Here is a 288,358-nt window from a genome sequence, read left to right as displayed (position 1 = left end):
CACTCCCCTTTGGCTGCAGCAGGAAATATACCCCCCCCGTCTCTTTTTAAGTGAACGGGGTGGCTCTGCAACACCCCGCAACCTTCAATAAATGCAGTTGTGGCACGCTAGTGTGTAGATTCTGGGTTTTAAAGCTGCGCCTTTCAAATGCTCTCTGAAGAGCGATCCAAACGTGAATCTAATATGGATACAACGCCTCCTCACCGCCTTTCAAATGCTCTCTGAAGAGTGATCCAAATGTGGATCCTATGTGGATACAACGCCTCCTCACCGCCTTTCAAATGCTCTCTGAAGAGTGATCCAAGCGTGGATCCAATGTGGATACAACGCCTCCTCACCGCCTTTCAAATGCTCTCTGAAGAGTGATCCAAGCGTGGATCCAATGTGGATACAACGCCTCCTCACCGCCTTTCAAATGCTCTCTGAAGAGCGATCCAAACGTGGATCCAATGTGGATACAACGCCTCCTCACCGCCTTTCAAATGCTCTCTGAAAAGTGATCCAAATGTGGATTCTATGTGGATACAACGCCTCCTCACCGCCTTTCAAATGCTCTCTGAAGAGTGATCCAAGCGTGGATCCAATGTGGATACAACGCCTCCTCACCGCCTTTCAAATGCTCTCTGAAGAGCGATCCAAACGTGGATCCAATGTGGATACAACGCCTCCTCACCACCTTTTAAATGCTCTCTGAAGAGTGATCCAAATGTGGATCCTATGTGGATACAATGCCTCCTCACCGTCTTTCAAATGCTCTCTGAAGAGTGATCCGAATGTGGATCCAATGTGAATACGCCTCCTCACCACCTTTTAAATTGCTCTCTGAAGAGTGATCCAAGCGTGGATCCAAGATGGATACAACGCCTCCTCACCACCTTTCAAATGCTCTCTGAAGAGTGATCCAAACTGGATCCAATGTGGATACAACGCCTCCTCACCATCTAGGAAACACGCAGGTGTGAATGCAGCCTAATGCCGCGTACACACGGTCGGATTTTTGCCAAACCGGCGGAAATTGCTGGCAACGGTACCATCCGATTCCAAAAGTAGTTTCTGTGCTACTTTTCGCAACTTCGGGTTGCGATTTCCATAGACATCTGTGCAGCAACCCACACAGATGTCTCTGAAATCGCCCCTGAAGTCGGGACTGCCATATCGGAATGAAATCGTGCGAGTTCAATCGAACTCGCACAATTTCATTCCCGCTGTCAGTTTGAACCTACACTAAATAAAATCACATGGCAAATGAAAAAGTATGACGTGAACTTTTGTTTGGTTATGAATTAGCGCCTTACTTTTTCATGCCATAGTGCAGGAACTACTTTTGCAAATCGGTACGGCGTGGCGAAATTCAGCATCGCACCAATGGGAACAGTGCCATTGCCAGCAACAGGCTGTGACTTATCATGCGAGTCAAATCGCATGACAAATCGCTTCAATGTGAACGGGGGCTTTCACACCCCCCCACAGACACAATCAATAAGTCCCTTGTGCTGCCTCATGGAACATAAGACACATGATTTGGGTTCATATTTATGTGTCGGGAATGCACACAAAATCAATCGCTTTTCTGACGCGGAGAGAAATACGCTGCATTTTAGCAAACGGTAAAATGCAGCGTTTACCAGTAGGGAGCAGTGCGATGTGCGTTTCAGTGTTTTATTTATTTCCTCAACTTTATTTGAATCATCCCCTAGTGACGCTTGATTCGTGTCATTGCGTGTGTTGCGCTGCTGTGCGGTGACACGAAGTACCATTCATTGCGGTGCAGGAAAATGTGAGGCGTGCTGCGTTTTTGCGATTTGCGCCACGTCACATATGTAATGTGAACAGGACGCTGAGAAAATAATGGTTTTCTATGTGACTTGCATTTACCCATTGCAAAAAAAAAAATGCAGGTGAACGAGCCCTTACGCAATGCACTGCACCTGACTGCATGTCGCAATGCGCCGTGGTTGAAGGCTACATTCACATCTATGCATTTTTTAGTGCTTTTACAGATACACAGAAACGCACTATAATTCATTTAGCCTTATTTCCTATAAGTCCTGTTCACACCTATGCAGTTTCCTGCAATCTGTTTTTTTTTTTTTTTGGAAAGGAGCAGGGACTTTTTTACATGCAGTACAGTGCGTTTTTGATTCAAGACATTAATGAAACTGCATAAAAAAAAAATGCATGTACATGCATTTTTGGTGCGTTTTCCTGCATGACAATAGACACCTCGTCCTAGCAACACTTCCCTAAAAACACCTTAAGACCCCTTTCAAACTGGGGCGTTTTTCAGGCGTTTTCCTGCTAAAAAATAGAGCCTGTAAAGCGCCTGAAAAACACCTCCCCTGCAGTCTCTGAGGTGATGCGCTGGCAGGACGTAAAAAAAAACTCCTGCAAACAGCATTTGGAGTGGTGAAGGAGTGGTGTATACACCGACCGCTCCTCCACCGCTTCTGCCCATTGAAATAAATGGGCACTGCTGCTTAAGCGCTTGCAAAGCGCTTCGGCGGCGGCGCTACATGGGGCATTTAACCCCTTTATTGGCCGCTAGCAGGATTTAAAGCTCCCCGCTAGTGGCCGAATAGCGCCGCTAAAATGACGGTAAAGCGCCGCTAAAACTAGCGCCGTTTTAACGTTAACACCTGCCCGCTCCAGTGTGAAAGCAGCATAAGTGCTAGTTCACACCAGATGCAGTTCCGTGCGCTTTTTTTCTGCACTAAAAATGCATGCACAGCGTTTTCTATGTATTCCAATGGCTCTAGTTCACACCAGTGCAGTCAGTTCCAGTCAGTTTCCGGTGCAAAAACTGACTGGAACTGACTACATTGGTGTGAACTAGAGCCATTGGAATACATGGAAAACACTGTGCATGCATTTTTAGTGCAGAAAAAAAAGCGCGCAGAACTGCATCTAGTGTGAACTGGCCCTAAGGCTGGGGTCACACCATTGCGAATTGGATGCGGGTTCCCCGCATCCAATTCGCAATAGCAGAAGATTTTGACCGGCTTTCTATGGAGCCGGTTCACATATCTCCTCTGCGGCTCTGGTGCGAATTTGCACAGGAGCTCTGTGCGTCTTTTGGTCCGTTTCAGGTCCGAATTCATCCAAAAATTCGGGCTGAAATCGGACCTGCATCAGATGGACCCCTGCTGGAAGCCGCATGCGGCGATGGTGTGAACGCAGCCTAAAACACATCAAAACTTGTGTGAAAAAATGCAAAATGCGCCAAAAAACGCTTTTGCATAGATGTGTACCTAGCCATATAAAGTGTCATGACAGTACAAGCAATTCTATGACAATGATGAGGAAAACTCAAACGCAGGGATTGCCCACTTGCGCAGTTGTTTGCGGGGTTAACATGGGCACACTGTTGGGCCCTGGTAGGGTGACAGGCAGGACATGGGGTATTTTCTGTCAGCTCAGGAGAAGTGCTGTGGTATTCAGTGAGGAGTTTGTGTTATTATGACTTTGCATGGTCACCGTGGTAGCAGGGCTGAGGCCTAGTCTGAGTTCTCTGTGTCTGCACAGATCATTATCATACGGAGCAGACATCAGACACCTCCACCGCGCTCTGTGTGCCCACAGACATGATCCAGGGGGGGGGGTGCAGGCTCCCTCAGGAAGGCGCAGGCCAATGTGCTCAGCGCTGTATCCCGTAGCAACCAATCAGAATCCATCATTTTCCTTGACCTGACTTTGCTGAGCTGACATTTGTTTTGGTTACATTCTCATTGCTTTATTAAATAAGCCTTGGCCTAGACAGAGATGGCTCTGTGTTGCTCATGGGAACCGCAGTGCGGCTGGCGCTTTTTAGAACACTAGCGTAACCATGTGGAAAAAAGCAAAGAGCGGTAACTCATAGCAACCAATTAGAAATCACCTCGCCATATGCTTTACGAACTGACCGTACAATCTTTGTACAATCAGTTTGAGATTTACCAAAATGATGTAATATGAGGATCTACCTAAGTATTATTATTTATTTTTTTATTTATTACAGGTTCTTATATAGCGCCGCCAATTTACGCAGCGCTTTACATATATATATTACATTCACATCAGTCCCTGCCCTCAAGGAGCTTACAATCTAATCCCTAACTCACATTTATACACATACTTGGGGCCAATTTAGATAGGAGCCAATTAACCCTGTATTATCATAGCTCCCAACTGTCCCTGATTTCGAGCCTCTGTCCCTCATTTCTCCTCATTTGTCCCTCATTTTGGTCGGATCTATATAGTTGTATATAAAATGCACTTTTTATCTATCAAAAAGTGTTTCCCAGCGCTAAACCTTTCATCTGATTTCTAAATTGCTGCATTTGTAAATTCCAAAAGCCAATATGAAGGAATAGTAGTGGTAAAAAAAGCACTCGTGGGTTTAACCAATCTTCTTTTTTTGTACAATTCTCCTTTAAGGGGGCGTGACAAGGGGTGTGTCCTATGCCTGCATACTTTTGCTGATAGGTGTCCCTCATTCCCATCTCAAAAAGTTGGGACTTTTCAGAGGGTGCTCAACAGACATATCACCTCCTCACCGCCTGTTTTAACCCCTAAAAGACCACACCACCGCCAGGGCCGTCTTCAATAATAATTGGACCCTGGGCAAACATTTTCTTGCCCCCCATCATTACACGACCAATCCCCCATACTACCGTCATCATTACACAAGACCCCCTTCCCCATACTACTCCCATCATTACATAGGACCAATCCCCCATACTAACTTCATTGTTACACAAGACCCCCTTCCCCATACTACTCCCATCATTACATAGGACCAATCCCCCATACTACCTCCATCATTACACAAGACCCCCTTCCCCATACTACTCCCATCATTACATAGGACCAATCCCCCATACTACCTCCATCATTACACAAGACCCCCTTCCCCATACTACTCCCATCATTACATAGGACCAATCCCCCATACTACCTCCATCATTACACAAGACCCCCTTCCCCATACTACTCCCATCATTACATAGGACCAATCCCCCATACTACCTCCATCATTACACAAGACCCCCTTCCCCATACTACTCCCATCATTACATAGGACCAATCCCCCATACTACCTCCATCATTACACAAGACCCCCTTCCCCATACTACTCCCATCATTACATAGGACCAATCCCCCATACTACCTCCATCATTACACAAGACCCCCTTCCCCATACTACTCCCATCATTACATAGGACCAATCCCCCATACTACCTCCATCATTACACAAGACCCCCTTCCCCATACTACTCCCATCATTACATAGGACCAATCCCCCATACTACCGCCATCATTACACAAGACCCCCTTCCCCATACTACTCCCATCATTACATAGGACCAATCCCCCATACTACCTCCATCATTACACAAGACCCCCTTCCCCATACTACTCCCATCATTACATAGGACCAATCCCCCATACTACCTCCATCATTACACAAGACCCCCTTCCCCATACTACTCCCATCATTACATAGGACCAATCCCCCATACTACCTCCATCATTACACAAGACCCCCTTCCCCATACTACTCCCATCATTACATAGGACCAATCCCCCATACTACCGCCATCATTACACAAGACCCCCTTCCCCATACTACTCCCATCATTACATAGGACCAATCCCCCATACTACCTCCATCATTACACAAGACCCCCTTCCCCATACTACTCCCATCATTACATAGGACCAATCCCCCATACTACCTCCATCATTACACAAGACCCCCTTCCCCATACTACTCCCATCATTACATAGGACCAATCCCCCATACTACCGCCATCATTACACAAGACCCCCTTCCCCATACTACTCCCATCATTACATAGGACCAATCCCCCATACTACCTCCATCATTACACAAGACCCCCTTCCCCATACTACCCCCCAATCATTACATAGGACCAATCCCCCATACTACCTTCATCATTACACAAGACCCCCTTCCCCATACTACTCCCATCATTACATAGGACCAATCCCCCATACTACCTCCATCATTACACAAGACCCCCTTCTCCATACTACCCCCCAATCATTATACAGGACTAATCCCCCATACTACCTTCATCATTTCACAAGACCCCCTTCCCCATACCACCCTCCCCCCCATTATTATACAGGACCAATCCCCCATACTACCTCCATCATTACACAAGACCCCCTTCCCCATATACCCCCTAATTATGATACAGGACCAATCCCCCATACTACCTTCATCATTACACAAGACCCCCTTCCCCATACTACCCCCCCATTATTATAAGGACCAATCCCCCATACTACCTTCATCATTACACAAGACCCCCTTCCCCATACTACCCCCCATTATTATACAGGACTAATCCCCCATACTACCTTCATCATTACACAAGACTTCCTTCCTCATACTACTCCCATCATTACATAGGACCAATCCCCCATACTACCTCCATCATTACACAAGACCCCCTTCCCCATACTACTCCCATCATTACACAGGATCAATCCCCCATACTACCTCCATCATTACACAAGACCCCCTTCCCCATACTACTCCCATCATTACATAGAACCAATCCCCCATACTACCTCCATCATTACACAAGACCCCCTTCCCCATACTACTCCCATCATTACATAGGACCAATCCCCCATACTACCTCCATCATTACACAAGACCCCCTTCCCCATACTACCCCCCAATCATTACATAGGACCAATCCCCCATACTACCTTCATCATTACACAAGACCCCCTTCCCCATACTACTCCCATCATTACATAGGACCAATCCCCCATACTACCTCCATCATTACACAAGACCCCCTTCCCCATACTACTCCCATCATTACATAGGACCAATCCCCCATACTACCGCCATCATTACACAAGACCCCCTTCCCCATACTACTCCCATCATTACATAGGACCAATCCCCCATACTAACTTCATTGTTACACAAGACCCCCTTCCCCATACTACTCCCATCATTACATAGGACCAATCCCCCATACTACCTCCATCATTACACAAGACCCCCTTCCCCATACTACCCCCCAATCATTATACAGGACCAATCCCCCATACTACCTTCATCATTACACAAGACCCCCTCCCCCATACTACCTCCATCATTACACAAGACCCCCTTCCCCATACTACCCCCCCCCCCAATCATTATACAGGACCAATCCCCCATACTACCTCCATCATTACACAAGACCCCCTTCCCCATACTACTCCCATCATTACATAGGACCAATCCCCCATACTACCTCCATCATTACACAAGACCGCTTTCCCCATACTACCCCCCAATCATTATACAGGACCAATCCCCCATACTAACTTCATCATTACACAAGACCCTCTTCCCCATACTACTCCCATCATTACATAGGACCAATCCCCCATACTACCTCCATCATTACACAAGACCCCCTTCCCCATACTACCCCCAATCATTATACAGGATCAATCCCCCATACTACCTCCATCATTACACAAGACCCCCTTCCCCATACTACTCCCATCATTACACAGGATCAATCCCCCATACTACCTCCATCATTACACAAGACCCCCTTCCCCATACTACTCCCATCATTACACAGGATCAATCCCCCATACTACCTTCATCATTACACAAGACCCCCTTCCCCATACTAACCCCCCCCCCCCATTATTTTACAGGACCAATCCCCCATACTACCTCCATCATTACACAAGACCCCCTTCCCCATACTACCCCCTAATTATGATACAGGACCAATCCCCCATACTACCTTCATCATTACACAAGACCCCCTTCCCCATACTACTCCCATCATTAGATAGGACCAATCCCCCATACTACCTCCATCATTACACAAGACCCCCTTCCCCATACTACTCCCCCCCATTATTATACAGGACCAATCCCCCATACTACCTTCATCATTACACAAGACCCCCTTCCCCATACTACCCCCCCATTATTATACAGGACCAATCCCCCATACTACCTTCATCATTACACAAGACCCCCTTCCCCATACTACTCCCATCATTACATAGGACCAATCCCCCATACTACCTCCATCATTACACAAGACCCCCTTCCCCATACTACCCCCATCATTACATAGGACCAATCCCCCATACTACCTCCATCATTACACAAGACCCCTTTCCCCATACTACTCCCATCATTACATAGGACCAATCCCCCATACTACCTTCATCATTACACAAGACCCCCTTCCCATACTACCCCCCCATTATTATACAGGACTAATCCCCCATACTACCTTCATCATTGCACAAGACCCCCTTCCCTATACTAACCCCCCCATTATTATACAGGACCAATCCCCCATACTACCACCATCATTACACAAGACCCCCTTCCCTATACTACTACCATCATTACACAGGATCCCTCCCCCATACTACCTCCATCATTGCACAAGACCCCCTTCCCCATACTACTCCCATCATTAAGCAGGATCAATGCCCCTTACTACCTCCATCATTACACAAGACCCCCTTTCATAGTAACCAAATCTACTTATCGACTCGGCCCAGGGCAGCTGCCCCTTTTGCCCCGCGTTAAAGACGCCCCTGACCACCAAACTATATGTGTATACCCCACCCCTCCAAAGCTGCATTTATAGTGTGGGGAGCAGTAAAAATACAGCTTGTCTACCTGTTTTTACCACCACTTCCCAACCGCAAAGGTAAACTAGGCCTTAAAGCTGAACTCCAGGTATGGATTATTATCAGTATGCAAGATTTATATAGCGCCAACAGTTTGCGCAGCACTTTACAACATGAGGGCAGACAGAACAGTTACAATACAATTCAATGCAGGGAGAATCGGAGGGCCCTGCTCGTTAGGGCTTACAATCTAAAAGGGGGGACCATGTGATACAAAAGGTAATAACTGTGGGGGATGAGCTGATGGAGAAAGAGTTGTTAGGTGGACGTGGGATAGGATTATATAGGCCCAGCTTGGACCAATGTAAGTATACAAATACCATACCTGTGGGATCCCTGTGGAAGCTGGAAATCAATGTAGCAGTTGGCACTACCACAGTGACCGCTGCTGTCTGCCGTGCGGCTGCCCTGCTGCATAGTGAACGTAGGAGGACACTTGCTCAGTATGGGCGCCATTTGCAGAACGCCTTACATTTTTCTTAATGAATGTAAGCAATTCTCTGAGGTGGAGTGGTGATGTTGTGATCTCCACCTCATCCAATCTGAGAACGTCTTGCATTCATTGAGAAAAACGCAAGGCGTTGTGTGCCTGTGCCAAGCAAGTAACCCCCCCAAGTGGTCACTATACAGCAGGGCAGCCGTTGGGTATGGGACCTAGAAAACATGGAGGATCACTGTAGTAGCGTGACTACTACATTGATTTCCAGCTTCCACAGGGATCCCACATGTATGGTATATGTACCCCCACCTTCACTCCCATACATGACCTTTTATGGGGCAGGAGCAAAAGTGAGTGTCACTTGAGTGGGGCTGCTGATATCACATCCAAGATGGCGGCAGTGTCAGGGCTTCGGGATGTTTACACAGGTAAAGAACATCTCTGGTAAATGCACATATCATCTTGCTGTTGAAATTAATGGTCTGGTCTTGATAAGGTAAAAACAAGGACTTTAGAACCACTTTAAGTCCTCAAGGCAGTCCTATCTGCAACCCTCAGGAGGCTGCCATAAAACCTCATGATAATTAGGACACCAAACAATGCTGCTAACTAAGGTCGAGGGGTAGCTGCCTTGAGTGCTTAAGGGCAAGACCTTCAACCTATACTTCTGATATAGTTCACCGCTCATGGGGGGAAGGGCACACTTTTGGCCTTTTGACCCTGGGTGCCTAAAGGACTTTGTCCCGACGCTGGTGTACAGACCAAGTAAATGGGATCCAGAGACTCCTTGGATAACGACCCCCAGGTACCTCAAGCTTCAATAAGTGTTGAGACTTTACCTTCCTGGTGCTTAACTTATTAAGTGGCCCTCGGAGCCCCTTGTGGTCAGTAGGTAGTGATTTTCTCACCTAGGTGCCAGTTGAGAAAAATACTATTTACTAGGTTCTAGTAGTTACTGTACAGGGTTTGGGTTATTTCTTTCACACTATCTTACTTTCGATAGCAGGCCTGTAGTCTCCAACCAGCCCCTAAAGTATATCTGCAGTCTCTGACCATCTCTTATAGTTAAGTCGACAGTCTCTGACCGTCTTATAAATAATGTCTGCAATCTCTGACCATCTCTTGTACTATTTCCATAGTCTCTGACCATCTCCTGTAAGATATCTGCAGTCTCTGGGCATCTCTTGTAACATGTCTTCAGTCTCTGACCACCACCTGTAGTATATCTTCAGTCTCTGACCACCACTGGTAGTATGTCAAACATCTCTGGCCCTCTCCTGTATCATGTCTTTAGTCTCTGACCATCTCCTGTATCATGTATTTAGTCTCTGGCCATCTCCTGTAGCATATCTGAAGTTTCTTACCATCTCTTGTAGCATGTCTTTAGTCTCTGACCATCTCCTGTAGCACGTCTGAACTCTCTGACAGTGTAGCATTGAATTCACAGAATATTATGTGGGCCCTTTGGTGATTTTAGGAGCTGCACTTGAGGCCGACTCTATCGAGTAAGTTGTTGCTGCACTCATCGGCATTCTTCTCTTCCCACATAACACTGATAGACTACAGTGCTGCTGACTGTTGAACAGTAGGGTTTTTATGCATGTCAGTGCCCCACGAGGGAGATATTCCTCACTTCCTGTCCTGGAGTTTCAACAGGAAATTATAGTAAATGTCTCCAAAGTGAGACCAGAGCAGATGTCCCCGTTTGGAGATGAACCCTTACCTAGTCATCTGGGGACCACCACAACATTTTGGACTTTCCCATTGCTTTCTATTCCAATGAAAATGGTCACCAGGGTGAATAGAAAGGGAAGAATCCCCCCCCCCCCCCCAGTAGTTCCCTCTAATCCACCAGCTACTCAAGAGAGACCAGAAACATGGACCTTCCACCCTCCAGGGACAAGAGACTATGCCACACCATTCCACACAAGCCAACATGCTCTCTCCAGAATGGGGCCATAAAGGGGAACACTTTCAGGGGAATTAATGACCTCCTCTTAAGGACCCCTTAGAGAAATATCCCACGATTTCCCCCAATTATAAGACAAGAAAAGAAAAGATGTCACTGTTGGAAGATTAACCTTCACCTAATTTTCTGGTGATCACCATATTATTTTATTATTCCAGTAACAATGGTCACTAGGATGAATATAGAGGGAGGAATCCCCCCAGTAGGGACCCAGACAGCAATGAAAACCAGCAGGGCAACCCCAAAATTTCCTACGTGGTACCCTCTACTCGGCCAGCTACTCAGGAGAGACCAGGAACATGACCTTCCACCCTCTAGGGCCAAAGTTCTGCCACACCATGCCATGTACGTCAATGTTCTGTCCTGACTGGGGAAATCCACCAATCACAGAGGGGGTAGGCCATACAGGGAACAGTTTCAGGGGGATTAATAACCTCCTCTTAATATGCCTTGATTGCCCCCGATTATATAGGGTGCAGTCAATGTTTCCCCTATGATTCTTCTACCATCTCAGCCACCCAGCATGCTACAATAGACCAGTCAGTACTTGAACTATGCCATGTCATGCTACATACGCCAACATGCTCTCTTTTGACCAGAGAAATCCACCAATCACAGAGAGGGAATACCGCACCGGAAATAATCTCCTTTTAACCACATCAATACCGGGTATTTTCACCCTCTTCCTGCCCAGGCCAATTTTCAGCTTTCAGCGGTGTCACACTTTGATTGACAATTGCGTGGTCATGCAACACTGTACCCATATGAATTTTTATCACTTTTTAGAGGCAGATAGCGCTTTCTTTTTGTGGTATTTATTCACCGCTGGGGTTTTTATTTTTTGCTAAACAAACGAAAAAAGACTGGAAATTTGAAAAATAAAAAATATTTTTGTGCACTGATGAGGCTGCAATAATGGGCACTGATGAGGCTGCATTGATGGGCACTGATGAGGCTGCACTGATGGACACTGATGAGGCTGCACTGATGAGGCTGCACTGATGGACACTGATGAGACTGCACTGATGGACACTGATGAGGCTGCACTGATGGACACTGATGAGGCTGCAGTGATGGGACTGCAGTGATTATCAGTGTAAATGTGCCGTGTCAGAATTGTCACTTACCGGCTCTCTTCTCTTCAAGCTGTGACAGCGCTTAAGGAAAGTAATAACCAGCAAGTTTGTTTACATGTGAACGCTTGTGATTGGATACAGCTGATTACATGGTAAAGGGCCGCTGTGCGTGGGCCTTTGCCATGACCTGAGATCAGCTGTTTTCAAAGGACACAGTGATCACAGAGCTTGCTTCATGCGTGCCCCAGGGGAGCACGCGCGCGCGCGCGGGGGGGGTTGTTTCTGGGAGGATGCCCATGGACACCATCCCAGAACTGGACAACCACGCTGTAACCGTCTTTTGGCTATAGTGCGGTCGGGAAGTAGTTAAGGACCCCCTTGGAGAACTATGTCATGATTGATCGCATTTCTTCTTGCTTCAGTCAGTGTTTCCCCTGTGATTCTTCTACCATCCCCACCACCCAACATGCTACGCTACAATAGACAATAGATGCCAGTCCTTAGACTTGGACAATTTTGTTCAGATATGGTGACAACCAGGGCCAGTGCTACCACTAGGCAAACTAGGCAGCACCTAGGGCGCACTGCTGCCTAGGGCGCCCAACCACTGGTGTTCCTACTCTCTTCTCTCTGCAGCAAGCAATTAAGTGTCAGCATCAGCAGGCAGCCGCCGCTCCATTCGCACATAGTGTCAGAGGCGCAACGACAGTGGAGGACTGTGTCTGTGTCCCAACTCCCGAATGAATGGAAGCAAGCAAACATTGATGGGCGCTGGTAGGCTGCATTGATGGGCGCTGGTAAGGCAGCATTTAATGGGTGCTTCATTAAAAAGGTGGGGTATACATGGGCAGGGCAAAGGGGGTGGAGTCAGGGGTGGAGCCAAGGGGGGAGGCGGCAAAATGAGGTTTCGCCTAGGGTGTCATAAATCCTTGCACCAGCCCTGGTGACTACGTAACATCTATCAGCAGCCACCAACCGAGGCCTGATCTGGGATCCACGATCGGAAAGGATTCATGATCAGAAGAGTTTGATAGTCTGGTATATTCAAAACGTTCCTCCAACCTGCTTCACAGGTCTTTTAGAAGGACAACGCTGTCGTTTTAAACTTTTTTGCCATCTTTTGTGAATGTTTACAAATTGTTTATTTGTGTGCAAATTTTCAATAAAGCTTATCTTAGGAGTACTCCGCTGTGTGTTCCCACCACTCTTCTTGAGGGTACGGACTCCCTTTTTTTGAGCATATCTCACCCTCTGCCCGTTCTGAATCCCATATTGGTCCTCATTGGTGAACTCCATCCTCACTTTGGATGAGTCGGAGCTCCTACCATTGACCTGTCCAGTTGACACTCTGGCCAAAAGGTCCATGTCTTTTCCCTTATCCCATTCCCCTTTTTTTGTGATACTGAAAACAGTTGTGTTTGCTGGAGGTGTCGCCTAAAGTCTGGGCCCCTTTAAGCTCCTTTGCGCAGTCATTGTCGCACTCATTGTTGGTATTGATTGACAGGAACCTCCAGCTGATGTTGACACACCAATCAGCTGTTACTCCCAGCATGCCAGCAGGACTTTAGACAGAAGGTGACGTGGATCTGGTACATACAGATGAGAGATTTATCTGATGTTTGGAGGAGAACTTGCTCAGGGCAGAGGAGTCTGCAACAGGCTGATTACGCCTCGCCCATGTCTTTACATGAAATTCGCTAGCTTGCTCAGCTAGATCCAGAGCTTGCAATCTGACACCCAGGGCATGGGTAATCAGTTTTACTGTACACACAGAATAGAGATAAAGGTGTAGCAAACTGAGGTCACATTTAAAGGGACATAAAAGACACAGCACATGGTGTGAATGAACCCTTGGCTCTCAGCTCTCGGAATCTGGTGCTGTTAAAGTGGAATTAAATCTCCGCCATTTTTTTTTTAATGAGGCCCTAAGGAGCTGTTAGCCATAATGTACTGGTATACGCAGCATATTAGCACATTGTGGCGGGCACACCTGGCAAGCGATCCCCTCCAGCGCTGTGATGTCAGCGCATCCCTCGGGCACGGGTGCAGCCACCTCCTCCTGGTCTTCCTTCCAGGTTCCAAACCTTTGGCCATATGGCTGGCTGGGCCGTGATGACATTACTCCTACGCATGGGCACAGGAGGCACATCATCTCGCCATGTACACAGAGCTGCGCATGATTAAGAAAGAGAGACAGAGATGTTGAGATTTTTAAGGTATATATAAAATATTTCATATTAAAGTGGAGCTCCACCCAAAAGGGAAGCTCTGCTTGTCTGCCTGCCCCCCCCCCGCTGCCCCATTTGGCACCTTTTGGGGGGGGAGGGGAGAACGGGTACCAGGTTTTGACAGGTACCCACTCCCACTTCTGGCTCAGTTCGCCACATCCGGAAGTTTTGCCCCCCCCTCCATCCTTGTCCCCCCCCGCCATTCACAAAGCCAGTGCTGGAACAAGGTCATCTAGAGCCCAGGGTGAACATGCCAAACTGCCCCCCGCCCCCAAGATGTAGGAGCATTATGTGTCAGCAAAAATTCCCCCACAAAAACACTTAGCACTAATCTGCATGCATAAATTCCCCTCCCCCCCCAGTACAAATCCGCCCCCCCTGATGAAATCCCCCCTCTCAGCACAGATCTTTGCACCCCCTATCCCTCAAATACCCCCAGCTCAAATGCCCCCCCCCACCCCCCAAAAAATTCACCTCTCCTAGCACAAATCTCCCCTCCTAGTACACATCTTCTCCCACACTTCAAATTTCCCCCTTCCAGCACAAATTCCCCCTAAATCCTCCCCTTCTAGCACAAATATTCTCCCCCCCTCCCAACACAAATCCCCCTAAATCACCACTGTTAGCACTCCCCCCCCCCCAAAAAAAAAAATAGTCCCCTCCTAGATCAATTCTTACCCCCCTTCTCCCCAATCTCCTTGTGGCGCCCCCCCCCCCACCTCACATGATACCACAGTGCCCAGGGCAACCTCTCCTCCTGCCCACCCCTTGTTCCGACCCTGCACAAGGCGCGGCGCGCTTTGTACACGTGCAGTAGAAAACCAGCTCTGAAGCCGCAAGGCTTCACTGCCAGTTTCCCTTGGTCAAGATGAAAAAATCGGCTCAGGTGAGGACACCGCTGGATTCCTGGACAGGTAAGTGCCCGAATAATTGAAAGTCAGCAGCTACCATATTTGTAGCTGCAGGCTTTTATTTTTTATGAAGGAGCCTGGAGCTCCTCTTTAATATTTTGTATTTTTCAGCCAGCAGGTGGAGCTCCAGGCATTTTCAAATGCTTACCAGGCTCTTCTTAGCCCCTTTGATGGAAACATTCTTAAAAAAATGTCTCAAGCTGAATTTTGCACACCCACAAGTCAGTGATCTCCACCCCCCCCTCCTGAACAGTGATTCCTCCCTTCCATTTACCCATCAGAGTTTGGTTTCTGACATATCGTGGGAAAACAGCAGGCTGCTACTGCTACTGCTGAGATAACCCCTAGTGCTCTGAGAATCTTGTTGCTGTGTACTACATGTTTATTTGTAAAACTAATACTGTATACATACATAGCTCCCAACTGTCCCTGATTTCGAGGGACTGTCCCTGATTTGGAGCAATGTCCCTCATTACTCCTCATTTGTCCCTCATTTTGATCTGATCTATATAGTTGTATATAAAATGCACTTTTTATCCATCAAAAAGAGTTTCCCAGCGCTAAACCTTTCATCTGATTTCTAAATTGCTGCAGTTATAAATTACAAAAGCCAATATAAAGGAATAGTAGTGGTAAAAAAGCAATCTTGTTTTTTTTTTTTTTTGTACAAATCTCCTTTAAGGGGCGTGGTAGGGGGTGTGTCCTATGCCTGCATACTTTTGCTGATAGGTGTCCCTTATTCCCATCTCAAAAAGTTGGTAAGTATGTACATATAAAATAATCAGTTTAACAACTTAAAGTGGTATTTAACCCGAAACCAAAAATGTAATGTATTGCAGCTTACCAATCATAAGATGTGATGACCTCATTTGTTTTCTATTTTTTTAGGCTTTCTTTTTCTTTTTTTTTCACCTGGTGATCTGGCCAATGGCACACCTCCTATATTAGAGGGCCTCCACTCTGGATGAAGGAGCACAGGGGGCACCTTTAGACAGCAGCATTGCCAATCTGGGGGGAGGGGATTGTTAGATGGACTAGCAGATTTAGAAACACTAACAAACTGAAGCTAAACTCTTTTTCAGCAGTTACAGCAAACAGCTTTTTTTTTTTTCATTTTGGCATAAAGGTTTTACATAAATAACCCCTGACGAGAACTTTTTTCTTTATTGTGCTGTGTCTTATTAGGGGGATGCTCCATAACCCCGTGGTGGATTTAGTTGATTTAGTTCCAGGTTCAGTGTGTGGTGTTGGGGGATTAAGGGCTTGTCTATGGGGTTATTTTATTTATTAACCACTAGCCGACCAGCGCACGACGACGTGTGTCGGCACAATGGCACAGCCGGGCAAATGGGTGTACAGGTATGTCCCCTTTAAACTGTGGCATTGTGGGCGCACACGCCGCCGCGTACTCTGTGACCGTGCCCGCGGGTCCCGCGGACTCAATGTCTGCCGGGGGGCCCGTGATCTTGTCACGGAGCGGAAGAACGGGAGATGCCTTTGTAAACAAGGCATTTCCCTGTTCTGCCTAGTGACATGACAGAGATCTACTGCTCCCTGTCATCGGGAGCAATGATCGCTGTCATGTCAGTGGTAGCCCCTCCCCCCCCGCAGTTAGAATCACTCCCTAGGACACACTTAATCCCTTGATCGCCCCCTAGTGTTTAAACCCTTCCCTGCCAGTGGCATTTACACAGCAATCAGTGCATGCCACTGGTCCCAAAATGATGTCAAAAGTGTGCGATGTGTCCGCCATAATGTCGCAGTCACAAAAAATCCCAGATCGCCGCCATTACTAATAAAAAAAATATAATAATAAAAATGCCATATAAACTAAAACCAATCAATATACGCGAATACATATCGGCCTAAACTGATGAAGAAATTTGTTTTATAAAAAAAAATTTTGGGATATTTATTATAGCAAAAAGTTAAAATATCAGGGTTTTTTCTTCAAAATTGTCGCTCTTTTGTTTGTTTATAGCGCAAAAAATAAAAACCGCAGAGGTGATCAAATACCACCAACAGAAAGCTCTATTTGTAGGGAAAAAAAAAAAAGGACGCCAATTTTATTTGGGTACAATGTCGCACGACTGCGCAATTGTCAGTTAAAAGTGACACAGTGCCGAATCGCAAAATATGGCCTGGTCAGGAAGGGGGGTGAATCCTTCCGGGGCTGAGCATATGATTAGAGCTTGAGGCTCTAATTGACTGCAAAAAGGTTGGGCTTTTTGGACATTAGCAAATCAATATTCGCTATTGTCTTCCGGCTTCTCCTCCTGGCCAATCGGGACAGGAGGCGGATCTTAAGACTGGATTAGCCGGGAGGAGAAGCCGCGATCTGGATGGGGTAAGTGCCGACCTGGTGGGGGGTTTGTTTGCCGATGAATGTACAGAAGTCAATGAGTAGATAGACTTAGGTATAACCAGCCTGCCCATACATGGATCGAAATTTGACTGATCCCTGCTGAGCCCGCCAGATTTCAATCCACGTATGCCTGCCTTAAAGGGGTTGTAAAGGTTTTTTTTTTTTTTTTTTTTTTAAATAACAAACATGTTATACTTACTTACCTCCACTGTGCAGCTCGTTTTGCACAGAGTGGCCCCGAACCTGGTCTTCTGGGGTCCCTCAGCGGCTGTCTCAGCTCCTCCCCACAAGAACTAATCACCTTCATGTGAACTCCCTCGCATGGTGATTAGTTCTTGCGGGCACGCTCCGGGGCTGCTATAGCAGCTGACTGTATCACTCGGCCCCGCCCCCTCCGGCGCGCCGCGTCATTGGATGTGATTGACAGCAGCGCGAGCCAATGGCTACGCTGCTTTCAACCATCCACCCTACCCAATCAACGGCAATTTTGAGCGGCGAAGAGGATGTCGGGAGCGAGCGCGGGACTTTCGAGGGGTCAGGTAAGTAAAACGGGGGGGCTGGGGGGGGTCGGCATTGTCGTTTTTTTTTTCACCTTAATGCATAGGATGCATTAAGGTGAAAAAACGTGAACCTTTACAACCCCTTTAAGAGCCTCTTGTAAGCTTTACATTATCATTGGTCCTCCACACTTTGATCAAACACTTACACAGGCACAGTTTGTTCTCCATTGTCCTTTGCAGACGCTTTGTTTGATCTAATCTGGATTTTGTACCTTCGTCAGTCCTTGGGATAATCATAGACCATGAAATAAATGTGAAGAATGTGTGTGAATGTTGGGGGAATGTTTAAAATGATCCTTCTCCGGTGTTAAATACTCTAGGTATGCCGCTGATTAGCATACAACCCTGTTCAATCGTTTTCAGTTGATTGCTATGGATTTCTCCTAACGGGCGCCTCCGCTAAGCGCAATCCACTTGCTCAGCGGGGGATCTCTCTGCTGATCCCCGTTGAGCTGGCGGATGGCAGGTCCATGCCCGCTCCGCTGTGCAGAGCGGACACAGACACAGTCCCTCTCCCCTCTATGAGGCGAGACAGGCGGTCCGTTTCCATCTCCCCAATAGGTACTGGGGGAAAAAAAGAAAAATTACGGTAAGTACTTAATACAATTTTATCTTTTACTAAACCCACAACAGGAAAATCAATCTGTATAGTATATGCAGTAAAGCGTGCTTGTTATAGTCACTGTGGAATGTAAGGGGTTAATCCTCTGCATTGTGTAAAAAGCCTGTTTGATCCTGTCTCCTCTGATCCTCCCCTTCTTCCACTGTCCCCAATCCATCTCCTGATAAGACAGAGCCTTTGGAGTCACTCTGCACATGCTCAGTTTGGTGTGTATTGCTAGAGAGGATTTTTTTTCTTGGGATGGTGCACGTGATTGGCAGAGGGCCAATCAGCACTGTCCAGACAGAGGGTCAGGGGTCCTGCAGCCTCATAGGACAGTCAGAGGAGAATGAAAACTCCGCCTACAAGCTTTACCAGACAGAAGTCACAAGACTGCTGTATACTGCTGATGAGAAAAGTTATTTAGCCATGTTCTGTGTACTGTGGGAGACCAGATATAGTGAATGCAGGGTCCTGGGTTTAGGAACAATTTAATGCCGCGTACACACGATCGGACTTTCCGCCAACAAAACCATGGATTTTTTTCCGCAGGATGTTGGCTCAAACTCGTCTTGCATACACACGGTCACACAAATGTTGGCCCAAAATTCCGAACGTAAGAACGCGGTGACGTACAAGACGTACGACGAGCCGAGAAAAAGGAAGTTCAATAGCCAGTGCGGCTCCTTCTGCTTGATTCCGAGCATGCGTAAACTTTTGTGCGACGGACTTGTGTACACGTGAAGTTGTCGGAAAATTTGAGAACCTGCTCTCAAACATTTGTGGCCGGAAATTCCGACAGAAAATGTTCGATGGAGCATACACACAGACGGACTTTCCGTCAACAAGCTCACATCGAACATTTCCCGTCGGAAAGTCGGACCGTGTGTACGCGGCATTAGTCTCAAATAGAGGTAGTGCAAGGTATACACCACAAACTTTGACTGCTGCAGACAGGCACAGTGTTTTGGAGACGTTCCATCAGCTTTTTGTTGATCGTAGTCAAATGAATTTAGGATTTAACCTCCGAAAAGGGGATGTATTGTGTTAGCCAAGCCCTTGTTATGACTTGTTTAGAGGCCTGGAGAACATGACTCATTGGAGTGAATTGGGTTTTGAAGATCTCCATGAGTTTTCAGTTGAGTAGCACTTCTGGTGGGTTCATCATAAAAGCTTGTTGAAATAGAAGGTGTAGAAGTTGTTAGACCTGCCGCCAAAAGTGTTGGGCCACTGGACATGTCCACCAGGAATGCCAAAAGGAGTCAGTGTCCAGGCAACCACGGAAACATTGTGAAGGAAAATCTATGGAGACATGCACCAGCCTGGTGGGAACCATGTACCATGGAGGTCATATGATGTCCAGTCAGGATAACGCAACCACCACACGGCCCTCATTATGCTATAGGCTGGGCGGGAAGTGGTTAAGCAGCATATTTTTTAAAGCTGCTCCTATACTAGTTTTTTTTTTAAACAACAGTTCATATGAACATTCCAACGAAAATTCATACGAAATTTGATGAATGTCTCTCAAAAGTACTTCAAAATTTTGTTCGCTTTTAACCGACCGCCTAACTGGGAAAATACGTTATTACTTGGACGTTAAATACCGGGGTTATGGCTGCAGCTAAGCGATTCTCTTTCAGATAAAAGTGAACCCCGTGGTGTATTTTCTGCAGGATCACTTTTAGAAGCGGCAGGAGAGGTGAACCCCAGCCCCCCCCCTTCCCGCCGCCTCCCTGTGGTTCCCGGGCTGACGTTACCAATCGCTGAGCCCCGGAACCATGTGCTGTCACCGGTTGTGTCTTCCCATAGAAATAAGCGATGGCAAGATGGCGAAAAAAATTCTACTAGAGTACGGCCAACTTGAAGCCCAATGTTCCATCCCCCCCCATGACCACCTTAAAGAGGAGCGCCAGCCCCCCCCCCCAAAAAAAATTAACAGTTAGCAGCTACAAATACTGTAGCTGCTGACTTTTAATATCAGGGCTCTTACCTGTCCAGGAATCCAGCGGTGTCCTCACCCGAGCCAATTTTTCAGGCACCGTCATCTTGCCTAAGGGAAACCGGCATTGAAGATCTGCGGCTTCTAAGCCGGTTCCCTTCTGTGCATGCATGAAGAGCGCTGTGTTTTGTGAATGGCTAAGCTTGCCGCGGCAAAATGAGCCAGGTGTGGGAGTGGGCAACTGTCAAAACCAGGTACCTGACGATCCCCCCCAAAAGGTGCCGAATGTGGCAGCAGAGGGGGGGAGGAGGCAGATAAGCAGAACCTCCCCTTTTGGGTGGAGCTCCAGTTTAATCCACATCTTTTGGTGAGTTATTTATTCTAAAGCTGGCCGTATATGATTCTTTTTTTTTTTTGTTCAACCAGCTGGTCGAACGAAAAAAAAATAAGCCGATTCCCCCATCCACATCTTCCTGCAGTGGTATTGTAGGGAGCCTTCCTCACCGTCAGAACACACTGATCAGCGTTGCCAGCAGCCGCGGCCAGTCTATAAGGGGTTCAGGGGCGCTGCCCCCCTAATCTCCATGCGCCACCCCCTAATCTCCATGTGGGGCGCCGGACTCATAGGTTTCTATACATTTTTTTTCTTTTTAAACACTTGCCGACAGGCTCACGCCCATATACATCGGCAGAATGGCACGGCTGGGCGAACTGCCGTACCCGCTGCTGGCCACCCGCGATCGCGGGCACGAGAGCCAGAATGGGGATTTGTGTACGTAAACACACAAATCCAGGTTCTGACAGGGGAGAAGAGACAGATTGTCTGTTCCTACTAAGGAGGAACAACGATCTGGCTCCTCCTCTAGTCCCCTCCCCTCACCGTTAGAAACACACCTAGGGAACACATTCAACCCCTTGATCGCCCCTTAGTGTTAACCCCTTCTCTGCCAGTGACATTTATACAGTAATCAGTGGCTAGTTTTAGCTCTGATCGCTGTATAAATGTCACTGGTCCCAAAAAAGTGTCCGGTCTGTCTGCCGTAATGTCGCAGTCCCGATAAAAATCGCTGATTGCCACCATTACTAGTAAAAAAAAAAAAATAATAATAATAATAATGCCATAAATCTATTCCCTATTTTGTAGACACTATAACTTTTGCGCAAACCAATCAATATACGCTTTTTGCGATTTTTTTTTTTGTTAACCAAAAATATGTAGAAGAATACATATCGGCCTAAACTGATAAAGAAATTTGTTTTATAAGAGAAAAATTTGGGGAATATTAATTATAGCAAAAATGTTAAATATCGTTTTTTTTTTTTTTTTTCAAAATTGTCGCTCTTTTTTTGTTTATAGCTCAAAAAATAAAAACCGCCATGGTAATCAAATACCACCAAAATAAAGGTCTATTTGTGGGAAAAATAGAGCGTTCTATTTTATTTGGGTACAGTGTCGCACGACTGCGCAATTTTCAGTTAAAAGCGGCGCAGTGCCGTATTGCAAAAAATGGCCTGGTCAGAAGGGGGGTAAATCCTTCCGGGGCTGATGCGGTTGAGCATATGATTAGAGCCTGAGGCCCTAATTGGCTTCAAAAAGGTTGGGCTTTTTGGAGATTAGCAAATCAATATTCGCTATTGTCTTCCGGCTTCTCCTCCTGGCCAATCAGGACAGACTGGATTAGCCGGGAGGAGAAGCTGCGATCTGGATGGGGTATGTGCGGACCTGGCGAGCGGGGGGGGGGGGGTTTGTTTGCCGCTGAATGTACAGAAGTCAATGAGTAGATAGACTTAGGTACAACCAGCCTGCCCATACATGGATCGAAATTTGACTGATCCCTGCTGAACCCGCCAGATTTCAATCCACGTATGCCTGCCTTAAGAGCCTCTTGTAAGCTTTACATTATCATTGGTCCTCCACACTTTGATCAAACACTTACACAGGCACAGTTTGTTCTCCATTGTCCTTTGCAGACGCTTTGTTTGATCTAATCTGGATTTTGTACCTTCGTCAGTCCTTGGGATAACCACAGACCATGAAATAAATTTGAAGAATGTGTGTGAATGTTGGGGGATTGTTTAAAATGATCCTTCTCCCGTGTTAAATACTCTAGGTATGCCGCTGATTAGCATACAACCCTGTTCAATCGTTTTCAGTCGATTGCTATGGATTTCTCCCAACGGACGCCTCCGCTAAGTGCAATCCGCTTGGTCAGCGGGGGGATCTCTCTGCTGATCCGCGCTGATCGGGCAGATGGCAGGTCCGTGTCTGCTCCGCTATGCAGAGCAGACACGGACACAGTCCCATTTCTCCTCTATGAGGCGAGACTGGAGGTCTGTTTCCATCTGATGGGGAATAGGACCACCATCCGTCTGTTTTTAGCGGACAGGATCGGATCGCATGGCAGCGTGTGACACCCTCCGCTTCATAGAAAAGACTGGAGGATCCGACCAGGTCTGCCTGAAAAAATGACAGGCGGACCTGATTGGACAGCCCGTGTGAAAAGGGTCTAATGGTGGTCATACATACTTTTTTTTTTTTATCTGGTCAATCAAAGCGATCGAATCAGAAACCAATCAAATAGCCATCACTTCCCTTTCCGATCTATTTAGATTGTTTATATTGGAATCAGTCAAACTCAGGGAGGAAAATTATCAATTGTTTTGCATCGCAATAAATAAAGCAAGGTTGGGACTTTTAAGGTGCAAACACACACAAGAGTATATCAAACAAATATAAAGTTTATTTCACAGAGTTAAAATCGATAAAGCATAATCCATAAAGATGATAAAAAACAAAATGTGGAAAATGACAAAATTCTCTACATGTTTCACCACTGCATTAGTAGCTTCCTCAGGAGATTTACATTTGTCAGGCACTGTCTACTGAAGACATTATTACTACCGTATTTATCTCCGAGAATTGCCGAAAGCCGCCGAGAATGCCCGAAAGCCGCCGAGAGCGGCCGAGAATGGGCGGAAGTGGCCAAAAGCCGCCAAGAGAGCCGCCGAGAGCGGCCGAGAACGGCGGTGCCATTTTTAAATGCCAGATGTCTGCAAACGACACAGTGCAAGGCTGCAGACTACTGATGGACACTGACAAGGCTGCAATGCGGGACAATGCTACAGATGGACACTGATGAGGCTGCATTGATGGGCATTTAAATGTAAGTTTTTTTCCTTAAACTTCCCTCCTAAAAGTTTTTTTCCTTAAAATTCCCTCCTAAACTTGGGGTGCGTGTTATACGCCGGCGCGTGTTATACGCCGATAAATGCGGTAATTTAAGGGATGTGGTGCCAATAACTTACAGATGACAAGCAAACAAAACCTTTTCTGTTTTGCATCACAGTTGGATCAGTTGGCAGCGCAGAGATTATTTCGGTCATAAATGTGATTTTATTCAATGATTCAGATTATGAGGTCACCTGGTGAAATCAGATTGATAGCTTTTCGATCGTATCTTCCAACTGTTGATCGAATTCCAGCTTTCTGTATGTGGCATACCCCCCCATAGGCGTGCGCACGGGGTGTGCCAGGTGTGTGCCTAATCAACCTATGCTGGGTAGATTCCCCCCTGCTGCTTGGCTGCAGAGAAAGGTACTGGGGGATCTCTGTCCTCAGTCCCTTTTCTCTGTCTCAAAGTGAGACATCAGGGGTCTTTATAGACCTCTGATATTTCACCAAAGCCCCCCCCCCCCCCAGTGGGGCTCCTACATTTAAAAAAAAAACAATAATAATAAATTAGAATGTAAATAGTACTCCTGCGCTGTCAACTAATTACAAAACTGAGGGTTCACTGCTGCAAACACCTAATTATCTGATCCTTGGCAGATAAACAAGCGAATGAATAAAGTTGTGTAGCTGCGCTGTGAACTCTCTGACAAATGTTGTGAACCACTATAATAAAGTGCTAGTGGTTACTGTGACATTGTGTGAATGCATCAATGCAGTGCATGTTATCTCAGCTTGCAGAGCTTGGATTCATTGAATGAGTTTACCAAAAATATAAATATGGCAGAATATACAGCCTCATGCTACATAACTAAGCTCCATTTCATGCTGAATAAACTAAATTATTAATGTATCCTAACCACTTGCCGACCAGCCGCCGCTGCGGCAGGTTGGCACGATCCCGCGAACCGTCGTAGCTGTACGTCGGCTCCTTTAAGCAGGATAGCAGGCGCACGCCCGCTGCATTGCGGGAGTGCCGATGCTAATGGCCGGCGGTCATGCGCGATCGCGGGCACGAGAGGCAGAACAGGGACGTGTGTGTGTAAACACACAAATGGTTCTGTGAGGAGAGGAGAGGCAGATCGTGAGTTCCTAATAGCTAGGAACCACGATCTGTCATCTCCCCAGTCAGCCCCCTCCCCCTACAGTTAGAACACACAGTCAGGGAACACAGTTAACCCCTTGATCGCCCCCTAGTGTTAACCCCTTCCCTGCCAGTGACATTTACACAGTAATCAGTGCATTTTTATAGCACTGATCACTGTATAAATGTCACTGGTCCCAAAAAAGTGTCAAAAGTGCCCGATCTGTCCGCCGCAATGTCGCAGTCCCGGAAAAAAATCGCAGATCGCTGCCATTACTAGACACAGTGTTGCAGCATTGATATACTCAGTAAACCACAGTATTACAACAGAAGATTACTCGGCAATGGCTCCGTTTTGCAACAGCAGATTACTCGGCAATGGCTCAGTTTTGCAACAGCAGATTACTTGGCAATGGTTCACTTTTGCAACAGCAGATTACTTGGCAATGGCTCAGTTTTGCAACAGCAGATTACTTGGCAATGGCTCAGTTTAGCAACAGCATTACATTCAGCAATGGCACAGTATTGCAATAAAGTGGCTTCCGAGGCTTAGCCTGATTTACTAAAGGGGTGGCGTGTGCTGGAGGGGTGTTGGACTGTGACATAAGGTGGCGGTACTCTATTATGCTGACTGGATACCAGAATGCATGCAGAAAGACCCTGCACTGTTATTTTCCCTGACAAATGAGGTCTCTGTCCCTGTGCATCCTAATTTATCTAATGTCCAACACCAAAGATGGCTGCCAGAGGTCATCAGAAGTGGCAGCGTCCAATCAGAGAGCTGTAACCTCTGTGACAACTATGGAGTCTCTCAAGGAATAGTTTTCCTTTAGAAATTCCACTCCATCAGTACAGCAGCACAGCACCACCTTCTGGATGTAGGACAAACTGCTCCTGCCTGCAAGCCTCTCAACTAGTACTTGTGTGGCTTTGTGTGGTCTCCATACAGCAGGGCTGGAGTGTGAAAGGAAGAAGCAGCACAAGGAGCCAATCAGTTTATGTGCTGACAGGAAGCATGCTAATAGGAGAGAGCAGAAAGATTAGCTAATCACTGTTCTGCTTCTCCTTTCACTGTTCAGTCACAGGCTGAGGACGAGTCCAGGATGACCTGGGTTCAGAGAAGGAGAGCTGAATGATACCGACTGTCAGATTGAGGCTGGCCCTTAAGGAAATGGATAGAATGACAGAGTATTTTTCAGCACTGAACAAGACTGCCAGCGCTGAACTGCAAGGCATAGCGCCAGGTGGGGGCTAACAATGAAAAAAATCTTGGAGTTATTTTTAAAATCTACAGCATACACCAAACATTGAGATATCAGTCCAGCGGAATCCGGGATGGTCGGGAGATATGTTTATCAGTCCAGCGGAATCCGGGATGGTCGGGAGTTATGTTTATCAGTCCAGGGGAATCCGGGATGGTCAGGACATATGTTTATCGGTCCAGCGGAATCCCAGATGGTTGGGAGGTATGTTTATCGGTACTAAAGTTGCCAACTCATCCCTTTTAACCTGAAGACCTATGAACTACACAGGTTCTGATGCTAATTTAATGCAGATAAGGTACCAAGTGAGTTTAATTACCACCTAATCAGCCACAAAACCTGTGTAATTAATCCAGCGGAATCCGGGATGGTCGGAAGGTATGTTTATTAGTCCAGCGGAATTCGGGATGATCGGGAGGTATGTTTATCAGTCCAGAGGAATCCCGGATGGTCAGGAGGTATGTTTATAAATCCAGCAGAATCCGGGATGGTTGAGAGGTATGTTTATCGGTCCAGCAGAATCCGGGATGGTTGGGAGGTATGTTTATCAGTCCAGCGGAATCCAGGATGGTTGGGAGGTATGTTTATTAGTCTAGAGGAATCCCGGATGGTCAGGAGGTATGTGTATCAGTCCAGCGGAATCCCAGATGGTCAGGAGGTATGTTAATAATTTCAGCGGAATCCGGGATGGTCGGGAGATATGTTTATCAGTCCAGCAGAATCCGGGATGGTCAGGAGGTATGCTTATCAATCCAGCGGAATCAGGGATGGTCGGGAGGTATGTTTATCAATCCTGCGGAACCCGGGATAGATGGGAGGTATGTTTATCAGTCCTGTGGAATCCGGGATAGTTGGGAGGTATGTTTATCAGTCCTGCGGAATCTGGGATGATCAGGAGATATGTTTATTAGTCTGGCGGAACCCGGGATAGTCGGGAGGTATGTTTATCAGTCCTGCAGAACCTGGGCTAATCGGGAGGTATATTTATCATTCCAGCGGAATCTGGAATATTCTGGAGGTATATTTATCAGTCCTGTGGAATCCGGGATGGTTGGAAGGTATGTTTATCAGTCCAGGGGAATCCAGGATGGTCGGAAGGTATGTTTATCAGTCCAGTGGAATCCAAGATGGTCAGGAGGTACAGTTATGTTTATCAGTCCAACGGAAACCAGGGCGGTCGGGAGGTATGTTTATTAGTCCAGCAGGATCCGGGATGGTGATATACAGATACTCTGTTTCTGTGTCTATTTCTTTAATAAGAGCTAAGATTTGACAAAGCAATATAAACTTAAAGAAACTTAGTTAAAAGTTGCCCCTAACAGGAGGAATGTTTATCAGTCCAGTGGAATCCCAGATGGTCGGGAGGTATGTTTATCAGTCTAGCGGAATCTTGGCTTCCGAATTCCAGCTGGTATCTGTACCTCCCCTCTCCTACTATTCGGACCCTGGATCCCGGTGGAGGTTTGGATGTCCCAGACTGCAGGAAGCCTCCCACTGCTTGCCACCAATGTAACGAGACAACCCACACTCTGCTTGAGTGTTACCGTCAGTATATCACTTCCTAAGCTCTGGAACACGAGACCAGTGGATCTGGCTATAGTAACCTGTCATGAAAGACGTCTTGTCAGCTCAGCCATCGGCGGAAGATCGGTTAATAGAACTACTGTCAATAGAGCCAGAGGACGCGTGCGGAGGCGCGTTGGCGCGAACGTACGCTTGCGGGTGCGCGCTAATACGAGCGGGTGTACGCGGGTACATGATGATACGAACGGGCACGTACGATCGGTACTCGGGTGTGCACGTGTGCGCGCGGATGGGCGCAGACGTGCAGTGTGACAGCTTTTGGCGCCATTAGGCCTATTTAAAGTAGCCTGTCAGCATGCCTCCTTGCTGTCCGGTCTACAGCGTTCCCTGTGACCCTTAGCTATCCAGTATACCTGTTTACCTGATTCCTGTTACCCGGCTTGTTCCTGACTTCTCCTGTTTGCTGCCAGTCCCCGACCTCGGCTTGTCTGACTATTCTCCTGCCTCATCCTTCGGTTGTTACCTGCCTGTCTGTTGCCGATCCGGTCCATGCCCTGATTACTCTCCTGATTCCGTTTGGTACCTGCTCTGCTTGCCTGTGTTTGACCGGGCCTGTCTGACTTCGCTAGTGCTTCCAGTGGTACTACAGAACACCTCCCTGCTGCCTGTTTGTTCCTGGTTTCCTGCTAGCTACAGTGCTTCTCTATCCAGGCAACAGTTCCAGTGTTCCTGCTAGAGTTCTGGTTCATCTACCAGTTGTTCCAGTGCTCCAGTTGTACTACAGAACACCTCCCTGCTGCCTGTTGTTCCTAAGTTCCTGCCAGCTACAGTCCTTCTCTGCTCTATCGGTGGATCCAGTGTTCCTGTCAGCCCTCCTGCTGCTGCACCAGAGGTCCGGATCAGCTCTACACCTGCCACTTGCCAAGCACTTGTGGCCCCCTGCGCTCTTGAGTCCCTGTCTTCTCTATCAGGGGCTCTCGAACCAGAGGCACACGACAGGCTACTCCTTGCATTCTGGGCTCCACCACCAGGTACATGACAGTACCGGACAGCCATGTCTGAGCCCACGCAGGGAGCCTCTCCCATGGATGAACTCTGCCGCCATCTTGCTGGACTTACCCAGGCAGTAAAGAGCTTACAAGAAGGCTACACCCAGCTGGAAGGCCGAGTCCAGGCTTTAGCAGCTTCCACACCCCCAGTATCTGGGACTTCTGCTTCACCATCAGTGGTTATGTTACCGCCTGAACCCAGGGTCCCCACGCCTGAAAGATTTTCGGGGTAACCGGAGCAAGTTCAGGTCCTTCCGCAACTCGTGTGAACTCTTCTTTGCCCTGCAACCAAGGACTTTTTCCCTGGAGGCCACCAAGATGGGGTTCGTGATCTCGCTACTGACCGGTGAGCCCCAGTCCTGGGCCCATCGCTTATTAGAAAAGAAAGATACCTCACTTGATACCCTGGATGCCTTCTTTCAGGCCATGTCATCATTATATGAAGACCCACAGCTGACCGCCACGACAGAGGCAGCCTTGCACACTCTACAGCAGGGCCGCAGACCTGTTGAGGACTATGTGTCGGAATTCAGACGCTGGAGTTCTGACACAAATTGGAACAATGCCGCCCTACGGTATCAGTTCCGTATGGGCCTTTCAGAATCCTTGAAGGATGAACTAGCCCGAGTGGGTATTCCTGAGACTTTAGAGGATCTCATAGACCTTGCCATCCAAATAGACAGACGCCTGAGAGAACGACGTACGGAGCGATCTTCTGGTCCTGCTCGTCCTGTCTGGGTGCTGCCCCGGGTGCCTAGTTCTCCGCACTCCGCTCCGCCAGCCTCTACTACCTTGACCTCAGATACACCGGAACCGATGCAGCTGGGACTTTTACGGCCATCCCTCACTCCTGATAAGCGTCAATGCCGTCGGGCTGGTAACCTGTGCCTATACTGCGGGGAACCCGGACATTTTGTACGAACATGCCCGGCCAAGCTTCGTAAGTGCCTCTCTGTCTCTCCTGCTCTTACCCCAGCTGCACTGAATAATGTGTCTCACCTGGCTGTTCCGCTTGTTTTACAGCTCCCAGGAGGGAATATAACAACCAGCGCTATCATTGATTCTGGGGCCTGCAGTGGCTTTATAGACTTGTCATTCGCTTCCAGACATCACATTCCCATCCGGCCCAGGGCAAAAGGACTTTCAGTATATCTGGCCGATGGTTCTACCCTCAGATCAGGACCAGTAACCCAGGAAACAGTACCCATACTCACCACCATCGCTGGCACTCATCAGGAGCTACTTTGTCTGGATGTCATCGAATCTCCTCTATTCTCCATCATATTAGGCATGCCATGGCTCAAGGTCCATAACCCGCAAGTTGACTGGGCCTCAGGGAAGATCGAGTTTCCTTCCTCTTATTGCCACCAACACTGTCTACCAGAAGTTACTCAAGCTCCCTCTCCCCTGCTGTGCATGGAAACTGATGCTGAGACCCGTCAAGTTGTACCCGAAGTCTACCATAACTTTCTGGACGTCTTCAGTCAAAAAGGGGCCGAGACCCTTCCTCCCCACCGGCCATATGACTGTCCGATTAAGCTCCTTCCAGGGGCAGAGATTCCTTTTGGAAGAATATTCCCTTTGTCAGAGTTAGAACTAGGAGTATTAAAAACCTACATTGATGACAATCTAAAGAAAGGCTTCATCCGATCTTCCACGTCCCCGGCAGGAGCAGGAATCTTTTTTGTGGAAAAGAAAGACCATTCCTTGCGCCCTTGTGTGGATTATCGGGCACTCAATAAAATCACGATCAAGAACCGTTATCCCTTACCATTAGTACCAGAACTTTTTCAGAGGCTGGGGTCTGCAGTGGTGTTCTCTAAGTTGGATCTTCGTGGTGCCTACAACCTTGTCCGCATTCGCAAGGGAGACGAATGGAAGACTGCTTTCCGTACCCGGTTTGGGCACTTTGAATATTTAGTCATGCCTTTCGGACTTTGTAATGCTCCTGCTACATTTCAGCATTTTGTAAATGACATTTTCAGAGACTACCTTGACCTGTTCGTTGTTATTTATCTAGATGACATTCTAATCTTTTCTTCTTCCCTAGTTGAACACCGTGAACATGTCAAAAACGTTTTGACCCGACTTCGCCTGCACGGCCTGTATGCCAAGCCTGAGATATGTGTCTTCGAACAAGAAAGTATTCAGTTCCTTGGTCTTATTATTTCTGTGGAAGGCATCAAAATGGACCCTCAGAAGGTCTCTGCCATTCTGGACTGGCCCGCTCCTACTGACAAAAAAGGGGTTCAACGTTTTGTAGGATTTGCTAATTTTTATAGAAAATTTATCAAGGGATTCTCCACTATCATTTCTCCCATTACAAGATTAACCCAACAGGGCCTCAAATTTCACTGGTCTACAGAAGCTCAGATGGCCTTTACTACACTGAAGGATCTGTTTGTCTCAGCCTCAGTTTTAAAGCATCCTGATTCCACATTGCCTTACATCCTGGAGGTAGATGCCTCGGAGATAGCGGTCGGTGCAGTACTCTCCCAAAGACAGGGGCCTAGGGCTCTTCTGCACCCAGTCGCTTTTTTTTCCCGTAAATTATCAGAAGCAGAGAGGAACTATAACGTGGGTGACTGAGAATTGTTAGCGATCAAAGCTGCGCTGGAGGAATGGCGATACCTGTTAGAAGGAGCAGCCCACCCGATTCTTGTCTATACAGATCACAAGAATCTAGAATATTTAAAGACTGCCAAGAGGTTGAAGCCACGACAGGCCAGATGGGCACTTGACTGGCGGATTACAGATGTCATTTTCCCTAATAACAACCTACCACCCTTTTTTGTTACCCCAATGACTCAAACCACACCGAGCTTGGAGTATTAAAAGGCCGTAGCGGCCTAATTTATTAAACAAATAATCTTAAATATAAAAATATAACATATCAACATTATCTATCATAAATAGAAAAACATCAACAACAAAAACAACATCTGTTGAAACAACCTGCTTAATTATCAAGCGTTGGTCTGAGCAATATCTTGATCATCCTCTGTGTCCATAACAGGATTTGCACTGCGGTCCCATAAAATCTATCAAATAGGCCTCAAGCCGACAAGCTGGCTCAGAGACTAGCAATGACCGCAGTGCCCCATTATCACTTCCCGGCTAACCTCCGTTAACCGGGAACCACCATCATGAGCCATATCAACGCTAGCTCCCAAAAAGCCTCTTACTTTTGCCATTTACCTTGCTTTTTGCCCAGACCAACGCCCGCCACTGCCATGCCCTCGTTAACCCCCCCTTCTTTTTTTTTTTTTTTTTTTTTTTTTTTTTTATAATTGAACCAAAACCATATCTAGTTAACCCTACTATACCCAAAAAAGGGGAGGGTGGGCGGGAACTTTCCACAACTACTGTTACACCCCTTTGGGCGGGGTTACCTTATAAAGCCTTCCTTGCTACCTCCCCCTCGGTTACTTAATACCACACCCCTAAAAACTATTAACTCCCCTGTTACCACAGTCATGTATGCCCTCCTCTATGCATTACATGCTGTTGCTACGGGCTTCTCTTGACTGGCGGATTACAGATGTCATTTTCCCTAATAACAACCTACCACCCTTTTTTGTTACCCCAATGACTCAAACCACACCGAGCTTGGAGTATTAAAAGGCCGTAGCGGCCTAATTTATTAAACAAATAATCTTAAATATAAAAATATAACATATCAACATTATCTATCATAAATAGAAAAACATCAACAACAAAAACAACATCTGTTGAAACAACCTGCTTAATTATCAAGCGTTGGTCTGAGCAATATCTTGATCATCCTCTGTGTCCATAACAGGACTTGCACTGCGGTCCCATCAAATCTATCAAATAGGCCTCAAGCCGACAAGCTGGCTCAGAGACTAGCAATGACCGCAGTGCCCCATTATCACTTCCCGGCTAACCTCCGTTAACCGGGAACCACCATCATGAGCCATATCAACGCTAGCTCCCAAAAAGCCTCTTACTTTTGCCATTTACCTTGCTTTTTGCCCAGACCAACGCCCGCCACAGCGCCCAAGAATAATCCCTTAATCTTGGGCGCCCCTCCACACCCGAAGAGCTCTCTGTATTCCATCCTGTAGCCCCAGGGCCCACAAATCAATTCCAACCTCATTCAAATGTACTCCATCCGCTCTCAAATACCTCCACGTCTCAAACTCGAGTTCCATATGCCTAACCGCCAGACCACCATTCATTACTACAAATTTGCTTACCTCCCTATTTATTTTCTTACGGGCCCTGTTAACCCCTTCAACTGATCTAGCCATCCTCCATGATGTGCGGGCCACCATGTCTGACCATACAATAACCATTTTTGGAAAAGCTTCCCTTAAACGCCAAACATCCAACTTGATGGTCGACCATGGCTCTAATGCCCAGGTCATTACCGCCTGCATGTATTACCAATACATCCGGCGGCCTGTCCCGTTGCACGTAACGATGTACCTCTGACACTAATCTGCCCCATAACATACCTGGGATCCCCAACCACTTTATGGTCGCTTCCTTCCTGCTAAAACCCAATTGCCTACCCTCGTAACGGGCGTCCCCTCTCCGGGCCCCCCATGCCACATAGGAATGGCCCATGATCCAGACCATCCCTGGCAGCGAATCTGAAATAGAAAAGCACAGAAAAACCATACTATAAACAAACCAGAAAAAACCCAACCTATTAATACTTCAACACCCCGCCATATCTCTATTACCATACTGCACCTACAAACCTATCCCCAGATTGGGCCGCACATAGGATTGAAATCTCTTAGATTCCCATCTCCCAATCCTCTTCACAGTTTCCTCCCCCAATCCGTTCCTGGCTGCCTCGGTGGCTGCTCCTATCCTGAAGGAATGAGACGAGAATTCCTTCTCTATCAACCCCAGTCCCTGTATACATTTTGCAAAAACTGCCCTGAATTGGAATCTGGATAAAAATTCCCCCCCCCAAATGTATCAAAAAGGGGCCCAGTCCCACTGGGCGAACACCTAAAAGTTCCTTAACCGCCCCAACTGGGCACAACTGCGAACCCATAACCGGATATACCCGCACCATTTTGCCTCTCCCCAGTTGGTCAGTCTTAGATTTCCTCAAATACAACTGCAGAACTTCTGCCTCACACCGCACGTCCTGATAACTAAGATCTCCTTGCACTTTCTTAGAAGGGCTAACCAGTTCCCCTATTCTAAAAGCCCCGAAAAACGCCAACAAAAATGCCACCTTAAACAACATCACCTCGTAACCCGAGGAGCATACCCTCTCCAGCTGCCCTATAATACCCTGTAAAATCTCAAATGTCACCGGTCTTCTCGTATCCCGTCGGACCATCGCCTTTCTGTAACCCTTCATTGCCTGCCGCACCCAAAAATCTTTCGTAAAATCCACCTGACCTTGCAGCTTAAACAGAAAAGCCAACCCGGTCACGTTCCTATTCACCACTGATGCGGATACACCCTCCTCCATTTTTCTAGCAATGTAATATATCAACAGCAATCTCACCTCCTTACCGACCGGCTCTTCCCCAATATTCTGGACAAACTCCCTCCATTCTTGCCATACCCTCGTGTATGCCGCCCACGTGGACCCACTTACCGAATTCTTTACCCATCCAGCGATGATGCCAATGCTATCGCCCACAGCCAGTCGGGACAAGGCACCCCGTGTTGCTCCGCCTCCGGCGCCAACTCCCGGAACCTTTCCCACTGGAAGCGAGACAAGGCATCAGCTATAACATTTTCAACCCCCGGTAGATGTACAGCATGAATGAAAACATTCAATTGCAAACAACGTAATACCAAGTGTTGCAATAGCCTAATCACTGGCGGAGACGACGCCGTAGTCCTATTAATTACTTGTACCACTCCTAGATTGTCCCCGTGGAAACGCACCTTCAGATCCCTGAATGATGCTCCCCATAATTCCACCGCCAGCACTACCGGAAACAATTCCAGTAACACTAGGTTCTTTGTAAAACCTGCGTCCACCCACGACTGAGGCCAAGGCCCAGCGCTCCACTGCCCCTGAAAAAAGGCCCCGAACCCTGTGGAACCAGCAGCATTCGTGTATAGTTCCAAATCAAAGTTGCTGACCGGACCAGCCATCCAGAAAGCCCTACCGTTAAACTCTTCTAAAAAGGTGTGCCACACCCTTAAGTCCGCTCTATGTGTTTCTCTCAACCGCACAAAATGTCTTGGCGATTTTACCCCACTCGTGCTTGCCGACAACCTTCGACAGAAAACCCTACCCATCGGTAATATGCGGCATGCAAAATTAAGCTTGCCCAACACCGATTGCAGCGTTCTTAACTGAACCTTTCGCAAACCCATTAGCCCCGAAATCTCCCTCTTCAGGTCCTCCAGTTTGTCGTCCGGCAACCTGCATTCCATCGCCTCCGTGTCCAGCACAATCCCTAAGAACGTGATGACCGTACATGGTCCCTCCGTCTTGTCAGCCGCCAATGGGATGCCAAATTTTCCTGCGATGTGTTCCAACGTTGCCAGAAGCACCGCGCAGATCCTCGAATCAGCCGGACCCATGCAGAGAAAATCATCCAAGTAGTGAATTATCGAATTCACACCCGACACCTCCCTGACAACCCATTCCACAAATGAGCTGAACTGCTCAAATATCGCGCACGATATTGAGCAGCCCATTGGTAAGCATTGGTCAACATAAAATTCGTTGTTCCAATGACACCCCAATAACCGAAAGCTGTCCGGGTGGACCGGCAGCAGTCGGAAAGCTGATTCCACATCCGCCTTAGCCATGAGAGCCCCTTTTCCATATCGCCGAACCCAACCTACTGCAGCGTCGAATGATGTATATGTCACGGAACACTCACCCTGGTCTATAGCATCATTGACCGACCCCCCTTTTGGGAAAGATAAATGATGGATTAGCCTGAATTTTCCCGGCTCCTTCTTTGGTACCACCCCCAGCGGTGACACCACCAAATTATCCAATGGAGCCATCGAAAATGGACCGCCCATCCTACCTAGTGCAACCTCCTTCCATAGCTTCTCTGAAACTATGTCCGGGTGTTCCCTGGCGGACCGTAAATTAGGCGACACTGGTGGGATGACCGACAGATTGCACGGTATCTTAAAACCCACAGAGAAACCTTCATCCAACAGTTGTGCTGCTCTTTTGTCCGGATACCTACCGAGAAACGGCCGCATCTTTTCCACTCTCACTGGGGTCCTCCCTTTTGTTTGCAATTTCTCCTTGCTTACCCTTTCCTTGTTTGAAACACCTTGACCCCGGGTGGGCTCCCCCACATCCCGAACACTCGTGTCTATACTTACATGAGGCTCCAAACCTGCAGGTCCCTGTGTTGTATTGCCAACAAACCCCCTTTTTGTTTCCGACCGTATGTCCCTGGGTGGAAGGTCCACCGGTCCCACCTGGAAAAAACTGATTGGGGGCCCTCGCCGTCGTCATCAATCTCATCCACAAGCTTATGTCCTTGTGATCCCAACGCAGCGCAGGTCTAATCGCCCTCCTTTGACGGAACTGCTCATCATATCTCAGCCACGCCGTGCCCCCATAGACCCTGTAGGCCTCACCAATAGCATCTTGGTAACAAAATAACGCTGAGCAATGCTCGGGTTGCTTCTCACCTATCACACTAGCCATGATCGCAAACGCCTGTAACCAGTTTGTAAATGTTCTGGAATTAGCCTGTACCTCCTCTTCTCTTCGTCCTCCTTCTTCGAATCATCCGGTTTTACCCTGTCCAGGTTGAATTTTTCTAAAGGCAATAGGGAAAAAATTTCCACGTACTCACCCTTCCACAGTTTCTCACGCACCTCTTGTTTCAAGTGCGACCCTAACGGACCCTCGTAGCACACATAAACCTCGCACTTGGCTGCATCCGCCAATCTTGTAATGTCCTGCCTGCTAGTGGTCCCCGCTGGTGTGTCCGTTCCTTGTGCCACAGCACTCCCAGACGCCGCCTGTGAGGTCGAGGCAACTGCTGCCGTGACCGTAGGTACTGCTGCTGTTATCCCCATAGGCACAACCCCTCCAGGCCCCCCTGTCGGCGGAATCCACAATGCTACCGGGCCAGAGTTACCCGTCCCTGACCCCTCAAAGCGCAGAAGTAACTCTTTGATGCCCGCTAAAAACCCCCCTAAACCTAAAGCCCCCCCACTCTCTGCTACCCCTGACCCACTGCTAGCCGTGCTCCCCGCTGGCTCCCCCGTCCCCCCTACTCTAGCCATACTAGAATTAACAGATAAAACATTTGACTCACCAGGCTGCACAGGCGTAGCCTCATCAGCCGGATAAGGGATCTCCACCGCTGCTGCTCTCCTGCGAGGGGGGGTTGATTCCTCTTCCGACCCGGTCCATCCCCCTTCTCGCTCGCCTCCTCTTCCATCCTCTTCATCCGATGAAGGCCCACCCGACCTGTCCGTCAGGGTTGCCGCTGGGGCTGTGGCCGGACGCCCCCGCCTCCGCGTGTCCCTTCCGCCTGCCGATTTGCATTTCGCTTTGCCTGGACCGGTGAGTACCTCAGTCCTGCCGCCTGGAACCTGCGTTGCCCTGCTAGGCCGACCCTTCTCGATCCTCCTGTGTGCCCCTGCCGTGGAACCAGAAGGCCCGGGGCTGGCTGCATGTGCTCTCTCCCCCCGTGTGGTATCTCTCCTCCAGTGGGCGGGGCTAGCGCTCCTCTCTCTGCCCGCTCTGCTAGGCCGCACCGCTGCTCTATTACCTTCCAGCCGTTCGTCCTGCCACGCCGCCGCCGCGCTCGATCTCCCTCCCTCCGGTACAGCCTTCCGTTTCGGCGGCGGGCCCACCTCGGGACCCGAAGGAGTCCCGGGCTGCCGTTGTGCGGTCACGCGCTGTTCAGGGGAGAATCGTTCAGGCGGGCGGGACCGCCGGGTTCTTGCGCCGCTCGATCTTCCCTGCGCTTCTGGCTCCCTGCTGTGCAGAGCCGCTGTAATAGTGTCTTGCAGCCATGTCGCCCCCCGCACCTCGGCCTCGGCCCTGAGCTGCTCCATCAGGCTATCCATCTCAGCCATGCTCTTCCAGGAACTTTCCACAACTACTGTTACACCCCTTTGGGCGGGGTTACCTTATAAAGCCTTCCTTGCTACCTCCCCCTCGGTTACTTAATACCACACCCCTAAAAACTATTAACTCCCCTGTTACCACAGTCATGTATGCCCTCCTCTATGCATTACATGCTGTTGCTACGGGCTTCTCTGTTCTTTACTAGATTTTCTTTCCATATCACCTACTGTCCCGGGTCAAAAAATATCAAGCCTGACGCTCTGTCACGGATGTACAGTGACTCAGAAGCACCTTCTCCGCCAGATACCATCTTGTCCTCAGGGAACTGAGGAACTCCAAGGGGATCTACTGTCACAGATCAAGCAAGCCTCCAGGAACATCTCCACTCCACCTGATACAGCCCTACAGGCCAGAGATGATCTTCTGTGGTTTAGGGATAGGATCTTCGTACCTCAGGAGATGCGAACAGCAGTTCTTAGTTCTTGCCATGATCATATGTTAGCCGGCCATTTCGGAGTACATAAAACATCTGAACTTCTTCAGCGCATGTTCTGGTGGCCATCATTAAGAAAGGACTGTAAGGACTATGTGAAAGCATGTGCCACCTGTATTCAAAATAAAGGCAGCAAGTCTAAAGCCTGGGGCCTGTTAAAACCACTATCTGTCCCGGAGAGGCCATGGAGGATGATCTCCATGGATTTTATTGTCGAGTTGCCACCTTCTGAAAGCTACACTACGATCTTCGTAATAGTGGATAGATTATCCAAGATGGCACATTTCCTACCAATGAGGGGTACCCCTACTGCTGCTGAAACTGCCAGGACATTTATTAAGGAGGTGGTGAGGCTTCATGGCATCCCTGCCAATATTACGTCTGATCGGGGGGTACAATTCACGTCCAGGTTTTGGAGAGCTCTTTGTGAATCTCTGAAAATTGATCTTGCGTTCTCTTCTGCCTATCACCCCCAAACAAATGGCCAGACGGAGAGAACGAATCAAACGCTGGAGCAGTATCTGCGCTGCTTTTCCTCGTTCTCCCAGGATGATTGGGCTCCGCTTCTTCCCCTTGCTGAATTTGCATACAACTCTGTCCATTCCGCTAAAAAGCAAACACCATTTTTTGCAAATTATGGGTTCCATCCTCTGTTCTTGTCCACTAACATCCCGGAGTGTCCAGTACCAGCTGTTCAAGAAAACCTAAACTTCTTCGAATCAAATAATAAGCTTCTGCAAGAGACTATGGCAAGGACCCAGAAGTACAACAAAGAGGTGTATGACAAGAAGAGAAGGGGGGAGCTATCCACTTTGAATCTAAGATTGGTTTGGCTATCCACTTTGAATCTAAGATTGGCTTGTCCTTACAAAATATTGGGCCTCAAGTTCCTGGGTCCTTTTCCAGTGATGAGAAAAATTAATAATGTGGCCTACAAATTAAAGTTACCAGAATCATTCCGGATTCACCCGGTCTTTCATGTTGCCCTACTCAAACCTGCAGTTCCTGATCCTTTTGTCAACCGGAGGGTTAATCCCCCTGAACCCGTGATAATTGACGGAGAAACCGAATATGAGGTTGAATCCATTCTGGATTGTAGGAAGAGACGTAACCAAGTCCAGTTTTTGGTAAAATGGAAGGGGTACGGGCCTGAGGAAAACTCCTGGGAACCGGAGTCCAACATCCATGCGAGGAGGTTGATTCTTGCCTTTAAAAGATCTCATCCAAGTAAGATGGCACAGTTGGGCATCCGGAGGCTGCCCCTTTGGGGGGCAATGTCATGAAAGACGTCCTGTCAGCTCAGCCGTCGGCGGAAGATCGGTTAATAGAACTACTGTCAATAGAGCCAGAGGACGCGCGCGGAGGCACGTTGACGCGAACGGACACTTGCGGGTGCACGCTAATACGAGCGGGTGTACGCGGGTACACGATGATACGAACGGGCACGTACGATCGGTACTCGGGCGTGCACGTGTGCGCGCGGATGGGCGCAGACGTGCAGTGTGACAGCTTTTGGCACAATTAGGCCTATTTAAGGGTGCCTGTCAGCATGCCTCCTTGCTGTCCGGTCTACAGCAATCCCTGTGACCCTTAGCTATCCAGTATACCTGCTTACCTGATTCCTGTTACCCGGCTTGTTCCCGACTTCTCCTGTTTGCTGCCAGTCCCCGACCTCGGCTTGTCTGACTATTCTCCTGCCTCATCCTTCGGTTGTTACCTGCCTGTCTGTTGCCGATCCGGTCCGTGCCCTGATTACTCTCCTGATTCTTACCTTACCTGCTCTGCTTGCCTGTGTTTGACCCGGCCTGTCTGATTTCGCTAGTGCTTCCAGTGGTACTACAGAACACCTCCCTGCTACCTGTTTGTTCCTGGGTTCCTGCTAGCTACTGTGCTTCTCTATCCAGTCAACAGTTCCAGTGTTCCTGCCAGAGTTCCGGTTCATCTACCAGTTGTTCCAGTGCTCCAGTTGTACTACAGAACACCTCCCTGCTGCCTGTTGTTCCTAAGTTCCTGCCAGCTACAGTCCTTCTCTGCTCTATCGGTGGATCCAGTGTTCCTGTCAGCCCTCCTGCTGCTGCACCAGAGGTCCGGATCAGCTCTACACCTGCCACTTGCCAAGCACTTGTGGCCCCCTGCGCTGTTGAGTCCCTGTCTTCTCTATCAGGGGCTCTCGAACCAGAGGCACACGAGAGGCTACTCCTCGCATTCTGGGCTCCACCACCAGGTACGTGACATAACCCCAAAAACCAGGCAACACCAGTAGCAGACTATCTGTCTCTCACATTGAACAGAGGCCAATGTGATCAGCTCTTTCAATTAATACATATAGTTCAGAATCAAATAAACCAGGAATAGTCTTTGTATGTTTCCTGGCAGATATTGTGGATAAATATTACTGTTCCATTTGCTTGGTCACCGTGTGCCTCTAATAGACACATGATGACTTAGACATACGAGGGACATGGGGGGGGGGGGGGGGGGTGAAACAAAGGTTTCCCAGTTCTCTCCAAAAGCCCGGACGGTCGGGAGGTATGTTTATTAGTCCAGCAGAATCCGGGATGGTCAGGAGGTATGTTTATCAGGCCAGCGGAATCTTGGCTTCCGAATTCCTCTTCCATGGCGGCTGGTATCTGTACCTTTCCTCTCCTGCTATTCGGACCTTGGATCCTGGTGGAGGTTTGGATGTCCCAGACTGCAGGAAACCTCCCACTGCTTGACACCAATGTAACAGAACGACCCACACTCTGCTTGAGTGCTTCCATCAGTATATCACTTCCTAAGCTCTGGAACACGAGACCAGTGGATCTGGCTATAGTAACCCCAAGATCCAGGCAACACCAGTAGCAGAGTATCCATCTCCCACATTGTACAGAGGCCAATGTGATCAGCTCTTTCAATTAACACGTATAGTTCAGAATCAAATAAACCAGGAATAGTCTTTGTATATTTCGTGGGAGATATTGTGAATAAATATTACTGTTTCATTTGCTTGGTCACCCTGTGCCCCTAATAGACACAGGTTGACTTAGACATAGGAGGGACATGGGGGGGGGCTGAAAAAAAGGTTTCCAAGTTCTCTCCAAAAGCCCCTGTCCCGGCTATGTCTGTCTCAGCCGGGAGGTGTGTTTATCAGTCCAGCGGAATCCCGGACGGTCAGGAGGTATGTTTATCCATCCAGCAGAATCCGGGATGGTCGGGAGGTATGTTTATCAGTCCAGTGGAATCCGGGATGGTCGGGAGGTATGTTTATTAGTCCAGCAGGATCCAGGATTATCCGGAGGTATGTTTACATGTGTGGGTAGTCAAACCCACAATGCCCATAAAATTTCACCCCTTATCTGTCCATTTACATTCACCAGCCCTGAAACTAACATTGAGCTTCCAGTCGGATCCTTAAAATTGAACCCCCCCCCCCCCCCCGTGACTCAGAATCACTCTCCAGATTTGTCTGACCTCTCATTGCAAGCTGGTCAAAAAGTTTCTGATGACAGGGAGGTAGATGACATCCTGGCTCTTTAGTTTTATTAAATAATAGTAAGTTAATCACAGAGAAGAAAGACTCAGAGTGTAACAATGTAACTTTATTAGAACACCCATTAAAAACAATTAGTACTCACAAAGCAAGTGCTCTGCCCAGCACATAAGACACTGACAGCATACAATACAACTGGAGAGTCACACCATTGCAAAAAGCCCTCGCTCTCAAAGTCCAGTGTGCATGTAGCAACGTCCCGCTATCCCGCTATCTTGCCCCACCCAGCTCATTTACAGACATATGACATTTTCAAGTGTATTAAAGTGTATGCATGTAAACTCATTCTGTTGGCTAGAAACATTTAATTTATTCTAGTCACTAGAATGCATTCTGCCTCCGCGTAAAAAGCACAAATGGGCTTCTCTGAGAGTGCTAGTGTAAGGCATTTTTTACGTCCCTGAACATAGCACACAAATACGTATTTAAATGACTGCACATGCATGGTCACATTAGCTAACATGCGGCTGTGTTCAGGAGGAGCTTTATAAAAAAATAATAGATGCCTCTGAAAGCTGAGTTATATGCATGAGACCTAACACTAAGGGCCAATTCACACCAGTGTGTTGACATCTGAAAAACGGTAAATTCCAACGTGTCCTATTCACACCATAACACTGCACATTCATGTCAACAGACATGAAAATGTATGTCTATTAGATTGCAAGCTCTTCTGAGCAGGGCCCTCTTAATCCTCTTGGATTTTATTGTAACTGTTTTGTCTCCCTTTTATACTGTAGAGCACTGCGTCAACGAATATTAAAATGTATGTCAACGAACATCAGCGCACGTTAAAATGTGGCTAAAATGGAAATGTACGTGCATTTTTCCATACATTTTAGTGAAAGTCAGTGTGAATTAGCCCTAAAACTAATGGTTGCTGTGTAACAAATGAGGGAGTTTGATGGATGTAGCGTCTAACAATGGGTATCTTGGCATGCTCAGTTCTAGTATGTAACTACTTTGTCCACAAGGTGGCAGCAGGTACAATGGAATAATACATTATAAATGCGCTAGTATTGTAGGAACAAACACATTGACATGACATGATGATACGGGTCTGTAGGTCACATTCCTGGCTGTGTCATTAGGCTTCATTCTCATCTGAACACTCTGTGAACGCTCATTTTCATGGAGTGTACAAAAAAACATGCGGTACTCTTGCAGTGCCAATACTTGTTAACAGCACCCTAAACGCACAGACGCGTTTCGTCTGATAGGACATCAACAGGGGTATAATATATCCCTGTTGATGTCCTATCGGACGAAACGCGTTGGTTGGCTATGCCTGTCTTGCCACCATTTGTTTTAAGCGCTTTTTAAACCGTTGTATACCTGACTTTTACCCATGAGCCAGAGTGTATTTTATACTGCTTTATTTTAATAAAAGCTTTTGGATAAGCTGATTCACACTATGGGGAGCCTCCCTTTTTGATCCCTTTTTTCCCTTGAGGATTTCTACCTACTTCATGGAGTTTAATCTGTGGTGAACAGCCCTTCACCTGCACCATCGAGGCCGAGAGTCGTTGAGACCAGTGAGTGTCGGTTGGTGAGTGCCCTTATTCTTCTATCAACTTCTGTCATTGAGGACAAAGAGCAGTCTCCCCTGCTCCATCACAAGCCTGTTTGACTCCCAAGCTGCCGGCTGGGAGTCCATCACTGCTGGTAAGGGTACCTCTACTTATCCCTTTCACATACAAGTTGGAAATTCCATCCTGTGGATGCCATCCCCAGAATTAAGGGACTCCTATTTCCATATTCTACCCTTTCGGTTGTCGTTGATCTTTTCAGTCTTTGTTTTCAGATGTACACCCATTGATTTCTGGACTTTTGGTTATATTAGTAACTCATTAGTTCATGTCTGATGTCCTAGCATTAGCCCACATGTTCCTAGCCCACAATTACATTATTTTAAGTTTCGTTTTCTCACCATCTGTTTTGATAACACATTTGGGGGCAATATAGTTTAATGATGTCTTAGGAATTTGATATCAATATATTTTTTTTGCTTTTTCTTTTTGCTTTATTTTTAGTTATTTTACTACTCCTTCCCATTATTGGGTTGTGTAGTAGTTGTAGGATCTCTTTATATCCTATCCACATTTTTCTGCCAGTGTCAGCTAACAGCTTATACATGTTCCACCTAGGTAGTTCTATTCAATTACTCTAGGGTATATATTACTGTCACCTTCACTTTTGATAAAGTTTCACTAATACACTTTATTGTGCATACCGTCTTTCAGAGCATATTCTGTCTGACCTTGCTCACTAATGTACATTTATTAATTATTTTTTTTAGCGCCACACTTATCCATACCTTAAATGTGAAGCATGTTTGAAGGCTGTGGGTGGGGTGTGTGTGAGTTTTGGACCGTGTGAAGCAGCACAAACTTATGGTTGCACTCTCTTTTGCCTTATGTTGCATTGTATATTAACAAAGAGTGGTGGACTGAGTTTATGTGTGCCAAATAAATAAAAGTGTCACACCACAATTCATTCATTTGTTGCATGATAGTCATTACCCATGTAATTCCAACTCTGCTCTTCTTCCCGCATCGCTGCTCACCTAATGCCCCTCCTCGCTACAGAATCAAACCACTGTGTTAATGGTGTGCATTGGTGGGAAGTGGGAACCCCTCATAATGGGAACAGCAGGTGCACAGACCTGGGAACTCAGTACAGGGATGGTGGGAAACTGCCATTCTGCTCCTTGACAGCGAGGTGTGAGGTTGCTGGTTCCTTTGCTCCTCTGCTTCCAGAGACCAGGGGCTAGAGTTGCTTCTCTGCCCAAGGAGAGATGCTGGATCCTGGGGAGGACCCCGGCGGAGGCCCCCTGGATAGGCCTCAGCCTGTGGAAGATTCTGGGCCTGGCCCAAGGAAAGATGAGTCCATGTCTGCCTTTAGACGGAGGATTGTTGAAACGCTGAAGCGAATTGAGAAGGAAGAGGAGAAATTGTTAGCTTTGAAAGCTGAATTTAAAAAGAATGAATGAATGATTTGTATAGCGCTACAAATGCGAACTGAATCGCCTTAAGGAGCTTGATCCGTCCTGTTTGTCCTGTTTCTTAGAAGAGATGGGTCTGAGTTTTTTCTGAAGGCCCGATGGTTTTCTTCCATGCGGATGTTGGTGGGTAGAGCGTTCCATAGCCTTGGTCCTTGGACTGCGAATCTTCGTTCTCCCTTTGATTTGTAGCAGGACTTGGGAATGAGGAGGAGGTTTTTGTTAGTTGATCGAAGACTGCGATTAGGCGTGCAGTGTTTTATTTTCTCGCATAGGTATTGTGGAGCGTTTCCTTGAGTGCATTTATGGGTGAGGCAGAGGGTCTTGAAAGTGATCCGATCCTTTATGGTTAGCCATTGTAGGCTCCCCAAGGATGGGGAGATGGTTTCCCAGGATTTTTTTCCTGTTACCAGTCTTGCTTCCGTGTTTTGGATGACTTGTAGGCCTGCAATCTGGTATGTAGGTAGTCCTATGTAGAGGGATTTCGCGTAGTCGAGTCGGGAATTGATGATTGTTCCAACTACTGCTGCTTTGTCCTCTTCTGGAATGAAGGAGATGAGTCTACATAGTAGGCAAAGGAGATGGTAAGATCCACTGACTACTGATGCTATTTGTGCATCCATCGACATTTCTGAGTCAAAGATGACTCAGAGACTTTTGGCTTTGGTGCTTGGGGAGATGGTCTGTCCAAGGATGGTGGGTGGTGTCCAAGGGGTCTTAGTTTTTGTATTTCGGTTTGCGTGGAGGAGAAGAAGCTCTGTTTTGGATCCGTTGAGTTTGAGGGAGCTAGTGGTCATCCAGTCGTCTATCAATGTGAGGCATTTTTCTAGTCTCTGATATTGGTCTTTTTGACCGGTGATGCGAAAGTAGAGTTGGGTGTCATCAGCGTATGAGTGGAAGCAGAGGTCCGATTTTCTGATGATTTTGAGGAGTGGACGGATGTAGATGTTGAAAAGTACTGGTGACAAGGGTGAACCTTGAGGGACTCCATAAGAGATTGCGCAGGTTTTAGAGGTGAAGGCTCCTAGTTTCACTGTCTGTGAACGATTTTGTAAGAAGGATGTGAACCATGGTAGATCTGAATCTGTGACTCCAGCTACTTCTGTGAGGCGTATGAGTAGGGTATTGTGGTCCACTGTGTCGAACGCTGCACTGAGGTCCAACAGTACCAGGAGACATGATTCTCCGTCATCTGCTGCTTCGAGGGCATTGTCCCATATTTTGAGAAGTGCTGTTTCTGTGTCATGGCCTGGGCGGAAGCCTGATTGCAGTGGGTTCAAGAGTTTGTGTGTGTCCAGGTGGAGTTCTAGCTGTTGTACTACTGCTTTTTCCATAATCTTGGAGATGGTGTTGAGGCTTGTTACTGGTCTGCGGTAGTTAGGATCTTTAGGGTCGAGGTTGGGTATCTTTAGGAGGGGTTTGAGGATGCCTTGCTTGAGGGCGATTGGAACAATCCCTTCTTTGAACGACTGATTTATGAGATGGGTTATAGTAGGAGCCAAGATGTCGGAACATTCTTTCAGGAGTTTTGTGGCAATGATGTCGTTTGGTGATGTGCTGTCTCAGAGGCTTCTGATGATGTTTTTGGTGGTGTCAGTGGTGATTGGGATCAGCGAAAAATTTGGTGATTGTGTGATGTTCGTATCGATTTTCTGTTTTTGCTTTAGTTGAATGAGGTTGGTTGTTTTTTCTGTTGAATGGTTTCCCGAATGTTGTCGATTTTGTTGATGAAAAAATCTGATAACTCATTGCAGACTTCTTGAGTTTCGTATGCTGGGGGCTCTAGGCAGGTAGGGTTCATAGTCTGCGCGACTATTTTGAAAAGTTTCCGAGGGCAGTTTAAGGCTGTTGAGATGGTGTTTGAGAAATGTTCTTTTTTTGCTTTGAAGATTGACATGTGATATTTCTTAGTGAGCGCTTTTTAGTTTGTGTGGTTTTCTTTTGTAGAATTTCTTCTCCAGGCTCTTTCGGCTCTTCTGAGTTCCTGCTTCAGTAAAGTAAGAGTGCCATGAAACCATCCAGAGTTCTTTTTTTGCGGATGAGTGTTCTACGTTTGGAGCCACTGCGTCTGGTCCAGTGTGTTGTTATTGCGTGTTTCGGTTTTTGGATGGTGGTGTTGGTGGCGATTTTAAATTTGATAGCGTGGTGGTCCGTCCATGGTAGCGGTACCTTGTTGAATATGTTGATGTCCATATTTTGTTTGAAGATGAGGTCCAGAATGTGTCCTGAACTATGTGTGGGAGCATATATCAGTTGCTGCAGACCAAGTTCTTCTAGTTGGTTAATGCAGGCAGTGGCGATGGGGTCTTGGGTAGAGTTTGCCCAGAGGTTGAAGTCCCCCAGTACCAGAAAGTTTTTGTTTTTTAGGGTGTATGTTGAAATTAATTCAGTGAAGGGTGTAAGGAGATTACTCTTCAGTCCTGGTGGTCTGTAGCATAGTAGTATGTGACTGGTGTCTTTGGATGTTGTTTGAAGATGTAGGGTGAGTGTCTCCATGAAAGACTTCAAGAGTTCTGTAAAGTTGGTTTGATAAGCGCAAGGTGAGATTTGAAGATCACTGCTAGGCCTCCTCCTTTTTTTCCTATTCTATGCTATGCTCAGTTAGAATGCTGTAGTTCTCCGGCACCAATTCAGTTAGGATGGCGTTGCAGTCGGGTGTTAGCCAGCTTTCCGTGACGTTGTTTTGGGTGATGAAGTCGTGGACTTCCAGTCTGTGCTTGACTGCAGATCTGGTGTTGATCAGGGCGAATTGGTGACTTACTGTGTTTTATGGCTGATTGTAGGTTGGTCCTTAGTAATTGTTCTTTTCTTAGTATTTTTTGAATGGAGGTTGGTAATGTTGAGGTGGTATTTCTTAGCCTGTGGAGGGCGTCCGCTGAGTATTTGAAGTTGCACATAGTGAGAAAAAAAGAAAAAACAGATTTGTGCCAAAGTGTTCAGTAAAAAGAGACCGGCTCTGAGGCCTGAGTTGAAGGTCCTGTAACAAGCTCTGCGGAAGCAGAAAGAATTGGTGAGTTCTCTGAAGCAGAGTAGTGGAGCATTTAAAGAAAAATACAGAAACGAAGAACGGTTTAGCAAAATGAGAAGAGGAGCCGCTTCCTGCATGGAAAGTGACCCCATCAGTGAAGAGATGCAGGTACAGACAGAGTCAGCAGTGAGTGAGAAAGTGGGCCCGGAGGATGAACCCAGCTCTTCAGCACCTCAGACATCTGCTGAGCCCTCAATGGGGAAGGCCTGTGTCCCCTTCCCTCCCCAGCAGCAATGTGGAACCAGCAGGAGGTTGGGGAAGGTTCTGGCATGCTGGAGTTTATCTGTAAGCTGGAATCCCCTCCTGATGCGGCTTCCCGGGATGATGATGAGAAGGTGGACACTGTTCCTAGCCCTGTGGAGGAAAGACCTGTGTAGAGAGCAAGATCCACCATTAAGTCTGCAACAACTGGGAGGAAGTCTGATCTCAGCATCAGCCATAACATTGCAGAGGTGACAACACAGCAAGCAGGTGCAGGTACAGTGTGTGTGCAAGATGGTGTGAACTTTAATGACAATGGGCTTGCTGAGGGTCGTAGTGCTACAAGCAGTCAGCCCAGACCCATAGACAATGTACAGCATGCAATAAAATCTGATAAAAACTGTCAGCTTCAGTCTGCAGAGAGGTCCATGGACAATACAGTGGCTTTGCCTGGACCAGACACAGCGGCTGTTCCTGTGAATGGTGGAGGAGATGCTGGGTGCAGTAGTGCTACAACTCTCCAGGAGTCTGCAGCAGCCAAGACTGTGATTGATCCCAGAAAAGAAGCTGAGTGTTCAGAGCAGGGGGAGAGGACAGGTCCTGCCTCTGTTAATCAGAAGACTGTTATCCCAGCTGATTCAGACTCTCTGCCAGCAGGTTTGTATGTGTCTAAGGACAAGACTTCAAATGCTGGTGGTTAGGGATGAGCCGAACACACCCCGGTTCGGTTCGCACCAGAACCTGCGAACGGACCGAAAGTTCGCACGAACGTTAGAACCCCATTGACGTCTATGGGACTCGAACGTTCGAAATCAAAAGTGCTCATTTTAAAAACTAATTTGCATGGTATTGTCCTAAAAAAGGGTTTGGGGACCCGGGTCCTACCCCAGGGGACATGTATCAATGCAAAAAAAACTTTTAAAAACGGCCGTTTTTTCGGGAGCAGTGATTTTAATGATGCTTAAAGTAAAAAAAAAAAAAGGGAAATATTCCTTTAAATATCGTACCTGAGGGGTGTCTATAGTATGCCTGTAAAGTGACGCGTGTTTCCCGTGTTTAGAACAGTCCCTGCACCAAATGTCATTTTTAAAGGAAAAAATCTCATTTAAAACTGCTTGCGGGTTTAATGTAATGTCGGGTCCTGGCAATATGGATGAAAATCAGTGAGACAAACGGCATGGGTACCCCCCAGTCCATTACCAGGCCCTTTGGGTCTTGTATGGATATTAAGGGGAACCCCACACCCAAATTAAAATAAGGAAAGGTGTGGGGCCACCAGGCCCTATATACTCTGAACAGCAGTATACAGGCGGTGCAAACAAGACAGGGACTGTAGGTTTGTTGTTAAGTAGAATCTCTTTGTAATTTTGAACGGGTACATTTTTAACGTGTTTAGCTCCAGCCAAAAAATCTTTTTTAAGCTTTTTGGAAAACATAGGGAAGGGTTATCACCCTGTGACATTTGTTTTGCTGTCTTTCCTCCTCTTCAGAAGATTTCACCTCACTTTTTGTCCCAATGGATTGGAAAGCATCAGTGGAAAGGAGAAATGTTTTTCCCATATTAACTCTTACAGGAGAGAATTTCCCTTCCTAGGGGTAGATTTCATCTCACTTCCTGTTGTCTCCTTCCGTTTGCAAGTAGGAGTCGTTTGTAAGTTAGTTGTTTGAAAGTAGGGTCCTGCCCTATATTCTCAGCAGAAATTTGGGCCTTAGGTGTTGCTGTGGCCACAACACTGTAAGCCCTCACAGGGCCCTGCTGTGAAATATTAGATCAAGAATTGTAATTACATGCCCCTGTTGAACAGGAGCTGAAAAATTAGGCCTTAGGCACTGGTGCTGGTGCCACAACACTGCAACCCCTCACAGACACTCTAGTTGGAACGCAGGAACCAGCCCTGCTGCAAAGTATTGCATCAAAAATTGTAATTACACGCCCCTGTTAAACAAGGGCTGAAAAATTGGGCCTTAGGCACTGGTGCTGGTGCCACAACACTGCAACCCCTCACAGACACTCTAGTTGGAACGCAGGAACGAGCCCTGCTGCAAAGTATTGCATCAAAAATTGTAATTACACGCCCCTGTTAAACAGGGGCAGAAAAAATGGGCCTTAGGCACTGGTGCTGGTGCCACAACACTGCAACCCCTCACAGACACTCTAGTTGGAACGCAGGAACGAGCCCTGCTGCAAAGTATTGCATCAAAAATTGTAATTACACGCCCCTTTTAAACAGGGGCAGAAAAAATGGGCCTTAGGCACTGGTGCTGGTGCCACAACACTGCAACCCCTCACAGACACTCTAGTTGGAACGCAGGAACGAGCCCTGCTGCAAAGTATTGCATCAAAAATTGTAATTACATGCCCCTGTTAAACAGGAGCAGAAAAAATGGGCCTTAGGCACTGGTGCTGGTGCCACAACACTGCAACCCCTCACAGACACTCTAGTTGGAATGCAGGAACGAGCCCTGCTGCAAAGTATTACATCAAAAATTGTAATTACACGCCCCTGTTAAACAGGGGCTGAAAAATTGTGCCTTAGGCACTGGTGGTGGCGCCCAGAACCAAAAATGTTCTTACAAGCTATCAGCGTGATGATTGAGGAGGAAGAGGATAATTACTCAGGGATAGTCACTCAGCATCAGCATAGGCAGTCTTTGAAGGGATCTGAGATTTCAAAAAAAATTATTCGGTTACATCAGCATCAGGTGCTTGGTAGCTGGTGGTGAACCAAGACTGATTCATTTTTATGAAGGTCAGTCGATCGACCGAGTCAGTGGACAGACGCACCCTGTGATCGGTTACCACGCCTCCAGCAGCACTAAATGTGCGTTCCGAAAGAACGCTGGATGCAGGACAGGCCAGTAGCTCAATTGCATACTGTGCAAGGATTTTCGGTGGGAAAGGTGTCCAAGTCTGATCTTGCCCCTAGGTATTCCTGCACCATGTAAAACAGACGCTGGCGATGGTTGCTGGAACCGATCATACCTTGGGGCTGCGGACCAAAAAATTGTCTGAACGCATCGGTCAGACGGCCACCTTCTCCACCACTCCTTCTTTGACTGACCGAAGCCTCAGCAACACGTTGTCCAGAAACAGGAGTTTGTAACCTCCCAGTCTCTGGGAACGCGTTGCACAGACCTTTCTGCAAGGCCTCCCGAAGATGTTTCATCCTCTGCTCCCTCTGCGATGGCAAGATAAGGTCCGCAACCTTACCCTTGTAACGTGGATCAAGGAGGGTTGCCAGCCAGTATTGGTCCTTCTCCTTGATACCACGAATACGAGGATCCTTACGCAGGCTTTGCAGGATCAGGGAGGCCATGCAGCGTAGGTTTGCTGAGGCATTCGGTCCGGAGTCCTCTGGGTCACTAAGGACGACATGATCCGCAGCCACCTCCTCCCAGCCACGTACAAGTCCATGTGTTTCTTGGGACTGATCCCTTAAAGACTGCTGCTGATGCTGAGTGCCAGGCTCCACCTCCATACTGACACAATCTTCCTCCTCCTCCTCCTCCTCCTCGTCCTCTTCCTGTGTGATCGGCGGGCACGCAGGAACACTGTCTGGATAAAGGGGGCCTTGAGAGCTAAGGAAGTCCTCCTCTTCCTGCCTCTGTTCTGCCTCAAGTGCCCTGTCCATTATTCCACGCAGCGTGTGCTCCAACAGGTGGACAAGGGGGACAGTGTCACTGATGCATGCAGTGTCACTGCTCACCATCCTCGTGGCCTCCTCAAATGGTGACAGGACAGTGCATGCATCCCTGATCATGGCCCACTGGCGTGGGGAAAAAAAAACAAGCTCCCCTGACCCTGTCCTGGTGCCATAGTCGCACAGGTACTCATTGATGGCCCTCTGCTGCGTGTGCAGCCGCTGCAGCATGGCCAACGTTGAGTTCCACCTGGTGGGCATGTCACAGATTAGGCGGTTCTTGGGCAGGTTAAACTCCTTTTGGAGGTCCGTCAGCCGAGCACTGGCATTATATGACCGGCGGAAATGCACACAGACTTTCCTGGCCTGCCTCAGGACATTCTGTAAGCCCGGGTACCTGCCCAAGAACTGCTGCACCACCAAGTTAAGGACGTGAGCCAAACAGGGCACATGGGTCATTTGTCCCTGTCGGAGGGCAGAGAGGAGGTTGGTGCCATTGTCGCAAACCACCATTCCTGCCTTAAGTTGGCGTGACGTCAACCACCTCTGAACCTGCCCTTGCAGAGCTGACAGAACCTCTGCCCCAGTGTGGCTCCTGTCCCCCAAGCACACCAGCTCAAGCACCGCATGGCATCTTTTGGCCTGCGTACTTGCGTAGCCCCTTGAACGACTACGGAGCACCGCTGGTTCCAAGGAAGAGGCCATGGAGGAAGAAGAAGAGGAGGGGGTGGAGGAGAGAGGTGTGTCACAATCATTAGCATTTTGGAGGCGTGGTGGCGGAACAACCTCCAACACTACTGCACCTTGTGCTGCATCCTTCCCAGCTGCCAGCAGAGTCACCCAATGCGCCGTGAAACTTAGGTAACGTCCCTGTCCATGCCTGCTGGACCATGAGTCAGCGGTAATATGCACCTTACCGCTGACCGCCCTGTCCAGCGAGGCATGGACATTGCCTTCCACATGCTGGTAGAGAGCCGGAATCGCCTTCCGTGAGAAAAAGTGGCGTTTGGGTACCTGCCACTGAGGAACCGCACATTCCACAAACTCACGGAAGGGGGCAGAGTCTACCAACTGAAAAGGCAGCAGTTGAAGTGCTAGCAATTTTGCCAAGCTAGCATTCAACCGCTGGGCATGTGGATGGCTGGGAGCAAACTTCTTTCGGCGGTGCAGCAGCTGGGGCAGGGAAATTTGCCTGGTACAATCTGACGTCGGTGTACCAAAATCAGATTGCCCACAAGTACTTGGCTGTGACACACCTAATTCTACACCTTCATTCCTCTCAGTGCAGGTCTCAGAGAGGACTGAAGGTCTAGTGGGGTTGGAAATCTCAGCTGATGAGGAGCAAGGAGAGGTCCTCTTTGTTCTTTGGTGTGGGTCTTTTAGATACGCTTGCCAATGAACTGCATGGCAGGTCAACATATGTCTGGTCAAGCATGTGGTACCCAAGCGGGAGATGTTTTGGCCACGCGAGATACGCTTGAGACATATGTTGCAAATAGCAGCGGTGCGATCTGATGCACTCGTCTCAAAAAAGGCCCACACCAAAGAACTTTTTGAATAACGCGCAGAGACTGCAGCGCCCTGCACATGTGGAGCTTTGGGGTGTGATGCAGTCAATGTGCTGCCCTTAGGCTGGCCCCTGGAGGGCATCTTGCCTCGTTGGTGATGTGCCGCCTCCTCCTCCTCCTCCTCTCTCCTATCAGGCACCCACGTTGAGTCAGTGACCTCATCATCCCCTCCCTCCTCATCACTGGAGAAAACCTGGCAGTATGCTGCAGCAGGGGGAGCATGACTGCTAGATTGCTGTTCTTCTTAGGCACCCCCTCTGTCCGTGCTCATGTTACTGCCTTCATCGAGCTCAGTATCATCATCAGAGCCTTCCAAACGCTGGGCATCCTCCTGGAGCATGTACCCAACACTGTGGTCAAACAGTTCGAGGGACTCCTCAGGAGGACATGGTGGGGCTAGGGAAGGAGTCACTGATGACATTGAGCCGAGGGAAGAGGCCGCTGCTTTGCCAGACAAAGTACCCTGGGCATGGGTGAGAGAGGATGAGGAGGATGAGGACGGCTTGGTCATCCACTCGACCAAGTCTTCCGCATGTTGCGGCTCAACATGGCCAGCTGCCGAAAAAAAGGCCAAGCGTGTCCCATGGCCACGTGCTGATGAGGATGCACCGTCTCCACGACCAGCACTAGACACAGAGCCTGCTTGCCCTCTCTTATTGGCTTGTGACTGTCTGCCTCTCCTTCTTGGCCTTCCAGACATACTAATGGCCTGTAGCTGCACTAAGCTGGGATATATATATATATATATATATATATATATATATATATATATATATATATATGCACTGATACTGCAGCTAGCAAAATCAACTGCCTGCCTGTAGTATGAGAACATCACCAACCTTCTACAGGTAGCTTTAGCTGAACACTGTGAGGTGGACGCACCCCACTAACTTGTAGGTTTAGCTGAACACTGTGAGCAGGACGCACTGCACTAACTGTAAATAGTCTAGCTGCCTGACTGTGGTACTAATAGGATCAAAAGAACACCAGCAATTTAAGACAAGCCTGCCTGTCAGTAAGAAGATAACAGAAACGGATCTAGCTGAACACTGTGAGCAGGACGCACCCCACTAGCTTGTAGGTTTAGCTGAACACTGTGAGGTGGACGCACCCCACTAACTTGTAGGTTTAGCTGAACACTGTGAGCAGGACGCACCCCACTAACTTGTAGGTTTAGCAGAACACTGTGAGCAGGACGCACTGCACTAACTGTAAATAGTCTAGCTGCCTGACTGTGGTACTAATAGGATCAAAAGAACACCAGCAATTTTCTTCAGGTAGCTGTATTTACTGTAACAAGACAAGCCTGCCTGTCAGTAAGAAGATAACAGAAACGGATCTAGCTGAACACTGTGAGCAGGACGCACCCCACTAGCTTGTAGGTTTAGCTGAACACTGTGAGGTGGACGCACCCCACTAACTTGTAGGTTTAGCTGAACACTGAGCAGGACGCACCCCACTAACTTGTAGGTTTAGCAGAACACTGCGAGCAGGACGCACTGCACTAACTGTAAATAGTCTAGCTGCCTGACTGTGGTACTAATAGGATCAAAAGAACACCAGCAATTTTCTTCAGGTAGCTGTATTTACTGTAACAAGACAAGCCTGCCTGTCAGTAAGAAGATAACAGAAACGGATCTAGCTGAACACTGTGAGCAGGACGCACCCCACTAGCTTGTAGGTTTAGCTGAACACTGTGAGGTGGACGCACCCCACTAACTTGTAGGTTTAGCTGAACACTGTGAGCAGGACGCACCCCACTAACTTGTAGGTTTAGCAGAACACTGTGAGCAGGACGCACTGCACTAACTGTAAATAGTCTAGCTGCCTGACTGTGGTACTAATAGGATCAAAAGAACACCAGTAATTTTCTTCAGGTAGCTTTATATACTGTAACAAGACAAGCCTGCCTGTCAGTAAGAAGAGAACAGGAACGGATCTAGCTGAACACTGTGAGCAGGACGCACTGCACTAAATTTAATAGTCTAGCTGCCTGACTGTGGTACTAATAGGATCAAAAGAACACCAGTAATTTTCTTCAAAATACTGTAACAAGACAAGCCTGCCTGTCAGTAAGAAGATAACAGGAACGGATCTAGCTGAACACTGTGAGCAGGACGCACTGCACTAAATGTAAATAGTCTAGAAGATAACAGGAACGGATCTAGCTAAACTGAATACAGTGTATATATATATATATATGCAACACCTGGGATGCATATATATAGACAATACACTTTAAGTGCAGCTAACTGACTGACTGTCCTGCCTAATCTAGCTAACTCAAATGAAATGACACTGTCTCTCTCTCTCTTTATTTCTCAGCACACCGGAACACACTGCACAGGGCCGCCGTGCAGGCGGCCTTATATAGTGTGGGGCGTGTACTAAATCCCCTGAGCCATAATTGGCCAAAGCCTCCTTGGCTTTGGCCAATTATGGCTCTCTGTTAAGGCGGTGCTGTGATTGGCCAAGCATGCGGGTCATAGTGCATGCTTGGCCAATCATCAGCAAGCAATGCACTGCGATGCCGCAGTGAATTATGGGCCGTGACGCGCCACACGAATTTGCCGCGAACGGCCCATATCGTTCGCAATTCGACGAACGATCGAACAGCCGATGTTCGAGTCGAACATGGGTTCGACTCGAACACGAAGCTCATCCCTACTGGTGGTGTAAGAAAAACGTATGCTAGTGTTGCTGCCACAGGATCTACCAGCGTTTGCGGAGGAAACTTGACCGCCTTGTTTCGAATGCAGGAGTTTCTGGAGCGATCTCTGAAGTGAAGCTCCTCCTTAGGAGACATCAATATGACCGGCACGCCTCTTTGGTTCAGGAGAGGGATTATGGGAAATACCATTCGCCTGACCCTTACCAGAACTGTAAACAGAGCGTAGCAGTTAAGACGGTCAATGGCCTGAAGGACAGTACGGGCTCTCTGACGAAGTCTAGGTCAGGGATCCTGGAGGTTGTCAGGTCATACTATGCCGATCTCCTGGGAGGAAGGAACCTTGATCGGACAAGGATGTTGGGTTTTTTGGACTCTACACCAGAACTGGAAAGTAATGTTCCTTTGATGAATTTGACAGATGAAATCACTGCAGATGAGGTAATTCAGGCTATTGATAAACTAGCCATCAAGAAAACGCCAGGGCCAGATGGTTTGACAGCCAAATTTTATAAATGTTTTAAGACGATCCTGGCTCCCTACCTTGCGGAGGTTTTTAATGGCTGTTTTTTTATGAGGGTTCTCTCCCTCCCTCCCTGAGGCAATCTGCAGTGTTCCTTCTGTCAAAGGGTAAAGATCCTTTGATGATTGGGAATTGGCCCCTCCATTAGCCTTCTTAATGTTGATAGAAAGATACTGGCAAAGATTTTTTTCTGGCGATTATCACCAGTGGCAGGAAGTTTGTTATCCTGCCACCAGCACTGGTCGGTCCAAGGTAGAAGCACTTTCTCAGCAGTGTTAGTTGTCCGGGAGGCCTTGGAGCGTTGTAGGGCTGCTGGTTGGGGTTCATTTTGGCTGACATTGGATCAGGCTAAGGCCTTTGATTCGGGTTAATCATGAGTACTTGTGGCTCCTTCTTGACAAACATGGCCTGGAGGGGGGTTTCATTGATTGGCTCAAGATTTTGTACAAAGGGGCTGAAAGCTTTCCTCTGGTTAATGTTTGGGTCGAGCAGCCCTTAGTGGTCGGCTCGAGTGTGCATCAGGGTTGCAATCGACCCCTTCATTACAAGGCTAGAGAGTGAACCATTGTGTGGGCATCGCTGGTGAGCCTCCTTTGATGGTTGTGGCCTTTGCTGATGATGTTTCTGTTTTTGTCTCTGGGACTGCGGAGGCGCAGGAGGTGGTTTCAGTTATAAGGCAGTATACAGAGGCATCAGGTTCAAAGGTCAACCAGGACAAGTGTGAAGCTTTCTGGATGGGCGTGGAAGGTGAGAGCTTTGTTCTCCCAGATGACTTCCCAGAGCCCCAACAAAAAAATTTGAGTTCTAGGCATTGAATTTGGCCCAGGTGACTATGGCCATGCAAATTGGGTGAACAGGCTGGAGAATACCGATGCCAAGGTGGCAAGCTGGAAAGGTTGGCGGCTTTCCTTGAGGGAAAAGGTTGATCTGATCAAGACAAACCTGATTCCAATTTTTTGTATGTCAGTTTTGTTTGCGTTTTGCCGGTTTCTCTCTATACCAGGGTCTATAGTTGTTTCTTCCAACTATTATGGGGGAACAGAATAAACCTTGTCAAAAGGAATGTGACTTACCTTCCTAGGCGGGAGGGTGGTCTAGGGATGATCAACCCTGTAGTCTTTTTCTCTCTGATGTTTGTGAAGTACAATCTTGGTAACATGTTGGCAGAGAGATCGCCTGGGTGGGTTGGTATTTTCCAGTTCTGGTTTAGGCCCTTTCTGCGAGACTAAGAAAATGGTGGGCCAGTGAAAAGCCTGAGGGTCAAGCATGAACAGCTCCCGGCTTATGTTGCCCCATGTTTGAAAATGCTTCGGCAGTGGCAAGTAACAGCAAGAGAAGTCAGATCTCTTCCAAGGAAACTTCTTGAGAAGCGGATCATGAGCTCTGCTTTTTGCGAGCCACTGGCCTTGAGGGATTGCCCAAGCCTGGTTTTGGGGGTGGGTTTGCAATTGATTAATTTGGAGAGAATAGCAATGAAGTTTAGGGATCAGGCTTGGCTTGTCTTTCATGGAATACTATATATGGAGGGCAACTTGAAGTTTCTTTCCATGAGTGATCAGGGCTGCCCGAGAGTGGAATGTGATGGAGTGATGGAGTGCCCTTTTAATATAGAGGTGTACAAGAGGGTGGGGAGGGCTCTGAGTATACCCTTCCTCCCCCATATGAGTTATGCAGAGTGGGTGTATGGGGCATTCCAGACTCGTCGAGATTATGATTTGGAAACACTTTTTTTTAGTTAGTCTAGTAGTCCGTTATTTCACGTGGAGTGCACGGTGTCAGGTATCCTTACGGAGTGAAATCCTCCCTGTGGAAGTGGTGATGCAGGACATTCTGGGTGAGGTTGGGAAGATTCGGGGTCTTGAGAAAGGCAGGTGGCAGCAGGAGGCCTGGATAAGGGCGTGGAGGAATATCAGGACTCTGTAGCTGCTGCCTGTTGATCTTGGGGTGTGCGGCTTTTCTTTGTATTCTTGTTTCACTCCCCTAGACTTTCAGATCAAATATATTTTTGAGAAAAGGCTACATGCATGGTGATGGTGATGATCCTTAGTCTGGCTCTCCCGTAGGGATTATGTTGTGCGCAATTTGGTTTGCACCATTTATTATGTTCTTGTTTTGTATTATCATATTCAATTATTTTGTAAATATGTTTTATTTATGATGGTTTTATTGTATATAAGTTGTTGTTTGTAAGATTTTTTCGGTGAACAAAATGAACCCCTCAATGGGCAAAGCAGGTGTACAGACCCAGGAACTCAGCACAGGGATGGTGGGAACCCCTCATAATGGGCACAGCAGGTGTGTAGATTGAGGAACTCAGCACAGGGATGGTGGGAACCCCTCATAATGGGCACAGCAGGTGTACAGATGTGGGCACTACAGACAGTAATAGATTCCTTTAAAAGAAACTGTCAGCATTATCTACATATTTAAATATTGGTTCTGGATGAGCTGACCCTTTCAATTTAACTCCTTCCCATCCGGCTTATAGTCAAATGACCCCAATAGAGTCTCCCCTTACATCAGGGTCCCTATCAGAGCCCCCTGGCACTAGGGTCCCCATCAGAGCCCCCTGGCACTAGGGTCCCCATCAGAACCCCCCTTACATCAGGATCCCCTTTAAAGCCCCTCCTTACATCAGGGTCCCCATCAGAGCCCCCCTTACATCGAGGTCCCCATCAGAGCCCCCCTTACATCAGGATTCCCTTTGGAGCCACTCCTTACAAGAGGGTCCCCATCAGAGTCCTCACTTACATCAGGGTCCCCATCAGAGCCCCCCTTACATCAGGGTCCCCATCAAAGACCTCCCTTTCCATAAGGGTCCCCATAAGAGCCTCTTCATAAATGAAAGGTCCGGATACAATCTTGCAGTGGATCAGATTTGACCCGCAGGCTGTAGTGTGAAGACCCCTGCTCTAAACCAAAGATTCTGATAGCTCCATTAGTTATCCCCTCCAAAACTGGAGGGAGGGATAATCACATTTCACCTGCAGTGACACCTATGGGTGCAACCAGTAATTACACCCAACAAAAGAGATACAGAGCCCTGCTAGGAGCACCGATGGACAAGGATATCAGTGTATGAAAACTCCAACAATGAACTTATTTGCTTCATTTTGGTCTGTAAAATGTATTATTGAATGTGTTTTGTTAAATCTGTTTGATAAGTGCAAAAAAAAAAAAATAAATCTTTGATCCTGCCAGAAATTCAGATCTGTCCCGTGTCCTCTACGCACTTCCTGTGTCCTCCCAAAAAGTTTATTTCAAAAGTTGTTTTCCATTTTTTTCAATCTGCAGCTTTCATTAGAAGAATCTCCGATGCTCCTGCCCTGAAGATATTTAGACACTTCCTGTTATGGGGTGACAACTGTCTCCCAACTGTTCTTCTGTGTTGTCACCCCGCCACATGCACCCCTGGTCAAGACTGCGAGAAGCCCTTCCAGCACAGAACACAGGCATGGCTCACTGTTGTCACTAATAGGAAATCTGCTCTGAGAAATGCCAGGCAGCCATCGCTGGAGTGCATGCAGACAGGAAGTGGCTGGAAAGAGACAGCGGGAGATCAGCAGCACCAAAGAGGAAAAAAAAAGTGAAAACAATATTTTATTTAAAGAAAAATGGCAATTGTGTATATTTATTACACCTAATTTATCAGGGAGATGTGACTGGGCGGAGTTATTTATTGGATGTGATGCTGCAGACAGGAACTATAAAGTGCTTTTGCTCTGTAAAATATAACAATATAATTCTGCTTTGTTGATATATAAATATATTGTGAGCTAAGCAGGATAGCAAAGAATAAAATACACTGTATATACATAGTGCAAACAGTTGTCATAGTAGACTCAACACATCTAACACTGGTACGGCTCACATATAGAGGAGCGCAGTACAAAGGCACAAAGCTAGTTAAGCGAAGAGGAGGTGTCCTGTAGTGCAGAAGATCACGGAATCCAGCAGCAAAAAAACCTTCCGCCATCTTGGTTCCTCCAGACGTCTCCTATCACAGGCCGAACACTTTCGGGTCCACCGAGGACCTCAGCAGCCGATTCCCGGCTCGGACCAGCTCACCCAGAGAGGAACCTGAGGACACATTAATGTCACTTTTATTTATTCCGGGTGCCGCCAAACAGGCAGTTAAATGAACAATCCGACTCGTGAAACTCAATGCAGATTCAGAAAAACAAAACCTACACAGTACAGGGGGGTTTCTGCAAGTCCCCGATCACACTGCCGCCACTTGGAAGCCGTCATCCCAGCGGCACGACTTGCATACGACTTCTCTAACCCCTTCCGGACCGCCTCGCCGTCGTTCTAGGTCGGTACTTTGGCGTTAAAAACCGCGTTGACGGCAGCAGACAGCTGGCATAACCCCGGTATTTTCTTCAACGGCTGGTGGTCCGCTTTAAGATAAAAGTGGTCTCCGCGGCGGATTCGCCTCAAGATCACTTTTACCGCCGCGTTTCATTTGTCACCGCCGGTAGCGGCGGAGACAATCCGATTCTTTACCCCCTGAGGCACTAAGTCGTGTGAGGGAATGATGGCCCCCCCACTCGGCTGAATGCCGTTGGATGACGGAAGCAACATCAAAACGTCACTTCCGCCCCAACGGCCTTAGGGCCAGTTCACACCATAGAAACGCAGTCCGGATGCGTTCCAGATGCTTTTCGGCATGTGCGTTTTTGATGCGAAAATTGGCCTGGGCAGGATAGGGTGAAAGTGCCCGGTAAGCAAGTGGTCAATGAATTGAAACACATTTTTTTCGTTCTACACATGTCTAATGCCCCGTACACACGATCGGACATTCCGACAACAAAATCCATGGATTTTTTCCCGACGGATGTTGGCTCAAAACTTGTCTTGCATGCACACGATCGCACAAATGTTGTCGGAAATTCCGAACGTCAAGAACGCGGTGACGTACAACACGTACGACGAGCCGAGAAAAATGAAGTTCAATAGCCAGTGCGGCTCTTCTGCTTGATTCCGAGCATGCGTGGAACTTTGTGCGTCGGAATTGTGTACACACGATCGGAATTTCCGACAACGGATTTTGTTGTTGGAAAATTTGGGATCCAGATCTAAAATTTTGTGTGACGGAAATTCCGATGGAAAATGTCCGATGGAGCCTACACACGGTCGGAATTTCCGACAACAAGCTCCCATCGAACATTTTCCATCGGAAAATCCGACTGTGTGTACGGGGCATTACAGTCTGTGCATTTTGCCTTCTCTGATTACAAGCAATAATCAGTTGTATTTAATGATTTCTGTAGATCACCCCTTTTAAAACAATATCCTGCTGTACCCACTTGAGGACCTCAGACATAGAAGATATGACCTAAAAAAAAAAAAAAAAACTGCAACAATGTTTCCAGGGCGGATCTCCTCCGTCCCGCTCTACTCCGGTGTTGCTCCCTCGATGGAAATATTCGGCATTACTGGCTGTCAGAATGCAGCTGCTCCTGAGCAGAATGCCACTTGCAGAGTAATACAATATAACAAGAGGTTTGCATTTACTATTTCTTTCTAATGTAGATCCAAGTTGTGACCTTTGATCTGCGTATGACATCACTTCAAGGCTCGGTTCACACCGCCACGACTTGTCACGTGATGTCTTTGATACGGTTGACCACCCCCTCCTCCTCAAAAAAACTCCACGCCTTTGGTCTCCATGACTGTACTCTTCGCTGGTTCTCTTCCTACTTATCCAACCGCACCTTAAGGCTCCATGCACATCTACGCATGTTGCTTTTGAGCGTTTCTACAGTGCTTTTTGCGGTGCTTGCCGCGTTTTTTTGGACACGTGTTTTTGCCGCGATTTGCGGTTTTTTTTTTTACACTGTTTATAGCTGGTTGCTAAGGAGGGGGCCGGGAAGCCAGCCGCCACATCCTTAACAACCGATGAGTCATCAGTTGTCAGCGGGCTTCCCGCTGAATGTAAAAAAAAGAATTGCTGGGAAATAAAAAAAAAAAAATCGAGAGAAAAAAAAACAGCGTGGGGTCCCCCCCCCAGGTCCGTACCAGGCCCTCGGCTCGTCCCCTCCCTTTCCTGACCTGCCGGGCTGCATGCTTGGATAAGGATCTGGTATGGATTTTGGGGGGGGACCCCCACGCCATTTTTTTTAATTTTGGTGTGGGGGTCCCCTCCGAATCCATACTAGACCCAAGGGCCTGGTATGGACCTGGAGGGGGGCGGGGACCACACACTGTTTTTTCTCTCGATTTTTTTTGCCGGCAATTCTTTTTTTTACATTCAGCGGGAAGCCCGCTGACAACTGATGACTCATCGGTTGTTAAGGATGCGGCGGCTGGCTCCCGACGACCCCCTCCTTAGCAACCAGCTATATACAGTGTTTAAAAAAAACGCAAATCATGGTAAAATCGCATTAAAAATGCGTGTCCAAAAACGCGGCAAGCACCGCAAAAAGCACTGTAGAAACGCTCAAAAGCAACATAGATGTGCATCGAACCTTAGCGTTTCTTGCAACTCTACTTCCTCCTCTCCTCTTGCTTTCTCTGTTGGGGTCCCCCAAGGTTCTGTTCTTGGACCTCTCCTATTTTCAATCTACACCTCTTCCCTGGGTCAGCTGATAGCCTCTCATGGCTTCCAATACCACCTCTACGCCTATGACACCCAAATCTATTTCTCTACCCCTCAGCTCACTCCCTCTGTCTCCTCACCTATCACTAATTTACTATCAGATATATCAGTCTGGATGTCACACCACTTCCTCAAACTCAATCTATCCAAAACCGAAATGATAATTTTTCCTCCTCCATATGCCCCTTTCCCTTCCCCTGATTTCTCGGTCAAAATCGCTGGCACAACTATAAGCCCATCCCCACATGCCAAGGACCTAGGTGTAGTCCTGAACTCTGAACTTTCCTTTAAGTACCACGTCCAATCACTGTCCAAATCCTGCCGCCTCAACTTCCGCAACGTCTCCAAAATACGCCCCTTTCTAACCAATGACACCACAAAGCTCTTAATTCACTCGCTGGTCATCTCTCGCCTCGACTACGGCAACTCCCTTCTCATTGGCTTACTCTACATAGTCTATCACCTCTTCAATCCATCATGAATACCGCTGCCAGACTCATCCACCTTACCAATCGCTCTGTCTCTGCTACTCCTCTCTGTCAATCCCTCCACTGGCTTCCGCTCACCCAACAAATTCAATTTAAAATACTAACAACTATGTACAAAGCCATCCACTATTTAGCCCCCAGCTACATCGCTAGCTTAGTCTCTAAATACCAACCTACTCGTTCTCTTCGTTCCTCTCAAGACCTTCTGCTCTCTATCTCCCTCATCACCTCCTCCCATGCTCGCCTCCAGGACTTTTCCAAAGTCTCTCCAATTCTATGGAACTCCCTACACCAATCTGTCTGCTTATCTCTTACGCTATTAGCTTTTAGGCTCCATTCACACTAGCGCGTTTTTTGATGCGTTTTGCAGAAATGCATGGGAATTTTTTAACATGGGTTCCTATGGAACATGTTCACATCAATGCCTTTTTGTACCTCTGCATTTTTGGAAAGGGTCAGGGACTTTTTTTCATGCAAAATGCAGTGTTTTGCATGTAATAGAATTCAATGGACCAGCATCAAAAACGCAAGTGCAGCGTTTTTGCAACGTTTTTACAGCGTTTTTGATGCGTTTTTGGCGTTTTTTTTTTTTTTCTTAAGTTAAAAAAAAAACGCAAAACGCGGCAAAAACGCTGCAAAAATGCTACAAAAACACTGCTCAAAAACGTGGCAAGCATCACAAAAAAAACTCCAAAAACGCTCAAAAGCAACATGCATAGATGCGAATCGAGCCTTAGACGATCCCTGAAAACCCTTCTCTTCAGAGAAGTCTACCCTACCCACACCTAACAACTGTATTTTCATTTTCTCCATCAGCTCACCCCCCACAATTATTACCTTTTTGTTTCACTTGACCCTCCCTTCTATACTGTAAGTTCTAACGAGTAGGGCCCTCTGATCCCTCCTGTATTGATTTGTATTGTAAGTGTACTGTCTGCCCTCATGTTGTAAAGCGCTGCGCAAACTGTTGGCGCTATATAAATCCTGTATAATAATAAATAATAATGTGACTTGAAAGTTCAAAGTCGCATGACAAGTCGCACTCCATTAACCGCAATGGAACATTTCTAATCTGTACGACTTAAGTCGCAGCGACTTAGAAAAAGGTTCCTGCACTACTTTTGGCCAACTTCATCACGACTTGCATTGACTACTGTCAATTAAGTTGCAAGCCACGTGGAATTCTCCTGGCAAAGCCGCACCTTAGGTCGCGTGACTTTTCGGTCGCAGCAGTGTGAACCTGAGCTTAAAGGAGGGCACAAGCAGCAATAAAAACTGACAGGGGTTCTAATCCATCTCCCCTCTATCCGCCTTATACTTCAACTCTCCCTGCACTGTGCTGGCAGATTTCATTATCACTTGTAAACTGGATGGGCACACGCTGCCTGACATAACAAAGGGTTGAAGACATCCGAATTTCCGTATAACGAAAAATTTGTACAAATTCATATTTGGAAAGAAACAAACCACTCATGTCTAGACCTGAACATAAGGATGTTTCTTAATCCAGTCTGAAGAGAATCACACAATTTAGGACAAAAAGTCTGGATTCTCTGTGAAGAAAAGTGTGAGGACCAGCATTTCTCCTGACATGGTCACCCTTCCCTTCAGTCTCTCATATTCTCAGGACTTACCTGCTTTGGCCTTGACCCAGGAGATGGCCTTCCCCACCAGCAGCTCCCACTCCGCATTCTGATCCAGACAGCTGGTGTGAAGCCAGATCACCGCCAAGACCGTCACCCACACCGACACCTTCACGTTCTGCAGAGGAGGGGAGAAGAAGACGTATCCATACAGTTCTGCTTTCCTAAACATTTCTTTTTTTAAAAAAACCTTTTTATTTTCATAGCATGCCTTATTTTACACCCAGTAATCTGTTCTTCTCTATGCAATGCAGGCAGATCATGGCTGATGGGAGGGAGCAAACAAAACACCTACCGCTCCCCCCCCCCACGGTCGGTCCGTCAGTTGTTGGCTCGATCGGCTAACCACACACTTACCCCATCTAGGTTGTGGGCTTGCCTCTCCTTCTCAGCGGCAGAACAAAATATTACAGCGCACACATGCAAAAAAAATATTTACCTCCTGCAAGGCTTATTTAAAACACCTAGACATTTTCAAAAAAACATTATCAAAACATATGGGGATTTGGTCACACCATATTGCTATATGGTGCTTAAGCCCACTTACTGTCACAAAGTACCCCATGATTAGTGGGTCCTACACTATCCATAGACTGGGAGATCCTGCTTCTCTGAACCATGAGAGTAATACACTCTTCTATATGGGAGAACTGAGGTCTCCACCCATGACACAGGTGGACACTAATGAGAGGTACTGATGAGGGAGTGGGGTGCTCCTCACCCAAAAGGATTTGGTCAGAATCCATACAATAGATTGTATGGATTACATCAGTACAGTACATCAGTACCTCTCATTAGTGTCCTCTTGTGTCATAGGTGGAGACCTCAGTTCTCCCATATAGAGGAGAGTATAGCTCCCATGGTTCAGAGAAGCAGGATCTCCCAATCTATGGATAGTGTAGGACCCACTAATCATGGGGTACTTTGTCGCAGTAAGTGGGCTTAAGCACCATATATTAATATGTATATAAAGAGCGCAGCGCTGGATTGGATATACAGTGAAAGATATACAGTGAAAAATATTTTAACAGTGAAAAATATTTTAACAGTGAAAAATATTTTGTTATGTGCAAATAAACCTGTGCACATTAATCACTAAAATAATGTCCATGAATTAAACAAAACCAAAATATGATTAAACGTCCATGGGATACGTGAAACACCACTCTGGATATCTGACTTCCACCGCTGTGAGACCCGTCACCAGAAAGATTGAAGGCTTACCGGACCGCCTTTTAAAAAAGGCATGAATCAATCACCGCTATGGATGCTGTCCCTCTCATAGATGGATCCTGCTGTGAAGCACTAGATGGTTGATCTCAAATCAGTTAGCCATGGAGGAGAGCCGATCCCGGTGGTATAGATATCCAAAAAGAAAGGGAGAAATGCTCCGATGGTGTAGTAAATTATTGGTTCCTTTATTAAAATGCCAAGAAGGCGTACAGCAATACAAAAATCCTTGCAAGGAATGATAGAACAACTCCGGTAAAAAATGAAAGTCCGCGCATGCGCAGTCCGTGCGTCTACACGGACTGCGCATGCGCGGACTTTCATTTTTTACCGGAGTTGTTCTATCATTCCTTGCAAGGATTTTTGTATTGCTGTACGCCTTCTTGGCATTTTAATAAAGGAACCAATAATTTACTACACCATCGGAGCATTTCTCCCTTTCTTTTTGGATATCTATACCACCGGGATCGGCTCTCCTCCATGGCTAACTGATTTGAGATCAACCATCTAGTGCTTCACAGCAGGATCCATCTATGAGAGGGACAGCATCCATAGCGGTGATTGATTCATGCCTTTTTTTAAAAGGCGGTCCGGTAAGCCTTCAATCTTTCTGGTGACGGGTCTCACAGCGGTGGAAGTCAGATATCCAGAGTGGTGTTTCACGTATCCCATGGACATTTAATCATATTTTGGTTTTGTTTAATTCATGGACATTATTTTAGTGATTAATGTGCACAGGTTTATTTGCACATAACAAAATATTTTTCACTGTTAAAATATTTTTCACTGTTAAAATATTTTTCACTGTATATCTTTCACTGTATATCCAATCCAGCGCTGCGCTCTTTATATACATTTTTAGTGGTGCCCCCTATCAGGGTTATAGCGTATAGCTGCAGGATATTTCTTCATAGGTTTATATTTTATATTTGTACACATGAGCACAATATATATTTTTTCATAGATTTATATCTTCATTTACAACAATTTACACCTAGCGCAAATTTTTCCTTTTTAGAATAACCATATATTAATATAGTGTGACCAAATCCCCCTATTTTTTGATAATGTTTTTTGAAAATGTCTAGGTGTTTTAAATAAGCCTTGCAGGAGGTAAATGTCATTTTGCATGTGTGAGCTGTAATATTTTGTTCTGTTTGTATGGTCTTATCGCTGCAACTTCTTTAATGCATCTTTTAGGGTGTGCCCCCCAAATATCTTGTTTGTCCTCCTCGGCGGCTTCCCCCTGCGTCTCCTCGGCGGTTTCTCCCTGCATCTCCTCCTCGGCGGCTTCCCCCTGCGCCTCCTCCTCGGTATCTCCTCCTCTGTGGCTTCCCCCGGCGTCTCCTCCTCGGCGGCTTCCCCCTGTGTCTTCTCCTCGGCGGGCTTCCCCCTTCGTCTCCTCCTCGGCAGGCTTCCCCCTGCGTCTCCTCCTCGGCAGGCTTCCCCCTGCGTCTCCTCCTCAGCAGCTTCCCCCTGCATCTCCTCCTCGGCGGCTTCCCCCTGCGTCTCCTCCTTGGCGGTTTCTCCCTGCATCTCCTCCTCGACAGCTTCCCCCTGCGTCTCCTCCTCGGCGGTTTCTCCCTGCATCTCCTCCTCGGTGGTTTCTCCCTGCATCTCCTCCTCGGCGGCTTCCCCCTGCGCCTCCTCCTCGGTATCTCCTCCTCTGTGGCTTCCCCCTGCATCTCCTCGGCGGCTTCCCCCTGTGTCTCCTCCTCGGCGGCTTCCCCCTGTGTCTTCTCCTCGGCGGGCTTCCCCCTTCGTCTCCTCCTCGGCAGGCTTCCCCCTGCGTCTCCTCCTCGGCAGGCTTCCCCCTGCGTCTCCTCCTCGGCAGGCTTCCCCCTGCGTCTCCTCCTCAGCAGCTTCCCCCTGCATCTCCTCCTCGGCGGCTTCCCCTGCGTCTCCTCCTTGGCGGTTTCTCCCTGCATCTCCTCCGCGACAGCTTCCCCCTGCGTCTCCTCCTCGGCGGTTTCTCCCTGCATCTCCTCCTCGGCGGTTTCTCCCTGCATCTCCTCCTCGGCGGCTTCCCCCTGCGCCTCCTCCTCGGTATCTCCTCCTCTGTGGCTTCCCCCTGCATCTCCTCGGCGGCTTCCCCCTGTGTCTCCTCCTCGGCGGCTTCCCCCTGTGTCTTCTCCTCGGCGGGCTTCCCCCTTCGTCTCCTCCTCGGCAGGCTTCCCCCTGCGTCTCCTCCTCGGCAGGCTTCCCCCTGCGTCTCCTCCTCAGCAGCTTCCCCCTGCATCTCCTCCTCGGCGGCTTCCCCCTGCGTCTCCTCCTTGGCGGTTTCTCCCTGCATCTCCTCCTCGACAGCTTCCCCCTGCGTCTCCTCCTCGGCGGTTTCTCCCTGCATCTCCTCCTCGGTGGTTTCTCCCTGCATCTCCTCCTCGGCGGCTTCCCCCTGCGCCTCCTCCTCGGTATCTCCTCCTCTGTGGCTTCCCCCTGCATCTCCTCGGCGGCTTCCCCCTGTGTCTCCTCCTCGGCGGCTTCCCCCTGTGTCTCCTCCTCAGCGGCTTCCCCCTGCGTCTCCTCCTCGGCGGGCTTCCCCCTGCGTCTCCTCCTCGGCGGCTTTCCCCTGCATCTCCTCCTCGGCGGTTTCTCCCTGCATCTCCTCCTCGGCGGCTTCCCCCTGCGCCTCCTCCTCGGTATCTCCTCCTCTGTGGCTTCCCCCTGCATCTCCTCGGCGGCTTCCCCCTGTGTCTCCTCCTCGGCGGCTTCCCCCTGTGTCTCCTCCTCGGCGGCTTCCCCCTGCGTCTCCTCCTCGGCGGGCTTCCCCCTGCGTCTCCTCCTCGGCGGTTTCTCCCTGCATCTCCTCCTCGGCGGCTTTCCCCTGCATCTCCTCCTCGGCGGTTTCTCCCTGCATCTCCTCCTCGGCGGCTTTCCCCTGCATCTCCTCCTCGGCGGTTTCTCCCTGCATCTCCTCCTCGGCAGCTTCCCCCTGCACCTCCTCCTCGGTATCTCCTCCTCTGTGGCTTCCCCCTGCATCTCCTCGGCAGCTTCCCCCTGTGTCTCCTCCTCGGCGGCTTCCCCCTGTGTCTCCTCCTCGGCGGCTTCCCCCTGCGTCTCCTCCTCAACGGCCAATATGGTCAATTCTTCACTCAGTCAATCGGGTCAAAGGACCCGCTTCCTGATTGGCCGGGAGGAGAATCAGGAGGCCAATAGTGAATATTAATTCACCATTGTCACACAACTGGGTGGGCTCAGAGCTCAGTGCTCTGCGCTCCCCGAGCCCACTCTTTTTTTTAAGCCAATTAGAGCCTCAGGCTCTAATCACGTGCTTCTAAATAAAACAAACAAAAAAAAAAAAAATTGAAATCCACGCTTCCGGAGCCCTGCATGTAGATTAGGGGCTGGGCGCATGGATTGGGGGGCGCCCCTGCTGGAGCGGCCGCCACTGGAATAAAAATCCAGTGAATGAAAGGGGCGGGCCATGGACAGTCAGGCTGCGGTGGAAAGGGCAAGATAATACTGGATATCCTTCAGCCAGGAAATTAGGCTCTCTCTGACTATCTGCAGCTTCTAGTTCACATTGTGAGAAGCTGTGGACCTGCAGGGATCTCCAAGCGCATCCCTACTGTACATCCTTGCAGGACCAATGAACTGATCGCAAGGCAGTCAATCCGGAGATCCATGCAGAGCAGAATATTTGGAGATCCATGCAGGTCTGTACAGTCAAACACCTGTCATTCATTTCTTTATAGATAGTACAGATGACTGCTATATGAGAGCTGTACTATTCCATAATGGATAGTGTAATGATTCGGTTCTGCCACTAGATGGCAGGATGTAAAACTGAGTATTTGCATTTGTTACATGTATCTTTCTTATTGTAACATTGTGATGTATTATATATATATTAATTATACACACACACAGTGTATGTATACAGTGTGTATGTGTTTGTGTATATATATATATATATAGATATATATATATTCCCCATTGGAAGATTTCCCCTCTTTTACTTTTCTGAGGACAACCCAAAATTTGGGATTTACTTTCACATACAATGATAATGACAAACAGGACAAATAGAGAGGGGGAATCTCTTAGAGCCCATTCACACAGGGGCAACTTTGGATCCGTCTTCAAGTCGCCCCTAGTCGCCTCAAGTCGCGCTACATGAATAAATCAATGTAAGTGAATGGATCTGTCTTAATGCACACTACTGCAGTCGCTCCGACTTCAGAAAAGGTTCCTGTACTACTTCAATCCGACTTGAAGGCAACTTGTACCCATTGATTTCAATGGAAGTTGCCTCCAAGTCTGATCACTGTTCATACTGAGGCAACTTTACAGGAAGCAGAAGGGAAACCGAAAGTAATTTCCTCCACTAAACAGCCAGCCCCCTCCTTCTCACACACAGCTGATAAGCTTTCATTGGCCACTTGTAAAGTTCCCTGTCCTGGAGGCGACTTCAAGTTGTGTTGTAAGTTGCCCCAAGTCGTGCTGTGATTCATACTCAAGTCGTGTCCAAGTTGCCTCCCAAAGTCGTGCTGGAAGTCGTGTTGCCCCTGTGTGAATGGGCTCTCAGTTGGGGACACGTGTGGGTGGAGCCACGCAGGGCCGTGCTGATTTAAAAGAATGACAGCTAGTATGGGGAACTTCTCCCCGTACTGCTGTCACAGGGAGGGGGGGGGGAATCGGCGGGTGGCTGCAGCATTGGGATCATGTTACATTTCCACCCTAAAAACAGATGGAACATGTAACATGTTCCCAAAGGGTGAACTTATCCTTTAATAATGGATAGTGTAATGAATCAGTTCTGCCACTAGATGGCAGGATGTGAAACCTGAGTAATTGCATTTGTTACATGTATCTTTTTTATTGTTACATCTTTCCATTATACTGCATGTACATACTATATACAGTGCCTTGAAAAACTATTCATACCCCTTGAAATTTTTCACATTTTGTCATGTTACAACCAAAAACGTAATTGTATTTTATTGGGATTTATTGGGATTTTATTATGTGTAAGTGGCACATAATTGTGAAGTGGAAGGAAAATGATAAATGGTTTTTAAATTTTTTTTACAAATAAATATGTGAAAAGTGTGACGTGCGTTTGTATTCAGCCCCCTTTACTATGATACCCCTAACTAAAACCTAGTGCAGGGGTCTCATACTGGCGGCCCTCCAGCTGTTGCGAAACTACAAGTCCCATGAGGCATTGCAAGGCCGACAGTTACTCCCACAGGCAGAGGCATGATGGGACTTGTAGTTTCACAACAGCGAGAAGGCCGCCAGTTTGAGACCCCCAATCTAGTGGAACTGCCTTCAGAAGTCATCTAATTAGTAAATAGAGTCCACCTGTGTGTAATTTAATCTCGGTATGAATACAGCTGTTCTGTGAAGGCCTCAGAGGTTTGTTAGAGAATCTTAGTGGGCAAACAGCATCATGAAGGCCAAGGAACACACCAGACAGGTCAGGGATAAAGTTGTGGAGAAGTTTAAAGCAGGGTTAGGTTATAAAAAAAATATCCCAAGGTTTGAACATCTCACGGAGCTCTGTTCAATCCATCATCCGAAAATGGAAAGAGTATGGCACAGCTGCAAACCTACCAAGACATGGCCGTCCACCTAAACTGACAGGCCGGGCAAGGAGAGCATTAATAATTTGGTTGCTTGTACGTATGTTTTTTGTTTTTTAAATATAAACAAACCGCAACAAAAAATGTAAAACTTTTCAATAAAAAATCTATAGAAAATAAAAATAAGAGAAGCAGCCAAGAGGCCCATGGTAACTCCGGAGGAGCTGCAGAGATCCACAGCTCAGGTGGGAGAATCTGTCCACAGGACAACTATTAGTCGTGATCTCCACAAATCTGGTCTTTATGGAAGAGCGGCAAGAAGAAAGACATTGGTGAAAGAAAACCATAAGAAGTCCCGTTTGCAAGAAACCATATTGGGGACACAACAAACATGTGGAAGAAGGTGCTCTGGTCAGATGAGACCAAAATGGGACTTTTTGGCCTAAAATCAAAACGCTATGTGTGGCAGAAAACTAACACTGCACATCACCCTGAACACACCATCCCCACCGTGAAACATGGTGGTGGCAGCATCATGTTGTGGGAATGCTTTTCTTCAGCAGGGACAGGGAAGCTGGTCAGAGTTGATGGGAAGATGGATGGAGCCAAATACAGGGCAATCTTAGAAGAAAACCTGTTAGGCCGCGCACACACGAGCGGAATGTCCGATAGAAAAAGTCAGACAGAGTCTTTTCATCGTATAATCAGCTCGTGTGTATGCCTCATCGGACCTTTTTTTTTCGAAAATTCTGACGGACCTAGAAATAGAACATGTTCTAAATCATTCCGCCGGAACCAGTTCCTATCAGGAAAACCGATCGTCTGTATGTTATTCCGACGGACCAAAAACAACTCATGCTCTGAAGCAAGGAAAAGACAGAAGCTATTGGCTACTGGCTATTGAATGCCCTTTTTCTAGTCCCGTCCTACGTGCTGTACGTCACCTCGTTCTGGACGGTTGGACTTTAGTTTGACCCTGTGTAGGCAAGTCGGAGCTCCGTCGGAGAAACCTTCGGAGTTTAGTCCGACGGCAAAACCGGTCGTGTGTGCGCGGCATTAGAGTCTGCAAAAGACTTGAGACTGGGATGGAGGTTCACCTTCCAGCAGGACAACGACCCTAAACATACAGCCAGAGCTACAATGGAATGGTTTAGATCAAAGCATATTCATGTGTTAGAATGGTCCAGTCAAAGTCCAGACCTAAATCCAATTGAGAATCTGTGGTAAGACTTGAAAATCGCTGTTCACAGACGCTCTCCATCCAATCTGACAGAGCTTGAGATATTTTGCAAAGAACAATGGGCAAAAATATCACTCTCTAGATGTGCAAAGCTGGTAGAGACATCCCCAAAAAGACTTGTAGCTGTAATTGCAGTGAAAGGCGGTTCTACAAAGTATTGACTCCGGGGGGCGCCATACAAATGCACACCACACTTTTCACATATTTATTTGTAAAAAAAATTGGAAAACCATTTATCATTTTCCTTCCACTTCACAATTATGTGCCACTTTGTGTTCGTCTATCACATAAAATCCCAATAAAATACATTTACGTTTTTGGTTGTAACATGAGAAAATGTGGAAAATTTCAATGGGTGTGATGAATGTTTCTTCATATTGGTGTGTGGGTAGTTGTTGTGTCATTTTGTCTTTTGGAATGCCTACAGACCACCGGCACTGGCAGAATTTAGACACATGGAGTGACGCCATACCTGGTCAGGGTTCCCGGCCTTTATGTCTTTCTTGGATATCTCCAGCAAAGCAGAGAATTTGGTGGTCAGGTTCCAGGATCCGTCTGCATTCTGCAGGGATATCAGCCAAACTGGAGTGGTGGGTGGTGACAGGGGGGGGAGGGGGGTAAATAAAAAAATGAAAGATTTATCATACAAGATAGAAATCCTATCAGATAACAGATATCTGTGTTATTCTGGCTTTCACATTTTTACAGGCTAGCTCGTCATTTTAAAAAAAAATGTATCTAAAGCCCAGCTCAGGCTGCCCTGGACATACAGGAGAGTGGCGCTACACTCCGCTGCATTCTGGAGCTTCCCACCACTAGACAAATTAGTTTAGTTCCAAATTCGTTTTTTTAACAAATTTTGTCAAATTCATTAATTCCGAAATTTCCGAAATTTCAAATTTCTGAAATTTTGAATTTCCAAATTTTTAAAATTTCTGAAATTCGAATATTTGAAATTTCATAAATTTTGAAAATTCAATAATTTGGAAATTTGAAAATCCAAAAAAAAAAAAGAATGAAAATTCAAAAACCCGAAAATCTGAAATAACTAACTAATAAATATTAAATTATAGGTATTGAAATTTCCCTTCAAATTCGTATTTTGGAATTTTTGAATTTCCGAAAATTCAAAAGTTCGGAATTTGAAAATTCGGAAATTCAAAATTCAGACATTTCGGAAATTTGAAAATCCAAATTTTCAGATTTCCGAATTTTCGAAAAAAGCAAAAAAAACGAATGAAACAAAAACAAATTTTTTTTTTGTCAGTGCACATGTCTACCCAGAAGAAGACAAGAAAGAGGACCTGTGATGTCAGGACTGGACCAAATACAGAAATTTGATATATATATATATATATATATATATATATATATATATATATATAGTATGTATGCAACAGTTTTTTATCACAAATGGTGGTAGGTGGATGGAGGGCACAAAGTAGAGCTGGGCGTTAGAGATTTGTAGATTATCTACTAAACGGACCTTTTACTAGCTCGGGGCAATTGCATTCACTGAATGATTGTTAAGATAAGACCCCAATCATATGGGCACTGACACCCATACTGCAAGCATGAGGTATTTGTTTTCGCTTCGGTAGCCTCCCCGAGCTGTGTGCAGACAGCCTATGGAAGTGGTTGATGACGCCACGGCTGCACAGACACAGCTGCATGTAAAAACTCAACAGGCATGCAGGAATAGGTGAACTGATCAGAACGCATGCGGTCTCCATTCTGGATCCCCAACAGAGTTCCCCTTTACATCAGTGTCCCTTTACATTAGGGGCTCCTCTTACATCTGGCTCCCCATCAGGTTTCCCCCCCCCCTTACATCAGGGTTCCCATCAGCCTGCCCCTCCCCCACAGTCCCCGTCAGAGCCCCCATATATCAAGGACCCCTCTTACATAAAGTTCAACATCAGAGTCCCCCATGCATCAGGGTCCCTAACAGAGTTCTACTTACATCAAAGTCACCATCAGAGTCCCCTTACATCAGGAACCCTCTTACATCTGGATCCCCATCAGAGTCCCCCATACATCAGGGTCCACATCAGAGTCCCCCATACATCAGGGTCCCCATCAGACCTCCCCTTACATCAGAGTCCCCTTACATCAGGGACCCTCTTACATCTGGATCCCCATCAGAGTCCCCCATACATCAGAGTCCCCCATACATCATCAGGGTCCCCATCAGACCTCCCCTTACATCAGAGTCCCCTTACATTAGGGGCTCCTCTTACATCTGGATCCCCATCAGACGTCTTCCCCTTACCACGGAGTCCCCATCAGCGGCCCCTCTTACATCAGGTTCAACATCAGAGTCCCCCATTGTATCAGGGTCCTTAGCAGACTTCCCTTTACCTCAGAGCCCCCCATCAGACTCCCTTTACATCATGGCCCCTCTTACAGCTGGGTGTTCATTAGAGTCCTCCTTTACACCAGGGTCCCCATCACCCTTACCATGGAGTCCCCATATATCAGGGGCCCCTCTTACATCAGGTTCAACATCAGAGTCCTCCCCATGTATCAGGGTCCTTAGCAGACTTCCCCTTACATTAGGGCCCCTCTTACAGCTGGGTCTCCATTAGATTCCTCCTTTACATCAGGGACCCCATCAGAGTCCCTCCTCAAATCTGTATCACCATCAGAGTCCCCCCTTATATCAGTGTCCCCATCAAAGTCCCCCCTTATATCAGTGTCCCCCATCCCAACAGTCCCTCAAGTTAGTGATACAAATGATCCAGAATAACTGTACTGTACCTGCTTCTGGACCATCTAAATAATGACCATGGCTGAAATCGTAATCTGTAATAAGGAAGACATCCTATTAATAATGACATTTTATATCATCCCAGTAATACGGAATCACAAACAATGAATGAACTGGACCCAACCCTGATTTAGAGGAAATTGGACTGTCCTATGGGGAATAGAGGTTCACTGCCGATTTGCTCCACCAGCACCATACCCATAACCATCAACCCATAGCCTGATAAAGGGGTCCCTTCCAAGTCTACTTTTTAATAAGCAGAGACCACAGTGCACCCCACCATTTGGACACACTGCTTTTCAGAGCTCAAGATCCCCACCTGGAGGTCACAGAGTGAACGGGCCATAGGACAAACATGTCTTATACTGAACAGCACCACCATGACATAAAAATCCCAGCTAAGCTTAATAAAAACTCCAAATAATCACAGTGATGTGTCGTACCCCATAGGGCTGTATGGCACACGAGTAACCCTTTCAATACCAGAACCGTTTTTTGGGCCTTTTGCACATGAAAAATTTTAGACCAAAAAGATTAGCTAAAACCCCCCGAAAGCAGCAACCTGGAAAAATAAAACAGTGGTAGTTCCAGCTTTTTATGTCATAGGATATTAGCACAACGGCTTATTTACCGCAACTGTTCAGTAAAAAATACACTAAAGTTACATTTTGTGCACCCACACGCATTTTTGGTAAAATATAAAAGATGAGCTTGCGGTGAGTAAAAAGGCACCAAACATGTCATGTGGTAAAAATTGCACGCACCAGTGAAACAGCGACAAACTTCAATACACAACATTTTCCATAGGCAATGCTTTAAAAGCTCCTATAGGTCATCATTTTGGATTTTACTGTGAATAATGGGCCTAGAATTATTGCCTGTGAGGCGATATGTGACATGTGTAGCACAACTGATGTTTTCATACATAGGTGCCCCTGGTCCATGCATTTAGGTATGATTGTGCATGTACACGGGGTCTCAACATTTTTAGGCTTTTTTTTTTTTAGTGCTTGGGTGTACCTTTTTTGTATACTTTTTTCACTTAACTACATTGCTACCACATAGGGGACCAATAGGTAGACCTGTGTTAGAAAACCAGGGACTCCACAATTTCTCAAAATGTACAGAATTTCCTATGGAAGGAATATAGCTTTTTTCTAGTTTTATGGTGAAGTTAATTCAGGAAACCCTGACCCTCATCAAGGCTGGGTGGGGGATTTCCAATATTGTACTATGAGCTTCGGGCTTGAAGTCATACTCTCTTTAGGGCAAAAAAAAAGCTACGGGTGTCAGAAGACCAAAAAGAATTTGCAAGGTTTGCCAAATGTCTAACCGGTATTTACCAAGATTTGGATATTGCCACAGAAGGACCTCTTGAACTGAACTTTACCTGGCTGTGGGCCATGATGAACATGACCTTCACAATTATGTGGATTTGTAAGACATCCTGTCACTGAGATACTTCTACATCAAAGCCTAAACCCTGAATTTTCAGCATTTAGTGGTATTCCTTTTGTCCCTGGAGCAACATGGATACAATCTATTAGAAGTACTCTAGGAGCAACAAGGACTGCATTATATAGAACCCACCAGAGATTGAGGGTCTGCATTGTATAGTACCCACAAAAGACTGGAGTCTACATTTAAAAATGCTACAAGAGACTGGGGTCAGTGTTGTATTATATCCACCAGAGACCGGGGTCTGCTTTATATAGTACCCACCAAAGACTGGGGTCTGCATTGTATAATACCCACCAAAGTATCCGCCTAAGCCTTGTGGTCTATATTGTATATTACCTATGAGAAACTGGAATCTACATTGTATAGAATCCACAAGAGATTGGAGTTTACATTGTATAGAACCTACCAAAGCCTGGAGTCAACATTGTAGCACCCAAAGCAATAGAGACCCCAGTCTCTGGTGGATCTCTATTGCTTTGTACCCACCAGAGACTGGGGTGTGCATAACGTAATAAAAAAGTCAAAAATCAAACTTCACCAACATGTGAATTCTTCACCGCTCTCTCTCAATTGGACTCACCAGATGAAAAATTGGATATATCAACTAGAGGACAACACTCTCCACAAATGATCATCAATCAGTTTTTCTCTCAACAATTACAGCATATTATGGGAAAGAAAAAAGGAGGAGGCTTCCATAGCGTAAAAAATATCTCACAGGCGTGTTAAGAAAACGATTTGGCCTGTTACTCCCTAGTGTCGGGCAGGCACTCTTCAAATGTGAGTGGAATGCAAATAGTTTAACAAGCCTGTGAGGTTTTTTTTTTTTTTTTACACTATGGAAGCCTCCTTCCTTTTTCTTTTCCGTGATATGCGGTGAGTCCAATTGAGAGAGAGCCGTGAAGGATTCACATGTTGGTGAAGTTTGCTTTTTGCGTTTTTTGTGATAATCACATAAGGAGAGACTGTTCACTCATTTGGTATATTTTTTGTTTATTATTTCAATATAGATATTCATCGTTGCACATTTTTTGATATTTTTTGCACCTTATCTCAGCAACTTTATAGTATGTTGCATAGAGTTTATATTATGCACTAGCACTTTATAGATATTGCATATTGAATTGGTTTAACACATTATATATATATATATATATATATATATATATATATATATATATATATATATATATATATATATATATATATATACCGTATCTCACAAAAAGTGAGTACACCCCTCACATTTTTGTAAATATTTTATTATATCTTTTCATGTGACAACACTGAAGAAATGACATTTTGCTACAATGTAAAGTAGTGAGTGTACAGCTTGTATAACAGTGTAAATTTGCTGTCCCCTCAAAATCACTCAACACACAGCCATTAATGTCTAAATCGCTGCCAACAAAAGTGAGTACACCCCTAAGTGAAAATGTCCAAATTGGGCTCAAAGCGCCAATATTTTGTGTGGCCAGCATTATTTTCCAGCACTGCCTTAACCCTCTTGGGCATGGAGTTCACCAGAGCTTCACAGGTTGCCAATGGAGTCCTCTTCCACTCCTCCATGACAACATCACGGAGCTGGTGGATGTTAGAGACCTTGCACTCCTCCACCTTCCATTTGAGGATGCCCCACAGATGTTCAATAGGGTTTAGGTCTGGAGACATGCTTGGCCAGTCCATCACCTTTACCCTCAGCTTCTTTAGTAAGGCAGTGGTCATCTTGGAGGTGTGTTTGGGGTCGTTATGTTGGAATACTGCCCTGCGGCCCAGTCTCTGAAGGGAGGAGATCATGCTCTGCTTCAGTATATCACAGTACATGTTGGCATTCATGGTTCCCTCAATGAACTGTAGCTCCCCAGTACCGGCAGCACTCATGCAGCCCCAGACCATGACACTCCCACCACCATGCTTGACTGTAGGCAAGACACACTTGTCTTTGTACTCCTCACCTGGTTGCCGCCACACACGCCTGACACCATCTGAACCAAATAAGTTTATCTTGGTCTCATCAGACCACAGGAGATGGTTCCAGTAATCCATGTCCTTAGTCTGCTTGTCTTCAGCAAACTGTTTGCTGGCTTTCTTGTGCATTATCTTTAGAAGAGGTTTCCTTCTGGGACGACAGCCATGCAGACCAATTTGATGCAGTGTGCGGCGTATGGTCTGAGCACTGACAGGCTGACCCCCCCCACCCCTTCAACCTCTGCAGCAATGCTGGCAGCACTCATACGTCTATTTCCCAAAGACAACCTCTGATCGTTCTTTGGTCGACCATGGCGAGGCCTGTTCTGAGTGGAACCTGTCCTGTTAAACCGCTGTATGGTCTTGGCCACCATGCTGCAGCTCAGTTTCAGGGTCTTGGCAATCTTTTTATAGCCTAGGCCATCTTTATGTAGAGCAAAAATTTTTTTTCAGATCCTCAGAGAGTTCTTTGCCACAAGGTGCCATGTTGAACACCCAGTGACCAGTATGAGAGAGTGAGAGCGATATCAAATTTAACACACCTGCTCCCCCATTCACACCTGAGACCTTGTAACACTAATGAGTCACATGACACCGGGGAGGGAAAATGGCTAATTGGGCCCAATTTGGACATTTTCCCTTAGGGGTGTACTCATTTTCGTTGCCAGCGGTTTAGACATTAATGGCTGTGTGTTGAGTTATTTTGAAGGGACAGAAAATTTACACTGTTATACAAGCTGTACACTCACTACTTTACATTGTAGCAAAGTGTCATTTCTTCAGTGTTGTCACATGAAAAGATAGAATAAAATATTTGCAAAAATGTGAAGGGTGTACTCACTTTTGTGAGATACTGTATGTTATAAGTTGTAGTATTCACCTTTTCAGATTGTAAAGTTTTTTTGTGGGTGGATTAGCGCTATTCTTATCACTTTACACAGTACATAACATTGTACCCACCAGAGACTGTGGTGGGCATAGCATTGTACCCACCAGAGACTGTGGTGGGCATAGCATTGTACCTACCAGAGACTGTGGTGGGCATAGCATTGTACCCACCAGAGACTGCGGTGGGCATAGCATTGTACCCACCAGAGACTGGGGTCTATATTGTAGAGCATTGTTCATTAGCAGTACTGAAATAAATGCAGACAAAAGAGTCACAGAGCCCTGGAAAACACTCACACAGTTCCTCCAATTTCAAATGGCACTTACCATTTCTGCCAGTCATGTGATGGGAATGTGACACGGGGTGCAGAGAATGTCCACAGTGAATGTGGGGGTTATGTGCATACTCTGAGAATGTCACATCTTCTGAAAAGAAAGGATACATGATGAGAGAAGATGGACAGATGATGAGGAATTATTATACAGACCCCTGCCCCCTCAAAGAGTGAAAATGATTTGACAATAAGTTATGCCGTCAACAAAGTGTACCAGTCATGTCACAATGGACAAGGATAGAGAACATATTGTGCATCCTGCCCTCGTTTTTTAAACATTTTTGTTGTAATATGCTCCTAAAGCTTCCACTTTGTTTATACACATTACCATAGCAGTGCTAGGAGGTTACGTTTTGCAAGAGTTAGGTGCTATCACCGTCGGTGTGTTGAGGGGAAGAAGGAATGAGCATGAGATTTACATGTACCCAACATGTCACGCTTCAAAATTGTGCCCGCTCGTGGAATGGCGTCAAACTTTTTATCCTTAAAAATCTCCATTGGCAACGTTTAAAAAATTCTACAGGTTGCATGTTTTGAGTTACAGAGGAGGTCTAGGACTAGAATTATTGCTCTCGCTCTACCGGTCGCGGCGATACCTCACATGTGTGGTTTGAACACCGTTTTCATATGCGGGCGCTACTCACGTATGCGTTCGCTTCTGCGCATGGGCTCGTCGGGACGGGACGCTTTAAAAAAAAAAACAATTTTCTTATTCATTTTACTTTATTTTATTGATTTTAAAACTGTTTTGTTTAAAAAAATTAAAAAAAAATTTGGGTCACTTTTATTCCTATTACAAGGAATGTGAACATCCCTTGTAATAGAAAAAAGCATGACAGGTCCTCTTAAATATGAGATCTGGGGGGTCAAAAAGACCTCAGATCTCATATTTGGACTTAAATGCAATTAAAAAAAAAAACATTTTGTCATTTGAAAAATGACAACAAAAAAATGGCCCTTTAAGAGCTGTGGGCGGAAGTGACGTTTTGACGTCGCTTCAGCCCTGCTATGGTATGGAAACGAGTGGGGGTCATCTTCCCCTCACTCGTATTCATACCAAGAAAGGAGAAGGACCCGATCGCCTCCGCTGCTACCGACGGCTCCGGTAAGCGGCGGAAGGGCCCCTCTCCCGCCGTTGATAACAGTGATCTCGCAGTGAATCCGCCGCAGAGACCACCATTATAGTAAACAGAACCGCCCACTGAAAAGATGGATACCTCGGTTGTGGCAGCAGCTGCCGTTACCGAGATACCCATCTTTAAAGTGCCGACGTATATATACAGTGGGCGGTCGTTAAGTGGCTAGCAGACTTCTACTTACATCAAAGTCATCATCAGATTCCCCTTACATCAGGGACCCTCTTACATCTGGATCCCCATTAGAGTCTCCCCTTACATCCGAGTCCCCATCAGCCTTCCCCTTACATTGAAGTCTCTATCAGAGTCCCCCATGCCTCAGGGTCCCTAGCAGAGCTCCCCTTACATCACAGCCCCCCCATCAGACTACCTTTACATTAGTGCCCCTCTTACAGCTGGGTGTTCATTAGAGTCCTCCTTTACATCAGGGTCCCCATCAGAGTCCCTTCTTACATTAGGGTCCCCCATACGTCAGGGTCCCCATCAGAGTCCCCCATACATCAGGGTCCCCATCAGACCTCCCCTTACATCAGAGTCCCCTTACATTAGGGGCTCCTCTTACATCTGGATCCCCATTAGACGTCCCCTTACCATGGAGATATATTAGGGGCCCCTCTTACATCAGGTTCAACATCAGAGTCCCCCCCATGTATCAGGGTCCTTAGCAGACTTCCCCTTACATCGGGGCCCCTCTTACAGCTGAGTCTCCATTAGATTCCTCCTTTACATCAGGGACCCCAGCAGATTCCTTCCTCAAATCTGTGTCCCCATCAAAGTCCCTCCTTATATCAGTGTCCCCATCGAAGTCCCTCCTTACATCTGTGTCCCCATCAAAGTCCCTCCTTATATCAGTGTCCTCATCAAAGTCCCTCCTTACATCTGTGTCCCCATCAAAGTCCCTCCTTATATCAGTGTCCTCATCAAAGTCCCTCCTTACATCTGTGTCCCCATCAAAGTCCCTCCTTATATCAGTGTCCTCATCAAAGTCCCTCCTTACATCTGTGTTCCCATCAAAGTCCCTCCTTATATCAGTGTCCCTATCAAAGTCCCTCCTTACATCTGTGTCCCCCATCCCAACAGTCCCTCAAGTTAGTGAGACAGAAATGATCCAGAATAACTGTACTGTACCTGCTTCTGGACTATCTAAATAATGATCATGGCTGAAATCGGAATCTGTAATAAGGAAGACATCCTATTAATAATGACATTTTATATCATCCCAGTAATACGGAATCACAAACAATGAATGAATTGGACCCAACCCAGATTTAGAGCAAAGTGGGCTGTCCTGTGGGGAATAGAGGTTCACTGCCGATTTGCTCCACCAGTACCATACCCATAACCATCAACCCATAGCCTGATAAAGGGGTCCCTTCCAAGTCTACTTTTTAATAAGCAGAGACCACAGTGCACCCCACCATTTGGACACACTCCCTTTCAGAGCTCAAGATCCCCACCTGGAGGTCACAGAGTGAATGGGCCATAGGACAAACATGTCTTATACTGAACAGCACCACCATGACATAAAAATCCCCTCTAAGCTTAGTAAAAACTCCAAATAATCACAGTGATGTGCCGTACCCCATAGGGCTGTATGGCACACGAGTCACCCTTTCAATACCAGAACCGTTTTTGGGCCTTTTTTGCACATGAAAAATTTTAGACCAAAAGATTAGCTAAACCCCCCCCCGAAAGCAGCAACCTGGAAAAATAAAACAGTGGTAGTTCCAGCTTTTTATGCCAAAGGATATTAGCAGAACAGCTTATTTACCGCAACTGTTCAGTAAAAAAAAATACACTAAAGTTACATTTTGTGCACCCACACGCATTTTTTTTTTAAATAATTTTTTGGTAAAATATAAATGATGAGCTTGTGGCGAGTAAAAAGACACCAAACATGTCAAGTGGTAAAAATTGCACGCACCAGTGAAACAGCGACAAACTTCAATACACAACATTTTCCATAGGCTTTAAAATCTCCTATAGGTCACCCTTTTGGATTTTACCGTGAATAATGGGCCTAGAATTATTGCCTGTGAGGCGATATGTGACATGTGTAGCACAACTGATGTTTTCATACATAGGTGCCCCTGATGGGTGTGTTTAGGTATGATTGTGCATGTACACGGGGTCTCAACATTTTTAGGCTTTTTTTTTTGTGCTTGGGTGTATACTTTTTTTCACTTAACTACATTGCTACCACATAGGGGACCAATAGCACTTTTTTTGTTGTTGTAATATACTCCTAAAGCTTCCACTGTGTTTATACACATTACCATAGCAGTGCTAGGAGGTTATGTTTTGCGAGAGTTAGGTGCCATCACGTCGATGTGTTGAGGGCATGAAGGAATGAGCATGAGATTTACATGTCAAATGACCTCCAGGAACCTGTCATGCCTCCAATCCCACCCACATTAACACCAACTTGCTACAATCTCCATTGCATGATAGGAATTGTTGCATCTTATATCGGCCACATTTGGTGAATTTAGGTGACATGCCCACCTCCATTATACCTCCTCCTGGAGCCCGGATGGCACTACATTTAATAAATAGCGGAGATGTCATCGATTTCCGAATTTCTCAAATTTCCGAAGTTTCAAAACTTCGGAGATTCGAAATTTCAGAAATTCGAATATTAGAAATTTCATTATAAAAAAAGAATGAAAATCTGAAAATTTCAAAATCCCGAAAACCTGAAATAATAACTAACTAATAAATATTAAATTATAGGTATTGGAATTTCCTTTCAAATTCGTATTTTTGAATTTTCGAATTTTTGAATTTTCGAATTCCGAAAATTCTAAAATTTGGAAATCGAAAATTTGGAAATTTGAAAATCTGAATTTTCGGATTTCCAAATGTTCAAATTTCCGAATTTTCGAGTTTTTGAATTTCTGAATTTCCAAAAAAAAAAAAGCAAAAAAAACTGAAACGAAAATGAAACGAAAACAAACAAATTTTTTGTCAGTGCACATGTCTATCCACCACCACAAGAAGAAGACAAGAAAGAGGACCTGTCATGTCAGGACTGGACCAAATACAGAAAAAATTATATATTCATATATATAGTATGTATGCAACTGTTTTTTTTATCACAAATGGTGGTAGGTGGATGGAGGGCACAAAGTAGAGCTGGGCGTTAGAGATTTGTAGATTATCTACTAGACGGACCTTTTACTAGCTCGGGGCAATTGCATTCACTGAATGATTGTTAAGATAAGACCCCAATCATATGGGCACTGACACCCATACTGCAAGCATGAGGCATTTGTTTTCGCTTCGGTAGCCTCCCCGAGCTGTGTGCAGACAGCCTATGGAAGTGGTGGATGACGCCACGGCTGCACAGACACAGCTGCATGTAAAAACTCAACAGGCATGCAGGAATAGGTGAACTGATCAGAACGCATGCGGTCTCCATTCTGGATCCCCAACAAAGTCCCCCTTTTCATCAGGGTCCACATCACACTTCCCCTTTACATCAGTGTCCCTTTACATTAGCAGCTCCTCTTACATCTGGCTCCCGTCAGGTCCCCCTCCCCCCCTACATCAGGGTTCCCATCAGCCTTCCCCTTAAATCAAAGCCCCTGTCAGAGCCCCCATATATTAGGGGCCCTTCTTATGTCAGGTTCAACATCAGAGTCCCCCATGCATCAGGGTCCCTAGCCACTTAAGGGCCGAGCCTGTTTTTCAGACTCGGTGTTTACAAGTTAAAAAAAGTTTTTTGCTAGAAAATTACTTAGGACCCCCAAACATTATATACATTTTTTTTCTAACACTCTAGAGAATAAAATGGCGGCCATTGCAATACTTTTTGTCACACCGTTTTTGCACAGCGGTCTTACAAGCGCACTTTTTTTGGAAAAAATTCACTTTTTTAAATTAAAAAATAAGACAACAGTAAAGTTAGCCCAATTTATTTTTTTTTATATTGTGAAAGATAATGTTATGCCGAGTATATTGATACCCAACATGTCATGCTTCAAAATTGCGCTCCACTCGTGGAATGATGTCAAACTTTTATCCTTAACTACTAGCTGCCCGCCCACTGTCATATGACTGCGGGACGAGGCAGCTCTCGTTCTGCGCGGACGTCATATGATGTGACCGCCTTCCCGAGCCACTAGGGGGCGCGCGCCGCATCACTGGGGACCCGATGCGCGTGCCCGCGACATCCGCCGGGCACCCGCGATTGCCCAGCAACCGAGCAGGACCTGTCAGAGAGGAGAGGAGACCGATGGTGTGTCCCTTGTACATAAGGACACCGATCGGTCACCTCCCCCAGTCAGTCCCCTCCCCCCACAGTTAGAATCACCTCCCTAGGACACGCATTAACCCATCGATCACCCCCTGGTGTTAACTCCTTCCCTGCCAGTCACATTTACACAGTAATGAGTGCATTTTTATAGCACGGATCGCTGTATAAATGTGAATGATCTCAAAAATGTGTCAAAAGTGTCCGATATGTCCGCCGCAATATCGCAGTCACAATAAAAATCGCAGATCGCCGCCATTACTAGTAAAAAATAAATAAATAAATAAATAAAAATGCTATAAATCTATCCCCTATTTGGAGACGCTATAACTTTTGCGCAAACCAATCAATATACGCTTATTGCGATTTTTTTTTTTGCCAAAAATATGTAGAAGAATACGTATCAGCCTAAACTGAAGAAAAAAATTGTTTAAAAAAAAAAATGGATATTTATTAAAGCAAAAAGTAAAAAATATTGTGTTTTTTTTAAAACTTGTCCCTATTCTTTTGTTTATAGCGCAATGAATAAAAACCGCAGAGGTGAGTAAATACCACCAAAAGAAAGCTCTATTTGTGGGGAAAAAATGCTAAAAATGTCATTAGGATATGCATAGAGTGCTAAAAACTTTGGGGTTTGGTCCCGTGTTCTGTCGTTGGTTAGCAATGTTATACAGTGAACCCAGAACGGCAATAAGGCTGGGAATGTCAACCTCACAATTCTTTAAAATTAACAGGGGCACTAGACAGGGGTGCCAACTCTCCCCATTCTTGTTCGCAATGATGATGGAACCTATAGCCAGGGCACTAAGGAGATCTGAAGCCGTGGGTGGAATTCAAGTGGGGACAATTCGGGAGTGTGTGGCACTTTACGCTGACGACTTGCTGCTGTTCCTCCGAGATCCGGGGCCTTCCTTAAAAGCTGCTCTTGAGATTCTTGATAGATTTGCAACTTTCTCTGGCTTGAGAGTGAATTGGGGCAAGTCGTCTATATTGCCACTGGGACATGGGGCACAGGGTGTAAGAGACAATACCCTCCCGCTACAATGGGTTTCCAATATCACCTATTTAGGGGTTAGGGTCACAGATAACATATACAACTACATGAAACTAAATCTTCTCCCCCTAGTGACTAGACTTAAACACAAAGTTCAACTATGGCAGAAGTTACCATTGTCTCTTATGGGGAGGGTGAGTCTATTAAAGATGAAATTTTTGTCTGTCATACTGTATTTTCTGCGCCATTCCCCCATTTGGATTCCGAAATCTTTTTACTCCACTCTCAACGGAATTATTGGGTCCTTCTTATGGCACCCACGGGCACCAAGGATAAGTTTAAAGTCCCTTCAACAACCTTGGGGACGGGGAGGTTTGGCACTTCCAGACTGGCAAAAATATTACTTGGCAGGGCAAATGGTTTTTGCCAGACGCTGGCTGATGGCGGAGGATGGGGACTCTGCTAATGTTCTGGAAGCAGCCTTTATAGGGTCGTATGAAAGTTTAAGTCTAGCACTATACAGAGGGCCAAGGTCGGGGTTACCCATGACTACTTCTAGGAGAGCCACTATTAAAGCATGGGAGGTGGCTACTACCATGGTGTCCCCTAGTTATGTGGGAGTCACACCATCTGCACCACTATGGTTTAACCCAAATCTGCCGCATTTCTGCTCCATTCCAGATCCTGTTGTGTGGTCTGGTAGGGGTGTAAAGAAACTGGAGGATATTGTCAGAGAGGGAGAGCTGCTTCCTTTTGATCAGCTTAAGGCAAGACACGACCTTCCAAACTCTACCTTTTTTCGATTTCTCCAGCTGCGCCATGCTTTTGGAGCGCAGTTCGGGAATCGAAGGGTGGAATATCTCCCTTCCTCACTGGAACTAATGTTAAAAGATGAAGACTTGGCCAAACCACTATCAACTGTTTATAAATCTCTATTCAAGGAAACACCGAGTGGGGTAGTTAAATATAGGGAAAAATGGGAAAGAGAGGTCCCGGAATTGCAAGGAGAGGACTGGGAGGATATGTGGGATCACCCATTTACAAACCTAGTATCAGCTCGTGATCGGCTAATCCAATTCAAATTTCTCCACCGCATCTATCTAACTCCAGCTCGGCTGTTGCGAATTTTTCCATCCACAGATGGAAAGTGCTGGAGATGTAGGCTTCCCCAGGCAGATGCGAAACACATTTTTTGGGACTGTCCGGAAATACATACATTCTGGAGGGAGATTACAGACTGTCTGACCGAGGTGCTCAGTACCCCAGTGCCCTTGACGCCCAGAGTGTGCCTCATTGGGTTGGTGGAGGAAGTGGTGCCATCCTTGGCGCACCGCACCCTGTTGAATATAGGCCTATTTTATGGTAAAAAAGCTATCCTTCTGAAATGGAAGAATGCAGCGGCACCCACACTTTCCTTTTGGAAGGGTTTGGTCAACTCGGTCATACCCTTATATAAGGCCACATATAGAATCAGAGGTTGCCCAAAGAAATTCTCAAAAGTATGGCAACCATGGTTGGATTCAACAATAACGGTAGGCTAAATAACAAATATGCTGTAGGTTTGCGAATTAGCATTGTGAAATAGGACTGGTGGGGGAGAGATAAAGCCATAAGTTCTTGAGGTCCTAATTCTATAGAAGCTGTCAGTATCTCCTGTTATGTGTTTCATATATAATAGTGGGGACGGTTTTCTGTAACACAGAGGACAATATAAATGTATATGTTCAGGGTATAAATACTACATTTAACACTGCAGCCGTGACAGTTGGTCGGGTTAAGGGGGGGGGGGGGAGGGAGTTCAAGGGAGTAGTAGAACTTTGTTAGACAAATGTACAGCCCTACGTGGCAGATTCGAGGATGGGTACGTTGCCCGTCTGGTTGTTGGCGTTTGTTTTTTCTTTTTTGCAAAATAATAAAAAGAATTTAAAAAAAAAAAAAAAAAATGTCATTAGGGTGCAGTGTAACATGACCGCGCAATTGTCATTCAAAATGAGACAGCGCTGAAAGCTGAAAAATGGCCTGGGCAGGAAGGGGGTGAAAGTACCCTGTATTGAGGTGGTTAAAAATCACCATAGGCGACATTAAAAAAATTCTACAGGTTGCATATTTTGAGTTACAGAGGAGGTCTAGGGCTACAATTATTGCTCTCGCTCTACCGATCGCGGCGATACCTCACATGTGTGGTTTGAACACCGTTTTCATATGCAGGCGCTACTCACGTATGCGTTCACTTCTGCGCATCGGGACGGGGCGCTTTAAAAAAAAAAAATTCTTATTTATTTTATTAATTTTAAAACTTTTTTTTTTTAATTTGGGTCATTTTTATTCCTATTACAAGGAATGTAAACATCCCTTGTAATAGAAAAAAGCTCGACAGGTCCTCTATAAAATGAGATCTGCGGTCAAAAAGTCCTCAGATCTCATATTTGGACTTAACTGCAATAAAAAAAATGACAACAAAAAAATGGCCCTTTAAGAGGTATGGCCGGAAGTGACGTTTTGACGTCGCTTCCGCCCTGCTATGGTATGGAGATGGGTGGGGGCCATCTTAGCCTCACTCGTATCCATACTAAGGAAGGAGAAGGACCCGATTGCCTCCGACAGATCCGCTAAGTGGCGGAGGGCCTCTCTCCCGCCGCTGATAACGGTGATCTTGCGGCGGATTCGCCGCAGAGACCACCATTACAGTAAACAGAACCGCCCACTGAAAAGATGGATACCTCGGTTGTGGCAGCAGCTGCTGCCGTTACCGAGATATCCATCTTTAAAGTGCCGACGTGTATATATATATATATATATATATATATATATATATATATATATATATATATATATACATATACAGTGGGTGGTCGTTAAGTGGCTAGCAGACTTCTACTTACATCAAAGTCACCATCAGGTTCCCCTTACATCAGGGACCCTCTTACATCTGGATCCCCATCAGAGTCTCCCCCTACATCAGAGTAACCATCAGCCTTCCCCTTACATTGGAGTCTCTATCAGAGCCCTCATATATCAGGGACCCCTCTTACATCATGTTTAACATCAAAGTCCCCCATGCATCAGGGTCCCTAGCAGAGTTCCCCTTACATCAGAGCCCCCCCATCAGACTATCTTTACATCACAGTCCCCTTACATTAGGGGCTCCTCTTACATCTGGATCCCCATTAGACTTCCCCTTACCACAAAGTCCCCATATATCAGGGGCCCCTCTTACATCAGGTTCAACATCAGAGTCCCCCCCATGTATCAGGGTCCTTAGCAGACTTCCCCTTACATGGGGGCCCCTCTTACAGCTGAGTCTCCATTAGATTCCTCCTTTACATCAGGGACCCCATCAGAGTCCCTCCTCAAACCTGTGTCCCCATCAAAGTCCCTCCTTACATCTGTGTCCCCATCAAAGTCCCTCCTTACATCTGTGTCCCCATCAAAGTCCCTCCTTATATCTGTGTCTCCATCCCAACAGTCCCTCAAGTTAGTGAGACAGAAATACAGAATAACTGTACTGTACCTGCTTCTGAACCATCAAAATAATGATCATGGCTGAAATCGGAATCTGTAATAAGAAAGACATCCTATTAATAATGACATTTTATTTCATCCCAGTAATACGGAATCACAAACAATGAATGAATTGGACCCAACCCAGATTTAGAGGAAATTGCAAAACTGCTCCAGCGCCTTCAGGTTGGATGGTTTGCGTTTGTGAACAGCAATCTTTAAGTCTGACCACAGATTTTCTATTGGGCTGAGGTCTGGGATTTGACTAGGCCATTCCAACACATTTACATGTTTCTCCTTTAACCGCTCAACATGTCAAGTGATAAAAATTACACGCAATAGTGAAACAGCGACAAACTTCAATACAAAAAATTTTCCATAGGCAAAGGCAAAATGCGTCTGGTGGTTGGTTGCCTGATCGGTTCCTGCACTTACCAAATCTAAGTCGCAGGCTTCTCCTTCCTCAGCATCATGGCGGTGCGGCTCCCCCTGCATCTCCTCCCTCCTCAAGGGCCAATAGGATCGTTTCTCCTCTCGGCCAATTGGGTCTCAGGACCTGTTTCCTGAGCCCCGCATGGACGGACAGCTTACTAGCTAGTGGGAATTAGCAAACAAACATTTGCTGGTCTTCCTAATAGGGGTGTTATGGTCTAAGTAGATCCAGCACAGGTAGACCTGTGTTAGAAAACCAGGGACCCCACAATTTCTCAAAATGTACAGGATTTCCTCTGGAAGGAATATAGCTTTTTCTAGTTTTATGGTGGAGTTAATTCAGGAAACCCTGACCCTCATCAAGGCTGGGTGGGGGATTTCCAATATTGTACTATGAGCTTCGGGCTTGAAGTCATACTCTCTTTAGGGCAAAAAAAAAGCTACGGGTGTCAGAAGACCAAAAAGAATTTGCAAGGTTTGCCAAATGTTTAACCGGTATTTACCAAGTTTTGGCCATTGCCACAGATGGGCCTCTTGAACTGAACTTTTACCTGTGGATCTGTAAGACATCCTGTCACTGAGATACTTCTACATCAAAGCCTAAACCCTGAATTTTCCACATTTAGTGGTATTCCTTTTATCCCTGGAGCAACATGGATACAATCTATTAGAAGTACTCTAGGAGCAACAAGGACTGCATTATATAGAACCCACCAGAGATTGAGGGTCTGCATTGTATAGTACCCACAAAAGACTGGAGTCTACGTTTAAAAATGCTACAAGAGCCTGGGGTCAGTACTGTATTGTATCCACCAGAGACTGGGGTCTGCATTGTATAGTACCCACCAAAGACTAGGGTCTGCATTGAATAGTATTCACCAAAGACTGGTGTAGCAAGGTCCCAGGCCTCCTTTGGTGTAATGAGAACCTCCAGGGTCCGAGATAGCTGACATGGGTTGTGAGGCGTGGTGGGTGCAAGATGATTAAAGTCATTGGGCACCAGACTTTTTGAATGCAAAAGAGAGTTCATTTCTCTTAACAAACTTTTGAGGGAGAGGGTTAGGGCCAGAACACTCATAGGTAGTTGCAAGTTCTCATTGGCAGACTCAGAGACTTCAATCGGACCACAGCCATGCAGGGAAAGGCATCCAGCAAGAAGCCACATCTGCACTTGCAGGAATGCTGTCTCCTATGGCAACAGTCTTTAACCACTTCCCTACCCGCCCATAGTCATATGACGTCCACAGATGGGATCTCCCATCCTGGGTGGGCGTCATATGACGTCCTGGGATTCCCGGCCACCTAGGGGGCGCGCGCGCGCCCGCCGTGTTGCTCGGGACCCGGTGCGTGTGCCCGGCGGCCGCGATGTCCGCCGGGCACCCGCGATTGCCCGTTAACCGGGCCGGCATGTGGATCTGTGTGTGTAAACACACAGATCCACAGCCTGTCAGCTCTGAGGAGAGCGATCTGTGTTCCCAGAACAGAGGAACACTGATCGGTCTCCTCCCCTTGAGCGTCCCCTCCCCCTTCAGTTAGTAATCACTCCCTAGGAAACATATTAACCCCTCCCCGCCCCCTAGTGGTTAACCCCTTCACTGCCTGTCACATTTACACAGTAATCAATGCAATTGTATAGCATTGATCGCTGTATAAATGTGAATGGTCCCAAAAATGTGTCAAAAGTGTCCGATGTGTCCGCCATAATGTCGCAGTCACGAAAAAAAAATCGCGATCGCCGCTAAAAAAATGCCATAAATCTATCCCCTATTTTGTAGACGCTATAACTTTTGCGCAAACCAATCAATATACGCTTATTGCGATTTTTTTTTTACCAAAAATATGTAGAAGAATACGTATCGGCTGAAACTGAGGAAAAAATTTGTTTTTTAAAAAAAAAATTGGGATATTTATTATAGCAAAAAGTAAAAAATATTGTGTTTTTTTCAAAATTGTCGCTCTTCTTTTGTTTATAGCGCAAAAAATAAAAACCGCAGAGGCGATCAAATACCACCAAAAGAAAGCTCTATTTGTGGTGAAAAAAGGACGTCAATTTTTTTTGGGTACAACGTCGCACGACCGCGCAATTGACGTTTAAAGTGCGACAGCGCTGAAAACTAAAATTTGGCCGGGAAGGAAGGGGGTGAAATTGCCCGGTATTGAACCGGTTAACAGTCTTTAACAGTTCCTAACACAAAGCGTAACAGTTCCTTTCTATTCCACTACAAACACTCCTTGTAGTTCTTCAGCCCACTGAGCTCCCCGTCTTTCACTAGACTCTCTGATTCACTGCCATTGAATCCGTTGAGCTCCTCCAATCTTCACAGTAGTATCTTCCTCAAGCGCCACCCCCGCTTCTTTGCTGGGTCCCTAGCTTGGCACTCAAGATACCTCTGAAGCTTCACCCCCGCTGGCCTGCTCGGTCCCTGGCTTGACACACAAGGCTGCTTTGCAAGCGTCACCTCCGCTGGTTGGGTCCCTGGATTGATTCCCACTGAAGTTTCCCGGTTCTTCCCTGTCCCCGGTTGGTGAGAATACTGCTCCGGTACTTACTTCTGTTACTCACTGTGGTCCCTTTGTAATTAGGCGGATAGTCCCTTACTGGCGATGGATTCCCCTCTACCTCCGACCACAACAGGTTCTCCGACCAGCAGAACCGTCACTTTTGGTTGGACTGGAAGCCGCAGTCCCAACCCTACACTGCTCTCTTGCTTCTGGATAGGCCCTCAGACAGCCTAGCAGCCAGATGTGCCTGGGATAGGCCCAAACTCCGTCCTTGCAGCCCGGGCAATACAACACATGTCCACCCAGACAGCTGTCCAGGTGACACAGAACATACAGTGCCTTGCAAAAGTATTCACCCCTTGGCATTTTTCGTGTTTTGTTGCCTCCCAACCTGGAATTAACATGGATTGTTTGAGGATTTGCATCATTTAATTTACAGAACATGCCCACAACTTTGAAGATGTTTTTTTTTTTATTGTGAAGCAAACAACAAATAGGACAAAATAACAGAAAAAGTCAATGTGCATAACTATTCACCCCCCTAAAGTCAATACTTTGTAGAGCCACCTTTTGCGGCTATCACAGCTCCAAGTCGCTTTGGATAACTCTCTATGAGCTTACCACATCTTACCACTGGGATTTTTGCCCATTCCTCCTCGCAAAACTGCTCCAGCTCCTTCAGGTTGGATGGTTTGAGTTTGTGAACAGCAATCTTTAAGTCTGACCACAGATTTTCTATTGGACTGAGGTCTGGGCTTTGACTAGGCCATTCCAACACATTTTCATGTTTCCCCTTAAACCACTTAAGTGTTGGTTTAGCAGTGTGCTTGGGGTCATTGTCCTGCTGGAAGGTGAACCTCCGTCCTAGCCTCAAATCACACACAGAGTGGTACAGGTTTTGCTCAAGAATATCCCTAGCAACTAACACTAGCTAATATCCCTTAGCACCATCCATCTATCCTTCAAATCTGACCAGTTTCCAAGTTCCAACTGCTGAAAAACATCCCCACAGCATGATGCTGCCACCACCATGTTTCACTGTGGGGATGGTGTCCTTTGCGTGATGTGATGTGTTGGGATTGCACCAGACATAGCGTTTTCTTTGATGGCCAAAAAGTTCAATTTTAGTCTCATCAGACCAGAGCACCTTCCTCCATACATTTTGGGAGTCTCCCACGTGCCTTTTCGCAAACTCAAAACGTGCCATTTTGTTTTTTGCTGAAAGTAATGGCTTTCTTCTGGCCACTCTGCCATAAAGCCCAACTCTATGGAGCGTACGGTTTATTGTCGTCCTATGTACAGATACTCCAGTCTCTGCTGTGGAACTCTGCAGCTCCTCCAGGGTTACCTTAGGTCTCTGTGCTGCCTCTCTGATTAATGCCCTCCTTGCCCGATCCGTGAGTTTTGGTGTGCGGCCGTCTCTTGGCAGGTTTGCTGTTGTGCCATGTTCTTTCCATTTGGTTATGATAGATTTGATGGTGCTCCTAGGGATCATCAAAGATTTGGATATTTTTTTATAACCCAACCCTGACTTATACTTCTCAACAACATTGTCCCTTACTTGTTTGGAGAGTTCCTTGGTCTTCATGGCAGTGTTTGGTTAGTGGTGGCTCTTGTTTAGGTGTTGTAGCCTCTGGGGCCTTTCAAAAAGGTGTGTATATGTAATGACAGATCATGGGACACTTAGATTGCACACAGGTGGACATCATTTCACTAATTATGTGACTTTTGAAGGTAATTGGTTGCACCAGAGCTTTTGGGCTTCATAACAAAGGGGGTGAATACATACGCACATGCTAATTATCAGTTTTTTATTTCTGAAAAATAGTTTTATGTATATATTTTTTCTAATTTTACTTCACCAACTTAGACTATTGTGTTCTGATCCATCACATATAATTCAGATTAAAAAAACATTGAACTAAAGGTTGTAATGTAACAAAATAGGTAAAAAGCCAAGGGGTGAATACTTTTGCAAGGCACTGTAGATCACCTGACTCCACCTGAATATATAGGCTCTCCCAGCAGGCCAAGGGATTCAAGAAAATCCCTGCCCATTGGCTGAAATACCCCATATACCCATAACCTGATCTTGCGTTGCCCTTCTCATATCTAGTACCACCAAGTACCCGGCCACCTAGTGGTAGAAGAGAAAAGTGCAACAAGGCCAAACTTAGGGAGAAATCAATAGATCTCTAACAATCAACCAGGATAGTTATTCCTGGCAGGTAAATTTGTGAGGAGCAACTCTGCCTAAACTCCAGGGTGCTACACTGGGGTCTGCATTGTATAGTACCCACTAAAGACTGGAGTCAGCATTGTAGCACCCAGCAGAGACTAGCGTCATTATTGCTTAGTACCCACCAGAGACTGGGGTGTGCATGACATTGTACCCACCAAAGACTGGATTTTGCATGGTATAATACCCACCAAAGTCTGAGGTCTAAATTGTATATTACCTATGAGAAACTGGAATCTATATTATATAGAATCCACAAGAGATTGGAGCTTACATTGTATAGAACAATAAAAAGAGGGTTTGGGACTTTGAATGAGGTTCAAGACATGGTTGGGGTGTGTTTAAAAGAATCACATGTTTATTAACATGGAAAGTGTATAAATGTAAACATATGGGTCATGAGGTTGCGCATAATCGTACATATATAGCATGGTCATAAGAGACACACAATCATATCAACTTGGAAACTCATGACATTATGGCAAATACATATCTCTAACATGGTACATCAAGGATACAATCAATATCGGCTTAAAGGCACATGACAACAACGAAAATTCGGGAGCAAATTCCCATGAGTCCATATGTATATATACACAATTCTAGAAGCAGCACATTGCATAGAAATGGCATTGTATAGATGGATAAAAGCACGGTAGCTTGGAAGACAAAAGATTTGGTTGGTAGCTGGTGATGGTGTGTGTCGGCATCCTAGATTGTCCGACGCGTTTCGTGTTAATACACTCATCAGGGGCGGATGCTCCCTAGTATCTAAAAAGATTGGAATATATTAGATCTATTGTGACACTAAGCATAACAAGCAGGGGCAGATTGGCCCGTCCTAAGTACTTACATATGGAGAGTAGATGCGGGGGTGTGTTGAATGTGGGACCAAAGCCAAACCAAAAAGAGTGTCCCGGAAGCTGGGGTATAATGGAGCCGCATGTACCTAAGGCGTAATGCACAGAGCTTCCCACAGGGAAAGTGGCCACTCTACAACCTGCGCCATAATAGTAAGGAGGTGATAAGAACTGCCATGGAATCTACACTGAATGGATAAAATCTGTGTTAAGTATTATTGTGACACTAGAAAAATTCAGTGGCACCAAAGCTGGCACTGGAATTACCTAGATGGCGTGCATGGAGAGGTAGAGGGTCCCTGTGCAGTGTGGCATGTTCCACACTGTGAGAATCGTGGCTGAGCGAGAGCGGCGTGTTATATACACACCGCACAGCCACGCGCTGACTCCTACCGACGTCACGCCGGCCCGACACGTGTAGGGAGGGGTAAACACCGCCCCGACAACGACTAACCTCCCCAACTGTGGCTGCTAGTGTGGTGAAAACCGCGCCCTGCGTCGTGACGTCACGCGTGAGGCACGTTGCGTGACGTGACGTTGATGATGACGCGCTGAGGATACCCGCCAAGTCCCCCCGAGCCCCCCGCCTCGGATAGGCGAAAGGGAGGACATACAGGGCGCATCACAGCTTCCGGGATAGGACAACAAAAAGGGGGCTAGAGTTACCATAAAGTGACAAGCTAACCACCCAAATAGAATAAAAAACAAGTGCCGCACGACTCATGGACATGAGGGAACATGTCCCGAGTGCAGCAGGGCCCCAAGTATGGTGCATAGCCCAATGGAGCCAAAAACACCCACCTAGACGGCAGGGGAACACTGCCACCTCGGTCAAAAAACCCCCATCCCTAATTGGCAGAAAAGAGGGGGGACTGTGTAAACAACACAGGACTTTAAATGAGGACACATCTAGTGTTCCTCCATCCCTGGTACAAAATAATAAAAAAAGGGGGTTTGGGACTTTGAATGAGGTTCAAGACACGGTTGGGGTGTGTTTAAAGGAATCACATATTTATTAACATGGAACCTACCAAAGCCTGGAGTCAACATTGTAGCACCCAGCAGAGACTAGCGTCTCTATTGCTTTGTACCCACCAGAACCTGGGGTTTGCATAACATTGTAATAAGTAGTAGCAGCGCCACAGATGTGTGCTCAAATGAACAGCTGCTACTCCAATAATTGTGAAAAAAACAATTAGTGAACAGTGTAAAGTGATAATAGCGCTAATCCACATACAACAAAAACTTTACAATCTGAAAAGTTGAATACTACAAATTATAACATATGTATATATGTGTTTAAACCAATTGTTCAACATTTGCATGTGTACATATATATGTGTTAAACCAAATTCAATATGCAATATCTATAAAGTGCTAATGCATAATATAAACTCTATGCAACATACTATAAGTTGTTGAGATAAGGTGCAAAAAGGATCAAAAAAATGTGCAATGATGAATATCAATATTAACATAATAAACAAAAAATATGCCAAATGAGTGAACAGTCTCTCCTTATGTGATTATCACAAAAAACGCAAAAATCAAACTTCACCGACATGTGAATCCTTCACCGCTCTCTCTCAATTGGACTCACCAGATGAATAACTGGATATACCAACTGAAGAACATCACTGTCCACAAATGGTCATCAATCACAGTTTTTCTTTTAACGATTACAGCATATCATGGGAAAGAAAAAGAAAAAAGGAGGCTTCCATAGCGTAAAAAATATCACACAGGCTTGTTAAAAAACGATTTGCCCTACACATACTGTAGCTAAGCCTGTTACTCCCTAGTGTCGGGCAGGCACTCTTCAAATGTGAGTGGAATGCAAATAGTTTAACAAGCCTGTGAGGTTTTTTTTACACTATGGAAGCCTCCTTCCTTTTTTCTTTCCCATAATATGCTGTAATCGTTGAGAGAAAAACGGATTCATGACCATTTGTGGAGAGTGTTGTCCTCCAGTTGATATATCCAATTATTCATCTGGTGAGTCCAATTGAGAGAGAGCGGTGAAGGATTCACATGTTGGTGAAGTTTGCTTTTTACGTTTTTTGTGATCATCACATAAGGAGAGACTGTTCACTCATTTGGTATATTTTTTATTTATTATTCTAATATTGATATTCATCGTTGCACATTTTTTTATCTTTTTTGCACCTTATCTCAGCAACTTTATAGTATGTTGCATAGAGTTTATATTATGGACTAGCACTTTATAGATATTGCATATTGAATTGGTTTAACACATATATACATACAGTATCTCACAAATAGACATATCTACACCTGTCACATTTTTGCAAATATTTTATTATATCTTTTCATGTGACAACACTGAAGAAATGACACTTTGCTACAATGTAAAGTAGTGAATGTACAGCTTGTATAACAGTGTAAATTTGCTGTCCCCTCAAAATAACTCAACACACAGCCATTAATGTCTAAACCGCTGGCAACAAAAGTGAGTACACCCCTAAGTGAAAATGTCCAAATTGGGCTCAAAGTGTCAATAGTTTGTGTGGCCACCATTATTTTCCAGCATTGTCTTAACCCTCTTGGGCATGGAGGTCACCAGAGCTTCACAGGTTGCCACCAGAGTCATAGTTACATAGTTACATAGTAGGTGAGGCTGAAAAAAGACACAAGTCCATCAAGTCCAACCTATGTGTGTGATTATGTGTCAGTATTACATTACATATCCCTGTATGTTGCGGTCATTCAGGTGATTATCTAATAGTTTCTTGAAGCTATCAATGCTCCCCGCTGAGACCACCGCCTGTGGAAGGGGATTCCACATCCTTGCCGCTCTTACAGTAAAGAACCCTCTACATAGTTTAAGGTTAAACCTCTTTTCTTCTAATTGTAATGAGTGACCACGAGTCTTGTTAAACTCTCTTCTGCAAAAAAGTTTTATCCCTATTGTGGGGTCACCAGTACAGTATTTGTAAATTGAAATCATATCCCCTCTCAAGCGTCTCTTCTCCAGAGAGAATAAGTTCAGTGCTCGCAACCTTTCCTCATAACTAAGATCCTCCAGACCCTTTATTAGCTTTGTTGCCCTTCTTTGTACTCGCTCCATTTCCAGTACATCCTTCCTGAGGACTGGTGCCCAGAACTGGACAGCATACTCCAGGTGCGGCCGGACCAGAGTCTTGTAGAGCGGGAGAATTATCGTTTTATCTCTTGCGTTGATCCCCCTTTTAATGCCAATATTCTGTTTGCTTTATTAGCAGCAGCTTGCATGCCATTGCTGAGCCTATCATCCACTAGGACCCCCAGGTCCTTTTCCATCCTAGATTCCCCCATAGGTTCTCCCCCCAGTGTATAGATTGCATTCATATTTTTCCCACCCAAATGCATTATTTTACATTTTTCTACATTGAACCTCATTTGCCATGTAGTCGCCCACCCCAATAATTTGTTCAGGTCTTTTTGCAAGGTTTCCACATCCTGCGGAGAAGTTATTGCCTTGCTTAGCTTAGTATTGTCAGCAAATACAGAAATTGAACTGTTTATCCCATCCTCCAGGTCGTTTATAAACAAATTAAATAGGATTGGTCCCAGCACAGAACCCTGGGGAACCCCACTACCCACCCCTGACCATTCTGAGTACTCCCCATTTATCACCACCCTCTGAACTCGCCCTTGTAGCCAGTTTTCAATCCATGTACTCCCCCTATGATCCATGCCAACAGACCTTATTTTGTACAGTAAACGTTTATGGGGAACTGTGTCAAATGCTTTTGCAAAATCCAGATACACCACGTCTACGGGCCTTCCTTTATCTAGATGGCAACTCACCTCCTCATAGAAGGTTAATAGATTGGTTTGGCAAGAAGGATTCTTCATGAATCCATGCTGATTACTGCTAATGATATTGTTCTTATTACTAAAATCTTGTATATAGTCCCTTATCATCCCCTCCAAGAGTTTACATACTATTGATGTTAGGCTAACTGGTCTGTAATTCCCAGGGATGTTTTTTGGGCCCTTTTTAAATATTGGTGCTACATTGGCTTTTCTCCAATCAGCTGGTACCATTCCAGTCAATAGACTGTCTGTAAAAATTAGGAACAACGGTCTGGCAATCACCTCTTCCACTCCTCCATGACGACATCACAGAACTGGTGGATGTTAGAGACCTTGCGCTCATCCTCCTTCCATTTGAGGATGCACCATAGATACTCAATAGGGTTTAGGTCTGGAGACATGCTTGGCCAGTCCATCACCTTTACCCTCAGCTTCTTTAGCAAGGCAGTGGTCGTTTCGGAGGTGTGTTTGGGGTTGTTATGTTGGAATACTGCCCTGCAGTCTCCGAAGGGAGGGGATCATGCTCTGCTTCAGTATGTCACAGTACATGTTGGCATTCATGGTTCCCTCAATGAACTGTAGCTCACCAGTGCCGGAAGCACTCATGCAGCCCCAGATCATTACACTCCCACCACCATGCTTGACTGTAGGCAAGACACACTTGTTTTTGTACTCCTCACCTGGTTGCCGCCATACACGCTTGACACCATCAGAACCAAATAAGTTTATCTCGGTCTCATCAGACCACAGGAGATGGTTCCAGTAATCCATGTCCTTAGTCTGCTTGTCTTCAGCTAACTGTTTGCGGGCTTTCTTGTGCATCATCTTTAGAAGAGGCTTCCTTCTGGGATGTCAGCCATGCAGACCAATTTGATGCAGTGTGCGGCGTATGGTCTGAGCACTGACAGGCTGCCCCCCCCACCCCTTCAACCTCTGCAGCAATGCTGGCAGCACTCATACATCTATTTCCCAAAGACAACCTCTGGATATGATGCTGAGCACGTGTACTCAACTTCTTTGGTGGACCATGGCGAGGCCTGTTCTGAGTGGAACCTGTCCTGTTATACAGCTGTATGGTCTTGGCCACCGTGCTGTAGCTCAGTTTCAGGGTCCTGGCAATCTTCTTATAGCCTAGGCCATCTTTATGTAAAGCAAGAATTTGTTTTCAGATCCTCAGAGAGTTTTGCCATGAGGTGCCATGTTGAACATCCAGTGACCAGTATAAGAGAGTGAGAGCGATAACATCAAATTTAACACACCTGCTCCCCATTCACACCTGAGACCTTGTAACACTAACGAGTCACATGACACCAGGGAGGGAAATTGGCTAATTGGGCCCAATTTGGACATTTTCACTTAGGGATGTACTCATTTTTGTTGCCAGCGGTTTAGACATTAATGGCTGTGTGTTGAGTTATTTTGAGGGGACAGCAAATTTACACTGTTATACAAGTTGTACACTCACTACTTTACATTGTAGCAAAGTGTAATTTCTTCAGTGTTGTCACGTGAAAAGATAAAATAAAATATTTACAAAAATGTGAGGGGTATACTCACTTTTGTGAGATACTGTATGTTATAAGTTGTAGTATTCACCTTTTCAGATTGTAAAGTTTTTTTGTGTGTGGATTAGCGCTATTCTTATCACTTTACACGGTACATAGCATTGTACCCACCAGAGACTGTGGTGGGCATAGCATTGTACCCACCAGAGACTGCGATGGGCATAGCATTGTACCCACCAGAGACTGGGGTCTATATTGTAGAGCATTGTTCATTAGCAGTACTGAAATAAAGAGTCACAGAGCCCTGGAAAACACTCACACAGTTCCTCCAATTTAAAATGGCATTTACCATTTCTGCCAGTCATGTGATGGGAATGTCCACAGTGAATGTGGGGGTTATGTCCATACTCATCTTCTGAAATGAAAGAATACATGATGAGAGAAGATGGACAGATGATGAGGAATTATTATACAGACCCCTGCCCCCTCAAAGAGTGAAAATGATTTGACAATAAGTTATGCCGTCAACAAAGTGTACCAGTCATGTCACAATGGACAAGGATAGAGAACATATTGTGCATCCTGCCCTTGTTTTTTAAACATTTTTGTTGTAATATGCTCCTAAAGCTTCCACTTTGTTTATACACATTACCATAGCAGTGCTAGGAGGTTACGTTTTGTGAGAGTTAGGTGCTATCACCGTCGATGTGTTGAGGGGATGGAGTTAAGTGCCATCTCCGCCGATGTGTTGAGGGGATGAAAGAATGAGCATGAGATTTACATGTCAAGTTACCTCCAGGAACCTGTCATGCCTCCAATCCCACCCACATTAACACCAATTTGCTACAATCTCAACTGCATTATAGGAATTGTTGCATCTTATATCGACATTTGGTGAATTGAGGTGACATGTCCACCTCCATTATACCTCCTCCTGGAGCCTGGCTGGCACTACATTTAAGAAATAGGGGAATTGATGTCCCAGATTTTTCTTCAGGAATATCTGTTAAATAGCGGAGTTGTATTAGCAGCTTTTTTACAGTGTATATATATCCTTGTCATGCCAACGATACGTAAATTTGACTTATTACCCCAGAGTTCAACTTTAATAACAGTGGAAATGCATTACATGGGGCTCTGGGTATTGTAAATCTATATGACGATGTTGATTCATTGAAAGCTGGGATTGGGGTGGCTTTGATATCATTGTTCACCAAGAGGAGCTCCACCACACCATAGAGCAATCATGGTGGACACCCAGAACCTCCAGTATAATTAAAATCTGGGAATTAGGTGCAGCTATATAATGCTTTTACAAAATATTAAATGCAGTTCCATACTCCAGTATAACAGTAGTAAGGATCAGTTTGCTGCTTTGAAAACTGTGCAACTACATACCTGGAGTCAGGTCACCTCTATACATTGGAGGACCCTCCACATGTGTCTTGGTGTCCTTGTTGATGGCTACATAGGCTGTGAGAGTGGAGATAACACCAGCCTGTAGACTAGTCTCCAAGATCTTCTTCTTTACCTCCACAGAGTCAGACTCTGATCCATGTTCCAGCTCAGAGATCAGAGCTTTGGCGGCCAGTCTGTGGATGGTGGGCCTAAAAGAGGTTAGACAGTGCATGAGGAGACCAGAACCCCTAGTCAGTCTGTGGATGGTGGGTGACAGAAGATAAAAAGTGCATGAGGAGACCATAACCCTGCTAGTCTTTGGTTGGTGGCTGAGAGAAGACAGGCAGTGCATAAGGAGACCAGAGCCCTGCCAGTCTGTGGATTGGAAGCCTGAAAGGTTGGACAGTGCATGAGGAGACCAGAGCTCTTCTAGTCTATGAATAGCAGGCCTGAAAGAGGATAGACAGTGCATGAGGAAACCATAGCCTTGCTAGTCTGTGGTTGGTGGGTGAGAGAAGACAGACAGTGCATAAGGAGACCAGAGCCCTGCCAGTCTGTGGATTGGAAGCCTGAAAGGTTGCACAGTGCATGAGGAGACCAGAGCTCTTCTAGTCTATGAATGGTGGGCCTGAAAGAGGATAGACAGTGCATGAGGTGAACAGAGCTCTTACAATCTATGAATGGTGGGCCTGAAAGAGGTTAGATAGTTTATGAGGAGACCAGAGCCCTGCCAGTCTGTCATTGGTGGCCTTAAAAGAGGTTAGACAATGCTTAAGGAGACTGGAGCCCTGCCACTCTCTCTGTGATGGACCAAAAAGAAGATAGACAGTTCATGAGGAGACCAGAACTCTGTCACTCTGTTGTTGGTATAAATACAAACAATAGAGCCGGCAACTCCAAACGTCCTTGTTACTTCTTTATTGGTGCATAAAAAAGTGAGTAAAAACATACAGGGGCTACTCTGTGGTTGGTGGCCTTAAATTGAGGACAGTTAATGCATGAGGAGACCAAAGCCCTGCCAGTCTGTGGAAGGTGGGCAAAAGAAGAGATACCTGTACAATGTATGAGTAAACCAGAGCTCTGCCAGTCTGTCGATGATTGGCTAAAAAAGCACAACAAGGAGCACAGGCATTGGCCTACCCAATAATACCCCGAGACTCAACCATTATACAGCATTGCACAGAACCGGGACTGCTCTGGCTGATTTTTGGGGTATGAACTGGGATAGGGTGACGGTAAACCTTGGGATACTTCAATGAACTTCAAACTGGTAGTAGTAAAGGACACTAATGCTGAACTATTGCTTCAGGGTGAAGGCGCCCCCTTTGAAGTGAAGACAATTTTTGTTTGATCCAAGAAGTATGCTGATGTACTGAGTAGATGTTATTTGTTGCTACATACCAAAGGTTTGAAAGTTTATGTCTAATATGTACAAGATTTTCATCTATTGTTCTCTCAATAAAAATTCTAATTGATTTTAAAAAACTTCTAGATGCAGTATGGGTCCATTCAACTGGGAATTAGGTAGAAATATTAGACTAAAATAATGTAACTTGGGAGAAATGTGTTATGCCAGTGGTTAGGCTTGTGAAATAAAGTCCCCCATCTTATAAGCTAAAAAAAAGAAGTGAAGACAAGCCGATACTAAACAGGGGCTCCTCGTCAGGAGTATGGTCCAGAGTGTACTGGTAGTAAAGTAAATCTCCCAAAAAAAGCCAAAGAAAAAAGGTTGGTAATCAATGGGGTTGATTTACTAAAACTGGAGTGTGCAAAATCAGGTGCAGCTCTGCAAAGAAACCAATCAGCTTCCAGATTTTATTATCAAAGCTTAATTTAGCAAGCTGAAGTTACAGTAGAAGCTGACCATGCACAGCTGCACCAGATGCTGAGTGCACCTGCAGTACCAATCAGTCTCTCTACTCTGCTTGCTTGTGTCCTGGATCCTTAGGAGAACTTTTTTCAAATACATCAGGAGAAAAGGGCCAGAGATCCTTCAGTGAAACAGTAGCTGAGACCCCATAAAGCAGGGATATGCAATAAGCGGCCCTCCAGCTGTTGCAGAACCAAAAGTCCCCTGAGGCATAGCAAGACTCTGACAGCCACAAGCATGACACCTAGAGGCAGAGGCATGATGGGACTGGTAGTTTTGCAACAGCTGGAGGTCCGCTAATTGCATATCCCTGCCATAAAGGATTTTTGCAGCCGCAGGTGGATCTTCCAGGGATGCCACAGCCCTCTGGCCAGCACTTACTCCTCCAGGAACAAGAGCCCTCTGCTCTGGGTTCCAGCCTATTTATACCCCTCTCAGCCCCCTGCTGGTCACTCACATCCCTGACCAGGGATTGGCTGGAGAGGCATTAAAATGCAGGCTGAGATCTGTGCTTCTCCACCCACAGCACAGCCCAGAGAAGACCTTACCAAAAAATTACTGCTCTCCCTGTTAACAGGGAGGCCAAAAACTAAATTTAAACAGTAGTGTAAAAGGGTGCTACAATTAAAACATCACAGTTAGTCTTGAGTAGCCGAACAAAAATAACATTGTGATTTATGTGGTCCTTAGGGGTCCCTGTATGTTTTGTTTTTTTCTGTTAAATATGGCGAATCACAATGAATTCACCTCTCAGTTTTTTGCACGTTCAGTGGGAAACGAATATTATTCTTCACAATTTCATCTTGCAGCTCATACTGCAGGCAGACCTCACCTTCAGCTTCATCCTCCACCTAAAAAATAAAATGAAATAATCATAATGCACTGAATCCACCCAATCTTAAGAACACATACTTATGTACAGAGGATACCATTCAGTGTAGTGAGAAATAAAAGAATATTTGGGTTTTATTGGTGAAAGCCATCAGGATGTGCAGCGGTCAGGGTTAGGACATCGTGGAAAGGCCAGAAAAGGGTCAGTCCATCTACAAATCATACTATAGTTAAAGGCTGGAGCTTGTTAGGCTGGGTCAGAGCTAGGCACCATAAAGCTAAGTTTAGAAATGCGGCAATATTGCCATGCCTCTAATGCAATCTGCTTTTGATCGTGGCTCAACCATGTGTTTTTATCATCGCCCATAAATCTAAACGAGCCCTAAAAGTGCTGGATCTAGACATCATTGTAGCTCCTGCAGCCAACCTGCAGCCCTAATGGCTTGTTCAAGGACTGTCCAACCCCTGAAAATGGCCCCAGCCACACATGTGAACGAAGCCTTAGGGCTCATTTACACTTGCAGTTTGGGGACCAGTAAAAAAAACACTTGTTTGAGCCCCCAAGTGCTCCCTCTTAAGTGGCAAAGGAAGTGGCTGGGGGTGTATGCATCCCGCAGCCACGAAAAATTATTCTATTTGTTGCATTGATCTGCCAGTACTGCTGAATGTGACCCATTCAAGCAAATGGGCAGCATTGCAAAGGCGTGCAATACGCAGCTGTGGCGCAGTGGTCGTGTGGCATTTACAGGGTTAAAACAGGGGGGTAGAGAGACTGACATACTGCCCCCTCGCCACCTGTCAAATGCATCTGAAAATCGATCATGACTAAGCTCTGTGGGTGGAGCGAAATGCATCGGGGACATGGCCTGGTTGAAGCCCGGGCTGAGGCTGTCATACACCTTCTTACTGAGTTTTGCAGAGATGTGTGACTTCCTTTTCCTTTTTCCATTGAAAATCGATCCAAGCACAGATCACGTTCCAGTGGAAGGGCAGTCCTTGCTGTGGATGTAAACAAGCCCTTAAATTTGGTAATCATCATAATTCTTAGGATCAAGAAGGGTTCTCTTTCTGGAGAGGAGAGAAGTGGGAGCTCCACTTACATCCGAAATGTGTTGGGTACAATAGGGCAGCACCCTGACCCATATGCACTTATGTCACGCTACAGGCAGGGGTTACCCCAGACACTCTATACTACAATTGACTATGATCCAAGTCATCATGGTAATCAAGCGGAGCACCCATAAGTGTGTGCCATTATAATAAGGCTCTATTCATGTCAATAGGAGATCAAATAATGAGCTCAGGTGTGAAGGGGACCTTCTCTACCCTCTGTTATATTGTCCAATCCAAAGGACCTCTTTATCAGTTTCTGGAGGAGTGAACTGGTGATCTGCAGCTAATATCTGATCACCAGGAATTGGCCCAGTTCTATGTCGAATTTAGGTTTGGGTTAACGCATTCATTATTGTATAGGTATTGGTCTACAGCTGCAGGCCACCATCACCATAGACCTTGTCCTTCAACAACGGAAGGATGCCACAGGAGAGGTAACACTCAGTGGGAAGAATAAACAGCTAAGGCAGATAAAGATGTGCAAAAAATGAAAAAACTCAGAACCTAATCTTCCCTGGGCTCCATTCAGCTGAATGTAGACAATGGACCACTGACCATGGAGGAAGCCAGTGGGAAGGCTGGAGAGGACAGTAGGTTCTATACCAGGAGGAAGGGTCCAGGACAGAGAAACATTCCTTGCCATGGGCTGTAAGGATAGCTTGAGAGTCTGAAGCACCTAGAGAAGTTAGAAAACAACAAGCAGTAGTACATTAATCCTGTTAATGGCACCTTTAGGCATATCTAAAACCAAGAATAAAAAAAAAATATTTTTGAATTGGATGTATGCCTGTGTGAATGAGGCCTAAATAAAGAGCTTGCACATTATTTGCTCTATCCAAGCCTATTTTTCTAGCTTACATACCACCACGTATTTATCCACCTGAGGATTGTATTGAACTCAATCAACATGGATATCCTTATCTGCTTTTTGGAGTGGAGAAGCTCCAAAGCTGGACATACACTTGTATATCAGACACTTTTGATCTGCTCTTATAGCGTACACCAGGGGTGTACCTACAGGGGTTGCAATTGCAACCTGGCCCCATGTTCCAGGGGGCCCGTGTGGCCCCCCTGTACACCTGGATAGGAGGAGCAGTGGGGGTGACTGCATATAGAGGAACCAATCTCTTCATTTTCCTCCTGCAACTGCTAAATGCCCACTTCTCTTCCTCTCCCTCCCACAGGCATTCAGCGGCTGCAGGAGGAGCATTAAGAGATCAGTTCCTCTATAAGCAACCACCCCTGCTACTCCTCCTATCCATCTTCTTTCTGCTGCCCCCTGTGCTCTCTCCTGGCTACTCCTCATTCCCTGCAGCTCTGCCGGGTTCTCTCCTTCCTTCTTCTGCAGGCTGCTGATGTGGGGCATGTGGATGGAAAGGAGGGAAGGGGCCGGTAAATGTGTCATTTACCAGCCCCTTCCTTGTCTGAATGAATAGAGTCAGTGATAGGTACTGATCACTGACTTTGTCTATTCAAAACTGAAACATAGTAAACTGTGTTTGCTAAGCTTCAGCTTGTGAATGAATGGGAAGCCTCTGTACATAGCTACTCCTGTCCATTCATTCTGCACAGCTGAGGTTGCAGAGATGGAATTGAGTGGTGTCCTGAATCTCCTTTCCCTGTTTCAAAGGTGGATCATCAGAAGTCTGTTTAGACCCCTGATATTTCACCAAAGGCCTATTAAAGTAGCAGTTGCTCCGAGCACGTAGCCAATCCTTTGCCAGCCTCTCTCTTCGGTGGAAGCCCTCCCCCCGGAAGCATACCCCGAAGTGATCAGGACCCACCCGTGACTTCACGCACGCTCCACGCCGTCCCCAGCCTCTTCCTGACGGCCACAGGAGGAGCCCCTGGCCGATAACCTTCTATCTGCAGCCCTGCATCTCTGCAGCACTATCCGGATCGGGACCTGAGGAACCCACCACGGACCACCATTAAACAGATGAGCCTTTTTATCTATTTTTTCCTGTAAGTGTAATCATACGTTGTGTCATTAAAAGTACCCTTTAATACTGCACTCAGGTGGCACTTCCTTCTTCTAAATAAACAAACTTCCTTCTTCTACCCTTACCCATTTCACCAAAACCCAACAACGGGCCTCCTAAAAAAAAAAAAAATAGTAAAAAAAATTATATAATAAAAAAAAACTGTAAAAAAAAAAAAAAGTGTAAAATAACACAAAAATAAAATAACAAAAATAAAAAACTACTGACACTAGTGGTGGAACTACCAGGGTCACAAAGGTCGCCAGGGAGGGAAGGGCCCCAGCTGGGGGTCCTTGATGGTTTCTTGCACCGGGGCTCGGAGGAAAGGGCCCCAGTTGGGGGTCCTTGATGGTTTCTTGCACCGGGGCCCTGAAGGTTCTAGTTACGCCACTTGGGTATACTACATTTATGTATCTATCCATCTCATATTTATGCTTACCGTGGGCTGCATGCGTTGTTTGTCGGAAATAAACTCAAAGGTTCCATTCCCTGCCTCTGCCATGCCTTTAACAAGGGATGTGGAAGCGCCACAACCAATCCCAAAAGTGAAGCATCTGCAAAAGAAGGAACAAAGCGTGTGAGCAGCTGATTTCTTCTGCACCTACAAGTAGGAAATAAATGTTTTCTGCTTCTAGAGCATTAAAGTTCTCAAGTAATGACATAAATGCAGCATTCTTGACATTCTAGGAGGTATCACCTCCTGCAGGACAATCATGGGTGGACTGGATATTTTTCCCTTTGGCCATTACCCCTATTCTTTGCGTTTGGCTAGAATTAGTGCCAAGAGTCCCTGCCCCTTTGCTAGTACACTAACTCTCCTGCTGGGGCCGAACCCCCAGGCTTATTGTGCTCCATTGTGCCAGAGGCATCCACACGACATTCCCAGCCTTTGACCTGTATATCCCAAGGAAGGAATGTCCACACACATGAACAGATTTGCTGCACTTTACTCATGGAATTCAGGGAAAGGCATAAAAGTTACATCACATCGCCATATATTACGTTGTCACTTGACAAGACATAGTCAATCACATTTAGTGGACGGTCTGCAGCGGTCACACTTTAAGCAGCCATCTCCCTTGAACAGTCTCTCCTTCCACCCGGGGTCATTAGTACTTATAGGACTTGGCTCTCTGTAGGCACCTCCTGCATAGGTATACCTTTCCCCGGGACCCTCTGGGGGCAAAAGCCTTACTCAGGGAACTCTTGGCCTGGCTAAAAGGCCTTTTGCAATCCGCCCTAGCCCCCCACCTCCATAAAGGACAGAAAGTCTACTGCTGGTTCTCCTAGGTGCAGGTCCATTCTTCCCCATCCTCCTGCCCTATACAGGTCCCCCACCTGCTGGTTACATCTGTGCTGGTGTGGGTGTGTTTGGCTCCCATGCCCCAACAGCCTAAGGCTCCTCCCAACCTGGCTTATATCTGGGCCCTGGCTCATCCATGACATCACTGCAGCAGGGGCCTAGCACCTGATGACACTGTCTACTGTAACCATACACCATTCTGCTGCAGAACCACCCAGTGACAGACTAGCTACAGGCCTTGAAAAAGTATTCATACCCCTTGAAATTTTCCACATTTTGTCATGTTACAACCAAAAACAAATGTATTTTATTGGGATTTTATGTGATAGACCAACACAAAGTGGCACATAACTGTGAAGTGGAAGGAAAATGATAAATGGTTTTCAAAATGTTTTACAAATAAATATGTGAAAAGTGTGGGGTGCATTTGTATTCAGCCCCCCCAAGTCAATACTTTGTAGAACCACTTTTCGCTGCAATTACAGCTCAAAGACTTTTTGGGGATGTCTCTACCAGCTTTGCACATCTAGAGAGGGACATTTTTGCCCATTCTTCTTTGAAAAATTGCTCAAACCTCCGCCCCAGTCTCAAGTCTTTTGCAGACTCTAACAGGTTTTCTTCTAAGATTGCCCTGTATTTGGCTCCATCCATCTTCCCATCAACTCTGATCAGCTTCCCTGTCCCTGCTGAAGAAAAGCATCCCCACAGCATAATGCTGCTACCACCATGTTTCACGGTGGGGATGGTGTGTTCAGGGTGATGTGCAGTGTTAGTTTTCTGCCACACATAGCGTTTTGCTTTTAGGCCAAATAGTTCAATGTTGGTCTCATCTGAATAGAGCACCTTCTTCCACATGCAGTTGCGGCAGGTGGTAATTTTTTTTGGAGGGGGGGCAGCAAACAGTAACCCCCCCCCCCCATCTATGGGGGGCAGTGCTTCTCCCAGGCTTCACCGGCGGCTTCACTTGCTCGGCGGTGGCGGTTTTCCCTTCCCCTGCTCTCCACGGGCATCACGGTGGCTTCCGTTATCTCCCGGATTGAGAATCAGTGTTAAAACAGCGAATATTAATTTGCTGTTATAACACCTGGGTGGGCTTATGGCGCAATGCTCTGTGCCACGAGAACACCCTATTTTGAAGTCCATTAGAGCCTATGGCTCTAATCAGGTGCTTAAAAAAAACCACCCCCGCCTCTGTAATTCAGGCACCCAGCATCTTGAAAGGGGCCGGACACATGAATAGGGGGTGTGTCCGGCGGCCGTGGATAGATTCATGCTATGCATGAATCTATCTATTATTCATATAGGGGGTGGTGTGGATAGAGGAATGGACAGGCTGCCACTGTCCACATGTTTGCTGTGTCCCCCACATGGCTTCTCGCAAACTGCAAACAGGACTTCTTATGGCTTTCTTTCAACAATGTCTTTCTTCTTGTCACTCTTCTATAAAGGTCAGATTTGTGGAGAGCACGACTAATAGTTGTCCTGTGGACAGATTCTCCCACCTGAGCTGTGGACCTCTGCAGCTCCTCCAGAGTTACCATGGACCTCTTGGCTCTTCTCTGATGAATGCTCTCCTTGCCTGGCCTGTCAGTTTAGGTGGACGGTCATGTCTTGGTAGGTTTGCAGTTGTGCCATACTCTTTCCATTTTCGGATTGATTGAACAGTGCTCTGTGAGATGTTCAAAGCTTGGGATATTTTTTTATAACCTAACCCTGCTTTAAACTCCTCCACAACTTTATCCCTGACCCGTCTGGTGTGTTCCTTGGCCTTCATGATGCTGTTTGCCCACTAAAGGCTCAAACACACGATACAGAAATCGGAAGGAAAATTAGTCCGACAAACGATCTGCCAATTTTTGGATCGTTAGTACAGCGCTTTCAACAGCCGTTTCCGGTTTTTCGTCTGACAAAAGCTGTATGTGCATATAAAATTTTTGGGAACACAACGTCCAATTTTTGTTTAATTAGTACAGTTTTCGTACCAAAAAATAGTAAGAGAAAGACTGCGCATGCTCAGAAACAAAAGAACACATACAAAACTATTCAACACATTACATCACTTCTAAAATAACCTCTTCACTTTGGACATGAGACTAGCATGCCTCAAAAAACTGATGAACGGCCATCCGAAAATCTGATCGTGTGTACGAGGTTTAAGGTTCTCTAACAAATCTCTGAGGGCTTCAGAGAACAGCTGTATTTATACTGAGATTAAATTACACACAGGTGGACTCTATTTACTAATTAGGTGGATGAATTGTTCCACTAGATTTTAGTTATGGGGTATCAGAGTAAAGGGGCCTGAATTCCAGCGGCGGGGGTGTTTCCGTAGGCTCTAATAGGCTTCAAAAAAGGTGAACTGCAAGCGCAAAGCATTCCACTCGCAGTCCACCCAGGTGTGTTAGAAAAGCAAATTAATATTTGCTTTCCTAACACTGAACCACCTCTCAGCCAATCAGATGCACGGGTCTGTTACCCGTCACCTGATTGGCTAAAAGGACAGGCGCTTTGATTGGACGCCTATTGGGAGGAGGGGAGGAGACGCACGGAGGACACAGGAGCTGCTGTCTGGCGAGCTGCAAGGTCCCACTGCTGACCGCCGTCACCAGCATGCCTGTCCCGCCACCGAGACAGGCTAAGTGCCGGGCAGACGGTGGGGGGGGGGTCACAATGGCACTATTTGATGGGCACAGTGGCTGCAAATGATAGGCACAGTGACTGCAATTGATGGGCACAGTGACTCCATTTGATGGGCACAGTGACTGCATTTGATGGGCACAGTGACTGCATTTGATGGGCACAGTGACTGCATTTGATGGGCACAGTGGCTGCGTTTGATGGGCACAGTGGCTGCGTTTGATGGGCACAGTGGCTGCATTTGATGGGCACAATGGCTGCATTTGATGGGCACAGTGGCTGCAAATGATGGGCACAGTGGCTGCAAATGATGGGCACAGTGACTGCATTTGATGGGCACAGTGGCTGCATTTGATGGGCACAGTGGCTGCAAATGATGGGCACAGTGGCTGCAAATGATGGGCACAGTGACTGCATTTGATGGGCACAGTGGCTGCGTTTGATGGGCACAGTGGCTGCGTTTGATGGGCACAGTGGCTGCGTTTGATGGGCACAGTGGCTGCATTTGATGGGCACAATGGCTGCATTTGATGGGCACAGTGGCTGCGTTTGATGGGCACAGTGGCTGCGTTTGATGGGCACAGTGGCTGCATTTGATGGGCACAGTGGCCGCGTTTGATGGGCACAGTGGCCGCGTTTGATGGGCACAGTGGCTGCGTTTGATGGGCACAGTGGCTGCATTTGATGGGCACAGTGACTGCATTTGATGGACACAGTCGCTGTGTTTGATGGCACAGTGAGGCTGCAACTGATGGGCACAGTGACTGCATTTGATGGACACAGTCGCTGTGTTTGATGGCACAGTGAGGCTGCAACTGATGGGCACAGTGAAGCTACAATTTATATTTTTTTTTCAGAATTTTTCAGTTTGTTTGCGCCCCCCAAAACATTTTGAACACCAGCCACCACTGATCCATCATTCAGGCGCAGACGCGCCATCCAGCCCAGCTGCCAGCAGCCTGTGAGGCTCTAGGAGAGGCTGATAGCTGCTGCGGATGGATGGCTCCTCGAGCATTACTCATGTTTAGGGCAGTATTCACCCAGGGACGCCCAAGTACGTTCACACAGAACACTTTCTCTGGGTGAATAGCTATGTGAATTCTTTATAAATAGACCCCTATGTGTTTATAATACTTCGTGGAGTGCTGGTGACTCTCTATCCTAAATCTCTACATAGTAAATGTTAAAGTGGTTGTAAACCTTTACATAAAGCCAGTGAAGTGACTGGCCTCAGGTTATACACAGGGATGAAACAAATCCTCCTACATAGGTTGTACCTGTTTATCTACAGCTGTCTTTCCCCAACATCCATTCAAAGTGCATAATTTACATAGAATCATAGGCGGGGAGCTGAAGTTACATCAGTGAAGAGAGCTCTGAGAGCTGATTGGAGGGAAGGGACACACCCCCCTTCCGCACAGCACACAGGAACAGAGCTGATGCTGTCAATCTGCTGGAGGTCCCTCCCTTGTCACCACTTTTCTCTTGGTGTCAGGAAAACTTGTCAGACCCATACAGGTAGCAGAGGAACGAGACATCAGACAGAAGTGACACTTAGTGCTCTGGATTGAGACAAGTACACACTATAGAGGGATATGCTTTGCTCATATTTCATAATCAGAGGTTTACAGCCACTTTTTTTAACACGGAAAATGTTTATTGAGTAATTTGCACATTACAGTTGGTACAGTAACACAGTATTTCACTAGAAGTATCAGCGAATAGTTACACGTTTCTAAATAGTGTACATTGCATTTCGGGTAATAACTGGGTCTTTGATCATACATTTATCTCGATTGTTAGTAAACTTTATTAGCATCCAAAAAAGGAAGGAAGGAGATTCTTCTTCTCAATTGCCTTGAGTATAACATCTATCTTTCATACATTCTGTCATTGCTATTAGAGAGTCCCTTCCCCGTGAGTTCTTCTTAACTTAAAGATTTTTGTTTGGTTTTTTCTTTCCCCTTTTTTAACTTTCCCCGTTCCGGGGGGGGAGGGGGGGGGGGAGAGAAGCGGAGAAGGCAGGGAAGCCCCGAGGAGCCGAGAAGAATATAAGGAGGAACACCAGGAGGGACCAAGGGGGGGAAATTAAGAGGAGAAATGGAGGAGCAAAAGCAGAATTGAGGGAGAGGGGGAAAAGGGGCTCGCAAGCAGAGACCACCCGTATTATATGAGTAAGAGAGATGAAGGGTGGAGATAAGAGGGCGGGAAGGCGGCCAGAGCGGGGACCCAGGGAAGTCCCCCCGTTTGTCCATACAGGTGTGTGTTGGTACCCAGAAATTTCAGAGGGTGGCAACCCCACCAGCCATCCCCAGCCAGCCCGCCCCCCCAAGCCCACCCCATCGGTACATCACACCCCCAAATGTCGATCTGCGACCCATCCCGCCCAAATTTTGTCGAACTTCTTGGGACAATTTCTGCCCATATAGGTAAGCTTGTATATTGGGAGTACTGCATTGATCTGCGCCCTCCACGCCTCAACGGTAGGGGGGTCCGACTGTTTCCAGCGTATCAGAATTTCTTTCCTAGCATAGTAGGCTGCGTAAAATACAAAAAGTTTGGTATGTTTGCCTGCTGTCAGGTTATCCGTGACGCCCAGAAGGAACACCATTGGGTCTACTTTCAATTGTAACCCCGCCACACCATTTACATCCGAAACCACATCACGCCAATAGGCCTGGAGGATTGGACATGCCCATACTACGTGAAAGAAAGTCCCCACTGACTGTCGACACTTGGGGCATCCGTCATCCAGCCCCGGATAGATTTTAGACAACCTTTGAGGGGTGTAGTACACTCTGTGGAGGAACTTCAGTTGGACAAATCTATCTCTTGCTGAAATCATAAAAGGGATGCATTGCTGCAAACCTTCTGACCAGTCCTCCTCAGTCAAGTCCGGAACATCTAGTTGCCATTTATGAAATAGGGGAAGCATCTTGGAGGTATCTTTACATGTAAGCCTGAGATAGATAGAGGACAACGTTCGGTCTAGTTGATCAGTTATCAAGAGGGATTCCACTGAGTGGGTAGACAGCACAATCCCATGTGGAAACTGCGCTCTAACCGCGTGTCTTAGTTGAATATAGCGGAAAAACATCCATGGGGGTAGATTACATCTAGTTTTGAGCTCTGTAAAGGAGAGAAGATGTCCATCCTTAAATATATGTCTCAATGTTCGGATCTCGTACCTGGCCCAGACCAAGGGGTCTGGAACAGATTGGAGATGCGGCATTGTTGGGTTACCCCACAGTGGGGTATGCGGCGAGACAGCACCTTCGCTGGCGAGGTATGAGGAGACCCTTTGCCACACCTTTACCGTCGTTTTCATGGGCGTGGTGACTTGTGGGCTATACCTCGGGCCCCTGTAGACCAGGTTACTAAGCTCCGAATAGGAGCCTAAGATTGCAGCCTCCAAATTAACCGCCGGGTTGTTTTTGTCCTGAGCAAACCACCATCTTACGGTGACAAGTGTCGCCGCCCAGTAATATTTTTTAAAATTTGGGAGGGAGAGGCCTCCCTCTGTGAGCGACAGCTGCAACAAATGTTTAGCTACCCTGGGTGTTGCCCCGGCCCATACAAACGAGGTAATAGTTTGATCTAGTTTAATGAAGAATGAGTTTGGAATGGGAACCGGGGTATGGCGGAATGCGTAGAGAAATTTGGGAAGGAAGGACATCTTTAGTAAATTTATTCTCCCTACTGGGGTTAACGGCAGCGTCTTCCACACCGCACACCGTTGAATGAGTTTATTTAAAATAGGATAAACGTTGTCAACTAAATATTTTTGTAGATCAGATTGAATCTGTATGCCTAGATATTTAAATTTGGACACTGTTTTAAGGGGAAGAGGGGGACCTGTCAATGTCGGAACATCTGTCAGAGGGAATAGGAGGGATTTCTCCCAGTTCACCCTAATCCCCGAAAACGCACCAAATCTGTCGATAATGGATAATGCCGCTCTAAGCGATTGGTGAGAGTCACGAAGGTATAATAGCATATCGTCCGCATAGAGGGAGACCTTTTCGACAAGGGGCGGAAAGGAGATGCCTCCCACCTCTGGGGACCTCCTAAGGGTCTCCGCCAATGGCTCAATCGCTAATGCAAACAAAGCCGGTGACAGCGGACAGCCTTGCCTAGTGCCTCGGTGGAGGGGAATAGAGGGTGACAGCACCCCACCCGTGCGTATCCTAGCCGAGGGGCCAGAGTACAGCAATCGGGTCCAGCGTATGAAGTTGGGCCCTATCCCGAACTTGTGCAGGATTAGCCATAGATATTCCCACTCCACCGAGTCAAAGGCCTTCTCGGCATCCAGAGAGGCCACCGCACCCACAGCTCTACCAGCATTGGAGCTTGCCATAATAGTGTGGAGTCTCCGCAAATTAATGTCAGTGCCCTTGCCCGGCATGAAGCCGGTCTGATCTCCATGCACTAATGATAGGATTACTGAATTGAGCCTGGTGGCTAATACTTTTGCAAGTATCTTTGCATCCACGTTCAGGAGCGAAATGGGCCTGTACGAGGAGCAAAGTTCAGGGTCCTTACCCTCCTTGGGTATCACCACAATCACTGCCCTGGACATAGAGGGGGGCAACAAATCTACCTCAAAAGAAGCAGATAGGATCTCCTGTAACCTGACAGCTATAGTCTCTATATGCGTCTTATAGAATTCCACTGGAAGTCCGTCGTCCCCCGGGGTTTTCCCGGATTGTAGGGAGGTGATAGCATTTTGGAGTTCCTTAAGGGCGAGCGGAGCATCGAGCCTCCCACGGGCCTCCTCTGAAAGGGTGGGTAATTTAATAGTGTCAACATATTCAAGGAGTTCTGTAGTAGAACACTGCACCTTAGAGGTGTAAAGATCTTGATAGTATGAGGCAAAACATGCATTTATGTCTCTGGGGTTGGAGTGCAACCGCCCCGACATATCTTTAATGTTAGCCACTGAAGTTGTCACCGATTGCTCCCTAGAGAGCCATGCCAGGAGGCTCCCCGTCCGCTCACCCTGCTCAAATATGCGTTGAGACTGATGCAGTAGGTGTGTTTTTGTGGCTGCCGTTCTAAGAAGCGTCACCTCGCGCACTGCGGACTGTAAGTCTGTTCTAAGTGCCTCATCTCTATTATTGGTGTATTGAGTCTCTAAGTCAGCAGCCCTTCGTTCAGCCTGGAGCAAAGCTGCCCCAGTTTGGCGTCGGGTGCGGGCAATCGCCATCCGATAGTGGTCCTGAGCATGAAGCTTAAACGCCTCCCAGCTATGAGCAGGTGTCGTAGCTGGGGGGTTATCCACCCAAAATTTCTGCATTGCAATCTCTGCTTCTTGTTCGATACGGTCGTCTGATATCCAGAACCTTGACAAGCGCCATAGACAGTCAGTGGGGAGAGGATTCACATTTAGAGTAAGTAGTATGGGAGAGTGGTCCGATATACCCCTGGGCAAGTGTGAAATGTCTTGGACCATATTAAGGGCACTGGAGGTGGCATATACTAAGTCAATGCGGGACATTGCCCTGTAGGAGGCCGACTGACAGGTGTAGGATCTCAGCAAGGGGTTTTTCCAACGCCAAACGTCCCTAAGTGCGAACGTCTCGGCCCATCTGGACAAAGGGGATTCCGTGGCCGCATCAGGCGTCAGCCTGTCCAAACTCGGGCAGGGTGTCATATTGAAATCCCCAGCCAAGACCACACTGTCAGTAGGATACCGTGCAGCCAGGGTGGTGATTTTGTGGAGAACCACCAATGATGCCGGTGGAGGTATATACAGTCCCACGATTATCATGGGTACATTAGCAATAGCGGCATGCATGACCACAAATCTACCTTCAGGGTCCAGGTGAAGATCCAACAACACAAAAGGTAGGGCTTTGCGTACCAATATACTGACTCCCCTGGCGTATGATGAGAAAGTAGTGTGGTAATAGTGGGCCACCCACGGTTTTTTGAGGCTCAAAACCCGACCTCCAATGAGGTGAGTCTCTTGGAGTATGCATATATCGGGGGAATATGCTTTAAGAAAGTTGAAGACTAGTGAACGCTTTATTCGGGAGTTCATGCCCCGAACGTTCCAAGAGATTAGTTTTATGGGAGCCATAGGGAGTCAGAACATATAATATTAGCCTGTGTCGGGAGAAATCCACCAGAACCCCTCAGGAAGAGTACCAGATAGTTCTCCCGCAGTTTGTCATGAGACATTACGTATGATTGCATCAAATCACTCAAATTCGCATGATATCCAATACAGCATTTCCGTGTGTAACTTTTAATAACTTCCCCCCCCAAACAAACACCCCCCCCCCCACCCCGCACACCCCCCAAACCCGGTCATGCCTGTTTCCCAAAACCAGAGAAGGTCATTGACCTCACGGGGTCATGTACTAGATGACTAGAAGTAGTCAGTAGCTACTTAATGTACAGAGTTTCCAGTCTGGAGAAGATGCCGCCATCTGCGGGATTAGGCTTAGTTTCTCCTGGGCATTGCCAGGGGCACATACTTGGTATAAACATAACAGTTGAACAATCGTTCCCCCCCCCCCCCAAAATCACCCCCAAACAGAGTAGAGTGGTTTTCTTTGCCCCCGATCCTTAGGGCAGAGCGCAGTCAGCCAGACCAGCTATAGATACATCTTTCAGTACCCCTTTATGAGTGGTTCCATCAGTCAAGTCTCGTCCTGGTTACCCAGGCCGAGTGGAAAGAAAAATCAGAGGCCTAGACAGTCCCTATATTCCATAATGAACCTAGGTAATCCGGCAGTCCGGCCGGTAAGAGTCCAGCGCGCTCTATAGTGGATAGGTAAGGACCAGCTTGATGGAAATGTTCTTCTCCTGATTTCCGCATCCAGCAGCGTATTTACCCCCCTCTTTACACTGACAACAAAGTATGAGAGCGACTTGGAGGGAATAAGCGGTCTGGATTGTCAGGGAGGCGGAAAATAGCAAATAAAATGAACATAAAAGAATTTCCCAAAACTTTAAATAGGAAGAAAGAAATCGGGGCTCCATATCACCGTGCCTTCAGCTCGAATCATGAATTAGGGACTTAGAACCGCCCAGCGACCGGAGGAAGAGTCACATACCTAATGTCTGGGCAGAGCACTCAGCCAGCGCGAGGCCTCGTCCGGCGAGGTAAAGAATCTGACACTTTCACCATCCTGCACACGAAGCCGGGCGGGGAACAGCATACTGTAGCGTATACCCTGGGCTCTCATAGCCTGTTTCACCTGATCAAAGGACTTCCTCTGCTTTTGGGTGTTGACTGTGAAGTCCGGGAAAAACATTAGCCGGGCCGCCTCGTGTCTGATTTCGGCCATTTTGCGTGCCTCACGCAGTATCAGATCGCGGTCTTTATAATTCAGCAGTCTGAAAATAAATGTGCGAGGCGGGGTTCCAGGAGGGCCGCGATTCGGTGGCATACGATGGGCCCTCTCAATTACAAATTGCGGTGAGAAATTTGCCTGGGGAAACAGTGTGCGGAGGAGTTTCTCTGTGTAGTTGGTGGTATCTGAGCCCTCCGACCCCTCAGGGAGTCCTATGATCCGCAAATTGTTACGGCGATTACGATTTTCGGAATCCTCGGCTCTCGTTTCCAAGTGTTTAACTCTTACTTGCAGGGTATGCAAAGAAGCCGAGTGATCCCTAATCGAATCTTCTGCCTCCCCCACCCGACATTCCACTTCGGTCACCCGCTGCCTCACCTTCTCGAAGTCTTGCCGAATGAGACCTATGTCTAGCTGCACAGTGTCAATCTTCGTTGCGAGTGTGGTTAGGGTGGACTGGCATCCCGTGATGGCCTGCATCAGGGCGGTAAAGTTACTCTGCTCAGTAAGTGCAGGATCCGAGTCCTCCGTCTGAGTCGCCATGTTGGTCACTATCTCCACACGTGCTGTCGCTCCGTCCGAGCTACTTCGGCTATTATTCTGCTTGTGCTGGTCGAGGCGGCGCCGATTCCGTGTCCGCATCAGCAGGGGGGGGAGAGGGAAGCACCCCAGATAGTTTGGAGATGATCAGGATCTGATAAAAGGATTTATTCCCCACGATGGCTGCAGAGCTCCTCGACTACACGTCCTGCACCGTCGCCATCTTGGACACGCCCCCCAGGTTTACAGCCACTTTATTAATACAAAGTGAGTTAGCAATTCAAATGTCATCCAGTTAGGGGTTTACATCTTCATTAACCTGGAAGAGGAAGGTGGTGGAGATTATAATTACCGGTGTTTCTGAGCATTTTTTTTAACTTCTACGATCACTTCCTTTTCAACATTCTTCTCAACTTCTCCATCCGTAAAGAGAAAAAGCTGAAAGAACATACAGGAGGTCGCAGATAAATTGCAAGGAAAAAAGAATGAACTCATTGCACTGGACACAACAGAAACCTGGCTAAGTCTGTATAAATACATTCCTCACATGTCACAACATACAGCAGTCGTATTTTTTAAAAAGATCCACCTTAAAGCGGAGTTCCACCCAAAAGTGGAACTTCCGCTCATTGTACTCCCCCCCCCACCCCCCTTTCGGTGCCACATTTGGCATCTTTCGGGGGGGAGGGGGGACAGCATACCTGTCTTTCACAGGTATGCTTTCCCCACTTCCTGGAGCCTCAGCCGCGTGTATTGACGTCACGGTTGAGGCTCCCTCCTCCTCCCTCCTCCTTCTCCTCCTCCCCATGTCGCTGGGCCAGTAGGAGAGAGGAGCGGAGCCTCACGCATGCGCAGTAGGGTTCCCGGTGTGAAGCCGAAAGGCTACTCTGCTGGGTTCCCTTACTCGCAATGGAGGCGGCACGCACCCGACAGCTGATGGAAACATCCGCTGCGGTGCAGACATCGCCAGACTCCAGGACAGGTAAACGTCCTATTATTGAAAGTCAGCAGCTGCAGTATGTGCAGCTGCTGGCTTTTAACTTGTGGGCGGACCTTTGCTTTAAGCCATTCCTGAGCTCCAGTCAGTGACTTTGCCTATGCTGAGATGATGTCGTCATCAGTCTGCTGAGGACCGGAGAAGTCATTGCCTGGGGCTCTTCCTCTAGCGATTAGACTGCAACATTGTAACTTTGTAGCAAGAAATGAGGTGAGGGGCTGACCTGTGTTAGATATTTGTGAACACCTATCCACTTGGGAGGTTTGGGTGTCCCTGCTCCTCTTGTCATGTTCTGTATATATAAAACAATAAAAATCCCACAGGAATGGTGGGAACACCTCATAATGGGCACAGCAGGTGTACAGACCTCGGAATTCAGCACAGGGATGGTGGGAACCCCTTATAATGGGCTCAGCAGGTGTACAGACCTGGGAACTCAGCACAGGGATGGTGGAAACCCCTCATATTGGGCACAGCAGGTGTACAGACCTGGGAACTCAGCACAGGGATAGTGGGAACACCTCATAATGGGCACAGCAGGTGTACAGACCTGGGAATTTAGCACAGGGGTGGTGGGAACCCCTTATAATGGGCTCAGCACGTGTACAGACCCGAGAACTCAGCACAGGGATGGTGGGAACCCCTCATAATGGGCACAGTAGGTGTACAGACCTGGGAACTCAGCACAGGGATGGTGGGAACCCTCATAATGGGCACAGAAGTTGTGTAGATCTAGGAGGTCAGGGCTGGAAAGGTGGGAGCCCTTCATAATGAGCAGAGAGTCCCAGAGAAGTAGGAGAGACTGTCAGATGGTACAAGTCTCCAGCATCTATCCGAATACTAAACATCATTCTTGCTAAGACTGCCCCAAAAAATACCAGCTGGATATATCCTGATATTATAAATGGTTTCTAAGGATCTTGACCCTGACTGGTGTTTTCATCTATGATTGGTTTTGCCTCCATCAACCCATAACCCAACCCCACACCATTAGCAGTGTCCTCCTAGGATGCTTCCTTAACCAGCAGCAGATAGTTGGACAAGCATTTTTCAGCCTCACTTACCAGTTGGGGGCATCCTTCCTTCCCAGCTGTGTCGTAGATCTTCTTTAGGGGTTTAAGAATTTCAGTTCCTCCAAGGTCAGCATGCATCTCATCTACTTTCTTCAATGCCTCCTCCATGGACTGCTGGGTGTACGCCACACTCTCCCTAGAGAGGGGGAATCTCTCAAACAGGGGCACAGGCAACAACAACAACCTGTCAGGGGTTCTAATCACTCTATCCAAAACTAACACAAAAAAGTTTTGCCTTTTTGTTACAATTTAACAGATGACAAAGGATTCACTGAGCACTGTGGTTTATCTGAAGAGATAGCCCAGCAGATTCTGCCTGCTTTGAGGCTCTGGAAACTTTGTACGGAGCTAATTACAACACATACATTATCTAGAACCAAGATCAGTTTATCATGTTCTATGGAGAGGGTGCTTTAATGGGGAGTGAAGGATTTAAAAAAATAAAAATAAAATAAAGGTGGAGAGGACCTTTAAATCAGCTTGCTATACTCACAGAAAGAAAGACTCAAAACTGGAACCAAAGCCAAAGACATTGAAGTAACTTCCGAGGGGTAAACTCTTCAATAAGTAAACCAGCGTCTCCTGGAGAGAAAGTAGAGAAATTAGTAACTGGATGGGTAAGAAATGGATACTCCTTACATCTTAAACAAGTCCACCTATGAGTATCAAACTTATTCCACCAACCTGGATAAAATATGGAATCGCTGGCTTTCCAGTCTGTTTGACTAATTGAGATTGTCATCATGTGTGGCCCCAAGCTGGTCCCCTTTGGGTTAACCCTCCTGTGACACTGAGACTACAAATTAAAGGGGAATTCTAGGTTCCACAAAAGTTTTTGATAATGCTTTTGGTTGGGTTGGTATAGTAAGTTGTGGATGCAAAAAATATACCATATTGCATCTTATCAATCCTTACATTTTTTCTTTTTTTCTGTAAACTGAAAAATTCCTTTTGACCCCAATTCCAGTGCCCTGGTCACTTTGTTTATTAAACTGAAATCTCAAATAATTTTTTCAATTTTTCCAACTACAGTATCTTCTGTGAATGTCACAACCCTTCCCCCCTATGTAATGGAAATAAGGAGAGGAGGAGGCGTCTGGAGTCCAAATCTGGAGAGCAGCCTCAAGGTGAGTTTGGCAAACATTGGCAAACATTACTAAAGTTTGGATGAATCCTACTGAAGTCACTGTGAGCCAAATGTTAAAACAGTAATGGCTAGGCTTATCCTAGATGAGGGTCTAATATAAATGTTAATAGGGACAACCCCCCTCACACACACACACAGGAAAAAAACAAAAAACATCACAAGGATCTCCCAGGCCCTTGTCCTTGATGAGGATCTGGTATGAATGACCCCTACTCATTCACATGGGGGGGCAGTATCTGAGGTCCCCATATTTTTAAAGTGGGTTCCAGAGTGTCCACAGACCCACACGAGCACTAGGCCAGGGTTGTGGTAAAGAGGCCCTTTGTGCTCATCAACATGGGTACAAGGGTTTTTTCCAGGGGGGGCGGGCAGTGCATATAAAGAAACTAACAATATAAACAAACTTACAATAAAAGTATTTGTCCTGCTCCCAGGGTTGGATGGAACATGCATTTCATCCCCTTTGACTTAGATGGAACACCTCAGATATGGTCAAGACTTGATTGCAGATCTCAATTTTATATTTTAGAGATAACGGTTGAGTTGCCAATTTCCCAGACTATCTAATTGGATGAAATGGGTTGGCCAATGCATCTTATCTAATTAGTACAATTAGGATTTTGGTAATTTGAATCTTCGCACACCCATAAAGGTGTCGAGTTATGAATTTAAAGTAAGAGTAATGGTCTCAGCTGTTGTTCTGCTATGTGTAGAGGCCAAACATGGAGGCTTTACATGCAGGCTTTTGTGGAAAGTTTTATAACTGCACACTGTACAGGATGATTTATTCAATGCTCCTAATTTTTCAAGGATTGAGGTACAGACACATCTCTTGGAGGCTGGGTGGTAACATTACTGTGACAGACCCACCAGGACAGCGGCTTTTGGAAGGGACAGCAGGGTGGCCTCTTGCCTACTGACTATGGCCCCTGGCATTTAAGGGAACACTACTCTTTTGGAGGTGTGTGCCTGGGGGAGCCTTGGAGTGGTTTTGCTTTGGATTCAAGTCCATGTCTCCCCAAAACACACAGATTCTGGAATGGAGGACTCAGATAAATATTTAGGGCCTCTATGCCCAAACCAGCAATGACTGCTTTAGATTGTGATACTCAGAGCAGATGTTAATATCATTAGCTCAAAGCAAAGCAACCTGTTCCTGATATAATCTGTTTAAGGTGTTATGTGTTAAGTGTCTGTCCCATTGTGTGCCTCCTAGGTGTGCATTCCCATTGTTAATTGAGTCACCTATTGTTTCTGTCTATCTGATCATCTCTTGGAGATGAGATTAATAATGTGACCACTGTACCTTGTTATTGAACCATTGTGGGATGTTATGTGTTTACGTTGATTAGCTTACTTAGCTTATGTTTATGTTGGCTGTTCCTTAGCTATGTTAATTATATTCCTGATTACAGTTTGTATTGTTAGGGTAATGTGATCAGGTCCTACCTGGTCCTGTGTACTATATACATTCTGTGTGAGTTTTCAATAAAGTGCATTCCAGTTTGCATCTAAGCTATTGTTGGCTAGACTTGGATGCTCAGCTATAATATCTGGTGACTATGTCCAGACTGGAGGAAGCTATATATCTCAATCGAGGCACCCAAGCTGGGTGCTGGATGGTTCCGTCACAATTACACCTTGTCAGGTTCCGGGTAGGAGGCTGATAGTTGTAGCTAAGTGCAGTGCTCCCCTGGGAGTGATACAGAGGGAGCAGTGCCCAAAGGTACACGGTTTTCCAGGTGTTGTTGGTGATGAGCCGGTCACTTGGAGTTCACTGGTAGTTGCTGGGATGACCCGCAGAGCTACTGAGCGCGGGGTGTCGGGGAGAAGGCGTCAGTAGGCACAAACCGGTAGCAGGAACTGAAGACAAGCTAGGGGTCATACGAGAGATCAGTCCAGAAATGCCAGAGATGAAGTACAGATGAAGGAGCAGACATGAGCGTAGTCGGTGGTGAAAGCCAGAGGTCATTAAGGAGCGGATCAGAAGCAGAAGTCAAACAAGCCGGGTCGGTAACAGGGAACAGAATCACAGAGACACAGGAGCACAGGAAACACTGGGGAGCTGACGATAATAAGCAAGGGGCGGCTCCAAAAGCAGGCTTAAACTGACCCGGAAGTACTGCCCACATCAGTCACACTGTGCACTGTGGAGGCCATGATTGTCTTGGGGGAATTGCCAGTGCTTCGGCCATATCCCTGACACACCTAGACCAGGCAATTTGGATGCATAGAGTGGTGTCCAATAACAACACACCCAGGGTCTAATTGACCTGCACTGTGAAGGTATACAGATTAAACATTTGGCCTCCCATTGACACTGTAGTGTTAATGTCTAAAGCCTGTAACTCTCCTGCTCCTCATTCCAGCATCCTGGTTTTGGCTGTGACATTCTCCTTGTCTTTCTGTCCACCTGCAAGATGATTGATGTGGTCAGTCTCTCGGTGGAGACCAAACCTGATTTAAGCCAGTCAAACCTGCAGTCTCATGCTTGTGATAGCGTGTGCAATACATGTTCCAAAGCTCCCTGTTTGTCTGCCCTGCTCTGCTAGATTGGATTCCCTCATTGATGACCTCAAATTGGATATCGACTACTCTCTGAACTCTACCTGCCTTTTGACTATGGATTGACCCTATTCTGAACCTTGCCTGCCTCATACCTGGACTGTCATTGAACCACTCTGCCTCTCTGCCAACCGCACGTACTTGTTTGATTTGCTCAGTTTGCGTCGTAGGCAGGCACTATAGTATTGTGTATAAGTCCTGGGGGCAACTGAGTACTGGTAGGCCTGCTTGCCTTATGGGAAAGGGGGCAGCTATAGGTGAAGAACACAGAAGCCAGCAATAGTGTGTGACCACCTGCGGTAAGGGTAGGCGTGACAGTTAAAGTGGTTGTATAGTCTTTTTTTTAACTTTTACCTACAGGTAAGCCTATAATAAGGCTTACCTGTAGATAAAAAAAAAAATCTCCTAAACCTGTACGGTTTAGGAGATATTCCCCTCACAATGAGCCGCTGACTGCAGCGGCGCATGCGCACAGGGGATTCTCGGCTGAAGGCCCGGCAACTGCCAGACCTTGCCGGGAAAGAAATCTCCCGCGCGCATGCGCGGGAGTGATGACATTGCGGCTCCAGCCACTCACAGCGCTGCAACCGCGATACCTGGAAGACACGCCGAGGCAACATGTCAGCTACCTCGGCGTGGACCAGGTAAGATACCGACGCCTCATTCTAAGGTAAGTATTTCATAATGAGCTAGTATGCGGTGCATACTAGCTCATTATGCCTTTTGCTTTACAGGGGTTAAAAAAAAAAAAAAAAAATGTTCAGCGGATATACAACTGCTTTAACATATCATGTACTGTATTACATGAATTACCTCCGCCCTGACAGATCAGCGCTATGGTAAAAGTTCATGAAAATAGGATCCAGACTTCCTCACCCACTGGCTGGATCATGGCACTGACCTTAGCGACCTGAATCCTGCGTAGAGGGTTTGGTCGTGTCGTTATTGTACACGCCATACTGGCAGACCGATCCACGAGGAATATGAACTCCTTAGTGCTGGATTCTTCCATTATCTCTGGGAAATTGGAGTAGAAATTCAACATGGCGACTGACTCCGCCATAAGGGACCCTACGGAACACAAGGAGAAAAGAAATTGTCAGCGAGACTAAGGCTAATTCAACACTAGCTTCAAAAGCAGGCATTTCATGAGCGTTTTTTTGAAGCTCCATGAACACCCGTCAAACTTGAAAGCATTGCAGGGCACATGGTTGTTTACATGGTTGCAATAGTGTTGATTTGCGTTGCGTCAACATTGACCTCATATGTGCTGTCTGGCAGGCTTTGCTGCTCCCCAAATGCTTACATAGATGTCAAATGTAAACGTGCTGCAGATGCACTGCAAATGCATCACAAATGCCCCTATGGCGTTTACAGCGTGTTTGAGATCTGTTAAAAAGCGTTACTAGCCGAGATAATACAAAAATCTATACAATAAAAAACCAACAGAGGGGACATCTGGCAAGCATTTTTTTTTAACGTGATGCAAACACATTAAAAACTCGTCATTAACGCGTCTTAACGCATTAGGTGTTTTAAATGGGCGCTCAAATTTCTTTGCATGTCTAAATGAGCCCTAAGGTCTGTTTTAGGATTCATTTGAAAGTCACAAATGTTACAAAAAAGTTACAAATAACCAGGGCTTTTTTTCAGGGGGAACTTGATGGAACTCAGTTCCACCACCTCTGGCTCAGACCCTTGCGGGGGACCTGCTCACCACAATCACTTGTAAACACAGAAGTCTGGTTTCTGTGTTTACAAGTGACAGCTCTGCACTCTGTGTGTAACCCCCATGAACTCTATATGTAATGCAATCCTGATATTTAATGCCCCTTTAAGACTCTTCTCTTGTTTGTAAAATATGACCACACCCACTATTTGATGTGATTTGGAGGGTGTGTGTGAGGGGAGGGGTTTTGGGGGGTCGTGGTTGAGTTCCAGCACTTATTGTTTGAGAAAAAAAGCCCTGCAAATAACACCTATAATGTTTGTAATGTGTGCACAGTTCTTCTACTTGTTGCCTTTCACGGGGCAAATGTAACATTCCCTAACATTTTATCCTAGGAGAACACAGGCTTAACCACTTCAATACCGGGCACTTTCACCCCCTTCCTTCCCAGGCACCACTTTTCAGTTTTCGGCGCTGTCACACTTTGAATGAGAATTGCGCGGTCATGCAACGCTGTACCCAAATGAAATTTGTATTATTTTTGCTAAACAAAAGAAAAAAGACTGAAAATTAAAAAAAAACAAAAAATAATTTTTCATAGTTTGTTATAAAATTTTGCATACAGGTAATTTTTCTCCTTCACTGAAGTGCGCTGATGAGGTGGCACTGATGAGGCGACACTGGTGGGCACGGATGAGGCACTGATAAGCTGCACTGATGGGCACTGATACTGTAGGTGACACTGATGAGGAGGTGCTGATGGGCACTGATTGGCAGCACTGGTGGGCACTGATTGGCAGCACTGGTGGGCAATGATAGGCGGCACTGGTGGGCACTGATGAGGAGGCACTGATAGGCTGCACTTATGGGCACTGGAAGGCAGCACTGGTAGGTAACACTGATGAGGAGGCGCTGATGGGCACTGATTGGCAGCACTGATGGGCATTGATTGGCAGCACTGGTGGGAACTGATAGATGGCACCGGTGGGCACTGATGAGACGGCACTGGTGGGCACTAATGAGGAGGTGCTGATGAGGCACTGGTAGGCAGCACTGATGAGGAGGTGCTGATGGGCACTGATTGGCAACACTGGTGAGCACTGTTGTGACTGCACTGATAATCTGTACACTGATTATCAGTGCTGATGTCCCTTTAACACAAGCCAGTTTTCGTCTCTTTTCTCTCCTCATGCTGGCAGCGTAGGGAGAGAAAAGCCGATACTCGGCTTCTGTTTAAATCCATGATCAGCTGTCATTGGACACAGCTGATCACATGGTAAAGGGCCGCTGTGATTGTCCCTTTAGCCCGATCCCATGATCAGCTGAGTCTGAAACACAGGGGGCAGGTGAGCGGCGCGATCATGGGAAGACATCCTTGCACGCCCTCGGGGCAAATTCCCAGCACAGCTAGATAACTGAGCACGGTGTGCTCTCCAACACACAGACCAGCCATCCGCCTGCTCAGCGAGGATCAGCGGACAGAATCCCCGCCCCCCACATGTAAGAGGCCTAAAATGTAACCCGTCCCTATGTTTTGCCTATAGTTCCACATTAAACACTTATTTACTATGATCATCAGCTCCATTTAGTGGTCATAATGCGGTATTTTCCAAATTTGCTCCATTTTTAGAACTGAAAACCATTCGAGCTGGAGAGAAAATAGCCCGAAAACATTTGTTTCTGACCCTATTCGCACAAAATGAATGTACTTGAAGTTTAGGGCTAGGTTCATATCTATGCACGTGCACTTGGTGCGTTTTTGCATTTTTTTTCAAGCGTGTTTTTGGATGCATTTCGCGTTTTTTGGGAGGTGCTGATGTCGCTAGGAGGAGGTGTCAGTTGTCATGCACTTAACCGCACCAAAAATGCATGTACATGTGTTTTCCATGCCTTTTTTATGCAATTCTATTGAAGTCTGTGGAGCAAAAAACACACTGTGTTGCGTGTAAAAAAAGTCCATGCACCCTGCAAAAACACCACTAAAAAACATACATGTTTGTGATTGTGATTCTAGCCTAATAGGATGAATAGACTTTTTTTTTTAAATACAGGTCTTAGTTTATAGCGCAGAGGTCTCCCCCTGATTATTTCCTTTTCTGGTTGAATGTCCTTAGCTTGTTAGGCTATTTTCTCTTCTGGTTGAATGTTCTTATGGCTATATGGGATCGAATGTTACATTCATTCTGCAAAGGCAACAAGTGGATACTGAAGTTTCACACATTTGCCTTTTTTGTGTTCATTTATGAAATTAACCAGTGCTGGGACAAGGTCACCTAGAGCTCAAGTCAAAGATGCCAAACTGCGTCCCATTCAACCCCCCCCCCAAAAAAAAAAATTTTAAGCACTTATTCCTTAAACATAAATTCCCTTTCCAAGCCAAAATTCTCCTCAAACAAAAATTCCCCCTCTTCCAGTACAAACCCCCCATCCCATCCCCTCTTCTAGCACTAATTCCCCCCCCCCCCTTCCCCCGCAATCATCCCATCTAGTACAAATCCCCCCAATCCCTCTTCCTAACACAAATCCCCCCTCCAAAGCACCCCTTCTAGCAGTGGTGGTGCGTCCATTAAGGGCGCACGGGTGCCCCCCCCCTCTGTGTATAATGGATAGATTCATGCATTGCATGAATCTATCCATGTCCGCCGCCACCCCCTTTTCAGACGCCGGGTGCCTAGATTATAGTGGCGGGGTGTATTTTTGAACCATAGGCTCTAATAGGCTTAAAAAATGGTGAAATGCAAGCGCAAAGCATTGCCCTCGCAGTCCAACCAGGTGTGTTAGAAAAGCAAATAAATATTCGCTTTCCTAACACTGAGCCGCCTCTCCGCCAATCAGGTGCGCAGGTCTGTTGCTCATCACCTAATTGGCTGATAGAACAGCGCTACAATTAGACGCCTATCAGGAGGAGGGGAGGAGAAGCACAGAGTACACAGGAGCCGCTGTCTGACCCGCTGCAAGGTCCCACCGCTCGCCGCCGTCACCCACTGCCTGACTGGCCACTGAGACAGGGTAAGTGCCGAGCAGACGGCGGGGGGTGGGCACAGTGGCAGCATTTGATGGTGTACATGTGCATTTCGTTCCGAATCAAAATTCGGACAAATTTTTCATTATTCGGACATTTGGATGCAGTAACGAAATTAAACGAATCTGAAATAAAGGTTTGAATAAAAAAAAACAGTCGAAATTTGAATCAAACGAATTAGAAAACAACTTCGAATCGAATTTGAAAAAAATAAAAATCGATTTTCTAAAACATAATACAATAAAATAGAATATAAAATTATAAAGCAATAGAATAAAAATAAAAGAATAGAGTAGAATTTAATAGAATGTAATAAAATAAAATAGAACATGATCGTCTTCCGAAATTTGAATTTCGAATAGTATAAATTTGAATTCCGAGAATAGATTGGAAAATAATTCAAAACATGAGAAACTAAAATAATAGAAAAGAATAGAAAAACAATAGAACAGAATATAATAAAATATAATATACAGTCAGGTCCATAAATATTGGGACATCAACACAATTTTAATCTTTTTGGCTCTATACACCACCACAATGGATTTTAAATGAAAGGAACAAGATGTTCTTTAACTGCAGACTTCCAGCTTTAATTTGAGGGTATTTAAATCCTAATCAGGTGAACGGTGTAGGAATTACAACAGTTTGTATATGTGCCTCCCACTTTTTAAGGGACCAAAAGTAATGGGACAATTGGCTGCTCAGCTGTTCCATGGCCAGGTGTGTGTTATTCCCTCATTATCCCATTTACAAGGAGCAGATAAAAGGTCCAGAGTTCATTTAAAGTGTGCTATTTGCATTTGGAAACTGTTGCTGTCAACTCTCAATATGAGATCCAAAGAGCTGTCACTATCAGTAAAGCAAGCTATCATTAGGCTGAAAAAACAAAACAAACCCATCAGAGAGATAGCAAAAACATTAGGTTTGGCCAAATCAACTGTTTGGAACATCCTTAAAAAGAAAGAACACAACGGTGAGCTCAGCAACACCAAAAGACCTGGAAGACCACGGAAAACAACTGTAGTGGATGACCGAAGAATTATTTCCCTGGTGAAGAAAACACCCTTCACAACAGTTGGCCAGATAAAGAACACTCTCCAGGAGGTAGGTGTATGTGTGTCAAAGTCAACAATCAAGAGAAGACTTCACCAGAGTGAATACAGAGGGTTCACCACAACATGTAAACCATTGGTGAGCCTCAAAAACAGGAAGGCCAGATTAGAGTTTGCCAAACAACATCTAAAAAAGCCTTCACAGTTCTGGAACAACATCCTATGGACAGATGAGACCAAGATCAACTTGTACCAGAGTGATGGGAAGAGAAGAGTATGGAGAAGGAAAGGAACTGCTCATGATCCAAAGCATACCACCTCATCAGTGAAGCATGGTGGTGGTAGTGTCATGGCGTGGGCATGTATGGCTGCCAATGGAACTGGTTCTCTTGTATTTATTGATGATGTGACTGCTGACAAAAGCAGCAGGATGAATTCTGAAGTGTTTCAGGCAATATTATCTGCTCATATTCAGCAAAATGCTTCAGAACTCATTGGACGGCCTTCACAGTGCAGATAGACAATGACCCGAAGCATACTGCGAAAGCAACCAAAGGGAAAGAAGTGGAATGTTATGCAATGACCAAGTCAATCACCTGACCTGAACACGATTGAGCATGCATTTCACTTGCTGAAGACAAAACTGAAGGGAAAATGCCCCAAGAACAAGCAGGAACTGAAGACAGTTGCAGTAAAGGCCTGGCAGAGCATCACCAGGGATGAAATCCAGCGTCTAGTGATGTCTATGCGTTCCAGACTTCAGGCTGTAATTGACTGCAAAGGATTTGCAACCAAGTGTTAAAAAGTGAAAGTTTGATGGATGATTGTTAATCTGTCCCATTACTTTTGGTCCCTTAAAAAGTGGGAGGCACATATACAATCTGTTGTAATTCCTACACCGTTCACCTGATTTGGATGTAAATACCCTCAAATTAAAGCCAAAAGTCTGCAGTTAAAGCACATCTTGTTCGTTTCATTTCAAATCCATTGTGGTGATGTATAGAGCCAAAAAGATTAGAATTGTGTCAATGTCCCAATATTTATGGACCTGACTGTATATTATTATTCTATATAACATATATTATTATTCTATTCTAATCTATTCTATTGTTTTTCTAGTCTGTTATTTTCTATTCTATTCTCATCTTTTCTATTCGCATTCAAAATCAGTTATATTTTATTTTACTTTTCCCAGCCCTGAAAATAATCTGAAACGAATGACAAATAAGTGACTGGCAGTCACAACTAGAGAGTTGTCTTTTGACAGTGCGGTCACTGTGCTGGGAGCATGCAACAAGCACGCTCTCAGCATAGAAACCTTGGTTGTCCATGGAGGCGTATGTGTGGCATGTGAGCATTACAGCCCTCCCCGTTTTTCGCTGCGCATATGCGTTACGTGGACAGTAAGAGGTTACATTTCTATAAAACCTTTTATCTGAAACAAGACATTCTACCCCCCCCCGCAGATCTTTCGGTGCGCAAACATATTCTTCCTCCCTATCTGATTGTGTTTTATGATTCGGTTTTTATGGCTTCCTGCTTATGACATTTTATGGATTAGTCATGTCTTCCAGGAACACTGAGCAACTAATTACACAATAAAAAAAATAATAGAATTTGGAAAACAACAAACTTGATTTGAATGTAGCCGTATTAGTGCAATTGTGACAGAGAAAATTGAGTACTGTCCGTGATACTTTTTTTATTAAATATTAAATAATATATTAAATAAATAAATATTAAATAAAAAAAGTATCACGGACAGTACTCAATTTTCTCTGAAAACAACAAAGAAATTCTAATTACAGAATGACAATTTGCAGGAGCCTTAGAGGTCACCATAACAATTAAAGGGCAATGCGAAGGGAGCACATACTGTATTTGTGGCAGCATGGTCATGGGCTTTAATGCAGTGCAGCCACCTATAGGCATACAGCTACTAGGAGCATGCTCAATTGCACACCCCCAGCTGTCACAAATGGGAACAAGTAGGACAGGTTTCCGAACACACGATCACTGGGACAGCTAATCACATTAATCACAAGATCAGGGGCCCGCCTACCAGCCTCCTGTGTTAAGATCATGTTAACCCTTTCGCTGCCAGAGCCATTTTGCATTTTTTTTGTGCACTCATTGTAGGCCTGAAGATTGTCCCCCCCCCCCCAAACATTATATATTTTTTTTTTTTAAGGCAGAGACCCTGGAGAATAAAATATTGGTAGTTTCAATTTTTTTTTTATGTCACACAATATTAGAGCAATGGTGTATGAAGCAAAAATAGGACCTTAAAACTGAAAATGTTATCATACTTACCATGATTTTCCTTTCCTGGTTCCTGTGACAGACCTAGCTGAGACGGGGGCTTTTGGAGAGAACTGGGAAACCCTTGTTTCAGCCCCCCATGTCCCTCTAATGTCTAAGTTACCCTGTGTCTATTAGAGGCACAGGGTGACCAAGCAAATGGGACACTAATATTTATCCACAATGTCTCCCAGGAAATATACAAAGACTATTCCTGGTTTATTTGATTCGGGACTATACATGTTAATTGAAAGATCTCATCACATTGGCCTCTGTACAATGTAGGAGACAGAGAGTCTGCTACTGGTGGTCGAATGCTATTGTGTGAAGGTGTCCTGTGTTTATACTTATGATAATGTGTATTGTGTCTTCTGAGCTAGAAGTCAGCAAGGCTGACCTGAAAGGTCAAACCTCTGAGTCACCTGGGCTGGTTAAATGACTAGTTAATTAGCTCATGTTATTTATGTTTCTGGTTACAATTTGTATTGTTAGGGTAATATGATCAGGAGGCGGGAGGTCCTCCCATGGTGCATATATGCTGTGTTACTTGGCCAAATAAAGTCAGTTCATGTTATAGCTTTGAAGCCAAACCAGCCCTGCCTAGTTCTTGGTTGTAATATTTGGCTATAATATCTAATATCTATATTCAGACTGGAAGAAGTGGTATATGACGGAAGCACTCAAGCTGAGTGTGGGAAGCAATTCCGTTACCTATCTATGGCAGCATACCAATGATAAAGATACGCCTCGACTCCTCCCCCAGGACTAGTGAATAGCATAAATTAAGGACATAGTCCCTCCCCCAACATTCTCCGTGATATAGAATCCCAAGGGCGGAAGCGTATGCTGCCATGCATAGGCACCAGGAAAGGAAAATTACGACAAGTAAGATACAATTTTCCCTTTTCCTGGTGCCTCCATGGCAGCATACCAATGATAAATAACTAGCTCACATGTGTGGGTTTGATGCCTAATAAAGAAATTTAATTAGACAATGACTTAGCCACATGAATTCCTTTTCTTCCGAACTCGACAGTTGTAAGAGCCCCTGGGTCAATACGGTAGTGTTTGAGAAAAGTGTGATGAGAAGACCAGGTGGCAGCCCTCCAAGGAAACGTTCTCCCTTGCTGCCCATGATGCTAAAACTGCTTGAGTTGAATGCGCATTCACTTAAGATGGAGACTCCATTTTCTTTGCCCTGTAAGCCTTCTGTATCAATTTGACCACCCCGGATGCAAAGGTTCTGCTGGAAGCTTCCTTCCCTCTGTTTCTGCCCAACGGAACGATAAAAAATCTCTCAGAGTTCCTGAATTTTAAGTGGCCCCCCAGGTAGGCCCTGAGGACACTGAATATATCCAGTTCGTGGCAAGAATCCGACTCGGAGTCTGTAAAAACTGTTAATGCCCATGGCTCGGCGTGGTAATCTTAGGAGTAAAACTCGGAGAGGGAGAAGCTCTACTCTGTCCGGGAAGAGAGATGTGCTCATCACCTATCCCCAAAGAGTGGAGCTCTGAGATTCTTCTGCCAGATGTGATGGCAAAAAGAAACGCTGTCTTTAGAGTTAGATTTCAGATTGAGGTTTCTTGTACAGGTGTGAATGGATGCCTGGTTAAGACTTCTAGTATTAAGGGGATATCCCACTTGGGAAAGAAGCACCTCACAGGCGACCGTATCTTCAATATCCCTCTGAGAAACGTGACTACGCCCCTGATGATGCACTTTTGATGACGAAACGTTAGGTGAAGTCTGGGATGTATGATGCAGATCGTGGGCGTGTATGTGGCGGCCATCTTAGTGGTTTGAAATGCTGGACGTTTCTACATGCCTGTTTTACCTACATTAAATGTTGATGCTGGAGCTTGCCTGCAGTAGGTCTTTTTTGGATGTGGAGTGATTTCCTTACCCTTAATGGTCTTACATGAGGTGGAGCAGCTTTAACCGCATGTGGCGTGGTACAGTGTTTGTAGGAAGGATCGATGGTGCCGCTAGTCAGTACATTTAAAAGTGTATACCCCATACACTGATGGTAAGAGTCAGTACTATTGGGTGATGGTCTATCTTTCCTTCCATATATGAAGACACCTTAAATGGACTTTATGCTGGTCAATCAAACGTTTTTTGATGAATTTTATTATTGATTTTTTATTTTTAAGCGCTGCACTTCCTTTTCTATTTATTTTATCAAATGACATTTTTAAATTTATTTTTTATTGTATTTTAATGTAAATATGAGATCTGAGGTCTTTTTGACCCCAGACTCATATTTAAGAGGTCCTGTCATGCTTTTTTTCTATTACAAGGGATGTGTACATTCCTTTTAATATGAATAAAAGTGACCCATTTTTTTTTTTAAAAGACAGTGTCAAAAAAAAAAAAAAAAGTAAAATAAATAAGAAAGGAAAAAAAATTTAGGAGGAATCCCAATATATTGAAAGTAGAAGGGAAGATTGGATCGAAATTCCTCCCAGTAGCATAAGATAAGAACTTGTCCCAGATCCTTGCGTATATGGCATTTGTTGTCGGTTTTCTGGCTTTAAGAAGGGAGGATATGACCTGCTGGGAGCAGCCTAATGACTTAAATATCCTCCTTTCAACTTCCATATTAGAAGTCTGAGGAGAAACTTTGAGATGAGTGGGCGAGGATGGAAGGCATATGCTGTCGTGAAGTTCCAAGAGCATGATAGAGCATCTACCCCCTCTGCCTGTGGATGTTGAAGGCGAGAGAAGAATCTTCTGAGCCTGTAATTCTCCAGAGTAGCAAAAAGATCCACCTGTGGGGGATCCCATAGTTTGACAATCTGGTGGAATAGGTGAGGATGAAACGTCCACTCGTTGTCCCCAAATTTCCTTGACAAGGTGTCTGCTTCTGTATTTCGTCTGCCTGGGAGATACAGTACATTGCTCTAAGATCTACTAGGTTTCTCTGCCCAGATCATTATCGGCTCTACTTCTCTTACAAGCGTTCTGCTGCAGGTGCCTTCTTGTCTTTGTAGATATGAGACCGCTGTCCTGTTGTCTAGGTGCAGAAGCACCCTCTTCCCCTTGATCTGAGGTGCAAACAAGGTTAAGGCTAGGAATGCTGCTGTCATCTCTAGGGTGTTGGATACCACGCCTCTGTTGGGAAAAGACCATCTTCCCTGAATCCTGAAATCTTCGCAATGGGCATCCCACCCTTGTTCTGGAGAGATTCTTTGGATTCATCCACCAGGGTTCCTGCATATTAGTGTTGTTAACAGAATTGTCTGAGAAAAATGCTGTCTCCTCCACTGCATTAGAAAACCTGTCTGAAAGTGTCTCAGATGCCAGTGAGACCATGGGAGTAGAGGTATACATGAGGACATCGTGCCTATGAGGCTCAGGCATTGTGAAGCTGTTAGATTTCCTCATAATCCTGAACATCCTCTGAATGATGCTTCTCACCTTTGGCTGAGGTAATGATACTGTGCCTTGGTGTGTATTGAATAATGCCCCCAGATAAATCATATGCTGTGTTGGTGACAGCTGGCTTTTCTTGTGATTTATCAACCATCCTAGTTCCGACAGTGATTGCAGCAGTATGTCCCTGTGGGTCATAAACCGATTCCGGTTGCTTGCCAGTAGGAGGATATTGTCCAGATAGTGGTAAATCCTTAGTCCCCCCTCTCTCAGGGGGGCTAGGACAGAGATCAACACCTTTGTGAATACCCGAGCAGAGGTGCATAGGCCAAAAGGCAGAGCCTGGAATTGTAGGTGGACATGACCCACCGCAAATCTTAGATATTTTTGGAAGGAGGGTAGGATAGGAACATGCAGGTAAGCATCCTGCAGACCTATTGATACCAACCAATCCCCTGGTTGTATGGCTTGGATAACTGTCTGTAGTGACTCCATCGTGAAGCTTTCGAGATGGATGCATTTGTTGAGCCTCTTTAGGTCTGTCAGTGGCCTCCAACCACCCGTCTTCTTCTGCACTAGGAACATGGTGGAATAAAAACCTGTGAATCGTTCCGATGAGGGCACAGGTACTGCTGCTCCTTGGAGTTGTAGTGTTATAAACTGAGTTAGGGCCAGTGCTTTTTGAGGGGAGGCTGGCGTTTCGGTTTTCTCGAAGGATGTCTGAGGAGGCTGCCGAAAAAAAGTCCAAGAGTGCCCGTCCCGAATTGTGGACAGAACCCATGAGTCCTTGCATCTGTCGGCCAAGATTGGAAAAAAATGTTTTAGCAGGGCCCCTACCGGGAGCGTCTCGGCTCTTCTGGTGTCAAAAGGACTACTACCCTTCTTGGGGAGTGGTGAGGGTTTTATTTCTTCTGGCCCCTAAAAAGGATGTATAGGCGATGGAGAGTGGTAATGTCTGAGACCTTGACCTCCCTGATTACATATGCCGTGATGAATGTGACCTACGCTCTGGGCTGTAGTCGTCATGGTGTGTTGAAGACTTCCTGGATCGCTTTGAGGGTACAGGGCTGAAACAAACAACGTTTTTTTTCGTCAGTGGAGCACTCTTTTCTTTTTTTTTTTTTTAATACTCATGTACAGAAGGTCCCATACCTACTGGACACAGGAGGATCTTGGTTTCGTGATGAATGGCTCATGACGAAATTTTCAGGAGGATCAGCTGCGAGATGAGAGAGTAAGAGGGTAAGAGAATGGAAATCTAAAGTAAAAAACAGTACCACATGATCGAGCAATACCGTGTACCGATTGCTGAAAAAGAAAAGGACCTGCAGGGCACCGCTGGCTATCAGTGGCAGCCCTGGAGCTCAACTGGAGCCAAATTTTTAAACCCTAAAAGGGTGGGCAGGCTAATTACCATGTCCGCCCCCCTTCTGGCAAACTAGATTTGAGAAGGGGAAGCTGCGGTGCCAGCTTCCCCAAACAAATATGGCCCCCATAGAGTAATAGCCGTGTGTGCACCCACCAGCATTCATACATTCAGACCTAGGCAGGCTGCTTTCCTGTGAGGAAACAATGCAAGGAAGGACCCCAAAAGATCCACAGAAGGGGTTCCCAGTCTAATTAGCGCTAATAGCGGCCCAAGATCAGGAACTGCGCACGGGGGAGGCTTAACCCAGCGGATGCTGCCAAAGGCAGAAGTAAGGACAAGCTGCTACTTCTTCACTTCATCAAGAGGTATGAGGGGAAAAAGTAAAATGTTGGGAGAGGGACTACGTCCTTAATTTACGCTATTCACTAGTCCTTAGGGAGGAGTCGAGATGGAGATCTATCATTGGCATGCTGCCATAGAGGCGCCAGGAAAGTAGAATTCCATCCTAGCGCTAATTATGCTTAAAAATGTTCCGTCCCCCCCTCCCGCTACCTATACTGCCTAATAGACATGTGCAGAATGAAAAAATTTGTTTTGTTTCGATTTGTTATTTACATAAATTTGTTTAGTTAAATTAGTTTAATTCATTTAATTTGTTTTCGGAATTTGTTTTGTTTATCTGGAGTTCCATTCGACTGAATTCTGAAAATTCGAATTAATTCGAAATCCATTTGAATTCCCTTCGAAATCCATTCGAAATCCAATTTATTCAATTCAAAATTTGAATTTTTGTAGATGGCTATATTCTTTCTATTCCGTTTTATTCTATTGTTTATTCTATTCTATTCTTTTATTTTCTATTCTCTTTTCTATTCTATTCTTTTCTATTCTATTTTAATTCAAATTTGTTCTATTAGAAATTAAAATTCTGGAAGATAGTTATATTCTTTCTATTTTATTCTATTCTAGTCTACTGTTTTTTTTTAATTCTAATCTATTCTTTTCAATTTTATTTGAATTCGAATTTATTCTATTTGAAGATTAAAATTTCGTAAGAAGGTTATATTCTATTTTATTCTAGTCTATTCTTTTTTTTTTCTATTTGAATTCAAATTTATTTTATTTGAAATTCGAATTTCGGAAGATACCGGTAGTTATATTCTATTTTATTCCATTCTATTCCTTTCTTTTTTAATTTTATTCCTTTATTTTCTATTCTATTTTATTCTGTTTTACTCTATTCTATTTCTATCCTATGCCTTTATTTTCTATTCTATCCCTTTATTTTCTATTCTATTTTTTCCATTCTTTTATTTTCTATTCTGTTCTGTTTTACCCTATTATATTCAATCTTTTTATTCTCTATTCTATTATTTTCTATTCTATTTTATTCTTTTCTATGTTATTTCTTTGTTTTCTATTCTATTTTATTCTCTTCTGAAATTCAAATTTGATGTTAAAAGTATTCGAATTCGATTAGAAAATGATTGAAATTTGATTCGAAAACAATTGGAATTTTGTCCAAAAATGTTTTTGTTATTTTGGATTCGTTTAAATTCATTACTATTGTAATTTGCAAATTCGGATACATCCGAATTTCCGATTAACTAAAAATTTTCCGAAATAAATTTTTTAAGCATAGTTAGTTTTAAGAACACATACTTGAATAGAATTTTTATATTTAAACTCGAGTTCAGTTTTCCTTTTAATCAGTCAAATCTGGGCTGCACTACAGGTATTGCCATTACCGGGACAAGCTCATCTAGCACCCAGGGCAAGGATTTAGAACTGCACCCCTCCTCCACTCTTAATGCATGCCGTAGAAAGGGTTTACTGTACTGTGTCCATTCTCTGCCTACTTGTTCTGCTGTGCCCAGATCCCAGCTCACTCTAAGTTCAACATGGGATCTATCCAGTAATGATCATTATGACTTTTATGACATCACTAACGCAACCCCCTCCTCCCTGTCTGAATGTGATGTTATCTATGGAGGACCCTTTATTGCTTGCTATAGTTCAGCAGGACCCTGGCCTGCCAGGGAGACCCCCCCCCCATGTTCACGAGCCTTTATGCTCTGCTACAAAATGTTAGCTGTAGAGGTCACGTGTGCTTATGGTGTCACCTGTTGGTGGCACTTTTAAATCCTGGGCGTTGTCTGTGGATCCAAGCCCCGCCTCCACCATCACGCTGAGCTTGTCCATGTTGGTGTAATAAGCCAATAATTTTACTTCTCGATCGAACTTATATCCCTCCACCAGTGACACCTGAGGCAAGAACACGATTAGTACACATTCTGGCTCAAAGTAATCTCCAATGTCGCTCTGTGTTGTCAGTACAGAAAACAGACCAAAGAGTGAAACAATACCCAAGCTCAACCGCCCGCTCTGTCCCTCGTGGCTGAAGACTGGTACTTAGGGCAAAGTGTCCCAACACCCAAGCAGAAGTTCCATAGTAGAGACGAGCCACCGCTCTGTCAATCCGTTAAATGAAAAGTCTTTCTTGGCTACACATAAGTCACATCACAAGTATGCTAACGGGTTTCGGCTATAGCAGCCTGAGGAAGGCCGCTATATCCGAAACACGTTAGCGTACTTGTGATGTGATTTATGTGTAGCCAATAAAAAGTTTTCATTTGATGGATTCACTGGGTGCTGGCTCTTTTCTACTACAGTAAATAGACCGTTGACACCAAAAAAAAAAATCCTATTATTATTGATATGTAATATAATAATAGTATCACATCATAAAGATGGGAATAATATGGGTCTGCTACATCTAGGTAACCCTAGGTTCACACTTATGTGTTTTTTAGTGCCATTTGCAGTTTGCAGAAACGCACTACAGTCCATTCACCATGGTTTCCTATGGTACACGTTCACATCTTTGCGTTTTTCAGCCGGTGCGTTTTTGGAAAGGGTCAGGGACTTTTTTTTGTGTTTAATAGACTTCAATGGACCTACACCAAAAACGCAAGCCTTCCCCTGCCCCAAAGCCCCCCCATGTTGAGGGGCTCGCTCGTCCCCCCCCTTTCCTGACCTACTGGGCTGCGTGCTCAGATAAGGGCCTGGTATGGATTGGGGGGGGGGACCCCACACCGCTTTGACGATTTTTTTTATTTGCCGGCAATGCTTGTTTTTACATTCTGCTGTCAGTGGGGAAGCCCGCTGACAGCTGATAACTCATCAGTTGTTAAAGCCGAGTTCCCCCAAAAATTGAACTTCTGCTTTAAGTGCTGGTGACCCCCTGACATGCCACATTTGGCATGCAATTTTTTTGGGGGGTAGCAGGTACCCTGTTTCTAGATCACCTATTCCCGGGGGGAGGGGGGGGGGGAGTTTGCCCAGCTATTGACCAGCCATTCACAGCGCGCAGCGTGGCTCGTGTATGAGCAGTGCGCGCTGCAAAGCCACAGCCGGGTGCCCACAGTTAGAATGCTGGCGCCGCGGAGAGGGGCTTCGTACGCCTATATCGCTGGACCGTGGGACAGGTGAGTGTCTGATTATTAGAAGTCAGCCGCTACAAAAAGTGTCTTTTAAATGGGTGGAACTCCACTTTAAGAAGGAGTTCCGCCCCCCCACCAAAAAATTAGAAGTCAGCAGCTACAATACTGTAGCTGCTGACTTTTAATATTAGGACACTTACCTGTCCAGGGATCCCGCGATGTCGGCTCTCGGGTGCTGCTGCCGCCATTCGTGGTAAGGGAAACTGGCAGTGAAGCCTTTCGGCTTCACAGCCAGTCCTCTACTGCGCATGCGCGAAGCGTGCTGCGATTTCTAACTGGCCCGGCGGCTGAGGAAGAAGGAGGGGGGCTGAGGTCAGTGCAGCGAGCTCTCCTGGAAGTTGGGGACGGGTAGCTGTCAAAAACAGGTACCCTCTCTCCCCTTCCCCGCTAAAAGGTGCCAAATGTGTCACAAGGGAGGGGGGGGGACAAACAAGCGGAGTTTCCCCTTTTGGGTGGAGCTCCACTTTAAGGACGCGGCGGCTGGACCCCTGGCCTGCTCTTTCACAACCAGCTATACACAGTTGTTAAAGAGAAAAACACATCAAAAACGCATGTTCAAAAATGCAAAACGCACCGCAAAGCACGCCTAAAAACCACATCAACGGCATGTGAACCTAGAGTTATAGGACATATACTGTATACAACACAAAGAATTATCTGCATCATTCAAGTATTATTGCAACTGTGTTGCTAAAAATAAAATTACATCACTTAGGGGCGTATTAATAAAAAATTCACAGAGCTATTCGCACTGTGAAACTGCATGTACATAATTGAATGTTATTAGGCTACTTTCCCCCAAGGTCTAAAGTTATTCATTTATAAAAAAAAAAAAAAAAAATAGAATAAGTTGAGAAAATACCAGTTACAGAGGAGGTCTAGGGCTAGAATTGTTGCTCTCGCTCTACCGGTCGCGGCGATACCTCACATGTCGCGGCGATACCTCACATGTGTGGTTTGACCACCGTTTTCATATGCGGGCGCTACTCACGTATGCATTCGCTTCTGCGCGTGAGCTCGTCGGGGGGGGGGGGGGGGGGGTTATTTTTATTATTTATTTTACATGATTTTATTTATTTTTACACTGTTTTGAAAAAAAAAAAATTGTGTCACTTTTATTCTTATTACAAGGCATGTAAACATGCCTTGTAATAGAAAAAAGCATGGCAGGTCCTCTTAAATATGAGCTCTGGAGTCAAAAAGACCTCAGATTTCATATTTACACTAAAATGCAATGACATTGAAAAAAATGTGCGTGGGCGGAAGTGAAGTTTTGACGTCGCTTCCACCCAGCAGTGTCATGGAGACGAGTGGGCGCCATCTTAGCCTCACTCGTCTCCAGGCACAGAAGGGAGACGGACGCGATCGTCTCCGCCGCTACCAACGGCTCCGGTAAGCGGCGGAGGGCACAGGATCGCAGGGGGAGGGGGGGGGCCCTCTCCCGCCACCGATAAAAGTGATCTTGCAGGGAATCCACCGCAGAGACCACTTTTATCTGAAAGCCGACCGCCGCATGAAAACGGGGATACCGGGGTTATGGCAGCTAGCTGCTGCCATAACAACGATATCTGCCGCCAAAGTTTGGATGTACATCGGCGTGCAGCAGTCAGCAAGTGGTTAAATACATACAGGTGCATTTGTTGTAAATGACAGTGATTGATTGACCAATGCAATAGTGAATCACTAATCCTTGTGACAAAATTAACTGACTTTCTGTAGTTTCCATGCAGTTTTTTGGACTGCTGACACAAAGTCCTATATGTCACCCCCCCCCCCCCCCCAGTCCATAAATGTAATAAAAAGTATACATAATAGGATATGTTAAGTGTATCGTTGTTTTTATAAGCCAAAACTAATGATTAATCCCAGGCTGGCATTATATAGAATACAGTGCATCCGGAAAGTGTTCACAGCACTTCACTTTTTCCACATTTTGCTATGTTACAGCCTTATTCCAAAATGGACTAAATTAATTATTTTCCTCAAAATTCTACAAACAATACCCCATAATGACAACGTGAAAGAAGTTTGTTTGAAATCTTTGCAAATTTATTAAAAATAAAAAAACAAACAAAATCCCATGTACATAAGTATTCACAGACTTTACTCAATACTTTGTTGAAGCCCCTTTGGCACCAATTACAGTCCTCAAGTCTTTTTGAGTATGATGCTACAAGCCTGGCACACCTATTTTTGGGCAGTTTCTCCCATTCTTCTTTGTAGGACCTCCTAAGCTCCATCAGGTTGGACGGGGAGCATCAGTGCACAGCCGATTTCAGATCTCTCCAGAGATGTTTAATCGGGTTCAAGTCTGGGCTCTGGCTGTGCCACTCAAGGACATTCACAGAGTTGTCCTGTAGCCACTTTGTTATCTTGGCTGTGTGCTTAAGGTTATTATCCTGTTGGAAAATGAACCTTCACCCCAGTCTGAGGTCCAGAGCGCTCTGGAGCCGGTTTCCATCAAGGATGTCTCTGTACATTGCTGCATTCATCTTTCCCTCGATCCTGACTGGTCTCTCAGTTCCTACCGCAGAAAAACATCCCCACATCATGATGCTGCCACCACCATGCTTCACTATGGGGATGGTATTGGCCAGGTGATGAGTGGAGCGGTGCCTGGTCTCCTCCAGGCATGAAACTTGCCATTCAGGCCAAAGAGTTCAATCTTTGTTTCATCAGACCAGAGAATTTTGTTTCTCATCGTCTGAGAGTCCTTCGGGTGCCTTTTGACAAACTCCAGATGGGCTGTCATGTGCCTTTTATTGAGGAGTGCTTTCCCTCTGGCCACTCTACCATAGAGGCCTGATTGGTGGAGTGCTGCAGAGATGGTTGTTCTTCTGGAAGGTTCTCCTCTCTCCACAGAGAAACCCTGGAGCTCTGTCAGAGTGACCATTGGGTTGTTGGTCACCTCCCTGACCAAGGTCCATCTCCCACGCCCGCTCTAGGAAGAGTCCTGGTGGTTCCAAACTTCTTCCATTGACAGGTGATGGAGGCCACTGTGCTCATTGCTGCAGAAATGTTTTCTGTACCCTTCCCCAAATCTGTGCCTCCATTCAATCCTGTCTCGGAGGTCTACAGACAATTTCTTGGACTTCATGGCTTGGTTTGTGCTCTGATATGCACTGTTAAGTGTGGGACCTTATATAGACAGGTGTGTGCCTTTCCAAATCATGTCCAACCAACTGAACAATCAAGTTGTAGACACATCTCGAGAATGATCAGCAGAAACAGAATGCACCTGAGCTCAATTTTGAGTGTCATGGCAAAGGCTGTGATACTTATGTACATGGGATTTTTTTCGTTTTTTATTTTTAATAAATTTGCAAATATTTCAAACAAACAAACGTCTTTCACATTATCATTATGGGGTAACGTTTGTAGAATTTTGAGGAAAATAATGAATTTAATCTATTTTGGAATAAGGCTATAACATAATAAAATGTGGAAAAAGTGAAGCGCTGTGATTACTTTCTGGATGCACTGTATAGTATAATACAGTATATATATATATATAAAATAATAGTGACCAAAAGTCAAAAAGGATGGAATATTTGTAGTTATCTGGTCAGTATAAGAAATGAGCGTGAGCCCCACTCACCTTGGCGCCGGTTCTGTCGTTATCCGTGTACTCCAGAGGGGTGATATCACAGTTGGACTCGATCTTGGTGATGCCGTACGCAGACTTGAAGTAAGCGTTCAGACTCAGTGTATGGGAAATCTGTGGACATGTGTCGGTTATACTCCCAGTGTGGCCTGGAATACAGTGGAAAGAGGTTGCTTTAAAGGCGATAAGAACGCTGCTCATATGTATACGGCCTTAGAGTGGACCTAGCATCAGATACATGACTTTGTAAAATTGCATGCCCACAATTCCAGATATTTATCACAGGAATCTGCCTTTATCTGCTTTTCTCTCCAGAAGGATGGCACCATCTTTACCTAGGCTCAGCTGTACTAAACCGAATGAGATGCCAGCTGAGAGATGGCACCAGTGGTGGCTGGTGCTCAATTCTTTTTTTTGGGGGGGGGGGGTGGCAAACAAACCTCCCAGCCACCCCACCCCTCACGCCGTTAGGTTGATCGTCCCGGTTTATTTACCCCATCCAGGTCGCGGGTCCAGGCCCCACTGCTTCTGCTCCTTGGCGGATTCCCGGGCGGCTTCCTCGCTGCTTCTCCATCTTGGTGGCTTCCCAGGCGGCTTTCCCACTGCTTTTCCTACCTGCCAAATGGGTCGCTACTCCTCTCGGCCAATAGGGTCTTAAGACCCGCTTCCTGATTGGCCATGTGGCATTAGTGAATTAATATTCACTATTGTCTTCCTGCTTCTCCTCCCGGCCAATCTGGAAGTAGGTCTTAAGACCCTATTAGCCGGGAGGAGAAGCAGGAAGACAATAGCGAATATTAATTCACTAATCTCACACAAGTGGGTGGGTTCTGTGCCCCGAGCCTACCCATTTTGAAGCCAATTAGACCCTCTAGCTCTGATCATGTGCTTCTTAAAAAAAACAAAAAAACAAACCCCATAGAAATCAATGCGTCTGGTGTCCTGCACGGAGATTAGGGGCCAGGCGCATGGAGATTAGGGGGGGCGGCCCCTTATGAGCGGCTGCCACTAGATGGCACGAATTGTCTAAATGTTGCTGCTTGTGCATTTCTTGGCCATTTGACCTAGATAAGACTCTGCTGCAGCCTCTCACTTGAGTCACTGCTGGGAGCAGGGGGAACTGAGCTGCTGGGTTAGCCTTCCTTCACACCACCATTAATTTCAATGGGCTGCCCTATTCGTGGGAAAGGGGAGCAGGGAGAGCTGAGGAATCACTACTGGGAGGAGGAGTAAGGTGAGCAGAGCTGATGAATCACTACTGGGAGGGGGAGCAGGGAGAGCTGAGCTAATCAATCACTACTGGGAGGGGGAGCTGAGCTGATGAATCACTACTGGGATGGGAAGCAGAGGGAACTGCACTGCTGTTATACAAGGGAGGAGGGAACAAGAGGAACTGAGCTGCTACAACAATGACTTCTGCAGTGAACTTAGAGGATAAATTGCTCCACAGTGGCTGCAGCTACAGAGGTCATTGAAATCTCATGTACTGCTTGTCAAGCCCTTTATAAATACTTAAATGTCCATAGATTTTCCACAAGTTAACATTAAACCCATTTGTATTGAATAACACTGTATGGGCACAGGTTAGCTAAAAATAGATTTTTTTAAATTCTTTTCATAACATACAATGATGTGAAAAAGTATTTTCCCCTTCCTGATTTTTTAGTATTTGCCCCTGCCTGATTTTTTTGTCATACTTAAATGATTCAGATCACCAAACAAATGTTAATATTACACAAAAATAACCCGAGCAAATCCAAAGTGCGGTTCTTAAAATGATGATTTAATTTATTAAGGGAAAAAAGTCGTCCAAAACTTCCTGGCCCCATGTGAAAAAAAGTAACCCCCCCCCCCTTGCTAAATCATGAATGAACTGTGTTGAACCACCATGAGTTGAAAGCTGCCAGACCTGTTGAATCAGGAAATCACTTAAATAGTAGCTGTCTGACAAAGTGAAGCAAGCTAAAAGATCTAAAAATGCCACACATCATGCCGCGATCTAAAGCAATTCAAGAACAGATGAGAAACAAAGTCATTGACATGTATCAGTCTGGGAAGGGGTTACAAAGCCACTCCTAAGGTTTTGGGACTTCAGTAAACCACGGTGAGAGCCATTATCCACAAATGGAGAATACTTGGAACAGTGGTGAACCTTCTCAAGAGTGGTCGGCCATCCAAAAATACTCCAAGAGCACAACGACGACTCATCCAAGAGGTCCGGCCTCTCTTGCCTCAGTTAAGATCAGTGTTCATAATTCAATAATAAGAAAGAGACTGGGCAAAAATGGCCTCCATGGGAGAGTTCCAAGGCCAAAGCCACTGCTGACCAAAAAGAACACATGGGCTCGTCTCACATTTGGCAAAAAACATTTTGATTATCCCCAAGACTTTTGGGAAAATATTCTGTAAACTGATGAGACAAAAGTTGAACTTTTTGGAAGATGCGTGTCCCATTACATCTGGTGTAAAATGAACACATCATTTAGTAAAAGGAACATCATACCAACAGTCATAGGTGTGCACAGCCTATTACATTTGAGAAAGCTCAAACACAGAACAACAGAGGCAGTAGCTAGGCAGTGGCAAGTGCAAAGCACATGTGTACGAGTCCTTTTTTTAAAAAAAGTTTTGACTTTTTAGAATTTTATTAAGATTTTTTTTTCTTACATTTTTTTTAAAGTGGTTGCAGACCCTTACAGGCCACTTTTTGCTATAGGTAAGCCTATAATAAGGCTTACCTGTAGCTACCCAAGATATAAACGTATGTGCCGTTACCGGTGACAGTGACGTCATCGCGGCTCCAGCCAATCACAGCGCCGGAGCCGCGATACCCGGAAGTCAGGGCCAGTGCTACCACTAGGCAAACTAGGCAGCTGCCTAGGGGGCCCTGCTGCCTAGGGCGCCCAGCCACTCTCTTCTCTCTGCAGCAAGCAACTAAGTCTCAGCATTAGCAGGCAGCCGCCGCTCGATTTGCACATAGTGTCAGAGGCGCAGTGGTGACAGAGAACTGTGTCTGTGTCCCGACTCCCGAATGAGTGGAAGCAAGCAAACATTCGTTGATGGGCGCTGGTAGGCTGCATTTGATGGCCGCTGGTGAGACTGCATTTGATGGCCGCTGGTAAAGCTGCATTTGATGGCTGCTGGTGAGGCTTCATTTGATGGCCGCTGGGGGGGGGGGAATCCTTCTCCCCCATACCACTCGGGCGACATCCAATCTAGGCCAAGTTCCACACATTCTGTTCTCCGCTACTCTCCACATCCCTCTCCGTATGTGAGGGTCCTGGGGCGGTCAAAGCTCTCCCCGGTTCACATGCCTATGCTGGTGCCTATAGTCTATGCGCAGTGGGGCTAAAAGGTGCCAGTGTGGATGCGCACTCTCATTCCGAGCGATTCTGATTACCCCCGGGAGTTCTCCTGTGAAAGTTCTGGAGGGAGTAAGGATGCTGCCGCCTCGGGAGACCGACAACCTAGGCACTTCCAGGCCGTGTGGCGGGCAAAGGGGGATCATTGGGGGCTGTTGTGTGGGGAGTGGAGGTGTACGGCTGGGTATCTCACTTCAATGTACAGGCTAATGTGGCCGCTCAGTTCCCCATTGCGTGGCGTGGAGCTACATGGGAGAGGGGGCACCTCTCGATGAATGTGGGGAGTGTTCCAGCAGCTCTTGCCAAGGATCAACCAACAGGTCTGGGCTGTGATCTAGGCAGGTCGGGTGAAGGGTCCAGGGAGGTGACGGGGTCAGGCAAAATTACAATGGCGCCAAGGGGAAAGTATTCACGGAGATGGGGTGTCACAACTCTCGAGCCGCCTCCGGAGATGGTACTCTAGGGCGACGGCAGTTTCTCTGTTGCCTGGGCGGAAAGAAGTCCCCTCTTCTCTGTGTCGGTTGGTACTGGCGGTTGGGGAAACGAGAAAGGAGGGTTAACCAATTGACGACATCAATCGGTTACGCATCAAGAAATTCAAAGAGGGCTGGAAGCAATGCCGGTGCAGGGTAAATGATCTCTGGTCCTTCCGAAAGGTCACAGATAGCAGTTATCCCCATCGGTATGTGGCATCTCGGCGTCTGGCAAGGTCTAGTAGCGGTTTGAGTATTGCTCGTCGGTGTAATATGGCACGGGAGAGATCTGGGAGTATTTTGATGGCAACTCCATCAAACTCCAGTTCTCCCGCCTCCCAGGCCTTCCCGGATGATATGCTCTTTATGGTGACCTGCAAATCACATCTCGGGGCCTTGCTGGATCCGATGCTCTGGGGCCTAACGCTCTGTGTATGCAGTCAAGTGTTACCCGGTCTGGGAGTTCCACCACCTCGATGCTGCTGAAGATGGCGAGTGCCGTGTCGGCCAGATCCTCAGCCCCCATGGCCTCCGGTAGGCCCCAGAGCCGAAGATTGTTCCTTCGGCTCTGGTCTTCTATGTCCTCTTGGTGTAGCTGCTGGTCTATCAAGGCTTCCACGTGTGTCTCCTGGAACTCCTCCAATGCCGACACCCGGTGGTCTAGGGCAGATAGAGATGTTTCACCTTTCGTCAGTCTAGTTGAGAGGCCTTTCAGCTCTGTTTTCACCTCTGTGAGCTCTTTTCTGTGGGTCACTGTGCCAATCAAGGCCACGATGTCTGCCTTAGTGGTGAGTGACTGGACCAGAGAGCGAAGTTCAGTGTCTGCTCGGTACAGGAGGGATGATGACTGCGATGGGCCCCCAGGAACAGGGTGGAAGTCTGATGGGGTATTCAGGAACGAGTCTGGAATCGCAGGCTCCACACCTGGATTGGGTGAGTTATCGGACGTCTGGGTCCCCACCATGCTTGCACGTGTGTCCGCCATTTTAAGTTCAGTTGTGAAAGTTGGAATAGTCGCCTGATTTCACTCGATGGTGGGGCCGGAGGCGAGGATTTTGTGGGTTTATTATTCCTCTTTGCTGTCCTCTTCTTTGAGGAGTACATACTGTGTTGAATCTAGCTGAAATAGTCAGGAGCTCAGGCAAAGCACGTCTCTCTCCAGCCATGTCCAAGCCACGCCCCCGTTTTCACATAGGGCCAGGCAGGTTTGGACAGCTTTTTTCTCTTAATAAATTAAATCATTTTTAAAATGCATTTTGTATTTACTCTGGTTATCTTTGTGTAATGTTAACATTTGCTTGCTGATCTGAAGCATGCAAGTGTGACAAATATGCAAAAAAAAAAAAAAATTTTTTTAAAAATCAGGAAATGCAAATATTTTTTCACAGCACTGTACTTTTTTTTTTATACCTGCTGTTTTGTACCTTTCGGGATTGAGGGGCTGAGGACGTCCAGCAGCACAAAACGCACAGCTCCGTCTTCTTCCACCGACAGCTCCTGCACATATCTCAGGGTGACATCAGCCTCCTGACCAGGAGGGAGCTCCCCTATGCTGCAGATGAAGATATTTGTCAAACTCTCCTCTTGCATCTGGAGGAAGGCTTCCTGGCCCTGGCTGTTGGACCCATCATAGGTTTTGAGAACCTAAAAGACGGGCAGAAAAATCCTTCTTTGTCATGACATGCTAAAGTAAATACACAACCAACACACCAGCAATATGATGTTGATAAAGTCGATAAGCTGTTATCCTTATTAAAATTGATTCTCTATCTCTTTTTTTTTTACCTTTTTATTTAAAATAATTCTTTTAACCTTTTTTTAAACTTTCTTCTATCTCAGTACTACCAGTCTCCTGCAGCCTCTTTGCTAATGCTTCCTGCCTACATGCACCCTGGCGAAAGCTGCCTGGCATTTCTCGGGGTGGGTTACCTGATGGTGACATTGGTGGACCATACCTAGATTTAGTGTTGAAATTTAAAGGCTGCACGGGAAGCTTGTGTGACATAGAAAGGATACCTAATAACAACCTTTGCCATGTATTTACAGTGATACCTTCACCAAGTATGTATCTAAAAAAAATGGAGGTTAGGGTCAAACGGGCAGCAAGGGGGTAGTAAAAGTAGGCAGTTGAGCCACATTTTTCTGCTCCTCCATAAATACAGATGGTCACCCTATATGTAAAGTTTATTTTTAATGCGCTGCACTCCAACATACAAAATGGTTCACATCTGGTTCACATCTGAATAAAGCTGCACACCAACTAAATGCATTAGGGCACCTTTCAAAATGAATCACACTGCAATGGACTGTGTTTTACTGTGCATTACTGCAAGAAGATAGTGTGAATGGGCCCCAAAATGAGGAATCTGAGAGATTTTGTAAATGGGCCCCAAGACAAGGAAACTAAAGAATTTTGTAAATAAAGCTTCCTCATTACCTGCCTCTTCTCTTGGAGGTCGGCTATAATCTTCTTCTCCCCCACTGTGGCCTCAAAGCTGTAGATGGCGGAATCTTCATTCACAGGGAAGACAAAGACTGCACCCACCGCCGTGTTCTCGTTCTTATACTTGAGAGTCACTGATACATCCGCCACAAAGCCTTTTACCTGGACGTCAACCAAGATTCCCTGCAAAGGGACTGGACACACACACAAGAAGATGCCTAGACTATTAGGGTGTAAGTTATACATCAGACCATCCTTTCTCAAGGTTCCTCACAGAAAATCATTTATAGGTCTCAGAAACCACCATGAAAATGATCATAGACAAGACCTTGGCACCTCCTTGTACTTCGAGCCTTCACTAATGGAGTGGGTCTTATGGGTATGTGGGGGCATGTGACCTTCTCCATGGGATAGTGCTCAGGCCTGTGTGGCCAATCACCAGAAAGGACAAAGTGACAGTGTGTAGGTGGGCCCACAGGTTCAAAGTCATATGCTCTGTTATGGTGCCCCCTGACTGGTGAAGTGGGCTCTCCCAAGGTGCAAAGTCTAAGTACCACTTGGCTTTCACCAGAGCTCCTGGTCCCCAAATTTCTTTGGTCCCTGGTTTTTCCCCAAGAAACGCCCCACTAAGTGGTTGCAGGGCAGAAAGGCTACAGAGCCGAGACTGTTCACGATGTGGTAGACAAGACAGTAGTCAGGTCTAGGCCTGTGATCATGGCAGGAGAGTAGTCAAGTCCACGTAGAGGTCTTAGCAGGTGGCAAACAAGAGAGCAGTCTGATCCAGGAAGAGGCCATGACAGACAGCAAACAAAAGACTAGTCGGGTCCAGACCCATGATCGTGGCAGGTGGCAGGCAAGAGAGTAGTCAGGTCCAGGTAGTGGTCTTTCGGAGCAGAAAACAAGAAAGTAGTCATGTCAAAGCAGAGCTCTTGGCAGGTAGCAAACAAGAAGGTAGTCAGGTTCAGACAGAGGTTGTGGCAGGCAACAGAGTAGTCAAGTCCAGGCAGGTTTTGAGGCAGGCTAGAGAGTAGTAAGGTCCTGGCAGGGGACACAGCAGGCTAGAGAGTAGTAAGGTCTAGGCAGGGTCGGAGTAGGCAAGATAAAAGTCAGGTGCAGGCAGGGTCAAGGCAGGCAAGAGAAAAGACAGGTCCAGGCAGGGTCAAGGCAGAGAGTAGGCAATAGAATCGGGGTAAGCAACTAACAAGAAATTGGCAGTTAAGTATTATAGGTCTTTAGCGCTCATGGAGCTGGCAATAAGACACAGCACCAGACACTTCACAAGCTGGAGATTGAACACCATTCTGGTCAGAAAACATGTCCATAGTCATTATTGAGAACTCTGGAAGCCCTGGAGGTAGTGGAGGTCCTAGGAATCCTGGAAATCCCAGTACAGATCCTACGAGGAATCCTTGAAGACCCAGTAGGGATCCTGTGAGAAATTCTGGAAGACCCAGCAGGGATCCTGCAAGGAATCCTGGAAGATCCAGCAGGGATCCTGCGAGGAATCCTGGAAGACCCAGCAGGGATACTGCGAGGAATCCTGGAAGACTCAGCATTGATTCTGTGAGGAGTCCTGAAATACCCAGCAGGGATCCTGCGAGGAATCCTGGAAGACCCAGCAGGGATCCTGCGAGGAGTCCTGGAAGACCCAGCAGGGATCCTACGAGGAATCCTGGAAGACCCAGCAGGGATCCTATGAGGAGTCCTGGAAGACCCAGCATGGATCTTGCAAGTACTGTAAAGCTAGCAATACATGGATCAAAATTCAGCTGGTTCAGCAGAGACTGTCCGAATTTCGATCCATGTATGGCTACTTTGGTTCAACAGAAGTCATCTGTTCAACTACCCCATCAGATTTTAGCTGCTTGATCAGCACCGCAGCACTGATAAGTCAAAAGGCTTCTCCTATTATCCAATAAACTAAAGGTTCCTTCCTCATCTACTTCTGAGGTGGAATAAAATGTTGGTAAGATAAGGTCCTGCGTTCTGTGAAATGCAGACGATACTTTAGGGAGGAAGCTAGAATCTGTTTTGAGCACAACCCTATCCTCCAAAATTAACAAAAATGGCTCTCGAATCGAGAGTGCCTGTAACTCACTCACCCTTCTGGCTGAAGTGATTGATATCAAAAATACTGCCTTGAGTACCACCCACTTAACCTCCGATTTCTCCAGTTCGAAGGGACTTCCTGTAAGCGCCCCGAGGACCAAGGACAGATCCCAGGTGGGGCAGGCCCAAACCTTCATTGGCCCGGACCTAGAGAGGGCATTGAAGAAGTTTTTAACAAATCAATCCTGCTGTTGGCAGCCTGCACTTTTAGCATGCTGATAGAAAGGCCTAACTCTACTCCTGCCTGGAAACAATCCTGGCTTGCAGGAATCCCAGGCTGTTCCAGCCCCTGTTCTGCTAACCAGGAATTGAACCTTCTCCATACTTTGGTATAAATGGCCCTGGTTACTGGCTTGTGGCAGTTTAGAAGGGTCTTAATTACTCTCTGTGAGAACCCCTGAGCCCTTAACAGCTGTTCCTCAGATACCACGCTGTTAGCCTGAGGGTCTCTACCTGAGGGTGCCGGATAGGACCCTGAGTGACAAGATCCTCCCTCATCTGGAGAGACAATGGAGGATATATGGCGAGCCTCTTTGGCCAAAACGGAGCTATCAGATTGAGGTCCATAGTTTGTGTCAAAAACTTCGGGGGAACTGCAGCCATTAGTCTCACTGGAGGAAAGGCATAGCAAAGGTTTGTAGCACACTCTACTAGGTGCTAGTAAGGGTTAAATTACTAGGGTTTTGTTCAGCGGAGGCAAATTTAGGCAGGCTAATGCTGCAAGCTAGGCCTATCTGTTTTGATCTGGGGGCTAGGAGTGGTCAGAGTAGCAGTGGGTGTGATCACCTGTACTCCGGTTCTGAGGCGTCTCCCCTGCTTCCAGGAAGAATGTTCTGGAGGAGAGGTTGGGCCGAGAGTTGGAGTGGCAGGCAACTCATGTGGGAGCCCTGACCAATCCTTATCCGGTGTTGGCAGGGGGCGGGCCTCCTATATGAGCTGAGGTCACATGTCATGGGGGAGGAGAAGTCGGCTGGGTGAAAGGAGGAATGGAGTGCTAGACGGCCGCAGGAGGACACCCCCATCTGGGGGGGGTCCTTTGATTCCAAGGATGGGCCGCATCCTTCTCGAAAGGAAACCAATGCTGAAGACTGCCTGAGAAGAGCAGTCTCTTTTCTGGCTGCTCCCACTCCAGCATGATCAACTCCACAAGAGACTTATGTACGGGGAATACCCTGGCCTTCTGCGCACTAGACTCTTGGTACATGAGGTCATGCTTTGAGAGTTGTACCGACTCCTCCCGGATCTCCAAGGTTTCGTAGATCGCCTTGAGCAAGTCCCCCACATCGTCCAGTGACAACCTGTACCTGGACCCCGTGGAGGAATCCTCCTCTCCCTCAGAGTCAGATTCTGAGTCTGCCTGAGAGGAGGCGAGTGATCTAGGTTCCGTCTCCCTATCCCCCTCGTCTTCCTGACTAGATTCAGACAGGGAAGGCATACTCACTTTCCTGGATAGGGACGTCGAGGGACCCTGCATCCTATGCATCATCCCTTTTAAAAGATTGGAACGTGGATGCAATCTCATCCTGAAAGCAGGAGTCCCGCAAAATTTTTTTTTTATAAAGTCAGCAGCTACAAATACTGCAGCTGCTGACTTTTAAAATAAGGACACTTACCTGTTCCAGGGTCCAGCGATGTCGGCACCCGAGGCCGAACCGTCCCTCAGTCCTCGGATGCTGCCGCCGCCATGTTCAGTAAGGGAATCAGGAAATTAAGCCTTGCGGCTTCACTTCCCGATTCCCTACTGTGCATGAGCAAGTCGCGCCGTGTAATCCGAATGGTCCCAGCAGACAGCGCGGGGGGGACGGGAAGTGGCGTAGACTCCCGTGGGAGTCTATGCCCGGAAGTGGGTGCAAATACCTGTCTTAGACAGGTATCTGCACCCCTCTCCCCCCTGAAAGGTGCCAAATGTGACACCGGAGGGGGGGTTCCGAGGTTCAATTTTTGTGTGAACCTCTACTTTAACGAACGCAGGGATCTTATGACATGCCGTCACAGAATCATCCTTGACCAGACTACTGACACATTTAGGGCAAAGTGGTTTCTCCCAACTGGAGCCTAACTTTGACCCACATACGGCACACTTTCTCCTAGAAGGCTGCATCTGAGTCCTGTCCTGGGCTTTAACCTGAAAGCCAAAAAAGAGAGACAAACGCCCATTAGTGCGTGCCCCTAACCCTCACCACCACTGTGCTTGGGGTCAACCTAGGAAGTGCCCATCCATCACCTGTGGTTCCCCACCTAGGGAGAGACTATTGGTTACAAGGACCCCACCCCCCCAGAGTAAGCCATGGCCACCCCTCACCATGCTTACCTGGGAGATGCCAGTGCTTGAAGAACCGGAGTCTACCGCCTGTGCTGCAGTGCCCTCCATGGTTCCCTGGTATGTGCACAGCCTCTGCTGAGTCTTCCATAGGCCCCGTATGCATGTCCATCTGAACGCTGCACCCAGGAGACCAAAACCCCGTCTCCAACGCCCCCTGATGATGCAGATCCACCGGAAGTACTCCACGTTACTTCCTCTGGCTGGAACACAGAAGCCCCGCTGCATGCACGCCTCCCTGTTCCATACCCAGAACTACCGGGTGTACTGGCACCCTCTCACAGCGTGGAAAGCCCAGAGATGAGCGGCACCCACTGGACCGAGGGGCGACGGACGGGAGGGCCCTTCCTGGAGGCTGAGGTAACTAGAGCTTGAGAAAAAGTTTCCTGCTGCAGAGCGCAGCAGTGTGAGGCAGCGGGGCCTACTACATCCATAGGGGTCCTACTCTCCCCGAGTAAATGGCAGTGGTGGGACCAGCAACCCTACTCTTCCCTAACTGGACAGAGGGGTGCTTGCTTCCCGTCCAGCAGGAAACACAAAAAAACTGAAGCGGGATGCCTGGAGGACCGCCCTTTGGGTGTAGGTGTTTCCTGTCCCGGAGGGAGGAGCCCTATGTCTCAGAGGCTATCCTAGAAGACGAAAGGAGAAAAACAGACTAATGTATGGGCAGCTTAACAGGCTCCTTGTCAAGCGCTAAACTAAAGCTGACCATACATTACACAATATTATTATACAATTTTAATTTAGATTCACCGAAAACCATATAATATGAGGTCAAACCTAAACAATGCTTTCAAATGGTATCCAGACAGGCCCTTGCACTACATAGTTGAAGGTAAATATAATGGAGACTGTACAGAAATTGTACAAGAAAATAAAAAAAATGTATGGCCAGCTTAACAGTATCTTTTAAAAGCTATTCTGACCACCAAATGAGAAATGCTAACACCTCCTTACAATCTGGGTCTGGTGCTGCCTCACCAGTTGCTCATACTGGAATCTACCAGTGCATGGACACTCACCTGGCTGACGGGATGTCACGGTGACGAGGCTATAACATGGTGGCCTACAGAAAGAAAGACACAACAAGAAACAGCATGAAAGACCTCTTGCCTGAAAAGTATCTTCAGCTAAATGTAAACCCTAATTGAATGACATTTTTAGTTTGGTATTGAAATTTTTGATTTCCACAAAATCCTTTTTTACCCTTTTTTTTTCCCCCATCTCAGTGCTACTGATCTCCTGCAGCCTCTTTCAGCCATTTCCTGTCTACATGCATACTGTATGTCTCATCATCAACCGCCCATCACTGTTTTGTACATAGCTTCCTGGAAACATCACAGCAACCCTGCCTCAGAGCTCTTATGTAGGGATGGGATCAGGCATGTTTGGATACTAAATATTCAAAAAAGAACATGTCAGCGCATAGTGGTACTGCGGACATACAAAAATATACTGTGCCACATCCCTAAATTATAAGGATATTTAGGAAAAAGAAACAAACTTGGGACTTTACTGGCACCATACTAAAGGTAAACGCTGTTCAAAAAATCTTTTTTAATTGGAAATGTTTAAAAATCAGATGTAAAAACATCTTGATGCACAACATACTTAGCTTAATCTTTTTGTATTGTGAAGATGATCTAATATCACCAGTAACCCTCAAAATATAGGTAGGGGGCCTTCAAATAGGTATAACACATAAAAGATTTTTTTTAGATCCGTGGTGCAAAATCATACAACAAAAAAACACGTAAGTGTACAAAAAACGTGCATGTGAACACACAAAAGGGTGCACTTAAGGGTGTGCTTTTGTCCACCCTGACCCCCGGGGAACAAGGCTCCTGACTGGGACATAGGCTCAACATGGTCTGCCTAGCCAGAAGGCCTGGCAGATCCCGTTCTTCTAGGACAACGGAAGCCATCCCCAAATACTAGTCGGGGGGCTCTCCTGAAGAGAGAACCCCCCAGAGGCAGGGGAGGAAGGAACCAGAAGGCCACACATCTTCCCCCTAGACGTCAGGGTAAGCCCGAGGACTTAAGCCTCGTACACACGATCGGATTTTCCGACGGGAATTGTTGGATGTCAGGCTGTTGGCGGAAAATCCAACCGTTTGTACGTTCCATCGGACAATTGTTGTCGGATTTTCCACGGACAAATGTCTGTTGTCGGATTTTCCGAGCGCGTGTACACAAGTCCGTTGGACAAAAGTCCAAAGTACAAACACGCATGCTCGGAAGCAAGGACGAGCCAGAAGCGGTCGGTCTTGTAAACTAGTGTTCAAAATGGAGAATTAACATTTGTGACGTGATAAATTATGAAATCTCGAAATACATTCTCTTCTTCTTTAATGGGATAATAATAAAGCTGCTTTGCTGGTGATACTGATGGAGTTATTGCAAACACATTTTCAAAGGTTTTTTTTCTAGTGATAAAGAATATTATTATGCGTGTTATTTTTTTCTTTTTTTTTTTGGTGCAAGTTACCACAACACCATTATCCCGTAGTTTTTAAGATCAAAGATACAACTATGTTGGTGTCCCTTGTTTACATTGTATTTTTTAAAATGTAACTGCCGACTCCCAAACTGTCATTTGAAGTAAAACACATAGCCAAGTATTATTCTCCACAATTTTTTTATTGTGCATTAAAAAGAGAAAACAAATAAAATTAGACATGCTATCTGCCAATAGAACTTAACCAAAAAGTGCATTTTGTGCATCCAAAAATATAGAAAATATACCAAATCAAATCATTATTCAACCAAAAATAAAATAAAAGCCTCATGCATGTGTCCTGCTTTTTAATATAGGGGGTCAACAATGCCAAGAATTGGTGAAAGCAGGGGTCCGTCATCCGGAGATAATTCCGAAAATCATCTGGATTATTCTCCTGGAGCTCCCGCAGCAAAGGCATATGACATAATTGTAGAGATATTAGGAGTGGTGCAGCGCTAGAAAATAATTCTAAAATGTCACCATAAAGGTAAAAATAAATAACAATAGCTGAACAAAGTCCTCTTCATCAGAAGGAAGTGGTGACCCTCTGTTTAGCGGGATCCATAATGAAAGGACACTCAGAAGGGAGATGTAAACACCATCACCAACACCCAAACAAACTGACCCTTACCATCAGTGTATGGGTTATACACGTATGTAGAAAACAGATAGCAAGAGGCAATCTTCCTGGGATAGACCAACGATCCTCCAGTGGAGTAGCATAAACATATTCCTTTGCCTCTAAACTACATGGAAGGCTTTAGGTCTCCTCCTTGTGACAGGATTAAGAACCAGGTATAGTCCAGTGCGTATATGCGCCTCAAGAATCGTGGTATGTAGGGAGTAAAGAGAAAATGCTCATTGCGCAAATTCCATCAAAAAGGATAATTTATTGTATAAAAAAATAAAAGCCACTTACATTTCGTAAGAAGGTACAGAGCAGTATGAAGCGTCCAGGGCTTCTAACCACAAAGATGGCCGCCGTGTCACCGTCCAATCGCATCCTGCGTCACCAGTCTCTTGTCGCCCAACGTTTCGTCATCAACATGCATCGTCAGGGGCACAGACACTGCAGATCATCTGCCTTCCCAGCGCATGGCCAGACAAGGTGGACCACTCAAACCAGGAGGTAATGGACCCTTTCAGCTTTCTTGGGGAGAACTTACTCTCGGCCCCCAATTATGTTCAGACGCTCCGGTTTCAGTTCCTGCCGATACTAACCTTCCAGGTCCCCATCACTCCAGCTAATTTGCATAGCCACCATCCCAACCTAGGTCAGGTCAACAAGTTTTGCATAGTATACGTTTCTTCAGGAGCTTAAGAGTTCAAATATATTGTAAGTCTATTATAAAGTGAGAAACAAGATAATCATGTAGCGGGGTCCCAGGTCCCCTGAGGCCTAATGGTGACCTCCAGAGTTAGGGACAGTTGACATTCTTCTGTGCAGAATGGGTTACAAGGCATAATGGGTGTAATGCAAGGTGGATTGATGGGCGTCAAAACCTTCTTGAATGCAAAGAGATTTATTGTCTCTTAAACAGAACTGTGGGAGAGAGGGTTGGGGCCAGGACACCCTTAAGTGCATGCAATGTTAATGGCAGACTCCGAGACTTCTATAGGCAGACAGCCATGCAGGGAAAGGAATCCAGCTAGACACCACATCTGCATGAGTATGATCGCTGTCTCCTATGGCAACAATCTTATAACAGTTTCTAACAAAGGTTGTAATGAACTCCTTTACTTCCTCTACAATCTCCTATTGTAGAACTTCACTCAACTGAGCCCCCAGGCTTTCACTAGAATTGCTGCTCCACTGCCACTGGATCCCCTGAGCTCTACCAATATTCCCACTCAGTATTTTCTTCAAGCGTCACCCCCACTTCCCTGCTGGAGAGTGATTGGATGTGGGGCCAAAAGGAGAGTTCAGAGTCCAGAATAACACCTAGCACCCTGATATGTGGGGATGGGTGGATGGTTCTGCCATTGCACTTGACAGAGAAGTCAGTGGAAGAGGCACCTGGGGGAGGAAATATTATGAGCTCAGTTTTGGACAAGTTGAGTTTGAGGAAGCGGTGTGACATCCAGACTGATATGTCTGTTAGTAAGTTAGTGATGCCTGAGGAGACTGATGGAGTGAGTTGAGGGGTGGAGAGATAGATTTGGGTGTTGTCAGCATAGAAATGATATTGAAAGCCGTGGGAGGCAATCAACTGACCCAGGGAAGATGTGTAGATTGAAAATAGGAGAGGTACAAGAACAGAAGAGGAGAGGAGGAAGTAGAATTGTAAGTGAGACACTGAAGGTGCGTTGGGATAGGTAGGATGAGAGCCACTGAAGAGCGCAGTCAGGAAGTAAAGTTTTTTGAGGAGGAGGGGGTGGTCAACTGTATCAAAGGCAGCTAAAAGGTCCAGAAGTGGTAGTACAGAACAGTGTCTGTTGGTTATTGCGGTTAGTAGGTAATTTGTTAGTTTTAAAAGAAGAGCAGTTTCTGTGGAGTGTTGAGGGCGAAATCCAGTTTGAAGGGGATCAAGAAGGTTAATCTTAGTGAGGTTGGTTGTAAACCAGGTGTTCAAGGAGTTTAGAGGAAAAGGGGAGCAGGGAGATAGGGCGTAGATTGTTAAGATTGGTAGGGTCCAAGGATGGCTTTTTAAATATGGGGGTGACCAATCCGTGTTTTTAGAGCATTGGGGAAGATGCCAGAAGAGAGAGATTTAAGATGTGGGTTAGAGAGTGTAGGATAGAGTCAGAGGGTGACCACAGTATTTGAGAGGGAATAGGGACCAGGGGACAGGTGGTTAGGTGGGCGTTAGAAAGGAGTTTAGCAACTTTGTTTATAGTAGCAGGCAGGGGCGGACTGACCATTGAGCGACTCGGGCACTGCCCGAGGGCCCTGGGCCACTAAGGGGCCCCATCAGGGTTGCCAGCCTCAGTAAAACCAGGGACAGTATGTATAAATCTGTGTTTTTTTTTACATCTGTCTGTGTATACTGTGTGTACATGTATGTGTATACTGTGTGATTGTATACTGTGTGTGTGTATACTGTGTGGCCACATAATCTCTGATTGCCTGGGGGCCCCATAATCTCGTATTGCCCGGGGGCCCCATGAGTTATCAGTCCTCCCCTGGTAGCAGGTTTGAATAAGGGGAATGTCAATTGTATCTGTTGACATGGGGTCTTAACTGGGGGAGATACCTGTAGGGTAAAGATTTAATCACAAATTGTATCAATCTTGTTTTTGAAGTGATTAGCAATCTCCTGGGCAGTGAGTGAGTCAGTGGGTGGAGGCGGTGCAGGACAAAGTAGACAGTTGAAGGTAGAGAAGAGTTGACGGGGACTGGATGAGAAGGTGTTAATAAGAGTGATAAAATAGGTCTGCTTGGCAGTGTGGAGGAAAGAATAGTATTTTTGGAGGGCAGATTTGTATTGGTTGAAGTCTTTGAGAGACTTAGTCTTGTGCCACAGACGCTCAAGAGCACGACTACGTTTTTTGAGAATTCTGGTGTCATCTGTTTGCCAGGGTTGTAGGGGTCGAAGTCTGATTCTGTGTGTAGTGAGAGGAGCGAGCTTGTCCAGGGATGTATTGTAGATGGAAGTGGCTTGGTTGGGGACAGGGGTGAGATTTTGTCACAGAGGTGGTCAGTAGCAGAATAGAGGAGAGATGGGTTGAACCGGCGAAGGTTTCTACGGGTGATGGTTAGGCAATTGGAGGGAAGGGTGGTGGAAGACAGGGAGAGTGAGAAACTAATAAGGTGGTGGTCAGAGAGGAAAAGGATTGTTGGAGAAGTTGCATGGAGTGCAATGGTAGGAGAATACAAGGTCAAGGGTGTTGCCATCAGAGTGAGTAGAAGCCTGTACCCATTGCTTCAGGTCAAATGAGGAGGTTAGACTAAGAAGTTTAGAAGTAGCAGAAATGTTTGTATTAGCAGGGATGTTGAAATCACTGAGAAGGATTGTGGGAATTTCAGAAGAGAGTAGGTAGGGTAACCAGACAGAAAACTCATCAAGGAAAGCCGATAATGGTCCAGGGGGCAGGTAGATCACAGCAATTCTTAGGGAAGTTGTAGAGAAAAGATGTATACAGTGAACATTAAAATGATGAGAGGGAAAGAGTGAGCAGAGTGAAGAACCTGGAAGGTGCTCTGTGGGGATAGGAGGAATCCCACTCCACCTCCCTTGCGTCCATTAGGCCTAGGGGAGTGAGTCCAGAGAAGGCCACCATGGGAGAGGGAAGCAGGAGAAGGAGTGTTGGATTCATGGAGCCAGGTTTCAGTGACAGCAAGTAGATTAAAGGAATTGGTGACAAAGAGGTCATGGAACAGTGAGTTTTTGCAGACAGAGCATGCGTTCCAGAGGGCACAGGAGAAGAGGAAGCTGGTTTTGGGAAGAGGAATGGAGACCGAATTGCATAGATTGCAACTACTGCCAGAGGGTGTGGGGTGATGGGTGTGTAGGGTACAGTTAAATAAGGAAGGTCCAGGGTTTGGGTAAATGTCTTCAGAGGTTAGGAGAAGCAGAAGAGTAAGGGAGATAATATGAGAATACAATTTGTATGAGAGGGGTTTGGGGGGGTTTCATCCTGGGGGGTTTACTAGCATATGGGCTTAGAGTTAGAAAGAGGTGATGAGTGCAGTAATGGGGATCAGGAATAAGCAGGGCTGGTGCAAGAATTTTTGACACCCTAGACGAAACCTCATTTTGCTGCCCCCTTGGCTCCGCCCCTGACCCCACCCCCTTTGCCCTGCCCTTGTAACATGTGACCTTCCTGAACATTACACTGACCTACCTGACCATTACACTGACCCACCTATCTGACACATACACTGACCTACCTGACTCCTAATTCCTGCACTACTCACCCCCCACATACAGCTCGATGTAGATGGGGAGGTTCCATCCTCCTCCTTACCTCTGTGCTTCTTTGACCATCACATCTGGGCTCTCCTCAGCACTGGGCGGGCTGTATTGCTATGGTGTCCCCATCAGCGCCGTCATCCAGCCGATCCATGGTGTCCCCACCCGCCAGGAGGTCAGCTAACAGACGGTGCACCTCTCAATGCTCCCATCTCTGCTGAGCCCCGCGCCTCCGCTGCACTCACACAGACACAGCGCCGCACCAGAGGGAAAGACTGGAGCAAAGGAGTCCCGGAGCGGCGCTGTGAGATATTCCTGTGTGAGGTGATGTGACAGAGGGGCGCTCAGCAGGACACATTGGGGGATTTGCGGCATGCAGCGGATGTGTTCCTGGGACAGCCGGCCTGGCACTGAACAGGGGTGAGCTCACAAATGCCTGGAGCTTCACAGAGGCCGTGACTGCGCCCTAGGTGACAGTGGGCCCAAGGTGGCAGTGAGCCCTAGGTGGCAGTGGGCCCTAGGTGGATGCCTACTCCACCTAGTGGTAGCATCGGCCCTGGGAATAAGTGAGGGTGATATGTACAGATTGTGGGGTGGAGAAGAGGGGCGAAGAAAAGAGAGCTTGTGAAAAGGAGAGGTAACGAGTACATGTTTCAGAGAGGAAGGTGAGATGATTTGGAAATGAGGTCACATGCAGTCTGGTGTTATGTAAAGTAGTCTGCTGTTGATGTTTGCTTTGTGCAAGTCCCTGAAGTGCAAAATTGGAAGTGCTACTTATTTAAAGACCCCCCACTTCTTTGGAAGAAACCCCTGCATGTGCAACCCCCATAAAGAATGCCTTGTTTTATACTGAGTCGGGTGTGGATGGAATCTGGCAATTAATCAGTCAGGAGGTAATATCAGTCACACAGCTAGCAGAGCAGAACTTTTGACACCACAATCAAACTGCAAGAGGACCAAAAGGCCAAAATTGTAGAGATAAGGGAACCCATAATTTAGGTAAGACTCAAAGGCTAAATAAACATCAGAATAATGTGGACATGGCTACAGATGGAGTTGATTCAGCAGTGACAAACTCAGATTTACCAAATATACATTTGAGCAGTCAGTCAATGTTCAGTTTAAGGTAGATGGGAGTATAAAACACAGATCGTGTATTCATTAAACATAAAGCACTTACAAAATCAACAGTAGATCAAACATACCTCCCAACTTTTTGAGATGGGAATGAGGGACACCTATCAGCAAAAGTATGCAGGCATAGGACACACCCCTGGCTACACCCCCTTAAAGGAGAATTGTACAAAAAAAAAAACAAGATTAGTTAAAACCACAAGAGCTTTTTTTTACCACTACTATTCCTTTATATTGGCTTTTGGAATTTACAAATGCAGCAATTTAGAAATCAGATGAAAGGTTTAGCGCTGGGAAACGTTTTTTAAAAGATAAAAAGTGCATTTTATATACATCTATACAGATCAAACCAAAATGAGGGACAAATGAGGAGGAATGAGGGACAGAGGGACATTGCTCCAAATCAGGGATAGTCTCTCGAAATCAGGGACAGTTGGGAGCTCTGGATCAAATGGAGAGGGGACGGAATGGGAGGACCAAGCCCCCCTATAAGTAAACATGGGGACAAACCTAAGGACAACAATATCAAGTTGATCTAAAATCAGGTAATGGGTATCAAAATATCACTAAGCAGGTAGAAAAAAAACTGCGGCACACTTACTGAGGTAATAGTAGTATTCCAATCCAAAGATGAAGATGTAAATATCTTAATTATAATCCGATTGGGAGTGAGATGTCCTAGGATAAACATTATGCACCAGATAAATCCAAAGGCTATTAACCAGGTTAAGATATACTGTACATATGTAGCAGGTGTTAGGAAGTGTATATCGTTTTTTGGCTTTTCTGCTCAACAGAGAAGCAGACAGGCAAATTTTGGTGCTTAATAGAGAGCAGTGATTGATGAGTGAGGTCTGCTCAGTGTGCTCCAGTGCTGATTCATGCTGTCTTGGAGATTTCACACTGATCCAATAGTAATGAACTATATTGGACAATGGGAGGAAACCCAGCAGGTGAAAGCATGGATGTAGATACAGCCCTGGTCAATTAGCAGGGGAGGTGCCCCGTTGCATGCGGCTGCTTCTCCCCATTGTGGAAGGCCATGCGACCTCAGATTGCAGATCTGAGGGCCTGAAGCCTGAAAGCTACAACCCAGAGTTCCTATGCAAGTAGGGCTGCCACTTTTTCTTCAAGCCAAACCTGAACACTTTAGCGGGGCGCACAGCAATTCCTTTTTTTAACCACTTGCCGACCGCCGCACGCCGATTGTACGTCCTAACTTTGGCGGCGGATATCGTTGTTATGTCAGCAGCTAGCTGCCATAACCCCGGTATCCCCGTTTTCGTGCGGCGGTCGGCTACAAGATAAAAGTGGTCTCTGCGGCCGATTCGAATCAGTTTTATCGGTGGCGGGAGAGGGCCCCCCCTCCCGCCGCAATCCGGTGCCCTCCGCCACTTACCGGAGCCATCGGTAGCGGCGGAGGCGATCGCGTCTGTCCTCTAGCTGTGCCTGGAGACGAGTGAGGGGAAGATGGCGCCCACTCGTCTCCACGACACTGCAGGGCGAAAGCGACGTCAAAACGTCACTTCCGCCCATACGTCTTAAAGGCATATTTTTTTCAATGTCATTTTTTTAAATTACTTTTTTTTTTTATTGCATTTAAGTGTAAATATGAGATCTGAGGTCTTTTTGACCCCAGATCTCATATTTAAGAGGTCCTGTCATGCTTTTTTCTATTACAAAGGATGTTTACATTCCTTGTAATCGGAATAAAAGTGACACATTTTTTTTTTTAAACAGTGTAAAAATAAATAAAGTCATATAAAATAAATAAGAGAAATAAAAAATTTTTTTTTTTAAACACCCCGTCCCGACAAGCTCGCGCGCAGAAGTGAACGCATATGTGAGTAGTGCCCGCATATGAAAACCGTGGTCAAACCACACATGTGAGCTATCGTCGCGATCGGTAGAGCGAGAGCAATAATTCTAGCCCTAGACCTCCTCTAACGCAAAACATGCAACCTGTAGAATTTTTAAAACATCGCCTATGGAGATTTTTGAGGGAAAAAGTTTGACGCCATTCCACGAGTGGGCGCAATTTTGAAGCATGACATGTTGGGTATCAATTTACTCAGCGTAACATTATCTTTCACAATATAAAAAAAAAAAATTGGGCTAACTTTACTGTTGTCTTATTTTTTTATTCAAAAAAGTGATTTTTTTTTTCCCAAAAAAAGCACGCTTGTAAGACCGCTGCGCAAATACGGTGTGAAAAAAAGTATAGCAATGACCGCCATTTTATTCTATAGGGTGTTAGAAAAAAAACAATATATAATGTTTGGGGGTTCTAAGTAATTTTCTAGCAAAAAAAACTGTTTTAAACATGTAAACACCTAAATTCCAAAACGAGGCTGATCTTTAAGTGATTAGTGGCGAACGCTGTTGTGACGAACCCTTGTCCTCAACAGGACTATGTCCGCCGTAAATGCTTCCTTGGTCCAAAAGCATTACTATCCAAGACCCTTTACCCCACCCAGCCACCAGCCGTAACTCAGTGTAGGGTGAACAACAACATCAAAACTCCTTTATTCAAACACACGTTACCACAGATATACAACTCAGAGACACTCCCCCCACCCTTGGATTCAGGGCGGGGTAAACTGTCCAATCACAATAGACACACAGGTCAGGTGTATTCAAATTTCTCATCAGTAAACAGAAGGGAGAGCTGTTGGAGGAATTCGCCCCCACCAGTCTCACAGCTAATCTACATACACATCCCATAATATCCAAGGCAGACAGACACAATAGAACATTGGAATACAGCCACACCCCAAACGATCACAGCAAAGGGTCCACAACAGCATGAGACAACACACAATATATACATATATACAGCATTCCAGTGCGGCTGTACAGTGTGTCTAAATAGCACAGATCATAGTGGGGATCTCAGTCACCCTGTGCCCCTAATGGACACAGGGTGATTTACACATAAGAGGGGCCAGAGGAGCTGGACACAGAGTCCCTAGAGCTCTCCAAGGTAAGCCGAATTCCACAAACACCCCACCCAAAGTGACTCCTGTCACAGCTGTGCACTCTGGTGAAAAGAGGAACTCTGATGTAAGGGTGTTTTTGCTCACCAAAGCTCCCACTTACTTTAAAGATCCCATCATTCCCCCTCAAATCAGGGTTCCCAAAGCCCCCCTTTACATCAGAGTCCACAGGGTGCCACTTACATCTGAGTCCCCCTTACCTTAGTGCACTCACAGGCAGGAAAGAGAAGGGAGGTAGGGGGAGACTTCAGTCACAGACAATGGATGGTGAGCTCACTCACCCAAAGATGGAGGCACAGGCATCGACACCTTTCATCCACAATGTTTCTGCCAGCTGCTGACCTCAAATTTCTAGCTCACCCATCCCTTTCCTGAGGCACAGAACACCGGGGATTGGGGTGTGGGTGGGCAGACAAATGGGTAAGGGTGGGAGGAGGAGGAGCAGATTGAGCCCTCTCTCCTTGTCCATGTATGGGGGTGGGGCTCATGTGCACACCTATGTACTTGGCGGTTGTGGTACTCAGTTACTTGGGGAGCTGCAGTCCATTCTGAATAATGTGTCCGGGCTTCAGGCGGTTTGAAACCAGGACACACGATTCAAAACCCAGACTGACCGGGTCAATCCCGGACAGGTGGCAACCCTATGTGCAAGCTGACTGAGGGAAGAAGTCTATGGATCTGGTCGTGTGTCACTGGTTTGGAGTGTCACTTGGAAGTTGGAAGGAGGCTACCAGCTGTCCCTGGACATTTTGTGAGTACAGACCCTGAAAGGATCCTTGAGGCTGAGTGTGTGTTGCTGAAAAGCCCCTCTGGTCCTAGAAGTCAGCATACTGGGTGTGTGAGCTAAAGGGGACACTGGCTGGTGTCTTGAAGAAGCAAAGTTCAGTAAATTCTCTCTGCTTAAAGTGGAGTTCCACCCACTTTTACAACTCTTCAGCATCCCTCACTAAACTGTGCACTGTAAACAAATTGGATATTTTTTCATTTTTTTTCTCAGCACCCACTGTATATCTGCTGTATTCATTTTTCACGTCCTCCTCCCTGGCCGTGGCCCATCGCATCATTTCCTGTTTGCAATGCCTTCTGGGAAGGGGCGGCAACTTCCTCTGAAACTGCCGTTGCTATGGAAACCTGACCTAAAACCTATTACACTGCTTGTGCTGCACTGAGCATGTGCGAGATCTGCAAGGATGAGATCCAGGAAGAAATACTGTCTGGCTTCAGATGCCAACACTTAAGATGGCCACGGCCTGCTGTAAGTTTATAAAATAACAAACTACTGCTATAAACCAACAAAACAGACCTTAGTTTACAGACTAACTTTACTAGAATACATTAAGCTTGTGTATTATAGGGGTATTTTTATTTAAAAACTATAATTTAGGCCGGAACACCACTTTAAGAAGAGACTTGTTTCACCATATTCAGCCTTCTGCATAGGGCTACCAACAGTCTGCTACACAGTCCTAATGAGAAGTTGTCCTCGCTGTGAATAGTTCATTTGGAGTATCCTACTAATTCCCTTCTCCTATCCAAATTCTCCAAATAAAACATAAAAAAAAAAAAAAAAAAATCCCCTAGTCTGGTTATTGGAGACAATGGGTAGAAGAGTGTGTGCCCCTGGCTGTGTAAAAATACCCTGTAACTGTCTGTGGAGTAATCAGTGGGAGACCCGGGTACAAATATTCAAGCAGCTCCTTCGGGGGTACTGCTACACATAACCCATATATCAGTATGGGATATATAGTTCCCATTCCTTACCTTTGGGACCATATGGTAGCTTGAATTCAATACTGTGTGGGTGACTGGTGAGCAGTCCGCCTCTAAAGGGATTTAGTACCCCCCTTTTTTTTCCACAAATGTCTTATGGAGCAGTATGGAGCACTGGATTATAGGAATTTTTATACCCAGGATACTCCCCCTGTGAATATCAAACATATATATGTGTAATGCCCTGCGTACACACGATCAGACTTTCCGACAACAAAACCGTGGATTTTTGTTCGAAGGTTGTTGGCTCAAACTGGTCACACGGTTACACAAATGTTGTCAACAATTCCGAACGTGGGAACGTGGTGACGTACAAGACGTACGACGAGCCGAGAAAAAGGAAATTCAATAGCCAGTGCGGCTCCTTCTGCTTGATTCCGAGCATGCGTGAGCTTTTGTGTACACACGATCGGTATTTTCCGACAACAAAGTTTTGTTGGCGGAAAATTTGAGAACCTGCTAGCCAACATTTGTTGTCGGAAAATCCGATCGTGTGTACGGAGCATTATAGTATGCTTGGAACCACGCATTACAGTCATTGTAAGTTAATCACAGAGCGGGGTCTATAGGATTTATATGGTATAACTGAGGGGGTTGCTTACCCTGGAAGTCAAATGGAGAGCGTGCCTCTATCCTCTCATTGGTGTCAGGACCGTGTCCTCTGGACACACCAGCGGGTCTCTCTGAGTCCCAGCTGGTCTTCACTCTATTTAAACGTGTCCCAACCGAGGCATCCATTGCGGGCAAGCGCCCGCGGGTGACGTCACTCAGCCTGGCCAGAGATGCCCACCCCCGGATGCGTAGTTGGCATCGCGCATCCATAGACACAGAGACACGCTAAATCCAGAACCACAGGAGGGACGTGAGCACCGCCTAGTCGTACCTGGATGTGCCACACATCATATAACATGAGGAGGTGTGACCCAACTCCGGCACAAGATGGCGGCACCACCTGCCGCATATCTACTGCCCCCCAAAACAGGGGAAAGGGGGATTATTTTGGAACCATCAACTAAATCCGTACCTCTCGATCCATACAGACGATCTATACATATAAGGAGATATTAAATAACATAATTGTATGATGAGAATTTGGTTAAACTATACATTTGGGCAATATAAAACAAAGTATCAGAAAATCAGAACATTGTGGGGTACATCGGAGGATGGAGGCATTAGGAGGTGTAAAGATATTTCAACATCAAATTGTATGTTTATATATTAATATGACTCCATACAAAAAATACCAATAGGATATACATATTGGATGAAATATAAAATTCTACAATAACCAATGGTGAGGAGGCAATCCCCCCCTTCCTCCAATTTCTTTCTATATGACCCTCTGCACTGACCCCTTTACCATTGTGTCATTTTGAACTAGCCCTGATGGGCTTCTATCCCATAAAATAACCTTTAGTAGTATAACAGAGTGGGATTATGACATAAAGGCGGTTGGCCTGTTATTGATTATTTATAGGAAGGGCTTATATGAACAAATCTTATTCAGTCCTGGTGGATATGTAGTAACCAGTCTCTTATTCCAGAGGGTTCCCCTCTGGAGAATCATTTTGTCCCAGTTCCCTCCCCTGGTGTCCTCAAGGACCTTTTCCAATACAATAAAAGATGCATAGGACGTGTCAAAGCAGTGGCATAAGTCAAGGTGCCGACTAACTGAATGTTTGGATACTAGTCTGAACCCGCCTGAGCTATCCTACCAGGAATCCCACCACCACTGTGGAATTATAAGCAGTCAAGGCATTCCTTGACTGCAGCCATATGTGTGGCTACTGGCCGTGGGAATGCCTCAGCTGCTTATTATTGGCAGTCCACAGTTACAGCTTCCTGGCGGAATAGCTCAGGTGGGTTCGGACTAGTATCCAAACATGCCTGATCTCATCCCTACCTAAGAGCTCTGATATAAGCAGTGGGTCGGCTCTTGGGAGGCATTATGCAAATATCTAAATGTCTTAATGAGTGGATGTCAGTCTGAATGGATGTCAGGCTGAAGGAGTGGATGTTCCAAGGCAGGCTGTGCTTCCACGCAAACTGTCCACATGTGACGCTGAGCCTCCATGATGGACAGAACTGAAATCCAATGAATGAAAGGGCCAGGGACAGTTAGGCTGGGGAGGAAAGGGCTAGCTCAGGGGTCTCCAAACTTTCTAAACAAAGGGCCAGTTTACTGTCTTTCAGGCTTTAGGGGGGCCGGACTCTGGCGAGGGGGAGTACAAAATGTCCCAAAATTCCGGATAAAAGCAAGCAAAGGGCCACATCTGGCCCCTGGACCACAGTTTGGAGGCCACTGGGCTAGATGATGCTGCATGTCCTCCAGCCAGGAAATGAGACAGACTCTGCCTGACTTGCTGCACCTTCTAATGTACATTGTGAGAAGCTCACTGAGTGCAATAAAATCAGACAAAGCAATTTCAGTAGAGGAGAGGAACCTGTACTACTGTGCAAGGCTGAAAGAAAGATTTAAGAAAATTACACTAAGTTCTCTTTCTCAAGCATTTGTGGTAGGTTTAGTTCTAAGGATGAGGATGATGATGATGATGACGATGGTCGCCTTGGTCTTCTCACACAACAGAATATCTTGCTTGTCTTTCGACTCATGGTACTCCCTCACCAGTCTTCGCAACCTGAAAACCAAAAAATGTGGATAAGCATCACTTTGTGATGTAGCACCCTCCTAGTTAGGCTGCTCAGTAGTCAAGTCTTGGCTTCTGCTGTAATTACTAGAAAAAGTTTTTAGAGCTTAGGACGGGAGGATTCAAATGTCCAGCCTGAATATTTAGCAGGGACTAGCCAATCACTGGGGAGGTGTGCCCAGATGGTGGTTGGGTTGCTGTTAAATAGTCTGGAGCCCTGAGGAGATTGTTTTTTTTTCCCCTATGGGGATGGATCTGTGAGCTGAGGGGAGAGGGGCTGCCAGCCCCTGGAGCCCTATGGACTGAATGATGGACCACTTTGCAAGAGGCTGCACCTATGGACTGTCTGTGTAGCAGGATCCAGTGAGTAAAACCCTTAATTCCAGTTCCAGTCTGCCATTACTTGTGCTCATTCTACTTCATGGTCCCGAGCCATGAACCGTGGACTCTTCTAGTCTGCCATTATTTGTGTTCATACTACTTGATGGCCCCAGCCGTGAACCGTGGACTGTTCCTGTTTGCCATTACTTGTGCTCATATTACCTCATGGTCCCCAGCTGTAAACCGTGTGGACAGTTCCAGTCTGCCATTTTAAAAAAACTTTTTTTGGAAAGTACACTTACCTTATTTTGTTTTGTTTTTTTTGCTGCCTTGGTCAAGATCAAACACCTAGCCTTATCTTACAGCAGGGGTCTCAAACTGGCGGCCCTCCAGCTGTTGCAAAACTACAAGTCCCATGAAGCATTGCAAGGCTGACAGTTACAAGCATCACTCCCACAGGCAGAGGCATGATGGGACTTGTAGTTTTGCAACAGCTGGAGGGCCGCCAGTTTGAGATCCCTGTCTTACAGACTCCCTCTTGCTTGCACTCTGTTTAGGTGAGTAAACCCCCACTCTCACCATGTGCTTTTATAATTGGCTCTTCACTGAATAATTGTTAACCTTCCCTACTCCATCCCAGTATAAATTCAGTTCAACCCTTAGGACGGCTTGTGAGGTTAGGCTTGCCACTTCTTGCGCAAAGTGCCACTTCTGCGTTAAGTGCCTGGTACTTTCAACATGGCACTTCTGCAAAAGCAAGTACAAACATTAGTGCGCCACACCAAGTTGTCTGGCAGTTCCCTTTCATCTTTTCTTTCCCTCAACCTTCCTTTCTCCACTCCACAACCTGTACATATCTTCCTCACTTTGCCCTCTCAAAATGACTTCACTTCTGCTCATTCTGAGCCCACACAATGTCTTCCACTTCACTGCAGCATCTGCCCTTGTATAAATCCCACTCCCACCTTACTGCCCTCACACTCCTACTACCCCTAATGTTTGGGCATATCGCCCTAAACCCTAGTCCTCCTCAAGCCAACTCTCACCCCCAGAACTGGCAGTCAACCTCCACTGACAGTAGCTGTAACTCCCACTCTCTTATCTCAATTCCCTGGTTTACCCGAGTCAGCCCCCTCCCTTATCTGTGCCCCATGGAATGGCTGCTCATACTCTAACAAACATGCCTCTGTTAATTACCTTTTCCTCTCCACCTCCCTCAATGTACTTGCTATTACCAAAACTCCAGGAATCCAACATTGCCTCTCCAGCTGCCCTCTCCCATGGTGGCCTCCTTTAGATTCACTCAACCAGACCCAGGGCCGGATTAACATAGGGGCTGGTGGAGCTGCAGCTCCAGGCCCCTCCCTCAATATAGGCACATGGAAGTGGCTTGTCAATTCCTGTGTGCCTTCCTGAAGGAAGAGGAGCCCTCTGTGCACACATGGAGGAGACAAGTCAGTGCAGCCAAGTCCTGTCTCTGCCGATGCCTCCTGACCCCTATCACAGGATCTGTTCACTCACACAAATCCTCCATGTCTGGGGGAGGGGCGCTGATGTCCTAACCAGCAGGAGCCCGGGAGGAAGGACATCTCCCATACTGTTATGATAAGGTCAGTACATTTGTTAGGGGGATGTTGTGTAATTATTGTGCTAGGGGACAGACTGCTGCTTCCCCCATGTAATGTGCTCTCTTGTGCCCAGTGCCCACCATGTCATGTGCCTTGCAGTGCCCACTATGTAATGTGCTGTGCCCACCATGTCCTGTCATGTGCATTGCAGTGCCCACTATGTAAAGTGCTGTGCCCACCATGTCATGTGCATTGCAGTGCCCCCCATGTAATGTGCTGTGCCCACCATGTCATGTCATGTGCATTGCAGTGCCCCCCATGTAATGTGCTGTGCCCACCATGTCATGTCATGTGCATTGCAGTGCCCCCCATGTAATGTGCTGTGCCCACCATGTCATGTCATGTGCATTGCAGTGCCCCCCATGTAATGTGCTGTGCCCACCATGTCATGTCATGTGCATTGCAGTGCCCACTATGTAAAGTGCTGTGCCCACCATGTCATGTGCCTTGCAGTGCCCCCATGTAATGTGCTGTGCCCACCATGTCATGTCATGTGCATTGCAGTGCCCCCCATGTAATGTGCTGTGCCCACCATGTCATGTCATGTGCCTTGCAGTGCCCCCCATGTAATGTGCTGTGTCCAGTATGTCATTTGCTGTACATTGCAGTGCCCACCATGTAATGCGCTGTGCTGACCATGTCATGTGCTGTGCATTGCATTGCCCTTCATGTGATGTTCAGTGCCCACTATGTCATGCTGTGCCTTGCAGTGCCCACCATGTCATGTGCTGTGCCTTGCATTGCCCACCATGTAATGTGCAGTGCCCACCATGTCATGTGATGTGCCAACCATGTCATGTGCAATGCCCACCATGTCATGGCTGTGCCTTGCAATGCCCGCTATGTAATTTGCAGTGTCCACCATGTCATGTGCTGTGCCATACAGTGATCCCACCATGTAATGTGCAGTGCCCACCGTGTAATGTGCAGTGCCCACCGTGTAATGTGCAGCGCCCACCATGTCATGTGCACTTCCCACCATGTCATGTGCTATGCTGTGCCCACCCTGCCATGTGTTGTGTCCAGCATGTAGTGTGTTGTGCCCACTGTGTAATGTGCTGTGCTGTTCAACAGTGCCCACCATGTCATGTGCAGTTCCTAACATGTAATGTGCAGTTGCATTTCCCACCATGAAACGTGCTATGCCATGCAGTGCCCACCATGTAATGTGTTGTGCCCACCATGTAATCTTATGTGCCATTCAGTGCCCACCATGTAATGCGCTGTGCCCACCACGTCATGTGCTGTGCCATGCAGTGCCCACCATGTAATGCGCTGTACCCACCATGTAATGTGCTGTGTCATGCAGTGCCCACCATGTCATGTGCAGTGCCCATCATGTAAATTGCTGTGCAGTGCTCACCATGTCATGTGCTGTGTTGTGCCCACCATGTCATGTGCTGCACCATGCAGTGCCTGCCATGTAATATGCTGTATTCACCATGTAATGTGCTGTACATTGTCTACCATGGCATGTGCCGTGCAGTACCCACAATGGAATGTGGTGTGCAGGGCTCATCATGTCATATGCAGTGTCCACCATTTAATGTGCTGTGCTCACAATGTAATGTGCTGTGCTGTGTCATGCAGTGCCCACCTTGTCATGTGCTGTGCAGTGCCCACCATGCTATGTGCAGTACCCACTATATAATGTGTTGTGCCCACCATATAATGTTCTGTGCAGTGCCCACTTGTAATGTCCAGTGCCCACCATGTAATGTGCTCAGCTGTGCCTGCCATGTCATGTGCTGTGCCCACCATATAAGGTCCTGTGCCCACTGTGTGCATGTGCTGTGCCCACCATGCAATGTGTTGTGTTGTGCAGTACCAACCATGTCATGTGCTGTGCCCACTATATAATGTACTGTGCCTACCTTGTAATGTGCTGTATTGGGCAGTGCCAACCGCGTAATGTGCTGTGCCCACCATTAAATGTGCTGTATCCATGTATCCACCATGTAATGTGTTGTGCCAACCATGTGATGTACTGTGCTATACCCCCCCCCCCGTGTAATGTACTATGCTGTGCCCCCCACAGACTCACCCCCTCACTCCCACCCCCCTCTCTCTCTCATCCCCTCTCTTTCACCCTGTTCTCTCACTCACCCCCTTCACCCCCTACCACCCTCTCTCTCTTTCACCCTCTCTCTGTTCCCCTTTTTCTCTCTCTCTCTCACTCTCTCTCTCTCTCTCTCTCTCACCCCCCTCTCTCTCTTTAATTTAAATTTAACAAAAAATTGTTTGCGTTTTCATTTTATTTATTTTCATAAAAAGGCCCACCAACATCCTTAGCACCAGGCCCATGATGCTCTTAATCTGGGCCTGACCAGACCCAATGGGTGAAAAGGAGGTGGAGTTGGACTTCTCTTCTCCCCACAAAGCACTATTCAGGTTCTTCCTACACCTCCCTCTCTTTCGCTCTTTTGAAGTGCACTGCATTCAGGGCCGTCTTTAACACAGGGCAAATGGGGCATCTGCCCAGGGCCTATTCATTGTTGAAGGGTCCCAAACGCCTCCTCCATAGTAAGGATACACTGAGAAGGAGGAAAGCGGACATCTTGTTACACCCACCAAAGTTTTGCATTTTACACTTATTTTTAACAGTAAAGTGAATTTATATAGTGAAATACAGTACTTAGAACTCCGTCTGGTTAGATGTTGAATTTTAAAAGCAGTGAACTTCTGTCAGATTTGCAAACCTATGAGATGAGCAGGCTTGCCGTTGCTTTTAAAATTTAACATCTGACCAGTCAGACGGGATTTTAAGTCCTTTATTTCACTATATAAACTCACTTTACTGTTAAAAATAAGTGTAAAATGCAAAACTCCAGTGGGTGTAACAAGATGTCCGCTTTCCCCCTTCTCAGTGTATCCTTACTATGGAGAAGTGCAGGGTGCAGCAAGATGGCGATGATGGAACGTCACTTCCGTTACACATTCTGACGGGTCGCCAAATCTGATGAAACAGCGGACTACATCGCTCTGCACAAGTGAGTTGACTGTCAGCCTCAGAGACACTGTGTGCTGTCCTGAGCCGGGCTCCCCCTCCCACCACCTCTGATAACTTTTCAGGGAATCTCAGCTGCTGCAGAACTTCTTGGGGGAGTGCAGGGCTGCTGGGTGTTGTAGTGCAGGACAGTGATTGGCTGCTGCTGCAGAACCTCTTGGAGGGGGGAGGGGAGTGCAGGGCTGCTGTGTGTTGTAGTGCAGGACAGTGATTGGCTGCTGCTGCAGAACCTCTTGGGGGGGGGGGCTGCTGGGTGTTGTAGTGCAGGGCAGTGATTGACAGCTGTGGGCTCAACAATAACCCCCCTCCTTGCTTCTCCACCCTCAATAATAACTTTCCTCCCTGCTTCTTCACCCTAAACAATAACCCCTCTCCCTGCCTCTCCACCCTAAATAACCCCTCTCCCTGCCTCTCCACCCTAAATAACACCTCTCCCTACCTCTCCACTCCCAATAACCCCCCTCCCTGCTTCTCCACCCCCAACAATAACCGCCTCCACACCCTAAACAATAACCCCCTTCCCGCCTCTCCACCCTCAATAATAACCCCCCTTTCCACTTCTTCACCCTCAGCAATAACCCCCTCCCCGCTTCTCCATCCTGAACAATAACCCCCCCTCCCCACCTCTCCACCCTCAACAATAACCCTCTTCCCGCCTCTCCACCCTCAACAATAACCCCACTCTCCACCTCTCCACCCTCAACAATAACCCCCTTTCTGCTTCTCCACCCTCAATAATAACTTTCCTCCCTGCTTCTTCACCCTAAACAATAACCCCCCTCCTTGCTTCTCCACCCTCAATAATAACCACCCTCTCCACCCTCAGCAATAACCCCCTCCCCGCTTCTCTAACTTCAACAATAACTCCCTCCCCACCTCTTCACCCCCAACAATAACCGCCTCCCCACCCTAAACAATAACCCCCTTCCTGCCTCTCCACCCTAAATAATAACCCCCCTCCCCGCTTCTCCACCCTCAACAATAACCCCCTCCCCGCTTCTCCACCCTCAACAATAACCCCCCTTCCCGCTTCTCCACCTTCAACAATACGGTAACTCCCTCCCCGCCTCTCCACCCTCAACAATAACCCCCTCCCTGCTTCTCCACCTTCAATAATAACCCCCCTCTCCAGTTCTCCACCCTAAGCAATAACCCCCCTCCCCACTTCTCCGGTCTAAACAATAACCCCAATCCCTGCCTCTCCACCCACAATAACCCCCTTCCTGCTTTTCCACCCTCAATAATAACCCCCTTCCTGCTTTTCCACCCTCAACAATAACCCCCTTTCTGCTTCTCCCTCCTCAATAATAACCCCCCCCTCTCCACTTCTCCACCCTCAATAATAACCCCCCCTCCCCGCTTCTCCGCTCTAAACAATAACCACAATCCCTGCCTCTCCGCCCCCAATAACCCCCCTCCCTGCTTCTCCACCCTTAGTGGGGAGGGGGGGCTCTGTAATGATGGGGGTATTATGATTGAGGGATCCTGTGTAATTATGAGGGGGTAGTATGGGGGAGGGGACCTGTGTAGTGATGGGCATAGTATGGGGGAGGGGGTCCTGTGTAATGATGTGGGAGGGGGGTCCTATAATTATGGGGGTAGTATGGGGAATTGGGGTCCTATGTAGTGATTTGGGTAGTATGGGGAAAGGAGTCCTGTGTAATGATGGGGGAGGGGGTGAAATAGCATGGGGGGCCCCCCAGGAAAATGTTTGCCCAGGGTCCAATCAATATTAAAGACGGCCCTGACTGCATTCGTCTTTTTTCTCCGTTTACATTTTTCATTTACAGGCCTCACAGCCCAGTGCCATGCTTTCGACAACTTCTCCACATGGCTACCCTACTTTCTCTCCTCTGAAGGGCCAACCATCATCCTTGGTGACTTTAATATTCCAAACAACGTTAACACCTCAGCCACTTCTCAACTACTCAACCTAACCTCCTCTTTTAACCTTACACAAAGGTCACAAACCACCACTCACTCCAATGGCAACACTCTCAACCTTGTATTCTCCCTCCTCTGCAACCTCTCTAACACCCCCTTTCCTCTTTCCAGCCATAACCTTATCTGTTTCACACTATTCCTGTCTCCTACCTCCCATGCCGCCAACATGCAAACAGTTACCCGCAGGAACCTTCGCCACCTCAAACCTTCCTTTCTTCATTCTGCTACTGACTGCCTTTATGATAAAATCGCATCCCTGCCCTGACCAGACCAGACCACATTTGTCTACAACAACATACTGTCATCCTCCACACACTCGCACCTATTTCAACATGCAGAACCAGGCCTTGTGTGCTACAACCTTGCCAAGCAGACACCAGAAGTCTCAAGAGACGCAGCCATGCTTTTGAGCGAGCATGGCATAAAACTAAATTCCTGCAAGACTTCACCCTCTACAAATCTGCCCTTCTCAAATACAACTCCTGCCTCCACACTGCTAAACAAACCTACTACACCACTCTCATCAAAACCCTCTCATCCAAACCTCGTCAACTCTTTTCTACCCTTAATTCCTTACTTCACTCCCCACTGAGATATCCCCAAACCAACACACCAGGTCCAACACATACTCAATACTTTCCTCCTTCAACCCTGTTGTCACTGAGGAAGTTGCCCAACTACTTTCCACAGCCCACCTCACCACCTGACCCTGTGCCCTCACAATTACTGTGACCACCTTCCTGCTCCATCCTAAACTCTCTAACCCACATCTTCAACCTCTCCCTCTCCTCCGGTATCCTTCCCTCCCCACTTCACGCAAATATACACTGGTTACCTCTATACCTAAAAAACCCTCACTGACAAGCACCTTCTCGATCCCCTACAGTCTGGCTTCTGCCCACAATATTCCACTGAAACTGCCCTACTAAAACTCACCAATGACCTACTAACGGCTAAAACCAATGGCCAGTATTCCATACTCATACTCTTGGACCTTTCTGCTGCCTTCGACACAGTTGCCCACCCACTCCTCCTCAACAAACTCTACTCCCTTGGCCTCCGTGATTCTGCTCTTTTATGGTTCTCCTCCTACCTATCTCAGCGCACTTTCAATGTCACATACTACACCATATCCTCCGCTCCTCTTCCTCTTTCTGCTGGGGTACCCCAAGGCTCCGTCCTTTGGCCCCTCCTATTCTCTCTCTACACCTATTCCCTGGGCCAGTTGATAACCTCCTATGGCTTCCAATACCACCTCTATGCTGACAACACCTAGATCTATCTATCCACTCCTCACGTATCACAAATTTACTGAGTGACATATCAGTATGGATGTCACACCACTTCCTTAAAATCAATCTTTCTAAAACTGAGCTTGTAATATTTCCTCCTCCCCAATCCCCTCCCCGTGACTTTACCTTTGGGATCAACGGCACAACCATTGGTCCCTCCACACACGCCAAGGTGCTGGGTGTAATCCTAGACTTTGACCTCTCCTACAGCCCCCACATCAAATCATGCAACATTTCCAGAATTCGCCCCTTCCTGACTAACTTCACCAAAAAAAAAGACCAACTTATTCACTCCTTGGTTATTTCCTACCTCAACTACTGCAACTCTCTCCTCACTGGCATACCTTTACACAGGCTATCCCCTATTTACAACATCGCCCCCAGCTACATCACCAACCTCATCTGCAGATATCACCCAAATCGTCCTCTCCGCTCCTCCCAGGACCTTCTGCTCTCTAACTCCCTTGTTACCTCCTCCCATTCTTGCCTCCAGGACTTCTCCAGAGCCTCTCCCATCTTCTTGAACTCCCTGCCTCTTTATGTCCGGTCAGCTCCTACTCTGTCCACCTTCAGGCGATCCCTGAAAACTCACTTATTCAGGGAAAGCTACCCCACCTCCACCTAAGAACTCTACTCGAGTCACCTCCATCAGATCATCTCCGCAGCCATTACCTTTTGTACCACCTCCCTCTCCCTTTAGATTGTAAGCTCCATGAGCAGGGTCTTCCTGACCCTTCTGTATTGTAATTGTACTGTCCCCTCCCCCCTCTACATTGTAATGCTGTGCAAACTGTTGGTGCTATATAAATCCTGTATAATAATAATAATAATAACTCTACTTCATAGTCCCCAGCCATGAACCATGGACTGTTCCTGTCTTCCATTACTTGTACTCATACTACTTCATGGCCCCCAGCTGTGAACTGTGGACTGTTCCAATCTACCTACTGTATATTAGTATTATAGTTCTAGAGCAAGAAGTGTCCTCTGATAACAATACATTCTGTTTTGGAGTATCCTGCATCACCCCATTTCATACCTCCCAACATTTAGAGATGGGAATGAGGAACACCTACCAGAAAACGTATGTAGGCATAGGACACACCCCCGCCACACCCCTTTAAAGGAGAATTAACCCCCCAAAAAAGGTTAATTAAATCCACAAGGGCTTTTTTTAGCACTACTATTACTTTATATCGGCTTTTCAAATTTACAAATGTAGCAATTTAGAAATTGGATGAAAGGTTTGGCACTGGGAAACACTTTTTGAAAGATAAAAAGTGCATTTTATATACAGCTATTTGGATCAGACCAAAATGAGGGACAAATGAGGGGGAAAGAGGGACAGAGGGACATTGCTCCAAATCAGGGACAGTCCCTCCAAATCAGCATTCATAGCAACCATGGTTTCTAGCTGAGAGCGCACTCACTGCACGCTCCCAGCACAGTGACCGAGCTATCACAAACAGCTCCTGGTCTTTGTGATCGGGATTTATTGTACATTGTTACTCCACCTCTTCATTTTTTCTGAAAAGATAAGTATACACTTTAAATGTTAGGTGAAATGTTAGAGTTAAGAATTAGGATTCATTTGCAGGGTTATCTTAAAAAGTTGAGGTCAAGGTGTGGTTAAGGGGTGAATTTATAAAAACTTTGCACATCAATTTGTCGATTGAAAGTGCATGTACATGAATTGTGTGTGAATGGGGCAAAAAGAAAGAATATCATGCAATTTCCTGTGCTGGTTGAATGTTTTTCATTAATTTAAAATGGAAAATACAGCATTTGGCCACTAGATAGTGCTAAGTAAGTGCCTAAAACACTTAGTGCCATCTAGTGGCAAAATGTAGCAATTTATGTTTTTAGGAAGTGTTTTATGGCTGCAGAAAACCTCCCCCTCTCCTCATGTATATAAAATACGGGGATGATTTTCTGCAGTCCACAGAGGTAAATTGTGGAAGACTGGTAAAACCACAGAGCGCAGGGGACAGCACTGGATTTCTGTTGGGATCAACAGTTTTTTTGTTTTTTGTTTTGCACTTATCGAGTAGATGTAACAAAACCTTTAAACTGGTTTATCTATCAGACCAAAGGGAGTAAATAAGACAAGTTCATTGTTAGGGTGTACATACACTTTAAATCTGATGATTGGCTCTAGAAAGGAAATCATTTCTTTTTTTTTAGATATACTAATTTCATATTTGTCTGTAAATTATGTTTACTGGCATTTCTCTAAAGGGAAAATAAAATAATTTTTGCTCAATTTTATTTTCTGTTCAAAATGTATAAGTTTCCCAATAGATGTTTATGTATAGGTTCTATTATCACATTGAATATTTAGTTTGTGATTAAAGCAGAACACCAAGATAATAATGATTAGAGTATTAAAAGACAGAATAACAAACCAGCTTTTGCAGCAATATTCATCTTCCAGCCAAAGGTCTTTTTCTGCCGCTAAGATGTCCTCAGTCTGCCTCTAAGGCAACCTAGGTCATCCCGGACGAGCCCCCAGCCTGTGACTGGACAGTGAAAGAAGAAGCAGCACAGCGATGAGTTCATCTCTCTGACACTCTGCTCTTTCCTCCTATCAGCATGCTCCTTGTCAGCACATGAACTGATTGGCTCATTGTGCTTCTTCTCCCTTCCCCAGCCTGAACCCAGCAAAAGGGTGATAACAGCTCACATTCAGGTACTTACACTGCTTTTATGTAAAAATATATTTCATCAGTTTCCCCCCACCCACCGTCAAATGATTTAGGGACGGTGCGGCTCTCGTTCTGGGTGAACGTCATAGGACGGCGCACCCGAACGGCCGCTCACACAGCTCTTTAACCATGTGATCGGCTGTGTCCAATCTCAGCCGGTCACATGTAAAAACACGGAAGTGCTGGTAATCGGCTCTCATCGCCTGACACTGACAGAGTGTGTGGCGAGGAGAGCCGATCAGCGGCATCTCCAGTGCCCTGATTACAATGAAGCACCGCCAGCGCCGCGCTCAGTGCCCACCAGTGCCAGCAATCAGTGCCCACTAGTGATGCCAGTCAGTGTCCATCAGTGCCGCCCGTCAATGCCCAGTGATGCCCATCAATGCCACCCATCAATGCCCATTAGTGCCGCCTATCCAAGACACCTATCAGTGCCACCCAGTGCTGCCTATCAGTTCTCATCAGTGCCAACTACCCTGTTTCCCCCGAAAATAAGACCTAGCGTGATTGTCGGTGATGGCTGCAATATAAGCCCTACCCCCCAAATAAGCCCTACCCTGTTTCCCCCGAAAATAAGCCCTACCCTGAAAATAAGACCTACAAGAACTTTAACTAGGGCTTATTTGGGGGGTAGGGCTTATATTGCAGCCATCACCGACAATCACGCTAGGTCTTATTTTCAGGGAAACAGGGTATCAGTGCCCATAAGTGCAGCATATTAGTGCCTCCTCATCAGTGCCACCTAATCAGTGCCCATCAGTGCAGCCTCATCAGCGCACATCAGTGAAGGAGAAAAATAACTTATTTACAAAATGTACTGACGGAAACTAAGAAAAATTTTTTTTTTTTTTTGTAAAAAAAAAAAAAAAAAAAAAACACAGCAGTGATGAAATATCACCAAAAGATTTATCTATTTTTGTGAAGAAAATTATAAAATTATAAAAATTATAAAAAAAAATTCACATGGTTACAGTGTAGCATGCCCGTGTAATTGTCAAAGTGTGAGAGCGCTGAAAGCTGAAAATTTGGCCTGGGCAGGAAGGGGGGGGGGGGGTGAAAGTGTCTGGTATTGAAGTGGTTAATGATGCATTAATGATCTGTAATAATTGGTGGCTTTTATAGCTTTAAAATATAGTTTATATTCTGTGTTTTCTATAATCTGCACACAGGTATGGGATCCCAATCCCTCTCCTATCTTTGTTTAAGTGACGAGCGGGTGATAGATATTATCCCCCCCCTCGTCATTTGAGATCTCTGCTTGTTACCCTCCATCCTCCATTGACAGCCAGACCCCCCCCCCCCTTTAAAATGACATCCTTCCCCATCTGCACCCAGATTGCCGTTTCTAATATTCCCCTCCTTTCTGAAAAGCTCACATATGAGCTGGAGGATTAAAGCCGAAAAATCCAATTGAAATCATGAATGCGTCTCTGTTCTTCGTCTCCCAAGTCATCAGACACCTGATGGATCCTCAATCCCTCCTCCATCTGCATCAGATCCATATATTCTATCTACAGAATCCCACGCACAGCACATGTCGTTATATCGTTATAGATATAGGTACCTATGTACACTCAGCGCTGGCTCCTCTCCCTCTTCTGCGATCTGCGTTGCTCTTTCCGAGGAGCTGAGGAAGTAAACGACTACTGGGTGCGTCCGCCTGTGTTTATAAACAGTCTGCTAGAGGAGAGGAGGGAGCAGGGAGCGCTGAATAAATTTTATTCATGTACTCTTGTGTTTTAACCACTTCAGCCCCGAAACTATTTGGCTGGCCAAAGACCGGAGCGCTTTTTTTTTTTTTTTGCGATTCGGCACTGCGTCGCTTTGACTGACAATTGCGCGGTCGTGCGACGTGGCTCCCAAAACAAAATCGACGTTCCTTATTTTTCCCCCACAAATAGAACTTTCTTTTGGTGGTATTTGATCACCTCTGTGGTTTTTATTTTTTTGCGCTATAAACAAAAAAATTGTGTCAATTTTGAAAAAAAAAAAAAAAAAAAAAAAAGGCATTATTTTTTAATTTTTGCTATAATAAATATCCCCAAAAAATATATAAAAAATATATAAAATATATAATAAAATATATAAAATATATAATAAAACATTTTTTTTCCTCAGTTTAGGCCGATAAGTATATTTGTTATATTTTTGGTAATAAAAAAAAACGCAATAAGCGTTTATTGATTGGTTTGCGCAAAAGTTATAGCATCTACAAAATAGGGGATAGTTTTATGGCATTTTTATGAACATTTATTTATTTATTTTTTTACTAGTAATGGTGGCGATCAGCGATTTTTTTTATCGTGACTGTGACATTATGGCGGACACATCGGACACTTTTGGCGCTATTTTGGGACCGTTCACATTTATACAGCGATCAGTGCGATCAAAAATGCATTGATTACTGTGTAAATGTGACTGGCATGTAACCACTAGGTGGCGCTGTAGAGGTTAAGTGTGTCCTAGGGAGTGATTCTAACTGTGTGGGGGGGGGGGGCTATGTGTGACACGACACTGATCACCGCTCCCGATTACAGGGAGCTGTGATCAGTGTCCTGTCACTAGGCAGAACAGGGAGATGCTTGTTTACATCAGCATTTCCCCGTTCTTCCTCTTCGCGAGACGATCGCGGGTATCCCCGCGGACATTGAGTCTGCGGGACCCGCGATCACACTCACGGGGCTTGTGGCGTGCACGCGATGACACGGCGGCAAATTTAAAGGGACGTACCTGTACGCCCATTTGCCTGTCCGTGCCATTGCGTCGACGTATATGTACAAGGCAAGCGGTTAAAGCAGATTCAGATATAAAACCCTAAAAGAAACTCTTTATTATATTGGAGCTTACCAATTCTTAGATGTGATGGCTGCCTTCGTTTTCTTTTTGGCTTTTTTTTTTATTTTATTTTAACCTGGTGATCCTTCCAGTAAGTCATAGAATATTCAACCTTTTTATTACAGAATAAGCTGGACAGACAAAGTAGCAGTTATAGGTTTTAGGAAAAACCATTTACCACTGGCAGCGGTGCTTACAATGATCAGCTTTTATTTATTTATGTAAAACCTTTATCCAGAAAAAAAAAAAAACTGTTTGCTGTAACTGAGTATAAAGAGTGGGCTGGAGTTTGGCTTCAATTTGTTTGTGTATATAAATCTACTAGTCCATCTAACATTACCCTCCCCCACCCAGACTGACAATGCTGCTAACCAAGGGTGTCTCAGTTGCTCCTCCATCTAGAATGGAGACACCATAAGACAGGAAGTTACATAGTTACATAGTAGGTGAGGTTGAAAAAAGACACACGTCCATCAAGTCCAACCTATGTGTGTGATTATATGTCAGTATTACATTACATATCCCTGTATGTTGCGGTCATTCAGGTGATTATCTAATAGTTTCTTGAAGCTATCAATGCTCCCCGCTGAGACCACCGCCTGTGGAAGGGAATTCCACATCCTTACCGCTCTTACAGTAAAGAACCCTCTACGTAGCTTAAGGTTAAACCTCTTTTCTTCTAATTGTAATGAGTGGCCCCGAGTCTTATTAAACTCTCTTCTGCGAAAAAGTTTTATCCCTATTGTGGGGTCACCAGTACAGTATTTGTAAATTGAAATCATATCCCCTCTCAAGCGTCTCTTCTCCGAGAGAATAAGTTCAACGCTCGCAACCTTTCCTCATAACTAAGATGCTCCAGACTCTTTATTAGCTTTGTTGCCCTTCTTTGTACTCGCTCCATTTCCAGTACATCCTTCCTGAGGACTGGTGCCCAGAACTGGACAGCATACTCCAGGTGCGGCCGGACCAGAGTCTTGTAGAGCGGGAGAATTATCGTTTTATCTCTGGAGTTGATCCCCCTTTTAATTCATGCCAATATTCTGTTTGCCTTATTAGCAGCAGCTTGGCATTGCATGCCATTGCTGAGCCTATCATCTACTAGGACCCCCAGGTCCTTTTCCATCCTAGATTCCCCCAGAGGTTCTCCCCCCAGTGTATAGATTGCATTCATATTTTTGCCACCCAAATCTATTATTTTACATTTTTATACATTGAACCTCATTTGCCATGTAGTCGCCCACCCCATTAATTTGTTCAGGTCTTTTTGCAAGGTTTCCACATCCTGCGGAGAAGTTATTGCCCTGCTTAGCTTAGTATCGTCTGCAAATACAGAGATTGAACTGTTTATCCCATCCTCCAGATCGTTTATAAACAAATTAAATAGGATTGGTCCCAGCACAGAACCCTGGGGAACCCCACTACCCACCCCTGACCATTCTGAGTACTCCCCATTTATCCCCACCCTCTGAACACGCCCTTGTAGCCAGTTTTCAATCCATGTACTCACCCTATGGTCCATGCCAACGGACCCTATTTTGTACAGTAAACGTTTATGGGGAACTGTGTCAAATGCTTTTGCAAAATCCAGATACACCACGTCTACGGGCCTTCCTTTATCTAGATGGCAACTCACCTCCTCATAGAAGGTTAATAGATTGGTTTGGCAAGAACGATTCTTCATGAATCCATGCTGATTACTGCTAATGATACCGTTCTTATTACTAAAATCTTGTATATAGTCCCTTATCATCCCCTCCAAGATTTTACATACTATTGATGTTAGGCTAACTAGTCTGTAATTCCCAGGGATGTTTTTTGGGCCCTTTTTAAATATTGGTGCTACATTGGCTTTTCTCCAATCAGCTGGTACCATTCCAGTCAATACACTGTCTGTAAAAATTAGGAACAACGGTCTGGCAATCACCTGACTGAGTTCCCTAAGTACCCTCGGATGCAAGCCATCTGGTCCGGTGATTTATTAATGTTAAGTTTCTCAAGTCTAATTTTAATTCCGTCCTCTGTTAACCATTGAGGTGCTTCCTGTGTTGTGTCATGAGGATAAACACTGCAGTTTTGTTTACTGAAGCCTCCCGATTCACTCGTGAAGACTGAGGAGAAGAATAAATTCAATACCTTTGCCATCTCCCCATCCTTTGTAACCAGATGTCCTTCCTCATTCATTATGGGGCCAATATGGTCTGTCCTCCCTTTTTTACTGTTTACATACTTAAAGAATTTCTTGGGATTTTTTTTGCTCTCCTCCGCTATGTGTCTTTCATGTTCTATCTTAGCCGTCCTAATTGCACCCTTACATTTCTTATTGCATTCTTTATAAAGTTTGAATGCTGAGGATGATCCCTCAACCTTGTATTTTTTGAAGGCCTTCTCCTTTGCTTTTATATGCATTTTTACATTAGAGTTAAGCCATCCAGGATTTTTGTTCGCTCTTTTAAATTTATTACCCAATGGGATACATTGGCTAATGCCCTTATTTAATATGCTCTTAAAGCAAACCCATCTCTCCTCCGTATTCTTTGTTCCTAATATTTTATCCCAATTTATGCCTTTTAGCAAGGTTTGTAGTTTAGGGAAGTTGGCTCTTTTGAAATTCAGTGTCTTTGTATTCCCTTTATGTTTCCTATTTGTGTGATTTATGCTGAAACTAATTGACCTGTGATCGCTGTTACCTAAATTGCCCTGTATTTCCACATCTGTGATCAGGTCTGTATTGTTGGTAATCAGTAGATCCAGTAATGTTTTATTTCTAGTTGGTGCGTCTACCATCTGACCCATAAAATTGTCCTGCAAGACATTAAGGAACTGGCGAGCCTTAAATGAATGCGTGGTTCCCTCCGCCCAATCTATGTCTGGATAATTAAAATCCCCTATTATGATAACACTTCCCATCCTTGCTGCTAATCCAATTTGTGATAGGAGATCCGTCTCCACTTCCTCCTTCAGGTTAGGGGGCCCATAGCATACTCCCAGTATTATTTTCCCCTTAGCTTCATCCCTTTGGAGCTCTACCCATAAGGATTCCACCTCCTCTCTAGCTCCCTCAGTGATGTCATCTCTCACATTCGCTTGTACATTATTTTTGATATATAGGCATACCCCTCCCCCTTTTTTACCCTCTCTATCCTTGCGGTATAGGGTATACCCTTGAATGTTTGCCAGCCAATCATGAGAGCTGTTGAACCAGGTCTCTGAAATTCCCACAAAATCCAAATCCTCCTTGTACAACAGTATCTCTAGTTCACCCATCTTGTCCGCCATGCTCCTGGCATTGGTGAACATGCCACATAGTTTAGACCGGTCGCATATTGTCCTCGTATTGGGTGTTTCAAAATTGCAACTAGGACTTGCTACTATACTCACCTTGTGTTTTTGTGCTTTGGTTAACCTACCACTAATGCCCCCAATACTACCCTCTGGAATATCATCCGTGCTGGCTATCACTGTCTCTGGACCCTCCCCCCCATCGCCTAGTTTAAAAACCCCTCTAACTTTTTGGCCATCTTCATTCCCAGCAGATCTGCACCCTCCTCATTTAGGTGCAGTCCGTCCCTTCTATAGTACCGGTTACCGACTGAGAAGTCGGCCCAGTCCTCCAGGAACCCAAACCCCTCCTTACTACACCAGCTCTTCAGCCACTTGTTTACTTCCCTAATCTCCCTCTGCCTTTCTGGTGTGGCTCGATGTACCGGTAGTATTCCTGAGAATACTACCTTGGAGGTCCTTTTCCTCAATTTAGCACCTAAGTCCCTAAAATCGTTCTTTAGGACACTCCATCTGCCTCTGACTTTGTCATTGGTGCCAACGTGCACCATGACAGCCGGGTCTTCCCCAGCCCCTCCCAGTAATCTGTCCACAAGATCCGTGATGTGCCAAACCCGAGCACCCGGTAGACAACATACTGTTCGGCGCTTCAGGTCTTGGTTACAGATTGCCCTCTCTGTCCTTCTAAGAATTGAGTCCCTTACCACCAGAATCTGTCTTACTGGACATATCACCAGGGGAATAGAAAGGAGGGGGGGGGGAATCCTTAAAGTGAAAACAAATGCAGTCGCCACATTTAGCAATTAGTGAGCTGAAATATTTTACATTTTTGGTTTTTGGTTTAATAAAAAGAACAACTAAACTCCAGCCAGATATGATGGACACACATTCATTCAGCCCTGTAATCAATCATTTATCATCAATTTTTTTTTATTTAATTTTTTTTAATATAGTCAGTGTAAGAACCTGAATGTGACCTGGTATCAGCATTGTACAACAGGGCTGGAGTGTGAGAGGAAGAAGCAGGTCAAGGAGGCAATCAATTCATGGTGCTGACAAGAAGCACGCTAATAGGAGAGAGAGCACCGTACTGCTTCTCCTTTCACTGTCCAGACGCTGGGGGGCAGGTCCAGCAGAACCTGGGCTCAGAGGAAGTAGGTTAAGACTATGTTGGCCATCAGACTGCGTGGGAAATGTAAGGATTTAGGGTGAATTTTGCAGAAGGATCGGCATGTAAGCAGCCGCTTTTCACAGAGCTCCTGCCAGTTACCCTGAATTGATCCTGTTCCCCGTGCAGCAGGCTCGCCCTTTTGGACTCCCAAAGGTTCCAGTACATCCAGTGACTTTCCTGGCACGTTTGGCTCAATTGGCTCAATACGGTCCATGATGTTCACCCGTAAAAACCAAGAACAAAGCTTAGCGCGCGGAGCAACATGGCTCCGCCGTGGCCCTCCCACAGTGTGGCCCAGAGAAGTCCAAGGAGGACGTGAGTAAAACCACCTAAAAACCCCTAAGGCGAATGCCGGCGATCTCCACAGAGATATGTGCTACTATGCACAGAAGCTGGCTGGGCCACCGGATCCCGCAGAAACAGCCGAGGTGGAGGACTTAGCTGAGGGGGAGGCCACAGAGCGGGAGTAGGTGGAGGGGGATCTGGCACCGGCAATAGAGATAGAGGAAAAAGGGTGTCAGAGAAATGCCAGAAGCCTGAATTGCCACTATCGGCATTTTCCCGCGCGCATGCGTGGTAGAATGACGCTTCAGCGCATGCGGCTGCACGACACAGCAGGATGGCGCATGCGCTACGAGGCACGCATAACGTGAATCCCTTGCTGGTCTATAAAAGGCTACTCAGTCCCATGCTAAATTGCTGGATTGTCGCTCAGGTTCCTGTGTTCCTGCTTCAGAATCCTGTTCCCTTGTGATTACCTGTTGTGACTCGGATTGACCCTGACCTGCTCTGATCTCCCTCTCAAACACTTTGACCCCGGCTTGCTTTAGGACTCTGCTTACCCTGCCTGCTCCCTGTGTTTGACCCCGGCATGTATAAAGGACTTCCTACGGTCTCATCTGCCTGACCACCAGTGTATGACCCCGGTTAGTTATACGGACTTGCTTCTGCTCCTATTACCTGTGTTTGACCCCGGCTCTCTCCACGGACTCCTCTACAACTATCACTTGCCTGATCTCCCAGGTTAGAGCCTCAGCCTGGCTTCTTACTCAAACTGGTGTCAAGCCTAACCACCGCACAGAGTTTCAGCTTTCCCAGGACTCATCTCAAAGTGGTTTCGCAGTGATCATCACTGTATATTGTCTTGTTGAGTACCTGTGTATTGTCTTGTGGAGTATTAGTGTCAGGAAGCTATTTGTTAGGTAATTTGTACAGGGTATAATCCCCAATCCTCATTAAATTTAATAGGTACGATGCCCGGCGGGTATGGAGAGGTGACTCGTTGTACATCTTGTGGCATGTATGCGTTCCTTGATCATCCGATCGAGGGTGAATACTGCTGTGCAAAATGTAAGCGCATTGTTTTTCCTGGAAGCCCAGGTTCTGAACTGTCAGCACTGAGAAGTCCCTCCATACAAAAGGAGAGACAGGAACATACACGGCAGGGGCCAGCACAGATGAGGGTGGAGACAAAGAGGTGCAGGCACTAGGAAAGAGTAGATGGGTGACAGTCAGGAAGGGTTGAGGGGGAAGTGCCAGGGAGGCCGATTCAGGGCTGCAGCATCCCAATAAGTACGCTCCATTGAGTGACATTGGTGAAACCAGTCAGGGACCAGCACTGCTGAAGCTGAGCGACTCTCCTAGCTGCCAGGGGAAGAACTCCTCCAGTGAGAGTGGGGGAAAGGAAAGAGATTCTGGTGGTAGGGGACTCAATTCTTAGAAGGACAGAGAGGCCAATCTGTAACCAAGACCTGAAGCGCCAAACTGTATGTTGTCTACCAGGCGCTCTGGTTCGGCACATCACGGATCTGTTGGACAGATTACTGGGAGGGGCTGGGGAAGACCCAGCTGTCATGGTGCACGTTGGCACCAATGACAAAGTCAGAGGCAGATGGAGTGTCCTAAAGAACGATTTTAGGGACTTGGGAGGTAAATTGAGGAAAAGGACCTCCAAGGTAGTATTCTCAGGAATACTACCGGTACATCGAGTCACACCAGAAAGGTAGAGGGAGATTAGGGAAGTAAACAAGTGGCTGACGAGCTGGTATAGTAAGGAGGGGTTTGGGTTCCCGGAGGACTGGGCCGACTTCTCAGTTGATAACCAGTACTATAGAAGGGATGGACTGCACCAAAATGAGGAGGGTGCAGATCAGCTGGGAATGAAGATGGCCAAAAAGTTAGAGGGGTTTTTAAACTAGACGATGGGGGGAGGGTCCAGAGGTAGAGATAGTCAGCGTGGAACATATTCCAGAGGGTAGTATTGGGAGCATTAGTGGTAGGTTGACCAAAGCACATAAACCCAAGGTAAGTATAGTAGCAAGTCCTAGTTGCAATCTCGAAACACCCAAAAAGAGGATAATATGCGACCGGTGACCGAAAAAAGTTCAGGGCATTCAAAAATGCATGTTTATTATATCTGGCCCTCCAGCCTAGGACTTTCGATACAGAAACTGTAAAAGTGGGGTTCATCATCTCCTTGCTGTCCGAAGAACACCAAGCATGGACCCATAACCTTCTCAAGCAAAAGAGTCCCATATAAAACTCTGTGGATACCCTCTTTGATGACCCCCAACGCACAGCCACCGCTGAAACTGTCCTGCACACCCTGTCTCAAGGAAGACGCCCAGTAGAAGACTACACTGTTGAGTTTCGAAAATGGTCCGCTGTGGAATGATTCCACCCTCAAATGTCAATACAGTCAGGGTCTTTCTGAAATTCTTAAAGATAAGCTAGCATGGATCGAGACTCCTACCACTCTAGAAGACTTAATCCAGCTTGCCATAAAGCTGGATAGACGCCTGTGGGAGCGGCGGTCCAAACGTTTTCAGTCCTCACGACCAGCTCCTTCTTCTTTTCTGGTTCCCTCTCCTACGAACACCTCTGAAGGTGAACCCATGCAACTAGGCCTGGTGCGGAAAAGCAACGCCGGCGACAAGCCAATCTGTGCCTATACTGTGGAAGAGCTGGCCACTTCTTGCGCAATTGTCCTGCAAGACCCAGTAAGTCACACCAACAGCATTCCATGAACTTTCAAGTCACTGATCCTGCCCTGTCTCACTTTGTCCTCCCTGTCTCCCTACAGGTGGCGGAAGAGGAGATCCGGCTGCTGGCCATCATTGATTCAGGGGCATGCAGTTGCTTCTTGGATTTGTCCCTGGCCCAAAGACTGTACATTCCTCTTCGGGACAAAATACAAAGCCTTCAGACACACCTGGCTGACGGTTCCCTACCCTGTTCAGGACCTGTTACTCGAGAAACCAGACCTATCCTCACCATTACAGACTCTGGCCACCAAGAGTTCTTATGCTTTGACATCATATGCTCACCCATGTTCCCCATCATCCTGGGACTTCTGTTGTTACAGGCCCATGATTCGCAAATAAATTAGAGAAAGAAAGATATTTCCTTCCCCTCTACCTACTGCTCACAACATTGCTTCGTTCCAGTTTCCAGTAACTCAGCCTCCTCCCTGACTGTACAGCCGATACCTGATAACCTTCAGAATGTTCCCCCAGTTTACCATGAATTCATGGACATTTTTGATAAAAAGAAAGCAGATAGGACAGTCATAAGGCCGATGAGGTGGCAGTCTATTGAATTATTGCCTGGCTCCAAAATTCCCTTTGGCTATATATTCCCGCTATCTGAAACTGAGCTGGAAGCCCTATAGTTGTACATCGATGAGTATCTCGAAAAGGGCTTCATCCGCCCCTTCTCTTCTCCGGCTGGAGCAGGTATATTCTTCATTGAGAAGAAAGACCTTGTGTGGACTATAGAAAACTCAAACAAAATTACCATCAAAAATCGCTACCCACTTCCTCTCATCACAGAATTATTTCAAAGGTTCCGAACCACCCGAATCTGCACCAAATTAGATTTACGAGGCACCTATAATCTCGTTCGGATCCGTGCAGGGGACGAGTGGAAGACAGCCTTTGGATCCAGGTTTGGGCATTTTGAGTACTTGGTGATGCCATTCGGATTATGCAACGCCCCTGCCACTTTCCAACACCTAGTAAATGATATTTTTTGGGAATACCTTGACAACTTCATAATCGTCTATCTGGATGATATTCTAATTTTCTCCGCCACAGTGGAACTTCACCGAACCCATGTAAAAAAGGTACTTACAATTCTCAGAGAACACAGACTTTACGTTAAAGTGAAAAAATTTGGTTTTGAAAAAACAGTTATCCAGTTCCTAGGGCTCATCAGTTCCACAGAAGGGGTCGCAATGGACCCGCAGAAAGTAAAAGCAATCTTGGAATGGCCAGCACCCTTGGACAAAAAAAGGCATCCAACGATTCGTGGGCTTCGCCAATTTTTACCGAATATTTGTGAAGGGGTTCTCATCAATCATTTCACCCATTACCCAGCTGACCCGCTGGCAAAGTCGGTTTTAGTGGGACCAAGAAGCCTTCGACAAACTCAAGAACCTGTTCATTTCTGCCCCAATACTGCAGCACCCAGACCCAGCTTTGCCCTACGTATTGGACGTGGATGCTTCAGAAACAGCCGCGGGAGCGATCATGTCCCAAAGACATGGTCATAAGGCCCTTCTCCACACTGTGGCCTTTGCATCTCAGAAGTTGAGTCCTCCAGAAATTACGATGTGGGTGATTGGGAGCTGTTAGATATGAAATTTGCTATAGAAGAGTGGAGATACTTGCTGGAGGGAGCTACCGATCCCATCATGATCTTCATGGATCATAAGAACTAGGAGTATCTCAGGACAGAAAAATGTCTAAGACCCCGGAAAGCTTGATGGGCATTATTTTTCTCCAGGTTCAACTTCCATATCTCATACCGACCAGACTCCAAGAATGTAAAAGCAGATACACTCTCACAGATTTTTTCAGAGGCCCCCCAGACAACTGAACCCAGTACTATCCTGTCTACACAAAACTTTTTTATTTATTTATTTATTTATTTCAGGTACTTATATAGCGCTGTCAATTTACGCAGCGCTTTACATATATATATTATACATTCACATCAGTCCCTATACCCTCAAGGAGCTTACAATCTAAGGTCCCTAACTCACATTCATACCTATACTAGGGCCGATTTAGACAGGATCCAATTAACCTACCAGCATGTCTTTGGAGTGTGGGAGGAAACCGGAGTACCCGGAGGAAACCCACGCAGACACAGGGAGAACATGCAAACTCCAGGCAGGTAGTGTCGTGGTCGGGATTCGAACCAGCGACCCTTCTTACTGCTAGGCGAGAGTGCTACCCACTGCGCCACTGTGCCGCCTTTTCTTATTCAACCTGTCCTAAAGACTGCCATCAGACAGGTGTCCGGCCAGTGTACAGAACCAGAGGTGTCTTCCTTGAAGCAGAATGGTCTACTATGGTTTCAGAATAAAATATTTATAAGTGTTGGTGCTTATATCGTCCAGAGGTAAACTCAACGGAACCCTAGACCCAGTGCCAGTGAAACAGGGGTGTCGAGAGTGAAGGTAAGAAGCCCGCTTAAACCAGCAGCTCCACCGACAGTTAGTGCTACATACGCTTGCGCACTCCAGGAGCTGACTGACAACTCATGGGGCCCCCGGGCAATAGGAGATTATGGGGCCCTCGGGCAATAGGAGAAGATTATGGGGCCATACAATATACACACACAGAATACACATACACACACTGAAAAGGCACTGGAGAAGCGGGGCAGCTATAATCTTGGGATTTTTAAAAAAACACAGATTTTTACATAATGTCCCTGGTTTTATTGAGGCTGGCAACCCTGATGGGGCCCCTTAGTGGCGTGGGGCCCTCGGGCAGTACCCGAATGGTCAGTCTGCTCCTGCGCACGTCCAGTGCTGAACAGGCTTTTTAAGACTCTGCCCAACCTAGCCTTCTTGCTGAGTGGTTATAAAATTGATCCAAATTGACCTGACCCATTTTTCCTGTAGATAGTGTTTGTGACCTGGCTTTCATTCCTGACTGTCCTTCTGCTACTGTCTGCTCCCATTGCTGATCCTTGCTTGACCTTTGACCGTACCTGCTGCAATTGTACCTCACCGTCTTTTGCCCTTGTGCTTGCTGTTGCCACTACCGGGCGCGCTTGGTTTAGAGACAGGAGAGGGACTACCCTTGTCACCTTCTTATCTCATTGGTAATAAGCGTATATGGCTGCTCCAATAAACATACATCTTTTACAAACTATAGACTTGAAAAGAAAGTTTTACAACAATGACATACCATTAAACTTATTTATATTACTCATCTCACAACCACCCATACTATATATTATTATTTATTATTAATCTACAGGATTTATATAGCGCCAACAGTTTACGTAGCGCTTTACAACTTGAGGGTAAACAGTATAAATACAATACACTTTAATACAGTAGGAATCAGAGGGCCCTGCTCCTTAGAGCTTACAATCTAAGAGGGAAGGTCAAGAGAAACAAGAGGTAATAACTGTGGGGGATGTGCTGATTGAGAAGATAAATGTACAGTTGTTAGGTGGGGGCCAGATAGGCTTCTCTGAAGAGATGAGTTTTCAGGGATCGTCTGAAAGTAGATAAAGTAGGAGAAAATCGGATGGATTGGGGTAGGGCATTCCAGAGGATGGGAGAGGTTCTGGAGAAGTCCTGAAGGCGAGCATGGGATGAGGTGACAAGGGAGTTTGAGAGCAGGAGGTCTTGGGAGGAGCGAAGAGAACGATTAGGTTGGTATTTTGAGACCAGGTTAGAGATGTAGCTGGGGGCCAGGTTGTGGATGGCTTTGTAAGTTATAGTTAGTATCTTGAATTTAATTCGGTGACTGAGTGGCAGTCAATGGAGGGATTGGCAGAGGGGTATAGCAGACGCTGAGCGGTTTGTGAGGTGGATGAGCCTGGCAGCAGCGTTCATGACGGACTGAAGTGGGGATGGCCTATTTAGAGGTAAACCAATGAGGAGGGAGTTGCAGTAGTCAAGGCGGGAGATGACCAGGGAGTGGATTAGAAGCTTTGTGGTGACATTGGTTAGGAAGGAGCGTATATATGCAACTACAAGCATAGCCAAATGTCCCTTTCATAAAGATGTTAAAATTATTTTAAATTTAAAAAAAAGAAATGGAAGCTTTTGTTATATTTTGTGTTGTTTTTTTTTATATGGTGGTACAAAAACTAACAACAAAATGTGTGAAAAACTGTGTATTGATCCTTACTAATACTGCAGCAATGACATTATTCCATACCTCCCAACTTTCTAAAATGGGAATGATGGACGCCCTTTAGCAAATGTATGTAGGCATAGGACACAGCCCCTGCCGCGCCCTCTTAACCTCTTCAGCCCCGGAAGGATTTACCCCCCTTCCTGACCAGAGCACTTATTGCGATTCGGCACTGCGCCGCTTTTTACTGACAATTGCACGGTCGTGCGACGTTGCACCCAAACAAAATTGATGTCCTTTTCTCCCCCACAAATATAGCTTTCTCTTGGTGGTATTTGATCAACTTTGCGGTTTTTATTTTTTGCGCTATAAACAAAAAAAGAACGACAATTTTGAAAAAAAAAGCAATATTTTTTACTTTTTGCTATAATAAATATCCCCCAAAAATATATATAAAAAACGATTTTTTTTTCTCAGTTTAGGCTAATATGTATTCTTCTACATATTTTTGGTAAAAAAAAAAAAGAAATCGCAATAAGCGCATATTGATTGGTTTGCGCAAAAGTTATAGCGTCTACAAAATAGTAGATAGTTTTATGGCATTTTTATTATTATATTTTTTTACTAGTAATGGCGGCGATCTGCGATTTTTATCCTGACTGCGACATTATGGCGAACACATCGGACACTTTTGACACATTTTTGGGACCATTGTCATTTATACAGCGATCAGCGCTATAAAAATGCACTGATTACTGTGTAAATGACACTGGCAGGGAAGGGGTTAAACACTAGGGGGCGATCAAGGAGTTAAGTGTGTCCTAGGGAGTGATTCTAACTGTGGGGGGGATGGGCTACTACTCACACAACAGAGATCACTGCTCCCGATGAGAGGGAGCGGCGATATCCGTCATGTCACTAGGCAGAACGGGGAAATGCCTTGTTTACAAAGTCATCTCCCCCCTACAATGCCGCTTCTTAAAGGGGATGTACCTGTACGCCCATTTGCTCAACCGTGCCGTTGTGCCGACGTATATCGTCATGCACTGGTCGGCATGTGGTTAAAGGAGAACTGTACAAAAAAAAGTTTAGTTTTTCACATTTCACATTAAATGTGAAAATCAGAGGTGTTCTGTCACATTAGCAACCATGTGAGGTCAGCAGGTTTGCTGTTTCTTTTAAAATTTAACATCTAAACAGTCCATCCGATCTACAAATACTGTATTTATGCATATAAGCTCTGTTTTGTGTTGAAAATAGCTGGTAAATCTAAAACTCCGGTGGGTGTAACAAGATGTCCGCTTGCCCCCTTCTCACTCTCTCATTACAGTACTGTGCAGGAGTGTGGGGTGTAGCAAGATGGCGGCGACGAAACGTCACTTCCTGACGATACAGCGGCCGCCGCTGGGTGTACCAAGATGGACGCCGCTCCGGAGCTAGGCCGAAGCCGTGGCCTTTCTTATGGCCGAGGCCGCGGAGGTTGACCCGTACAGATCACGGATCGGTGACGATCTGTTGCACCCCTACCTACCATTATACTGTTCTAAGAAGGAATCCCAAACCTGCAGATCCACCCGATGCTCCTGACTTAATCGAATGAAATGATGTGGCACCTTGACTCCCGCAGTCGCGGCTGCCAGGCGCCTACAAAAGACCCTCCCCATTGGCATAATTTTACACGCAAAGTTCAGTTTTCCCAATAAGGACTGCAGCTCCTTCAGCTGAACCTTATACCGCCTAGCCACCGCAGCCACAGTCGATCGAAGATCCTCCAGCTTATCACTACGTAACCTGCACTCCATCAGTGAAGTATCAATTATGATACCCAAAAACTTCAGGACTGTGGTTGGGCCCTCTGTTTTTTCTCTAGCCAGGGGAACCCCAAAAACCTGAAAATCATGTTGCAATGTGGCCAACAAAATGGAACAAGCCCGCTCTCTCGGCGGACCTATCACCAAGAAATCGTCCAGATGCAAGACTGAACTAAGGCCGGACAAGTCCTTGATGACCCATTCCAGGAAGAAACTGAACAACTCAAAGTACGAGCAAGAGATAGCGCAATCCATAGGAAGGCACCTGTCCACGAAAAACTGAGCAACAGCCCAACAAACGCACACTATCCGGATGAACCGGCAATAGGCGAAAAGCCGACTCAATGTCAGTCTTGGCCATGAGTGCCCCTCTCCCGAATTTCTGTAATCAACACACTGCTTCGTCAAACGAAGCATAAGACACCGTACAGCGTGCCGGATCAATCGCAATCGCCCCCCCGGCCCACCACCCGCTGTCCATGCTGCAACCGGGGAGAGCAGAGCCCCAGGCGTGGCTGTTCATGGACCCCCAAACGCTAAGAGCACAGCCAGCAAATGCTGTACAAGCATGTCACCGGCGCCTGTGCTCTTGAAGCCCCTTGCGGCACTCCCATAGTCCCCACAGGCCCAGCCCCTGCAGCCAAAACAGGCGCTAGGGCCGGACCACCCCCCCAACAAAACATCCCAGCGGGGGAGCTAACCGGACCCCCCACCAATAACCCAGAAGGTGAACTAACAAGGGGAGGGTGGGACACAGATATAACAGGCATATTGACAGGAACAGACAGAGACTTACCAGGCTGCCCAGGGGAAACCGACTAACCAGCCGCTGATCCGGATCCCTGCAGATGTCCCGCCCGAACTGGCGCCGCAATAGGCCCATCCGATCCAGAATCTGACATTTCACCTTCCGATCGTTGGTCCCCCTGTCCACCAGGGGACGCTGAGTACGTAGAAGGTCCCCGTTGCACGTCCCTGATGTCATCGGCCCACGACTTCTGTGCACTCTCGTTGATTGCGCTGCCGGCTGGCAGGCGCCAGTCCGCCACTGCCGCCGACCCCATGGGAAACTCCGCTTCCCCCAGCGATGGCCGCGGCCGCTCGGGGGGAGGAGCCCGCGCTAATAACCGCAAGTCATCCATGCCGAGCACCGCCAGACACAGGGGAATGCCCTGCCCTGCGTGCTGCTCTGTCCTGATGCCTTGTAGAAGGAGGCCTGGAGGGGGATGCTGATGGCGCCCTCCCGGCCGGGTCCCGCCCACGATGGGGATTCCTCCCAGCCCCAGCAGCCATGGCTGGGCGCTTGGCCCTGGGCGCTGGAGGGTCCAAATTCGGGCTCCTGGATTGGCGGCTCACCCGAGGGGTCTCATCCAGCCTAAAACGCGCAGGAGGTTGAGACCTCCTCACGCTCGATGTTAAGGGGGCTGGCGGAGCTGAGCCCTGCCCCGACCCCTGTAGCAACACTGTGAGCTGAGAATTCAGCCACTGCGTGCCGTGCACCTCTGCGGCTGTCCTAAGCTGTTCTATAAGGCCATCAAAGGTCTACATGCTGACAGTAAAAAACCTTACCTATAACTAAGGATGAGCTCCGGCGTGTTCGCATGCTGCACGTGCCGATCCCGCCAGGAAGTCGGCACGGCGCAGCGCTAATCACAGGCAGTGAGACATTTCCCGATGTGTGGCTGCAGAGCTCGGGAAATGTCTCACTGCCTGTGATTAGCGCTGCGCCGTGCCGACTTCCTGGCGGGATCGGCACGTGCAGCATGCGAACACGCCGGAGCTCATCCTTACCTATAACTCTCACTGCCTCTGCTGCCCCACGAATGACTAACCCCTCCCCTCTGCAGGGTCAAAATTAACTTTACACTCCTCCCCCTGACCATTCCAAAAACTTTCCTTCCCCTTTCTCCTGAACACTTCCCATGTCAACATCCTGTGCACCCACTACAGCTGTCCCCAGTCATGTTCGCCCTCCACCTAAGGTTCCCTTTTCATTCCTTTACGACATTTTAATATATTCAAAGTAAAAAATGCATGCTCACAAACGAGTAATAAAATCAAGCAATTTGTATAAAGTCCATCATTTGCATCATCCAGCAAGATCTGCTAGCCAGTAACAATGGTGGGATGTAGAGTCCAAAGAAAGCTGATGCGTTTCGAGGGGTGTCCCCTCTTTCTTCAGAGAAAGAAAATGGAGGATGAAAAAGAAGCAATACAGCTGCATGTATCGACATCCACGACATGCACTGCATACAGTCAATGCAAATTCCATACAACACAACAATACATTGCAGGCAAAGGTACCACAAAAAAAAAAAGGGGGGGGGGGTGTGGGGAGAAGGAGCTACGGTATCATTCCCACTCCTGTCAGGAACTAAACCACTCCAGGCTCCCATGCTTGAAGTATATACGCATATACTATATATATATATATATATATATATATATATATATATATATCTATATATATATAGATAGATATATATATATAGATAGATATATCTATCTATCTATATATATATATCTATCTATATATATATAGATATATATATCTATATATATATATAGATATATATCTATATATATATCTATATATATAGATATATATCTATATATATATATATATCCATATATATATATATATATAGATATATATATATCCATGTTGATATTACTACTCAATGTGTAGTCAATTACCTAAATTAGGAAATGGTAAAAAGAAAGGAACAACGTGAACAAAAAGGCATGGGCAAACATATGTACATTCAACACCCGCTTTGATGTATAAAGGGATGCAAACCACATAGTGGGGCGCAGACGAGGAGGACATAAATTGTCATTCCACCACCTCGACCCCCAGTGATACGTCAACTATACATCATTGGATCATAAAAATGGCTTACAGCCAACATATTCGTTTAGCCCTGGGAGTTTTGTGGCATGTAAAGTCGCTATCCATTTAGTCTCCAACCGGAGTAGCTAAGAGTCAATGTCACCTCCTCTTTCTGATGCTGGGACATGTTCCAATGCAAAGAATTGCAACACTGATAAATCAAAGCTGTGGTAGAGCCCTACATGCCTGCTAATAGCTGACTCCATTTTGCCATTTCTGATCAGATAGACATGGTCCCTTATTCACTTCCAAAACGCTTTCTACACTTTCCAGTGTAGAAAGCGTTACATTTACATGTCATCATATATACCACCCCCACCGTTTGACAATCTATACGGTGTTGAGAGGTCCTAGTTGAGCCACTGGGCAGAGTAATATATCTGCCACAATGCATCCCCATCGCTGTCAGGTCTGCCAGGAGATTTCAACCGTCACTCTGGTTTCCTGACCGGTAGTCTTGTTATCCCAGTATCAGGTGGAGGGACGGTGGAGATTCTGCAGCCAGTATTAGGGGACCACAATAGATGGTGCAAACAGCCTGACAAGAAACCACCAGCAAATAACTCACGGTTAGTCGAGGCCAAAGACAGGAACCAGGTGGGAGAAAGGACAATCCTAAACGATCCAAGTCAGCGGACCAAGGCAGAAGTACATGGGGGGTCAACCAGAAGGCAGCGTCGGGAACAGGCAGGGTCGGCAACAAGATCAGCATAAATCTAAGGGGTAATCCAAGAAGCGGGGTCAGGAACAAGCAAAGTCAGAAACCAGCAACACATTAACATACACCAACCAGCAGGAACCTATATTAGGGCAAAGACAGGAAGCGGAAGTGATAATTTATAGGTCACTAAATCATGTGACTGCCTACAGCTGGGCATAAAAAGGGCTCTGAACATAAGGAAGTTCCCCAGTGGCTCAAGCAGTAGGAAGCCATCCACAGAACACCAGGTCCCAGGATCAATTCTTGGACACAGCGTGACAATTGCCACCCCCTGCACCTGAAGGAAGTGGGAGCCTCGAAACACAAAAATGTTATGAAAGAGGATATATTCCAAAACCCTTAGAACAAAGGAGTTATCGGACCATAGAGATTGTTGTTCTTCCTCAAGAAAGTCCCCACATATTTCAAGGCTTTTTTTGTGTGGTATTGAGCTGTATAGAGCCTCAATATCAATTGTAACCAGCCACATATCCAATAGGTCCTTGAGGATGCGTAGCAAGTCCTGTGTGTCCTGTATGTATGATGGAAGAGAGGAAACAAAGGGTCTTTAATTATCGTCCATGAGTTGGCTCGCGTGTTCAGTTAAACAATTTAGACCAGATGCAATTGGTCTGCCTGGTGGGTCCACAATGCTTTTGTGGACCTTGGGCAGGGCATAGAATGTAGCGGTGACAGGATGTTTAACATTTAGATAGTTCCATGAGTCCTTGTCAACGAGGCCCGAAGAGTAGGCCTCATCGATAATGACCCTGAATTTTTTTCTGGAAATTAGGGAGGATGATCTCAGAAATTAATCTATGCCATTCCTGATTTGTGAGTATCCTTTGGCACATGGTAATATACTTTTGTTCATTACCACTATGTTGCTCCCCTTATCTGAAGGTTTGGCAATCAAATCTGAGTTACTTTCTAGTTTTTTTTGAAGCTCTCTTTAGGGATGGACTCAAATTGCAGGGTCCAGGCAAATCTCACAGGTGGTGGCGATCTTATGATTGGTGGTGGATTTCCCTCCTCTTCTTCTTTTTCGAGTTACAGATGAGCACAAACGAAACAATGGGAAGACAGGCAAAAGTGGAAAAAACTACTCCAGCAAGATGCAGTCCCCAAAATTACAGGGGCTTTAGGGGAAGCCAAGAGACAGGGCAACCTGGAAACTTTTGTGACAAAAATGAACTAAAACTGATGAGATTTTTAATCTCTCTTCATATCCAATGTCTGCTGATCAGAAACACGTCTTACAGCTGGGCCTAAGTTTTTGCCCTTATCAAAACATCAACAAATTTGAAGCCATTAAGGATGTTAACCTTTTTGCTGAAAGCCTCTGTTACATGTAATGCATGATAAAGATTATGGGACACCTTTGGCTTCTCAAGCACACAGCGAATTATGGAAAGATTTTACTATAAAAGCAGGGCCAGACTGGGAATAAAAACCATCCCTGGAAATGATTTCATACCAGCCTCATAGCATTATCATACATATGTACAAATACCCTCCAAATGACCCCTTTTTGGAAAGTAGACATTCAAAGGTATTTAGAAAGAGGCATGAGGAAGCTACTGATGTCAAAACGGTCACGTATCCCTATCTGATTTGGTCTATTTTGGAAGTTGTGGTTGCTGTACCTCCTTGGGTGTGTTACACCAAAAGCTTGGTGGACTCATCAGGCATATGCCTAGTTGGGTTCAACCTGTATGGCAAGCCTCTTTCCTTACGGTGGTGGATTATCTACAGACAACCAGTTCACACAGATTCACAGTCACTATATTTGATGTCATATATGGACTTTATGCACTTTATATGTACTGACACTGTTGGTTTATACTCTTTTATCATTATTGTTGTGAAGAGTGTATTATATATAGATAGGACAGATAAGAAAGCACATAGGGCTTTATATATAAGAGCAAATTCCAGTTAAAAGTGGTAAAAGTAGAACAATCATCAAGGGGGGGCCGAGGAACTCTGGGAATGTGGGGGGTTGGACTCTGGTGACCAGAGACCAGAGACCACTTTCCGCAGAAAGAATACACTAAGGTAAGGGAGGGTTACTGATAGAAGGGGGAAACCTTTATATCAGTGCCCTCTTACATTATTGTATTCACTTTCCCCTTACATCACTGACCCCCCCCCCCCCCGACTGGCGGTGGTGTCACTGACCTCCTCTCAGGTGCAAGAGTCAATTCAGCCTCATCAGTGCCCATCAAATTCAGCCTTATCAGTGCCCACCAAATGCAGCCTACCAGTACCCATCAAATGCAGCCTCATCAGTGCCTACCAAATGCAGGCTACCAGTGCCCATCAAATGTAGCCTACCAGTGCCCACCATATGCAGCTTTATCAGTGCCCACCAAATGCAGCCTACCAGTACCCATCTAATGCAGCCTACCAGTGCCCACCAAATGCAGCCTACCAGTGCAGTTCCCACCAAATGCACCTTACCAGTGCCCACCAAATGCAGCCTTATTAGTGCCCATCAAATGCAGCCTACCAGTGCAGTGCCCACCAAATGCAGCCTACCAGTGCAGTGCCCACCAAATGCAGCTTATCAGTGTCCATCAAATGCAGCCTACCAGTGCCCATCAAACGCAGCCTCATCAGTGCCCACCAAATGCAGCCTTATCAGTGCCCACCAAATGCAGCCTACCAGTGCCCATCTAATGCAGCCTAGCAGTGCAGTTCCCACCAAATGCAGCTTATAAGTGCCCATCAAAGGCAGCGTACCAGTGCCCACTAAATGCAGCCTACCAGTGCAGTGCCCACCAAATGTAGCCTACCAGTGCCCATCAAATGCAGCCTACCAGTGCCCATCAAATGCAGCCTACCAGTGCAGTGCCCACCAAATGCAGACTCAAAGAAAAAAGGGAATATTTGGGACTTTAAATGAGATGCAACGGTGAATATTGCGCCTCCATCCCTGGTTACTTTAGCAAAAAAGAGGGGGGGAGGGTGGGACTTTAGATGAGGTGCGTGGGGTAGAGCCAGACAAAACCATATACATATGTAAAACATTGTATTCTTTATTAGACCAAAGATAGGGCATGGATCAACCCATATAAACGCATAAAAGCACATTGCCTTATAAAATTCAAAGTATCAACATACATATTAAGGATAGTCACCAACACGACACAGAAAGTAAATATTATACATCACAGTCCCTCAAATAGAGTAGTCATAACATTATGTCAGGGTGGTAGAGCAATAAAAACCATCTGGAATCATAAATATGAAATGGATGCATCAAAATAAGCTCAACGACGTTTCGTGGACTTCTATCCACTCATCAGGAGCAAGTGCATCCATGTACTAAAAGGGGATAAAAAAAATCACCATTATAGTTCAATATAACCACAGACTGGAGGGGTAGAGGGGTTAAAGATGATGATGAACAAATAGACGCCCACAACTGAAAGTACTCGCATAAGAGCTTATAGTAGGCCATGCGATACCACCTGCCGGAGGTCAGCCAGATAATTATGTCCAGCATGGGAGCTGAGGAAAGGACCCAAGCATGGATCAGGAGCACACACGCAATCCCCCCAAAAAATGTGTATAGAGAACCAAATGCAGTCTACCAGTGCCCATCAAATGCAGTCTACCATGGCCCATCAAATGCAGCCTACCAGTGCCTGGATCACGGTCCCCCGTCACAGAGCTTGAATTTGAATTGCCCGCCCTGGCGGTCGCTGTAACAAAGTCCCGCCTCCTATGATACACGTCACACTGATTCAATTGGATCAGTGTTCCATCTATCACAGGAACATCTGTCTAGGAGGTGGGACTTTGTTACAGCGGCTGCCGAACATTTCAGACCAGAGCTCCGTGACACAGCGGGAGATTGCCACTGTGTCACACACAAGGAGAGGAGGCGGGAGGAGAGGAAGAGGAGGGAGGGGAGAATTGCACTTGAGCTTCGGTTCCCCGGGTGTGGTGCAACCGCCCAGGATCAGCCCTGGCCGCTGCAGCCACAATTCAAAGCAGCTCCAGGGCAGACGGCCTACCGGGAAACTTCCCGGTATCCTGGTAGGCCATGACCAGTGTAAATAAGATGCACACCTTTTCCTTTTATGGCTGCCGCTATCTATCATACCCCAACTTTAAGTCCCCGTTATCCTTAACTATATTGACGACACAACACCTTGTTGGAGTAAAACTGGCCATAGCAGCCTTTTATTAACCAATATAAATCTATATAAAATATATATATATATATCTGTAACATTTTAAACGAACAAAATCAACTGTCAGTTTCTCCTCTTGGTGGTCAATGACGGCACTTCCCAACGTAAATTCTGTTCCACATCTACACTGCGGGCCTTCTATCATAAAAGGCCTACGGCCGTGATAACATCAGCCCAAAGACAACTCGTTACCCACAGTGTCACCATTACCATCTTCAGCTAATCAGTGTTAACTGTACACACCAATAGGGGCCCATAAGCGTTGAGTCCCCCCACACTTCCATCTCCTGGGTTAGTTACCACCATCAAAGACCACCGCCAACGCTAACAAGGGTGACCCCCCTTACCCTTGGGAGCTCCTCCACACACGCAGTGCCCTCTGAATCCCTTCCTCCAAACCCATGGACCAAAGATCAATACCGACTTCCGACAGGTGATCCCCTTCCCTTCTCAAGTATAGCCCAACATCCTTCTCCAACTCCCTGTGGCGAACTACCAAACCTCCATTCCGTATAACAAACTGGCCCACCCTTTTGTTCACCTTAATCCTGGTTTTGTTTAGGCGGTCTACCGACCTTGCCAACCTCCAATTCGTCCTGGCCACAATATCGGACCAAACAATCAACATCTCAGAGAAGGAAGTTCTCAAATGTAAGAAATCAATCTTAACGTCCTTTATGAGCTCCCGGCTGGGACGCCCACCCAGGTCGTTGCCTCCAACATGAAGCACTAACACATCGGGTGGTCTGTCCAGGCGTGCAAAATGCTGTACTTCAGGCAACACCCTAGCCCATTGCATCCCTGGCCTGCCTACCCAACGTATACAAGCATCCTCCCTGGGAATCCCCAATTGCCTCCCCTTAGGTCTCATATCTGCCCGTTTTGCCCCCCAAAACACATAGGAGTGGCCCAATATCCATACGAGACCCCTATTGATTCCATCTAAAAGAAAGGAGAAAACCACAGATAACCAAAGTCAAATAACATACACCATAATCAATCCCCTTTCCCAAAACAAAACCCCCGTCCTCCCCCAAAAAACCATCAATGATCCGCACTTCTACTCGACCACCAAGTGTGGCCGCACATATGTACGAAATCTCCTAGACTCCCAACGGCCAATGCGCTTAACAGCCGCTTCGTCCAACCCACATCGAGCCGCCTCTGTGGCCGCTCCAATGCGGAAGGAGTGCGAAGAATACTGCGTACAATCCAGACCCCCCCGCTTTCAAGCATTTCTTGAAAACTGCCACAAACTAAAATTTCGTTAAAGGAGACCCGTCATTGTGGATCAACAAAGTCCCCTCCCTCAACGGGCGGCGTCCCAAAAATTCCCGCATCACACTCACCGGGCATACCGGAGAATCCGGCATCCGATATAGTTGCACCTTAACCCCTTTGCCAATCTGATCCGTCTTTGACCGTCTCAACCATACCTCCAAGCTAAACCCCGTGACCTTCACATCCTGTACCCCCAAGCCCCCCGAAACCTTCCTAGAAGGGCTAACCAGTTCACTTATCCGAAAGGCACCAAAAAAGGCCAGCGAAAAAACTGCCCGGAATAGCAACGCCTCGTAAGCCGACGCGCATACTGTGCCCAAATGATCAGATAAAACTCGCAGATTGTTAAAAGTCAATGGCCTCCTAGTATCCTTACTTTTTAGCGACCGCCGATAACCTTTCATCGCTTGTCTCACCCAAAAATCTTTTGTAAAATCTGTTCCCCCTTGCAACTTGAACAAGAATGCCAAACCGGCGAGCTTGCGGTCCATCATCGAAACCGACACCCCTTGCTCCAGATTCCTAGAGACAAAATAGACCACTAGCAACCTCACGTCTTCATCTCCAGGGTCCACTCCAACTTGCTTGACAAGCGCCCACCACTCGGCCCACACTTTTTCATAAGCCCCCCAGGTGTATACATTCACCGAGCCCTTTATCCATCGAGCGAGGGTTCCAAAACGATCGACCACAGCCCTCGGGGACACCGAACCCCTTGCTGGTCTGCCGACGGAGCCAAGTCCCGGAATTTGTCCAACTGGAAACGAGACAAGGCATCAGCCAACGTGTTATCCACCCCCGGAAGATGTACCGCATACAAAAAGATATTCATCTGTAAGCAGCGCAGCACCAAGTGCCGCAACAGCCGAACTACCGGTGGTGATGAAGCCGAAATGCGGTTAATCACCTGCACTACCCCCAAATTGTCGCAGTTCAATCGGATCTTCAAATCCCTGAACGACTCACCCCAAACTTCAACTGCCAACACCACCGGAAACAGCTAAAGCAGCACCAGGTTTTTGCAGAATCCCGCTTCCTGCCATTCCCTCGGCCAGGGTTCAGCACTCCAATGCCCCTGGCAAAAGGCCCCGTAACCCGAAGACCCAGCTGCGTCCGTGAACAGCTGCAAATCGCAATTGCTCAGCGGCCCCGCCAACCACAGCGATTTACCATTGTAAGCAGACAAAAAGGTGTCCCACACCCTCTGATCGGCCCGATGTTCCCGGGTCATCCTGATAAAATGATGAGGGGACCTGATACCTGCTGTAGCTGCCGACAGCCGTCGGCAGAACACCCTGCCCATGGGAATTATGCGACACGCAAAATTAAGCTTGCCCAGCAATGACTGCAGGCCTCTAAGCTGAATCTTACGCAATGCCACCTTCTCAAAGCCACCAACTTATCCTCCAGCAATCGACATTCCATTGCCTCGGAGTCAATGACTATACCCAAGAAGCTAAGCACGGTGGTCGGGCCCTCTGTTTTATCCTGTGCCAACGGGATACCAAAAATACCAGCCATTTGTTGTAATGTGGCCAACAGCACAGCACACGTCTTAGACGCTGTGGGGCCAACGCATAGGAAATCATCCAGGTAATGAATTACCGAATTCAAACCTGAAACATCCCGAACCACCCACTCAACGAATGAGCTAAAAGTTTCAAACAATGCGCATGAAATCGAACAACCCATAGGCAAGCAGCGATCGACATAAAACCTACCCTGCCAGCAACACCCCAACAACCAACAGCTGTCTGGGTGTACCAGGAGGAGGCGAAAGGCCGATTCAATGTCCGCTTTTGCCATAAGCGCTCCCTTCCCACAACGGCGTACCCAACCCACCGCTGCATCGAAGGATGTGTAAGAAACCGTGCACGCATCAGGGTCGATCGCATCATTGACCGATCCGCCCTTGGGGAATGATAAATGATGTATAAGTCGAAACTTATTCGGTTCCTTCTTGGGGACCACCCCTAGCGGAGATACCACCAAATTCGGCATCGGCCGCTCCTGAAATGGCCCGGCCATGCGGCCCAATGCCACTTCCTTCCCCAATTTTTCCTCAACCTAACTCAGTGCCGAGCGTAAATTCTTTGCAACCGGCGGGATAACAGTCAATGAACTAGGGATTCTAAAACCCTCCAGGAACCCTTCCCGCAGAAGCCAAGCGGCCGCCCGGTCCGGGTACCTACTTAGGAAAGGCTGCACCCTTTCCACCCTCACTGGTGTCTTCCCTTTTGTTACTCACTTCTCCTGGGCGACTTTTGCCTTTTTTAAAGCAACGGGATCCTGGGTGAGATCCTCCGCAACTTGAACATTCGTGTTTAAAACGACAGGCGCCCCCGAATTTACACGTCCCGTCATTGTATTGCCAACAGACGCCCCACTTTTTTGCGGCCTGCTGTCCGGGTGAAGAAGAACCGCCGGCCCCCCCCTGGAAAAAACTGATTCGGGGCCCGAGCTGAGGACATAAGCTTCATCCAGAGGCTAATGTCCTTATGGTCCCAGCGAAGGGAGGGGCGCACCGCCCTCCGTTGCCGGAACTGCTCGTCATACCTGAGCCATGCCGTACCCCCATAAACTCTGTAGGCCTCCCCAATGGCGTCCAAGTAGCAAAAAAGCGCCGAACAATGTTCAGGGTTCTTTTCACCAATTACACTCGCCAGAATCGCGAACGCTTGCAGCCAATTAGAAAACGTGCGCGGAATCAACCGATACCGCCGTTTTTCCTAATCCTCCTTCTTACTGTCATCTGGCTTAACCCTATCCAGGTTAAACTTTTCCAAAGGGAGAAGGGAAAAAATCTTCACATACTCCCCTTTCACAATTTTCTCCCGCACTTCCGACTTCAAATGTGCCCCAAGCGGCCCTTCGAAGCAGACGTAAACCTCGCATTTTGCGGCATCCGCAATGCGAACCACGTCCGTCCTTTTCTCCCCCTCACCTGCAGCCACCACATTAGTGGCCGGAACGGACCCCACCGGGGGCACCGACCCCGAGGGGGCTGGCACACCCGCATCAGCCGTAGGGGGCACCTCCCCAACCACCGGCGATGCTGCACATGGAGGGACCCACACCGCAGTCTGCGGCGCCTGCCCATCCTTACCCGGTCCAAACTTCTGGACCAATTCTCGCAAACCCCCTAATAAAGCCTGCAACTGTCCATCCGTGCCCCCAGAAGCAGGCCCTGGGCCCGCTGGCTGGGGACTTGCCGCCAAAACAGCCCCAGATTGCGGCCCACCCAATGTGGTCCCAGTCCCCCCCACGTCAGCCGCCCCCAACAACCCCTGTAAGGCATTTGTAAGTGTGTGAGAAGCAACAGGACGTGACTTACCGGGCCGACCAGGGGTTGTCCCCGCCGCCGCTGCTCCCGAATCCGATGGCGCCGGACGCTCCTGCAATTCTTCCTGAATGCTGCCGTCTCCTGACCACGCTGGCTCCTCCCATTGCTGGCACTGTCCTCCTCTCAGGCATCCTGGAGACCTGACTGCTGGGCCGCCCACTCCTCCTGGAAGGGGTAACGCTCCGGACTTCCGAGCCGCTGGCCGGGGATGGGGAAAGCCCGGCGGCCGTTGACGTCATCTTCCCGCGCTGAGACCTCCCCCTGGCTGCGTGGACAACACAGGGAGCGTCCGTCCTCTCACGCTGCCCACGTTGAGCGGGCGGGGGGGAAACGCTGGGTCCTGCCGACGCCCCGCCCACTGAGCTCTGCCGATGCCGAGGATTCCGCCCGGGAACCACAACGGCAGAAACAGGGTGTCGTTTCGCCGGTGGTCCCGACGGGTCCCGCTCCGGGGGGCTCCTAATGTGGCGTGCAGCTCTGGGGGAGGCTTCTGGTGAAAAACGCTCCGGAGGCCGAGACCTCCAGGCGCGTGGAAGATCCTGCCCCCTCACCTCCTCTCCAGCCTGAGGTCCGAGGAGTCTAGCCACTTGGTTGTGCAGCCATCCAGGGCCGTGGGTGGTCGCCGCCTCCCGCAGCTGGGCCAATAAACTGTCCAGATCTGCCATTGCTCTATTGCTTGGGGACACAAACTTCACTGTAGTTCTCCCCGCAATGATGCCCGGGACACCCCTCCTGACCCTTAAATAACCTAAACCCCTCCCATTAAAACATTAACTTTTACCCAATCACCTAAGAATAAATCTAAAACAACTTTTATTTTAACCCCTGCTGTACCCTTATCCCCGTGTCATGCTGGCCTTCTGCTAGCTTCATTCTATTCCACCTGCTCCAGGCCTCCCTGTCCAGCCCTGTATAAAAGACTATCGAGCCCTCAGAGATCTCATGTTACTTTATAAAGAGGGACAGGTAGATGATGATGAAGAAGATAGCAATTAGGGATGGGCGAGTGGTTCGGGCCGAACATTTGCCTCTCTTCATATCCAATGTCTGCTGATCAGAAACACATCTTACAACTGGGCCTAAGTTTTTGCCCTTATCAAAACATCAATAAATTTGAAGCCATTAGGATGTTAACCTTTTTGCTGAAAGCCTCTGTTACATGTAATGCATGATAAAATTATGGGACACCTTTGGCTTCTCAAGCAGACAGTGGATTTTGGAAAGATTTTACTATAAAAGCAGGGCCAGACTGGGAATAAAAACTATCCCTGGAAATGATTTCATACCAGCCTCATAGCATTATCATATCAGCTCAACAGCATAACGTCATTATTTTCTTGTTCAGAAAAGGGAAAACCGTGCATTTTAAAGCACATTTGAAGAGTGTATTATATATAGATAGGACAGATAAGAAAGCACATAGGGCTCGGCTTTATATATATATATATATATATATATATATATATATATATATATATATATATATATATATATATATATATATATATATAAAAGCAAATTCCAGTTAAGAGTGGTAAAAGTAGAACAATCATCAAGAGGGGCCCCAGGAACTCTGGGAATGTGGGGGGTTGGACTCTTGTGACCAGAGACCACCTTCCACAGAAAGAATACACTAAGGTAAGGGAGGATTACTGATATAAGGGAGAAACCTTTATATCAGTGCCCCCTTACATTATTGTATTCACTTTCCCCTTACATCACTGACCCCCCCCCCCCCCCTCTGACTGGCGGTGCTGTCACTGACCTCCTCTCAGGTGCAAGAGATCAATGCAGCCTCATCAGTGCCCATCAAATGCAGCCTTATCAGTGCCCACCAAATGTAGCCTACCAGTACCCATCAAATGCAGCCTCATCAGTGCCTACCAAATGCAGGCTACCAGTGCCCATCAAATGTAGCCTACCAGTGCCCACCAAATGCAGCTTTATCAGTGCCCACCAAATGCAGCTTTATCAGTGCCCACCAAATGCAGCCTACCAGTACCCATCTAATGCAGCCTACCAGTGCCCACCAAATGCAGCCTACCAGTGCCCATCTAATGCAGCCTACCAGTGCCCACCAAATGCAGCCTACCAGTGCAGTTCCCACCAAATGCAGCTTATCAGTGCCCACCAAATGCAGCCTTATCAGTGCCCATCAAATGCAGCCTACCAGTGCAGTGCCCACCAAATGCAGCTTATCAGTGTCCATCAAATGCAGCCTACCAGTGTCCACCAAATGCAGCTTTATCAGTGCCCACCAAATGCAGCTTTATCAGTGCCCACCAAATGCAGCCTACCAGTACCCATCTAATGCAGCCTACCAGTGCCCACCAAATGCAGCCTACCAGTGCCCACCAAATGCAGCTTTATCAGTGCCCACCAAATGCAGCTTTATCAGTGCCCACCAAATGCAGCCTACCAGTACCCATCTAATGCAGCCTACCAGTGCCCACCAAATGCAGCCTACCAGTGCTCATCTAATGCAGCCTACCAGTGCCCACCAAATGCAGCCTACCAGTGCAGTTCCCACCAAATGCAGCTTATCAGTGCCCACCAAATGCAGCCTTATCAGTGCCCATCAAATGCAGCCTACCAGTGCAGTGCCCACCAAATGCAGCTTATCAGTGTCCATCAAATGCAGCCTACCAGTGCCCATCAAACGCAGCCTCATCAGTGTCCACCAAATGCAGCTTATCAGTGCCCACCAAATGCAGCCTTATCAGTGCCCACTAAATGCAGCCTATGACTGCCCATCTAATGCAGCCTACCAGTGCAGTTCCCACCAAATGCAGCTTATCAGTGCTCATCAAATGTAGCCTACCAGTGCCCACTAAATGCAGCTTACCAGTGCAGTGCCCACCAAATGCAGCCTACCAGTGCCCACCAAATGCAGTCTACCAGTGCCCATCAAATGCAGCCTACCAGTGCCTGGATCACAATCCCCCGCCACAGAGCTTGGATTTGAATTGCCCGCCCTAGCGGTTGCTGTAACAAAATCCCGCCTCCTATGATACACGTCACACTGATTCAATTGGATCAGTGTTCCATCTATCACAGGAACATCTGTCTAGGAGGTGGGACTTTGATACAGCGGCTGCCGAACAATTTAGACCAGAGCTCCGTGACATAGCGGGAGATTGCCACTGTGTCACACACAAGGAGAGGAGGCGGGAGGAGAGGAAGAGGAGGGAGGGGAGATTTGCACTTGAGCTTCGGTTCCCCGGTGCGGTGCAACCGCCCAGGATCGGCCCTGGCCGCTGCAGCCACAATTCAAAGCAGCTCCAGGGCAGACGGCCTACCGGGAAACTTCCCAGTATCCTGGTAGGCCAGTCCGGCCCTGTATAAAAGACTATCGAGCCCTCAGAGATCTCATGTTACTTTATAAAGTGGGACAGGTAGATGATGACGAAGATAACAATTAGGGATGGGCGAGCGGTTCAATCCGACCATTTGCCTGTTCAGCCTTTCGCCGAACACCTGAATTTGCAGGGTGTTCACCGGGTGAGCGCACTGACGAACACCCAGCAATGCACTGAGCGCTGCACAGTGCATTCTGTGCCCTGACTGGGCAAAGCTTTGCCCAATCAGGGTGCAGTGTAAGCTGGTTGTTAAGGAATAGGGCCGGGAAGCTGGCCGCTGCATCCTTAACAACCAATGAGTCATCATCTGTCAATGGGTTTTCCATGGATTTTAAGGGGACCCCAAGCCAAAATGTAAAAAAAAAACGGCGTGGGGTCCCCCCCAAAATCCATACCAGACCCTTATTCGCGCTCCCCCCTCCTGAACCATACCAGGCCACATGCCCTCAACATGGTGGGGGTGGGTGCTTTGGGGCAGGGGGGGGCTCTGTGCCTCCCCACTCCAAAGCACCTTGCCCCTATGTTGATGGGGACAAGGGCCTCTTCCCGAAAACCCTGGGCTGTGGTTGTCAGGGTCTGCAGGTGTGGGGCTTATCGAAATCTGGAAGATTCCGACCCCCCCCCCATGTAAATGGGTATTGGGTAAAAAAGTCAAAAAGTAAGAAAAACAGTAAACAGTTTTTGACAAATCCTTTATTAAAAAAAAAGTGTTCTTCGATGAAAATCAACTGTCAATCATGACGCCCGACAGACCAGAAAAATAGAAAAATGGAAATGCTTCTGCTTCCATGGGAGGCCTCCCACCGTATGCTCTCTTTTTGCTTTGACGGCTTTTATATAGGCAAGAGACGGGGACACCAGGTTACGTCACTCAATGGCACCATGTTGAGGGCATATTGGGGGCATGTGGCCTGGTTTGGTTCAGAAGGGGGGCGCTCACACGTCCCCCTCCCCCCTTTTCCTGACCTACCAGGCTGCATGCTCAGATAAGGGTCTGGTATGGATTATGTGGGGGACCCACGCCGGTTTCTCTTTTTATTTTGGCGTGGGGTTCCCCTTAAAATCCATACCAGACCCGTACTGGGGGGAGGCATGTCATTTTTTTTCTTTATTTTTTAATAGCCGGGTGCCGGCAATTGTAACCATGAGTCATTTTAAATGGCATTTTTTAATTTAGAAATGTCAGTTTTGCTGCAGCATTTTCTGTATATGCTGCAAATGCGCCACTTTACAGGCACATTAAGGGGACCACCCAAACACGGAGGGGGGACCTCTGATGTGATAGGGGACCCCTGATGTGATGAGGGGACCTCTGATGTGATGGGGGAACCTCTAATCTGATGGGGGAACCTCTTATGTGATGGGGGAACTCTGATGTGATGAGGGGACCCCTGATGTGATGAGGGGACCTCTAATGTGATGGGGACCTCTGATGTGATGGGGGAACCTCTAATCTGATGGGGGAACCTCTTATGTGATGGGGGAACTCTGATGTGATGAGGGGACCTCTGATGTGATGGACAGATCTCTGATGTAATGGGGGGGGGGACCTATGATGTGATGGGGACTTTTGATGTGACGAGGGGACCTCTGATGTGATGGACAGACCTCTGATGTGATGGACAGACCTCTAATGTGATGGGGGACCTCTGATGTAATGGGGGAACTCTGATGTAATGGGGGAACTCTGATGTAATGGGGGAACTCTGATGTGATGAGGGGACCTCTGATGTGATGGACAGACCTCTGATGTGATGGACAGACCTCTGATGTGATGGACAGACCTCTAATGTGATGGGGGACCTCTGATGTAATGGGGGAACTCTGATGTGATGAGGGGACCTCTGATGTGACGGATGGACCTCTGATGTGATAAGGGGTACCTCTGATGTGATGAGGGGACCTCTAATATGATGGGGGAACTCTGATGTAATGGGGGAACTCTGATGTAATGGGGGAACTCTGATGTGACGAGGGGACCTCTGATGTGATGGACAGACCTCTGATGTGATGGACAGACCTCTAATGTGATGGGGGACCTCTGATGTAATGGGGGAACTCTGATGTAATGGGGGAACTCTGATGTAATGGGGGAACTCTGATGTGATGAGGGGACCTCTGATGTGATGGACAGACCTCTGATGTGATGGACAGACCTCTGATGTGATGGACAGACCTCTAATGTGATAGGGGACCTCTGATGTAATGGGGGAACTCTGATGTGATGAGGGGACCTCTGATGTGACGGATGGACCTCTGATGTGATAAGGGGTACCTCTGATGTGATGAGGGGACCTCTAATATGATGGGGGGACCTCTGATGTGATGAGGGGACCTCTGATGTGATGAGGGGACCTCTAATGTGATGAGGGGACCTCTGATGTGATGAGGAGACCTCTGATGTGATGAGGAGACCTCTGATGTGATGGGGGGGGGGGGGGTCCTCTGATGTGATGGAGGGACCCTTGATGTGATTAGGGGACTGCTGACGTGAAGTTCATTTCATCAAGGTGGTTGTGTACTCCGGTTCCCATTGATAAGTAACATTAATGTTTTTTACATGTTAGACTGGGATGCCTTGATATTGTGTGTACTTTTTTGGCACTTATGTTGGTGGGGTACTGTGACAACTTCCTGGGGGGATTGCTCAGGCCGGTTCAGAGTGTGATCCAAACACACCTGAGCTCATCCCTACTACTGAGCTACTTAGAAACCAGTTACAGCAACACTTTGGTCAGGAGTATGTAACATACAGCACAGCATAAGTAGTGCAGGATGTAGAGAAGCGAACACTGCAGATAAACAGGTACAACATATGTAGGAGGATTTTTTTAATTTCTGTGTATCGCCTAAGGCCAGTCACTTCACTGGATACTGAATAATAAATGAAATGCCCCATGTTTGGTGGTCAGCGGGAGGAAAAAAAATGCCCCAAGGTTTCAGGAGAGACAGTTGGGAGGTATGTTAATTTACTTACCTTCTGCACATTCTTAGGGGTCCCTGGGTGCTCCATATGCATAGGCAGCCGGTTCTAATCTGGCATAGAGCTAACCAGGGCATATCCAAATTACTCTGGGAAGTCCATAACTGTCAGTCAACAAATATAAAAATACAGCCACCCCGGGGTGCTGTGTACAGGCTCAGTGCAATTTGATACACGGAATATTATTAATATTATTAGTCTCAGAACACACTTAGTTCTCGGAGTGCATGGACTCAGTACTAGGATAATCTATAACCATACTCTATAGCACCCATGGAACAGAGGAATGGTCTTTAGCACATTCTGTCTCATCTATAAATACAAGTCTAATAAAGTTTAGCACAACTAAAGCAAACATAACATTGCAGTAAAATGTTTCACGTACAAAACTGAGCTATCTGCTTTATCCACCGTCTTTGTTACATTCCTTCTTAAAAGGACATTACTTCCGCCTTTCTGAGAAACCCAGAGGTTTGCTCTTTGGAAAATTTCTCTTTTTTTCTGTTGGGATTACAAAACTCAAATTAGAATGCTCCAACGTAAGGAATTGGGCCCCAATGCTGGCCACATTCAGATATTTACCACTGGCCATTTGGAGGGTGATACAAAGGGACTCCACTTTATGGACCCAGTGTGTAGCTCCCTGTCAGAAACCATGAAATCAGACCGAGACAGAAGTACAGTTAAATCACACTTGTTTAATACTAAAAGTAAATGGAACAAACGTAGTCATAACATAGCCAAAGTTTGGTAAACGGAACGGATAGTCAGACAAGCCAGAAAGTCGAGGAGCCAAGGATCAGCGCAGTAGAACAGCAAGCAGGATCTGGAGCCAGAAGGAATGTCAGCCAAGCAAGTCTTTAACAGGAACGCAGGAGATGTGATGTTGACCAAGGCGAAGGCAGAGATCATCTGGCCTGGACGGCTTAAGTAGGCAGGACTGACGAGCAGGATATCATCAACAGGTGAGTCACTGTGGAGAGATAGGAACTGGCAATTAGCCAACAGCTGAGCGGCTAGCTCAGAGAAGGAAGGGCTGAGCCCAGCCCTGACACTCCCACCTTGCCCTTGTAGCATAAGGCACTACCACTTTTTGAGTTTGAGATACCCAGGAATTAGTTCTTTGGAGGGTTTCCTGCTGGGATTACAAAACCCTAATTAGAGCACACCAACATAGGATATGGGCCCCAACATCAGCAACTGACAGATATTTACCACTGGCCAGTGGGAGGGTGATAAGGAGGGACTGTGTTTTATAGCCCCTGTATGTAGCCCCCATAATTAGGGTAACCCTTTAATACAAGGTCTATATGGTCTAAACTTTGCCCTTGTAGCACAAGACACTCTGCCATAGCCCACATTTAGACCTCAAACCAGTCTGGCACCTCAGAGCAAGGGTAGATTATCCTTGAACGAGAAAGTGGTGATAGGTCCACACTCTTGTTTCAGCACCCGGAAAATGGGGTTGTTTAAAATCATGGCACAATACTATGGAAATCTTGATGGTTGGAAGGCATATGAGAGGTGGGTGACCCCATATTATCTCGTGCCAGGCAAGGTCACCATACTGGTTTGAGGTCTGTGAGTGGGCTATGGCAGAGTGACTTATGCTACAAGGGTACATTTTAGACTGAGTTAAAGGGTTACCCTAACTATGGGAGCTACACACAGGGGCTATAAAACACAGTCCCTCCTTATCATCCCCCCATTGACCAGTGGTTAATATCTGGTAAATACAGCTTTAGCTGTAATATTCACCTTTAGTTCAGGGATTTCCCTTGCAGTACTCTTTTTCTCCCACTAGATGTCCTCAATCTCATTATCAGCACCTTTCAACAAACCTCCTCTAAACCCAGGTCACCCAGCAAGTGACTGGACAGTGAAAGGAAAAGCAGCACAGTGATGAGCTCATCTCTCTGCTCATATATACAGGGCTGGACAGGGACAAAAATTTGGCCCTGGACTTCATCCAGACCGGCCCACTTTAATTTTGCAAACACACCATCGTGTCCAGTGGCAATAAATTATTCATCAATTACCGTGACCAGTGACATTAAATTATTCATCAATTACCATGACCAGTGGCATTAATTATTATAAGTCTCTGTGATGTTGACCAAGGCGAAGGCAGAGCTCATCTGGGCTGGACGGCTTAAGTAGGCAGGACTGACGAGCAGGATATCATCAACAGGTGAGTCACTGTGGAGAGATAGGAACTGGCAATTAGCCTACAGCTGAATGGTCAGCTCAGAGAAGGAAGGAGATAGTCTCTGTGATGTTGACCGATGTGAAGGCAGAGATCATCTGGGTTGGACGGCTTAAGTAGGCAGAACAAGCAGGACAAGCAGGATAATATTAACAGGTAAGTCATGTTTTGCAGACATGTTTAGGCAAGTTTAAACTACAGCAGTAGCACCCGGCCACACATGAGATCAGCAGACCATAAAGCTAAGATGGTAAAAGATAATTAGAATTGGCTTCAGCTCAGTTCTCCACCCATAAAAGAACCCCCCCTATGCATTTCGCCCATGTGGAGCTTATTCATAGAGGCCAATCATAAGACCTCCACGAGGTCTTCCAAGCGTCACATGGGCAAAATGCATTTGAGGTATTCTTCTAAGGGTGGAGAACTGAGATGAAGCCAATTCTCATCATCTTTTACCATCTTAGCTTTATAGTCTGCTGATCCTCTTTGTGGCTGGGCCCCATTTTCCTGTAGTCTAAACTTAGCCCAATGGGTACAATGGTCACACACAGCACAGGCATCTACTAGGTCACAGGTACCGTAAGCCATGCACAGATGTGCCACAAGTACCAGCCAGGGGCTCGAAAGCACGGGAAATGTAAAGGTGGAGGTGTAGAAGAGAGGCCATGGGACCAGACCATCGTGGAAGTGAGTGATCCAGCGCCATTCCCTATCTTGAGCTGAGGAATGTCGGACCACTGGAGGTGGACCACTGCTCTCACATGGTGCGATCCGGATCTCCAGCATGCTGATATGGAGAAGGTTGAAATGATGCTGGGGCGCTATTAAAAAGACATTTAAGATGTCTTTTTTAATCATGGCTCTCCGATTGCTCCCGTATTGAACTGTACTGTCTGCCCTCCTGTTGTAAAGTGCTGCGCAAACTGTTGGCGCTATATAAATCATGTATTAAAGCGGAGTGGCACCTAAAAAAAAAATTTTTAAAAGTCAGCAGCTACAAATACTGCAGCTGCTGACTTTTAAAACATGGACACTTACCTGTCCAGGGCGCCCGCGATGTCGGCACCCGAGGCCGAAGCGTCTCTTCGTCCTCGGGTGCTGCCGCCTCCATCTTCGGTAAGGGAATCAGGAAGTGAAGCCGTGCGGCTTCACTTCCCGGTTCCCTACTGCGCATGCGCGAGTCGCGCAGCGCAATACGGATGGTCCCTGCTGCCTCTGGGACCCGTGTGTTTCCCAGCAGGCAGCGGGGGGGAACAGGATGTGGCGTAAATACCCGCAGATTCTGCGGCTATTTATGCCGGAAGTGGGTACAGATACCTGTAATATACAGGTATCTGTACCCCCCTCCCCCCTGAAAGGTGCCAACTGTGTCACCGGAGGGGGGGAGGAATCTAATGAGTGGAAGTTCCACTTTTGGGTGGAACTCCACTTTAAAATAATAATAATACAGTGGAACCTTGGATTATGAGCATAATCCGTTCCAGGAGAATGCTTGTAATCCAAATCACTCGCATATCAAAGCGAGTTTGCCCATAGAAGTCTATGGAAATGAAGATAATTTGTTCCGCATTGACTTCTATTACATGCAATACCGCATGTGGCCAGAGGTGCGGGGGCACCGGAGAGCCTCGCAAATACTCAGGGACAGCTTGGAAAGCCTTGTAAAGGCTCGGAAACACTCGGGAACAGAGTATTTCCCAGTGTTTCCAAGTATTTCCGAGTCTTTCCGAGTATTTCCGAACGGTTTCAAATCGATCCGAGTGTCCCCAGCGCCCCCGCACCTCTGGCCAAATGCGGTACTGCACTGTCCATTAGCTTGAATTCTGCTCCTTTTGAAAAACAACACTCGCAAACAGAGTCACAATTTAAAAAAAAAAAATGTTGCTCATTATTCAAATAGCTTGTTAGCCGCGTTACTCATAAACCAAGGTTCCACTGTAATTAAAAAAAATGTACTTTTTAGCACCTTCACTTATCTATCAAATAAAAAAAAAAGTACAATTTGGCTTTCACACATTCTCTGGAAGCTTTACGTTGAAAATGTTGGAACTTACCCTGATCAAAACATTGATTTCATGTTGTTTCCAGAATTAGTGGGCCTCACTCTGCCCCCCTCTCCAAAATTTAGTTTTCCTTTCCTGTAGTCTTTCTCATCCCAATCTTGTAAGGTGACTGTAATGTTTATGTACACTAGGTGGCAGCACATGCCAACAAATAATCACTCTGGATGATTTTTGTTTAAACTCTCACATCTTTTTATTTCATGTCTGAGTACAAATAATGAGGAATTCAAATGGGAACTGTTAAAGCTGAGCTCCGGGGAAAATTAAAAACTACCCTTGTAGTGCGGCTCACCCAGCCCTGTAAGGGTTAAATGCTTGTTTTTGTCCCAAAAAAAAGCCTTAAAGAGTAACTCCACTTTTGTTGAAAAAATAACATTCCCCTCTGGGTGATCTATGTACATGACAAGGATTTTAACCACTTCAGCCCCAGAAGAATTTACCCCCTTCCTGACCAAAACACGTTTTGCGATTCGGCGCTGCGTCGCTTTAACTGACAATTGCGCGGTCGTGCGACGTTGCGCCCAAACAAAATTGACGTCCTTTTATTCCCACAAATAGAGCTTTCTTTTGGTGGTATTTGATCACCTCTGCGGTTTTTATTTTTTGAGCTATAAACAAAAAAAGAGCGACAGTTTTGAAAAAAAAAAAGCAATATTTTTTACTTTTATATATAGCTATAATAAATATCCCCAAAAAATGTATAAAAAAACTATTTTTTTTCTCAGTTTAGGCCGATATGTATTCTTCTACATATTTTTGGTAAAATAAAAAAAAAAAATCGCAATAAGCGTATATTGATTGGTTTGCACAAAAGTTATAGCGTCTACAAAACAGGGGATAGATTTATGGCATTTTTATTATTATTATTTTTTTTTTTTCTTAGTAGTAATGGTGGTGATCTGCGATTTTTATCGTGACTGCGACATTATGGCGGACACATCGGACACTTTTGACACTATTTTGGGACCATTGTCATTTCTACAGCGATCAGTGCTATAAAAATGCACTGATTACTGTGTGAATGACACTGGCAGGGAAGGGGTTAAACACTAGGGGGCGATCAAGGGGTTAAGTGTGTCCTAGGGAGTGATTCTAACTGTGGGGGGGATGTGCTTCCACTGACATGACAGAGATCACCGCTCCTGATGACAGGGAGCAGTAGATCCCTGTCATGTCACTAGGCAGAACGGGGGAAATGCCTTGTTTACATAGGCATCTCCCCATTCTGCCGCTCCGTGACCCCTGGCGGACATCGAGTCTGCGGGCACGGTCACTGAGTACGCAGCGCACGCTCACAATGCCACGTCTTAAAGGGGACATACAGGTACGCCCATTTGTGCAGCCGTGCCATTGCGCGGACTTATATCGTCGTGCGCTGGTCGACAAGCGGTTAACCACTTACCATCCGGGCCAATTCTAGCATTTCGCTCCCACATGTAAAAATCATCATTTTTTTTCTAGAAAATTACTCAGAACCCCCAAACATTATATATGTTTTTTTTTTTTTTAGCAGAGACCCTAGGGAGTAAAATGGCAGTCGTTGCAACTTTTTATGTCACAGGGTATTTGCGCAGAGATTTTTCAAACGCGTTTTTTTTTGGAAAAAAAAAAAATAGTTTTATGAACTAAAAAAAAAAAAAACCACTTAAGTTAGCCCAATTTATTTGTATAATGTGAAAAATGTTACACCAAGTAAACAGATACCTAACATGTCACGCTTAAAAATTGCACACCGTCGTGGAATGGCGCCAAACTTCGGTACTTAAAAAATCTCCATAGGCAACGTTTTACATTTTTTTACAGGTTACATGTTTAGAGTTACAGAGGAGGTCTTGGGCTAGAATTGTTGCTTCTGCACTAATGCACACGACGATACCTCACATGCGTGATTTGAACACCATTTACATATGTGGATACGACTTACGAATGCGTTCGCTTCTGTGCGCGATCACGCAGGGATGGGGGCACTTTTTATTTATTTATTTTTATTCTTTATTTTACTTTGATTGTTTTGATTTTTACACTTTCTCTTTTAAAAAAAAAAACAAAACTTTTGATCACTTTTATTTCTATTACAAGGAATGTAAACATCCCTTGTAATAGGAATAGTGCGCGACAGGTCCTCTTTATGAAGTGATCTGGAGTCAATAAGACCTCACATCTCACAGGCTGGAAAGGCTGAGATTAAAAAAAAAAAAACTCTTGGCCTTTCCAGCCACGTCCCAGGCTTTGTTTACTTCCACCGGCCCGAATGTGACGTCATAACGTCGCGCCCGGGCCTCCGAGGGTCAAAGAGATGACTGGGGACCATCTGGTCTCCAGAAATCTAGATGGTAAACTTCTGGCGGCGACTGTTCTCCGGCTCACTGATCGCAGGGGCGAGCCGGGAGAAGCACATGAGGGCGACGGGAAGGACGTTATTTCCAATTTCAGGCATCCCCTGCAACAAAAATGTCATTTTTGGTGAGATCCTCCCATCTCAACAAAAATGACATTTTTGTTGCAGGGGATGCCTGAAATCTGATTTGTATCTTAGTGCAGACTTCTAGGAAAATCGGCGAGCCAATCACACAAGCAGGAAATGATGTTTCTGGGGGGGCGTTCTGTATACATTCTGTGTACAGAACACCTCCAGTTGGCCATATTGCACTTTACAGCAAATTACAGCGGCTGCAGATTGAAAAGGAAATCTTTAATAACACTCAATTACAATATGACTTGTGTCGCAACTGTATATGTTATTATTTGATATTTTTTTCCCCACAATAGTGGAGTTCCCCTTTAAAGTGGAACAAAGTTCTGCTGTTCTTCACTGTGAGCAGGCAGGCTCTTTATTACAAAGTCAGGCAGACAGGCAATGTCTCTTCTGTAATAAGGTGCACAAACCTGCCCGCCCTCAACTATCCCTGGCATAAACCAGCTCCTGCGCATGCGCAGGAGTGACATCATCTGGCCAATGAAAATGGCCGAAAAACCGGCACTCAGAAGAAGATGCCGGCACCGGGAAATTGGAAGATTCAGAAGTTCGAAAATTCAAAATTTCGGAAATTAAAAATTAGGAAATTCAAATATTCGAAATTTCATGAATTTGAAAATTCTAAAGTTTGGAAATTTGAAAATCCAAAATTAAGAATGAAAATCTGAAAATTCAAAAGAATGAAAATCTGAAAATTTGAAACAATAACTAACTAATAATAAATATTAAATTATGGGTATTGGAACGTTTGTGAGCGTAACGAGTACGAATTTATCCGAAGTTAATAATAATAAATAACAATAATAAAAATAAAGCCTCATTATTATTATTTATTATTAATTTGTTCCATTCCATTTGTTTAGATGCAGTATTTGTTATTTTGGATAATTCGTAACTTCGGATAAATTTGTATTTGTTACGTTCACAAACAGCCAAATTTGAAAGGAAATTCCAATATCTATAATTTAATATTTACTTATTATTAGTTAGGTATTATTTCAAATTTTACTGATTTTCTTTCTTTTTTTCAGATTTTCGAATTTTTGGAATTTCAAATTTTTAATTCAGAATTCTGAAAATTTGAAAATTCTAAATTTGAAAATTTGAAAATTCAGAAATTCGAAAATTTGGAAATTGAAAATCTGAATTTTCGGATTTCCCAATTTCCGAATTATTGAAAAAAGCAAAAAAATGAATGAAACGAAAACGAATGAATTCTTTTGTCAGTGCACATGTCTAGTACAGCCAGCCCTCATGTACTGGGCCCAGGCCTCATCATTTCAAAAGGGGGGCCCAGGCACCTGCCTAGCAGGAGGGCCAGCAGTACTGCCTTATTGCTGACACTTGAGGCTCTTGAGCAGTGCTGCAGGCTTCTACTTTTCTTCTCTTCCTCCGGCTGCACTGCAGGGGAATCACTTCTAGTATCTGCACCCCCTTACCCCCACTGTCTGGGACCCCTGTGTGCCCCCCCCCCCCCCCAGGGTTGCCACCTGTCCAGGATTCACCCGGACAGTTCGGGTTTTAAATCATGTGTCCGGGTTTCAGTCGACCTGAAACCCGGACACAATTATTCAGACCATGCTGTGGCTCCCCAAGTAACCGAGATAGTCATACACAAATCTGTTGCCATCCGGGAGCTGCAGGTAGCTGTTTGGGGGCAGGTTTAACTGAAGGGTGGGGTGATAATGTCAGCAAGAGACATTTGGCCACACCCACTGTGTGCCAAGGCGCGCTCTGTGCGCTACATTACTACTCTCCTTGGGGCACCACTCGCCAGGATGGTGAGTGGTGGGGCTAACCTTCCTGAACGAACACCAACCTGAATGAACACAGTGAATGATCAGTACCAATCACTCACTTTGGGGGTGCAGATATTGCCTCGGTACCGTTATTCACTTGAATGGGTCTTGTTCGACGGGGGGGGTATAATTACTGCCATGGCTGCAAAGCAACGAATTGCGGGCGTTGCATTTTAGCAAAAAATATAATTTGATATTTTCGGAGGAGGGGGAGGGTCCCTGTCAGGTAGGCTGTACAGGGCCCCATAATTTCTATCGGCAGTCCTGTATGTAAGTAAGGGTTGAAGGAGCCAAAGTGGATGGTGCAGCGAAGGAATGAATTTGTCATGATTCTGTAATTCTTTAAAGATCTAATGAAACAAAAGGTCAACTCAAAGTAAATCTTACAGTCCAATCAGCCGATTAATTTTGTGCTGGAGGTTGGATTACTGGCAAAGTGCATTCCTGAGAACTGAGTGAGAAGGTTGTTTGTATTGTATTTGAGCAGAGGAGAAGAGATATAGTCATTGTGTGTTTTAATGGGGATTCAATAAACGACTTTCCGAACAACGAATCATTATCACAAATATACTGTATATATACATACATAAATATCGAATTTCAACTAATGCAAAGGGAATTAAAGCGGAAATAACGAATGAGTTCGACATGATTCGAGATTCAGTATATTGAATATCGACACTCTACAGAAATAACGAATTATCCGAAAACGAATTAACGTAACATAACGAATATAACAGAACTAAATTACCGTATTTATCGGCGTATAACACGCACTTTTTTCCCCTTAAAATCAGGGGAAAATCGCGCGTGCGTGTTATACGCCGATCCCCTGCGATTCTGAGCTGACAGATCTTCAAAATCGCCGACCGCGATTTGAAAATGGCGCCGCCGGCGCCTAAACACACAGAGCCGGTCCTCGGCTCTTCTCGGCCACTTTCGGCTTCACTCGAGCGCCGCCCGAACCTAGCTGAGTGTACTCGGCTAGGTTCGGATAGACCCGCTCACAGTCACGACCCATCCCGGGCGGGGCTACGAGTGGGGCCGAAAGTGAATGAGAGCCGCCGAGAACCGGCTCTGTGTATTTCGACGCCGGCGGCGCCATTTTCAAATCGCAGTCGGCGATTTTGAAGCTCAGGATCGCAGGGGATCACAGGATCGCAGGGGAGCGGCGCAATTTTCAAACTGCGAGCTGCAAGGCTACACTGACAAGGCTGCACTGGGGGAAGGCTGCACTGAGAAGGCTGCAATGATGGGCATTTAAATGTAAGTTTTTTTCCCTTCAACTTCCCTCCTAAAAGTTTTTTTTTCCTTAAAATTCCCTCCTAAACTTGGGGTGGGTGTTATACGCCGGCGCGTATAACATTGAATGTCAACAACATCCCATTTCCGACCACTGCGCCTACTGTTTCTATCTCATATCTGGTCCAAGCCATTGGATCCGAATATGAGAAAAAATGAGACAGCCGAGGATTATGCCAGAGGGGGGTGTGTGCCATATCTCACAAAGAATGGGTGGGATAAAGAGGTTGGCCTCTGGTATTTCCCAATGTCTGTTTGGTACAGCTTGTGGGAGTTGGGGTACATACTAACAAGTGGGTTCAGGGTGACTTGAGACAGTCGGTCCCTGTGCCTGAAGATAGGTTTTGGGAGAACAAACCTCGCTGGGAGCCGGGATTTCGGCCCTCTCTACTAAGTAGGGTTTTCTAACTCTTTAGTACTGGTAGAAAAAGGAGGCATTAAGTGTACTACAGGATCGGAAGCCCCCTTACAAAAATTGGTGTCACAAACGGGATGAGCCAAGGAGGTCACACTGATTGGATCGTTGCATAGGCGTGCACACGTGGTGTGCCGGGGGTGCCTGGGCACACCCTAATCACCCCCTGTTAGTGTAGCTGCATGCCGGCTGTCTCCTGAGTTCTCCTGTGAAATGCTGCAAGAGAGTGTATAGCGCTTTCACATTGAGCAGTTCGCCAGGCTTGTAAGAGCCACTAAGTGCGTTAAACTGTCATGTAATATCACTGCTTGCAGAGACTACCTGTCAAAACTCGGCAGTGGGTGGGACCAAACAGCTAGCCTATCAAAGAAAACCCAACATGATAGGAGCTGGGCGGGCTGCTACGTGTGTATGGCTCCACCCCCTTTCCATCAGCTATCATACACCAGCCAACGGGATAGACATAGAGTGGTGACCGGGACTTTGTGGAAGGAGACAACTTGCCCACATTCCTATACAACTACACAATGGGAAATTTTCCTCTTGGTGGGACTTTGTAGGGCAAGAGTCTCAAAACAGTACGTCAAAAAGTATAGAAAATAATTTTATTTATCAAAAAGTTAAAAAACATAGCAAGTGGTAATAAAAAGGGAAGATGGATGCCAAAACTTCAAATGATGATGATACAGAAAATGTACATGACAAATTGCAATGATACACTTAACCCCACATGAGCTGTTTCAGCAAAGAAGCTGTACAGTAAAGCCTGACGCGTTTCGAGGTTTTATGAATGTTGAGACCTCTTCTTCAGGGGCTGGTGGTGAGGTATATATCTGTCTAAAAACATTTTATGAAAAAAGAAAGAGAGCAGAATAAACAACACCGTAAGAACCAAGCACGATATAGTGTTTAACCACTAAGCCACCGCCCACCGTCATATGACGGCGGGACGAGGCTTCTGTTGTTCTGGGAGGACGTCATATGACGTCCTCGCCCTCCCGAGCCACTAGGGGAAGGCTGCGTCGCTCGGGACCCGGTGTGCGTGCCCGGCGGCCGCGATGTCCGGCGGGCACCCGCGATTGCCGGGTAACAGAGCAGGAGCGTGGATCTGTGCATGTAAACACAGATCCACGTCCTGTCAGAGAGGAGAGGAGACCGATGGCGTGTCCCTTGTACATAGGGACACCGATCGGTCACCTCCCCCAGTCAGTCCCCTCCCCCCACAGTTAGAATCACCTCCTTACATACATTAACCCCTTGAGCGCCCCCTAGTGTTAACCCCTTCCCTGCCAGTCACATTTACACAGTAATCAATGCAATTTTATAGCATTGATCGCTGTATAAATGTGAATGGTCCCAAAAATGTGTCAAAAGTGTCCGATGTGTCCGCCGCAATATCGCAGTCACAATAAAAATTGCAGATCGCTGCCATTACTAATAAAAAATAAATAAATAATAAAAATGCTATAAATCTATCCCCTATTTTGTAGACGCTATAACTTTTGCGCAAACCAATCAATATACGCTTATCGCAATTTTTTTTTACCAAAAATATGTAGAAGAATACATAATGGCCTAAACTGAGGAAAAAATTTGTTAAAAAAAAAAAAAAAATTGGATATTTATTATAGCAAAAAGTAAAAAATATTGTGTTTTTTCAAAATTGTCCCTCTTCTTTTGTTTATAGCGCAATAAATAAAAACCGCAGAGGTGATCAAATACCACCAAAAGAAAGCTCTATTTGTGGGGAAAAAATGATAAAAATTTCATTAGGGTGCAGTGTAACATGACCGCGCAATTGTCATTCAAAGTGCGACAGCGCTGAAAACTGAAAAATGGCCTGGGCAGGAAGGGGGTGTAAGTGCCCTGTATTGAGGTGGTTAATCTGTATGGCAAATATCTATAGGAGGGGTTTCCACCATCCCTGCTAAGTTTCATTTTTTATGTCTTTTTTCAGTTTGATGTGTATTATATGTGACGTTACATATCACAGAGACTGGTATTGTGGTAAAACTGTTTATTGAGGGGAAGAAAAAGCAGTATAATAGAAACCATCCCATAAAAAAAGAAGGAAAGAGGAAGTTATATCTTATTAACCACCTCAATACAATGCATTTTCGCCCCCTTCCTGCCCAAGCCATTTTTCAGCTTTGTGCACTGGTGCACAGTCATGTTGGAACAGGAAGGGTCCATCCCCAAACTGTTTCCACAAAGTTGGGAGCATGAAATTGTCCAAAATGTCTTGGTATGCTGACGCCTTAAGAGTTCCCTTCACTGGAACTAAGGAGCCAAGCCCAACCCCTGAAAAACAACCCCACACCATAATCCCCCCTCCACCAAATGATTGGGACCAGTGCACAAATCAAGGTCCATAAAGACATGGATGAGTTTAGGGTAGAGGAACTTGACTGGCCTTCACATTAGAGCGGAGACTGCGAGCCAGGCCTTCTCATTCAACATCAGTGCCTGATCTCACAAATGCGCTTCTGGAAGAATGGTCAAACATTCCCATAGACACTCCTAAACCTTGTGGACAGCCTTCCCAGAAGAGTTGAAGCTGTTATAGCTGCAAAGGGCGGGCCAACTCAATATTGAACCCTACGGACTAAGACTGGGATGTCATTAAAGTTCATGTGCGTGTAAAGGCAGGTGTCCCAATACTTTTAGTAATATAGTGTATAAATAAATATATATATATATATATATATATATATATATATATATATATATATATATATATATATAGATATCTATAGATCTATATATAGATAGATATATAGATCTATAGATATCTATATATATATATATATATATATATATATACGCATGTGTGTTTGAGCTCTGGGGTGGACACCCTAATGCAAAAGGCTGCACACACCTGTGATCAGTTGCTATATTCAACACTACTTAAGGTGAATTGCCTGAAGGTAGAGCCAGCAGCATAAGATTCCTTTGCGTGCATCCACTGGGGTGAGAGCCACATGGACTGAGCACTTGCTTTTGTAGCACCCTAGTCCTAAAATAGGGTTACAGGTAAATTTAGTTGTGCTGGGTGGTAGCCAGCCTGGATCATTTGTAGTGTTTAGAGGTCAAATGGCTTCCCCCCTAATCCTGTTTAGCTGTGATTTCTCCCCTTTGTCAGTAGGTGGTGCTGTTGCCTTTGACGTTAGTGTGATGAGCTACAGTGAGGTTAGGTTATGGATAAACATACCTTGCTCAGCCAATCATATTTGCTGCTATGCATGCTGGGAAAAGGTATTTATTTTAGGAGAAGTCAGGGTTATCCTTCCCGCCCAGGGCTGCGGCCTGGGTGGGTGTGTGTGAAACAGCTCCTGGCTGCTAGGCCTGAAGCCTGATGCCTATCCAGTGCTCGCCTGGCTGCTATGCCTATCCAAGTAGGGTTGCCACTTTTTCTTCAAGCAAAGCCCAAACACTTTAGCGGCGCATAGCAATTTTTTTTTTTATTTCTAGTATACACTATAGGGTAACAGACCTGGGACACCTTTGGGGGCTCCAAAGAGAATAGTAATGTGGCGCACGTAGTGCCCCCTCACCCTCCTGTCAGGCCCTGTTACGAACCACATTCCTCTCTGAATAATGTGTCTGGGTTTCAGGGGGACCGAAAACCCAGACACATGATTCAAAACCCGGACAGGTGGCAACCTTATATCCGAGGCCTATCCAGGTGTTCAAGATTCTGCTGAAAAAAGCCTGCCAAAGATCCGGAAACAATTCTGAGAGGGATGGAGTTCTAGAGAAGCACCAGAGGTGACTCTTCACGGACCGGGAAACCATAAGGTTGCTGAGAGAGCTTCAAGCGAGAACTCATCCAAAAGAATTCCGTATGATGCAGTGAGTAAATCTCAGTTACTATAGGAGACAGCCCATCCTAGAAAGTACAGATGTGCGGGTTCAGCTTAAAGGCTCTTTTCCTGTACTGCTATCTACCTGATCTCACCTATTTTCAGAGGCGGCTCTCTAATTAGGCGAAATAGGCGGTGGCCTCAGGCCTCGCAGTCATAGGGGCCTCGCACAGCTGGATTGTTTACCTAATCAGAGAGCCGCCTCTTCCAGCAGCAGAGGTATCCGCCATCACACAGTCCTGAGTCCCCTCGTTTTGTTACAGGGAGAGATAACAGGCTGCGAGTGAGACATGTGATTGGAGCTCCGGATCACAGACAGGGAGAGCCACTCAGCAGAGCCTGTTCTGACAGATCTCCTCCCTCCCCCTTCTGCCCGCACAGCCAGACAGAAGAGGAGAGAGAGCTTCTGCTCCTCCTCCTCCCGCCCTCTCCTCCTGTGTCTGCCCCGCCCACTCTCGGCAGTGTTCTCTGCTCTGCCTCAGAGAAGGGGATGTGTGGGCGGGAAGATTCATGCTGAAGAAGAAAACAGAAAAGGAAAAGGGGAGTCTGATCCATCCATCCAGTCCCTCCTGCGTCCCAGTGAGTACACTGATGTAGGGGATGCTCTTCCTTCCCTTCTTCCCCCATCACCTTTTCCTTCTTTCCTTCCATTTTTCCTTCCTTCTTTCCTTCTTTCCTTCTTTCCTTCCATTTTTCCTTCCTTCTTTCCTTCTTTCCTTCCATTTTTCCTTCCTTCTTTCCTTCCTTCCTTCTTTCCTCCTTTCCTTCCATTTTTTCCTTCCTTCTTTCCTTCTTTCCTTCCATTTTTCCTTCCTTCTTTTCTTCTTTCCTTCCATTTTTCCTTCCTTCTTTCCTTCTTTCCTTCCATTTTTCCTTCCTTATTTCCTTCTTTCCTTCTTTCCTTCCATTTTCCTTCCTTATTTCCTTCTTTCCTTCCATTTTTCCTTCTTTCCTTCCATTTTTTCCTTCCTTCTTTTCTTCTTTCCTTCCATTTTTCCTTCCTTCTTTCCTTCCATTTTTCCTTCCTTCTTTTCTTCTTTCCTTCCATTTTTCCTTCCTTCTTTCCTTCTTTCCTTCTTTCCTTCCATTTTTCCTTCCTTCTTTCCTTCCATTTTTCCTTCCTTCTTTCCTTCCATTTTTCCTTCCTTCTTTCCTTCCATTTTTCCTTCCTTCTTTCCTTCCATTTTTCCTTCCTTCTTTCCTTCCTTCCTTCTTTCCTTCTTTCCTTCCATTTTCCTTCCTTCTTTTCTTCTTTCCTTCCATTTTTCCTTCCTTCTTTCCTTCTTTCCTTCCATTTTTCCTTCCTTATTTCCTTCTTTCCTTCTTTCCTTCCATTTTTCCTTCCTTCTTTCCTTCCATTTTTCTTTCTTTCTTTCTTTCTTTCTTTCTTTCTTTCTTTCTTTCTTTCTTTCTTTCTTTCTTTCTTTCTTTCTTTCTTTCTTTCTTTCTCCACCCATCCCCCTTTATTTCTTTCTTTCTTTCTTTCTTTCTTTCTTTCTTTCTTTCTTTCTTTCTTTCTTTCTTTCTCCACCCATCCCCCTTTCTTTCTTTCTTTCTTTCTTTCTTTCTTTCTTTCTTTCTTTCTTTCTCCACCCATCCCCCTTTCTTTCTTTCTTTCTTTCTTTCTTTCTTTCTTTCTTTCTTTCTTTCTTTCTTTCTCCACCCATCCCCCTTTCTTTCTTTCTTTCTTTCTTTCTTTCTTTCTTTCTTTCTTTCTTTCTTTCTTTCTTTCTTTCTTTCTTTCTTTCTTTCTTTCTTTCTTTCTTTCTCCACCCATCCCCCTTTATTTCTCTCTTTCTTTCTTTCTTTCTTTCTTTCTTTCTTTCTTTCTTTCTTTCTTTCTTTCTTTCTTTCTTTCTTTCTTTCTTTCTTTCTTTCTTTCTTTCTTTCTTTCTCCACCCATCCCCCTTTATTTCTCTCTTTCTTTCTTTCTTTCTCCACCCATCCCCCTTTATTTCTCTCTTTCTTTCTTTCTTTCTTTCTTTCTTTCTTTCTTTCTTTCTTTCTTTCTTTCTTTCTTTCTTTCTCCACCCATCCCCCTTTATTTCTCTCTTTGTGACAGCCTACCAGAATAGGTAGGATCTGTGAGAGCAGCTTCCCTGTGCAGCTCTGCTTGAGGAAAATATATCTTTATTATGCCCACTTACCTACCCCCTGTACTGTCCACTCCCCTATACTGTACCCCCCTAATACAGTTCATTTTCATCCCTTGAATTATTTTTCCCATTATAGGAGTGAGTGGGGCCTCATGTCTAAGTTTTGCCTAAGGCCTCACAAAGTCTAGAGCCGCCTCTGCCTATTTTTGTCTAAGGAGTCTGCCAATCTGCCTGCTTGCTGATCATTACTAATGGCCCGTACACACGATCCGAATATCGTACGACCGTTCTCGCTTAATAGTCGCAAGTAGAAATTGAATAGCTAAATAAAGTCACGAAAATTCTCGTATGACAGGCAAAAAAATCGGAAGTGATGTCATGTGTTGTTATGTATTTGTATTGTATTTTCGGACGACAACTATACTGACTAAACGAAAATCCTACGATCTGGAATCGTACGAGGAAAATTTTCGGGTATGTCTGATCGAATAATATCGGATGAACGGTCGTGATCGGCTGTCGAAAGTAGTGTACACGCGATCCGAATATCGTACGATCCTTCCTCGGACGACCGTTTTCGTACGATATTCGGATCGTGTGTACGAGCCATAAGGGTGCCCTGTACCCTATCCCCCTCTTTCTCCCACATTTTTCCTGTTTGAGAAATAAACTTCTCTCTTGTTTAAGCATAAAAGTGACTGGCGCCCCAACTTTCTTTCTTGTTCATCACCCGCTATGCCTAGCAACCTGCACCCCGAGGAAGTATGTCAGCCCTCCTTATCTCTGGTAGTCACCATTAGGCTCCCGGAAAATTGGGGTAGGCGCTCTACTATGTTGGAGTTTGGAGCTGGAATGAGGTTTTAACTAGAGGGCCTATGGCGGAAGAGTGGAGAAGACCAGGGGTCTTCAAACTACGGCCCTCCAGTTGTTCAGGAACTACAATTCCCATCATGCCTAGTCATGTCTGTGAATGTCAGAGTTCTACAATGCTTCATGGGATGTGTATTTCTATAACAGCTGGAGGGCCGTAGTTTGAGGATCCCTGGAGTAGGGGGACTATGGCTATGACTAAGTAGCCTACATGAAAACTGGGTGTCACCTATGGCAGTTGATCCCTGTGTCCGAAGAAAAGTCCTATACCTCTCTGTGTGTGTCTCCAGAAGCTGGGGCTCAGGAATGGAAGGCGTTCCCCAAATCCAGCAGAAGAGAGGGCAGTGGAGATAGACTTGGGAAAGCATTGGCTCCAAGTGTTGTGTGGAGCTGCTGGTGTCCCGTCCATTGAGAAAAGATTCCAACTCCTTAGTAGTAATAGAAAAGAAGACGTGACGTGTTCTGGGGAGGGTGAAGACCCACTTACAGGCTGGTGAAGGTCTGGGATGTCCTACTCTGCTCTAGCTTGAGCTGCTTCAATGGGATTTTTGATGCCCCGGCTTTTGTCTTAAGCTGGCTGGGTTGTACCAAGCTGTTTTTTTTTTTTTTTTTTACTTTTTAAACCTGTCATCTTCTTAGTCAAAGGCAAGCCATAATGTTTAAATCTGACCATTTGTTGGTGTGGACCTGCAAATTTTGGAGAAGAGAGACAGTGTTCTTTACCACCTCCCCATTCTCCACACTCAGTCTGGAGTCCATCACACTTCATTATTATCACACACCATGGAGGACCTAAACCTGGCCCTAATTATCAGCCAAATTTCCAGCTGGAACATGATTGTGTGTCATTGTGTTGTGGATACAAGGATTGGTTTTCATGTATTAGTCATTGTGTACACTCACCACTCTGCGAGGACTGGGGACACAGCTGCTGCTTCTGAGGAATAATACTGAGCTCAGAGCCGACACCCGTTCCCTGACACTCATTACCAACTGCAGAATGTCCTGCACCATCAACTGTCACACACCCTGCACCAGCAACTGTCACACACCCTGCACCAGCAACTGTCACACACCCTGCACCAGCAACTGTCACACACCCTGCACCATCAACTGTCACACACCCTGCACCAGCAACTGTCACACACCCTGCACCATCAACTGTCACACACCCTGCACCAGCAACTGTCACACACCCTGCACCATCAACTGTCACACACCCTGCACCATCAACTGTCACACACCCTGCACCATCAACTGTCACACACCCTGCACCATCAACTGTCACACACCCTGCATCATCAACTGTCACACACCCTGCACCATCAACTGTCACACACCCTGCACCATCAACTGTCACACACCCTGCACCATCAACTGTCACACACCCTGCACCAGCAACTGTCACACACCCTGCACCAGCAACTGTCACACACCCTGCACCATCAACTGTCACACACCCTGCACCAGCAACTGTCACACACCCTGCACCAGCAACTGTCACACACCCTGCACCATCAACTGTCACACACCCTGCACCATCAACTGTCACACACCCTGCACCAGCAACTGTCGCACACCCCGCACCAGCAACTGTCGCACACCCTGCACCAGCAACTGTCGCACACCCTGCACCAGCAACTGTCACACACCCTGCACCATCAACTGTCACTTGCCCTGCACCATCAACTGTCACACGCCCTGCACCAGCAGCTGCCACAGCTTTTCCAGACAGATCATTAGAATGGTGACATTAAAATAATGAGTTTCTCTTTGTACAAAAAATAATAAATGCCCATCTTTTTGCGCATTTCTTATTTGTAGTAGTTGGAGCCTGTAAAGCAGTGCACCAGAGATCAGGAGATGACTGTTACCATGTCAGTGTATCTGTGTAGTGTACCTGTACATCCCGTACGGCCAAACTCATACTCCCTGACAGGAAGAGTCAATGAGCTGCCACAGAGCTCCACAGCGTTGTTGTAGTTCATTGAGAACTACAAGCCGACAGCCACAAAGGATGTGGGGACTTGTAGATCATTGACGTATGGAGCTGTGTGTGTGAATGATGCAGCTGTGTCCCCTCAGCTCTCCAAAAATGACCGCTAGTATGGGTAACTTCTCCCCATACTGCTGTCAGAGGGGGGGGGGGCTGCGGCTACAGCATTGGGAACATGTTACATGTTACACCCTAAAATCAGGTGGAACATGTGACATGTTTCCAAAAGTGAACTTATCCTTTAACCACTTAAAGGGGTTGTAAACCCTCGCTGTTTTTCACCTTAATGCATTAAAGTGGTGTTCCGGCCGAAATGATACTTTTCAAATAAAAATACCCCTATAATACACAATCTTCATGTATTCTAGTAAAGTTAGTCTGTAAACTAAGGTCTGTTTTGTTAGTTTATAGCAGTAGTTTGTTATTTTATAAACTTACAGCAGGCCGTGGCCATCTTAAGTGTGGGCATCTGAAGCCAGACTGTATTTCTTCCGGGATCTCACCCTTGCAGATCTCGCACATGCTCAGTGCAGCACAAGCAGTGTAATAGGTTTCAGGTCAGGTTTCCATAGCAACGGCAGTGTCAGAGGAAGTTGCCGCCCCTTCCCAGAAGGCATTGCAAACAGGAAATGATGCGATGGGCCGCGGCCAGGGAGGAGGAAGTGAAAAATGAATACAGCAGATATATAGTAGGTGCTGAGAAAAAAAATTAAAAAATATCCAATTCGTTTACAGTGCAGTTTAGTGAGGGATGCTGAAGAGGTTGTAAAAGTGGGTGGAACTCCACTTTAAGGTGAAAAAACTTCTGTCACTGACCGGCCCCCCAGCTAGGCTTGCCACCTGTCCAGGATTCGTCCAGGATTCACACAGACTGTTCGGGTTTATAATCATGCGTCCGGGTTTCAGACTGCCTGAAACCTGTACATATTATTCAGACTGGACCATTTCCTCCCAGCAGGGTTGCTAGCTGCAGTTGTCTAAGCTGAGTGTCTGTTATACTCTCTTTCATGCTTCCCAAAGCCAACACTAACAACCCCCCTTCCCCCAACACACATACAGACGGGAGAGGAGAGAGGGCTTAATCTGCTAATCCTCCTCCCGCCCCTCTGTGTCTGCCCACCCTCCATTCCCCGGGGCTGTGCCTCAGAAAAGGAAAGTTGGGGCCGGAAATTTAAAGTCCAGCAGCTTCAGATACATCTGGATGAGAGGTGCTGACTACCAAGGGGTGAGTGAGCTCACCATCCATCCCTGTCTGTAACTGAAGTCTCCCCCCTTCTCTCTCTTGCCTCTGAGTGAGTACACTAAGGTAAATCAGGGTTCTCAGAGCACCCCTTATATCACAGTTCCCCTTTACACCAGAGGCCACAGTGTTCCCACTTACATCAGAGTCCTCTCCGTACATCAGAGTTCTCAGTGTTCCCCCTTACATCAGGGTTTTCAGAACATCCCTTATTTCAGAGTGCCCAGAGTTCTCCCTTACATCAGAGTCTGCAGAGTCCCCCTTACAGTGAAAGGGAACTCTGTGGGTTCAGATGTAAAAGGGGAACTCTGCGGGTTCAGATGTAAAGGGGAACTCTGCGGGTTCAGATGTAAAAGGGGAACTCTGTGGATTCTGATGTAAAGGGGGAATCTTGTGATTAACTTCATATGATTAGAAAAGCTATTTCATAGCAAAATATATGTAAAGTTTATACTACGAAGGAAAATTGCTGTGCTCAGGTGTTCAGGTTTGACTTGAAGAAAATGTGGCAACCCTACCCCCAGCCCCCCCCCCCAATTTACTTACCCAAGTCCTGTATTCCCCCCCCGCCGGGGACGGGCTCTTCCCCTCTGCCCGTTGTCTCAGCTCTTGATTGGATAGACTGACCGCAACCATTGGCTCCCGCTGCTGTCAGTCAAATCCAATGACGCGGGCGCCAGGGGGGCGGAGCCGAGTCCGGCATTCTGTGTCTATGGAAGCAAATGCTGTACTCGGGAGCGCGCCTGCAAGGTAACCCCCCCCCCCGGAGAGAGGGCTTCTCCTAGGGGGTCATATGATGCGGGGAGGAGCTACCAGAAGAGGAGGATCGGGGCCACTGTGTCCAAAACGAACAACACAGTGGAGGTAAGTATGATATGTTTGTTATTTTAAAAAAAAGAAGAAAAAAAACAAGCCTCATGCCGACGGAATTCCGCTCAAGCTGTCTTGCATATACACGGTCACACTAAATTCCGACCGTCGGTGACGTACAAAAACGTACAAAACGTATGACGGGACTAGAAAAAGGAAGTTCAATAGCCAGTAGCCAATAGCTTCCGTCTCGTACTTGCTTCAGAGCATGCGTAGTTTTTGGTGCGCCGGAACAGCATACAGACGAGCGTTTTTTCCAATAGTAATTAGTTCCGTCGGAAAAATTTAAAACGTGTTCTCTCACACGGTCGGAATATACGATGAAAAGCTCCCTCTTCTTCCACTCTTTCTGTCGAAAATTCCGCTCTTGTGTACGCGGCATCACAATCACTTCAAGGACCAGTCCTTTCTCTGACATTTGTCGTGTACAAGTTGAAATCTGTATTTTTTGCTAGAAAATTAGTTAGAACCCCCAAACATTATATATATTTTTTTTTAGCAGAGACCCTAGAGAATAAAATGGCTGTCATTGCAATATTTTATGTCACACTGTATTTGCACAGCAGTTTTTCAAACTCAATTTTTTGGAAACGATACACTTTCATGAATTAACAAAACAGTAAAGTTAGCCCAATTTTTTTTTGTACAATCAAAGATGATGTTACACCGAGTAAATAGATACCTAACATGTCATGCTTCAAAATTGCGCATGCTCGTGGAATGGCAACAAACTACAGTATTTAAAAATCTCCATAGGCGTTGCTTTAAATTTTTTTTTTTTTACAGAGGAGGTCCAGTGCTAGAATTATTGCTCTCGCTCTAGCGATACCTCACATGTGTGGTTTGCACACCATTTACATATGTGGGCGTGACTTACATAGGATTCCGCTTCTGCATGCGAGCTCGGAGGGACGGGGCGCTTTACATTTTTTTTTTCTTTTTCCGTATTTATTTAACTTTTTATTTTTACACTGTCCCTTTAAATTATTATTTTTTTGGATCACTTTTGGCGTGGCAAGGGGGTGTGTCCTATGCCTGCATACTTTTGCTGATAGGTGTCCCTCATTCCCATCTCAAAAAGTTGGGAGGTGTGATATCACTCTGCGAACTGACAGTTGGGACATGAATCCGATTGCGTAGGTGTTCCCGATTCTAGTGCAGACCAAAAAAAGAGTCCCATGCGAGTTCGGTCCGAACGTGATATGATATCAGCCATACTATCTGTATGGCTGAAATCGCATCGCAGGGACATTGCATGCGATTTGCACTGCAGTGCGGATCACATGCGAAACTCGCAGAGCGCGCTGGTGTGAACCGGCACTTACCGACGGCTCCGGTAAGCACGGAAACGACCGGGAATCGTTGTGAGGGGGCGACCTCTCCCGCTGCTTATAAAAGTTATCCCAGTGGCGGATTTGCGGGTCACTATTAGCGGACGCAGAGTCGCCCCAAAAAAATACCAGGGTTATGGCAGCTCGCTGCTGCCATAACAGTATGTAATGTCAAACTAATGATGTAGGAACCTTGGATAATCCGTTCCAGGAGAATGCTTGTAATCCAAAGAACTCGCATATCAAAGTGAGTTCCCCCATAGAAGTCAATGGAAGAGAAGATAATTCGTTCCGCATTGACTTCTTTTACATGCAATACCGCATGTAGCCAGAGGTGGGGGGCGCCGGAGAGCCTGGGAAATACTCGGGGACAGCTTGGCTGAACTCGGAAACCCTCGGAAAGGCTTGGAAACACTCAGGAATCAAGTATTTCTGAGCCTCTCTGAGTATTTCCGAGTGGTTCCGAATATTTTCGAACGACTACGAACCGTTCCGAGTGTCCCCGGCGCCCCCGCACCTCTGGCTAAATGCGTTACTGCACGCCCCATTAGCTTGAATTCTGCTCGTTTTGCGAGACAACACTCGCAAACCGAGTCAGAATTAAAAAAAAAAAAAGTTGCTCATCTTTCAAAACACTCGTTAAACGCGTTACTCGTAAACCAAGGTTCCATTGTATATATACAGTGAGCGGTCCAGGAAGTGGTTTTAAAACATATCTAAACCCAAGATCAAAAATGTAATATATTGCAGCTTGGAGTCCCTAGCTGTGATGGTTGCATTAGTTTCCCTTTTGTTTTCCAGGCTGAGAACATTTTCAGCAAGTACAGAAAATACCTGTTGATCCTGGCAGAAATCCAGTGATCTTGTCACTTACTGTGAGCTCTAAAGACAACACTCATGTCCTTACCCTTCTGGTGTAAACTACTGATCTCTCCCACCCTGATGTCATGGAGATTCACATATTTGTAGTGCAGCCTCATACCTCCCAACATTTTGAGATGGGAATCAGGGACACCTACTAGCAAACGTATGTAGGCATAGGACACGCCCCCTGCCACACCCTCTTAAAGGAGAATTAACACAAAAAAAAAAAAGGTTAATTAAATCCACAAGGGCTTTTTTTTTACCACTACTTTTCCTTTATATTGGGCTTTTAACATTTCCAAATGCAGCCATTTAGAATTTGAATGAAAGGTTTAGCGCTGGGAAACACTTTTAGAAAGATAAAAAGTGCATTTTTTATACAACTATATGGATCAGACCAAAATAAGGGAGAAATGAGGGGGAAAGAGGGACTCCAAATCAGGGACAGTTGGGAGCTATGCAGCCTGGGTGACAACAAAGGCTCCTCCATAGATACAGTGAAGAAGTGAACCACCCAGGGACAGGCGGATTGTTCACAGGGATCAGCATGTAAAAAATAAAGGGGCAGGATCAACTATTATTTCTGTACTCACTGAAAATAGTCTTAGCCTGCAAAAAGAAAAAGAAAACGAATGCAACCATCATATCTAGGGTCTGGTCAGCTGTTATATATTCCATTTTTTGTTCTTGGGTTTAGATAAACGTATGAGCTCTCACCCTTTTACCTTGGAGGCAGACATTTTCTTTCCTTGTTGCATTGAGAGACTACATTCCTTCTATTGTATTAGGCCATCACTGTTGTCACCTCCACTATGTTTTTTGGTGACAGGGTCACTGCAAACTGGAAAGACCGGTCCTGGGTTGGAGTTGAGTAATGTCATTGTCTATCCTGGAGGTTTAATGACATCCTCCTAGAATTCTCTTCCTCCCCCCCAGCCATGTATACAGGGAGCCATCTCTAAAGCTGCCCATACACTGACATACCTCCCAACTGTCCCGGATTTCGAGGGACTGTCCCTGATTTGGAGCAATGTCCCTCTGTCCCTCTTTCCTCCTCATTTGTCCCTCATTTTGGTCTGATCTATATAGTTGTATATAAAATGCACTTTTTATCTATCAAAGTGTTTCCCAGTGCTAAACCTTTCATCTGATTTCTAAATTGCTGCATTTGTAATTTCCAAAAGTCAATCTAAAGGAATAGTAGTGATAAAAAAAAAGCAGTGGGTTTATCCACTAATTTTTTTGTACATTTCTCCTTTAAGGGGGCGTGACAGGGGTGTGTGTCCTATGCCTGCATACTTTTGCTAATAGGTGTCCCTCGTTCCCATCTCAGAAAGTTGGGAGGTGTGCACTGATCAGAATCGGGTTGGTTCAGGGGGGACCAGCTGAATTCCAATCAGCGTTTTGGATGTCCTCTGTCAACAAAAGCCGATCGCTTCATCAACTTGTGTTGGAGGGACAAACTTAAAAAGTTTTCTCAACCAGTGGCTGCAGCCAATCGACCAGTGTCTCAATCGGCTGCAGCCACTGTTCAGTGTATTGTGACAGCAGCAAGTACTTATATGGGGGGGGGGGGGTAGGTTCATTCTCTATCCACCTGCTGAACTGGCCGAGAACTGATCAGTGTGTGGCCCCTCTCACTAAACAGAATAAGCAGAAGCTGATCGATTAACCACTTGCTTACCGGGCACTTATACCCCCTTCCTGCCCAGGCCAATTTTCAGTTTTCAGCGCTGTCGCACTTTGAATGACAATTGCGTGGTCATGCTACACTGTACCCATATTAAATTTTTATTATTTTTTTACAACAAATAGAGCTTTCTTTTGGTGGTATTTAATCACTACTGGGATTTTTATTTTTTGCTAAACAAACAAAAAAAGACCAAAATGTTGCAGATGTATAGTAGCCATCCTCACTAAACAGAAGCTGATGGGATGGGAAGTGGTTAATATGAGCACTCAGGACGGGTGAGGGGGAAGAAACTTTGGGGCCCCTAATGATATAGCTGCACCCCTGTAGTCGGACCCTAGTAAAAGCGTTATATACACCATCCAACCAGCAAGGAATGTGGAAGTAGTACGGTGCAACGGTTACAGCTCCGGGGGAAATACAGATATTTGAGGAATGTGGCAGAAAAACAACAGGAACTCACGTGAAGTGACAGTCCGGGGACATGTACGGGAAACTCAGATACTTTCTGTATTTTTTATTGTTTCTGCACTGCAGCTAAAAAGAAAATAAAAGAAAAATGTGATATTTGGTTACATTATTAATATAGGTTCTTATAAAGGGCTGTCTATTTACACAGCGCGTCACATACAGCGCCTCGAAAAAAGTATTCATACCCCTTGAAATTTTCCACGTTTTGCCATGATACACCCAAAAACGTATGTAGCACCCTCAAATTTAGTTGCCTTGGCCAATTGTTAGGGGGAAGTCAATTGATCTCCTAATTCTGGACTTGCTGCACTTTTCTCTTCTGTCACTAGGGGGCACTGTAGCTGGTGACATTAGAGAAAACAAGGGCATAGCAAGGACAGATTAGGAATGAGTGGGGTGTCTCAGCCAATGGGCAAGGATTTTCTTGGATTCCTTGGCCTGCTGGGAGAGCCTATTTATTTGGGTGAGGTCAGGTGATCAGGGTTCTGTGCCACCTGGACGGCTGTCTGGGTGGAGGTGTGTTGTGCTGCCCCGAGGCTGCTAGGCCAGAGCCTGAGGCCTATCCTGGGGACATCTGGCTGCTGGGCTGTGTGAGGGGCCTTTCCAGCAGAGGCGGCTCTAGGCTTTGTGAGGCCTTAGGCAAAACCTAGACATGAGGCTCCACTCACGCCCATAATGGGAAAAATAATTCAAGCGATAAAAAAAAAAAAAAAAAAAATTAACTGTATAAATTGCATATATTAGGAGCTTTATGGCTCATTTACACTTTGTTTTGGCTTCAACGCACATTAACGGCTAGTTTACACTTGCTTCAAAACTTGGCTTCGGACAGGCTTTGGTAAAGCTCTCTGAACTCCAGTCAAAGCTCCGTCACTAAATAAAATGGTTAGCTTACAGTCCTGTTTGCACCTTCATTTTGCTTTGCTTTGCTTCAAAAATTATACCCCGTGTAGCTTTAGTGATGCTTCAAAGCGTCTTCAAAGCCTCCATAGAAGTCTATGACAAAGCTTGCTTGAAGCCCCACTGAAGCCTCACCCAAGCACCAAGTAAAAGCAAGGTGTAAACAGGACTGTAAGCTAACCATTTTATTTAGTGACGGGAGCTTTGACTGGCGTTCAGAGAGCTTTAACAAAGCCTGTCCGAAGCCTTGTTTTGAAGCAAGTGTAAACTAGCCATTAAAGTGCTGGTGTCAGTGCTCTCCATCTCAATGCTGGTGTCAGTGCTCTCCATCTCGATGCTGGTGTCAGTGCTCTCCATCTCGGTGCTGGTGTCAGTGCTCTCCATCTCGGTGCTGGTGTCAGTGCTCTCCATCTCGATGCTGGTGTCAGTGCTCTCCATCTCGGTGCTGGTGTCAGTGCTCTCCATCTCAATGCTGGTGTCAGTGCTCTCCATCTCAATGCTGGTGTCAGTGCTCTCCATCTCAATGCTGGTGTCAGTGCTCTCCATCTCGGTGCTGGTGTCAGTGCTCTCCATATCGATGCTGGTGTCAGTGAGAGAGGTAGCAACGGAGAAGCCAATCAGCAGGCAGTGCCGGAGCAGGATGCAGGGCGCCCGGCCCACCATGGCTGAGGATCAGCACTGGTCTGGGCTGGGACCTCCCAACCTCACCCCCCCCCCCCCCGCAGTGGAGATCTGCATAAGAGGGGGTAAGGGCAGGACGGAGAGAGGGGTCAGAGGCTGTCAATCACAGGTGGGCACACTGGGACACTGAGACAGGACTGAGCTGTCCTTAATGTTAGTGACACTGATAATCAGGAGGAAGGGAGTGGAGGGGATGGGACACGGGGTGGATATAAAGGCCAGTCTGTGGCTGAGGCATGCTGGAGGAGCCGGGATGGGGGGGCCTGGCTCTCTATCATGCTGGTGCCGTGGCATGGTGGTAGCTGGCTGCAGAAGGGGGTCATGGCATGGTGGTAGCTGGTTGCAGAAGGCTGTCATGGCATGGTAGTAGCTTGCTGCAGAAGGGGGTCATGGCATGGTGGTAGCTGGTTGCAGAATGGGGTCGTGGCATGGTGGTAGCTTGCTGCAGAAGGGGGTGGTAGCATGGTGGTAGCTGGCTGCAGAAGGGAGTCCTGGCATGGTGGTAGCTGGTTGCAGAAGGGGGTCGTGGCATGGTGGTACCTGGCTGCAGAAGGGGGTCGTGGCATGGTGGTAGCTGGCAGCAGAAGGGGGTCGTGGCATGGTGGTAGCTGGCAGCAGAAGGGGGTCATGGCATGGTGGTAGCTGGTTGCAGAATGGGGTCGTGGCATGGTGGTAGCTTGTTGCAGAAGGGGGTGGTAGCATGGTGGTAGCTGGCTGCAGAAGGGGGTCGTGGCATGGTGGTAGCTTGTTGCAGAAGGGGGTGGTAGCATGGTGGTAGCTGGCTGCAGAAGGGGGTCGCGGCATGGTGGTAGCTTGTTGCAGAAGGGGGTGGTAGCATGGTGGTAGCTGGCTGCAGAAGGGGGTCGCGGCATGGTGGTAGCTGGCGGCAGAAGGGGGTCGTGGCATGGTAGTAGTTGGCATCATGTGATTGTTATTTGTTCTGATTGGTTCTCTGACACACATGCAGTCCATTCGATCCAAAATGATTGACAACATTCTGCTACTGCCAGTCGAAAGTGATCCCGAGCGCACTAAATCAATTCTATGTTCTTTGTTTTTATGATTCTTTTTTTCATTTGTGTCAAACGATCGATTAAATGATGATATTGATAAGTGAGTGGTCACCTTAAGGGTAATCACTGGTTATGTGCAGCTTGCACTGGGCACAATAATTCTCTGATTGCCATTAATGCCCAATAAATTACACAGTTTACTCTGCAAAGTACAAAGTAAAATATGCATTATGGCCACTAGATGGAGCTTAGGAGCATAGGAAATGCATACTGTGCATCTTTGTAACAAGAGATACGATTAACAATTCTAGAGAATGCTGGAAGGAATTAGCAAATAAATGTAACCATTGGTTACATTCCCTCTGGAGTTCTCTAGAATCGTGACACTGTTTTTTGAAGTGTGAATACAAGCTTAGTAACCAGCATTCCTAAGTGCCAATTCACATCTATGAGGCTTCAAATGTCATGCGACTTTGGCAGCCGACATTCCTGCGCGACCTCTTTGCGGCTTGCTTCGCGACTTCATTCACAGAAGTCAATGCAAGCCCCCCCTGAAGTATTCCATGAACCTTTTTCTAAGTCACTTGCGACTTGAGTTGCACCAATTAAAATGTTCCATTGCCATTAGTGGGGTGCGACTTGTCATGAGACTTTGAACTCTCAAGTCACATGACAAGCAGTGTTCATTTTGGCAGCAAATTTCGATTTAGTTTTGGTCTTTTGACTAAAATGGCATTTTAGTTTTAGTCCCCATTTTAATCTTCTGCAATTGTTTTAGTGCACAGTATTTAGTTGACTAAATCTCCAGTGCATTTTAGTCGACTAAAATCTAATGGGTGTAGTTAACCACTTAAGGACCGAGCCTGTTTTTTTTTTTTTTTTGCTAGAAAATTACTTAGAACCCCCAAACATTATAATTTTTTTTTCTAACACCCTAGAGAATAAAATGGCAGTCGTTGCAATACTTATTATTTGCACATCGATCTTACAAACGCACTTTTTTGGGAAAAAATACACTTTTTTTGAAATAAAAAAAATAAGACAACAGTGAAGTTAGCCCAAATTTTTTTTTTTTAATAATTGTGTATAATTTTTTAATATTGTGAAAGATAAAGTTACGCCAAGTAAATTGATACCCAACATGTCATGCTTCAAAATTGCGCCCGTTTGCGGAATGGCGACAAACTTTTACCCTTCAAAATCTCAATAGGCGACGTTTAAAAAATTCTACAGGTTGCATGTTTTGAGTTACAGAGGAGGTCTAGGGCTAGAATTATTGCTCTCGCTCTACCGGTCGCGGCAATACCTCACATGTGTGGTTTGACCACCGTTTTCATATGCGGGCGCTGCTCAGGTATGTGTTTGTTTCTGCACATGAGCTCGGCAGGACGGGGCGCGTTTAAAAAACATATATATTTTTTTTTCTTATTTTTTTTATCTTTTATTTTTTATTATTACACTGTTCTTTTAAAAAAAAATACAGTGGGGACGGAAAGTATTCAGATCCCCTTACATTTTTCGCTCTTTGTTATATTGCAGCCATTTGCTAAAATCATTTAAGTTCATTTTTTTCCTCATTAATGTACACACAGCACCCCATATTGACAGAAAAACACAGAATTGTTGACATTTTTGCAGATTTATTAAGAAAGAAAAACTGAAATATCACATGGTCCTAAGTATTCAGACCCTTTGCTCAGTATTTAGTAGAAGCCCCTTTTGATCTAATACAGCCATGAGTCTTTTTGGGAAAGATGCAACAAGTTTTTCACACCTGGATTTGGGGATCCTCTGCCATTCCTCCTTGCAGATCCTCTCCAGTTCTGTCAGGTTGGATGGTAAACGTTGGTGGACGGCCATTTTTAGGTCTCTCCAGAGATGCTCAATTGGGTTTAAGTCAGGGCTCTGGCTGGGCCATTTGAGAACAGTCACGGACTTGTGAAGCCACTCCTTCGTTATTTTAGCTGTGTGCTTAGGGTCATTGTTTTGTTGGAAGGTAAACCTTCGGCCCAGTCTGAGGTCCTGAGCACTCTGGAGAAGGTTTTCGTCCAGGATATCCCTGTACTTGGCCGCATTCATCTTTCCCTCGATTGCAACCAGTCATCCTGTCCCTGCAACTGAAAAACACCCTCACAGCATGATGCTGCCACCACCATGCTTCACTGTTGGGACTGTATTGGACAGGTGATGAGCAGTGCCTGGTTTTCTCCACACATACCGCTTAGAATTAAGGCCAAAAAGGTCTATCTTATCTCATCAGACCAGAGAATCTTATTTCTCACCATCTTGGAGTCCTTCAGGTGTTTTTTAGCAAACTCCATGCGGGCTTTCATGTGTCTTGCACTGAGGAGAGGCTTCTGTCGGGCCACTCTGCTATAAAGCCCCGACTGGTGGAGGGCCGCAGTGATGGTTGACTTTCTAAAACTTTCTCCCATCTCCCGACTGCATCTCTGGAGCTCAGCCACAGTGATCTTTGGGTTCTTCTTTACCTCTCTCACCAAGGCTCTTCTCCCCGATAGCTCAGTTTGGCCGGACGGTCAGCTCTAGGAAGGGTTCTGGTCTTCCATTTAAGGATTATGGAGGCCACTGTGCTCTTAGGAACCTTAAGTGCAGCAGAAATATTTTTGTAACCTTGGCCAGATCTGTGCCTTGCCACAATTCTGTCTCTGAGCTCTTCAGGCAGTTCCTTTGACCTCATGATTCTCATTTGCTCTGACATGCACTGTGAGCTGTAAGGTCTTATATAGACAGGTGTGTGGCTTTCCTAATCAAGTCCAATCAGTATAATCAAACACAGCTGGACTCAAATGAAGGTGTAGAACCATCTCAAGGATGATCAGAAGAAATGGACAGCACCTGAGTTAAATATATGAGTGTCACAGCAAAGGGTCTGAATACTTAGGACCATGTGATATTTCAGTTTTTCTTTTTTAACCGCTAAGCCACCGCCCACCGTCATATGACGGCTGGACGAGGCTTCTGTTGTTCTGGGAGGACGTCATATGACGTCCTCGCCCTCCCGAGCCACTAGGGGGCGCGCGCGTGGCGCCGGCAGCGCGCGCGCGTGCCCGCTGCGTCGCTCGGGACCCGGTGCGCACGCCCGGCGGCCGCGATGTCCGCCGGGCACTCGCGATTGCCGGGTAACAGAGCAGGAGCGTGGATCTGTGCATGTAAACACAGATCCACGTCCTGTCAGAGAGGAGAGGAGACTGATGGCGTGTCCCTTGTACATAGGGACAGCGATCGGTCACCTCCCCCAGTCAGTCCCCTCCCCCCACAGTTAGAATCACCTCCTTAGGTCATACATTAACCCCTCGAGCACCCCCTAGTGTTAACCCCTTCCCTGCCAGTCACATTTACACAGTAATCAATGCAATTTTATAGCATTGATCGCTGTATAAATGTGAATGGTCCCAAAAATGTGTCAAAAGTGTCCGATGTGTCCGCCGCAATATCGCAGTCACAATAAAAATTGCAGATCGCCGCCATTACTAGTAAAAAATAAATAAATAAAAATGCTATAAATCTATCCCCTATTTTGTAGACGCTATAACTTTTGCGCAAACCAATCAATATACGCTTATCGCAATTTTTTTTTACCAAAAATATGTAGAAGAATACGTATCAGCCTAAACTGAGGAAAAAATTTGTTAAAAAAAAAAAAAAATTGGATATTTATTATAGCAAAAAGTAAAAAATATTGTGTTTTTTCAAAATTGTCCCTTTTCTTTTGTTTATAGCGCAATAAATAAAAACCGCAGAGGTGATCAAATACCACCAAAAGAAAGCTCTATTTGTGGGGACAAAATGATAAAAATTTAATTAAGGTGCAGTGTAACATGACCGCGCAATTGTCATTCAAAGTGCGACAGCGCTGAAAACTGAAAAATGGCCTGGGCAGGAGGGGGGTGTAAGTGCCCTGGCAGGGAAGGAGTTAACACTAGGGGGCGATCAAGGGGTTAAATGTGTTCCCTGGGAGGTGTTTCTAACTGTTGGCTCGGCTCCGGCGTTGCGCCGCGGGCAAGCGCGCCCCCTTATCGCTCTTTTAGCGGCCAACGTACACCTACGGTGATTCGCCCAGGAGGGCCAACCTACCACAGTGGCATAACGGCGGCTGATCCTTAAGCGGTTAATTTAGTAGCCGAAAATGTTTTAGTCGACGAAATTAACACTGGATGACAAGTCACGGCAGTGTGAACCGAGCCTAAGAGATCCGGAGGTTTATTTACTAAAGGCAAATCCACTGTGCACTTGGAAGTGCAGTCGCTGTAGATCTGAGGGGGACATGCAAGGATAATAACAAACAGCATTTTAGCTTGCACATGATTGGATGATAGAAATCAGCAGAGCTACCCCTCATTTCAGATCTTTCCTTCAGATCTACAGCAACTGCACTTCCATGTGCACTTGCAATGCACTTCCAAGTGCACTTGCAGTGCGCTTGTAGTGCACAGTGGATTTGCCTTTAGTAATTCAACCCCAATGCAACAATTCTAGAGAACACTAGAGGGAATTAGCCAATAATTGTAACCATTTGGTTACATTCCCTCTAGTGTACTCTAGAATTGCTACACTGTTTTTTAAGTGTGACTACAAGCTTAGGAATCAGCATTTCATAACAGTCTATTGATCTTTGGCCTCAAATTTAGATGGAATAAGATCCTTCTCCCAATCAATAAGTCGGATCACTCAACTTTTTGTGGAATAGACAGGTTCTCTTTAGCAGTACCACTTTCTGCCCAGAGTACGTCATATGGCCTCCTGGACTTTGAGTGGGGATATCTGAATGATGCCTGCAGCGATTCCCAGCACCGTAAGAACAATCATATGGGCAGTGCAGCCGCTGGATCGTCCTTACAAGCGGCGGGAGGACGTCCTCCGTTTCTTCTACTGGCTCGCCCGTGCGATCGGCGAGCCGGAGAAGGAATCCACCGGCGCTGGAAGTTGAGCATAGAGATTTCCAAGGGACAGATTGTGCCCTGCAATCTCTATGACCTTCGGAGGCCCCGGCGCAAAGTTATGACGTCACCTCCAGCCTGGCGGAAGTAAACATTGCCGGGGACTCAGCTGGAAAGGCCGAGATCGTTTATTTTTTCTATTGATCTCAGGCTTTCCTGCTTGGAGGTCTTATAGACCCCATATCTCTCCATAAAGAGGACCTGTCACGCGCTATTCCTATTACAAGGGATGTTTACATTCCTTGTAATAGGAATAAAAGTGATCAAAAAATAAATAAAAAATTTCAAAGGGAAAGTGTAAAAATTCTAATAAAATAAACAATAAAAAAAAAAAGAATTTTTAAAGTGCCCCCGTCAAACATACATCGCGCCCACATATGTAAATGGCGTTCAAACCGCCGCAAACGTTACAATTCTAGCCCAAGACCTCCTCTGTAACGCTAAACATGTAACCTGTAAACTTTATAAACCGTCACCTATGGAGATTTTTAAGTACGAACGCTTGGCGCCATTCTACGAAATTTTGTGCGCAATTTTAAAGCGTGACATGTTAGGTATCTATTTACTCAGCCTAACATCATCTTTCACATTATACAAAAAAATGTACTGTTTTTTTTTTTTTAATTCATTAACTGCTTCAGCCCCGGACCATTTGACTGCCCAAAGACCAGAGCGTATTTTGCGATTCGGCACTGCGTCGTTTTAACTGACAATTGCACGGTCGTGCAACGTGGCTCCCACACAAAATTGACGTCCTTTTGTTCCCCCACACATAGAGCTTTCTTTTGGTGGTATTTGATCACCTCTGCGTTTTTAATTTTTTGTGCGATAAACAAAAAAAGAGCTGCAATTTTGAAAAAAAAAACGCATTATTTTTTACTTTTTGCTATAATAAATATCCCCAAAAAATATATAAAAAAATTGTTTTTCCTCAGTTTAGGCCGATATGTATTCTTCTACATATTTTTGGTAAAAAAAATCGCAATAAGCTTATATTGATTGGTTTGCGCAAAAGTTATAGCGTCTACAAAATAGGGGATAGATTTATGGCATTTTTATTATTATTATTTTTTTTTTTACTAGTAATGGCGGCGATTAGCGATTTTTATCATGACTGCGACATTATGGCGGACACTTTGGACAATTTTGACACATTTTTTGGGACCATTGGCATTAATACAGCCATCAGTGCGATTAAAAATGCATTGATTACTGTAAAAATGTCACTGGCAGTGAAGGGGTTAACACTAGGGGGCGGTGAAGGGGTTAATGTGTGTCCTAATGTGTGTTCTAACTGAAGGGGGGAGGGGACTGTGTAGGGGAGATGACAGATCGCTGTTCATACTTTGTATGAACAGACGATCTGTCAGTTCCCTGCTCAGAGAACGGGAAACTGTGTGTTTACACGCACAGTTCCCGGGTTCTCCGTGTGCCCCGAGCGATCGCGGGAGCCCGGCGGTGAACGCGACCTAGTGACCACAGGGCAAAACGATGTTACATAACGTCGTTTCACCCAGCCGTGCCATGCTGCCGCAGTACAACTGCGGCGGCTGGTCGGCATGTGGTTAAACTGTTTTTTTTTTTAAACGCGTTTGAAAAATCGCTGCGCAAATACCATGTGACATATAAAGTTCCAACGGACGCCATTTTATTCCCTAGGGTCTCTGCTAAAAAAAAAAAACATATACTGTATAATGTTTGGGGGTTCTGAGTAATTTTCTAGAAAAAAAAAAAAAGACGATTTTTACATGTAGGAGCGAAGTGCCAGAATTGGCCCGGATGGGAAGTGGTTAATATGAGCACTCAGGACTGGTGAGGGGGAAGAAACTTTGGGGCCCCTAATGATATAGCTGCACCCCTGTAGTCGGACCCTAGTAAAAGCGTTATATACACCATCCAACCAGCAAGGAATGTAGAAGTAGTACGGTGCAACGGTTACAGCTCCGGGGGAAATACAGATATTTGAGGAATGTGGCAGAAAAACAACAGGAACTCACGTGAAGTGACAGTCCGGGGACATGTACGGGAAACTCGGATACTTTCTGTATTTTTTATTGTTTCTGCACCGCAGCTAAAAAGAAAATAAAAGAAAAATGTGATATTTGGTTACATTATTAATATAGGTTCTTATACAGGGCTGTCTATTTACACAGCGCGTCACATACAGCGCCTCGAAAAAGTATTCACACCCCTTGGAATTTTCCACATTTTGCCATGATACACCCAAAAACGTATGTAGCACCCTCAAATTTAGTTGCCTTGGCCAATTGTTAGGGGGAAGTCACTTGATCTCCTAATTCTGGACTTGCTGCACTTTTCTCTTCTGTCACTAGGGGGCACTGTAGCTGGTGACATTGGATAAAACAAGGGCATAGCAAGGGCAGATTAGGAATGAGTGGGGTGTCTCAGCCAATGGGCAAGGATTTTCTTTGGATCCCTTGCCCTGCTGGGAGAGCCTATTTAGGGTGAGGTCAGGTGACCGGGGTTCTGTGCCACCTGGACGGCTGTCTGGGTGGAGGTGTGTTGTGCTGCCTCGGGGCTGCTAGGCCAGAACCTGAGGCCTATCCCGGGGACATCTGGCTGCTAGGCTGTGTGAGGGGCCTTTCCAGCAGAGGCGGCTCTAGGCTTTGTGAGGCCTTAGGCAAAACCTAGACATGAGGCCCCACTCACGCCCATAATGGGAAAAATAATTCAAGCAATAAAAAAAAAAAAATTAACTGTATACAGTGGAACCTCGGTTTGCGAGTAACGCGGTTAACGAGCGTTTCGCAAACCGAGCACTGTATTTCTAAAAATCCTAACTCGGTTTGCAAGTGTTGTCTCGCGAAACGAGCAGGATTCAGGCCAAAAGCGGTGTGCAGTACCGCTTTTGGCCTGAGGTGGAGGGGGCGCCGGAGCCGAATAGAGCCGTTCATCGGCATTCAGAAATGCACGGAAAGGCCCGAGGACAGTTCGGCTGACCTCGGAAAAACCTTGGTAAGGCTCGTGAACGGAGTCTTTCCGAGGTTTTCCAAGGTCAGCCGAAGTGTGCTCGGGCCTTTTCGGCCGTTTCCGAGGCTCTCTGGCGCCCCCCCCCCGCCACTGGCTGCATGCGGTATTGCATCCCATTGAAGTCAATGCGGAACAAATTATTTTCGTTTCCATTGACTTCCATGGGAAAACTCGCTTTGATATGCGAGTACTTTGGATTACGAGCATACTCCTGGAACGGATTAAGCTCGTACTCTAAGGTTCCACTGTAAATTGCATATATTAAGAGCTTTAGGGATCATTTACACTTTGCTTCGGCTTCAACACACATTAACGACTAGTTTACACTTGCTTCAAAACTTGGCTTCGGACAGGCTTTGTTAAAGCTTTCTGAATGCCAGTCAAAGACCCTGTCACTAAATAAAATGGTTAGCTTACAGTCCTGTTTGCACCTTGGTTTTGCTTTGCTTTGCTTCAAAAATTATACCCCATGTAGCTTCAGTGGTGCTTCAAAGCGTCTTCAAAGCCTCCATAGAAGTCTATGACAAAGCTCGTTTGAAGCCTCACTGAAGCCCCACCAAAGCACCAAGTAAAAGCAAGGTGTAAACAGGGCTGAAAGCTAACTATTTTATCATTTTAAAGCGCCAAAAGGTTTCGGGTTTAGGGTTAGGGGTCAGGGTTAGGGTTTCCCCTGGAAGAACAAGGCTAGGACTCAGGGATTGGAATAGGGACCACCCCCAAAGATCAAAGGTCAGCAGGCGTGTCCCCCAGAGGTCAAGAGGTGTGGCTGACCCACCCCCAACAAAGTGTTCCGCCTACCCCAACTAAGTCGGGGCATCAGCAAGTCGGGGTAAGCGCTTCGCGAAGCGCTTCCCGTGATCCACTACATCCGGGTGCTGGCGTCTGTACTGCTCATCCAAGCACACTGTGTAATGTTTAATATAGAGAGACACCGAACTCCCGACATCGCATCTCACTTTTCTTTGCAGAGAGAGAGAGAGAAATAAAATAATAATAATAAAAAAATAAAAATTCAAAAAGAAATACCTAAATCAAGGTTTGATCTAGGTCAGTGTCCGGGTTAGTGTTTGGGTCAGGGTCAGTATTTTTTTGGACAGAATTATTATTATTTGTTTAAATTAGTATCAGTGTCAGCGTGTTTTAGGTAGGATAAAAATAAAAATAAATTGTTTCTGGGTTGTATTACGGGGTACAAACAACAACCGACATACACATATGTGGTGTCGCCGCGATCGCCAGAAGCAGGAGAATTTATTTTGGGATATTCTTTGGTGGAAGGTTATGGTAATAGCAAGAAATATACAGCTAAATTTTTTAATTTTTTTTTTTTTTACTATTTTGGGCCAGTTTTCCTTTGATAATTTAAAAAAAAAAAAAAAAAGTGGTACAATCCACCTGGATACACAAAGTAGTTGTGATGATATGTACGGCTTTAGTAACACTAATGTCAAAGTTGCAAAATTGTGCTTGTTTTACCCTTTAGGCGCAAAGGGGTTACAGTTAACAACACTGATTGGGTGGCAGTGGGCAGGACTGAAAGGTTCCCCCTAGGTTCGGACCAGGGGGGGGGGGGAATTAATGCAGCATTGTACCCGCATCACATTGATCACAGTTATAGTGCTCTGCGGGCCAGTTCACTCCATATGTAGTCCAGTGCGTTTTTTTTTTTCTGCAACAAAAACACATGATAGTAGGTTACATGGTTTCCAATGGCATAGTTTACACCAGTGCAGTCAGTTCCAGGTCTTTTCGGTTCCAGAAAGTAGAACATGCTGCACTGGACTGCAGTAATGGCGGGTGTTTTGTTTTGGGGGGCGGCAAACAACCCCTCCCCGGTCAGTCGGTGGCATCTCAGCACCCCTCCCCACACTTACCTCAGCAGGCCCTGGCAGGCAGGTCACGTGCTCCAGCAGGTAGCAGCGGGCAGTGACAGGTTGCGGGTTCCGGCAGGCAGCGGCGGACAGTGGCAGGTTGCGTGCACCGGCAGCAGTGGCAGGTCACGAGCTTCAGAGGGTTGCGGGCTCTGGCAGACAGCGGCGGGTTGCGGGCTTTGGAGGGTTGCAGGCTCCGACAGACAGTGGTGGGCAATGGCAGGTTGCGGGCTCCTGCAGCAGCGGCAGGTTGCGGGCTTCGGAGGATTGCGGGCTCCGACAGACAGCGGCGGGTTGCGGGCTTCGGAGGGTTGCGGACACCGGCAGGCAGCGGCGGGCAGTGGCAGGTTGCATGCACCAGCAGCGGTAGCAGGTCGCGAGCTTCAGAGGGTTGCGGGCTCCGGCAGACAGCGGCGGGTTGCGGGCTTCGGAGGGTTGTGGGCTCCGGCAGACAGCGGCGGGTTGCGGCCTTCGGAGGGTTGCGGGCTCCGGCAGACAGCTGCGGGTTGCGGACTTCGGAGGGTTGCGGGCTCCGGCAGACAGCGGCGGGTTGCGGCCTTCGGAGGGTTGCGGGCTCCAGCAGACAGCCGCGGGTTGCGGACTTCGGAGGGTTGCGGGCTCTGGCAGACAGCAGCGGGTTGCGGGTTTCGGAGGGTTGCGGGCTCCGGCAGACAGCGGCGGGTTGCGGGTTTCGGAGGATTGCGGGCTCCGGCAGACAGCGGTGGGCAGTGGCAGGTTGCGGGCTCCTGCAGCAGCGGCAGATTGCAGGCTTCGGAGGGTTGCGGGCTCCGACAGACAGAGGCGGGTTGCGGGCTTCGGAGGGTTGCGGGCTCCGGCAGGCAGTGGCAGGTTGGGGGCTCCGGCAGCAGCGGAAGGTTGCGGGCTTCGGGGGGTTGCGAGCTCCAGCAGGCAGTGACGGGCAGTGGCAGGTTGCGTGCACCGGCAGCAGTGGCAAGTCACGAGCTTCAGAGGGTTGCGGGCTCCGGCAGACAGCGGCGGGTTGCGGGCTTTGGAGGGTTGCGGGCTCCGGCAGACAGTGGTGGGCAATGGCAGGTTGCGGGCTCCTGCAGCAGCGGCAGGTTGCGGGCTTCGGAGGATTGCGGGCTCCGACAGACAGCGGCGGGTTGCGGGCTTCGGAGGGTTGCGGGCACCGGCAGGCAGCGGCGGGCAGTGGCAGGTTGCATGCACCAGCAGCGGTAGCAGGTCGCGAGCTTCAGAGGGTTGCAGGCTCCGGCAGACAGCGGCGGGTTGCGGGCTTCGGAGGGTTGCGGGCTCCGGCAGACAGCGGCGGGTTGCGGCCTTCGGAGGGTTGCGGGCTCCGGCAGACAGCTGCGGGTTGCGGACTTCGGAGGGTTGCGGGCTCCGGCAGACAGCGGCGGGTTGCGGCCTTCGGAGGGTTGCGGGCTCCAGCAGACAGCCGCGGGTTGCGGACTTCGGAGGGTTGCGGGCTCCGGCAGACAGCGGCGGGTTGCGGGTTTCGGAGGGTTGCGGGCTCCGGCAGACAGCGGCGGGTTGCGGGTTTCGGAGGATTGCGGGCTCCGGCAGACAGCGGTGGGCAGTGGCAGGTTGCGGGCTCCTGCAGCAGCGGCAGATTGCAGGCTTCGGAGGGTTGCGGGCTCCGACAGACAGAGGCGGGTTGCGGGCTTCGGAGGGTTGCGGGCTCCGGCAGGCAGTGGCAGGTTGGGGGCTCCGGCAGTAGCGGAAGGTTGCGGGCTTCGGGGGGTTGCGAGCTCCAGCAGGCAGTGACGGGCAGTGGCAGGTTGCGGGCTCTGGCAGCAGGTCGCGAGCTTCAGAGGGTTGCGGGCTCCGGCAGACAGCGGCGGGATGCGGGCTTTGGAGGGTTGCGGGCTCCGGCAGACAGTGGCGGGTTGCGGGCTTCGGAGGGTTGTGGGCTCCGGCAGACAGCGGTGGGCAGTGGCAGGTTACGGGCTCCTGCAGCAGCGGCAGGTTGCGGGCTTCGGACGGTTGCGGGCTCCGACATACGGTGGCGGGTTGCGGGCTTCGGAGGGTTGCGGGCTCCGGCAGACAGAGGTGGGCAGTGGCAGGTTGCGGGCTCCGGCAGACAGTGGTGGGCAGTGGCAGGTTGCGGGCTTTGGACATGTCAAAAACACGCATGCAGAAATGCATCCGGAATGGATGTGGAGTGCGTTTTTGTGGTGTGAACCAGCCCTCATTGTAAATAAATATAATAAAACGCACATTTTTTATTATATTATTGTGGGAGCATTTATTTTTTTTCCCAAAAGGTGGACTATGCCTTTAAGGAAACCTAGTCGAGACTAATTTGGGGGGCTGCCATTGCTGATCTCCTGAAAATGCCAGTTTCCTGGCTGTCTCTGGCTTCTCTACTTTCTGACTCCCAAGCATGCAACATAGAAAGTCAAAATTCCCAACCTGCAAAATTGTTCTGGATGGGGGCACGGAGAGTACAGAAGTACTGTGATTGGATGACAGCCAGGCGTCTAGCAACTTCACAAAGAGAGGTAGGCAACAGCCCATCTCCGCTTTCTTTCAATGCAGGTTTCCTTAAAGGGACACTACACATATATGTCAGGAGTCCCAGGAGAGGTCTGTTATCTTTACAGGATGGACTGGCCGGGAGCCACCGCAAACAAAGCAGCCCTGACCTGCCATGTGGATGTCTTTTATTGGGGCCAATGACACAAACAAATGCACTTTATAAGGAGCAGGTGATAATGATGTGTTGTCAATGCTGTCCGTAAAACATAGGAAAAAATAGAACTATGGCCGCCCATTATATAAAAAAAATATGCTGCAGCACTTCAGTATACCACAGCTTTTCTCTTAGTTCTCTTGCAAAGTCCTACAAATACCTGTTGATCCTGCCAGTTAAGTCCACTGGTAAAATTGCAGATTGACCACCTATTTTTACCACCCCCTCGCTGCCCCATGTGAAGGAGGCCTTTCAGTCCTAATAACACAGGACAAAAAAATAAAATTAAAAGAAGAATGAGTCTCCTCATTGAGGGGGCACAGACAGCAGTAAAAACACAGCAGGGTTTCTAATTCTTCCTGCTCTATCCAATACTAAAAAAGAAAAGTTTTTGGTTAGATACACTTCTAAGCATAACATTAAAAAAATGTTAAAAAATTCTGCCTATGTTAAAAAGAACCATGGCTCTTGCTATAAAATTTCCCTTCAGTCTGGTGCTGTTTCCCACTAGGTGTGTGCAGTTCGTTTCGTTCCCAAATTGATAGTCGGATGGATTTTCAGCTTTTCGGAGATTCGGATGTATTCGAATTTTCGAATTACAATAGTACCAAATTTAAACGAATCCGAAATAAAGAAAAAAAATCAATAAAAAAAATTCGGACGAAATTTGAAATCAAAATCGATTCAAAATAGTTTTCTAATCCATTTCGAATGGTTTTTCGATTTATTTTCCAATTTACAAGAGTATAAAATAGAATAAAAAATAAAGGAATAGGATAAAAAAAGAAAAAAAAAAAAAAAGAATAGAGTAAATAAGAATAGAATAAATTAGAAAGAATATAACCATCTTCTGAAATTCAGATTTCAAATAGAATAAATTCGAATTCGAATACATAAGAAAAGAATAGAATAAAAAGGAATAGAATAGAAAAAAAAAGAATAGAATAGACTACAACAGAATAGAAAAGAATATAATTAAAAAAAGAATAGCATAGAATAGAAAGAATATAACCATTTCCCAAAATTCAAATAGAATCAATTCAATTTTGAATAGATTAGAATAGAATAGAAAATTACAGGATAGTATAGAAACAAACAACATAATAGAACGAATATAACCATCTTCCAATATTCGAATTCTGAATATAATACATTCTAATTTGCATAGAAAAGATTAGAATAGAATAGAAAATAATAAAATAAACAAATAGAAAAAGAATAGAATAAAAAAAAACAATAGAAAAGAATAGAATAGAAAGAATATAACCATTTCCCAAAATTCAAATAGAATCAATTCGAATTTGAATAGAATAGAAAATAATAGATTAGAATAGAATAGAAAATTACAGAATAGTATAGAAAAAAACAACAGAATAGAATAGAACGAATATAACCATCTTTCGATATTCGAATTCTGAATATAATAAATTCTTATTTGATAAGAAAAGAATAGAATAGAATAGAAAATAATAGAATAAACAATTAAAAAAAGAAATGAATACAATAAAAAATAGAAAAGAATAGAAATAGAATAGAAAGAATATAAGCATTTCCCAATATTAAAATAGAATCAGTTAAAATTTGAATAAAATAGAAAAGAACAGATTAGAATATGAAGATGGCTATATTCTTTCTATTCTATTCAGTTGTTTTTTATATACTATTCTGTTATTTTCTATTCTATTCTAATCTAGTCTTTTCCATTCTATTCAAACTTGAATTGATTCTATTTGAATTTTGGGAAATGGTTATATTCTTTGTATTCTATTGTTCATTTGAATTCTATTCTTTTGTATCCTATTCTTTTCTATTCCAATTTCAGAAGATGGTTATAGTCTATTTTATTCTATTCTTTTTTTATTCTATTAGTTTCTATTCTATTATGTTCTCTTTTTTTCTATTCTATTTTGTTCTGTTTTTCTCTATTATATTCTATTCTTTTATTTTCTGTTATATTCTTTTCTATTCCATTTTTTTTCTATTCTATTCCTTTATCTTATTTTACATTTTATTCTCTTTTGGAAATTGGAAAACAAAATCGAAAACTTTTCAAACTCTAATTTGAAAACTATTCGAATTCAAATTGGGAAACTTTGAATCTATTCAAATACGAATAAACGAAACGAACTCCGAAAACAAATTAAACGGATTAAACAAATTTAACTAAACTAATTTATGCAAATAACAAATCGAAGTGAAACAAAACTAGTTTTTTCCTTCTGCACATGTCTGTTACCCACATGCATTCTGCTGCCTCTACTGGTCTTCCAGTGGAAAGACAGCCAGTGTCATCCACTGGCTGACTTTCCTGGCTGACAGCCACTTCCTGTGGGCCCAGGCTGTCATGGATCCGCCCCCCCCTGTAATCGTCTTTATATGGGGAATTACAGAGAGAGAGAGGCCACCGGATGAGAAGGATGGCCTATCACATAACCAGACTGGCATAAAAAAATTGTATGAATAGTGTAAAAAAAAAAAAGGCGGGGGGGGGGCTTAAAACCTCAGACTGACCAATCAGTTTACCTTTTAAATAGGGTACCCAAAAATGTAGTGTAGAGAAAAGGTGTTTTGCACATCCAGGTGGCTCTGTTATTGGTGTTCCCATGGCTCTAAGTGACAATTGAGTTGGCCTCATGCACTATACTAGAGGAAAAAAAAAACAAAACAGGTAGGTTACACTTTTATTAGAATGAAATTCCTGAAAAGAGTGAAAAAAAGGATGACTTTTGTAAACTGAATGCCCTCCAGTCTTTTGAGTTTTACTATTAAAGCCACATGGAATCCCCGCAAGCAGCTCATTGGCCCCGGAATGACAGCTGACTTCCCGGTTCAGAACAATACACAAGCTCCTCCCTACTCTTCAGATTGAAATTCAATTGCCTTCTGCTGGTGACATCTGGTATTGCAGCATGACCATAAACTACAAACGATTCCATAGCACGTTCAAACAATTGGTTTGAACAGAGAATGTAGGAATTTGACATTTGCTATCCGGAGAAATATCAGTGAATTGGGGATATATATATTATATGTGGAAATCTTTTAAAGGAAGCCTTTCATTAAAAAGAAAAAAAAGTGCCCAGGAGGCTGTTGCTGACTTCCTGCCAGGCTCTCATGTTTATCCTCTGGCTTCCCCTGAACAAGCATGCTGATCAGGTGTCCTGACTTCACTGGATACATGCTAGTTCCAACTCACTTATTGAAAAACAGCCAGGCCACCATCATTTTCAGCAAAGGCAACCTTCGTATTTCTCTCCCGGCTCCTTTTAAGGGATGGAAATGAGTCGCACTTCATTCATCGGGATGCCCCTTTATGAAAAGTATAACATTTATTTATTCTTTGTCATTAAATGGAATTTCCCTTTCATAGTACTAGGGCTGAGAGATGAATGTATGGTGAATGACATGCGTATGGAGTTCTGGAATATTCCGGATGGTTCCGTATCACGATTTCGCCTCCTGCATTCAGGAATAATAGCTGCGTTCCCAGTCGGGGTTCCCCCTGATGTATATGATGTGAGAGGGGTCGGCGGGGTTCCCAGAGTCAGTCATTCTTCGCTCTGATATTATTGGAAATCACCGCTGTGTTATCGCCTGATTTCCGAGTCTTTCTGCATTCATACATAGACAATGCAATCCAACTCCTCGCCGAGCCCCCACCGGCTGTAGAGTGATGAGGCGGAGGGGGGGGGGGCGCCCTTAACCTTTTCATAGCTCAATCCTCATCACTGTGCTGTGCACGCCACACATGGGTGTAAGGGGGGGGGCTCTGCTGAGTACCTATTGATGTAAGGGGGGGGGGGGGCTCTGCTGAGTACATATGGATGTAAGGGGGTTGGGTCTCTGTTCAGTTCACATGGATGTAAGGGGGGGCTCTGCTCAGTACATAGGGATGTAATGGGGGCTCTGCTGAGTACATATGTATTTAAGGGGGGTTCTGCTGAGTACATATGGATGTAAGGGGGGGGTCTCTGTTCAGTTCACATGGATGTAAGGGGGGGCTCTGCTCAGTACAAAGGGATGTAATGGGGGCTCTGCTGAGTACATATGGATTTAAGGGGGGGGTTCTGCTGAGTACATATGGATGTAAGGGGGGGGCTCTGCTGAGTACATATGGATGTAAGGGGGGGGGGGGCTCTGCTGAACACACATGGATGTAAGGGGGGGGCTCTTCTGAGTACACATGGATGTAAGGGGGGGCTCTTCTGAGTACACATGGATGTAAGGGGGGGCTCTTCTGAGTACACATGGATGTAAGGGGGGGCTCTTCTGAGTATACATGGATGTAAGGGGGGGCTCTGCTGAGTACATATTGATGTAAGGGGGGGGGGTCTCTGTTCAGTTCACATGTATGTAGGGGGGGGGGGCTCTGCTGAGTACATAGGGATGTAATGGGGGCTTTGCTGAGTACATAGGGATATAATGGGGGCTCTGCTGACTACATATGGATTTAAGGGGGGCTCTGCTGAATACACAGGGATGTAAGTAAGGACTCTTCTGAGTACATATAAATGTAAGGGGAATGCTGCAGGGTACATATGAATGCAAAGAGGGACTCTGCAGGGTACATATTGATGTAAAGAGGGACTCTGCAGGGTACATATGGATGTAAGGGGATGCTGCAGGGTACATATGAATATAAAGAGGGATGCTGCTAAACACATGTGGATGTAAGCTGCTGAGCACATATTAATGTAAAGGGGGACTCTGCTGAGTACACATGGATGTATGGGGAGACTCTGCTGAGTACATAGTATATGGATGCAAGGGGGACTCTGCTGAGTACACATGGATGTATGGGGAGACTCTGTGAGTCCATAGTATATGGATGTAAGGGGGGACTCAGGTACATGTGGATGTAAGGGAGGAGTCTGCTCCACTCTCATGGATTTAAGGGATGCTATGATGGGCAATTCCGTATGTAAGGGGCCCCTAATCTCTTGATAGCATAATTCCCATCACTCTGCTAAGCACACATGGTTAAAGTAAGGTGAACTCTACTGGGCACGCATACATTTAAGGGGGGACTCTGCTGGGCGGGCACTCCTGGATATAAGGGGGTTGGTGGCCCTCATATTGAAAGGTATGGAGATCCCTGCCCTAAATGGTAAACTCTTCAACCTTCTGTATCCTTCAGTATACCCTAATAGATTGTAAGTTCTTCCACTTTCCATATGCTCCCTTGTACCCCAATAAATTGTAAGCTCTTCCACCTTCTGTATCCTTCTTTATACCTAATAGAATGTAAACTCTTCTATTTTATCTATCCCTCTTTTATACCCTAATAGATAGTAAGGTCTTCTACCTTCTGTATCCACCTTTATGCCCTGATAGATTGTAAGATCTTCCACCTTCCCTATCCTTCCTTTTATTCTAAAAGATTTTAAGCTCCTCCACCTTCTGTATCCTCCTTTATACCTGAATAGATTGTGAGCTCTTCCATGTTCTGCATTGCTTCCATTCATGATTTCAGACGGCTAAAATGATCATTCAGTGCAACATGGAAGATTCAACTGCACTAATTCACTCACTTCATAGAGCCAACATTACAACATACAGTGGTGAAAGTTATATGATCCCCTGCAGATTTTGTAAGTTGGCCCACTTACAAAAAAAATGAAGGGTCTATAATTTTTATCATAGGTGTAGTTTAAATGATAGAGACAGAATATAAACCAAAAATCCAGAAACATCACATGATACAAATGTTATAAATTGAGTTGCAGTGCGTAAAATAAGTATTTGATTCCCTACCAACCAACAATAATTCTGGCTCCCACAGACTGCCTACAGTAGGTGCTCATGTGGTACGCAGATTAGTCCTGTCAGTTTAAGAAGGTGTCCCTAACAACAACACGTTATGTGTATAAAAGACATCTGTCCACAGAATCTTTCTTCCATTCAAACCTCACCATCATGGGCAAGACCAAAGAGCTGTCAAAGGATGTCAGGGACAAGATTGTAGACCTGCACAAGGCTGGAATGGGCTACAAGACCATCAGCAAGAAACTTGGTGAGAAGGGGGCAACCGTTGGAGTGATTATTCACAAAAGGAAGAAATACAAAATAACCATCACTTGCCCTCGGTCTGGAGCTCCATGCAAGATTTCACCTCATGGGGTGAGGATGATGATGAGGAAAGTGAGAGATCAGCCCAGAACTACACAGGAGGAGCTTGTGAATGATCTCAAGGCAGTTGGAACCACAGTCACCAAACCAACCATTGGTAACACAATACACCGCCATGGATTGAAATCCTGCAGCGCCCAAAAGGTCCCCCTCCTCAAGAAGGCACATGTACAGGTCCTTCTGAAGTTTGCCTATGAACATCTAAATGATTCAGTGAAGGTTTGGGAGAAAATGCTGTGGTCAGATGAGACCAAAATTGAGCTCTTTGGCATTGATTTGACTCGTGTTTGGAGGAAGAAAAATGCTGACTATGACCCTAAGAACACCATCCCTATGGTCAAGCACAGAGGTGGAAACATGATGCTCTGGGGCCGTTTCTCCGCTAAAGGTACAGGCCGACTTTGCTTCATTGAGGGGACAATGGACAGGGGAGACGTATTGTAAAATCTTGGTAGAGAACAATAAAATGATACAGAAAGGGGAATTGGCGCTGTTCGTGAAAGTGAAAAATATATATTAGTGAGAGAACCTCTGACTAAATAATGTATAAGCTTAATGTATACGGCCCAAATTATAACGATAAAAAAAATAAACCAAGTAGGTGTGTTATAAAACATCAGAGAAAATGAGAATGTGAGCAGTGAAAAAATGAAATCCTGAATGTAAAAAATGTGAATGGGGATATGTGAATGTGTCTGCAATCACGTATGACTCTGTGAATATGGAAAAAATGTCAAGTGCAAATAAAAACTAAAATAACATAAAAAGACAAGTGCGTAACATCTGTGATATTACCTCCAATGTATACCCACAATAAAAAGTATATATATGACTGGAGGTACTTGAACAACATATAATTACCAGAGATCCGAATGATGGAAACAAAAATCAAAATGAGAAAAGGTGAAAAAGTATAAGAGATATATACACGTGACTGTATATATATATATATATATATATATATATATATATATATAAAAAATCACAAAAGGAATCAATCAAATGTCCATTATTAAGTAACTCACTGTATGGAACACATATGTATGGTGACAGAGTCCCAGAACAATGATTCAAATAGCAATCTGTGAATGGTGGACTGTGCACACACAAATAAAGTGTGACTCTTCAGTGCTCCCCTCTTCCAACCGCATGCCCCTCTTGTTGTTGCGCTCACCAGAGCACCTAACCCCTGCAGGGGTAACAGGCGTAAAAGCTGAATCCAGATGGAGAAGTCCCCCTGGGTAAGAAATCCCTCTGGTGTCACACAGCTCCCAACAGCCTCTCTATGCGGTTATGGGTTCCTCAGCACTTTCGGATATCCATATATGGATGAAAGAAACAAGCCTCATAGCGTGAATCCGTAAAACCAAAATCTTTTATTCATAAAATCTCCATAGAAAAAAATGGTATAAAAATGTTTTTAGCATAAAAACCACACTTAGGAGAGCGATATTGCTCCACCTAGTGTATTATGAGGCACATAGGCAGTTCCGCTGCGTGGTCCCGGCGTGCGTTCCACAGCCGAGAATGTGAAAACCGGAAATACAGGAAAAAGGAAGTGACGTATTGCGTACCAAGTAAGCCCCGCCTTGCGCGTTTCGTCACACGGACGTCATCTGAGGCGCTGCCATATTGGTACACCCTACGTTCTAATATAGCATATTGAGTTGCCGCTCTGGCCAATCAGGTGGAGGAGAAAGATGGGCGCATCACCTGCAGTAGCGAATGCCGCATAGGTCAATTGGTGAGACTAATGAAAACCCCTTGTGATACGAGGCAAGAGTAATTCGAGTGGCATAATCCGTCAATGGAGTGGATAATGTGTTAGAGTGCCATGTGTGGAGAAAATGATGGCTACAAGCAGCACCCACGGCAACTCAACTGCTTAAAATACAAAAGGCAAATCAGAGAGAATAGGTGAAATAGTACATTGATGGGAACCCACTGGATACAAAACAAAACCACTAAGTATTTGGGTAGTCAGGTTCCAGTGATTGAAAATAAAATAAAATGAAATAAAATAAAATAAAATTAAATGGTATAAATATACAAATAAGAGGAAGTATATATACATAAAATATATTAAGACATATTAAATATAAAAATGTATACCTCTCACAAGATATGTGGTGCCCAGATATGTGAAATGAGAAATAAAGAGACTAAATACATGAAAATTAATAATGGTAAAAAATTATTTGGATGTGCATACACATTACCACCAATATAGATAGAGTATCATTTTTTACCATTATTAATTTTCATGTATTTAGTCTCTTTATTTCTATGGAGATTTTATGAATAAAAGATTTTGGTTTTATGGATTCATGCTATGAGGCTTGTTTCTTCCATCCATATATGGATATCCGAAAGTGCTGAGGAACCCGTAACCGCATAGAGAGGCTGTTGGGAGCTGTGTGACACCAGAGGGATTTCTTACCCAAGGGGACTTCTCTATATATATATAATCAGGTCCATAAATATTGGGACATCGACACAATTCTAATCTTTTTGGCTCTATAGACCACCACAATGGATTTAAAATGAAACAAACAAGATGTGCTTTAACTGCAGACTTCCAGCTTTAATTTGAGGGTATTTACATCCAAATCAGGTGAACGGTGTAGGAATTACAACAGTTTGTATATGTGCCTCCCATTTTTTAAGGGACCAAAAGTAATGAGACAATTGGCTGCTCAGCTGTTCCATGGCCAGGTGTGTGTTATTCCCTCATTATCCCATTTACAAGGAGCAGATAAAAGGTCCAGAGTTAATTTCAAGCGTGCTATTTGCATTTGGAATCTGTTGCTGTCAACTCCCAATATGAGATCCAAAGAGCTGTCACTATCAGTGAAGCAAGCCATCATTAGGCTGAAAAAACAAAACAAACCCATCAGAGAGATAGCAAAAACATTAGGTGTGGCCAAATCAACTGTTTGGAACATCCTTAAAAAGAAAGAATGCACCAGTGAGCTCAGTAACACCAAAAGACCCAGAAAACCACGGAAAACAACTGTGGTGGATGACCGAAGAATTCTTTCCCTGGTGAACAAAACACCCTTCACAACAGTTGGACAGATCAAGAACACTCTCCAGGAGGTAGGTGTATGTGTGACAAAGTCAATAATCAAGAGAAGACTTCACCAGAGTGAATACAGAGGGTTCACCACAAGATGTAAACCATTGGTGAGCCTCAAAAACAGGAAGGCCAGATTGGAGTTGGTCAAACAACATCTAAAAAAGCCTTCACAGTTCTGGAACAACATTCTATGGACAGTTGAGACCAAGATCAACTTGTACCGGAGTGATGGGAAAAGAAGAGTATGGAGAAGGGAAGGAACTGCTCATGATCAAAGCATACCACCTCATCAGTGAAGCATGGTGGTGGTAGTGTCATGGCGTTGGCATGTATGGCTGCCAATGGAACTGGTTCTCTTGTATTTATTGATGATGTGACTGCTGACAAAAGCAGCAGGATGAATTCTGAAGTGTTTCGGGCAATATTATCTACTCATATTCAGCAAAATGCTTCAGAACTTATTGGACGGCGCTTCACAATGCAGATTGACAATGACCCGAAGCATACTGCGAAAGCAACCAAAGAGTTTTTTAAGGGAAAGAAGTGAAATGTTATGCAATGGCCAAGTCAATCACCTGACCTGAATCTGATTGAGCATGCATTTCACTTGCTGAAGACAAAACTGAGGGGAAAATGCCCCAAGAACAAGCAGGAACTGAAGACAGTTGCAGTAGAGGCCTGGCAGAGCATCACCAGGGATGAAACCCAACGTCTGGTGATGTCTATGTGTTCCAGACTTCAGGCTGTAATTTACTGCAAAGGATTTGCAGCCAAGTATTAAAAAGTGAAAGTTTGATGGATGATTGTTAATTAATCTGTCCCATTACTTTTGGTCTCTTAAAAAGTGGGAGGCACATATACAAACTGTTGTAATTCCTACACCGTTCACCTGATTTGGATGTAAATACCCTCAAATTAGAGCTGAAAGTCTGCAGTTAAAGCACATCTTGTTTGTTTCATTTCAAATCCATTGTGTAGGTGTATAGAGCCAACAAAATTAGAATTGTTTCCATGTCCCAATATTTATGGACCTGACTGTATATATACAGTCACGTGTATATATATCTCATACTTTTTCACTTTTTCTCATTTTTATTTTTGATTTTTTGTTTCCATCATTCGGTTCTCTTGTCATTATATCTTGTTCAAGTACCTCCAGTCATATATATACTTTTTATTGTGGGTATACATTGGAGGTAATATCACAGATGTTACGCACTTGTCTTTTTATGTTATTTTAGTTTATATTTGCACTTGACATTTTTTCCATATTCACAGAGTCATACGTGATTGAAGACACATTCACATATCCCTATTCACATTTTTTACATTCAGGATTTCATTTTTTCACTGCTCACATTCTCATTTTCTCTCATGTTTTATAACACACCTACTTGGTTTAGTTTTTTATCGTTATAATTTGGGCCGTATACATTATTTAGTCAGAGGTTCTCTCACTAATATATATTTTTTACTTTCGCGAACAGCGCCAATTCCCATTTCTGTTTTATTTTATTATCCTGGACTCCACCTGGTGTTCTCCACAGGGGGGCTGCAGTTCTTTTATTTCTTAAGCGCGGAAAATTTGTTCTTGGTAGAGAACCTTCTTCCCTCAGCCAGAACTCTGAAGATGGGTCATGGATGGGTCTTCCAGCATGACAATGACCCAAAACATACCGCCAAGGCAACAAAGGAGTGGCTCAAGAAGAAGCACATTAAGGTCATGGAGTGGCCCAGCCAGTCTCCAGACCTTAATCCTATAGAAAATTTATGGAGGGAGCAGAAACTTCGAGTTGCCAAGCGATAGCCAAGAAACCTTAAGGATTTACAGAAGATCTGTAAAAAAGAGTCGACCAAAATCCCTCCTGAGATGTGTGCAAACCTGGCAACCAACTACAAGAAAGGTCTTATCTCTGTGCTTGCCAACAAGGGTTTCCCCACAAAGTACTAAGTCATGTTTTGCTTGGGGATCAAATACTTATTTTACTCACTAAACTGCAACTCAGTTTATAAGATTTGTATTGTGTTTTTTTCAGGATTTTTGGTTGATATTCTGTCTCTATCATTTAAAAATTATAGACCCTTCTTTGTAAGTGGGCAAACTTACAAAATCTGCAGGAGATGAAATCATTTTCCCCACTGTATGCTATGCAATAAGATTCATTTTTCACTTTGCGATCTCTTGAATGCAATATTTTCCCTAATGTTTAGGTCGTTCTTGGACTGTAAGCTCTAATAAGCAGGGCTCTCTGATTCCTACTGTATTGCATTGTATTGTAATTGTACCATCTGCCCTTATGTTGTAAAGCGCTGAGTAAACTGTTATATAAATTTTGTATGATAATAATAATAAGTGATATGCAGCTGCTCTTTACCCCTTTGACTCTTTCCTATTCTGCATCTGATGAGCTGGAAATAGGGTTTAAGCAAAAAGAAATTCTCCACAATGAGGAGATGGAGAAATTCCAGTCTGGTTGTCATGTGATTTCATGTCAAATGATAAAGGAAAGCATATATTACCAGGAAACATGTCTGACAACAATGACACTCCATATGCGTTGCATTGACACCGCGGTCAAAGTTCAAGAGCTACTGCTTGTTTTTCACAGCTTCGCCATACAAGCGTTTTTTTTCCCTCATTGTCAGGCAGGCGGCAAACAGGAAACAGACCTGAGAAATTCTAGATAAGGTGGATTTTTTTTTAACAGATGGGAAAAATGTTGTGTGACAGAGAAAGCATTCATAAAAGTACTATCAGGTTCAGGGCTGTGACTGCATGTGATGGAGCACCGTAGCAAAACCATTACGGGGCCTCCTGTCTTTTCATCTCCTTCTCAAAGGCAATTGCAAATTTGATAATACAAGTTGCTTTCATAGTAATAGTGTAGAGCAGTCTTTCTCAACTGTTTTACCCCATATAAACCCTTAAAATAAATTGCAGGTCTTAGGGAACACTTAAGATCAATTTATTGGGTAGCAGTGGCAAAGTTGCTTCTTACATTGGTGGCCGATGGGAAGACTTCCACCATTACATTGGCAAGACAAAATGCCACCCTTGTGGGCAGCTAAAAAGACAATTGGTATCATGCTGTCAAGTGGCATTGGCTCTTGAACTATGCAGACAACATCAGATGGGAGGTCAATAAGCCAAAGCTCAAGGAACCTCCAGCAACCTGTGGAGGAACACTAGGGTTCCACAGGACCTTGGCTGAGAATGGCTGGTGTAGAGGTTCCTAAGTCCCCAAATCATATGGACCCATTCGTTTCCTCCAAAAGTATTTGCCAAATTCTATTGATTCCTGCATAGCCAAACTGTAGCCAAAAAGTGCTCGGCCCCCTCTGTGCGTTAGGGCACCATAACAGCTATATGGTCTGCTTTGGTCAGAGTTTGACCTTTTGGTCTGATTTAAAAAAAAAAAAAAACTCCCTGATCAAGTCAACTTGTTTCCTTCTGTTCCTCTACTAAGTCTAATGTTAAAGTTTCTACAAACTGGTATAATTCATTTAGACCTCATTCATTCTTGAGCTGAGCAGCTTTGGTAATTTTTCAGGTGTTTGAACATCTGTAGAGATGTTTTTGTGTACATTTGAGGCTTGATCAAGTTTTTTTAGCCTATGGAAAGAGGAAAATTGTATACTTACCTGATGGTAATTTTCCTTTCCTGATGCAAAGCATGACAGTATATATGTATGGGTAGGCTCCGCCCCCTGCCCTATTCCAGGACCGGTTGTACTATAGAAGTGAGTGTCAGGACCTTGGTAGGAGACCGAGTTGCTGAGAGGGCTCCCCTTGCGGCCGAGTGCAGCACAACCCTGAATATGGTACAGGGATGTGGTGCTCACAGAAGCACGGGTTGCCTGGAAGTAGGAGCCGGTGTTGGTGGCTTGATAGAGAAAGTCCGTAGAGGCAACGTGCTTAGGGTCCAAGGATGGGACCAATGGAAGTCCAATAGGAAAATCAGAAGCCAGGCCAGGGGGTCAAACACAGTAAGCAGTCCGAGAATCAAAGCAACAAGTCCAGGTACAGGAGACAGAGGAATGCGGAGTCCGTTTAGCCAAGCCGGGGTCAGATGCAGGAAGCAGGCAGGGAGATTCAGAAGCAAGCCGGTTGAATAAGCCAGGAGGTCCAGAGGAGTCGATAACAAGCCGGGTCGGTGCACAGGAAGTCAGGACAACAGGAAGTCAGGATAACAGGAAACACAATCACAGGAACACAGGAAGAGCTGACGATAATCCAGCAATGTGGCACCATCAGTGGGACGTTTAAATAGACAAGGCGTAGTATCACGTCGTACGCACACCGTTCCGTTCGTGCGTTCGTAACATCGCGACGTTGCTACGCACGCGCATTCGTCCGAATTTGGTGCCAGGCGTCCGCCTAGTAGAAACATTGCACACCCGTGTGCGTTGATGCGCGTTAGCGCGGCCTTGCCTGTGCTGGTTTGCTAGCCTATTTCCCTGACAGTGCCCCCCCCCAAGGGGCAGCCTCCGGATGCCTAAACGTGCCCATTTTTCGGGGTACCTACTGCGAAATCTCTGAATTAGCCTAGGAGCGTGTACATAACTTGCGGGCTCCCAAGAGTTCTCTTCTGCAGAATACCCCTTCCACTTGACTAGAAATTGAATTGTCCTACCTCTCCGACGACAGTCAAGGATAGATTCAACTTCAAATTCTGCTTCATCTCCAACCTGGACCGGAGGTGGGGGCACTTCTTCTCTCCCTGGAAAAGGACTAGAAACAACATGTTTAAGAAGTGACACATGAAAAACAGGATGGATCTTGAAAGATTCGGGTAAAGTGAGTTCAAAGGCTACAGGGTTGATTTCGCGTTTGATCTCGAAAGGACCCAGGAACTTGGGTCCCAATTTCCGAGATGGGCATGGTAGCTTGAGATTTATAGATGAGAGCCAGACCTTGTCCCCTATCTTAAAGGTAGGGCTCGCTCTTCTCTTCCTATCGTACTGCTTCTTATATTCTTCTTGGGCCTTCTTCATGGTATCCTGGAGTGTCTGATAATTAGTATGGATGAAATCCACTCTGTCCTGAACCGCCGGTACTGAAGATTCTGGAATGACGTTGGGTAGGAATGAGGGGTGGAAGCCGTAATTCGCCCAGAAGGGTGATTGGTTGGTAGAAGAGTGTATTGAGTTATTATAAGCAAATTCTGCACAAGGTAATAGTTGAATCCAGTCGTCTTGAGAAAAGGAACAGAAGCACCGCAGATACTGTTCCAGCGTTTGGTTGGTCCTTTCGGTCTGACCGTTACTCTGTGGGTGGTAAGCTGTGGACAAACACATTTCAATAGAAAGTAATTTGCAGAGGTTTCTCCAAAACCTAGAAGTAAATTGTACCCCTCTATCTGATACGATGTTATTTGGTAATCCGTGTAGTCGAACAATTTCCTTAATAAAGATTTTTGCTGTATCTAAGGCAGAGGGGGTACCTTTCATAGGTAAAAAATGCGCCATTTTGGACAGGCGGTCTACTACCACCAAGATGGTAGTAAATTCTTCTGAGGGGGGTAACTCCACGATAAAGTCCATGGAAATCTTCCTCCATGGTTGTTCTGGGACTGGCAAGGGTCTTAACAAGCCCCAAGACCTGGCGTTGGATCCTTTGTTCCGTTGGCAGATGATGCAGGAGCTGACGTAGGTTTTACAATCAAGTTTCAAAGTGGGCCACCATAGGGACCGCTGAACTAGCTCAGTTGTTTTTCGAACCCCAAAATGACCAGCTAGCTGATGGTCATGAAAGGTCTTCAACACTTGTAATCTGGCTTGCTGGGGAACGAAAATCTTATCTTGGTGCCATAGGAGTCCCTCTTGGCTTCTCAGGGAGGAGACTTCCGCTTCAGTACACTGACTAGAGGCCTGCTCAATAGAGGATCTTAGGTCGGGTTGGATCAGTAGGAAGTTTTGGGGAGACAAAATTGTACTGGGGGCAATTTCTTCAGGCGTGTCCGGAAACATCCGGGATAAGGCGTCCGCCTTTCCATTCTTCGACCCTGGGCGATAGGTTAAGTGAAAATTAAACCGAGAGAAAAATAGTGCCCATCGAGCCTGTCGGGGTCTTAGGCGTTTGGCCGTACGGAGATATTCTAAGTTCTTGTGGTCCGTAAAAATCAGGATGGGATGAGTGGCACCTTCCAGGAGATACCTCCATTCCTCGAGAGCTGTCTTGATTGCCAAAAGTTCCCGATCCCCCACATCGTAATTCCTCTCAGGAGGGCTCATTTTCCGTGAGGAAAAGGCCACGGGATGCAGCAGTGCTTTGGGACCCTGACGCTGAGATAGAATCGCCCCTGTGGCGACTTCTGAGGCATCGACTTCCAGGACGTAGGGTAGAGCAGGGTCAGGGTGTTGCAGAATTGGGGCAGAAGTGAAGAAGGTCTTAAGCTGATCGAAGGCGGACTGTGCCGCTGCTGACCACTTAAACTTGGTATGCTGGCGGGTTGTCTGAGTAATAGGTGCTACAATGGTGGAGAAATTCTTTATAAACCTTCTGTAGAAGTTGGCGAAGCCAATGAATCTCTGTACACCCTTCTTGTCAGAAGGGGCCGGCCAATCAAGGATGGACTTTACTTTTTGAGGATCCATGGCGATTCCACCTGTGGTGATGATAAGACCCAGGAATTGAATTGAAGTTTTTTCGAAATCGCACTTTTCAGATTTGACGAATAACCCATGGGTTCTGAGGATGCTCAGTACCTTCTTCACGTGTATTCTATGGAGTTCCAGAGTGGCAGAAAAAATAAGAATGTCGTCAAGGTAGACAACAACAAAATGATCTAAATGTTCCCGGAAGATGTCATTTATGAAATGCTGAAAGGTCGCCGGGGCATTGCACAACCCAAACGGCATGACTAGGTACTCAAAATGTCCAAATCTTGTTCTGAAAGCCGTTTTCCACTCGTCCCCCTCTCGGATGCGGACGAGATTATAGGCACCACGGAGGTCGAGTTTGGTAAAGATGTGTGCTGTGCGGAACCTTTGAAAAAGCTCAGGGATGAGCGGGAGTGGGTAGCGGTTCTTAAGGGTAATTTTGTTTAACTCCCTGTAGTCCACACATGGTCTCAGTGTCTTGTCCTTCTTCTCAACAAAGAAGATTCCGGCACCTGCAGGGGAAGAAGAAGGACGGATAAAACCTTTTTCAAGATTCTCATCAATATATTGTCTCAAGGTCTCAAGCTCAGTCTCGGAGAGGGGGAATATACGACCAAAAGGAATAGTAGCTCCTGGTAGTAATTCAATGGGGCAGTCGTAAGGACGGTGTGGCGGTAAGGTGTCTGCTTTCTTTTTATCGAAGACATCAAGAAATTCCAGGTAAGCTGCTGGTACATTAGGATCCGGACTCGGTGTGGATTGTACAGTCAGGCAACTGGAAAAGTCCTGGAATTCGGGGGTCAAACAATGTTGTTGGCAATAGGGAGATGTAAGGAGTACCTCCTTCTTGGACCAATCAATCTGAGGATTGTGTGCTTGTAGCCATGGGATTCCCAGGATGACTGGGAACATAGGGGAACTTAAGACATCAAATCTGAGAAACTCCTGATGACCAGAATTGGTAGTGGTAAGAATAGGTATGGTTTCCTGGGTGACATGACCCGAGCTTGGCAAGGAGCCGTCAGCCAGATGAACTGTTAGTCTCTGTTCCTTATAGTTTAACGGAATAGCTAGATCTTTAGCCAAGGCCAAGTCCAAGAAGCAACTACACGCCCCGGAATCCAGTATTGCTTGGAGGTGGATCTCCTTACCTGCCACTAGCAATGTAACAGGAAGTGAGATATGGGCAGAGGAAGACCTGGATACTTGAAGGTGAGTACGGAGGGTCGGTTTTCTTGGTCTTATAGGGCAGTAATCTATGAAATGTCCTGATTCCCCGCAGTAGAAGCAAAGTCTCGCCTGCCGGCGATAAAGTCTCACCCCAGGAGTTAATGCTGGATGGAACATGCCGACTTGTAAGGGAGCTGATGCAGACTGAACTTGGGGCAGGTTCCGAGTGGAGCAAGAGGCCTGGTCACGTTCACCCTGACGTTCCCGTAAACGTCTGTCAAGCTGAATAGTTAACTGGATGAGATCTTCAAGTGTGGCCGGACCCTGTAACCTGGCTAACTCATCCTTGAGGGCCTCTGATAACCCCATTCGATATTGGTATTTTAATGCTGCCTCATTCCAACCAGAATCCATGGACCATGTGCGGAACTCCACTGTATAGTCCTCCGCAGGGCGCTGACCCTGACGGAGGGAATGTAGATTTGCTTCGGCAGAGGCTACCCGTAGGGGATCATCATATAACCGAGCCATGACTTCAAAGAACTGATCCATAGTGTTGATGGAGGGACTGCTTCGTTCCAACAGGCCATGGGCCCAGGTCTGTGGTTCACCACGTAATAGGGAGATAGTGAACCCCACCTTGACTGTTTCACTGCAAAAAGTCTGTGGTTGCAAGTCAAAGTATAAGTAGCAGGAGTTTTTAAAAGACCTAAATTTTCTTCGATCGCCACGGAAACATTCTGGCATTGGGACACGTGGTTCTGGAGGGACCATGATCCCAGCAGCTGCCGCTGGAGGTGGACCTTGAACCGAGGAGGAGGATGACTCAGGTAGGTGCTGCAGACGTTCCTCCAACCGGAAGTATTCCTCCTGAAGCTTCTGAATGACTGGGGTAAAGGCCGTGATTTGCTGGAGAATGGCCTTCATCGGGGAGTCACCTCCGTCGGTCTCTGACATGGCTGGATTATACTGTCAGGACCTTGGTAGGAGACCGAGTTGCTGAGAGGGCTCCCCTTGCGGCCGAGTGCAGCACAACCCTGAATATGGTACAGGGATGTGGTGCTCACAGAAGCACGGGTTGCCTGGAAGTAGGAGCCGGTGTTGGTGGCTTGATAGAGAAAGTCCGTAGAGGCAACGTGCTTAGGGTCCAAGGATGGGACCAATGGAAGTCCAATAGGAAAATCAGAAGCCAGGCCAGGGGGTCAAACACAGTAAGCAGTCCGAGAATCAAAGCAACAAGTCCAGGTACAGGAGACAGAGGAATGCGGAGTCCGTTTAGCCAAGCCGGGGTCAGATGCAGGAAGCAGGCAGGGAGATTCAGAAGCAAGCCGGTTGAATAAGCCAGGAGGTCCAGAGGAGTCGATAACAAGCCGGGTCGGTGCACAGGAAGTCAGGACAACAGGAAGTCAGGATAACAGGAAACACAATCACAGGAACACAGGAAGAGCTGACGATAATCCAGCAATGTGGCACCATCAGTGGGACGTTTAAATAGACAAGGCGTAGTATCACGTCGTACGCACACCGTTCCGTTCGTGCGTTCGTAACATCGCGACGTTGCTACGCACGCGCATTCGTCCGAATTTGGTGCCAGGCGTCCGCCTAGTAGAAACATTGCACACCCGTGTGCGTTGATGCGCGTTAGCGCGGCCTTGCCTGTGCTGGTTTGCTAGCCTATTTCCCTGACAGTGAGTCTCCTCCCTGCAGGCAGTATTCTCGTAACGTAGGATCACTGCAAAGCCCTTTGGGGAGGGACCTATATGCTGTCATGCTTTACATCAGGAAAGGAAAATTACCGTCAGGTAAGTATAAAATGTTCCTCTTTCCTGACACAGCATGACAGCATATACGTATGGGATGTACCAATCACCAGACAACAAGGGTGGGTAATGCTGAAGTGTTTAAGTCTAGCTTTAGATTTATCCCCACTAACGACTGAAATGTATTGTAGCTAAGGCCACTGGGTCCATTTTAAAAGGGGCCCCCAAAGAGTTGAATGTAGACCAGGTCGCAGTTTACATATTAGTTCTGGAGGGACTCCTTTGAGTTCCGTTCATGGATGCACAATCCGTCTGGGAAAGTGGTTTCTGAATTCAGTTGATGGATTTGTCCTAGCCATCTAAGCCCCTTGACTAACTTGATCTGCACCACTACGATTGTCTTTAATGGACAGCGTTTGTCCTTATCTGATACTGCTAGGCCTGAAGAGCCTAATGTTTGCTCTTTGAAGAAGAGCCACTTCTATGTCTCTCTTCAACCTTGAATCTATTTCCAATGCTTGTGGTACTTTAAACACTTTAGTTTGGATAGGCCGGAAGGATGACGTCCTAACCCAGATGCAAAGATGCAGACCTCTGTATAGTGCTGAGGAAGAGACTAGAGCCATTTTCCCTGATAATTTCAGCAACAAGGTAGTTTACCGCTTGACACTTGGATGTCTGAGATCCTTGTAGACCTATTAGCCATACAAAATACTTCTTCAGTGTTTTACTGGCCATATTGAGGATGTCTTATCCCTCTGAATGGAGAGTGAGACAATGGGAGTTATTTACAAATGGCAAATTCTACATTGCACTACAAGTGCACTTGGAAGTTCAGTCGCTATAAATCTGAGGGGAAGATCTGAAATTAGGGGAAGCTCTGCAGATTTTATCATCCAATCATGTGCAAGCTAAAATGTTGTTTTTTATTTTCCTTGCATGTCCCCCTCGGATCTACAGCGACTGCACTTCCAAGTGCACTGCAAGTGCACTTGTAGTGCAAAGTGGATTTGCCTTTAGTAAATAACCCCCAATGTTTCCCACATTATTTGGAAGACCCTAGGGGAAAGAGCAATCTGCCCAGGTCTTTCGGAATTGGTCTGCCAAGATATGCAACAGTTACTGGATCCCAGAGACTGAGGACACGACCGAGCCTCATCTATCCTTTAATGCTGTCTCTAGGCTTACTTGTATAAAATTAAATTCTTACAGCAGGGAACAGAGGATTTCATCCTTTAAACTCTGTAGGGTTACCTATGATCAAACTTGAAGTTTGGATTAGGCAGCCTGACCTCCATAGGATTTCAAACACTAAAGGCGAGACCTCCAGGTGAGTCTTCACTTCTTGGTCTCCAGCATCTTAGATATAACTCATCTGAATTTGGAAGATACCGTTGGCCACACTGTATTAGTTATTGGATCTCAGGAAGGAGAATAGGAGATTCCCGAATCAGAGACTGTACCCATGGATATCATGGCCTACAGGCCACCGGGCAATTATTGTCGTCATCACCACTGAACGACTGCGGATCCTGATAAGGATCCTGGAGACCAGTAGGTTTGTTTGATATACATATTGGCTAATCTGCAGACCCATCTGGATGTCAGTAGTTTCACTGCTTCTACCTCTGAGAAGCCACCAAGGTTACTGTCCGATCAATATTGTGATAGCCTTATTTGTTGCCGATCCCTTGAACGGCTTGTTGGTTTGGAGACCATCCCTTGACATCCAACAGGTTTGTACCTTATGGCATCTGGCAGGAAGTACTAAGAAACCCGAACCTAATGGGCTGTCAGACCTGAGTGGAAGATACCTCTGACAGAAGTTGACCAGTCTTGAATTCCTTCTCGACAGCGAAGACAGGACTTCCCAATTTTGCTGAGTCTTTGCAGCATAGCTGAGGCTCTCTTTGTTGCATTTTCGGAAGGACTTCAGCCTGTGACCACTGCAACTCTGACTTTGGACACCTTGTTCTCCACTGGCATCCTCCAGGGAGGAGACTTACTTATATAGCCTACCCATACGTATATAATGTCATGCTGTGTCAGGAAAGCTAAATACTAAGCAAGAAAACACACATAAAACATGCATCACGTGCATTTTTCCATCTTTTTTAGGCACTCCCATTGAAGTCTATTGGGGACAAAACACGGGACTTTGCCCCAAAAGAAGCTGTTGCACTTTTTTCAACAAGCCTCAAGTGACACTATGCTCAAGTGTGAATGGGCATCTTGAATGTGATGGAAAGCCTAGTGTTGAGCATTGAATCCCACTTCAGTTTGCTCAGGTGTGAACAAGGGCAAGTCTCAAGTCAACCAATGTTGTTTCCATCCAATTGACTTTAACTGAGCACTACACATGGCAATTCAGAGGGTCGGATTGACCTGCTTATTTTTTCTTTAGATGCAGCCTAGCAAAAAAAGGTAAAAAGCAGCCTTTTCTTGTTAATCACTGTTTTTATATTTGCTTAAATCACTCATTTGCAAGGCAGCTCTGGACTCCTTTGCACTTCTGGGCCCCATAGTAGCCACCAGGGCTGCTAAAACTAAAGTTATGCTTTTATCTATATTTATACTGTTGGCTAGGATTACCTCTAGGTCTTAATTATATGCCGTCCCACCCCAAGTTGCAAGAACAGAGAATTCCCTCCAATCACAGGGACTATTATGGGTACAACGGACAAATAAACTCCAAGGCAATTAGAATATCGTGCAAAAGTTCATTTATTTCACTAATGCAACTTAAAAGGTGAAACTAATATATGAGATAGACTCATTACATGCAAAGCAAGATAGTTCAAGCCGTGATTTGTCATAATTGTGATGATTATAACTTACAGCTCATGAAAACCCCAAATCCACAATCTCAGAAAATTAGAATATTACATGCATCAATAAAACAAGGATTGTACATAGAACAATATCGGACCTCTGAAAAGTATAAGCATGCATATGTACTCAGTTTGGGCCCCTTTTGCAGCAATTACTGCCTCAATGCGGCGTGGCATTGGAAGCTATCAGCCTGTGGCACTGCTGAGGTGTTATGGAAGACCAGGATGCTTCAATAGCGGCCTTCAGCTCTTCTGTACTGTTCTGTCTCATGTCTCTCATCTTTCTCTTGGCAATGCCCCATAGATTCTCTATGGGGGTCAGGTCAGGCGAGTTTGCTGGCCAATCAAGCACAGTAATCCCACGGTCATTGAACCAGGTTTTGGTGCTTTTGGCAGTGTGGGCAGGTGCCAAGTCCTGCTGGAAAATGAAGTCAGCATCCCCATAGAGCTTGTTTGTGGAAGGAAGCATGAAGTGCTCCAAAATCTCCTGGTAGATGGCTGCGTTGACCCTGGACTTAATGAAGCACAGTGGACCAACACCAGCAGATGACGTGGCTCCCCAAATCAACACAGACTGTGGAAACTTCACACTGGACTTCAAGCATCTTGCAGTGTGTGCCTCTCCATTTTTCCTCCATACTCTGGGTCCTTGGTTTTCAAATGAGATGCAAAATTTGCTCTCATCAGAAAAAAGGACTTTGGACCACTGAGCAACAGACCAGGCCTGTTTTTCTTTAGCCCAGGTAAGGCGCTTCTGACGTTGTTTGTTGTTCAGGAGTGGCTTGACAAGAGGAATACGACATTTGAAGCCCATGTCCAGGATCCATCTGTGTGTGGTGGCTTCTTGATGCACTAACTCAAGCCTCAGTTCACTCCTTGTGAAAGTCCCCAACACTTTTGAATGGCCTTTTCCTGACAATCCTCTCCAGGCTGCGGTCATCTCTGCTGCTTGTGCACCTTCTTTTTCCACACTTTTCCCTTCCACATAACTTTCTATTTATGTGCTTTGAAACAGCACTTTGGGAACATCCAACTTCTTTTGCAATTACCTTTTGAGGTGTCCCCTCCTTATGGAGGGTGTCAATGATGGTTTTCTGCACAACTGTCAGGTCAGCAGTCTTTCCCATGATTGAGATTCCTACTGAACCAGACTAAGAGACCATTTAAAGGCTCAGGAACCCTTTGCAGGTGTTATGGCTTAATTGGCTGATTAGAGTGGGACACTTTGAGCCTAGAATATTGCACCTTTTCACAATATTCTAATTTTCTGAGATTGTGGATTTGGGGTTTTCATGAGCTGTAAACCATAATCATCACAATTATGACAAATCACAGCTTGAACTATCTTGCTTTGCATGTAATGAGTCTATTTCATATAGAAGTTTCACCTTTTAAGTTGCATTAGTGAAATAAATGAACTTTTGCACGATATTCAAATTTTTCGAGTATCACCTGTATATAAATTGTATTAGGTAACAAGATAAAATAGTCTAAAATAGAGGAAAAACACAGGGCTTATATGCATATATACAGCAGTAACAAGAGGTTCAACAGAAGACCTTAAACATAATTGGGAAGATATTTAATGTCTTCTGTTGGCCCTTTTGTTACTGCTGTATATATGCATATAAGCCCCGTCTTTTTTCCTCTATTTTAGACTATTTTATCTTGTTACCTAATAAAATTTATATGTTTTTTACATATCCTTGCCTTGGAGGTTATTTGTCCGTTGTGCCCATAATAGCCCCTGTGATTGGAGGGTATTCTCCGTTCTTATGTATTTTGGGATGATGGCACTCTCACAGTGACCTAACAAATATTTCTCCCACCCCAATTTGAGTGATAGTCAAGCACCAGGTTCTTACCCCCCACCCCCCGTCAACCTAGTGCTGCCAGATTAGGGGATTCTGACTTCTGCTTTCATACACAAGCTCTCCCTTCAGTTCTGACATGTCTCACTGAATACTGCTCTAATCAATATTGCTCTCTCTTTAAGCAGACCTATTGATTTGAGCAGTGTTCAGGGAAGCATGTCCATAGCTTAAAGTGTTACTAAACCCAGGAGCCTGCATTCACTATATCTGGTCTCCCACAGTACACAGAACATGGAAATGCAATTATTTTAGTAACTATAAAAGGCTAAATACCTTTTTTCATCAGTTTATACAGTATCTCACAAAAGTGAGTACACCCCTCACATTTTTGAATATTTTATTCTTTTCATGTGACAACACTGAAGAAATGACACTTGTCTACAATGTAAAGTAGTGAGTGTACAGCTTGTATAACAGAGTAAATTTGCTGTCCCCACAAAATAACTCAACACACAGCCATTAATGTCTAAATCGCTGGCAACAAAAGTGAGTACACCCCTAAGTGAAAATGTCCAAATTGGGTCAAATTAGCCATTTTGCCTTTCTGATGTCATGTGACTCGTTAGTGTTACAAGGTCTCAGGTGTGAAGGGGGAGCGGGTGTGCTAAATCTGGTGTTATCGCTCTCACTCTCTGATACTGGTCACCTTAAGTTCAACATGGCACCTAATGGCAAAGAACTCTCTGAGGATCTGAAAAAAAGAATTGTTGCTCTACATAAAGATGGCCTAGGCTATAAGAAGATTGCCAAGACCCTGAAACTGAGCTGCAGCCCGGTGGCCAAGATCATACAGCGGTTTAAAAGGACAGGTTCCACTCAGAACAGGCCTCGCCATGATCGACCAAAGAAGTTGAGTGCACGTGGTCAGCATCATATCCAGAGGTTGTCTTTAGGAAATTGACGTACGATTGCTGCCAGCATTGCTGCAGAGGTTGAAGGGGTGGGAGGTCAGCCTGTCAGTGCTCAGACCATACGCCGTACACTGCATCAAATTGGTCTGCATGGCTGTCGTCCCAGAAGGAAGCCTCTTCTAAAGATGATGCACAAGAAAGCCCGCAAACAGTTTGCTGAAGGCAAGCAGACTAAGGACATGGATTAATGAAACCATGTCCTATGGTCTGATGAGACCAAGATAAACTTATTTGGTTCAGATGGTGTCAAGCGTGTGTGGCGGCAACCAGGTGAGGAGTACAAAGACAAGTGTGTCTTGTCTACAGTCAAGCATGGTGGTAGGAGTGTCATGGTCTGGGGCTGCATGAGTGCTGCCGGCACTGGGGAGCTACAGTTCATTGAGGGAACCATGAATGCCAACATGTACTGTGACATACTGAAGCAGAGCATGATTTTTGTTTTGTCTTTTGTTCAAGTTATATCCTAACACAATAGAAGTGCTGAAGAAATGGAATGCCCACGAAACGCGTAGACTAGCACTTGGGATACAATAGACAGGCCATATGGCTTTATTGTATAACACTAATACCACAACATTTTTTATAAAGCTTTGTCAATCATTTTATATGTTTGTATGAAAAGTTGTCAATGTTTTCCTGGGTGCCAATTCCAGTTGTTGTAGCTTTTGATGTGGCCAATATTTGGGGGGGGGGGGGGGGGGCAACCCCAGGAAGTCATCATCATCATCCTTAGCAACCTCCCTAAGAATCTTATATTGTGATGGAGAGAAGAGGTCCAACTTTTCTGTGTTTTTAAACCCTGTGTTGGCAGCACTAGGTTACTAGAAGCAGTGGCGGCTACTCATATGGGGCACAGGGGCACCGCCCCCCTAATCCATGCGCCCAGCCCCTAATCTACATGCAGGGCACCTGACGCATGGATTTGAATGTTTTTTTTTTTTTCTAGCACGTGATTAGAGCCTGAGGCTCTAATTGACTTCAAAAAGGGTGGGCTCGGGGCATGGTGCAAAATGCTTAAGTTGCGATACAAAAGACATACCGTATAGTTCTGCCAGCCCAATGTTTTTAACCCTTGCTGCAGCACTTAAATAAAAAGAGTAAAAAAAAAAAAAGCAAAAAAAAAAAAAAAGTAAAAAAAAAAAAAAAAATAGAAAGCCTACTCATTTCTGTATTTGAATCCTGCCTGCATCATACTGATAAATAAAAAGAGCTTATTTGGGATTTAAAAGCTCCTAGCTTTGTCTCATTATTTGGATAATAGCGCCCCCATTAATTAAACTCAATAAGGGTTCATGTGCATTGCCATTTTTAGCTGGGTGCCCGCCTCGGAGATCCCGGGAGATCTGGCTTTCTCCGCTGCCAGTTTCCTTGTGAAAAGAGGAGTCTTTTGCGGGTCTCATTTCCATATGCATGAGTATAAATATAATCCCAGAGCAGCAAACACAAGAGGAGAGAGACAAATTACATCCACACCACACTAATTTATCCCCCCGCATGCTATTTCTATCACCTTACAAACTAGGACACGCTGTGCTCTCTCCCGCTGCACCCGGCTCTGACAATCGGCCTAATTTGTTATTTGTTTAAAGTATGAACAGTTCTGCGCTGCCTCTCTGCCACCAATCACAAGCCAACTTTCTCTCCCCAGCTGTCGTTTCCCAAACGCAGGAATCGTGCCGCGGGTTTTCGTGGGTCGCTCTTGTGCCTACATAGCGGTCATTAGCCCCAATGTGTGGCGGTGCTCTTGAATCCTATAAGAGTTACACGATAAGACGTGAGGGATTAAGATGTAGAATATCACATTCCAGCTATATGGTTGGCCTGGAATTTCTAGAGCAGTAAATACGGCTGAAGATGGATGGAAGATGGAAGATGGACGATTTTTTACGCTGGGATGTTCACAGCCTAACAAAGCAGAATGATTGATTATGAGCAATTTTATATCATGTTTAACCAAAGATGTACAGGATTCATTGATGTTTTTTTTTTACTAAGGATATAATGCTGTATAACTGTAACTGAAAGAGCACCCCCTTCAGGTTGCAAGTTGTTAAGCCCGTTCCAGCGCCGGGGCTTACTGTAATCTTGCAAGTGGTAGTGCACCCCCTTAAGCCACGTCCCATGATGGGGTCTATTATAAAGTTGTAAGCGGTAGTGCACCCCCTTAAGCAATGTCCCATGATGGGGTCTATTATAAAGTTGTAAGCGGTAGTGCGCCCCCTTGGGTGACGGGTTTTTAAGCCAGTTCCAGCACCAGGGTCCACTGTAAACTTGCAAGTGGTAGAGCACCCCATTAAGTCACTTCCTGTGCTGGGGTCTATTATAAAGTATCAAGCGGAAGTGCGCCCCCTTGGGTGATGGGTTGTTAAGCCAGTGCCTGCTGTAAAGTTACAAGCGGTAGTGTGTCCCCTTGGGTGACGGGTTGTTAAGCCAGTTCCTGCGGCAGTGCCTGTAGTAAAGCTGCAAGCAGTAGTGCGCCCCCTTAGGTGGAAGATTCTTAAACCACTTCCCGCAGCAGGGCCTACTGTAAGATTCCAATCTTCCAATTCGGTAGTGTGCCCCCTCGGGTGATAGGTCGTAAACCAGTTCCTGCGCCAGTGCCTGCAGTAAAGTTTCAAATGGTGATGGGTTGTTAAGCCACTGCCGCATTAGAGCCTACTGTAATTTTGCAAGCAGCAGTGCGCCCCTCAGGTGGTACGTTGTTTAACCAGTTCTTGCACTGGGACCTACTGTAAACTTGCAAGCAGTAGTGCACCCACTCGGGGGGCGGGGGTTATTCATTTACTTCCCGTCAAAGGGCATACTGTAAAGTTGCAAGCAGTAATGTGCCCTCTTAGGTGGAATATTGTTAAACCACTTCTCGCAGCAGGGCCTACTGTAAGATTCCAATCGGTAGTGTGCCCCCTCAGGTGATGGGTCGTTAAACCAGCTCCTGCGCGAGTGCCTGCAGTAAAGTTGCAAGTGGTAGTGCGTCCCCTCAGGTGATGGGTCGTTAAGCCACTTCCACATCAGGGCCTACTATAATGTCACAAGCAGTAGTTTGCTCCCTCAGGTGGTACAATGGTTTAGTCAAATCCTCATTGGACAGGAGGTCCTCTAGTGCTGAAGGGAGACATTCAACTCTTTGGCTACTGAACTGCGCCTGAAATGCGTGGCGCAGCTGCAGATAGCGAAAGAAGAAGGAGCTGGGTAAATTGTGTCTTGCCTTCAGTTGGTCAAAGGTTATGAGGTCCCACTCCCTGGTGATGTCTCCCAACACTTTAACATCCCCACAGGCCCAAATCATGGGATCCGGAAGTGAGCAAAAATGAGGGAGATTTGGATTCCATAGGGGGGCTGACGGTGTAACTCCCACATAGCTAGGGGACACCAGGTTGGTAGTAGTTTCCCATGCCCTAATGGTTGCTTTCATTGACTCCGTTAGAGGCAGGTTGGATTTTGGGCCCCTGTACAGGGCCAGTCGTAAGCTCTCGTATGACCCCAACTGTGCCGCTTCCAGGACTGTGGCAGACTCCCCGTCATCCACCAACAGCCAACGCCTAGCAAACACCATCTGGCCAGCCAGATAATATTTTTGCCAGTCCGGAAGTGCCAACCCTCCCTGTCCTCATGGTTCTTGGAGTACCTTGATGTTTATACAAGGTGACTGTGGGGACCACAAAAATGACCCTATGATACTATTCAATGTCTGAAAGAATGCTCTGGGAATCCACAGAGGAGAATGGCGTAAGAAGTATAAAATTACTGGTAAAATCTTCAATTTGATGAGGCTAATACGCCCCATCAAAGATAAGGGTAACCGCTTCCAGTCCTGGGTTCTTTGTTTGAGTTGAATTACTAGCGGGAGAAGGTTTAGTGGCGTGTAATCTTGAATGTTGGTAGTTATCTTAACACCCAAATAGGTGATAGAGGAAACCCACAGCAGTGGAAGGTTACCACCCATTAGGTTTTGTGCTTCAGGGCCCACTGGCAGAATAGATGACTTGCCCCAATTCACCCGGAGGCCCGAAAAGGAGGCAAACGTGTTGAGTATTAGTAGGGCCACTTGAAGAGATGGCCCCGGGTCCCTGAGGAATAGGAGCAAGTCATCAGCGTACAATGCCAGACATTCCCTAATATTCCTTACCTGAATTGCTCCTACCTCTGTTCCATCATTAGGGCGAAAAGAAATGGGGAGAGAGGGCAGCCCTGCCTAGTACCCCTGCCTATGGTAAAGAAATTTGAGCCGGAGAA

General features: G+C 46.1%; 1 protein-coding gene across 9 annotated transcripts; it reads right to left on the bottom strand.

The window, feature by feature from the left end:
- Positions 1-60,260: 60,260 nt before the first annotated feature.
- Positions 60,261-185,957, bottom strand: LOC141130929 (von Willebrand factor A domain-containing protein 5A-like). Of its 9 annotated transcripts, none has more exons than XM_073618172.1 (25): positions 185,727-185,956; positions 173,106-173,256; positions 158,384-158,427; positions 152,927-153,126; positions 151,914-152,133; positions 146,649-146,803; positions 141,671-141,812; positions 139,331-139,397; positions 139,184-139,245; positions 127,658-127,827; positions 123,538-123,626; positions 123,036-123,180; positions 121,327-121,412; positions 109,630-109,744; positions 107,725-107,884; positions 106,012-106,117; positions 103,395-103,603; positions 102,346-102,411; positions 90,650-90,694; positions 83,018-83,062; positions 80,746-80,844; positions 76,092-76,136; positions 73,804-73,913; positions 65,325-65,451; positions 60,261-60,681 (listed from the first exon to the last, which is right to left on the bottom strand). In XM_073618172.1, exons 2-25 carry the CDS (start codon positions 173,228-173,230, stop codon positions 60,602-60,604), a joined length of 2,712 nt encoding a protein of 903 aa, XP_073474273.1. In that variant the 5' UTR covers positions 173,231-173,256; positions 185,727-185,956; the 3' UTR covers positions 60,261-60,601. The 9 variants fall into 9 exon arrangements, with proteins under 9 accessions (XP_073474273.1, XP_073474274.1, XP_073474275.1 ...); XM_073618173.1 differs by having other exon boundaries at positions 80,746-80,841; XM_073618174.1 differs by having other exon boundaries at positions 102,346-102,408.
- Positions 185,958-288,358: the final 102,401 nt, after the last annotated feature.

The sequence above is a fragment of the Aquarana catesbeiana genome, linkage group LG01 (assembly GCF_042186555.1).
Source record: "Aquarana catesbeiana isolate 2022-GZ linkage group LG01, ASM4218655v1, whole genome shotgun sequence".
Taxonomy (NCBI): domain Eukaryota; kingdom Metazoa; phylum Chordata; class Amphibia; order Anura; family Ranidae; genus Aquarana; species Aquarana catesbeiana.
This window is presented reverse-complemented; position numbering and strand designations above follow the sequence as displayed.

Excerpts from the sequence above, each read along its gene's own strand:
- LOC141130929 (XM_073618172.1), bottom strand. The coding sequence starts at position 173,230 with ATGAGTCGAAAGACAAGCAAGATATTCTGTTGTGTGAGAAGACCAAGG. Across the intron at positions 153,127-158,383 it reads CGTGACATCCCGTCAGCCAG|TCCCTTTGCAGGGAATCTTG; the intron begins GTGAGTGTCCAT and ends GTGTGTGTCCAG. Across the intron at positions 80,845-83,017 it reads TTTAGATAGTCCAGAAGCAG|AAGATGTGACATTCTCAGAG; the intron begins GTACAGTACAGT and ends CTTTCTTTTCAG.